Source organism: Calliphora vicina, chromosome 1 (assembly GCF_958450345.1).
Source record: "Calliphora vicina chromosome 1, idCalVici1.1, whole genome shotgun sequence".
Lineage (NCBI taxonomy): Eukaryota > Metazoa > Arthropoda > Insecta > Diptera > Calliphoridae > Calliphora > Calliphora vicina.
In genome coordinates this window covers 12,420,607-12,693,312 of record NC_088780.1, presented here as the reverse complement: position 1 = coordinate 12,693,312, position 272,706 = coordinate 12,420,607, and the positions used below count along the sequence as shown (strand labels likewise).

Here is a 272,706-nt window from a genome sequence, read left to right as displayed (position 1 = left end):
ATATTATGAGCTGCTGAAATCTGACTAGACCTTCATAGGAAACCTGTACTGAACACAACTGATTCGTTTAAAGCGAGCATTGGCCGAAAAATGCCCAGAATATGCGGCCAGATATGAAATGGTTGGTTAGTTTTGCCTCACGCGCCTTGTAGTCCAGACCGCTCCCGTCCGACTACCGTTTGTTTGGAACGATGCAGAACGCTCTCTCTGGGATACCTTGGAACAGAGTATCCGATACTGGCATGAAGACTTTTTTTGGCTCGGAATCCATATGTTGCCAGACAGATGGGAAAAGGTCTTAGCTATGGCCAATACTTTGAATAAATTTATATTGTACAAATGTTTCAAAATAAAAGCTAAACATTTGAAAAAATCCATCATTTTTGAATGCAATAAAATTTATTAAACGAATTTTATAATTCCATATGAAGAATCTCTATGAACTTGTTTCTCGAGCAGAAATTACTACTTCTTCCAATATTCTAACTACAAATTTACGTCTCATGCTAACAAATTAATATGGGCCCAAGACTGAAAATACCTCAACGCCAGACTCTAGGTTGATAATACAGTTTTGCAAAAAATGTTATGTCATCACAATACATGAAAGATGAGAAAAAAAACTTTGAGTTTTTGCTGTAGTAATATTGATAATACGATAATACGAATCGATGTTGTGGCGGAATTGTATTTTTGCCAGGGTTTTTTCCTAATTTTGAAATTTTTAATTCAAATATTGTTTCAAATGTAGATAATAATTTAAAATTCATCAGTCACGGACAATTAAAATACATACTGAAATAATGCGGAGTTCAAAACAAAAGCGCTTAATTTTTTTTTATTTTCGGATTTTTTTCATGACAAACATATGAATGATGAGACAATTTTCAAATCGAAAATTTACGTAAACCAAGTAAGCCTTGGAATAGATTTAATATTCTCTAAAATATTTTAAAAGCATAGAGAAATATACTCTCCTTCTCAAAGACCTAACTCAGTTGTCAAAAACCTAAGTGATGAGAATGTATTAAATAAAGCAATGTGAAAACAACACTCGTGTGATATTATTTTGAGTCAAATTCTGGTTTGAGATTTTTTCTAGTTTCCGCTCTTGTTATTTCTATGTTTTAAAAACAATTTATTAGACCTCTACAACACGATTTGTGAAAAATAGTTTAATCGGAATCTAGAAATATGAGGAAAATAAAAGTAGAGCTGGTAAATTATACTTCTTTGGATACTCATAATTTGAAAATTATGGAAAAGTTTTAAACAATTTTTATTTTCTGGCGCAATCAGGTCCTGATGCCTACGGGTTGGCAGCTTGATATCCCCTTGATTTTACTAGTTGCTGGTGCAATATCAAAAATAGTTTAATAGAAAGTTGGTAATGTTTCTAAAGCTACCTATACACGGTTGTCAGATTGTCAGAAACATGCTCAGAAAATGGTTAACACAACCATGAGAACTTAAGTTGAAACATGTTAACCATTTATTGAACATTTTCTGACAATATTGTAAGAATATGACAACCGTGTATACGTAGCTTAACCTTTAACTTATGACGTGAAAATGTTTGACATAGTCACAGATGTGGTGTAAATTTTACACCTTATAATTTTTGCAAAAAATTTTACTTTAAAAAACATTTTTTCGTTAATATTTGCTTTTCAAAAATAATATACAACAATTTTAATTTAAAAAAATTAAAAAAATAAAGCAAAATGTTAATTGAAACAAAAATCCAGGCACTTTATTTCGCATGCCTTTTTGATAAAACTTTAAAAAAATGAAGAGAGGGTGTAAAATTTACCACCACCTCATAAGTTAAAGGTTAAGCAGTATGAATTCGAAACAAATTCAAACAATTTTCAACGATTAGTTTCTTTCAATAAAGATTTACGTCGGAAAAATTGTTTCATGAATTTCTTTAACTATTTATGGGCTAAAATCTACCTCTGAAAATATCGAGTTGTTACTTTTTGGTATGAAGAAATTAGCAATATTTCTTTAAAAGTTTGTAATTCAGAAAATGTATTGCAAAGTAAAAGATATTTCGATAAAAAAACCAACTGTTTTATCGTTTAAACATATTTCAAATAAGCATCTTTACTGGAATTCAAGTTGAAATCAAGTTTAATTCAAGCCTTGAATCCAGTATCAAGCAATTGAATTACAGTTAGTTGTATTACAATTTACATCACTAGCATTCTCCATTAAAAAGGAAACATATATTCAAGCCACATGTTTTTTGTTGAAAAAATATTTAATTTTTTCAAACATTTTTCATAAATATAAATGTTCAAGTGTTTGAATTTTTGAGGCTTTGGTGCTTATTGGAATAATAGCTATCGAACATGTTTTTCGCCAACAATTTTTTTTTAGCAAAACTCTTATAATCAAGAAAGAAAGTTTGCCAATAACTGGCTGAGATAAAGCAAATATTTCAAATCTGTTCTGTAAATCGCAATCGCGAGTTTAACTGCCAGGAGTATACTGAAATGAAGTGAGGTATTTAGACTAAACCAAACTTAAAAGTAACAATAAAATTATGAATTAATTGAATTAAACGTGTTTTCTTTTCATTTCAATCAAAACTAGTAGCATTTTCTTTAAATTTTTATTAAAAATATGAAATTTTAAAACTGTTCTTTGGTTTTGTTAATTTTGTCTGACCATTTTTTATGCACAGGCAATTTAAATAAGAAGCTGATCTAAATGATCTTCTGTACCGAGACCCTCAATAATGAGTAAACACCACTGAATTTTTTGGATTTTTTTAAGATCATGGAAATCATTATAGTCCGACTTAAAGCTTTTTTTCAACACCGAATCTATTATTACAACCCAATCTCCAACAAAACGAAACTTTTAAATTTTAATCGATGGATAGATTTTAGGATTTTCATTATCTTTGAGGCTCTCTGTGTGTTGTAAGTACTGGGAATAATTTAAATGAAGTAACTTGTTATTTTTCCTAAAGAAATCTATAAAAAATTAGAAATTTGAAAAAAGCTGAGAACAAATCACAAGCAAAATGCGTGTGTTTCAGAACATGCAGAAACAACTTTGACGATTTACTACTCACAGTGATTATATATAAATAAATTTGATATATAATTACTGTTTTACGAAATTCTGAATTAATTCATAATTAAATTCATTCAACCTTTAAATAAAATTTTTTCAATTCAAATCTTTTCCAAATGGTTTTAAAATATTTTTTTTTAACAATTTGTTTTTGCTTATAATCAAGAACTGGATTTTTTGTGTATAAATGGCTGTTATTAGCAAAAAAAAAATTTTCGAAAAAAAAAATTTCAAATAAAATTTTGAAAAAAAAAATATTTTTTTTTATAAAAATTTCTAAAAATTGATTTTTGGGGAAAATAAGAATAAGCCTTAATTAAGCTAATTTTCTTGATTAAACCATTAATGCAATAACGAATATCTACATAATTTTGAGTTTTTCGGGGATTGAACTTCTAATCCCAGTTTCATTCAGTTCAAGACAAACTCTCAAATTATATAAAAAAACTTTAAAATTTGTTTACAGATTTGTTATTTGAAAAAAACAATTTTTTTTTAAATGTTTCCAGTTCTTTTTGACAAATAAATGCTTCATAATTTATTACCCCATTACTTATTTGCGCAGCTACTATTTTAGCAATAATTAGTAATAATTATTTGATGAACACTAACAGTGTTTTTTTTTAAATTTCTGTTAAAAATAAATTTGAATTTAAACCATAATGACGTCATAGAATACAAAGAATACATTCACATTGGTTTCTAAATTTCTGTCAAAAACAATTTTGATTTTAAACTCTAATGATCTGTTAGAATACAAAGTTCAGCACTTTGCTTAAGAATAAGCTTTCTAGTTCTGAATTTAAACAAATGTAAACCGATTTATTTGAGTTTTATCAGTTATAAGCTAACCCTTATACATTAAGAAATAATTAAAATTTCATTTCAAAATTTTCCTAAATTGCCTTGACTTTATTGCGTTTAATGCAAATATGTTTCATTTTAGTTAAAGTAAATTTTTTTTAAAAAATATGCCAAGATTACCAAGACCTTAGAAAATAATTTAAAGAAACTTTTTTTTAATTATCTAAGTCCCCTGAATTTTGAAAAATCTTCAAAATTACACAATATTTTGAAAGAGAAAAAAAAATACTTAAAATTTATTTTCAAAATTTTCGCATAATTTTGTTGCTAAGAGAATAAATTTTTTGGCTGATAAGGAAAGCAAAGCCTTTGGAAATAATGAAAACAGAAATTTAAATAAAATTAATAGCAAGCACCCTACAACACGCAAAGATTTAAAAATGTAATAATTTTCTTTAAAATTTCTAGTTTTAAAAGAGTTTAATAGAACTTCAATAGGATTATTCCCAATTTTTTTTTAATATTTAGCGATAAATACATAAATTTAGCTTAATTTGTGCTTAACGTTTATGTAGTCTCCTTGAAAATGTGTTCAATAAAGTAAATGTCTTGATCATTGTCAAATTTTGATTAGACTTTTTTTAGCTTAAATAAGAAACAGTTAACATTAACTTTTTTTAACAATAAACACAGTTTTGAATAGCTCTTTTGTTGTGTTTTAATTTATATAAAAATCATTTTAATATTTCTGTTATTGGTAGCTTAATATTTTGATAGAAAATTTAAGAAAATTTTTAATTTTTTTGCGGGAATTTTTCACAATCATCTTTTATAATTAAGAAATATTTTAAAATATCTGAAATATTTATACATTTTTGAAAAATAGACACAAATTCCTTTCTTTTGGTATAAAATATAAGTAATTTTTCTTTCTCACAAAACAAATAAATTGAGGCAAACTGAACAGCAAAAATAATGGAGGACCTTAATTTCCCACTTCATAGAGTTTCAGTAGTTTAGAAAAATGATTTATTTTAAATGAAAATGCAGGCATAGGCATTGAAAGTACCAAGAAAATAAAACGAAAATTTTAAACAATTGCTCTGCACAAATTTATTGCGATTTAAAAAAAAATTAACAAAATTTTTCATTAAAAAAATTTTTATATAAAATTTAACCGCCGGCATATGTTTGTCTACAAATTATTTAATTAAGCTGTTTATTTGCTAATTATTGTGACAATTTCATTTCAAAGTAATTAATTTTTGTAATGGAAACCAAAATTATTCAATAAATATAAAACGCAATTGCGTGTTTTTCCTTAATTAGCAAAAAAAAACTTTGGCCAACACGTTTTTATTATGGCAGTTTTTAACACAATTTTTGAATAGAAAAAGTTTTTTCATAATTTTTTTCCAATTTTTGTATTCAACAACCGTTAGAAACACTTTAAAGTTATAATTAATAGATTTAAAAGATTCACTAATAATTTTTTGGCAAAAAACAATTAAATTCCTCAAGTTATTTCTTATTACGATGAATTTTTGTATTATTTTTTTTCATAATTTTCACCTTTTTTCAATAAATTTTGTTGTAATTTTCTATGGAAACGGAAACGGAAGTGGTTTACATTTATGTATGTATTTCAAATTAACTTTAAATATGTGTATGCAGTAGTAGTAGTTTTCCATAAACTGTTAACTTTATTAATTTTTATTTTTTTAAATATTTTTCACATTTTATTAAGCCGTCGGTAAACACTTGGAAATAATTTTCCTTTTTTTTCAATTAAATTTTTAACGTTTTCTTTTAAAATTTTGTTTCTTTTTTTTTTGTTAATATTTTTGCTTAAAATTCGTGCGTTAATTCATTATGGTTTTTTAATTTACAACCACAGCAGCAACATATTTATGATGTTGTTGGTGTGCTGTGCCGCAATAACACAAAAAAAAACTAAACACACACACTGAATTTTGTTTTGTAATTTAAATGAAAGAAAAACGAAACGACGAAACCAATACACGCGTTAGTGATTATTTCAACAAACACGCGATCTCTTTGAGAATCCAACAAGAACTGAAGTTGGGAAAAACCAGTCCTGCTTGTTGGCCAAAAGCCACAAAAAAAAACACAAACTCACAAATACCCCGAAAACACAAAGCTGTTATAAACAACAGCAACAACTACACCAGCAGCGACTTAAAAAAAAAAAAAAACAAAGCCACCTTAGAGCATACAAAAAGAAAAACCACTCAAATCCACACAACAACAAAGTTCTAATAACAAACAACTTGCCTTAAAACAATCCACAACTACTACCTTAATTAAACTCATTTAAACAAGTCCTGTTTTGCGTAAAACATCTTAGAGAGCTCCACTCAAAACTCTCTTGTTTTCCATTATTAATAAATCAACCCCCTTTTTGTTCTTTGGTTAAACTAACAAAAATCCCAATAAGAAAAAAAGAGATCTTCACTATTAACTGTTATCTTTTTTCTCCTTCACTCCTTTTTGTTTACAGTGTTTCAATTCACTTGCGTTTCTTTCTACTCACTGGAAGTTTATTGTCTACTCTTGCTCTTTGAATATCTCTCTCTCTTGTTTTGAACTCATTTTGTTTTCATGTAATTTCTCCTACATGTGTGTCAGTGCTTAGAGGGCGTGCTCATTATAAAGCAATAACAACAAATAATTGTATTTTTATTGTTTGGAATTAAAAAAAGAAAAAACAATACAATGAAAAACAGTGTTTACATGTTGGCGTTAATAAACAAAAGAAAGCAAGCAGTTTTAAAGAAGTAAAGTGAAATTAATACGTATAAGTTGGAAATTGTGCAATAATTTAGAAATGCAATCAAATTTTAAAGTGTTTTAACTTCTTATAACATTATAAGGGTGACTTTTAATACAAAATTTTTAAAAAGTTTTAAAAATTTGCATGGTTTGCAAAATAATTCAGTTACAAAGAAATAATTTTAATAAGATCGCTCGTTATTATTTTTAATTAAAGCTAATTTTTGGCATATTCCCAGAGTATACAAATCCATTCATCTATTAAATTTTAATTTTTAATAGGATTTAAAAAATTACTGAAAATTTAATGGAATAAAGTGTCTAAATTTGGCTTTAATGCTCAAAATAGAAACAGTTTTAGAAAAAGTAAGTTTAAATTTGTGCAATAAATAAGAAATACACAGACATTTTCAGGTTTTTTTAAGTTCTTATCATTATAAAGCTGACATATTAATATACATTTAACGCCTACTTTTATATAAAATCTTTACTTCACTATGAGAAACTAATCATACAACATATTGAAAATTATCCAAATGTTTTAATTAGGATTTTCAAAATATGTATATCAGTTAAAATGAAATTATTAAAAAATGGTTCGTTATTTTTTTCAATTAAAACAAATTATTGACATATTTTCTAACCAAAATAAAGAAATCTTCTCATGTCTTAAAGTTATTTCCATTAAAATGTTGAATAATTTAAAAAAAAACTATATGCATAGAAAAATCAGAAATAAAAGTTTAAATTAATTTTATTGTAATACACATTTTTTTGCCACAAAATAATTTTTTAAAAAAAAAAAATATGAACAAAATTCATGACAAAAATAATTCTTTCGACGGACATAGCAAGATCGTCTTTAAGTTTCAATATATATAAATTTTTGGAATCTATAACCAACATTCGATGTCTGGTTATGGGTTAAAAACTCAAAAGAAATAATTTCTTCAAAGAAAGTATAGTCGATGTGCGAAATATGCAAACGCTTACTTTTTTTACTTTTAGCTTGAAAAACTTGCCCTGTATATAACATTTAGATTTCAACTCCTACAAATTTGAGTCACTAGACTTTACAGATTTAAATAGACCATAAGTTAATTACCGTCACAATTTTTACTTGCACTTTGGAATTTTTTCCATTTTTTGCATTAATGAGTTAATGAAGTCCAAATAAAAAAATATTTATATTTTTAATATTTATGGTCCAACTGAGAGCAAAAATTGATGTTAACCAGTAAATTTCATCAATTTGATACACATATCTTAGTGCAGAGGTCTAATTCTAATGTCTTGTACAATGACATAGAAATTTAAAAATCATAAATAAGCAACCCAAAGAAACCATTTGAAATTAAATATTAGAAATTAAGCCATGAAATGTATTATTAAGAAATTATTTTAACAAAAACTAAATTTCCTTGAAATCCACCTATTTTAAACTGCTCTCCAAGCTTACTCATAATTAGGGTTTTTAGTTTCCCGACCTTTTTTTCTACATTCCCGGGTACCCGGCTATTCTCGAAATATATAATGATACTGTAAATTAGGAATATTATAGCCAAATTTCATACAAAAACTTAGTGTTATAATTATAAAATATCAGATCTTCAAATTTATTAATCAAATTTGAGCTTAATTCATTAAAATCTTAATTCGTAATTAAAAAATGTCAGCCTTTCATTCCATAAATCCATTCTTAATATTTAATTTTTTAGATTCATTCCAAAGGCATTGTTTAAACTGAATTAATTTTAAAGTTAATTAATAACAGAATTTATTCAAACTTTGAATGATTAAATTTTTGTTAAATCAATCATTTACAAAAATTAATTGAAAAAATTGTCTTAAACCTTTTTGTACTAGATTTTAATTGAAGAAAAATTTAATCATTTAATAAATTTTTGAAGATATTTTGTTATGGATTCGAAGAAGAAATTTAAAGAAATTAGAATGATTCAATAAGAAATAAATTCTATAAATAATGAATTCTCTTTTTAAATTTTCATACGAAAAACCCCAAATAAATAATAATAAAAAGCGGTCTATTATAACCAAGATATAATCAAAAAAATGTAAAAAACTTTTCACTGTTTTTTGGTGAAAAAAAACAGAGTTCTAACTTGTTTTCTATGTATTTTCGTTAGTTTTTAATTCGGGTAGTGAAAAATTGGCAAAATTCCCGGGAAATTTGTACCGGGAATTCCCGGGATAAAAACCCTACTCATAATAGGTGCAGCAGTTAAAATTTGTGTTTTTAATCCTCATTTAGCGAACAAAAATTATTTAATTTTTTGAAAATTCGTTAAAAAAAATGTTGAAAATGTAAAATTTGGTATTTGAGATATGCAGTCATTTCAAGTCGATGTCATTCATGGAAAATTTTATTCTGACAGCTTTTAACATTATCATAAATACTAAGCACACCAAATTCTTGAACAGCCCCAAGTAGAATGCACTCATAAAAATAGTTTAGTGCAAATGTTTAATGATGTTTTTGACTTTTTGCAAAAATTACTTGGCTGGCCTGAATGTAATATTGAGTTATAGTACATCATGAATTCAAATATTTTTAAAAAATTTTACTTTATATGCAAAATGGCTTAATTTTTACCGAATACTCCAGTTGTGGCCAATAAAAGCAATTTCAAAACGTTTGAGAGCAGGAGGATTCTTCCAAAAGCAGGGAAATTAGAGATCATACGAATTGAAGCCGAAAGACCTTGTATTTCCGAAATGCCGCTTGAACGCTATAAAAGAAAATCATTTGTGCACCGCATAATTAACAACCCAAAGAGTAAGAGATATATCCATGGATATATTGGTGGGTCCTGTATATTGTGAGCTGCTGAAATCTGACCAGATAACCTGTACCGAATGATGCGTTTAAAGCGAGAATTGGCCGTAAAATGCCCAGAATATGCGGCCAGACATGAAACCGTATTATCCATCATGACAACGCTCGGCCACATGTTGTAATACCAGTTAAAAAGTATTTAGAATGAAGTGGTTGAGAATTTTTGCCTCACCTGCTCTCTCTGGGATCCGGTTCCGAAATGAGCAGTTCTTTTGGCTCGGAATCCATATGTTGGCAGAAAGATGGGAAAAGGTCATAGCTAACAATGACCAATACTTTGAATACATTTATATTTTACAAATGTTTCTTGTATTGAGAAAAAAGAGTAGATCAAAAAGGTGACTTTTTTGAAGACCGAACTATTTTTGTTAGAAAATTTTTATTTTCGTGTAAGGTTTGTTATTTTAAAATATGCCAAAAGGATATGGTTTTGTAATGCTGCCGGATGTTGATAGTTACATAATAAAACTTTATGGAATCAGCTGAAAAAGATAATTTTTTAACCAAACTAACAATTTCTAGACTTTTATGATCAATACTTTAAAATCGCTATTACTGGATGTTGTAAGTTTTTCCGAATCAATTATAAATAGAGCATAAATTCACCTATAAAATGTTTTCTTTTAAAATATGCCAAAAAAATATATAGTTTTTCTAATAAAACTTTGAGTCATTGGTATCAGACTAATAATATTTATGGGTCTATAGATTATGGATGGCAACCGAACTAAAGTTGCCTTGTCAGTTTCCTGTAATAACAAGCAGCTATTATTTTCTGTTGCCAAATTGGCAACGAGAAATTTGTGGTTGCCCTCTGACGACGCAACTGAAGTTCGGTAGCCATCCATAATCGTCCCATTAAATTTTGTTTAAAATATCACTACTTTCAAATACTCAAAGTTCATTTTAATTTCCACTATTATTCATTTTCGAAGTATTTTCTTTAGAAATATGCAAAAAACTATAGTTTTATGAACAAAACTTTAAGAAAAAGCTAAAAAAAATATTAATTTTCGTTTGAAAATTATATATTTTCAAAAACTGCTGCATGAAGGCAGGTATAACCTCCACTTCTTCATCGAAATTATAAAAAAATGGTCTCCTTTAGGAGACCATTTTAGTTAATAATCATAATTAGTATAAGTAAATCGAATTTAATTTATAAAAATAATTCCTAGATCTCTGGTTAGCTTTAAAATAAATTTTTCAAACTAATGGTGTAATGGTAAATAATTTTTATGATAAATACTGGGAAAAAGTTTTTAAACTTGAATATTTTCCATACAAAATTTGTTTAACGTTTGTCGTTGCGTTTTATAAAATAAGGCCCTAAAATTTCTTAAAATGGTTATTAACAAAATTAAAGCTTTTGTCCACTCCTTGAACTAGCTGTTTTATCAAAACCCATTGTAATTGCCTACACTGTTTGTAATATAACAAAAACAATTATTCATTTCCCCTATTTCCTGTGTTTTTCCTTTCTCTCGCTCTCACTCACTAGCAACTCTTCACTAACTAACTGCATGTTTGTGTTGATGTTGCTGTTGTTGTTGCCTAGTTCTTTAACTCCTCTAAAAATGTCTCTTTGTTTTTATTATTTCTATGTTTTTGTTTAGTTGTTGTTGTTATTGTTGTTATTCATTCAATTCAATTTCTTTTTTTTTAGACATTTGATCTAATTAATTATGGTTTGTGGTAATTAAAACAAAAGCACAATTTTAAGCTTTAACGTTTTTTTATTTCGCTGTTTTGTTGTTGTTAAAGTTGTTGTTGTATTAATGTAGTAGTTGTAGTGGTAATTGTTGTTGTTGCTTTCAGTTTAAATATTGTTTTTATCTGGGATTTGCATCTTTCGCGCAATAAATCACGCTTCAGTAGTTTATGTTGTTTTACTCGTCGCTAAATTTTATTTTATTTTTAGTTGCTGATTGTTGGTGTTGTTGTAGCTGCTGCTGCTGTTGCATTTTAAATTCGTCTGAAGTCTCGTTTGTTGTTTTAGTTTATTATTATAGTTGTTGCTGTTTGTTATCTTTGGCTGTTTATTTTTTAGCTTAAAATGCATTTATGTTTCAGCAAATTCTATGGTTAATGATTATTGCAATTATTCACCTTTTTTATTTGTTTTTGTTTGGGTTTTTAAGTTTTTTGTTTATGTTGTTGTTACTTACTGTTGCTGTTGTTTTGTTGTCTTGTGGTGGTTTTATGTGTCTGTAGGTGGATTTGTTCGTTGCATTTAATTTGTATGTAAAATTTAAAATGGGGGGTATTAGGTATAATAATGAATAGGTTTCTGTTGTTTAAATTTAAACTGTCCCTTATTTAAGTGATAGTGATCTTTGATGGTTGCTGATGGCTGGAATGAGGATAGATCAGTTTGGGAAATAGTGGGGGCAACTGAAATTATAATTTTTTAAAGGATTTAAAGGGTGTTTTTTGTGAAATTTTACAAACATTTTAAAACTCCAACGATTTGGTTGAGCTTACTTTGTGAACAAAACACAAACTGAATGTGATTTCTAAGGGAAATGGTCAATCGTTCAATATTTATTTTCAAAATCGTCAAATTTTTTTCAAATACTGGGAAAAAAATAAATTAAAATTGTTGTTTTCATGTTTTATTTAAAATTCATGCATTCTTTAGGCCTACTGAAGATTTTTAATTTCAGAATTTTGAAATTATTATCAAAAATTCATGTTGATTTTAAACATAAGATTAAATATTTGAAATATTGTTTAATAAAATGAATAACTACAAAAGAAATATTCTGGTTTTTGCCGACCAGACGGACGGACGGACATCGTTTAATTGACTCAGAAAGTGATTCTAAGTCGATCGGTATACTTTGTTAGACTAATATTTTTTGGCGTTACAAACATCTGCACAAACGCATTATACCCTCCCCACTATGGTGGTGTAGGGTATAACTATATATGTAGTAGTTTTATTAACTAAAATTTGAAAAGAAGTTCAATAAAACTTTGACTTTTTTTAAAAAGAAAATTATTTATTTTCAACTATTGCTGCAAGTAGAGTGCTTATCTAAAACCTTTTTAAATGTGTTTTATTTTGAAATATGCTAAAAACTATGTAGATTTTTTAACAAAACTTTTGAGATATAAATTGAAGAAAATTCTGCTATTTTAAACCAGACATTTTTAAATTTCGTTCAAAATTTCATCACTTTCAGCCAATGCCTAACTAAATTCATATTAAATTCCTCTTATATTAAAATATGAAAAGTTTTATTTTGAAATATGCTAAAAAGTATGAAGATTTTATATCAAAACTTTGAAGAAATATTTACTATTTTTAACCAGACAAAAAAAATATAAATTTCGTTAAAAAAATTCACCACTAGATGTAGTGTGAATCTCAAAATTCATTTTAATTACCTTAATTGTTATTAATTTTCATTTTAAATTAAAGAGTTTTCTTTAGAAATATACTAAAAACGATTTAGTTGTTTTAAGAAAACTTTGGGAAAAATTTAGAACTTCTTTAAACCAGTTTTATATTTTTTTTTTACTTTCAACTATTGCTGGATGTAGGGTGCTTGTCAAAATCTACTTTAAATTTCGTTTTTTAACACTTATGAAGTGTTTTCTTTTAAAATATGCTAAAAACTATATTAATTTATGAACAAAACTTCGTGTTATAATTTGATAAAAAATTGGAACCAGAACAAAAATGTTAAAATTTTGTTCCACAAATAAAAGTTTTCAGCCACTTATAGATGTAGGGTGCCTGTCAAAATTGGTTTTAAATTGAAGAATTATTAATTTGTGTAGTGTTTCCTTTAGAAATATTCTAATAAATGTATAGTTTTACTAAGAAATCTGTGAGAAAATTGTTAAATAAAATTTTGCCTAAAAAAATAATATTTTCATTGGAAAATTGGCTTCTCTTTTATTAACCTGTAAAGAGATTTCTTTCAAATTATCCTAAAATGTATATAGTTTTTTTTAACAAAACATTGATTAAAAATTGCAACATTTTCAAGCAATGCTTCATATAGGGTGCTTGTAAAATCGATTTTAAATTAATAATTACTAATTTTTGTAGTCTTTTCTTCGAAAATATGCCAGAAAAGAAATAGTTTTCCTAATAAACATTTTTAGAAAAAACGCAATATTTTTGCACCAGACTAAAATTACATTTTTCATTGGAAAATGGGCTATTTTCAACTAATGCTGAATGTAGGTTACTTGACAAAATCTATTCTAAATTTCGCTTATATTATACACATACAAAAATATGTCGCATTAAAATTTCTTTATTTACAATGGAGGAATTGCACTGTGGTTCCAAATCAAAATCTAGGTGGACAAAATTATTTGGCGCTCTTTTTATATAGAATTGGTATCTTCGATTCCAAAAAAAAAATGTTTAAAAGATCAATATAAACTTTTTTCATGTATAAAACTTATTAATAAAAAATTAAAAAAAATACGTTTTCATGTGTTTCTGAAACTAAATTTTTCAAAAGATCTGTATTTACTATATTTCAAGTTACAGTAGGGTCTAGATATATAAAATTCAATAATAAATAAAGAAATATTTCTAAAAATTCCATTCCGTAAAAATTAAAAAAAAAGTATTTCGGCGGGTGCTGGCGGCTACAATTTTTTTACAAAGACATTCCCCAGAAGTTTCTTTAAATGATGTATATAGTCATTGCACGGGCTTCGACGGCCTTTTTTTTGACAAGCTTTATAACATTCTTAGAAAAAAAAAATATCAGTATATTTGAGACCCATGTACTATAACAGGAAAATGGAGAGGCCCATAAATATAAGATATACACTTAATTAAAGCCTATATCAATGTTTATCTATGTTTTGAAGTATGAATTTCTATATGGTAAAACAATTGAAATATATCTAATTTAGTAAAACAGTAAAATATTAAAAAAAATTAACAAAAATATGATTCAAAATTTGTTGAACTTCTGGCGCTTCTGTCAAGAAAACGAAATGTCCAATTGAAAAACCCATTTGTATTGGAGGAGAGCAGATTGTCAGCTTCCGAAAAAACTTAGTTTTTCCAAATTCTGAAGATACCGATTTTCATAATTTTGTCCACATAGATTTTGATTTGGAACCACAGTGAATTGGCGCCATTTTCTTACAAAAATCTTATTTAAAATCTCGAAAATATTATGAAAATACCACTAATGAGTGGTAGATCACAAACCTTTCAGCAATCTTTCATATGATACCAAAATTATATTTTTCACAGGTCAAATTAACTTTTGTTGAAATTCCTAAAGTGGGGATTTTAAATCCCCGAATTGGGAATTCCCAAAATTTCAAATACACAACAACATTGTGCAAATAATCATATAGAAAAGGTTGTTGTTATATTTTTCACAAACCAAATTAACTTTCGTTGAAATGCCTAAAGTGTGGATTTTTCATGTTGAAAATAGGAATTTCAAAATGTGATAAAATATTATTAAAATCTAATAAATAAAACTAACTTAATAATTTGTGATACCGAGTTCATAATTTTTAGAGTTTTTTATTAAATTCCTAAATTGGGGATTTTAAATCGCCGAATTGGGAATCACCAAAATTTCAAGTACACATTAAAAATGGTTTAAATAATCATATAGAAAGTGTGGTTTTTATTTTTCTCACAAACCAAATTATATTTGGTTGAAATTCCTAAAGTGGGGATTTTTAATATTGAAAATGGGAATTTAAAAATGTGTTAAAATATTACTAAAATCTATTAAATAAATAGGCAATAACTTGTGATACCGAATTCCTAATTTTTAAACTTTTAATTAAATTTCTAAATTCATGAGTGGTAGATCAGCTCAAATATTTTATACCATTTTTCAAACCTTTCAACTTGGCATCAAATATAAAAATGTAAGAAAATCTGAAGGACCCTCGAAATTTCTTTGGGAAATGGTGTGTCTTCTTTTAAGCATATTAAACAACTGCTGCCATTGTTTTTATAAAATAAAAGAAAGAAACAAAAGTCTATAAAGAAAAGAAAGAAAAAAGTTATGAATATGAAACATGTCATCAACTATTTTATGCTACAAGTAATTTTGCTTATTTTTTCAGAAAAAAAAAAAAAAACAAAAAGACATGAGACACTTTATGTCAGAGTCTTAACAAAAGATGTTCTAGACTAAGTCTAGAAAATTGTATTTAAGCCTGCGGTTAATTGTTTTAATAAACTACCAGAGTTGTGTTGATCTAGGTCTGGTTATTTGACTCTCTAAAATGCAACAGAAGAGGCAAGAAAGAAGTAACATATGGAAATTATTATTGGCAATTTTTCCAACTTCTTCTTTGTCTGCTTATGTAGTACATATGTATATGTATGTATCTATATAAATAGTTAAGGATGCAATAATTTTTAAGCTGCTTGTGAGGTAACACCCTTGAGAGTTTAGGAATTATAAAGGTATGGGCTATGTAATACCTTATTTATTGTGCAAAAAAAGTGCAAGTACTCTTCTTTACAGGTACTATGTATTTTCAAGTACTTGGCAGACACTTGCTGTCTTCGTTTAGATGCACTTGTTCGATTATTCTTTGGTAAGTAGATAAGAAGATAATTGGATTTTCTCAAACAATTAGCTTCTCCTCTACCTCGCTCTCTCCCTCTCTATCTATCTCTTTTTATACCAAGAGTGGCTTGAAAATGTTAAGGTATTAAACAGCAGCAGTCAACAACAGGTGCTAAAAGTACATAGGTTTTTGTAGCAAAAGATAAAGAAATAATATGTATTAAAAATAAATATTAATTATTATATTGTGTGTAGTAAATTTAACATAAAAATATGTTGATTTTTTTTACATAAAATTACCACACATACATTACAGAAGCAGGGAAGGAAAATTTGTAACAACATTTATAAGAATTCCCATTTTCTCAAATTTTATTTTTGTTATAAGGGCAAAAATTACACACATTTTTTTCAGAAATTAATAAAATCTAAAATTTCAAATAAAAATCATCATTTAGCGCATTTTTAATTAAATTCCTAAATTGGGGATTTTGAATCCCCAAAATGGGAATTTAAAAAATCTTAAATTTTAATATAAATTTAATAAAAAAATGTTTAGAGAAAATGTTTGGTAGTTAACTATTAACAATAAATACTTTTTGAAGAAATCCCTAAAACGGGGACTTTCAATCCCCAAATGGGAATTTGAAAAATCTGAAATTTTAATAAGGTTTCAATAAAAACTCTTAAAGAAAACATTTTTGGTATTTATCTACATATTAACAAAAAAAAAAAAAAGTCAAATCAAAGAAATCCTTAGTGGGGATTTTTTATGCTGAAAATGGGAATTCAAAAATATTATTTTTTTTTTTTTTTTAATTTTTAGAAATAATTATAAATTAATTATTTTTACGAAGAAAATCACAATTCAGGGGACTTTTAATAAAATTCCTAAATTGGGGTTTTTTAATCCCCAAAATGGGAATTTCAATAATCTAATATTTTAACAAGCATTTAATAAAAACTCATAAAGAAACAGTTTTTGGTATTTATGAAAAAAAAATGTTTTGAAGAAATCCCAAATGTGGGGATTTTTTATGAATTCCAAAAAATAATTGAAATTATATAAATTTCGTTAATAAATTATATATTTACACAATTTTGAAATAAAATTCTTTATTAGAAGTCTTTTAATTAAATTCCGAAATTAGTGATTTTAAATCCCCAAAATGAGAATTTGAAAAATCTAAAATTTTGACATAAATTCAATAAGAAATCGTATAGAAACAATTTTTGGTATTTATGAAAAAAATATTTTGAAGAAATCCAAAAAGTGGGAATTTTTTATTTTGAAAATGGGGATTGAAAAATTATTAAAATTGTGAAATCCTTTCATAAAAACTTGTCATAAACTACTTTTAAAATAAAAATCATCATTTAGGGGACATTTAATTAAATTCCTAAATTGGGGATTTTAAATCCCCAAAATGGGAATTTGAAAAATCTAAAATATTAACATGGATTCAATCAAAAATATTATAGAAACAATTTTTGGTATTTATGTAGCAACATAAAAATGTTTTGCAGAAATCCCTTAAGTGGGGATTTTTTATATTGAAAATGGGAATTTAGAAAAGTGTTAGAAAATTAGTAAAATCTATTAAATAAAAATAACTTCATAATTTGTGATATTGAATTCCTAATTTTTAGACTTTTTATTAAATTCCTAAATTGGGGATTTTAAATCCCCGAATTGGGAATCACCAAAATTTCAAGTACACATTAAAAATTTCGCAAATAATCCTATAGAAAAAGTTTTTGTTATTTTTCTCACAAATCAAATTAATTTTTGCAGAAATTCCTAAAGTGGGGATTTTTAATATTGAAAATGGGAATTTAAAAAGTGTTTGTTAAAATATTACTAAAATCTATTAAATAAATATAAGGCAATAATTTGTGATATTGAATTCCTAATTTTTAGGCTTTTTATTAAATTCCTAAATTGGGGATTTTAAATCCCCAAATGGGAATTTGAAAAATCTAAAATTTTAACATGGATTCAATCAAAAATAGTATAGAAATAAAATTTGGTATGTAAAAAAAAAGTTTTGCAGAAATCCCTTAAGTGGGGATTTTTTATATTGAAAATGGGAATTTAAAAAAGTGTTAGAAAATTAGTAAAATCTATTAAATAAAAATAACTTCATAATTTTTCATAACAAATTCCTAATTTTTAGCGCTTTAATTGAATTCTTAAATTGGGGATTTTAAATCCCCGAATTGGGAATCACCAAAATTTCAAATACTTATTCAAAATTTTATAAATAATCATATAGAAAAAGTTTTTATTATTTTTCTCACAAATCAAATTAAGTTTTGCAGAAATTCCTAAAGTGGGGATTTTTAATATTGAAAATGGGAATTTGAAAAAGTGTTAAAATATTATTAAAATCTATTAAATAGAAATAACTTAATAATTTGTCATACCGAATTCATTATTTGTAGACTTTTAGTTAAATTCCTAAATGTGGGATTTTAAATCCACAAATATTATTAAAAGCCAGTGGAATTTCAAAAACTGTTAAAATACTACTAAAATTTATTAAATAAATATAAGGCAGAAATTTGTGATATTGAATTCCTATTTTTTAAACTTTTTATTAAATTCCTAAATTGGGGATTTTAAATCCCCGAATTGGGAATCTCCAAAATTTGAAATACACATTAAAAATTGTTTAAATAATCATATAAAAATGTTTTTGTTATATTTTTCGCAAACCAAATTAACTTTCATTGAATTCCTAAAGTGGGGATTTTTAATATTGAAAATGGGAATTTAAAAAACTGTTAAAATATTACTAAAATCTATTAAATAAATATAAGGCAGTAATTTGTGATATTGAAATCATAATTTTTAGACCCTAAATTAAATTCCTAAATTGGGGATCTTAAATCGCCGATTTGGGAATTCCCAAAATTTCAAATACTTATTAAAAATTTTATAAATAATCATATGGAAAAAGTTTTTATTATTTTTCTCACAAATCAAATTAATTTTTGCAGAAATTCCTTAAGTGGGGATTTTTAATATTGAAAATGGGAATTTAAAAAACTGTTAAAATATTACTAAAATCTATTAAATAAATATAAGGCAGTAATTTGTGATATTGAAATCATAATTTTTAGACCCTAAATTAAATTCCTAAATTGGGGATTTTAAATCGCCGATTTGGGAATTCCCAAAATTTCAAATACTTAATAAAAATTTTATAAATAATCATATAGAAAAAGTTTTTCTTATTTTTCTTACAAATCAAATTAATTTTTGCAGAAATTCCTTAAGTGGGGATTTTTAATATTGAAAATGGGAATTTAAAAAACTGTTAAAATACTATTAAAATCTATTAAATAAAAATAATTTAACAATTTTTCATAACGAATTTCTAATTTTTAGCTCTTTAATTAAATTCCTAAATTGGGGATTTTAAATCTCCGAATTGGGAATCTCCAAAATTTCAAGTACACATTAAAAATTGTATAAAAAATAATATAAAAGGAGTTGTTGTTATGTTTCTTACAAAACAACGTTGAAATTCCTAAAGTGGCCATTTTTAATATGGAAAATAAGCCCGAATTTTTAATTAAATTTCGAAATTGGGAATTTTTATCCAGGATCATTTATCCTTTTATTTTTTTCATAGTAAATGAATTATTGCATTTAAAAGACTTGGTATATCCAAAAGAAAAGAAAAATTTGAAAATTTCACAGTTCGAAGGACCATTTATTTGTGGTACTATTCCCCGTAACCCTATTGTTTGATTAAAACCTTTGTGGCCCCTCCACTATTTATTATTTTTGTATAATTTTCTTGATTATTCTCGTTGACGCCAGTAAATCACTAGTAAATTTATGCATTTGTTTGAAAAAAACTGTGTTTTTGTTAGTCTTGTTACATAAAAAGGGTGGATTCCCAGGCATGTGATTAGTGCTTAAATATGACTGAACAATAATAACAATAATAATGGAGTTATTTGTTGTTCATGCTGTTGTTGGTTCTTTTTAATGGTGGTTCATCACTATGGGAATGAATACATCCACCCAGCTGCAGAAGGGTGTTTTGAAAGGGTGGTTGGTGGTTTTAGATAGCAACTAAAATGGATGAACTATTGAAAGGATTTTTGTATAGTTTGAAAAGAAAATGAAAGAATTTTGTATGCCATTTTGGTTAAAATGTAAATATGGAAAAAATTATGGGTACTGTAATAATATACTTTCTTCAAAATACAGATTTTTCATTAAATATTCGAAAAAACAATTTTTCGATAAAAACGGAATTTTTGTCAAAATAAAAAATGTTCACCAAAAAACCGTTTTGGCAAAAAACCAAAAATTAGAAATTGTTTCTTATCTTTTAAAAAACTCCTTTTAATAGTGTATTCAATACCTATTTTCATTTAATTTCATTCCCATATTGTTGCTGACATTTAGCATGTTTAGTTTTGCTGCTGCTTGTTTTTACATGCTTACAAGATAAATTATTGCACTGTAGTGACAACATAAAATTAACAAAAGCAGCTGTATTTTATTACAATATTTAAAATATATGTCAGTTGTATTTAGGTCGCTAATAAAACAAAATTCAGAATTCTTGAATTCCAACCAATTTTTTTTTAGAAAATTACGAACAAAAGTCATCAAAATTGCAAAACAATTGTTACAAATTTCTACTTTATTCTGTACTATTTATTCAAACTGCTAATCTCTAAGGAAATAATTTAACACTTTTTTTGTAATTTCCTCTACTAAATGCACAACACACTTGCTTTCACACTTAATAATTTGTAAAAAAAAAACTCAACACAATCCCACGTTTTGTTTCCACAATTATTTTCATTTAACTTGATACTTAAAGCTTCCTTTGCCACTACTTCCAAAACACTTTGAAACGCAATTCTTTAAGAAGAAACTGATCACCATAATAGATGATCGCAAAACAAGAACCAAAAATAAAATAAACATTGAAATAATCTTAAGATCCCCTCCAAAAGCCACGTGTGTGGGCGTTTGTTATGCAAGACCTTATAAAAGGATACACTTTCGCCAAACCGCAAACGCGAAATTTAAGTAGTTGCTAACGAAAAAGCCATAGAATTGATGAAATACCAGAATCTTAATAACAACAAAAAGTAACAACAAGTGATCCCTAGAATGCGTTGGTGGACTTTTGCAATATTACCAAGATTATGATCACGTTAAGTTGTAGGTGTTTGTGTGTGAAAAACCACACACATTCGGATATACATAACATCAACGATTGAATATCACCAGCAGTGGTTTTAACAACTTGTTGTTAATTCGATTAAATTAAGCATGATTACCACAAATAAAAATATCAAAGTCATGTTTGTTGTAAGATCAGATTACCAACAACCGCAGGATCAAATTTCCTTAAACTAACAACAACGACCGAAAGACAAGCATTGGAAATAAATACATGATCATGATGACTTGCTGCAATTTACACCCTCAACATAAACAAACCGCATCAAAACGAATCATGTTGACTGAAGTCAAGTCGAGACATCATCACAAAACAAACAAGATCAATCGAAGCGTGATACACTTGTCAACTGTCAATGTACAAACTAAATAAATAAAGTGCAAGTGAGTAGAAATAAGGAATTCTGAAAGTGATCTTGTGATCGTGTGCCAAGTGACATGGTGAAAAAAACTTTTTTTTTTTGTTGATTTATGATCCAACAACGTGTGCCTGCCTGGGCACAATATCATCCATCGTCTTTAAACAGCCAGCAAGAACTTTAACCGAAAAACAATAAAACAAACTGTTTGACTTGACTGTTTGGTTGGGGATGACTTGAATAACAAGATCCAAGACAATGACTATAAACAACAACAGGTAGTTAGTTGTTAGTTCTGTGTGTTTTCTGTTGAGGGGTCTTAAGCTGCAAACAATGAATGAATGATTCAATCGCTTAAATAGCGGATCAATGTCAACGAATTTAAACGGCAAAATAACTTGTACTCTGCACAATGATGCTAGTTTGAAAAAAATACATTAAATTAAACAAACCATCAGAACTTAATCATTTAGAGCTTCTTCTAAAAAAAGTAAATACTTAATTTTTTTCATTGGAAAATTTTATGCTTAATTTTTTTTACATTTTACACAAGAAAATTCTTAATTTTTAATAATTTTTTTTTAAAAAACTATATAAAATGCAGTTTAAAATACATTCTGTTTTGTTTTTTTTTATATTTTCAGAAAATAAGCTGAATTCTACAGAGATAATATAAAATTTAACCCGAATACGCCAGCGCCAGCTATAACATGATCGTAGTTCCATACCAGGGTTATTTAATGGACAAAATTCTATTTTAAAATAAATAAATAAATACACAATTCATCTGTAATGGAAGCACAAGCGTGATCTTTTAAATCAGTTAATTCTTTATTATAAATGTATTTTTTTAAATAAAATTTTTGAAAAGTTTAAAGATATAAAATGTGTTTTAATCATAAAATTATGTTATTGAACAAAAGCTAGTTTTGTGCTTAATGTGATTCCTTACTTTCTTTTGTTCTTATAAGAAAAAGAAATAATTTTCAATTTTGGAGCTTTTTACTGTAGCGATTTTTTTCATAGTTCTATTCTTAAAAAAATTTCTTACTTTGTTTGCAAACAAATTCAAAATGATCAAATTTGTTGTTTTTTATTGTTTTATTTTTGTTAAATTCTATTATATAATTTAGGCGTTTTTTTATTTTTTTTTATTTTTTTTTGAAAAATTTTATATTTTTATATCAATTTCATAAATTTTTTAATTTTCCAAAAAAATCACCAAAACAAATAGGCGTTTTTGTATTTAGGCGTTTTTTTTAATTTTAGCGCTTTTGACAGCATTCTCATCGTTTTTGTCAAGTTTAAAAATTTCCTTAAAATACCAGGTGAACAGAATTTTTAGCGAGTTGAAATTATAAAAATTAAACAAATAATCGAAAAATATTCACAGCATACTTTAAGGCGATCCAGGAAAAATACAGTTGGGAGTTGCCACTATGTTCGAAGCTAATTTAGCAGAACCAGAAAAATCAAAGCATACTTTCAGGCGATCCAGAAAACTAAACTTGTGAGTTGCCACTATGTTCGAAGTAAATTTAGCAAAACCGGAAAAATCAAAGCATACTTTGAGGCGGATGATTTTTATAATTTTTGCAAATTCTACTTTCTGGAAATTCTGTGCACTTGGTATTTCATGGGTTTTTGGAAATTTGATAAAATCTGCCAGTCTATCAATGAAAATCGCAAAATAAAATAAAAGCTCAAACAAAAACCGCTTGAATAAAAAACGCTTAAATGAAAATCGCCAAAATAAAAAACGCCTAAATGAAAATCATCAAAATAAAACACGCCTAAATGAAAATCGCCAAAATAAAAAACGCTTAAATTAAAATCACCAGAATAAAAAACGCCAAAATAAAAAACACTAAAATGAAAACCGTAAAAATAAAAAACGCTTAAAAGAAAAACGCCAAAATAAAAAACACTAAAATGAAAACCGCCAAAAAAAACGCTTAAATTAAAATCACCAGAATAAAAAACGCCAAAATGAAAATCGCCAAAATAAAAAACACTAAAATGAAAACCGCCAAAATAAAAAACGCTTAAAAGAAAAACGCCAAAATAAAAAACACTAAAATGAAAACCGCCAAAATAAAAAACGCTTGAATGAAAAACGCCAAAATAAAAAAACGCTTAAATGAAAACCGCCAAAATAAAAAAAAATTAAAATCACCAAATTAAAAATCGCTTAAATGAAAATCGACAAAATAAAAAAATCTTAAATAAAAATCGTCAAAATAAATTTTATTGAGAACTAAATACGCCATAATGAAAAACTTAGACAAAAAATTGAAAAAGTAAAAAACCCTTAAACGAAAATCGCTAAAATAAGAAACGCCTTATGAAAATCGGATAACTCAAAAACGCTTACATAAAAATCGCCCAAATAAAAAACTCTTAAATGAAAATCGTCAAAATAAAAACGCAATTTTATTGAAAACCTGAAACGCCAAAATTTTTAAACTTAAATAAAAAACCCTTAAACGAAAATTGCCAAAATAAAAAACGTTTAAATAAATATTGCCAAAATAAAAACAAAAGATTTCTAAATTGAAAAATAATAACCAAATTAAAAATGTAAAATCGTTTAGTTTAAATTAAAAAAAAATATTTTTAAAAAAAAATGTTTATTTTAATTAAACTATCGTAAAAAATTTAATACAATTATAGACATTCTTAAATATGTAAATTCTTAATATAAATTGCAATATTGTTTTCTTTTTGAAGCATTTATTCATATGAATTCGAGATGTTACGATGAGGATGCAATTGAGTGCAATCTTTCTTCACGTCCATTATATCTTTGATACAACTGATGATTGCTGGCACATAAAGAGGAAAATCCTGAAAAATTAAAGAAATGAAGTTTATTAAAAAATTTGTTGCAAATAAATCGAAAAAAAAGTAATTGAGACAATACTAAGAATAGAAATAAACTTTCAATTTAAACTTTAACTAGACCCATTGTTCAGTTCGGACATTCTACTACCTTCCACTCAACTTCGTTACTTAAAACAAAAAAAACAATTTCTACATCTTCATTCCCACAACTTGTTTGGTTCACATTTTGCCTGATGTTTTCAAACAAAGTGCTGTTTGACACATTTTGTCAACCTTAAACAAAAAAAAAATTGTATCTTCATTGAGGATCAAACAACCAACCACTCTTTATATTGTTTGCAAATAAAAAAAAAACGTCGAAAAATAAAAACAGCGAATATTGAATTACAGTAGCTCTTAGTCACTTGCAATCAGTCAGTTCGTCAGTCTTTAGTCAACATACGAGTAGATATTTTGCGTAACTTGTTTCGTTCGCAAAAGATGCAACAAAACTGTGAGCTAAAGATTTAAGCCGCAACCACATGGAGCAAGCAAGCAGTAGATGCCTCATCATTCCATTTACTCTCTACAGTTTGTCGTGATTACAGTGATTTAGGTGTTGCATTTGATGGTGTTGGAAATGGTTGGTTGGTTGGTCGGTAGCTTCTTTGCAAAATATTTCATTATGGATTTTTTTTATAGCTGCAACAAAACATTCACTTTAACAGCATCATTTGTGGACGCACATTTTGTGTGTGGTGCTGCTCAGATTTTCCGCATTAAGTGCGTCACTTTATTTAGTTGCAGTTTTTTTGTTTCCTCCAACCATAATTTAATCATTGTTATTTAAGGCCATTAGGAAGTCCAAAATATTCAATGATGTGTGTTCTCTCGCGCTTTTTTTTTGCTTCAGTTGCTTTCAGCATTAAGTTGCAAGTTAAAGTTTTATGATTTTTGCTACTTTTTCTGCATTAAGAGGGCTTTATATTTATAATTAATATTATTATATTGTAATTATTTAAGTTGATATGTAAAATTAATGATTTTTCTTGGTTGGAAAATTGATAAAAATCTTGCCAGAAACTGGTAGTCAGTCAAATTGTGTTAGTCTGTCAAAATATTTGCATATTGTAAGCTTCTTTGCGATTGTTTTTGATTGCTATTGAAATTATTGGTTATAAACCTGTAATGTTTATTCAATTTCATCAAAATTTTTGCATAAATTTGTTGGATATTTTAAGGAACAGGAGCTGATAATAACTTTATAGTTTTACTTTTGGTTCTCAAGTTCTGATTTCAGTTCGTGTTTGACATATTTTAGGCAATAATAGTGGTAAAACAGGACAAGTACAATTTTCAGTCACAATTTTTCAATACAATGGCAAATGAAAGTAGTTTGTGGGACAATAAATGCCCCCAAAGGGATTTGCAAAGTTGTGAGGAATTTCAATTTCTTGGTCTGCTGAAGTTGGAAGACTGTTGAATATCTTCTATTCAAGCAGAAATGTTAGATTAATGATTTGTTTCAATGTAAAACAAAAGTTTCTTTGGAATTTAATTTCTGAGACCTCTTCAAGTTCAGACCCTTTATAAATCTTTAAGAAATCTCAGCCTCAATGGATTTAACTTGCTCTGAAAGTAGATCATTGGATCTACAAAACCTGTACAGGGTTTGGCAAAATTAGTTCTACTTTCATTTTTGTGGCCTCTAGAAGTTGGCATGTTTTTGAAACTTGTTTTACATAAAGGCTGCTTGAAAAAATACAAATAAGCATCGATTTTCTAAAGTAAACCAATTAAAATAAGTGTACATATTTAAAAATGAAAGAGCAGGTCTTAAGCTTTCAGCAATCAGTTCTTGTAAATACCTTGTTAAAATATTAAAAGAGCTGCGTATGTCAAAATTGAATATCTTGTCAAGAAAAAAACTTTAATTTGTTCTAACTTTTCCTAATAAACCAGGATTTTGTTCAATTTTAATTAAATATAAAGTAATTAAGATTTATTAAATATTTATAAGCAAATTAAAACTCTCATGGACCAAAAGAATTTCAAAATTTGGTTTTTAAAAATTAAAATTTTTCGTCCTGATTTTATTTGGTTTTTTGTTTATAACTTTTGTTTTAGTAAAAGGAAAATTTTTTCTAAAATTGTGCAATATAAGCCAATGCTTCCAGTAATAACTTAGCATAACATTCAATTAATTAACTCAAATCGTTTAAATATGAACAATTTTCAAAGTTCATACAAATTTTGAAATGTGAAATAAAATGCTTAAATTTGTCATAATATTTTTAAGATTTTCTCCAATTTTTTTTAAAACAACTAAAATTTTTTTCTAAATTCAGAAAGAATTGACTTTAAAATGTATAATTAGTAAAATTAAAGATTGATTTCGTTAAGCACCCTACAGTAAGCAGTGGTTGAAAATGTTTTGTATAAATTTTAATTTTTGCTCCTAACTTTTATAAAAACAACATTTTTAAAAAAATACGTAATGAAAGCCAATACTTTCTATAACAACTTGGCATAACATTCGTTTAATTAACTTAAGCCGTTTAATTCTGAAAAATTTTCAAAGTTCACACAAATTTTGAAATGTGAAATAAAAATTTTAAAATTTGTCATAATATTTTTTTAAGATTTTCTCCAATTTTTGTTAAAAAAAACTAAAACTTTTTTCTATATTCAGAAAGAAATGTCTTTAAAATGTATAACTAATAAAGATTGATTTCTTTAAGCACCCTACAGTAAGCAATTGTTGAAAACGTTTTATATAAATTTGAATTTTTTACTTTATCTCCTAGACTTTATTAAAATTTTTTGCACCTAACTTTTATATATGTAAAAACAAAATTTTTCCAAAAATATGTAATGAAAGCCAATACTTTCTGTAACAACTTGGCATAACATACGTTTAGTTAGCTTAAGCCGTTTAATTATGAAGAATTTTCAAAGTTCACAAAAATTTTGAAATAAAATATAAAATTTTTCAAATATTTATCAGAAAAACCTGAATTTTTCAAAGATTTTCTACAATTATTATTTAAAAACTAAAACTATTTTCTATATTCAAAAAGAAAACACTTTAAAATTTATTATTAGTAGAATTTAGAATGGTAATCTAGGAAAAAAAAAAATTCAAAAGAATTGTATAAATTTTAATTGATCACATTTTTTTCTTCTAACTTTTGTTTAAATAAAAGAAAAATTTCTCTAAAAATATCCAATGAATGGCTATACTTTCAGAAATAATTTAGTGAAAGTTTCATTTAATTATCTTAATTCCTTCAAATGTAAAAAATTCTTAAAGTTCATGAATAAAAATTTTATTTTTTTTTATTTTAAAACTAAACTGTTACAATTCAGTTTCATTACCCAGTAAAAATGTTTTTGAATTCTTTTCATAATACTTTAAAAAAGTAAAAAAAAACTTTAAGCAAATTATTAGAATCTAATTTTGATGAAAAAATTGTTTTTTAATCCCGATTGAACTTAAGAAAGGCTTAACTCTCAAACGAACTGCCATTCTGCGCTCACTTTTTGACATTTATGATCAGTATAAACTGGCAAATCATCTTGAATAGATTGACGCTTGAACAACGCTACCAAATTATCCAAATTTACTTTGAAAATCAGTCATTAGTCTGTTTTATCGCAAAATAGTGTTCAGCTTATTGTGTTTGCAACCATAGATTAATTAAAATCATAATATGTCAATAACTTGATTTCGAGAATTGGACCTGTCAATTGTCTTTCAAGGACGTTCAATTTGACAAGATTTTTTCTTGTGGGGCTGATTTTTTTTTACAAAATAATATCAATTTAACACTTGAAAACTCATTTGCTATTAAATTTCTTAATTTCTATCTTAGATTTTTTCTATAAAAAAATCTTTTAATTTTTCCTATTTCTTAAGCATTTTCTGCTAAAACCCCATAATTCATTATAAACCCAAAAAAGTAAAAAGCCAATAAACCAACAAAAAACCATAATATTTAGATATCAAAATAAATGCCCACATAAAGTTAAACAACCGACAACCACAACAATAAAAAAATACCTAAAAGGCGCTTGCACCAGCAAGAAAGGTCTTGCAGTAACTTGCAGCAACAAAATACCCCAACAACCAACGAGCTTTTATAAAAGATTATATCTGACAGCATATTAGACACAAATATTATTGAACAACAATAACAACAACAACATAACTAAAACAATGAGGTTAAAGCCAGCCAAAACAATAACAACGATACTGGTAAATTGGATAAAAATGAAGACAAATATTGAACGCGTTTTTTGTTTGCAACACAAAAAAAAAGCCTAAAAGGTGTTTAAAAAAGGCTAACACCAGCTTTTTAACAAAGCCTCACTTTAAATGCGGAAACGTGCTTTAAATATCGCCTTAAATCGCACTTATGCGATCATTGTTAAAGCCCTACAAAGCAAAAAACCAAAAAAAAACTTAAAGCAAAGTATTAAACAAAAAACTCTGTATATGTATTCCAAGGGGAACCTGTAGTTTTAAAGTAACTAATATAACCTTTAAATGGCTAGTATTTATGAAGCTAATAAAACTTATTAGATTTAAAGCAGTGTTTTAAAGGAAGGGATTCATTAAAGGTGAATAGGAATTAAACTTAATCTTTTAATTTAATATCTAACTTGAACACTTAAATGTTTGCCATACCTTGCTCTGCATTACCAAAAATATACAATAGATTTCAGTGCAATATCAATCCAAAAAACAAAAAATAAACGATTTTCAATTTAAACAAGTAAGAGTGCTATATTCGGCTGTGCCGAATCTTATATACCCTTCACCAAATTATACTTCAAAATTTTAAATATTTTTAGGTAAACAAAATTTAATTTTTTTTTCCAGTTGTTTTTTGAATTATTTGAAAAAAAAAATTTTTCGATTGTTATTTTAAATTTAATTATTTTTTTTTTTTTAAATTTAAAATTTTTTTTTTTTTAAATTTAAAAATTTTTTTTTTTTTAAATTTTAAAAATTTTTTTTTTGTTTTTTAATTTTTTTTTTTAAAAAAAAAAAAAATTCGGGTTCAAAATTTTTTTTCCCGATTTTGACCCATTGTAGGTCCAACTTACTATATTCTTATATACGTCGTTGCAAATGTCTTTGAAATATCTATCATTAGATATCCATATTGTCTATATTAATGTCTTAGTAATCCAGATATAGGTAAAAAATAGGTCAAAAATAGAGGTTGTCTTGGTTTTTTCCTCATATCTCAGCCATTTGTGGACCGATTTTGCTGATTTTAAATAGCAAAATTCTCGAAAGCATGTCTGACCGAATTATTGAAGATTTGGATCCCGAAGATATCTGGGGTCTTCAGAAAACTGATTTCAACAGACAGACAGACAGACAGACAGACGGACAGACAGACAGACAGACAGACAGACAGACGGACATGGCTTAATCGACTCCGCTATCTATAAGGATCCAGAATATATATACTTTATAGGGTCGGAAATGAAAAATGTAGAAATTACAAACGGAATGACAAACTTATATATACCCTTCTCACGAAGCTGAAGGGTATAAAAATAGTAGATTTTTGCTATTTTTTTGGGGGCGAAAAGATGACTTAACTCTTGTTGTATTAAAAAAAACTTTCTTTAAGAACATATAACAACTTTATGTTTTTCTGTAAGATATCTTTACGAAGAACATTCTAGTATAAAAAACATGTCCTATTTTTCGAATCTATCGCCCTTACGACCTACGCTATTTGACCTATTTTTGTATTAAAATTTCAACTTTGGGCCACATGTTCTAAAATCCCAAAGCTAGGATCAGAAAACGGAATGCCGCTTTGGAAACCTCGATGTGTTTCCTATTTATCCCCAAAGTATTTTCCCAGCCCTTAAGAAAATGTGGTCCCTATGGGCAAAATTGTAAAAAATTGCATTTTTGGAATTTTCGCTAAAATTTTTAGAAATTGCGGGATTCCCTTTGAACTTTTCACAAGTTTTTTTACAATTTGTTATTTAGAATGACAAATTTAAAAAAACGTAATAAATTTAATTGAGTTTTGTTAATAAATAAAGATTTTATTACATATTTATTGAGTTTCTAAAACTCAAAAAAAATTTATTCCACATTTATTCCGAACTATTTTTTTTTTGTTTAGATAAATTAATTTCAAGTCAATATCTCAATTTGATTCAAAAATATCCCAGTTTAAAACTCTGTCCTTCAAAAATATTGCACATTTTCATACTAAAAAAACCTAGATCAGGGGGCAAATTCTCGCACTCGCAATCGAAATAAATTTCGAAAGCTTATTAGTGTTCGAGTAAAAACTCGTTCGTTATCGAGCACAATCATTATAATTTTATATACATTTTATTCGATATCGAATAAGAGAAACCCAAACATAAACAAAACTCGCACGTTCGAATAAGTATTCGATCGTGTTCGACTGCGGTAATCAAAAAAAAAAAAAAATTTAAAACAAAAAACAATTTTTTAAAATTAAAAAAAAATATTAAAATTTAAAAAAAAATAATTTTAAAATATAATAAATTTAAAAAAAACGACAAAATTGGTCCATAAAGGGCTGAGATATAAGGAAAAAAACAGGACAACCTTGATTTCTGACCTATTTTTTTACCTATATCTTGATTACTAAGTCATTAATATAGACAAGATGGATATCTAATGATTGATATTTCAAAGACCTTTCCAACGACGTATGTAAGACCATAGTAAGTTGGACCTACAATGGGTTAAAATCGGAAAAAATATTTTTTAACCCTAATTTTTTTTCCAACAAAAAAAAAATTTAAAAACCAAACATTTTTTAACCCGAATTTTTATTTAAAAAAAAAAAATTTAAAAACAAAAAACAATTTTTTAAAATTAAAAAAAAAAAATTTTAAAAAAAATTAAAAAAAAAAATTTGGAAAAAAAAATTTTTATCTAAAAATATTTAAAATTTTTATTTTGAAGTATAATTTGGTGAAGGGTATATAAGTTTCCGCACAGCCGAATATAGCTCTCTTACTTCTTTTCTATACCACTGTGCGCTGTCAAACTGTCAATGTAGGGAAGCAGATACCTGCGCCGTTCGGCTGAGTTTAGGCGCCGTTAAATTATAAAAGTACGCGCCGAATTTTTTTAGCTTAAGCCGACTTTTTAAATAAAAGTTCCATAGTAATTTTATTAAATTTTCAAAATTTCATTTTTTATTTTTTACATTTTGAATAATTTGACTTTTAAATTTTGTCGCCTCAAGTCTCTGTTCGGAAGTTCCTATTGGAAGACCCTTGACAAAGCTGATGTATATTAGTTAAATGGTGTAATTAATTTTAGAATTTGATTAAATATTTACTCTTTTCCTTTACTGCCTTTTCTTTAAGTAGATTTTTCCTTTAGTTTTTATTGATTCTTTCATGCTGATGCAAGTTTATGGAAAAAGTTTTTTTTTGGAAATTTCCTAATAAAATCAATGACTTAAATCCATCAAATTATTTAAATATAAAAACCACAAATAGTGAGTGGCTATGCCATCTTAAGCAACAGAAAAAAAACTGTTTAAATTTATTACAATTGCAGCGCCATCTACAATGGGCTTTCTCTCACAAATAGTGAAATATTAAGCCAAAGGCTGATTTTTTCACTAAAAAAAAACTAAATAAATAAATAAAACAATTGGATATTGCATTTTCTTACTTCAGTTAAGGTTATGTAATACTTATTATTGGTTTTATTTATGTTTCCACCCACCAAAAAATCTAAAGTTTATTCGTATTAAAGCTAAACCTAGTTTATGTTAAGACATACTCTGAGTTTGTTTGTTTGTTTGTTTGTGTGTGCTTTAAAACACAGTTCACATAAATCATCATGATAACAAATTACCAGCGCTTCCACAGTGTGTAAATGTATCTATTGTTAGCATCTCTCTTCACTTATGCCACAGCTCGAGTATTGTGTTAAAGCGGCGTCAATGGTCCTTCTGCAGATGCCTCTTTTACCATTATGGCTTAAAATACTTAGTTAAACTTCTGCAGGAGATGGTTAGAGCTGCTTGTAACCGTGCTTTGTTGTTAATACTGTTAAAGAAATGCTTATGGAAAAAAACAACAATGAGAGTAACAGACTCACGCATTAGATTAAAATGTAGCCAATATGACGCATGGGGAATAGATACGAAATAAACTAAAAACCCAGTAAACATTTTGAAAACAATTTCATTTCAAGATTTTACTGAACTTTTACAATTAACATATATATCCCTATATAGATATAGCCATATCCGTCTGTATGTTTAAATCAACTTTCCGAAACCCCCAAATAACTTACAGACATCATTGATACCTCAATATATCCGCTATAGTCTAATTTAGATTGCTTTAAAAAAATCGAGAAAATCAGTGAACAATTGGCTCAGATAGAAGCAAAAAACTGCGACTAGAGGACTAAACTAAAGGGTATATAACAAATTTTGAACCATCGATGTTACATTGTGGGTTCAGTTATTGTCCTTTTTAATACTTTTTAAAATAATAAATAAAATTCATCGAAATTGTTTATTGGTTTTTCCTACTCTACTGATTTTCTTCTTACTACCCAACTATTGAATCTAACTGCACATATTTATTACTTAAGCACAGATCAATCTTATTTCAGTTTTATATTATTTCAGCTTAACCAAACTCTAACGCAAATAAATATTAAGCAACAAAACCCCCCTCCACCCTCCAAATCTAAACTAAAAAGCACGTTCTAAAAATCGCTAAAATACTGCACAACTAAGATGCGTTAGTTTTTGTGGCAAAACCTAAAAACTTTAACTCTCGTACCAATAAAACTGTTTACATAGTTGTTGGTTCTTTTTTTTATAGTTTTATGGGTATATATCAATAAAAAGGCGGCTATTTTATCTTAAATATACTTTATACAACATATTTCTTCTTTTAGGTTCTTTAGTATTTTTTTCTTTCTTTCCAACAAACTGTATAAGCCAAGATTAATGCTCAACGATAGACATAGAGTCTACTATGATGCTATAAAAAAAAATACTTGCAACGAGTTTACTAAAAGGAAACTATAGTTTTGTAAACTAAAAGAAATGTAAACTTACAATTTAGATTTTTTAGACAAAAATAAATATGATTCGTTGTTACATTGAAGAAATTGTTTGCTTAAGTTTGAAAATCTTTTTTTTTTGTTCATTTAAAATTAAGACACTCTACTGTAGAATAAAGAATATTTTGAGTAGAGAACTGAAGCAGGAGATAACTAGTAAAATACTAAAATAGAACTAGTTCTTTTCAGTTCCAGTTTTAATCTAGTTCTGTTGTAGTTCTAGTTCTGTTCTAGTTCTGTTCTAGTTCTGTTCTAGTTCTGTTCTAGTTCTGTTCTAGTTCTGTTCTAGTTCTGTTCTAGTTCTGTTCTAGTTCTGTTCTAGTTCTGTTCTAGTTCTGTTCTAGTTCTGTTCTAGTTCTGTTCTAGTTCTGTTCTAGTTCTGTTCTAGTTCTGTTCTAGTTCTGTTCTAGTTCTGTTCTAGTTCTGTTCTAGTTCTGTTCTAGTTCTGTTCTAGTTCTGTTCTAGTTCTGTTCTAGTTCTGTTCTAGTTCTGTTCTAGTTCTGTTCTAATTCTGTTCTAGTTCTGTTCTAGTTCTGTTCTAGTTCTGTTCTAGTTCTGTTCTAGTTCTGTTCTAGTTCTGTTCTAGTTCTGTTCTAGTTCTGTTCTAGTTCTGTTCTAGTTCTGTTCTAGTTCTGTTCTAGTTCTGTTCTAGTTCTGTTCTAGTTCTGTTCTAGTTCTGTTCTAGTTCTGTTCTAGTTCTGTTCTAGTTCTGTTCTAGTTCTGTTCTAGTTCTGTTCTAGTTCTGTTCTAGTTCTGTTCTGTTCTGTTCTAGTTCTGTTCTAGTTCTGTTCTAGTTCTGTTCTAGTTCTGTTCTAGTTCTGTTCTAGTTCTGTTCTAGTTCTGTTCTAGTTCTGTTCTAGTTCTGTTCTAGTTCTGTTCTAGTTCTGTTCTAGTTCTGTTCTAGTTCTGTTCTAGTTCTAGTTCTGTTCTAGTTCTGTTCTAGTTCTGTTCTAGTTCTGTTCTAGTTCTGTTCTAATTCTGTTCTAGTTCTGTTCTAGTTCTGTTCTAGTTCTGTTCTAGTTCTGTTCTAGTTCTGTTCTAGTTCTTTTCTAGTTCTGTTCTAGTTCTGTTCTAGTTCTGTTCTAGTTCTGTTCTAGTTCTGTTCTAGTTCTGTTCTAGTTCTGTTCTAGTTCTGTTCTAGTTCTGTTCTAGTTCTGTTCTAGTTCTGTTCTAGTTCTGTTCTAGTTCTGTTCTAGTTCTGTTCTAGTTCTGTTCTAGTTCTGTTCTAGTTCTGTTCTAGTTCTGTTCTAGTTCTGTTCTAGTTCTGTTCTAGTTCTGTTCTAGTTCTGTTCTAGTTCTGTTCTAGTTCTGTTCTAGTTCTGTTCTAGTTCTGTTCTAGTTCTGTTCTAGTTCTGTTCTAGTTCTGTTCTAGTTCTGTTCTAGTTCTGTTCTAGTTCTGTTCTAGTTCTGTTCTAGTTCTGTTCTAGTTCTGTTCTAGTTCTGTTCTAGTTCTGTTCTAGTTCTGTTCTAGTTCTGTTCTAGTTCTGTTCTAGTTCTGTTCTAGTTCTGTTCTAGTTCTGTTCTAGTTCTGTTCTAGTTCTGTTCTAGTTCTGTTCTAGTTCTGTTCTAGTTCTGTTCTAGTTCTGTTCTAGTTCTGTTCTAGTTCTGTTCTAGTTCTGTTCTAGTTCTGTTCTAGTTCTGTTCTAGTTCTGTTCTAGTTCTGTTCTAGTTCTGTTCTAGTTCTGTTCTAGTTCTGTTCTAGTTCTGTTCTAGTTCTGTTCTAGTTCTGTTCTAGTTCTGTTCTAGTTCTGTTCTAGTTCTGTTCTAGTTCTGTTCTAGTTCTGTTCTAGTTCTGTTCTAGTTCTGTTCTAGTTCTGTTCTAGTTCTGTTCTAGTTCTGTTCTAGTTCTGTTCTAGTTCTGTTCTAGTTCTGTTCTAGTTCTGTTCTAGTTCTGTTCTAGTTCTGTTCTAGTTCTGTTCTAGTTCTGTTCTAGTTCTGTTCTAGTTCTGTTCTAGTTCTGTTCTAGTTCTGTTCTAGTTCTGTTCTAGTTCTGTTCTAGTTCTGTTCTAGTTCTGTTCTAGTTCTGTTCTAGTTCTGTTCTAGTTCTGTTCTAGTTCGGTGCTAGTTCTATTCTAGGGGTCTAGAATTATAGTGTATCTGTTAGTCGTTAAGTACCACCTTTACTTCTCTAGCCAGAGTAAGTATTTTCGCTGTACTAGTAGTTAGCTAAAGTATAGTATTTCAAAATTTTGAGATCTTCATTCATAGATCTTTATGAGAACATCTTAAAGACTAGAGTAAACAATTGACCTCAAGGCTATAAACTCTTATTTTTTTCATAATGTAAAGGATTTGTTTCGTATGGCAAATGAATGAAAAAAACCCACTTTAACTGATTGATTTTTCTTTGATTTAACAAACCAAAAAAAAAAGTAAATAAAACTTAAAATGAACTCTATTAAACCTTAGAGAAGATTTGGAGAAGAAATAGCCAACAAAAAAACATTTTCTCATTAGAAATTTTTCCTAAAAGATTACAAATCTTTTATTAATATTTTTTAAGCTTCAAAAGCAAATAAATCTTGTTAGCTATTTGTACAGGAAGATTTACAAGTTATTAGATATTAAATAATAATAATAATATACAATATTTCAAACAAAAAAATGAAAAGAAACAATAATTATTTCTAAATAATGATCAAACATACCGCTTTCATGGTGTAGTCTTAGAAAATTAACCTTAATTTGTAGTTTTATTTTAATTCTTATTGGCTGCGGTGTGTTTTTGTTTTTTCAAAATTTTTTATAGAATGTTAGATGCTGTCACAAATAATCTTTACTTGACGAAGATTGACACTTGTATGTCAAATGCTGTGTGTCTGCTGTGTAGCATCGACTATTTAAGTGTGTTTTTGTTGATAAAGAAGCCGCTGTAGAGACGCCAGATCAGTAATTTTGTATTGTTTCTAATTATGACAGGTTGTTAAAATGTTTTTTTTTTTGGTTTTAATAACACAGGTTTTGAAAGAATTTTATAGAAGAAGGAAACTGTATTATAATAAGGATTTTGAAATTGTAATTATTAACTTTCCTACATAATGTATTTGGGTTTAAAGTCTATAGAAAAACATAAAGTCCAGGAATATATGTCATTAGCTTGACATTAGATTTTGTTAAAAATCAAAACTTTTTTCTTTTTGTTTTTTCTTAACCATTTAATAAAATTGACATTTCTTAGTTGAAAAACTATAAACTTGTATTTATGTCTCTCCACAATTAAGTCGTTTAATAAACATGTTACAAAATTCCAATTGATAACAAATCATTTGAATTTAACGTTTTAAACGTTTCCCTGCGTTTTATTTATTTTTTTTCAGTCTTATTTTTGCTGTTTTGGAGTACAGCCTAAAATACAAAACCATAAAAATGTCCAACAGAGAAATTTGTCAGATGTTATGTCGAACATATAAAATATGTTTCGATAACAACAATGACGAACACAGAACGGTGGAAAAAAAAACAACAATTTTAGCCAAATAAAACTATAACACAGGCAATACGAAAATATTTTGCCGTCAATATTGCAAACAAGAGTAAGAAAATGTATGAAATACAAAAAAAAAATAAAAATTAACGTGACACTTAATAAGCCGCAGGTTAAATGTTCTAGTGTCTCAACGAATAAACAAGATTCGGTTTAAGCGGACAAAGAGAAATATAAAATGTGAATTGAAAGATCCTAAACCGTACAACATTTAAGACTAATACACCTTTTTGACAAATAACCTTTAACCTTTCTACGACATGTCACATTTTGAACATGACTCCCTTTTCTCCATAATTCCCCAAGAGGCCTATTTTAGAACTATATAAGAGAAAAGATAACCTTATATATGTTACAAACAAATTCGGCGTGTTCCCATCTTTATACCCTAAACTATGAATATGTTTAAACATAATTTTGTTTTTATCTTATTTTAAATATGTTGCCAGTACATAAATACCAACAAATAAAAAAATAAAAAAAATATATTGTCCTCTAAATAAACTACAAATAAGCAGCTGGACTTGAACTTATTTTTGTCCAGTTCTTTTTTTTTACTATAATAAAAAACAAATTAACAGTGGGGAGAAATATTTTAGGAACTTATAACAGTAGGCACACCAAACTCTACTCTGGTGAAGTCATTCGCATAATGACTACATTCAACATAATGCTGCAGCAGCAGCATGCTTGAGTGCTTAGGCGCCACATGCAGATTTCTCTGTTAAGGCGCTAAAGAAGGAAGACCTGACTCTGCCTGATCATTTCAAGATATACACACACAATCAAACGTTTTGCGATAGAAACATTAAAAAACGTTTAAATTCAATGAAATCTAACAAAAGTGGAGGCTTTATGAAAGGGATAAACATAAATTTCAATGACAAACTCATAAAGTAAAACTGCAAGAGAAACTGAATAAGAACAGAACTAGAACAGAACTAGAACTAGAACAGAACTAGAACAGAACTAGAACAGAACTAGAACAGAACTAGAACAGAACTAGAACAGAACTAGAACAGAACTAGAACAGAACTAGAACAGAACTAGAACAGAACTAGAACAGAACTAGAACAGAACTAGAACAGAACTAGAACAGAACTAGAACAGAACTAGAACAGAACTAGAACAGAACTAGAACAGAACTAGAACAGAACTAGAACAGAACTAGAACAGAACTAGAACAGAACTAGAACAGAACTAGAACAGAACTAGAACAGAACTAGAACAGAACTAGAACAGAACTAGAACAGAACTAGAACAGAACTAGAACAGAACTAGAACAGAACTAGAACAGAACAGAACAGAACTAGAACAGAACTAGAACAGAACTAGAACAGAACTAGAACAGAACTAGAACAGAACTAGAACAGAACTAGAACAGAACTAGAACAGAACTAGAACAGAACTAGAACAGAACTAGAACAGAACTAGAACAGAACTAGAACAGAACTAGAACAGAACTAGAACAGAACTAGAACAGAACTAGAACAGAACTAGAACAGAACTAGAACAGAACTAGAACAGAACTAGAACAGAACTAGAACAGAACTAGAACAGAACTAGAACAGAACTAGAACAGAACTAGAACAGAACTAGAACAGAACTAGAACAGAACTAGAACAGAACTAGAACAGAACTAGAACAGAACTAGAACAGAACTAGAACAGAACTAGAACAGAACTAGAACAGAACTAGAACAGAACTAGAACAGAACTAGAACAGAACTAGAACAGAACTAGAACAGAACTAGAACAGAACTAGAACAGAACTAGAACAGAACTAGAACAGAACTAGAACAGAACTAGAACAGAACTAGAACAGAACTAGAACAGAACTAGAACAGAACTAGAACAGAACTAGAACAGAACTAGAACAGAACTAGAACAGAACTAGAACAGAACAGAACTAGATTCGGCTGTGCCCAATCTTATATACCCTTCACAAAATTATACTTCAAAATACAAATTGTAACTATTTTTAGGTAAACAAAATTTATTTTTTTTCCCAAAGTTGTTTTATTAATTTTTTGGAACATTTTTTTTTGTTGAATTGTTATTTTAAATTTTAAAATTTTTTTATTGTTTTTAAAATTTTTTTTTTTTAAAAAAAAAATTCGGGTTAAAAAATATTTTTTCCGATTTTGACCCATTGTAGGTCCAACTTACTAAGGTCTTATATACGTCATTGCAAAGGTCTTTGAAATATCTATCATTAGATATCCATATTGTCTATATTAATGACTTAGTAATCCAGATATATGTATGTCAAAAATCGAGGTTGTCCTGGTTTTTTCCTCATATCTCAGTCATTTGTGGATCGATTTTGCTGATTTTAAATAGGAAACTTCTCGAAAGCATGTCTGACAGAATTATTGAAGATTTGGATATCTGGGGTCTTCAGAAAATTGATTTCAACAGACAGACGGGCATGGCTTAATCGACTCCGCTATCTATAAGGATCCAGAATATATATACTTTATAGGGTCGGAAAATTATATTGTGGAAATTACAAACGGAATGACAAACTTATATATACCCTTCTCACGAAGGTGAAGGGTGTAACTAGAACAGATCTGGAATTAGCAAATCTAAAACAAAGCTTAAACTGAATTAGAACTTACCAAATTAACTTATTTGTGTCCCTTTTTAACACATTTCACTGTTTATAATAAAGATGCTTTACACGCAGTTAGAATTCAAATGTATGAACAAAATAAAACCATTCAATGCTAAAATTTATGTTCATTTGTTGATCGTAATGCATAAAGAAACAGATTAATTTTTTTTTTCTTAGCTTTTTTTGCAGTAGAAAAGTATTTAAATACAAATATTTCAAATCATGTTTAAAACAGATAAAACCAAGAGATTTTAGATGTATATTTAAAAAGAAATATGTTTTGCAACAATTTATTTGTTAAGCAATAATTAAATTATGAGATTTAATTATTTTTAATTTAAATTAAAAATTATAATAAAAAGAATAGCTACGAGAATAGAAATAGTATATAACCGAACAGTTTAACAATATTTAGTTTAAGAATTAAGTATTATTAAATTGTATATATAACTCAGTTTCTATTTAGTTCTTTAATTTAAAACAAATTTTATTTATTTTTGCTAAAAATTATGTTTCTACGCGATTTTTTGTAAACAAAACTATTTAGAGTGCTGCCAAGTTTTCAAACATGATGAAAGTGTCAACAAATTCACCACTCTATCTTTAAAGCTGCCAGATTCAAGCAAAACTAGAGATGTCCTTTAAACAATATAAACATTATTAAAATTCCTTTCAAAGTTGATTATCTAATAATTTTATAGCAATAGTTTTTATAATTAGTTTTTTTTGTTAACTTTTTTTCCATTTAATTTATTTTGTTAGTTTGTGTTATCTTTTTATATATATTTTTTAATCATCACATAGTTACTTGGTTTTTATTGTCTATCAAGATTTTGTATAATTTTTTAATTAAAAAATTTTAGCGCTCTATTTATGAAAATTTACAAGTTTAACTTAATTATGAAAAAACTTTAAAGATTAGAAAACTAAAATGAAAAAAAATATAAACAAGAAAAACAACAAAATAACAAAATAAATTGTTTTACTTCACATTTTTGGCTTTAAATAATTTATAATTAACTTGATTTTTTTTTTCAACTCCTTTAGTATTTTTTTAGCTAATTTAATATGCATTTCTCAGTGTTGTGTTCAAAATAATAAAATAAAGTTTTTTTTTTTTTTAAAAAAAAAGAAGCACAAGAAAAAATAAGAAAATCTAATTAAATATTTATAAATTTTATAAGAAACAACAACATAAATTGGGTGCGCCTCAAGTCTTAAGCCTTAACGTCATTCTTTTGCTGCAACTTTTCGTCGTTGGTTGCTTATCGCGGTTTTAGTTTCAACCACTGTCTACCAAGAAGAAAATTTCAAGATTGACTGACTTATTTTTTCCTATCCAATCACTTCTTGGGTTTTTTTTTCTTTTTCGCTTGCGGTTTTTGTTTTATTAAAAATATTTTATAATTTTTAATTGCTTGATTATCTAAGAAGTTAAAAGAAATGAAATGAGAAACAAAACAAAACTCACTTTAGGTTTTTGTGAGTGAGAAAATGGCTGTTTATACTTGAATGAAAGGAAAATGTTTTACATGAAAACCGAAAGGGAAGAGGGGGAGGGAGTAGCTGTGGGGATTGTCTGCTTTGATTTGAGTTTAATGAATGGGCTTTCTAAATGTTTTGGAAAATTACAATGTTTTCATTAATTTTGTTGCCTCTACGTTTAATAACATTGATGATGATATATGAATAAAAAGCCGTTTAAAAAAATTTTGATTAAAAATTTTATAAAAGGCAATTTAAAAGTTAAAAGGAGTTGCCAGAAGGTCTCAAAAATTTTAAAGAAAGGGATTGAATAAAGTAGATAATCAAAAATATTTATTTAAAACTTCATTATCTTATATTTTTGAATGAAATTTAAGTAAAATTTAAAAAAATATTTTTTTTTTTTTCAAAATTTTCAAATTCTTTTATAATTTTTTATTGTAGATATTTAAAATTTTAAATTATTTGTACATTATTGAAAAATACACACAATTTTCTTGCATTTAATATAAAAAATTTTTTAGATTTATTTTTCAGTTGCATATTTCAATCGTAATTCTTATTTTTGAACTGACTTTCTTTACCTGGAACCAAACAAATCTGTGAATATAATCGAATAATATTGTTACGTTTTAACCTTTTCAAAACGTTGGTTTATTTCCTTTAAATAAACCGGATACTTTTGATTGCAAATAAAAGCCGTTTGTAGTTTAAAAATTGTAACAACTCTTTATTTATTTAAAATGTACAACAACCACAGAATTAAATAGTCACTCAATGTTTTTTATACACGTTTATAAATTCATAGAAATACAAGCACACTTTATAATGTACACGAATTCACTTGAAAAACACAGCACTCAGTTGATGTTTGTTCGAAAAGCGTCTCTGATAAACTCACTAACGACTGCAACCTCTGCCACTATTTATAACACTGCCATCTGCACTCTAGATTGCTCTTTAACTGTCAAAGTTTGAATATTCTAGATCATACGCCATCTGTGGTGTACTTTCTACAATGTTCTTTAACTGAATATTCGAATTCAAACAGCGTTGCCAACTTACGATCACTGGTCAATTGAAAGCTTTTATTTAATAATGCCCACAGATATGTTACAGTTTGCTATTACAGCACTGTTATTTGAAAGCATTATGCTACTTTTAAATCAGCCCTTAAAATCGTTATATTTGAATTCAAGTACAATTTCGTAACAATATATTATTTTCATACAAAAAAAAATATTTAAACATTGATTAAGCTTAACTATGTTTAAAATTTTGACAAGTTACCCGGCCCAAATTAGATTAAAAATTTCTTTTAATTATCATTTAACTTTATTTTAAGCATTTTTTATGATTTACAGGATTTTTGTTAATTTTGCGCTGGCAACTCTTTTATAATTATTCTTAAACTTAAACAACAAAGTTGCCTGCCTATTCACTGGTTATAATAAGCAAAAACAAAATATCGCAACAACAACAAACTAAAGTACATATACCAAAATTAATAATAATAAACTCCACCCCTCTTGAGGCAACCATTTGTACACCCTTCTAAGCTCCATAAACACAACACCTGCTCTCTACTGCACTTGCTCAAAGAAAGGAAAACAAAACAGTTAAAACTAAACAAACAAACAACAACAACAGATCAAAGGCAATAAGAAAATAATAAACAAACACACACTCACTCACACCCATGAATATTTACATATATGTACATTAAGTGTAGCCAAGTTTCAAGTAATGCGTGCGTGCACTGATATGCTAATGTTGTCGACGATTCGTCGTCGTCATCGTCATCAACGTTATTGTCGACATCCAGGGATAATATAAATATGGATCTAACAGTATAAATGCATAAAAGTAACAAAGATTTATTTAAACCCTTTAAAAGTCATTTAAAAAGAGAACAAAATTTTTAAGAATTAACAACTTAAGGGCATAATTGAAAAAATACAAAGAAATTCGAACAAAATATTAAATTAAAATCTAAATTCATATTAAGTTAAATAAGAAACTAAAAATGTACTTTGTTTTAGTTAAAATTTCTTGTTTTATTTTCACTTATTTAATAAATCATTTATGAATTATGAGTTTTTTGTATAAAAAAAACTTCCTACACCACAAGTTAAGAACTGAAAACTAACATGAAATTCTATAAAACCAGCAAATTTTTTTTTCTTATTTTATAAGTAAATTAAATGTAAAGCCATTCATTGGTGGAGTTTGCCAATTTATCAAGCTGGAAGAAGTAATTTGAACATTTTTTATTATTTAAATTTGTTTTAGTTTATTTTAATTTTTCTTAAAATGCATTGCTCTGTTCCAGTTCCGGGAGATGGCATTTGCCAAGAATAAATACACTGCGAAAAAATATGGCATTTTAAAAGAGACATTCACCAAGGAATGATAACACTTTAATCCCTCATTTTTAAGTCATACACCCAATATATAAAAATGATGAATACATGTCAAAAAAGTAGACACAATTAGCTTTATTTTGATATAAAATTTGTGTAACTTTTCTTTACTATATGACAAAGAAATGGACTTAAACATTAGGCTGCGTCATACAATTGCTGTGTTTTGTCATACAAACAAGTCATTGGTGTTGCCAACCGGGGCTAAAAAACCTGAGAAATTGTTGGCAAATCTTTCGTTTTATTGTATTATCTATATATTGATTATTTACTAGATTAAAAAATATGAAAATTTTATAAAATGTTTCAAAAATACCTGTAGTGATATTTAAATAAAAACATAAATTTGTTTTTATAATTTTGAAAAATCTGTATAATATTGTTACGAAATTGTACTTGAATTCAAATATAACGATTTTAAGGGCTGATTTAAAAGTAGCATAATGCTTTCAAATAACAGTGATGTAATATCAAACTGTAACATATCTGTGGGCATTATTAAATAAAAGCTTTCAGTTGATTTGATCGTAAGTTGGCAACGCTGTATTCGAATTCGAATATTCAGTTAAAGAACATTGAAGAAAGTACACCACAGATGGCGTATGTATTAGTAAGATCTAGAATATTCGAATTTTGACAGTTAAAGAACAATCTAGAGTGCAGATAGCAGTGTTATAAATAGTGGCAGAGGTTGCAGTCGTGAGTGAGTTTATCAGAGACGCTTTTCGAATAAACATCAACTGAGTGCCTTAAAGTGTGTTCTGTTTTTCAAATAAATTCGTGTACATTATAAATTGTGTCTGTATTTCTGCGAATTTATAAACGTGTATAAAAAACATTGAGTGACTATTTAATTCTGTGGTTGTTGTATATTTTAAATAAATAAAGAGTTGTTATAATTTTTAAACTACTAAACGGCTTTTATTTGCAATCAAAAGTATCCGGTTTATTTAAAGGAAATAAACCAAACGTTTTGAAAAGGTTAAAACGTAACAATATAATAAAATTATTATAAATTTTTCAAAAGTAGACAGAATTATCTATCCATTTATATAAAATATCAATACATTTTCTTTTAATGCATGCTAAATAAATGGACATAAACATAATTCCAATTCATACAATAATGCTGCTTTGTCATACAACTACATCAAGTGGTTGGCAACTCGTAGAGACGAAAAACCTTGAAAATTAACAATGTGGCCATATTTTCTTGTTGTTTTTCTTTCAGTGTTGTTTACTTCATAGAAAAATGTTGCAAAAAATGTTCTCATGTCTAAAAAATTTCCGTAAGTTCTACTTTACAACTGCATTAATTCATTAGATTTTATTTTCGACTATTTCTTTTTCAAACTACAACTTCAATGAATTTTATTAAAAGCAAATAAATAAATTGGCTTAAATGAAAAAAATAAATGTCGGTAAAATAGTTTTTATTCATTAAAGTGCTGCATTTTTTTCAATTAATTTAATTTTCTACTTGTTTACGTTTTATGTTGAGGTGTTGTTGTCTTTGTATATGAAAAATAAAATATTTCATATCAAAATTTTATGGTCTATATTTTTATAACACACTTTTAAGTTATAGACTTAATATAACTTAACTTAAATTTAGTTTTTATTATTTTATAACATAAATTAAATTTAAAAATAAAAATAATAATGCAACCATATCATAAACATTATGAGAGTGTTTTAAAAGCGTTTAATTTCTGCTGTTTTTTATTATTATTTTTTTGTTGTATTTGTGGTTTTGTTCTTCTTTTGTTTTCATTTAAAAGGCTAGACTTTTGTAATTTATGGAATTTATGATGATAACTTTTTTCTTAGTTTAAGCAATAAATAAATAATTTATTATTAAGTCTGGCAGCAGGGAAATAATGAACAAAAACTAGAAAACATTTGAAAAAATTGTGCAAATAAGGAAGGAAAATTTAAGATTTTTTTGGAAATTTAAACAAAATTTTGTTTTAAAAAACTTTTATGAAATAAAAATGTTATTATAATTAAGGGTAAAAGTTGATTAATACACAATAGCCATCAGAAATGATCAATCATATTGTTACGAAATTGTACTTGAATTCAAATATAACGATTTTAAGGGCTGATTTAAAAGTAGCATAATGCTTTCAAATAACATTGATGTAATAGCAAACTGTAACATATCTGTGGGCATTATTAAATAAAAGCTTTCAGTTGACCATTGATCGTAAGTTGGCAACGCTGTTTGAATTCGAATATTCAGTTAAAGAACATTGTAGAAAGTACACCACAGATGGCGTATGATCTAGAATATTCGAACTTTGACAGTTAAAGAGCAATCTAGAGTGCAGATGGCAGTGTTATAAATAGTGGCAGAGGTTGCAGTCGTTAGTGAGTTTATCAGAGACGCTTTTCGAATAAACATCAACTAAGTGCCTTAAAGTGTGTTGTGTTTTTCAAGTAAAATGTTGTACATTTTAAATAAATAAAGAGTTGTTACAATTTTCAAACTACTAAACGGCTTTTATTTGCAATCAAAAGTATACGGTTTATTTAAAGGAAATAAACCAGCGTTTTGAAAAGGTTAAAACGTAACAATATTTAGTATAAAGGAAATTTTCTTTTATTAAATCAAAATAATTCAATAGCAATTTAATAAGTTGTTTCAAATTCTTATAATTTTTTTTTTAAATTCTAACCAAAAACAGGCATTTTTATAATTTTTTACTTAATTCATTTAAAAATATAATTAATAATCATATTCTGTTACTTTATTATGACATAAACATTGTTTTTTTTAATATTACCAACAAATCTATAACTTTTCTTAAAACTTTACAAAATCTACTAACCAAAAATACAACACTGCTTGTTTTTACACTTAATAACACAACCAAGCACACAACAACAAAACAAACACTGTATATTTAATAACGGGCCATTATTAACATACAGCAACAACAACAGAGGAGATTAATGTGATGTGACAATATGCGCCATTGTTGTTATTATTGTCTGCAGACAAATAAATAACAGTAATATATCTATAGCAAACAATAACAATAAAACAAACAACAAAAAGAATGAAAAAAACTTGTATATAAATAGAAAAATGTCAAAAAAGTAAAACAATATGGTGGTTGCCTTCTGCAAACAATAATTAAAATCTAAAAACTAAAAACATCAACACCGCGCGCACAGTGAGTAGTAGTTAGCTTAATATGAGTATAAATACATGTTCATAACCTTAAAAAAAGAAACAAAACAACGAAATAAATGGTTTTTCTACATAGAAATAGTTAAGAGAGTTCTTTTATAAAAAAAAATATTTGTTTTGTTTCTAAACAATTTATGTGCATTTTATATCCTTATTATTGTGGAAATTAACTGAAATAAAGGGGGTTTTGCTTTTGTTTGTAATAATTTTTTTTTTTTTTGCTGCTGTTGTTGGTTGGTTGTACATATGTATTTATGACAATATTTACGCTGTTGTTATTTCTAATGTAAACATAATAATTACATTTAATTGACATCACTGAACATTAAATTTAAATTATATACAGGGACATACAATAATCACAATTTTTTTTATATATATTATACCATTTTAGACACAATAAATATTGGGAAAAAAAAGAAAACTAAACAATGCCATAGACACCTTTAAACAATTATTTTTTTTTTTGTAAAAAAATTTACTTTATAAATCGTAGTAGGGTTAATCATGGGTTATTAAAATGTAAGTTTAAATGGATTTTTTCTAAAAAAAATACGTACAATAGTAAATTATAGATTTTTCTCTAAACTTCAAAGAACTTATTGTAAGTTAGTGAAACATTTTCAAATTCATTATTTATAAATGGCTGCCAAAAGTTGCTAATTTGGCTTAAATACATACATTAATTAATTCTTTTAAAATTTCCTTAGTATTTTGTTAATAAAACTATGTATTAGGGCCATATTTGAATTATTTAAAAAAGATTTCTAATTTGCTTAATAAAAAATATTAAATCTTAAATCTGACAGTTTTTAATACCAAAACAAAGTAAAGCAAATAACGGAAGATTAAATCAATCAATAATTTGAACAAAATGGAAGGCAAACTTATTCAAATACTTAAAAAATCTTCAATTATATAAATATTAAATCCACCTAAAATCATGGACAGATAAGTGTAATTTGTAAAAAAATCAAAATTTTAAGAAGACCATTTCAACCAAAGGAAATATATCAGAATTCTAAGCATATTAGTGTATAATATGTATGAAATTTATTTAAATTTTATAAACTGTCATAAAAATATTTGCAGTGAATTTTAAATTTTTTTTTTTTTTTTTTTTAATTTTTCATAATTTATAAAAAGAACTAGGTATAAATTATAAAATTAGTACACACAATTACCTTTCCACTGATGTAAAATATTGTTACGAAATTGTACTTGAATTCAAATATAACGATTTTAAGGGCTGATTTAAAAGTAGCATAATGCTTTCAAATAACAGTGCTGTAATAGCAAACTGTAACATATCTGTGGGCATTATTAAATAAAAGCTTTCAGTTGACCATTGATAAGTAAGTTGGCAACGCTGTATACGAATTCGAATATTCAGTTAAAGAACATTGTAGAAATATAGCTTTCTAGATGGTTATGCAGTGTTTATAAATGGTGGCAGAGGTTGCAGTCGTGAGTGAGTTTATCAGAGACGCTTTTCGAATAAACATCAACTGAGTGCCTTAAAGTGTGTTGTGTTTTTCAAGTAAATTCGTGTACATTATAAATTGTGTCTGTATTTCTGCGAATTTGCAAATGTGTATAAAAAACATTGAGTGACTATTTAACTCTGTTGTTGTTGTACATTTTAAATAAATAAAGAGTTGTTACAATTTTTAAACTACTAAACGGCTTTTATTTGCAATCAAAAGTATCGGGTTTATTAAAAGGAAATAAACCAAACGTTTTGAAAAGGTTAAAACGTAACAATATGTATAAATTTTATTTTCTTTATAAAAAAATAAATCAACATGAGGACACATCATACAATTGCTCTGTTTTATGATACAAATTAGTCATTGGGGTGTTGCCAACCGGATGACATTCCTGGATAATCTATTTAGTTTCTGTATTCTTTACATACTGATCTCATTAAATTCATGAAAAATATTAAAATTTCAAAGACTAATAAACAATATTTTCGAGTAAAATTAAGATTTAAGTAAAATTTTAAGTTTTTGCAAATTTTTAAAATAAAATACAAAAATTTTGAAATAATTTTTACATTTCCAAAAAGTACACACAATTACCTTTCCACTGATATAAAATATATGTAAATTTTCGGTTTTTTATAAAAAAAAATACATGACCATAAACATGAGGCCACATCATACAATTGCTTTGCCTTGTCATACCAACAAGTCAGTGAGGTATTGCCAACTGGATGACAGTCTTGGATAATCTTTGGCTGATTCTATATTCTTACATATTAGACTATTAAATATGAAAACTAATAAAAAATATTTTACAGTAAAATTCAGGTTTAAGTTAAATCATTAAAAAAAATATATTTTTAAGTTTTTGGAAATTTTTAAAATAAAATATAAAAAATTTTAAACAAATTATATATTTTCAAAAAGTACACGCAATTACCTTTACACAGATATAAAATATGTGTAAATTTTAGTTTTTTTTTTATAAAAAATACATGACTTGTCTGCTTTGCCAAGCAAACAAGTCAGTGAGGTGTTGCCAACCATGGGGTAGTTCTGGATAATTTTTTGCAGTTTCTATATTATTTAAATATTGGACTATTAAATGCTGAAATAAATATGAAAATTTCAAAAGCTTAAGAACACTGATCGAAAAAAAAATACTTTTATTGGATGTATGACTTAAAAATGCAAGATTTCTTAAAATTTGTAGCTTTTATTTTGAAGCATTTGTACAATATAAATGTATTCAAAGTATTGGCTATTGTTAGCTATGACCTTTTCCCATCTTTCTGGCAACTTATGGATTCCTTGCAGAAAGAACTGCTCATCTTTTAAGGCCAAGAATGAATCAAGCCAATATCGGATAATCTGTTCCAAAGTGAAAAGCGTTCTGCATCAATAGAAACAAACATTAGTGGTACGGGGCACTGTCTGGACTATAAGGAGGGCGAGGCAAAACTTCCCAACCACTTCATTCTAAATAATTTTTAATAGGTATTGCAACATGTGGCCGAGATTTGTCATGATGGAATATTACGATTTTATGTCTGGGCGTTTTTCGGCCAATTCTAGCTTCAAACAAATTAACTGCGTTCGGTACAGGTTTCCTGTAATAGTCTGTCCAGATTTCAGCAGCTCATAATACATAGGACCCTTTTGCTCCCACCACATATAGAGCATTACCTTAGCGCCATGGATATTTGGCTTTGAGTCGATTCAGCAGGTTGGCCGGGCTTCACATACGATCTCTAATGCTTTGGATTATCGCAAGCAAAGATTCAGTGCAAAAATGATTTCTTTTATAGCCTTAAATCAGCATTTCAAACATACAACATCGTCTTTCAAGGTCTCTCAGCTTCTATTCGTATGGTACCCAATTAAGCTGCTTTTGGATAAATTCTGCTGCTCGAAAACTTTTTAAAATTGCTGCTTCAGAAGCTCTCAATGATTTTGCAAGATCTTGTTGAGTTTGACAACATTATTTATGAAGTAATGCCTCCAAATATTGGTCTTCAAACTTTTTTGGTTGGCCTGGGCGATCTTTTTCAAAATCACCACTTCAGAACCGAACAAAATATCTCTTGCACTTTGAAACCTATAGAACACTTTCACCATAAACTTTGGCGAGCAATCGGTGTGATACAGCGGCACTTTTTTTTTCAAATTAAAGACGTTAACCCTCAAACCGGCCAATTTTATTTCGAGGTAAAATAATATACCAGGTTATTGTTTGAAAAAAAAAAGAAATACGTTGGAATAAAAACAAACAAAAGACAAGTGCACGTTCTTGTTTATCACAATCAGCCCAATTATGAATAAAAATCCCGCGGGAGTTTTTTCCTTTTCCTCATTTTTCCTATTCAATTTCAATGAGAAAAAACTCCCGGGGAACAAACTCCCGCGGAATTTTTTATTCATAATTGGGCTGAATAAGTAAATTGTAAAGCTGCATTACATACATTTAACATACCCGCCTAAAGGCAGCCTTGCCGGTTAGAAGGTTAAACAAAACTTCCCGCATATGACGCTTTGTTGGCACAAAATTCGTTACTTTCGAAGCAAAATAAACTTTGTTGTTTACAGTATAAGTTTCAATAACTAAGTGAGAATAAATGAAAGATATGTACCTTTCAAAATTACATAGAAGTTATTAAAAGTAAAAACTGCTTTCAAAAGATACGGCCATCCTATTGTAAATCCCGCATTTTTAAGTCATAATTTTTAGAATAAGACTTTTTACATTTTTTTTTAATAAATATATTATTATATTTAATTTGTTTATACATTTCCAAAAACTACACACAATTACCTTTCTGTTGATATAAAATATATCGTACTTTAGTTTCTTATATATTAAATAAATGAGCGTAAACTTTAGGCCATGCAATTGTATGGTTCTGGATTGTTTGTTTTTTATGCAACTAAATCAAGAGGTTGGCAACTCGTCAAGGTGGAAAATATAAACAAAACAATAATGTGGCCATATTGTTGACATTTATTTCATTCAATGTTGTCTACATCTTATAAAAAACAATAAAAAAACATACAGAACGTTATTCAACAATTTTATTAATTTTTTATAAAACTGCATTTTTTTGGCCACATTTTAAAATAATATGATGAAAATCAAATAAATTTTTGAATTTTTTTTTAGATTTAGAAAAAAAAATCACTACTTTTTCCTAATGTAGCCAATTTAAACCCCCCCTTTTTAATTCAATAGCATTTAATTTTAAAACTGTCATTACAGCAAAATAGCTTCTAGCATAAAAACACACCCCATTTAAAGCAATTCTTTTTTGTTTTGTTTTTTTATTTTGCCATAAACCTTTTACCACATTCACAGCCATTAAACGATGACACTTGCAGCGTTAATTCTGGCTACAATTTAGTTTTACTTGAACAAAAAAAAATAACATGATTTTAGTTTTTCTTTATAAACCTGCATAAATGAGGTAATTTATGTAAATGATTTATGGTGATATGTTGGAAAAAAATGCAGACATTTTTTGCAGCGTTTTTTTTTTTATTTTGGTGTCTGGAACTTTTTTTTTAACAAAAACTTTTAAATGATGTTGGTTTAGATAATAAGTCTACAATTATATGTTTAAACACACAATTTTTATTACATAGTTTTAAAAAAAATTAAACATGTTTCAATTTATTTGAATTACAATGGAATTTGTATAAAAAGGTAACATAAAATAAAACTTTTCTACGAAATTTAATTGCTTTTCTAAACATAAATTCTAAAAAAATTTGCTTCTGTCATATCGAGTCCTTAGCACCAAATTATCGTAAGCGACATTTTTAAAATTTTTGTTTTATTGCAGAAATTAAAATTTTATGGACCGACTGATGTTTTAGCGTTCTCAGAATATCAAAATTGTTAATAACATCAAAAATATAGAGGGTAAGATTTTATCGTAAGTCAATGTTTATATTTTTTACAGTAAACAATTTTTATCGTAAGCGACACACAGTGGTATAGAAAAAAAAAGAGGGAAATAAATCTGTAACTTCTAAATGTTTAGATTAGTTTGAATGAAATTTCACATGCGAAAAGAAGAAGTGTTGTCGAGTTTAAGTTTTGAACGTGGAGCTCATGGGCCCTCAAATTAGGACACCTCGGGTATGTTACATTTTTAAAACGATTTTATTTCTTGGTTTGAGTTTCGATTTCAAAAAAATTATACATGTAGAATCTTCTCATCGAGCATTACAAAAAACCTCCTCGTACTATCAATTATCTATTATAGCTTAGGAAATATTCGCATTTGAAAATTAAATTTTCAACATTTTTACCCACCCTACTCCAGTTTTTTGATAACAGCGTATCCAAATATTTCACGATTTTCTCCAGCTTTCCTTTATTGGACTAGCAACACATGTATGTGTCAAATGGAAAAAGAATTGTTTAAAAGTAATGACTAAGTCCAAAGTTATATGCATTTGAACTTAAAAAAAGGTTTCGCTATTTTTTGGGAAAAAATAACTTTTTTTCTTTTTAAGTTATCGCAAAAAATTTCTAAGAGAATGTATAAGGAATTTCAACTTTCTGAAAGCTAAGTTCTCATAAAATATTTTAAAGGAAAACTAATTTCAAAATTGTTGTTAGCGAGGGGACAAGTTCCTTTCAAAAAACACCTATTTTTTATGTAAAATAAAGTTTTAGGGCAAAAATTCTCAAATCGCGTAGCCGATATCAAAATATAATAACCGCTTATAGGTGGCTCAATATGTTTCTAAATATTTTGTAAAGGGTACCGACAACCCCGAGCCTGCTATGGATATTATAGCCAAAAAAACTAAAAATTAAAATTTTTTGAATTTTTTTACACTTTTTTGGGAATTGCGGGATTGCTGATAATAAATTTCAAAATTCGTTTTTATTTTTCCATTTTAAATAGAAAAATCTACATAACTGGGAAATTTCATTAAAAACTATTTATAAATAAAAATTTAATTTCAATTCGAAAAATTTGTATCTATGCAAAAATTCAATAAAAAACATTTTTTGTCATATTTTTCTATAAAGTATTCCATGAATTTTTAATTGTCAAAAGTTATAAATGTTTTTGAAAAATAGATAAATAGCTTGATCGAAATTATATTATATCGCATCATAACATTTTTAATTCTATGTATAAATTTCAAAATAATCAAAAAAAAACCTTCTCCTGTAAAATTTGTGTTTTGTCGCTTACGATAGTTTGGCGCTAAGGGCTCGATATAGACAGGTTTAAAATAAAATGGCAGCTTTGAACTTTAACGATTTTTTAATGAATCGTTTTATTGATCCCCGCACGAGAAAATTCTGGTTTAATTGTGTCACCCTTTTTATTAATTAAAACCCCATTTTTAAAAATAATGCAAAAAATCACGCTAATTGTCAAACAAAATTATTGAAAAATCCATGGCAGAATCAACCAGGTACAATTATTAGAAAGAATGTTCTCAATTATAATTTCCCTAAAATGTCAAACAAAAGAAAATTAAAAATATCAAAATGGAACGTCTAAGAAAAAAATAAATAAAATTCCAGTTTTGTTAAAAAAATCAATTTTGAAAAAAATTAAGAAAATTATATTTTGTGAAATAAAAATGTAAAAAATTAAAATTTAACGATAAAAATATCTAAAAACGCTTACAAATCAAATGAAAATACATATAAAGTGGCAACATAGTTTGACGTTGCAGGGGTAAATATTGACAACTCTGCCTAATAATTGTACCTGGTTGATTCTGCCATGGAAAAATCTAGTTTTTAAAAATCGAAATGTCATTCCGTTTGTAACACATCAAAATATTTGTAGCAAAACCATTCTGGATCCTCATAAGATTCTAAGACGATGTAGCTAAAGATTTTACTGAAATCGTTGAACGTTAACCTTTTCGGGGTCAAAGGTCAAATTATTAAATATTTAAGGTTCTGTTCCTAAAAAAAGAACGAATTTATATAAATTTATTAGCGTATCTTGATGAAACTTCAAAGAAATATTCCATGAGCTGTGAAGATTCAAAATTAACCCTCTACTGTACTGTACTTGGGGTCAAAATAAGCTGAATTTTTTAAAGCGCTTTAAAAACACTGTTAGAGAGGAATGTTTGAAAGATGGATTTTTAAAAAGCTCTATTTAATGCAATTGAACACAAAATTAACCCACATTTTTTATCTCATTTCGAATGGTAAACGTTTTTTGAGAATTTTTGTAAATTTTTTTTTTATTTAAATTTTGTCATTATTCTTATTTCCAGCAACCAATTGATATAAATTGTTGGTTTCAGTTTTTTTTATTTGTAACACATTTTTTATGGTTGTTGTTTTGGTTTTTTTTTCATTTTATTTGTTTTTATCTTGTGATTATTTGTATGAATTTCTTGAAATTGTAGTTAAACGCAAATTTGCGTGTTTTCAATTTTCAGTTTTAGTTTAGTTTTTTTGTTGTTGTTGTTATTGTATTCTTTAAACAAAACAATTATGTGGTTTGACTTTTATTTTTAGAAAATATATAAACGAAAACAAAAAATGTCTTCTTCTCAAGAGAATTATTATGAACACACACATGAAAACATGTAATATAAACATAATAACGGTTTAATGCATGGAAAAAGTACTAAAAAAAAAACATAAAAGAAACGAACATAAATGGCCTTGAATGAAAATAATAGCAAAAACAACAACAACAACAAGAAAATTAATAGATCAATAGGTCAATGAATATTAAGAAATTAAAACTAGGATGAAATAAAAAAAACAAATAAAACCAATAAAATTCCATAAAAACCATAAAAAAAAGAAATTAAAATTTTCTTAAAGAATTAAGCCTAACATAATTTGCATTTTTCTATAAGTATTTTTTTTTGATAAAATTTATTGCTTGTTTTTAAATAAAATTTAAACGAGTTATTTTGTTTAACACCCCCTTTATTACAATTCCAATTGAGTTTTTTTCTATATTCCCACAGTCTTTCTTTATAATACTCATTTCCTTTTAAACACAATTGTTTCACTCATTTCCCACAGTTTCTTTTCCAGCATAGAAACAATATGGCAAACGAAACAACGCCATATTTGAACAATTGTTTACATTAAACAATAAAGCATAGTATAGCTGTCTCTCTCTTACTTGTGTATTGTTAAGCTAGCCTATACTTAGTGTGTGTATGGAAGTGTATGTTTGTTTAAAAATTAACTGTTTGTTTTTGTTTTCTTTTTACTCTGAGAGGAGGTGCTTATTTTCTCTTACTCCATAAATAAAATCGTTAATTTAAAAAGAAGCTGAATGTTATAGAAATATTTTAAAAGAAATTATTTCTTTGAGAATGTTGTTTAAGCAATTTTGTGATGGTTTTTTTAGTAACAGCCGTATTTTTTTTTTGCTTAAATATAATAAATTCAATTTGAAAAACTTGTTAATGATAAATTTTAGAAGATAAACTATATTTATTAGTGTTTATGTAAAAAAAATATTAAAAAAATTTCAGAAAAAATAAGTTATTTATATGGAACTTAAATTAAATTAATTTAATGAACTAAGTATTACTTTTTTAAGAATTTTTATTCTTTAAGCTATTTTTTAAGTTGGACACTTTTTTTTAAGGAAATTTTTAAGAATTTAGAGCTAAAGTGATTTTGGTTTATAATAATTTTAAGCTAAATATGGAGATATCTTCAACATAGTGTAAGGTTGTAATTTAATTGATGTATTTAGCAAATTTCTGTTGATTTTCTTTTAAAAATTGAGAGTCACATTTGATCATCTGGCCTGTGAAAAGTTGTATAAACTATTTTTTAATTTATCAAAGGTTTATAAATCAAATTTTGTTGTATAAATCTTTGATAAATTTAAAAATTGTCTATGAATATGGGGTTTAGATTTTATTATTTCATTAAATTTTATTTTGGGAAATTTCGAGGAGTAATTTTTGGATTGACCCAAACAAAAATGTTGGCCAATATTGACCCCAAGTGCCTCAAATGGTTATTTATTTTTTTTTTTAAAAAAAAATTTCAAATATTTCTATCAAACAGCATTTTAAAAAATTGGTCCAATTTTGCCCCCAACTATATTAAAGGTTTAAATTTGACCAGAATTTATTCCTCACATCTCATAGGTAATATTTCTTTAAAACTTCATGAAAATCCCTTTAAAAATAAAAATAAATTTGTTAAATTTGTATGACAAATCTCAAATATTCTATAATTTGATCTATGGCACCAATACTGAAGGGGCTAACGTATCAGCCTTTTAGTAAAACCTCAAGTATATATTTTCTAAGATATCGAGCCCTTAGCGCCAAATTATCGTAAGCGACAAAACACAAATTTTACAGGAGAAGGTTTTTTTTTTTTGATTATTTTGAAATTTATACATAGAATTAAAAATGTTATGAGCAATATAATATAATTTCGTTCTATTTTTCAAAAATATTTATAACTTTTGACAATTAAAAATTCATGGAATTCTTTATAGAAAAATATGACAAAAAATGTTTTTTATTGAGTTTTTGCATAGATAAAAATTTTTCAAATTGAAATTAAATTTTTATTTATAAATAGTTTTTAATGAAATTTCACAGTTATGTAGATTTTTCTATTTAAAATGGAAAAATAAAAACGAATTTTGAAATTTATTATCAGCAATCCCCCAATTCCCAAAAAAGTGTTGAAAAATTCCAAAAATGGTAATTTTTAGTTTTTTGGCTATAATATCCATAGCAGGGTCGGGGTTATCGGGACCCTTTACAAAATAATTAGAAACATATTGAGCCACCTATAATCGGTTATTATATTTTAATATCGGATACGCGATTTGAGAATTTTTGGCCTAAAGTTTTATTTTACATAAAAAATAGGTGTTTTTTGAAAGGACCTTGTCCCCTCGCTAACAACAATTTTTAAATTGGTTTTCCTTTCAAATATTTTATGAAGACTAAGCTTTCAGAAAGTAGAAATTCCTTATACATTCTCTTAGAAATTTTTTGCGATAACTTAAAAAGAAAAAAAGTTATTTTTTCCCAAAAAATTAGCGAAAAATCGCCTTTTTAAAATTTTTTAAATTCAAATGCATATAACTTTAGACTTAGTCATTACTTTTAAACAATTCTTTTTCCATTTGACACATACATGTGTTGTTAGTCCAATAAAGGAAAACTGGAGAAAATCGGGAAATATTTGGATACGCTGTTATAAAAAAAATGGAGTAGGGTGGGTAAAAATGTTGAAAATTTAATTTTCAAATGCAAATATCTCCTAAGCTATAACAGATAATTGATAGCTATGAGGAGGTTTTTTGTAGTGCTCGATGAGAAGATTCTACATGTATAATATTTTTGAAATCGCAACTCAAACCAAGAAATAATATCGTTTTAAAAATGTAACATACCCGAGGTGTCCTACTTTGAGGGCCCTTGGTCGCGCCCCTGGTGGGCCCATGAAATCAACGTTCAAAACTTAAACTCGACAACACTTCTTCTTTGCGCACGTGAAATTTCATTCAAACCAATCTAACCATTTAGAAGTTACAGATTTATTTCCCTCTTTTTTTTCTATACCACTGTGTGTCGCTTACGATAAAAATGTTTTACTGTAAAATATAAACATTGACTTACGATAAAATCCCCCTATATTTTTGATGTTATTAACAATTTTGATATTCTGAGAACGCTAAAACATCAGTCGGTCCATAAAATTTTAATTTCTGCAATAAAACAAACATTTTAAAAATGTCGCTTACGATAATTTGGCGCTAAGGGCTCGATATACATACATAAATATTTTTCTGAATAATATTCTGAATTTATATTTTTAAAACAGTTTAAAATAATGTAATGTTGAGCAAATTGTTAGCGTTTTAAAAAATTGATTTTCTAAAAAATCCACTTATGATACGAATAAGCTGAAATTTATAAGTTGTTTTTAGTTAATACGGAACTTTATTACAAATATAACAGATATTCTAAGCAAAAATTTCGATCCACCATATCTAATAAAATAAAAAAAAAACCTAAATATCTCTTGAACTAAAAGAGATAACACACATATTTATCTTATGTTTATTATTGACCTTCTCAAGGACTATTTATATTTTAAATTTCAGCTTATTCAGATCATAAATGGATTTTTGGAGATTTTTTTAAAAAAAATGTGAAACCCAAGGTGGCGTGTAATTTTGCTAATTAAGCTTAAAGAGCTTTATCTACAACATTTATATCTTTGGTGACCCCCAATGAAATTGTTCGGCTAACATTTTCGTAGAATATTTTAATCCTTAAATATCCTGTTTAAAGGACTTTTTTTCATTTTCTCGAAAAAAGTGTCAAATTGACCCCTAATGAAAGGAGATAGAGGGTTAAGATCTACCACAAAAATGATACCCATAAAATTCCATAATATAACTCTGATACTAAGCAAACTCCCAGAGATTAACTTACAACATTTTTTTCAGTTAGTATAATGCTGCCTTCGATCAAAAAATTAAAACTTTGATCCACTGTAAAAAAACCTGAGACCAGCTGGACTATAAGTTTATTCTACAAAAATGATTTACTCAACATGCACTTTCAGAATTATAGGGTTGATGTTGGACAGTGTTATTAGCAAAAATAGCTTTTTACAGAAATCCTTAAAATTCATATCTTAAGTACATTTCTGCACCGAATCATTACTTGCGAAGAAAAGTGATAACCCAAAGCGTAAGCGATAGTATGTGAAACCTGACCAACTATCACCATCACATGGAACCTATACCGAACACAATTGATTCAAAAAACGCACTAATGGAAATTTTAATTTGCAAATTTAAAATTCTTAGTAACTATGAAGTTACTAAGTCATGGTTTATTTAACAAAAATTTAAAATTCACACAGCAGACCAATTATATTTTATTTGTATGTACTTTACAAGTGTTCAACCACTTATAAAACCAAAGGGCTAATTACGACTTTCGATATCGATCGAAATTAGCATATAAATTTTATTGAAGTTTCTACTGCTCTAATGTCCAGTATATTGCAATATGATGATTACAACTACAATTTTCTAAAAGCTTATGTTCTCCTCTATAATTTGTTCTCCTATCGTTTTTCAATTGAGCCAGTAGTTTGGAAGATACACAACATTTGAATAACATACCCTTATTAAAGTTTACTCTAATAACATATGGTAGCTCCTGGCTCTTTACAAATATGGCAATATGGCAGCCTTATCTCTTCCTATGACAATTAACGGTTTCTTGCAATTGTTGTGTTTTCATCATCTCTTTGTATCAAAACAACAAAAACAACTATAGAAATCAGCATGTTATTTACATCCCTGTGTACCAAAACAAAGCAAAACAGCAACAACAACAAACACATAAATGTAAATATGTATGTAAATACCAATGTGATTGTGGTTTTCCGTTAAAGCCGGCGGCCATGTTTAAATTCACTCAATATCAATAAATAAGGAGAAAAAATAAAAATAACAAAGAATTCAACAAAATTAACTCAACAAACAAATAATAAATACAAGACCAAATGAATGTTTTTAAATATTTTTAACATCCGGTAGTTGAAGTTTTCTTAGCTTCTTTTATATTAGGCTTCCAATAGATAAAACCAATAATTATTATTAATTTCTTCTCCATTCATTCATTCATTGATACATCCATTTCTTATTAACATTTTCTAAACAACAAATGACGCCTTCTTTTATATATATTTTTGTTATGTTTTGGGTTGTTGGTTCGGTCCGTCTGTGTTGTCTAAAATGTCAATCAAACATAGTTTTTTTTTTTTAAATTTTGAAAGCAACCGGCTTACTCTTTTTTAATGTTTTATTTGTTGGCTGATGATGAGTTTTTCTGTTTGATGATTTACAAATAAAACTTGTTTATAATGAAATGAATTTGTGAATGAATTTTTTTTTTGTTTTAAGAAAAACTTAATTGGTAGTAAAATATTATACAGTTTCTTTCTATTTTTTCTCTCCGTAGATTTGAAAAAGGTCATTGATTTATTTTTAATTATTAACGGAGTATTTTGTCTATTAATTTTCAGGTGATTAAAAGTGGAAGATTGAAAGGCGAATTAATTGAAAGAATTGATAAGATATGGTAGTTAAAAAAACCTATACAAAATTAAAGACTTTAAAGACAATATTTTGATTTTAGGAGAAACAAATTTTAAATTTTTTAGCAAAAAAGATTCATTAATTCTCTGTTAGGTCCAGCTTGTTTAAAAATGTTGATTTTTTTTTATCGAAATTTAATTTTTTTTCAAAATGAGTTTAATTGTATATAAAAATGTTAAAGTTAACATTTTGAATTGAAAATCTAATACAATTTGGAAAAATTTAAGATTTTTCATAAAAAAAATAAGTTTCGGCGGAAAAAAATAATACATTTTTAGCAATTTTTGTGTGTAGTATATAAACTTTAACTGAAATTAGAAAATTTTTGAAAAATATTCGATTATTATTTATTTTAGTTAACGATTAATCGATTATTCGTCTTGATTTTTTAGTTAAAAATTATTTTTTTTAATGTATTAATATAAAATTTAACAGAAATTAGCAATTTTTTTTAAAAATATTCGAATATTATTAATTTTAGTTAAGGATTAATCGGTTATTCGATTATTCGGATTGTTTTTTTTTAATTAAAATTTATTTTTTATGGATTAATATGGAATTTAACTGATGAAATTAGAAAATTTTTGATTATTATTTATTTTAGTTAACGATTAATCGATTATTCGGTTTGTGTTTTTAATTCAAATTTATTTTTTATGGATTAATATTGAATTTAACTGATGAAATAGCTAATTTTTGGGAAATATTCGATTATTATTTATTTTTAACGATTAATCGGTTATTCGGTTTTTGAGTTAAAGCAAACTCAATGATTTTTCTTGCTATTAATATATAATTTTAAAAACTTCAAGAAATTTTTAACAATTATTCATTTATTTCTGAAAATAGTTAACGATTAATCGGTTACTCGGTCTGTTTTTTTTTAATAGAATTTAATTAAAATTTATTTTTTTTCATGTATTAATATAAAATTTAACAGAAATTAGTATATATATTAATTTTTGTTAACGATTACTCGATTACTCGCTTATTCGATTATTCATTTTGATTTTTGAGTTAAAATTGATTTTTCTGTAATGTATTAATTGGAATCTAACTGATAAAATTAACAAATTTTGGAGAAATATTCGATTGTTATTAATTTTAGTTAACGATTAATCGGTTATTCGTTTTGATTTTTTAGTTAAAATTAATTTTTTTTTAATGCATTAATATAAAATTTTACATAAATTAGCAAATGTTTGAAAAATATTCGAATATTATTAATTTTAGTTAACGATTAATCGGTTATTCGATTATTCGGATTGTTTTTTTTTAATTAAAATTTTTTTTTATGGAATTTGATGAAATTAGAAAATTTTTGATTATTATTTATTTTAGTTAACGATTAATCACTTATTCGATTATTCATTTTGATTTTTTAGTTAAAATTGATTTTTCTGTAATGTAAAATTGGAATTTAACTGATAAAATTGGCAAATTTTGGAGAAATATTAGATTATTATTAATTTTAGTTAACGATTAATCGGTTATTCGGTTTTTGAGTTAAAGGAAACTCAATGATTTTTTTGCTGGAAATATGTAATTCGTAAAACTTCAAGAAATTTTTAACAATTATTCAGTATTTCTGAAAATAGCTAACGATTAATCGGTTACTCGGTTTTTTTTTTTTTTAATAGAATTTAAATGAAATTTATTTTTTTATGTATTAATATAAAATTTAACAGAAATTAGCAAATTTTTGAAAAATATTCGATTATTATTTGTTTCGTTAACGATTAATCGGTTATTTTTTCTGATTTTTTAGTTAAAATTGATTTTTTTTCAGGTATTAATTTGGAATTTAATTGATGAAATTAGCAAATTTTTTAGTATTATTCGATTATTATTTATTTTAGTTAACGATTAATCGGTTATTCGGCTTTTCATTTAAAGCAAACTCACTGAAGCTATAAATATATAATTTTAAAGACTTCTATAAATTTTTAACAATTATTCGTTTATTTCTGAAAATAGCTAACGATTAATCGGTTACTCGGTTTGTTTGTTTTTAATAGAATTTAATTAAAATTTATTTTTTCATGTATTAATATAAAATTTAACAGAAATTAGCAAATTTTTGAAAAATATTCGATTATTATTTGTTTCGTTAACGATTAATCGAATGATTAATATAGAATTTAACAGAAATGAGCACATTTTTGAGAAATATTCGATTATTATTAATTTTAGTTAACGATTAATCGGTTTATTTTTTTAATTAAAATAATTTTTTTTTAATCTATTAATATAATATTTAACACAAATTAGCATATTTTAGAGAAATATTCGATTATTATTTATTTTAGTTAACGATTAATCGGTTATTCGGTTTTTGAGTTAAAGCAAACTCAATGATTTTTCTTGCTATTAATATATAATTTTAAAAACTTTAAGAAATTTTTAACAGTTATTAATTTATTTCTGAAAATAGCTAACGATTAATCGCTTACTCGGTTTGTGTTTTTTTAATAGAATTTAATTAAAATTGATTTTTTTCATGTATTAATATAAAATTTAACAGAAATTAGCAAATTTTTGAAAAATACTCGATTATTATTTATTTGAGTTAACGATTAATCGGTTATTCGTTTTGATTTTTTAGTTAAAATTTGTTTTTTAATGTATTAATATAAAATTTAACAGAAATTAGCAAATTATAGAGAAATATTCGATTGTTTTTAATTTTTGTTAACTATTATTCGATTATTCGTTTTGATTTCTTAGTTAAAATTTATTTTGTTTAATTTATTAATATAGAATTTAACAGAAATAAGCAAATTTTTGAGAAATATTCGATTATTATTAATTTTAGTTAACGATTAATCGGTTTATTTTTTTTTTAATTAAAATTAATTTTTTAATCTATTAATATAATATTTAACACAAATTAGCAAATTTTGGAGAAATATTCGATTATTATTAATTTTAGTTAACGATTAATCGGTTATTCGGTTTTTGAGTTAAAGGAAACTCAATGATTTTTTTGCTATAAATATATAATTGAAAAAATTTCAGGAAATTTTTAACAATTATTCAGTATTTCTGAAAATAGCTAACGATTAATCGGTTACTCGGCATGTTTTTTTTTGAATAGAATTTAATTAAAATTGATTTTTTTATGTATTAATATAAAATTTAACAGAAATTAGCAATTTTTAAAGAAATATTCGATTATTATTTATTTTAGTTAACGATTAATCGGTTATTTTTTCTGATTTTTTAGTTAAAATTGATTTTTTTCAGGTATTAATTTGGAATTTAATTGATGAAATTAGCAGATTTTTTAGTATTATTCGATTATTATTTATTTTAGTTAACCATTAATCGGTTACTCGTTTTTTGAGTTAAAGGAAACTCAATGATTGTTTGCCTATAAATATATAATTTTAAAAACTTCAAGAAATTATTTTTGAAAACAGCTAACGATTAATCGGTTACTCGGTTTGTTTTTTTTTAATAGAATTTAATTGAAATTAATTTTTTTTATGTATTAATATAAAATTGAACTGAAATTAGGACATTTTTTGAAAAATATCCGATTATTATTTGTTTCGTTAACGATTAATCGGTTATTCGTTTAGATTTTTTAGTTAAACATTTTTTTTAATGTATTAATATAAAATTTAACAGAAATTAGCAAAATATAGAGAATTATAGTTTTAATTTTTGTTAACGATTATTCGTTTTGATTTCTTAGTTAAAATTTATTTTGTTTAATGTATTCATATGGAATTTAACAGAAATGAGCAAATTTTTGAGAAATATTCGATTATTATTAATTTTAGTTAACGATTAATCGGTTATTCGATTATTCATTTTGATTTTTTAGTTAAAATTGATTTTTCTGTAATGTATTAATATGGAATTTAACGGATAAAATTAACAAATTTTGGAGAAATATTCGATTATTATTTATTTTAGTTAACGATTAATCGGTTATTCGGTTTTTAAGTTAAAAGAAATTCCATAATTTACTTCCTATAAATATATAATTCAAAAAATTTCAGGAAATTTTTAACAATTATTCATTTATTTCTGAAAATATCTAACGATTAATCGGTTACTCGGTTTGTTTTTTTTTAATAGAATTTAAATGAAATTTATTTTTTTATGTATTAATATAAAATTTAACAGAAATTAGCAAATTTTTGAAAAATATTCGATTATTATTTGTTTCGTTAACGATTAATCGGTTATTCGTTTTGATTTTTTAGTTAAAATTTGTTTTTTTCTTAATGTATTAATATAAAATTTAACAGAAATTAGCAAATTATAGAGAAATATTCGATTATTTTTAATTTTTGTTAACGATTATTCGGTTATTTGTTTTGATTTTTTAGTTAAAATTTATTTTTTTTAATGTATTAATATGGAATTTAACTGATGAAATTAGCAAATTTTTGGGAAATATTCGATTATTATTTATTTTTAACGATTAATCGGTTATTCGGTTTTTTAGTTAAAGCAAACTCAATGATTTTCTTGCTATTAATATATAATTTTAAAAACTTCAAGAAATTTTTAACAATTATTCATTTATTTCTGAAAATAGCTAACGATTAATCGGTTACTCGGTTTGTTTTTTTTTTATAGAATTTAATTAAAATTGATTTTTTCATGTATTAATATAAAATATAACTAAAATTAGCAAATGAAACCCAGCTTTGGACAACAATGTTGCCGGAACCTTTTAATTTTTCTTATAGAAAATGCTAAAGTTAATATTTTGAATAGTAATTCTAATACAATTTGGAAAAATTTAAGATTTTTCATAAAAGAATAGGGTTCAGGCGAAAAAAAGAATGCATTTCTAGCTATTTTAATATTGATATGACAACTTAGATGATCTTAAAATCTGTGCAACTGTTTCCGTTTAGATAATCCCAAACTAAAACAGACAAATTTACTTGTTTTATATTGTAATCCACTGCAAGTCTAAAACAATATTGTTTATAATCCTAATTCTATTATTATTATTAATATAATTATGTCTGCTGTTAAACATATGAGTACATAAATAATTTTAAGTTAATTTACAAAAATTTTTGTTATTAGTTTTATTAACAAAACAAAAAAAAACCTTTTTTTTTGTAGTCAAGTTGTAATTTTCTCGATGAGAGCGTTTGTATGTGAAGGTTATTCCAATGTTGTTGTTTTTGCTTTTGTTAACAAAAAATTAACAATAATTTGTAAATTGTTACAATGGCAAATACAATTTGCTAGTTGTTTTTTTCTTTGTCATAATTTAGTTAAAATGATTAAACAAAAACCTTGATTTTAATTTAATTATATGAAAAATATTTATAATAAAAATAATAATTTAATTAACAAAAATTCAAATAAATGAAAAATATTTAATTAAAATTCCAAAAAAAATCAACAATAATGCAATAAAAACAAACAACTTACAAATTTAAAGATGCCATATTAGCAAATACAACAATCTTAGAGCTGCCATATTAGGACACAAAAGATGCTGCCCCAAAAACAACAACAATATAACCAATATGGCGTTAAGAAGAAGAACAACAAAACAACTAAGTGATGCCATATTAGCAAATTAAAGCTACCCCATAAAGCAGAGCTGGAAACTTTTAGACTAAACAACCAATTAATGAATTAACTTAATAATTTAATTAGTTATAAACAAATTACAACTAATTAGCTTTTAAAATAACACCCCCACACCACAACACTTTTTAAATCTCATTAAAACGATAAAAATCGGAAAATTAAATTATTTAAAATTTAACAATTTATAACTAAAATTTAAATAAAACCTGAAACTTAAAACAAAAGGGGCTGTCTGTCTGCTTTATATATAAAAAACACATTTAAAAATAAAACAGCAAATAACTTTAACCTCAATTAGAATGAAAATAATTCAAGACAAGCCAGAGTTTGTATACTGTTTAATATAGAGAGTCAGAGGGTGCTGGCTGATCGAAATGATCTACAATGTTGTGTTTAATGATGATAGTGATCATCTAAAGATTGACCCTTCTTGTTATTCTGCTGGTTTACTACAAGTAGAAGAAGAAAAGTGCAACAAGTGTAACCACACGAAACTTAAACGAATTTATGTAAATCATCCTCAAAATACAACTTGTAGATACAAACAAGTACTTATTTTTGTTGTTTTGAAGGTATTCACTCGAATTAGTAACGTTTGGTTTTTGGTCAGTTTAATCGAATTAGTTGTGAGAGTAAAGGCCATAAAAAAGAATGCTTGTCAAAAGATATTATAAGGCACCCTACTTGCTGTAAAACGTAAATAATCCAACTAAGCTTATGAAAAAATTAAATTTTATTAACTTATCTTAACGATTAATCGGTTATTCGATTTTGAGTTATAATTATTTTTTTCTATAAATATATAATTCTAAAAATTTCATGAAAATTTTAACAATTATTCATTTATTTCTGTAAATAGCTAACGATTAATCGGTTACTCGTTTTGTTTTTTTTAATAGAATTTAATTGAAATAAATTTTTTGGTTTATTAATATAGGATTAAACAAAAATTAGCAAATTTTTGAGAAATATTCGATTATTATTTATTTTAGTTAGCGATTAATCGGTTATTCGTTTTGATTTTTTAGTTAAAAAAGATTTTTTTATGTATTAATATGGAATTTAACTGAAAAAATTAACAAATTTTTTAAAAATATTCGATTATTTGTTTTAGTTAACGATTAATCGGTTATTCGGTTTTTGAGTTAAAGGAAACTCAATGATTTTTTTTGCTATAAATTTATAATTTTACAGATTTCATGATATGTTTAACAATTATGCATTTATTTCTGAAAATAGCTAACGATTAATCGGTTACTCGGTTTGTTTTTTTTTAATACAATTTAATTAAAATAATTTTTTTTGTTTACTAATATAAAATTAAACTGAAATTACCAAATTTTTGAGAAATATTCGATTATTATTTATTTCAGTTAGCGATTAATCGGTTATTCGTTTTGATTTTTTAATTAAAAAAGATTTTTTAATGTATTAATATGGAATTTAACTGATGAAATTAATAATTTTTTTAAAAATATTCGATTATTATTTGTTTTAGTTAACGATTAATCGGTTATTCGGTTTTCGAGTTAAAGGAAATTCAATGATTTTTTTGCTATAAATATATAATTTTACAAATTTCATGATATGTTTAACAATTATGCATTTATTTCTGAAATTAGTTAACGATTAATCGGTTACTCGGTTTGTTTTTTTTAATAGAATTTAATTGAAATTGATGTTTTTCATGTATTAATATAAAATTAAACTGAAATTAGCAAACTTTTGAAAAATATTCGATTATTATTTATTTTAGTTAACGATTAATCGGTTATTCGGTTTTAGAGTTTAAGCTAATTCAATAATTTGTGCGCTATAAATATAAAATTTTATTAATTTTATGAAATTTTATAAATTATTTATGTATTACTGAAAAAAACTAACGATTAATCGGTTATTCGGTGAATTTTTTTTTAAATAGAATGAAGAAGAATGAAGAAATATTAACAGAAACTATAAAATTTTTAACTAATATTTGATTATTTTTAAAATTTGTTAACGATTAATCAGTTATTCTTTCTGAAATATTTGTTTAATTTTTTTGCTAATAATACATAAATTTAATTTACCATTGAAAATAAATAATATTTATTCGATTATTCCAAAAAAATGTTAACGATTAATCGATTATTCGTTAATTTTTTTTTAAAAAATTTAATTAAAAATATTATATTTGAATATGAAATTCGCAAGAAACTACCAAATGTTTAAAATTTTGTTTAAATATTATTGATATTAGTTAACGATTAATCGGTTACTGAAATAAGGGAAATTGTATATATTTTTTTTGTTTGCTAATGTATTATAAATTATATTTATTTATGAAAAAAAATAATATTTATTCGATTATTGCGAAAAATATGTTAACGATTAATCGATTATTCGGTTAATTTTTTTAAAAGAATTTATTTTTTTAAAAATATCATTTTTTAATATGAATTTCACAAGAAACTAACAAATGTTTAACATTTATTTAAATTTTATTGATATTAGTTAACGATTAATAGGTTATTCGGTTTCTGAAATAAGGGAAATTTTATAATTTTTTTTTTTTTGTAATAATACATGAATTTAATTTACCAATGAAAAAAAAATAATATTTATTCGATTATTGCAAAAAAGAGTTAGAGATTAATCGGTTATTCGGTTTGATTTTAATAGAGTTTAATAAAATCAGAAAAAAATTTATTTTTTTATATGTAATTCATAAGAAACTGATACATTTTTAACATTTATTCGATTATTATTAATATTAGTTAACGATTATTCGATTATTTCGAAAAAGAGTTAACAATTAATCGATTATTCGGTTTGGTTATTATAAAAATGTAATTTTTTTTATATGTAAATCACAAGAATTTTCTAAATTTTTAACATTTATTTAAATTTTATTTAGATTAGTTAACGATTAATCGGTTATTCGTATTTTTCAAATCTTTTAATAATTCTTCAAGTTTTTTTAGTTTAAAGTAGGGTAACTACATAAACATTTGATTTTCAAACCAAAAGCCTGCAGTATAAATAAAAGTTGTTGCCTTTAAAGCAAATTTTATATCAGCAAAATCAAATTAATCTTTGGCAGTTGTCTGTTAAACAAGATTTCTGGCCAATTTCTGGCAAACATCGACAGGATGTTTTTCTGCTTTTTTGATTTCATAAAACAATTTAAAACATTTCAAAACAAAACAAAAAAAGAAACTTTACATTTTGGTCTTTTTCTTTAGTTTAGTTTTTTTTTTGTTGTTTTGGATTCACTCTCTGTCTATGATTGACAGCTTAAATGGATTTTTAATGATGGCTGAGAAAGATGGGTTTCTTTTTTTTCATCCTCAGTTTCCACAGAAAAACAAGCAGTAAAATATATTGTATAAAAAGCAGAAAAGAGGTGGAAGATGAAGGAAAGAAAAGATACTTGTAACTGTGACCCTGAATTTAAGATATTGAAACACAGAAAATTAAAGTTAATTTGAAATAATTTACTTCTTAAAACAGACTTTAAAATAATTTTAAAATTACTTGAACAAAAAAACAAAAACAAAAAACCGTTAAATTTTAAATGAAAAAAAAAACCGAAAAAGAAGAAAGAAATGAAAGAAAACTTTGTTGCCTTTTGGAGGTTTGGTTTCAGATTGAATTTTGTTGTCTTTAAGTAGTACATTTTTGCACGCAATCCACTGCAGATCAAGAGTAATAGTTTCCCACTTAACCATAAACAAAAATATTCGTACACACATACAATATCTGCTATATAGACACCTACTGGCTGTCCGTCCCTCCGTCTGTATGTCTGTCCATACGTCGACATTTGACGTCATTACATTGAAACTTTATATACAAAGACTAGACTAGAAACTAGAGGGTTTCGAATTCACTATATTTTCAAATATAACCAACAACAATTTCCACATTTTATTTGGAATTTTCATTTTAAAGAAATAAATACAAAAATAAATTAAATTAAAAAAAAAAAACTCCAAATAGAGTAGTACAAAAGTAGCCAAAGAGTAGTTAGTTAGCAGCAGCAATATTGTGTACGTATTGTAAAGTTGTGCGTGTCATCAAGTTGGTCTAAAGTGACAGTTACGATTTAATGGCCAAATGGCTAAAGTTACAAATTAATAACGACGATCAACAAAAAAACCAACAACAACAAAAACTACCGTCGTTTAAACGGTATCAGTTTTAGTTTAGCAAAAAATTATACATATTATTTTTAAAGTCATTTACCAAGTTTAGTTTTAAATACATACCTATTTGAAAAAAAATATAAATAAATAAAAGAAACTACTGGGGTTGTTGCACAGAGCAATTAGCACCTTTTTGCGTGCCCAATACAACAACAACAACAGCAACCACTACAATAGCTTACAAATGACACATGAAGGCGTCGTCTGTCTGTTGCCCCAAACATTAAAAGTCTGTTTTTTTTGTTCAAACTTAATTACAACAACCATCAACTCCCCCTGCATTTACTATTTGGTTTTTGAAATATTTTTAAATTTAAAATTTGACATGATTTAACGTTTTGCAATTATGTACCAGCCATTAAACGTTTTGAATATTAAGTGTTTAATGAAGAATTTTGATAAAAAAAATAAAATTTGATAAAGATCAAAAAGTTTACAATTTTTAACAGATATTCGAGTATTCGAATGGGTTATTCGGTTTTTATAAATAAATAAATAATAAAAATCTATTGAAATATTGTAAAAAATAGATAGCGATTAACAAATATTCGATTATTATGGATATTAATCAACGATTAATCGATTATTCGGTTTCTCAAATAAAGGAAATTTAATAGTTACTTTGTTATTAAAACATAATTTTACTTTACTTATGAAAAAAATTAAGTTTTTGTTCCATTACTTCCCAAATAAGGTTAACGATTAATCGATTATTCGCTTTAGTTTTTTAATAAAATCTAATTAATACTAAACATTTTGATTTCATTATTATCTAAATTAATAAAAATTACAAAATTTTTAAAAAAATATTCGATTATTTTTGATTTTGTTCAACGATTAATCGGTTATTCGGTTTCTGAAACAAGGGAAATTTTATAAATTTGTTTGCTTTTAAAACACAATTTAACTTTAATTATGAAAAAAATAATATTTATTCGAATACTCTCAAATAAGGTTAACGATTAATCGATTATTTAACGATTAATCGATTAAAATCAAAAATGTTTATTTCATTAAAATATAAATTAACAGAAATTATAAAATTTTTAAAAAATATTCGATTATTTTTGATTATTGGTCAACGATTAATCGGTTATTCGGTTTCTGAAACAAGGGAAATTTAATAAATTTGTTTGCTATTAAAACACAATTTAACTTTAATTATGAAAAAAATAATATTTAATCGAATACTCTCAAATAAGGTTAACGATTAATCGATTATTCGCTTTAGATTTTTAATCAAATCTGATTAAAATTAAAAAATTTTATTTCATAATATCTAAATTAAGAGAAACAACAAAATTTTTAAAAAAATATTCGATTATTTTTGATATGGTCAACGATTAATCGGTTATTCGGTTTCTGAAACAAGGGAAATTTTATAAATTTGTTTGCTATTAAAACACAATTTAACTTTAATTATGAAAAAAATAATATTTATTCGAATACTCTCAAATAAGATTAACGATTAATCGATTATTCGCTTAAGTTTTTTAATCAAATAAGATTAAAATTAAAAATTTTTATTTCATAATATCTAAATTAAGAGAAACAACAAAATTTTTAAAAAAATATTCGATTATTTTTGATATTGGTCAACGATTAATCGGTTATTCGGTGTCTGAAACAAGGGAAATTTAATAAATTTGTTTGCTATTAAAACACAATTTAACTTTAATTATGAAAAAAATAATATTTATTCGAATACTCTCAAATAAGTTTAACGATTAATCGATTATTCGCTTTAGATTTTGAATCAAATCTGATTAAAATTAAAATTTTTATTTCATAATATCTAAATTAACAGAAACAACAATATTTTTAAAAAAATATTCGATTATTTTTTGTATTGGTCAACGATTAATCGGTTATTCGGTGTCTGAAACAAGGGAAATTTAATAAATTTGTTTGCTATTAAAAAACAATTTAACTTTAATTATGAAAAAAATAATATTTAATCGAATAATCTCAAATAAGGTTAACGATTAATCGATTATTCGCTTTATTTTTTAATCAAATAAGATTAAAATTAATTTTTTTTCATTAATATATAAATAAACAGAAACTACAACATTTTTAAAAAAATATTCGATTATTTTTTATATTGGTCAACGATTAATCGGTTATTCGGTTTCTGAAACAAGGGAAAGTTTATAAATTTGTTTGCTTTTAAAACACAATTTAACTTTAATTATGAAAAAAATAATATTTATTCGAATACTCTCAAATAAGGTTAACGATTAATCGGTTATTCGCTTTAGTTTTGCAATCAAATAAGATTAAAATTAAATTTTTTTCATTAATATATAAATAAACAGAAACTACACAATTTTTAAAAAAATATTCGATTATTTTTGATATTGGTCACCGATTAACGGTTATTCGGTGTCTGAAACAAGAGAAATTTAATAAATTTGTTTGCTATTAAAACACAATTTAAATTTAATTATTAAAAAAATAATATTTATTCGAATACTCTCAAATAAGGTTAACGATTAATCGATTATTCGCTTTAATTTTTTAATCAAATCTAATAAAAACTAAAATTTTTAATTTCATTAATATATAAATTAACAGAAACTACAAATTTTTTTTAAAAATATTCGATTATTTTTGATATTGGTCAACGATTAATCGGTTATTCGGTGTCTGAAACAAGGGAAATTTAATAAATTTGTTTGCTATTAAAACACAATTTAACTTTAATTATGAAAAAAATAATATTTATTCGAATACTCTCAAATAAGATTAACGATTAATCGATTATTCGCTTTAGATTTTTAATCAAATCTGATTAAAATTAAAAAAAATTATTTCATTAATATCTAAATTAACAGAAACAACAAAATTTTTAAAAAAATATTCGATTATTTTTTATATTGGTCAACGATTAATCGGTTATTCGTTTTCTGAAATAAGGGAAATTTTATAAATTTGTTTGCTATTAAAACACAATTTAACTTTAATTATGAAAAAAATATTTATTCGAATACTCTCAAATAAGGTTTACGATTAATCGATTATTCGCTTTAGTTTTTTAATAAAATCTAATTAATATTTCATTAATATCTTATTTAAAATGCAACTACACAATTTTTAAAAAATTATTCGATTATTTTTGATATTGGTCCACGATTAATCGGTTATTCGGTTTCTGAAACAAGGAATTTAATAAATTTGTTTGCTATTAATACAAAATTTCACATTAATTAAGAAAAAATAACATTTATTCGATTACGGTCATCAATAGTTAGCGATTAATCGATTATTCGGTTTTTTTTAATCGAAACTAATTGAAAATGACAAATTTTAATTTGTTTACAAACAGTTTTAACGAAACTAATATTCGATTATTCTTGATATTGGTCAACAATTAATCGGTTATTCGGTTACTGAAATAAGGAAAATAATATATTTTTTCATAAACAATTTAATATAAACTAATAAAAATTTAACAAATATTCGAATATTGCACAAAAATTTAACGATTAAACGGTTATCCGCTTTCATTGTTTAATCAAATTTGATTAAAACTAATAAAATATAGTTTGTCAATAAATAAACTTTAATAAAAAATGTGTAATTTTTAAAGATTATTCGATTATTACTGATATTAGTTAACGATTAATCGGTTATTCGGTTTTATTGAAATTTAAAATTTTCAAAATATTTTGCTACTAGAGACAAATATAACTAAATGTATGAAATTGAAAAAATTCTATTAAAACCGAAAAAATTTTACGATTAATCGGTTATCCGGTTTTATTTTTTAATCGAATTTGATTAAAACTAATAAAATATAGTTTGACAATATACATTTTAATATAAACAATGGAATTTTTAAGGATTATTCGTTTATTATTGATATTATTTAACGATTAATCGGTTATTCGGTTTTATATAATTGAAAATGTTGAAGTTCGTTTACTCTCAATGTCAAATTTAACTAAATGTACGAAATTTAAAAAAAAAATTCTATTAATACCGAAAAAATTTAACGATTAATCGGTTATCCGGTTTTATTTTTTAATCGAATAATAATTTAATTTTGTTTGTCAATATAAATTTTAATAGAAACAATGAAATTTTTAACGATTATTCGTTTATTACTAATATTAGTTAACGATTAATCGGTTATATATTTTAAAGATTATTCGATTATTACTGATATTAGTTAACGATTAATCGGTTTTATTAAAATTTTCAAAATATTTTGCTACTAGAGACAAATATAACTAAATGTATAAAATTGAAAAAATTCTATTAAAACCGAAAAATTTTTACGATTAATCGGTTATCCGGTTTTATTTTTTAATCGAATTTGATTAAAACTGATAAAATATAGTTTGTCAATATACATTTTAATATAAACAATGGAATTTTTAATGATTATTCGTTTATTACTAATATTAGTTAACGATTAATCGGTTTTATTATTACTTATAATGTTCAAGTTCTTTTACTTCCAATATCTGGTTTAACTCAATGTATGATATTAAACAAAATATATTACAACCGAAAAAAGTTAACGAATAATCGGTTATCCGGTTTTCTTTTTTAATCGAATAATAAAAATCAATATAAATTTTAATAGAAACTATGGAATTTTTGGCGATTATTCGTTTATTGCTGATACTAGTTAACGATTATTCGGTTTTAAGGTTTAATTATAATTACAAATTTTCAAATTCTTTTACTTACAATGTCTAATTTAACTACGAGATTTTAAAAAAATATATTAAAACCGAAAAAAGTTAACGATTAATCGGTTATTCGGTTTTCTTTTTGAATCGAATAATAATAAAATTTAGTTTGTCAATATAGAGTTTAATATAAACTATGCAATTTTTAACAATTATTCGATTACTATTGATTTTAGCTAGCGATTAATTGGTTATTTGGTTTGTGGTTTATTAACTGTTTAAGTATTTCTTTCATTATGGCTTAAAAAATTTAGCAATTAATCTGCTATTCGTTTGCTAACATTTAATCCAAATATTACCTGCTTTTTGCATTAATAAAAAAAGCAAAATAATCTAATATTTCAATTTGACGTTTTAATTATGGGGTTTTCTTTTCTCCTGGTTTAATAATTATAATCTAAACATACAACTACTTACTACTCCTCTACTAAATATTAGTATTAACTACTCTATTACCATGTAAATAGAGTAGTATGTATTATAATATGGTTGTAGTTGTACTAGTATTCGCCAGCCTAGTGTATTATTATCTTGGCCCATAAATCTGACTTTAAACTCTTTTTAAATTTTATCTTAACGTATTGTTCATGTTTGTTGTTCAGAAAGAAATTTGCATTTTAACGAAAAAATATTGCAAACAAAAAAAAAAACACAAAATTTAAATAATGCAACATAAAATTGCTTTTAACACAAATTTTTTTTGAGAGTTTTTATTTTCTTAATGTTCATTACAACTCGATAATTTTTTGTATATGTTTAAAGTTTTGTTGTAATTTTTGCTTAATGATTTATATTTTTCTATAATTCATTTGTGTTTTTGTTTTTTAATAATAATTTTCTTAGTTTATATGTTTTCTTGTAGAATTTGATGGCGTTAAATTTATTCATAATTTGCGTGTAAATGTTTTAAGAAAAAATGCCTCAACGAAAAATAAAATGAAAACATCGTTTGTAATGCTTTTTCATTCTTCAAAATTGTTGGAGAAGAAGTGGTTAAGATTAGGTTTTAAACAAGACCTAATAAACACAAAATAAAGTGTTTGATAACAAATTAATATGGGTTAAAACAATTGCAGAGATATTCAAAGTAAAGAAACATTTTAAGAATACAAATTTTTATTCGATTGCATTAATTTTGAGCTACCGATTAATCGATTATTCGCTTTATATTTAAATAAAATTTAAGTTTAAATGGACAATTTTATATTATTTAATTATATTTCAACACAAACTTTGAAATTTCTAACAATTATTCGATTAACGATTAATCGTTTATTCGGTTTTGTTTTATTATTGAAAATTTACTTTTTTTTTACTATTAAAGTATAATTTGAATAACTTTATGAAATTTTTTATAAATTTTCTATTAAAACCGATTAAAGTTAATGATTAATCGGTTACTCGGTTTTGTTTTTTTAATCGAATTTGATTAAAGCAATTAAATTTTAGTTGGTCAATATAAACTTTATTGGAAACTAAGGAATTTGTAGTATTTGTTCAATTATTATTGGTAACAATAAAATTTTTAAGAATTTCTTTTCAATCGAAGAAAAACCGGTTATTTGATTTGAATTTTTTAGACGTTCTGGATTAAAACTTAAAAAAATCGAATTTGTAATATAAAGTTTAATGGAAACTAAGCAATTTTTAACAATTAATCGTCAATTATTCATATTAGTTAACGATTAATCGGTTATTCGGTTTTTATTAGTAATAAAAATTTACATTTTTTGACTAATTTAACAAAATTTATGAAATTTTTTAAAAATTGTCTATTAAAACCAAAAACTGTTAACGATTAATCGGTTATTCGGTTTTCATTTTTAATCGAATTTTATTAACTAATAAATTTAGTTACTCAGTGTTTGATATTGACAACAAAACTACCAAAGTTTTTCAAAATTATTCGATTATTATTTATATTAATTAACGAATAATCGGTTATTCGGTATTTTTTAGTAATGAAATTTAATTTGTTTTTGTTTTATAAAGACTAATTTAACAAAATGTATGAAATTTAAAAAAAAAATTCTATTAAAACCAAAAACTTTCAACGATTAATCGGTTATTCGTTTTTCTTTTATAATCGAATTTTATTAACTAATAAATTTAGTTGATCAGTGTTTGATATTGATAACAAAAACTATCAAATTTTTTCATAATTATTCGATTATTATTTACATTAATTAACGAATAATCGGTTATTCGGTTTTTTTAGTGATGAAAATTGAATAGTTTTTATTTTTTTTGTTTAATAATGACTAATTTAACAAAATTTATGAAATTTATTAAAAATTTTCAATTAAAACCAAAAAACTGTTAACGATTAATCGGTTATTCGGTTTTGTATTCTAATCGAATTTGATTAAAACTTTTAATTTTAGTTGGCCAGTAATTCATATAGACAACAAAAACTAGCAAATTTCTCAAAATTATTCGATTATTGTTTACATTAGTTAACGAATAATCGGTTATTCGGTTTTTTTCTAGTGATGAACATTTAATATTTTTTTTTTTGTTTAATAATGACTAATTTAACAAAATTTATGAAATTTTCTATTAAAACCAAAAACTGTTAACGATTAATCGGTTATTCGGTTTTCTTTTTTAATCAAATTTTATTAACTAATAAATTTAGTTGCTCAGTGTTTGATATTGACAACAAAAACTACCAAATTTTTTCAAAATTATTCGATTATTATTTATATTAATTAACGAATAATCGGTTATTCGGTATTTTTTTGTAATGAAATTTAATTTGTTTTTGTTTAATAAAGACTAATTTAAGAAACTGTATGAAATTTCTAAAAAAAATTCTATTAAAATTAATAACTGTCAACGATTAATCGGTTATTCGGTTTTGTATTCTAAACGAATTTGATTAAAACTTATAATTTTAGTTGGCCAATATTTAATATTGACAACCGAAACTACAAAATTTTTCAAAATTATTCGATTATTTTTTACATTAGTTAACGAATAATCGGTTATTCGGTTTTTTTAGTGATGGAAATTTAATAGTTTTTATTTTTTTTGTTTAATAAAGACTAATTTAACAAAATTTATGAAATTTTTTAAAAATTTTCTATTAAAACCAAAAAACTGTTAGCGATTAATCGGTTATTCGGTATTGTATTCTAATCGAATTTGATTAAAACTTTTAATTTTAGTTGTCCAGAAATTCATATAGACAACAAAAACTAGCAAATTTTTCAAAATTATGCGATTATTGTTTACATTAGTTAACGAATAATCGGTTATTCGGTTTTTTTAGTGATGAAAATTTAATAGTTTTTTTGGTTTAATAATGACTAATTTAACAAAATGTATGAAATTTAAAAAAAAAATCTATTAAAACCAAGAACATTCAACGATTAATCGGTTATTCGGTTTTGTTTTTTAATCGAATTTTATTAACTAATAAATTTTATTTTTATTAAAAATAAACTTCTAATTTTTTTCAAAATTATTCGATTATTTTTTTTCAATTGTCAACGAATAATCGGTTACCCGGTTTTTTTAGTTTTTATATTTTTTTTTTTGTTTAATAAAGACTAATTTAACAAAATGTATGAATTTTATTTTTTCAACGATTAATCGATTATTCGGTTTTGTTTTCTAAACGAATTTTATTAAAACTAATAATTTTAGTTGGCCAGTATTTTATATTGACAACAAATTTTGCAAAATTATTCGATTATTATTTACATTAGCCAACGAATAATCGGTTAATCGAATAAAATTTTGTTTTTCAATTTATAGTTTTTTTATATTTTTAACAATTATATATTTAGAATTTTGTATAAATTTTCTTTTAAATGCAAAAAATTAACGATTAATCGGTTATCCGGTTTTCTTTTTTAATCGGATTTTATACAATCTAATAAATTTTAGTTGGCCAATATGAAGTTTAACAAAATCTAGCAAAATTTTCACAATTATTCGATTGTTACTGATATTAGTTAACGATTAATCGGTTATTCGGTTTTAGTTAAAATGGAAATGGATTATTCAATCAATCCCATTTAATTGAATAAAAAATTTGTAATTTGCTAAAATATTTTTTTTACAATTATTCGAATAATACCTAAAAAATTTAACGAGTAATCGTTTAATCGATTAAATATTTTTAATCGAATTTAAAAATTGTGTATTTGTTTAAATATATTTTTATAGTATAAACAAAATGTGTAACAATTATTCATTTATTAATGATATAAGTTAACGATTAATCGGTTACTCATTTTTTTATTTATTATAAATTGATTATTTTTACCATCGCATTTTACTAAATATATGAGAAACGACTTTTTATAACAAAAAATTAACACAATTTTACAGTTAAACAACGAATAAAGCTAACGATTAATCGGTTTTATAAATAATTAAAATTGTGTAAATTTTGTTTAATCAAATATAAATAAACTAAAGGTAAACGTTTTTAAAATTATTCGAATGTTACGTAGAAAATTAACGATTAATCGCTTATTAGATTGATTATTTTTTAACGAATTTAAATGAATTTAAAAATGTACAATATATTTTAATAGTATTAACAAAATGTGTAACAATTATTCGTTTCTTAATGATATTATTTAACGATTAATCGGTTATTCGTTTTTTAAATTATTAGAAATTGATTATTTTTACCAAAGAATTTTGCTAAAACCATAAGCAAATGCTTCATTATAACAAAAAATTAACACAATTTTACAATTAAACAACGAATAAAACTAACGATTAATCGGTTTATTTTTAATCGGTTATACAAATAATTAAAATTGTGTAAGTTTTGTTTAATCAAATATAATTAAACTAAAGCGAAAATTTTTTCCAATTATTCGAATGTTACATAGAAAATTAACGATTAATCGGTTATTCGATTGAATATTTTTTAACGATTTTTTTGAAATTTCTAAATTTTTAAATTGTTAAAACAAAGCGAACAAAATGCGATACAATTAATCTTTTATTAATGATATTATTTAACGATTAATCGGTTATTCGTTTGTTTTAATTAACACAAATTGATTACTTTTACTATAAAAATGAGCTAAACATACGAAAAAAAGCCTTTTTATTACAAAAAATTCCTTTTTTTTATATAAATGAAAAAACTCTCAAAATTACCCCCTTAGCAGCAAAATGTAAAATTATGGCCAAATAATAAATGATGTTTATTTCCAACTACCCTATATTTTAGTATTTCTGTGCACTAACAAAAGAAAAACAACTAAATAAATACAAGTTGAACAAAAAAAAAGGACTTACCAAAATATTCATTTTTTTTTTTTTGCTTTAGCCCTGCCAGGCTTGGTGTTCAGCAATAATCCTTGGCCAACAAAACCACCACAAAGGAAAATATGTATAAATACAGTTTGCGTGTCCATGATTGAAATCTTATCTGGAATGAATAACAAAAAAAACAAAATTAAAACTATAACAGAAACAGAAAATTGTAAGTAATTCATATGGATACATAGACATTAAACAAAAGCTACAATACAAAATAAATGGAAAAAAAACAACAGCGAAAAACATGGAGGATTAAGTGAAAAAATAAAAAAAAAAAAAATAAAAAACTATCAGCAACAACAGAAAATATGGAAATTCATATTAATTAAACCTTTAAGGGCTGCAAGGAAAGTAAAAAATCTCCATAAATTTTTACAAATTAAGGTTTTTTTTAATTAAGGAATTTTCTTTATAAAAAATCGAATTTTGGTGAGAAATATGAGTGATCACAGATTTCCATTATTTTCGCTCTAGACCCTTTAGTTTACGATTTATAAGCAATTTTAGATATTTTGTAATTTTCATTATAAAAATCAAGTTTTGGTGGGAAATATGAGTGATCACAGATTTTTATTATTTTCGCTCTAGAGCCTTTAATTTACGATTTATAAGCAATTTTAGATATTTTGTAATTTTCATTACAAAAATCATTTTTTGGTGGGAAATATAAGTGATCACAGATTTTCATTATTTTCGCTCTAAAGCCTTTAATTTACGAATTATAAGCAATTTTAGATATTTTGGAATTTTCATTTTAAAATCAATTTTTGGTGAGAAATATGAGTGATCACAGATTTTCATTATTTTCGCTCTAGAGCCTTTAATTTACGATTTATAAGCAATTTTAGATACTTTGGAATTTTCTTCAAAAATATAAATTTTTGGGTCAAAATGAGTGATCACAGATTTCCATTATTTTCGTTCTAGGCCCTTTAATTTACGATTTATAAGCAATTTTAGATATTTTGGAATTTTCATTATAAAAATCAATTTTTGGTGGGAAATATGAGTGATCACAGATTTCCATTATTTTCTTCTAGGCCCTTTAGTTTATGAATTATAAGCAATTTTGGATATTTTGGAATTTTCTTCATAAAAATCAATTTTTGGTGGAAAATATGAGTGATCACAGATTTCCATTATTTTCGCTCTAGAGCCTTTAGTTCATGAATTATAAGCAATTTTAGATATTTTGGAATTTTCGTCATGAAAATCAATTTTTGGTGGGAAATATGAGTGATCACAGATTTCCATTATTTTCGCTCTAGACCCTTTAATTTACAAATTATAAGCAATTTTAGATATTTTGGAATTTTCATTACAAAAATCAATTTTTGGTGGAAAATATGAGTGATCACAGATTTTCATTATTTTCGCTCTGGAGCCTTTAATTTACGATTTATAAGCAATTTTAGATATTTTGGAATTTTCATCAAGTTTTAGTGGGAAATATGAGTGATCACAGATTTCCATTATTTTCGCTCTAGAGCCTATAATTTACGATTTATAAGCAATTTTAGATATTTTGGAATTTTCATTATAAAAATCGATTTTTGGTGAGAAATATGAGTGATCACAGATTTCCATTTTTTTCGCTCTAGAGCCTTTAATTTACGATTTATAAGCAATTTTAGATATTTTGGAATTTTCATCAAAATCCATTTTTGGTGGAAAATATGAGTGATCACAGATTTCTATTATTTTCGCTCTAGAGCCTTTAGTTTACGATTTATAAGCAATTTTAGATATTTTGGAATTTTCTTCATAAAAATCGATTTTTGCTGAGAAATGTGAGTGATCACAGATTTCCATTATTTTCGCTCTAGAGCCTTTAGTTAATGAATTATAAGCAATTTTAGATATTTTGGAATTTTCATCATGAAAATCGAATTTTAGTTGATCCCTTTAAGGGTTAAAAAGGACGGAATATTAAAACAAAACCAAACAAAATCAACATGTACTAACAAGCCGCCGCCATTGGGAAAAATTCATTTGTAACCCTTAGGACAATACAGAAAAAATAAAAACCAAATACACACATTCAGAAAATGGAAAAAAATTATATAAATGATTTCAGACAGTGGTGCATATTTTGCGCTGTATTCAGTAAAACCACAGTAATGTATTCAACTTAACCTCATTATTATTAGTAGTAGTTAGTGATGTTGGTTGGCGTTGTTTACTTTTTTTATTTTCTGTTTAAAGATTTTTATCGCAAAATACCAATCAGAAAACAAACTACAATTATACATACATGAATATACTTACTCTCTTAACAATATAATTAAATTTCTGTTTTATTTCCACAAAATCCAAAAAAAAAACAAAAATATGAGTAAATATCGGCAACCTTTTATTATGGCCGACCGAGTTCATCAAAAAATCACTTCCTTAAAACATTTAAAACCAAATTTATTCCACGAATCCCATTAAAGTTTATTTAGTTTAAGAAAGAAACGAAAAAAAAAACAGCACCACCAGAGTATTATTTTACCTGGTCTTCAATAATAATTGATTTGATTGATGGATGGCTGAATTCTTCAGCAGCCAATTTTCAGAACTTTAAAGTTTTTAAACCAAAAAAAAAAAAAACTTATTCTACCTGCAAACAATGAACAACAAACATGTCGTTGGCTAGGATGATGTTGATGCTGATGATTTGAAAAGTATCGATGGAAAAAACTTAAAACTTCAATCATTGGTTTGTATTATTGGCAGCAATTTATGAAGATTGCTTTGTGAAAGTAATTGGTAGGTAGATGGGATGAGATTGGTTTGATGTCTGAAAATAAAATGGCTGACGCGATATTGTTAAATGTTGGATGCTGTTTTAAAAAGTATTTCATATTTTGATATGAAGGAATGATTAAATTTTATATATAAAAACAAATATTGACGAAATTTATTTAGAAACAAAAATTTTTAGTTGAAAATACAAGAGAATTACTCAGCTAGCGAGAAGTTTTCATACGAAATGTTGAGTTAGCGAAAGTGCTGCTTCCATAGGGAAACTTGATCCAGCGAAAGAAGAGTGGTTTCCCTAGGGAAACTTGAGCTAGTGAAAGAAAGATTTCCATAAGGAAACCTGAGATTTCCATAGAGAAACTTGTGGTAGCGAAAGAGAGATTTCCGTAGGGAATGTTGAACAAGTGTTACCATAGGAAATATTGAGAGAGCGAGAAGTTTTCATACGAAATGTTGAGCTAGTGAAAGAAAGATTTCCATAAAAAAAACCTGAGTATCGAAAGAGAGATTTTCATAGGGAAACTTGTGGTAGCACAATAGGAAATATTGAGCTAGCGATAAGTTTTCATATGACATGTTGAGTTAGCGAAAGACCTGCTTCCATAGGAAAACTTGAGCTATTGAAAAAAAGATTTCCATTAGAAAACCTGAGTAGCGAAAGAGTGATTTCCATAGGGAAACTTGTGGTAGCGAAATAGGGAATTCCATAGGAAATGTTGAACAAGTGAAAGAGAGGTTTGAGCGCGTTGTCCCTATTGAACACATAGCATTCCTTAAATCCAAAGAAATTGTCAGCCACTGTAATACAACATTCCTGAGGCAACATTGAAAGTCCAGTAGTAAATTGTATGATTTCAATTGCAATACTAAAATACTGTTGAGAGTCAATGAAATTTAAACATAGATCTCGAGTACAAAGATCTGTACAGTGAAGGAGATGTTGAGTATCCTTTGGAATCTCAATGCGGAACTTTTGAATATGAAGATCTCTCCTGGTAATCCTTTGGAAGGATTGTAAAATTGGGCTATTTTTTCATAATGACATCCCAGGAATAACTATTATTGTGTTTCTTGAGTGATAGGAGATTCATTTGACTACTCTGAAGACTTCTCTACTGGATGTCACTCAACAAAGGCGTCCACAAGTAAGCTCCATAATATAACATAGTTTGACTTAAGAAACCCGTGCTATGAGTTTCTTGTCCATATATTAAGAGCTGTCTGAATATCTTGACTCTACGTCGTGACCATAAGTTGTGGACGGCAAGGTCGATGCAGGAACTGAAGGCATTAAGCCAGTAGATCCATCATGACCTCAGTTGTGCCAGAAGAACTCCTGGCTGTTATAAGCAGTGGGTATGACATTCAAACGATATCCAGAAACCTCAGAAGTAATGGCTCCTCCATGAATATTGTTCATACCCATTTGAGCTGCGATCAAATGGATTGTGTACATACCCTCTGTATGCTTCCCTAGTACATATGTAGGTCCTGTCTGACATGCCTCGGAAGAGCTTCCTACTGTGCGTTTTCATAATTAGAATGATTACTCCGATGACATCCTAAACAGAACGGTTTTGTCACTGGTGTCTCTCACTGGTAGAATATTTGTGAAGATTATTTAAATTTCGCAATTTCTGGGGGCTTGCAATGGTGTATGCCAGAGTATTTTAACTCTTCGTAACATTAACTGTGCTTCGTTAAACTCAACGAATGATTGAGGACTAGTTTGACATGTTGGGCATGTACTTAGGAGTTTCGTGCTCGACCGTGTCCACATGATCACAGGCGATCTCTTATATCGATTTGAATAATGATGGCTTCTTCCGGAATCTATGCTGATGATAGATGTTTACTGTAAGATGATGTATCATAAAGGAAGACAATAATGTCTCTGGTGTCTTGTCAACAGTAAATAAAGTTGAAGACCAGATACGATTTACTTTAAAGATGAGAATTACTCTATCACTAGCCGCTAACCAACCTATAGATTAGATAATCGAGATGAATTATTCTCGATCTTGTGATGCTTGCTTCTAAGTTTAGCTGCTTTGTTAGGAAATGTTTAGACACGAGTTACAATAAAGCAGGCTGGTTAATTGATGAAAGTTACTGTATCGATTTACCATGCATCCGGTATTATATGGCTCAAATCTTTATTTGTGATCAGTTATTGTGATCTCAACATCACGATTTATAATGAAATTTTCCAAAGACGACCTCTTCCGGAAGCTATAGTCCAGGGCTTCCAGAATTCAAATAATCTCCTAGACCGATCATTAGAACTCATGCTTAAAATGAACGATCCATTGGAAAGCTTTGTTTGTTTCTTCAATTTCAGCTGTGTAGGAAAACTGTAGACAATACGAGTATTCAACCAGTTGCAACGAATCGAGATGGTTAAAAGAAGAAAGTGACGGTATCGATTCCCCTTGCAACCGGAATTGTGACCTCAGATCTTGTAGATCATCAAGTGGTCTACAAATTTCCGTGATATAAATAGAGTAGGCTGGTTAATAGATGAAAGTTACTATATCGATTTACAATGAAATTGGTATCATATGCCTCGAATTGCCATTTGTGATCATTTATTTTTACCTCATCATCACGTATTTAAATGAAAAAAAACCAATTCCGGAACCTTATTCCAGGGCTTCAAGAATTCAAATAATAATTTTCAATTATTCTCCTAGACCAATGAATAGATCTCACGCTTAAAATAAACGATCCATTGGAATGCTTTCATTATTTCGTTAATTCTAATCTTTAATTTTAGCTGTGTAGCAATAGTGTAGTCAATACGAGTATTCAACCAGTTGCAATGAATGGTGCTGGTTAAAAGAAGTAAGTGACAGTATCGATTCCCCATGCATCCGGAATTGTGACCTCAGATTTACCAAAATCTCTAAATTTTGGAAACCATCTTGTAGATCTTCAAGTGATTTAAACATTTTCATGATCGAACAGTTACAATCGATTAAATCGCATTTTGTGATAATTTATTGTGACCTCACTTCACGAATTTAAATGAAATTTTTCAAAGACCACCTATTCCGGATTGGAATTGCAGGGCTACAAGAGTTCAAATCATCATTTTCAATTATTCTCCTAGACCAATCAAGAGATCTCACGATGCGATCTTCAATTTCAGCTGTGTGGGAAAATGTAGTCAATACCAGTACAATATCGGACTGGTTAAATGATGGAAGTGACAGTATCAATACGTCATGCATCCGGAATTGTGACCTCAAATTTACTAAAATCTCTCAATTTTGGAAACTATCTTGTAGATCTTCAAGTGATCTAAACATTTTCATGATTGAGATGAATGATTCCTGATCTTAAGCTTGATTTGGTAGAATTATTCCCACTTATCTGGATGTTTTCCTGCTTCATTAGGAAAGCAGATTTCGTAAAACTCAAGAGATTTGCCAAATACTGCCAATTCCAGATGCTAGGTTTCACGTTAGGTTGTCAGGTAGTAGTGCAAATCCTTTCGTCTGATGTACAGCTCACGTAGGTCCATTGATTGTTCCCATTGTTCTCTTTGTGTTAGCTGAAGAAGGTTGCACGTTAAGTGATCCATCTTTATGTTTCGCTTCTTCAAGATTGAAATGAATAGACCTCCAGTCCTTGATCTTATGTTGCTTATTCGATGCATGATACTTATCTTCATTCATTATTTAATTAAAAAAGTCGTTTAAAACGAAGAGAACAGAAGGATTGCGATCTATCTCATTATTATGATCCGTTTGAGAAAGGTTTCCCAAATTGCTATCAATTCCGTAAGCTAGGTTGCAAATGTTCATATGATCTAGCTATCTTTTTCGCTACATAATATCGTTATGTTTGAGGTTCTTGATCTTGGGATGATTGATTCCGTATAGTTCGGTATGCTCATCTGAAAATTCGGGTGACGAATATTCGACAAGTATCCTGTAGACCTTCAAGTCGTCTAAGACTATTTTTAGCTAATTTAATGAATGTGATTCTTGTGATTCTTATTCAATGGATTTCATGAATCTTATCTTCATTCATTATTGAATTATGTTAAAAAACGTCCGTTACAACGAAGAGAATAGAAGGATTGCGATCCCATTTGAGAAAGGTTTCCCAAATTACTATCAATTCCAGAAGCTAGGTGGCATCCGGAATTGATTCCGAAAGCTAGGTAACATCATAATATTTGAGCTGAATGATCTTTTGGTACCTAATCTTGGGATGATTGATTCCGTATAGTTCGGTATGCTCATCAGAAAATTCAGGTGACGAATATTCGACAAGTATCCTGTAGATCTTCAAGTGATCTAAGACTATTTTTAGCTTATTTTATTTAATGAAAGATCCCTGATCTTGGATTTGGTAGAATTAGCCGCACTATTAGGAAATTAATGACGTAAAATTGCATTGACAGTGTCTGGCAATCGTCGGTCAAACGTTAAGACAATGCAGAAATTCCTCAAATCAAGTGGCGATAGGAGAATTCTATAATGATTTGGCGACGAAGTCTTTAGTTCCAACTATTATGTTTAGGTGTTGTTAGCCCAAAGAAACTACAAGTCTCCAAGAAGCATAGCTGATCAGATCAGCTCTTAATCAAGCAACAATTTGATTCATCTAAAGTAACATGTAAAAGACATTTTAGAGTTAGAATTATAATTATATTCAAGACGTAAGTACGTCTCGGAGAATTGGCTTCCTGAATTTTGGAACAAAAATAATGGAAGATAGAGCTTCTTAAATTAAAATATCATGATTATTATGTTATAAAAAAATAATTATGCTGTAATTTTTCTAATACAAATGAGTATTTAAACTGTATGTACCAATAACTAAAAAACAATTCAAGAATTTGCTTAAAATCCAAAACATTATAAATAAGCTTCCACAAAATTTTCTTCCAATCTTAGTGTCTCATCCTTAGTCTAGATGCCAACAAGCCTTAATTTACTCTGTCTACAAACTAATTGTGTTGCCTTGGCCTTTTTTTTAGTTATTAAGACAATTAAAAAAATTCTCATTCCTACCAAGCGGGACAGCAGTGTTCCGTTTCGTTTCATATTTGTTTGTGGCGTAAACAGATATTAACAAAAATATCACCAATAAGTGAAAATAAATCATCTGGCTGCCATCGACACATACGTTGGGTATGTTGGGTTTGGGAAGTACAAATTTAATTCAAAGCAGGAGAGAGAGCGAGGACAACAACAAAAACATTATAAAATCAACGACAACCACAGCCAACAAACCTGTCATAATCCACTCATATAAATATTCAATGTCAGCGCATTCCTGTCCTGTGAACTCTGTGAACATTTTTCGTTTTTTTTCATATTTTTTTTCTGTTCGAAAACAAAACTCAACATGTTTCTTATTTATTTTTTTTTATTGTTTCTCTGTTCAAGTCCAATCAACTACTTATAGTATTTATAATTCTCTTTTGGACTTAGTGGTGTATAGAGGTTACAGTTTTGGATTTTTTTAATTTTTCTTCTTTTTTGGTTTGTTGCGGCTCCAGTTTGTTTACCCTAAGATGGCGTATTGTATAACATCATTATGAGGATTACGTTCATGTTCATGTCATAATTTTCCTAAAGAGTACAAAAATCACAACTGTGCAGCTCACCACAACAAACAGCAACAACGATGAAACGTTTGAAATTGAAAATGAAAAAAAAAGAAGAGACATACAAAATAAAGTTTTGTAAGTACATGATACCTTACATTCCAACAATGTTGTTGGTTGCTGAAGCTTCGAAAGCTTATGATCATCAGGGTTTTGAATTTGGTTGTTCTCTTAACTTTTTATAGGTTGACATGGTTTGTTAGCATCGACAATACAACTCTGATATACGATAGAGTTGCATTTTTGTTTAGCAATTGTTGTTGTTGCTGCTGTTGTTTGTGGTTGTTTATTTTATGTTTGTTGTTGTGTCTTTTTTGCAAACACACCAAAAAGAAGAAGCTATTGTGAGTAATTAAACAAATATTTTATATTTTTGAAAACAAGAGAGTTGCTAAAGAAGGAGGGCAGTTTTAAGGAAAAGGGGCCTTGGTGGGTTTTGGTTGGTTTATGTTATGGCTTAATTACTTTTTTAGTTACTTCCCTCATTTGGCCAAACGAATTGGGATGGCTAAAGGGATCACGATTCCTTAAGAGCTCAAAACTTTATGGATGTTATGTGAATAATTAAGTCAATGGAAAAACTGGCTTTGTTCAGATGTAGTAAGATGTTTAATGAAAGCTGTTGAACAATATTCATGTCAATTGTCCTGCAAAATAATCCAAAAGAGCTATGGATTCCTTAAGGATGAGTTATTCACCCTTATCGTGGTTGTCGTAAACGTATTACGCCTACGACTATTTCGTACTAGATTAAAGATAAAATGCAAACTGTTTCTTTAATCTAGTACGAAACTGTTGTAGGCGTATGACGTTTACTCCAACCACGATAAGGGTGATTGTGTGTCTTTAGGTACACAGAGAAAACAGCTTCGCTATATCAACCAAATTTGTTGCCAATCGAATGATTTTAATTTACCGAATTTTACATTAGAGGCTACAAAGTTTTGGAAAGGGTAACAAAAGTTTGGTTGCTTCAAATGAATTTTTTCTTTATCAACTGACTTTCGGTTGATAGAACCAAAAAATTCTATGTGTACAACCGAATCATTCGATTGGCAACAAATTCGGTTGCTACTACGAATCTGTTTTCTCTGTGTACCTACACAATTTTTGGAAAGACATAGAGTGAGTACATAATGGATCTCTTGATCAAATGAGTAGCTACTAGAACCTACGAGAGCTTCCATATAGTACAAATTTCATTGGTAAATATTGTTAGGAATGAATTGTTTTGGAAAGGATAGAGATAAATCGACGAAAAGGTCGATAACCTGACAATGATATAACAATATCCGATCCTAAACAGTGGGCACCCCGAAAGAGACGTAGTATTCGCTAACTGCATGAGCTGACAGTCCTGAACACGTAAACTGAATTTGCAGAAGCCATCAATGCAGCCGATGTCCCGTAGTAATATTCATGCTGATGTTGAAATACCTTGCCTAGTGGTTAGTAGAGTGCCAGACAATGATTTTTAACCATTCAGTGAGGAACATAATTATATTCAGCGGCTGGAAAATTAGTCCAAATATGGACAGAATTAGGAAATCAACCTTGAGAAGATTTGGAGACAGCTCTTAATACCATTTGTAAACAGCTTCTAATTCGTTTATCGTTGGAACTATGTTTGTCATCCTCTTTGTCTCAAATGACCTCTAGTCTCAATAATGGTCTCAGTTGAACCCAAATTAGTTTCCATTGGTAAATTTCTACAATTTACAAACAGGAAATGTTGACAGAGATCTCTGGATCAGGAGTATTCAATGGTTGATGTTGCCTATTACCTAGAATGCTGTGATTTTCCTCTTTTTAAGAAATGAACGAGAATTTTACAATGTTTAACACAAAGATAACTGTTATCACGATTATGTAGATCCTCTTTGATCTCTAATGACCCAAAGAAACTCACCGAACTGTATCTTCTCATCTTGCCTCAAGTGGATTCCGAGCCAAAATAACTGCTCATCTTTTGAGGCCAATAACGAATCAAGCTAATTTCGGATACTCTGATCCAAAGTGAAGCGTATCGCAGAGAGAGCGTTCTGCATCGATCAAAACAAATAGTAATCGCACCGGTCTATAAGCCAACCACTTCTTTCTAAATAGTTTCATGATGGAATATTACAGTTTCATGTCTGGCCACATATTCTGGGCATTTATCGGAAACAGTTGCTTTCGGTACAGGTTCCCTGTGATGGTCTGATCAGATTTCAGTAGCTCATAATAGATAGGACCCTTTTGGTCCCACCAAATACAGAGCATTTCCTTAGAGCCATGGATATTTGACTTTGGTGTCGATTTTCCTTATCGCATTGAATCCATTTATCGCATTGTTTTCCATTTTCCATTGGAGTAATGCCTCCAATTCTTGGTCTTGCAACATTTTTGGCTGGCCTGGGCCATCGTTGTCTTCCGTGTCAAAATCACCACTTCTCTCGTACGTTGAAAACGATGGAACACATTCACCATATGCTTCGGAGAGCAATCGGTGTGCTTCAGTGGCACTTTTTTTTTCAAATTAAAGAAATGAAGTAAAACTTCTCGTATATGGCGCAAAAAAACCTTTGTTCTTTACACTATAATGTTCAATAACTAAGTGAAAATAAATGACAGATGTGTACCCTTCAAAATGACATATTATTTCCGCGTTCAAGTTCTTCTTTTAAAAGTAATCAACTGTTACCGTGTTCTTCGTCTGTATTCTGTTCTCTAGTCTCAAGATTGAATCCAAATACATTTCTATTGGTAAATTTCTACAGGTTAGTGACATGAAATGTTGACAAAGAACTGGATTTTGTTTGAATTAAATGGTTGAAGATCTGTAAAGCTTTTTCTTAAAATTCTGTCATTCAGACTGTCCAATAGATAACATTAATGTAAGATGTGGCTTAATTATGCCATGTGGATCCCAAACAACTGTTTTCATGATTCTTAAGATCCTCTTTGATTTTGATAATCTAAATAAACTCTGTGTTTTGACTGTTCTCCAACCAATCTATCGTATTAATTCTAAAATCTTCCAACTCAATTGTACTGAGGAAATGCTAACAGAAATTTACAATTTATAAAATGAGCCTATCAGCGCTAAAGTGGTTTAACCTCAAACTATTTACTTAGGGATAACTTACACTACTCTGAGCAAAAATAATTTTTTCAGCTCTATCTACTTTTAAATACCAAAAGGTGGCTTACTCCTATTTATATTGATAATTGGTAATGTAAAGAAAGTATGTAACACCAGAACATCAACCAACAAAAATTGTGGGTTACACCATTTTTGCACTGATGGTCTTGTCTGTATCCCTAGAATAGTTTCTTTCCTTTATTTTAAATAAATCAATGTAAGTTATTCCAAAAAAATTGCTGTTACGATGTTTAAGACTCTCCTTGTGTTCGATGACCCAAAGAAACTCAATGATTCTGGAAACATTTGTTATCATGTTCTTTAAAATCCTCTTTGACTTCAGCGATTCACTGATTCGACTGTCTTCTGCCCTCTAGTCTAAAGATTGTGTAAAGTTGAACCCAAATCTATTTCTATTTGGAAATTTCTGAGATATTTGTTGGCTCAAGATTTGTAGTGGTTTATTTTCAGGTCCCTCTACCCTAGAATGGTTTGAGTTACCTTTCTTAAAAAAAATCAATGTAAACTATACCTGGTTGATCCCAAAAACTGTTGCTACGATGTTTGAGATCATATTTGCCTCCGATGATGCAAAGAAACTCACTGATTGAACTGTCTCTTCTCCTGTTGTCCCAAAGTTGATAACAATTGATACCAAATCTATTTTCTATGGTAAATTTCTAAAGTTTACAAACAAGGAAATGTTGATAGGGAACTAAATCTAGAGTTGATTGTTTTAAACTGTCCAATAGGTTTAATTAATGTATGATGTGAATTGATTATCCTTTTTTAAAAGTAATTAATGTAAATTATTCCATGTGAATCTTAAAAAACTCTTGGCATGAAGAAACTCACGGTTTTGAATGTTCTACAACTCCAATTCTGAATTGTTCCAACCCAATTCCCTTGTAGGAAAGCAAACCAATTTCGCTGTTTATGTAAACATTCTCAGTCCAAATTGTTAATTTCCAATTTACAAACAAGAAATGTTGACAGAGATCTGGATCAGGAGTATTTAATGATTGGAAGTTCCTATAACCTAGAATGATTTGATTTTCCTCTTTTTAATGAAATCATTGGTATTCTCCCCATGCTAAAGGAAAAGAAAACTGTTATCAAGATGATTTATATCCTCCTTGTCTACCATGACCCTAAGAAACTCACAGATTGAACTGTCTCTTCTCCTCTTGCCTCAAAATTGGTTTTCAAACAGGAAGTGGTGATAAATAAGAAAATTCTCATTTACATTGGGAAATTTGAACAGTTTATTGACAGTTATTTGAATCCAATTCAGAACTGTTGCAACATCATTCCCCTTTAGAAAAGCAAAACCAATTTCTCTATTTATTTAAACGTTCTCTGACCGAATTGTTAATTTACAATTACAAAATATTGACCGAGATTTGGATGAGGAGTATCTAATGGCTGAAGGTCCCCACTATCTAGAATGGTTTGTTTTTCCTCTTTTTAAACAAATCATTGCCAATCTCCCCATGTTAAACAAATAGAAAAGTGTTATCAAGATGATTTAGATCCTCCTTGTCTCCAATGACCCTAAGAAACTCACAGATTGAACTGTCTCTTCTCCTCTTACCTAAAAATTGGTCACAGTTGGACCCAAATCCATTTTCAATAAAAAATTTCCACGGTTTTCAAACAGGAAGCGTTGATGAATAAGTAAATTTCCATTTACATTGGGAAATTTATACAGTTTATTAACAGGAAGTGTTGACAGTTAGTTGAATCCAATTCAGAACTATTCCAACCCCATACCCCTGAAGAATAGCAAAACCAATTTCGCTTTTTATGCAAACATTCGCTGTCCGAATTGTTAATTTCCAAATTATAAACACGAAATGTTGACCTATATTTGGATGAGGAGTATTCAATGGTTGAAGGTCCCTACTATCTAGAATGATTTGATTTTCCTCTTTTTAAAGAAATCAATGGTAATCTCCCCATGTTAAACAAATAGAAAAGTGTTATCAAGATGATTTAGATCCTCCTTGTCTCCAATGACCTTAAGAAACTCACAGATTGAACTGTCTCTTCTCCTCTTACCTAAAAATTGGTCACAGTTGGATCCAAATCCATTTTTAATAAAAAATTTCTACAATTTTCAAACAGGAAGCGTTGACGAATAAGCAAATTTCCCATTTCTACGATTTGTTAACTTCCCATTTCTGAGGGCCCCCTTTCCTTCGCCTTTAAAATCCCAGCTATCTGCGGATATTTGTACTTTAATTGTTATTGAATAAAACACAGATTTTTTGTTAAACAATTTATTAGTCAACATATTGATTTCAGCATACGCTTGGCTCCAAACTAAATCTGAACAACATGTTGTACGAACATGCTGATGTTCTCCCAAGAGTCAAGCCAGCAAACAGCAAAAAAAAATTAAAAAAAAAAACTCAAGTTTATACGGTAGTTGCCGACATAAATAGCAAACAATTTAAACAGACACCACAAACGACGCATTAAACATGAGAACGCGCGACAAGCTCAACACAGGATTAAAACACACTCTCGCACACTCAATGGAGCCAAGCTGAACTCAATGGAGCCAAAACAATGCCAACCAAAAACTTTATAGAGCAGACTTAAGAGGCAGAGAGTGGAGAAGGAAGAAAAGTTGCTGCTGATGCTGCTTAAACAAGAATCAAATTAATAACAGATCATATAACTGAAAACCAAGGGGGGTCCTTCATATGCACAGTTCATACAACAAAATATATTTTGCCCAACCAACCAACAAAATAAAAACAAAGGTTTTCCTTTAACAAAGATCTTTTTAAATAAAGTTTTAAAGAGTTTGATTCTGCAGTTTATTTTATAAAAAAAAACAAATTTGTATTTTTTTCCATCATAAAATTTTATTGAAAAGAAAAATTAATTGTTTTTCAACTACTGTGTGTAAAAATTCATTTAATTCAGTTCAGTTCAGTTAAATTTATAACAATTGTTTAATTTTTAATGACATTTAAATATGTACCTCTATAAATATTTCTTTTTATTGAGTGTAAACATATGTTTTGTTATTTATTTGTCAGAAGCACATGTCACTTGTACAATCGAAATTAACAACATCAATTCGTACTCTTTGTACTCTTCGTATGTATGTACATGCTGCTGATACTTGGACGTACAAACAAACAAACAGACAACAAAAATATGATTGATCTGTGTCTAGAGTTTGTTTCTCATTCTGCTCAAGATTAATTAATGCACCCTGTAATTATAATATATTTTCATTCCATTTCATTTATAATTGTAACACAAACCCCCCCAATATGTGAATATTTTTAAGTTATTCGTAAATTTCTTATGAATTTGTGGCTGTGTAACACAAATGAAACAAGAATTTATTTCAATTTAAAGACTTAACAATTATAAACGATTTTTAAGTTTTTTTATGTGTCTTGTTGCAATAAAGAGATGAATGAATGAATGACGGTATCATTTGACTGACCAAATGTACAATTGTCCGGTACGAATTAATTACTAAACGAGGGCTGAATGTAAATTGTGATAAAAATAACACTTGCTATCTTTTTAACTGTTCCATGATGATCCCAAACAAACGATGGCCACTTGTTTGAGATTCTCTTTGTATCAAATTACCCCAAGAAACTCACTGATTTAACTGTCTCTCCTCATCTAGTCTCCACGTTTCTCTTAGTTGGAGCCAAATCTACAGTTCTACAGTTTTACTGGAAATAATCATCAGGCTTATTTGAAAGTGCCAAAAGCTAAAAGGCCTAACTCCACTTTTAGAAAATTACCCAGTTTTATTCAGACCAATTATGAAAAAAAATTCCCCGGGGAGTTTTTTCCCTTTTCGTTTTTTAACATAGAATTTGAATAGGAAAATGAGAAAAGGGAAAAAAGTCCCAGGGAATTTTTTTTCATAATTGGGTGGAATATTATTATTTAATTAGTTGTAAGCTCTTTGAAATTGTTTTGTTTTTTAATTATTTAAATATTTTCCATTAAAAAATATGAAAAATCGGTATAGGATTTGAATCTTTCCAATTTACTCCTCTTTAATTAAACGCATTGGTTTAGTTAGGCCTTTTAGCATCTGACACATCCATTTAATGCCTGATTTATAGTATTTGAATTTCTTATTTCTTTGTGGATCCCAAAAAAACATTGAGATCCTTTTCCATGATTTTTGGGATCATTTTTCCACCGTCTCTTTTCACCGTCCTAATTTCTAGATTAGCCACCGTTGAACCCAAATCCTTTTCCAATAAGAAATTGCTGCAAGTTACAAACCGGAAATGTTGGCAGGGAAGTGGATTTGAAGTATTTATTGCGGGATTTTTTCAAATCTCTAGCTTTAATTTTCAAACATTTGGACAAATAAAATAAAAATTCAATTCCATCCATTGTTAGTTATGCCCTTTTCCCCTCTTTCTGGCAAAATAAGGATTCCGAGCGAAAAGAACTGCTCATCTTTTGAGGCCAACAACGAATCAAGCCAATTTCGGATACTCTGTTCCAAAGTGAAGCGTATTCCAGAGAGAACGTTATGCATCGATCAAAACAAATAGTACATTTTAACAGATATTGCAACATTTGGCCGAGCGTTGTCATGATGGAATATTAGGTTTCTGGACGCATATTCTGGGCGTCTTAAGGGCCAAGCTCGCTTTAAACGAATCAGTTGCATTCGGTAAAGATTCCCTGTAATTATTTGGCTAGATTTTAGCAGCTAATAATAGATAGGATCCTTTTACTCCTCACCAAATACACAGCATTACCTTAGCGCCATGGATATTTGGCATTGGTGTCGATTCGTCTGGTTGACCGGTCTTCGCATACGATGTTTTACGCTTCGGGTTAAAGTAATGGATCCATTTTTCATCGAAAATAATGATTCGGCGCAAAAATTGTGTATTTTTTTGCGTTCAAACATCATTTCGGACATGCAAACTCGTATTTCAATGTCTCTTGAATTCAGTTCGTATGGTACCCAATTTTCCAGGTTTTGGATGAATCCTTGCTGCTGGCAAACATTTTGAAATTGCTGCTTGAATAGTTCCCAAGGGTTTTGCAAGCTTTTGTTTAACATAAATCTTTATGGATAATGCCTCCAATTTTGGTTTCAGTTGGAGATTCTTGGACATTTTAACGAATCTGCCCTAGTTTTAGGAGATCGATTGATGTTTCATCTTAAGTCCCCGTTGTTTCGATAGTTCCTTGGCGACTAGTATATTTTTGCTATGATCTTTAAGGCCAATAGACTCATCTTATTCAAATACCCCGCCAATCCGTCCAAAGACATTTTCATGTTCTCTTGTATTTGGGTAAAGATTGATACTTTGCTCATGATCTGGTAGTTCTTCATTGGAGTCGGTATTCTGAAGAATCTTACCGTTTCATTCCCAACTTTTAAACATAATCAATTTAAACTAAGATCCTCTTTGTCTTCAATGACCTGCAGAAATTCTGTGATTCGACTTTTATTTGACATCGATGTTACATGTATGATCTTGTAAGCCTTTGTTGGCTACAAAGATCCTGAATAAGTCCATCGTTTTAACTATTCCTTGGCCTCTACAAGACGTCTTGTCTTTTTGGCACCGATATCACCAAAAACTCATTGTTTCTAAATTTTCTTGTATAGTCTTTTTTTGAAGCAAATATCCTGAAAAAAACTGCCCATTTCGACTTGACCTCTTCATCATTTTTAACATGAACTTTATGAATACAAGAATAATCTGGGTTTTTTTCATTTCGATTGGATATTCTTGGACTTTCTGATGACAAATTGGCCCTGTTTCGAAATCTTCTTAGTTTCTAGATTTTGGAGATCTATCGTTGTTTCACCGACAACTTTAAGTCCCCGATACTCTGGATAAACTCTTTGTTTCGATAGTTGCTTGGCGACTACAATATTTTTGCTTTGTTCTTTAAGGCCAACAGACTTTTCTTAATCAATTTCCTCGCCAATCCGTTCCAAAACAGTTTCATGTTCTCTTGTATTTGGATAACGATCGCTTCTTTGTTCATGATCTGGTGGGTCTTCTTTGGTGTCGGTATTCTGAAGAAACTTACCGTTTCATTTGTTCCTTGGCCTCTTAAAAATTCGGTTGAAGACATTTTTTCAGTTGTAACAGAGCAGATTTGTCATCAATACCCCTGTTTTGAAATGTTCTTGGTTTCTAGTTTTTTGTTCCCTATCCCCTATATATAGGGCAGTTCTATGGCCTGTAGTATCTTGCCACCATGATCTATATGATCAACAGACTCGTTTTAACCTGGGGAACTTCTTTGGTAGGTTATCGTGGTAGTTACCAGCGTGCGAACAATCAAGTAGAGTCGAAAGGACCCAGTTTTGACAAAAGAAACTCACTTCGACATTTTCTTAGTCTTTGGTGTTTGGGAATTGATCGATGTTTCTTCCATGAAATTCATTTGCGTTGATCTTCTTAAGAAACTCACTGTTTCGACAGTTTATTGAAGCCTTTAAGGATTACAGACCAATCTTGGTTTTCTTGTCTTCAATCTGACTGCAATAAATCTGTCTGTTTCCAAACTCAAATCTTGGTTTTGATTATCCATGAATATTTCATGCAAGAAATTGTGGAATTTTTTGAGTACAATAACCTAGAGAGTCCTGGGCTTTCACTTCATATTTGCTGTTGTTTCTTTCATTTGTTCCCAAACTTCCCGCAGTAATTCGCTATTTTAAAATGATATTCTAGGAGTTCACTGGTGCTAATGTAGCGGATTTCTATGTGAGTTATTCCAAAAACCTGCTGTTATGTGTTTAACATACTCACTGGTTATTGATACAACTGTTATCATGTTCTTTAAAATCCTCTTTGATTTCTACGATTCATTGATTCGATTGTCTTCTGCCCTCAAAATCTCAAAACCATTGCAATTGGGAAATTTCTACATTTTATACGAGATATTTGATGGATTAAGATTTTAAGTGGTTTCAAACACGTAACAGCAGGTTTTTGGAATAACTCACATTGAAATCCCTAGAATGGTTTGATTTGTTGGTCCCAAAAAACGGATCATCTTTGCCTTCGATGAGCCTAAGAAACTCACTAATGGAACTGTCTCTTCTACTCTTGTTCCAAAGTAGATAACAATTGAAACCAAATCCATTTTCAATGGGAATTTTTTTGAGATTATAATCTGGAAATGTTGGAGAAAAAGTATTTATAAAAACGTTCTCTGTCCGAATTGTTAATTTCCCGATTCTGACGTCCCCTTCTCAGCTATCTGCGGATATTTGTACTTTAATTGTTATTGAATAAAACACAGACTTTTTGTTAAACAATTTATTAGTCAACATCATAATTTTCTTGAACGACAGTAATCGTGAACTTAACAGACATAATACCTTGACCTTCCTCAACCCTAATTCAACAGCAAAATATCATGGTTCCGTTATTTTCTTGGTCTCTGGTGCATTATAAGTAATCGTTATTTGTTCAAGACTTTCAAGAACTTATTTGGAGACAATCTATCCTCTTTGGCTTTCTTTGACACGAATAAACAATGAATTACTCACATCGGTAATTTATAGGTTTAGGAAATAATGCAGAATCTTGGATGTACAATCTCATTTAAAATCATTTGTTTAACGATATTTGAAATGTTTTCTGAATTACATTCAGTTTCTCTTCTATCCCAAGAGCTCTTTTCCGTTCAGCCTCGTTTGTTTTCACATGTAATTACATATTTAAAAAGATGTAAAAGAAGATATTGATGATGATCAACATCATCGTCATCATGATCATCATCAGTGAATTAAAAACCATCATATTTAAACAATATGTAAAAAAACAATGCTGGCTATTTTTGGTTTCTTAGAACTTTTGCGCTAATTTTTTTTTGGTCACTCACAACTGGTGTGTAAATGTTGTTATTGTTGCTGCCCTCCAAGCTGTCAATCACAATGATTTATACAACTTCCCACCGTATATCATCACAAACAATTTATTATCAACAACAACAACAACAATGGGGTTCTATAGCAAAAGTTATCGTCTGACTTCTCAACAACTTTTTCCTCGCCGGTTTCAGTTGGAATCGGGCAAAAGTTATTTGTCGGCTTTAACAGCATTCACCACCAGCATCATAATCATTAACAGTTTCATCATTCTCCTGCTGCTGATGATGATGATGATCATCTGGCTTCTATGATTATTAAACGTTTTTCATTTGAATTTGTATTTTTTGTGTTCTCATTTGCTTTCCATCTTAATTGGTTGGCAGAGCATTTATGTTTCTGTATAGTTTTATGCTTTTCAAAGTGGCGCTTAATTGTCGGCACTTAGATGACACTGGAAAGTGATAACTTTTGATGTTTACCGTTCAATGGTGATACACAAACATTGTGTATCACTATTTAACGGTAAATTGTGTAGGATTATGTTTGTGGAAATCCTTTTTTAATTAGGGGAATACTGTTTTTAAGTAAAGACCTCACACAGTGAGGATGTCAATATGTTTTTAAGATCCTTGGAGAACAAGACGTTATATGATTTTCATACTGTTAAGGTTTGGATACAAAAATCAGTAAGAATTTCTCAGAAACTTTCAGAGAAACTAATTTCGAACTTTTGGAAATCTATCATAGATAAGAACTCGAGTTGGCTAATCATCTTGTCGTGATATGGAGTTTAAGTTTAAGAATCTAGCAATCCCTTTAGACAGTCCAGATCATGAAAAAGTCCTTTACCAAGACATCACAGTTTGCTCTCCTGTAGAGCGCATCAGACATATAGAAGGCAGTGTACCGATTCTTCCTTTTCTGCGTCTAGACACTTCTGCAATAGTTGTTACGTTCCGACAAATGTGCAATCATACAATGCCCGGAAGTATCTGGAAATACTTGTTTCGTTAGTTCCTGGATCTTCCATAAGTGGATAGATATTTATCTTTAATTTTAGAAGTCCCATTTTGGTTCCTTTGTAAGGCAATCCGCCTTATCCTCGTGAGATAGTCGAGTATATATTTTGCTAGAAGTCTAATCAAGTTTCAACTAAGAGCCATGAAAGTCTTCCGTGCCACAGCATCTTGAATATTCAACAAGTGGTAATCGTAGACCACTTTTGAGTTTCATCACTTCTAACGTCCATTCACCAATTATATTTGATACCACAAACAAAGGAATACAAATGTCATTTTATACCGCAATTTCGTCCAAAGATAACCCAACCGTTGTGTATTCCCAGCAATTTCATCGGTTGCTCTCATGTCTTGGAATTCACATTAACTCGGCAAGAAGTTGTCTATGTTGGACCAGGATATACATTAAATTGAGAAGACATTCGCTCTTTTTTGGTTTGGAGTTGAGAGCATTGATTTATGCAGTCGATGTCTCGAGATTAATTTCTCATTTTCTTCATTCGGCTGTGTTGATGGCATACATTTCCGCTTGAGGAAATCTGTTTCAGTTTTATGGAAACAGGACAGATTCGTCATCAATTTCCCCCTATTTCGAAATGTTCTTGGTTTCTAGTGTTTGGAGATCTATCGCTGTTTCATCAGCAACTTTATGTCCCCTATCCCCAAGATAAACTGGCATTAACCTGGAGAAACTCTTTGGTTGGTTGGTTTACGTGGTAGTTTCCTGGGCACGAACAGTCAAGTAGAGTCGAAAGGTCCCCGTTTTGATAAGAGAAACTCACTTTGACATTTGCTTAGTCTCTGGTGTTCGGGAATCGATCGATGTTTCTTCCATGATATTATTTGGCGTCAATGTTCTTTAGAAGCTCAGTGTTTCGACAGCTTAGTGAATCCTTTAAGGATTACAGATCAATCTTGGCTTTATTGACTTTAATCCGCCTGCAATAAGTGGGTTTGATATATAAATTCAATTGAGAAGAAATTTGCTTTGGAGTTGACTGATGCAAGGCAGTTCACGTAGACTTCAATGGTCGTTGACTCGAGATTAAATTCTCATTTTCTTCTTTCGACTGTGTTGATGGCATACATTTCCGCTTGAAAACGAGATAGATATCAGATAATGTGAGAGAAACCCAGAGATTAAGTTCATCGGATAAAATCATCGTTCCTTTTAGAACCAGTCGTCCAGAGGACAGTGTTTTACCATCTCTTGTCGGTATTCTAATCGAAAGGTCCTAATGGTACCAGTAATAGAAACATAGGATGGTCTCTGTGGCTTATTAGGAATGTAGAGGTTCTTTAGTGTCCACCACTCTCCAACAGCCACATGACCATTGTGTATATCCAGCGTGCAATATAAGGTTTGAGACCTCATTTCTTCCTAAAGATGTTCTTTACATGTATACAAGCCCATATTTACGTTGTAAACTATTGACGTCACGTGTACGATGTTCTAGACATTCTTTGGCAAGAAATACCCTGAAGAAACCCTTGTATATATGATATTTTTGCCCATCCTCACCACCAAGACATCCTGTTTCTATATGTTTTTCAACCATGTTCAACCTGTTTCTAGGTCACTAGTATCTTGTCACCATGGTATCTTTTTCCTGCCAATCCAAACAAAAACAAGAACGATTGATGTTTTATTAATGATCTTGCAGAACATATTTTGTGTCGATATCCTGGAGAAACTCTCAGTTTCGACTGTTCTTTGACCACGAAAATATTATCAACATGCAAATATTGATTGATGGATTGATTGGTAAGGAATCTGCCATGTTCGAAATAAGTTTCTAATGTTTTGGACAATTCCTTGCCCACTAGAGTCATGTGGTCTTGATTTTGAAGGCCAAGAGACTCATCTTAATCATTTCCTTCCAAAGACATGTTCATGGTCTCTGCTGTTTGTGGAATGATCCATGTTTTTTTATTTATTTATGACCTTTTGCTATATCATGGAGAAACTTATTTTTTCGTCTATTCCTTGACTTCTTAAACATTGTCAACATAACCTTTATAAAAACAGGGCATTCGGTTGTCAATTTTTTGGACTTTCAACAGTAATGTGCGTGATAGATATCATAGAATTTTTGTATTCATTTGAAAGTACTATCAATGCCATTATGTATGAACTATAATATCATGCAAATGTCCGCCGTGGCTTCACCATGACTCAGGCGCATAAATCCGGCTGAATTTGATTGATGGCATGGGTTATGCTGTGGCTAATTCGCATAGACCTGTGACTTAATAAAACCCCACATAAAAAGTCTAAATTTGTCAAATCGAACGATGTCGATGGCCAGTTCACATCACCTCCACGTGAGATGACCATGCCCTCAAATCGCCCGTATAAATTGTCCAATCTGGCATGAACTGTATGGTACGTATCGCCATCTTATTGAAACCACATGCCGTTGCTGTCCATATCATTCAAATCAGGAGAAAAGAACTTGGTAACCATCGACCTATTGCGCTCTCCAATGACACCGCCAGCCCAAAATCCACACCAAACAGTGACTTTTTCGGGATGCATTGGACGCTCTTGGGTCTCATGTGGATTAGTATAGTCCAATTCTGGGCTTCACCATAAAATGAGCGAATTGCGCGGAACGTTTCATAAATAGAACACCCATTTTGATAAAAACATTTTTATCATTTGCACATGTTTTTGAACGCTACAAATGTCCATGGTGATTTGGCAAAACAAACTAAAAAAAAAATGATAGCCAATTCGAGAGATGTAGCTTCAACAATCGGAAGTCCCTATTGGACCAGCAGTCAGGGCATGACTCCTACTTATGCAATGCATTGGTGGTTCTACAGAAAATACTTTCAAGCGAATGATTTTCTATAGAAACAAAAGATTTCCCATAGAAAATACTTTAAAAATAACGTTTTTATTAGAAAACACTTTCAAACAAAAGATTTCCCATAAAAAACACTTTCAAGCGAATAATTTTCTATAGAAAAGTATAGGAAAAAAGCCTTTCTCCATAGAAAACACGTCTAAACAAATGATTTTCTAAGAAAACTCATTCAAACAGAAGATTTTTCTATAGAAAACTCTTTCAAGCTAAATAATTTCTAGAGAAAATAGAAAAAAGATTTTCTATGAAAAAGTCTTTGAAACAAAAGATTTCATTACGACAAAGACAAAAAAAATTAACACTCATTTCACAAAGGCCCCGACGAGATTCGAACTCATGATCTCCTGTTTACTAGACAGGCGCTTTAACCAACTAAGCCACGGCGCCCTGCGATTCAAGGCTAAATTTTTAAGAAACTTCTGTAACATCTGGAGAAAGTTTTTTCTTCTAATTTTAAACTTTAGATAACATATGTCATAGAATATCTTAGAAAAATAATTTTTCCCATCAAAACATCTTTAATATAAACAAGTAAGAGAGCTGTGCCGAATCTTATATACCCTTCACCAAATTATACTTAAAAATATTTTTTTTTAAATATTTTTATTTAAACAAAATCAAAAATTTTTTTTAATGTTTTAAAATTTAAAAAAAAAAATTTTTTTTACAAATTGTTTTTTAAAAAGTTTTTTCAAAATTTTTTTTTTTAAATTTCTTTAATTAATTTTTTTGGAAAAAGAATTTATGAAAAAAAAAAATTTTTGAAAAAAAAAAAAATTCGGGTTAAAAAATAATTTTTCCGATTTTGACCCATTGTAGGTCCAACTTACTATGGTCTTATATACGTCGTTGCAAAGGTCTTTGAAATACCTATGATTAGATATCCATATTGTCTATATTAATGACTTAGTAATCCAGATATATGTATGTAGGTCAAAAATAGGTAAAAAAATCGAGGTTGTTCTAGTTTTTTCCTTATATCTCAGCCATTTGTGGATCGATTTTCTCGATTTTAAATAGCGACCGAGCCGGAAGAATTTCGGAGATATTGATGTATGAATCGTGTATGTAAGTTATTTGGGGGCTTCGGAAAGTTGATTTCAACACACAGACGGACATGGCTATATCGATTCCGCTATCTATAACGATCCAGAATATATATACTTTATGGGGTCGCAAATGAAAAATGTGGAAATTTCAAACGGAATGACAAACTTACCACTAATGGTGAAGGGTATAAAAAAAATTATTAAGATTTCTTCAATTTTTTCCTAAAGCAAACGAACAAACAAATAAATAAAACCAATTTCCCATGAATATTGTTTTCTTAACTAATTACAATAGCCACATTTTCTACAAACGAGTATGTGACTTAAAAAAACGCCCACTTTACAACACCCACTTTCTATTGTGTTTTAATATTTTTAAACTGCAGCCACAGAGGGTTTGTTTTTCATAAAGCCCCCCATTTATAAATTTTCAAAAGTTTGTGTGTGAATTTTTGAATAACAATTACCGATAGATGTTAAAATAGTTATTAAATAATAATTTCACCTTGATGACATTGCTAAACAACAATGATTATTTAACAAACAATAAAAAAAAATACAAAAAAAAAACAGCAATATAATGAATAATAATGGTTTATGGGGAATTATATTGTATATGAAATGTATATAGAAGTAATAGATAGATAGGCCTTTAGTAGTAATAGACCTTAGGTCTTTTTGTTTTGTGCTGTGTATAGAAACTCATCACTGTCATTATATTTATGTATATAGACGTTACGTTGTTGCCCGTTGTCTTTGCACTTGATAATTTTCTCGCTGAATGATTTTCTGTGTGAAGGTTGTGTTATTGTTTGATTTTAAAAACAAATTCTTTTGTTTTTTTATTTTAAATCTATACATTTTCCCATTTCTTATTAGAAACCATATGGCAACTCCCTCCCCCCCTTTGAAGTTTGCTAACTTTGGTTGGCAACTTCACAGACAACACACCACTTAGTAAAAACATTTGATGACAGAGTTGCATTAGTTTGTATATATTTTGTAAACGTCATGTCTTCCTGGGTCTTCCTTTAATATTTATATATCGTTTACTACAATAATTTAATACCGGTCTTGAGAATTTTAGATTTATTTATTCTTTTTTTTTATTTTTTTTTTGTATTTAAGTAGCTCAAGTAGACAATGCGTGCGTGTCATTGGTGTGTTGTTAACCAGACGAAACAGAAAAAAATTAAAAAAAAAATTAAAGGAAAAACGCAAGCAAAAAAAGCCCATGAAATGAAATTGTATTAAATTGAAACGGAAGGAATGTTAATACTAACTATATCAAAGAGAGTTTTGTATGCGTTTTAAAGAAAAATCAGCACAATCAAAAACTTTCAATTTCAATGTCATTCAAACGTAAATAAACAAGTGCTGTTGTGCTGGTATTACATGGCATTAAATTATTTAATGAGATAAAATGCCATAAACATAGATTGAATGCAATTGAAGGCAAAATTTATATAAGAGCAAGGTCGTAGTAGGCATTATTTAAGTGCTTATTATCCATTCGGCTGTGATAAGTTTGTTAAATTAAGTAGTTTTAGGGGAAGACGTTGACAGATATATCAGTGTTAGAGTGTCCCTAAAAAGCAATAAAATTTGCATGTATAGCAGCAAGTATAAAAACCCAACTCCAGGCTAGGTGATCTTCAATCGTTTACGATTCACACCACTCCTTCCTTGTTTCAATATTTTGTGGTCATAAGCAACTATTTTATGTCAGTTAGCTGCTTTCGTTTGGGCCCTATCGTCGACAGACGAACGGACGGACATAGCTAGATCATCATAGAATCTTATGAGGACCCAGAATATTCATAAATATATACCAATGTAGGTCTTCAATGGGCAAAATCTAAATATTTCCTCCATATTTTTTTGATAGTGGGTATAAAAAGGACGGAATTTTTTAAAAAATTTTAGCTTTTATTTTGAAGCATTTGTGACAGGCCTGTCACACATTTTGTTCGGAATAGTTTCAATTCCGTAGTTTTTATTCCGATCGATTTCGTTTTAGGTTCTTTAGATTCCGTGTAATTTATCAATTCCAAAAATATTTAATAATTCTGTATTTCTGATTTTAATTTGACATCTTTTTTTATATTAAAACAAAAGTAAAGTTTTTGGTACAGAAATTGTTTAAACATTTTAGAATAACAACTACATATGTACAAAGAAATATCAATTCCACTTTGAAAACAGAAACTGGTTTCATTCCGAAAGAAATTTTCGTTTTACTTTTTCTGGAGAAGCAAAATACGGAATTAATTCCACTTTCGATCGGAATGGAATTCTGTGACAGGCCTGATAAATTTAGACATTGTTAGCTCTGTCCTTTTCTCATGTTTCTGGCAGCATATGGATTCCGAGCCAAAAGAACTGTTCATTTTGAGGTCAAGCTGAAATTTCAGTGATTAAAAGGGCGGTACACTGAATGAAGTACTATTTGGTGTGAATATCCGAATATGTACTAACAGTAAGCCTGCTATCAAATCCCTATCTAGCATCTACTCGACATCCAGATTGATACATGAATGCCGGTTATCTCTTAACGAGATGGCGAGACATTCTAAACTGGAGTTTTTCTGGGGCTATCACGGGTTAGGCTTCGATCTCTAATATAAGTGCTTACTGGGCACTGCTTGATTGGTGCGCATGCTAGGAGACTGAACACTCCATACAACGAATTTTGTAGAAGGTGCCATGATGAAGACGAGGAGGAAACTGTTGAACATCTCCTCTGTCTTTACCCTGCTCTTTCGGGGGTTGGGACTGCGACAATAGGCAGTAATTTTCTGCACGGCCTAGTGGATCTATCTACTGTGGATGTCAGGAAGATGGATTCGTTCATTCGTGCGTCAGGTTGGTTATGACATGTGAAGGACCTCTTGAGGACCTGAGCATGATCCTTAGTTTATCACAAAGGTACCAATTTATGGACCCAAGTGTACTGGTTAATACTAGCTGCCTTCATAACCTAACCTAACCTTGAGGCCAAGAACGAATCAAGCCAATTTCGGATACTCTGTTCCAAAGTAAAGCGTATCTCAGAGAGCATTCTACATCGATCAAAAGAAATATTAGTCGGACAGGGCAAGGTCTGAACTATAAAGTGGTGAGGCAAATCTTGCCAACCACTTCATTCTAAAAACTTTTTAACTTTTTGCGTTTTAGTGGTCACTTTTCTAACCACCTTTTCTACAGTCTTTATAATTTAATGTTATTTTGTAAAGATTCCGCGTGAACGTGACGTTGAAGACATTTTGTTGGAAGCTATACCTTCGGATGATGAAAGTGTCTGCTGTCTTGAATCCTACGATTCCTTAGGGGCTCCAGTCAAAATTTGATGGTGATTTTGATTCGGGTGATGACATATCTCTATCAAATGTGGCTTATACTTCTGTTAGTCTCTAAAACTGCTGTGATGGAACCAAAATGGGGAACAAATTTTCGTTTGGAAGAGATATCATAGGAGGATAATAGAATTGGAGTATGTCTCACCAACACAGCTATTTCGTTTGTTTTGGTCAGAAAATTAGTCTAAATGATTAGCTGCGAAACTAACCACCCCATTCCATAACCTGTATTTTATTCCTTAAGCTGTATTTTTATTTTTTTTCTTATTTTTCATAATAAATTAACCTTAATTAAAGAAAAACTTATACACAAAATCGTAGCTGAAGGAGTTAACAGGTATTGTAACATGTGGCCCAGCGTTATCATGATGGAATGTTACGGTTTTATGTCTTGCCGCATATTCTGGGCGTTTTTTGGCCAATGCTCGCTCAAACGAATCATTTGTGTTGGGTACAGTTTCTCTGTGATGGTCTGGCCAGATTTCATCAGCTCATAATAGATAGAAGCCTTTTGGCCCCACCAAATACAGAGCAGTACCTTAGCACCAAATATCCAGGCTTTGGTGTCGATTCTGCTGGTCTATCGGGCTTCACATACGATCTCTTACGCTTAGAATTATTGTAATTGATCCACTTTTCACCGCAAATAATGATTCGAAATGATTTTTCAAGCATCATTTCGGTTATACAAAATCGTCTTTCAAGGTCTCTCGGCTTCAATTCGTAAGGTACCCAATTTCCTTGCTTTTAGATGAATCCTGCTGCTGACATTTGTTGCTTGAGTAGCTCTCAATGTTATTGCAAGCTCTTTTGAGTTTGACATCAATCTTCATGGATTCTTCGTCTTCCAACTTTTTTGGCTGGCCTGGGCGATCTTTGTCTTTCGTGTCAAAATCACCACTTCTAAACCACACAAACATTCTCTCGCTCGTTGAAACTAATGGAACACATTATTTGGTGAGCAATCGTTGTGCTTCAGCAGCACTTTTTTTTTCAAATTAAAAAAGTAAAGCAAAACTTCCCGCATATGACGCATTGTTGTCACAAAATTCGTAACTTTCGAAGCAAAAAAAAACATAGTTGTTTCCACTATAATGGTCAATAACTAAGTGAGAATAAATGACAGATATGTAGTCTTCAAAATGACATGACAAGTTATTAAAAAGATACGCCAGCTATTGTAAATCCCGCATAATTTCAATAGCAAAGTTGAGGACATTTACAAAGTTTTTTGGAATGGGTTCACACGCGTCTAGCTTACTTAGGCATATATTGAGTTTATTCAAGAGAGAGGAACATATTTCCAATTCCTCTCCTCTCTCATATACAAACTCAGGACTTGCGCAAGTAAGCTTAACTTGCGTGAACCAGCATTTACTATTTTATTACTAAAATTAATGGAAAGTAAAAAAACTATCAAGAAAACTAACAAACTGAGTATTAAAAGTTTTAATTTATTAATATTATTCTTATTTAAGCAATTAAATATCAATTTCTAATCCTGATTTATCTTTTATTAATAAAATTTTGTTGCAATAAAATATTTCAAACTGATTTTAAACTGCTTTAAACTGATAAAACCCCAAACTGATTTTAAACTTTTTGTTACAAGATTAACCAACAGAGATTATGAACTGAACTGAATATATAAATGCAGCGACACAAAATGGAGGTGTGGTTACCACACACAAACCACAAGGCAAAGATTTTGAAATCACAAAACGAAATAAAACTCGAAAAAATAAAAAATATTTCACAAAAAAATCTGTGCTCTGTTCTGCACAACACAGTAGTAGTAGTTAGTTACAGCCTAAACAACAATGAGAAGCAAAATTGAAGTAAAACCCAACGGAATAGCAACAACGGGCGTTGCCCAACACCACCAACATGACATCAAGGGAGAGTCTGGGAACAGAAAAACAGAAAAAAAGGTACAACATCCAAAAGCACCAACAACTCACGACGATTACAATGCAATTGTGCGCGCGCGCCGGACTGTAAATTACATGAATATGGTATGGAACGCTAGCAAACCAAAAAAAAATGGAAAACATTTTTTAAAACCAACCACAGATTCAGTTTAACATTTCGTTTTTTTTTTATTGTGTTTGTAAATGGCAGCCTAGACTCTTTGCAACAGCAACACAAAAAGAATATGGCTGCTTGGCAAAATTAAAAACCAAAAGAAAACAACAAAAATGCAACTTTATACTTTTAAAAAGAAGATGCTCTTAAACTACGAAAGTAGAATTACAAGATAAAGCAAAAAAAAAAATCACATTAAAATAAAAAGACATAATTTTAAAGACTGTCAGTGGTTAAGAAAGCCAAACACTTGTACAAAATACCCAGCATGTGTTGCAATATTTAAAAAAAAAAAAAAAGGAAACAGAAAACAGACTGAGACCCTTAACAGACACAAAAGCATGAACAAGTGTTAAGAGGATTATAAATAAACCGGGGACTTAAAACGCCTTTAAACTACAAAAGATTAAAGAAAACTCAAGTACATGGTTAAGCAAAAACAAAATTACAATTTTAAATACCTAATAAGCATATTGTGTAAGATTACTGCATTTCTTTTTCCATTTAAAGTCTTTAATTTTTTGTTACACTTAAGACTTTAAAGCAAAACAAAAAAAAGGATTTTAAAAACGCCTTAATTTAAAACAAATTGGCAGTACTGTGCCTTATACATGGTGCTACCAGATCACTTAAGTCATCTTTCAATGGGATTGTTGTTGTTGTTTTGTTTGTTTTTTATTGTATTGCAGGGGTGGGCATTTTACGGTTGAGGTTAAAAATCAACTGCTGAGAGGATTATAAATAAAAAAGGGATTAAAAACTTGTACAAATGATAAGTAGGAAGCAAGAATTTAAGAAGAAAGGAAATAATTATCGGATTTTGTAAAAAAGAATGAAAATAATAAGTTTTATTTGTAGGTTAGCTTCAATTGTAGGACTTTTGCAAGTTAAATTATAGCTTTAAAAGTAGGTCCTTTACAGATCAAAATTAACATCAATCGTGAGTTGTTTACAAGTCAGATTTTAACATCAATCGTAGGTCTGTTACAAGACAAATTTTAACGTCAATCGTGGGTCTGTTATATGATAAATTTTAGCTTCAATCGTAGGTTTTTTACAAGTCCAAATTTAGCTCCAGTCATAGGTCATCTACAATACAAATTTTATCTTCAATCGTATGTCTGTTACAAATCAAATTTTAACATCAATCATAGACCTGTTACAAGACAAATTTTAGCTTCAATCGGAGGTCTTCTACAAGACATATTTAAGCTTCAATCGTAGGTCTTCACAAGACAAATTTTAGCTTCAATAGTAGATCTTCTACAAGACAAATTTTAGCTTCAATCGGAGGTCTTCTACAAGACAAATTTTTGTTTCAATCGTAGGTCTTCTACAAGACAAATTTTAGCTCCAATAGTAGGTCTTCTACAAGACAAATTTTTGCTTCAATCGGAGGTCTTCTACAAGACAAATTTTTGCTTCAATCGGAGGTCTTCTACAAGACAAATTTTTGCTTCAATCGTAGGTCTTTTACAAGTCAAATTTTAACATCAATCATAGACCTGTTACAAGACAAATTTTAGCTTCAATCGGAGGTCTTCTACAAGACATATTTAAGCTTCAATCGTAGGTCTTCACAAGACAAATTTTAGCTCCAATAGTAGATCTTCTACAAGACAAATTTTAACATCAATCGTAGGTCTGTTACAAGACAAATTTTAGCTTCAATCGGAGGTCTTCTACAAGACAAATTTTAGCTTCAATCGGAGGTCTTCTACAAGACAAATTTTAGCTCCAATAGTAGGTCTTTTACAAGTCCAATTTTAGCTGCAATCGTAGGTCTTCTACAAGACAAATTTTAGCTCTAATTTTAGCTTCAATCGTAGGTCTGTTACTAACCAAAATTTAACATCAATCGTAGGTCATCTACATGACATATTTTAGCTTCACTCGTTGGTCTGTTGCAAATCAAATTTTAACATCAATCGTGGGACTTTTACGAATAAAATTTTAACATCAATCGTAGATCTGTTACAAGACAAATTTTAACGACAATAGTAGGTATTTTACAAGTCAAATTTTAAATTCAATCGTAGGTGTTTAGCTTCTATCTTTTGGTTTTATTAATCCAACTTTAGCTTTTATTTTTACAAGTCTAATTTTATCTTTAATCCTAGTGTTTAGGAGTCCAACTTTGAATTCAATATTAGGTCTTTTAGTAGTCCAACATTCGTTAGGCAACCTTGTGGAAGGTTTTTTATAGTATTCTGTATTTTTAACTAAAGATTTTCTTAGAAAAGTGTTTTACACAAATGTTGTTCTATAGAAAACAATTTCTAGCGAAAGATTTTCTATAGAAAAATATAGAAAACAAAAGACTTCCCTAGAAAACACTTTTAAAGAAATGGTTTTCTTAGAAAACACTTTCAAGCGAATTATTTTTTATAGAAAACACTTTCAAACAAATATTTTCTATAGAAAGCATTTTCATGCGAAAGATTTCGTAGAGAAATACTTTTAAACGAAAGATTTTCTATAGAAAAGTCTTCGAAACAAAAGATTTCAATACTTCCAAGACAAAAAAAAATGAACACTCATTTCACAAAGGCCCCGACGAGATTCGAACTCATGATCTCCTGTTTACTAGACAGGCGCTTTAACCAACTAAGCCACGGCGCCCTGCGATTCATGGAAATATGGCGAATTTTTTAATAAATGGCAAAAGTGGATGTGTTTATCAGATTCTCGATATACAGTGCACTCGCGATAATATGAACTAATTAATAGCAGGCCAGTTCACTGATTCAAGATTGTTGATATTTGCGAATGACATATAATTCCCATCTGCAAACATTTTTCAAGTTAAATTTATATTTAAAAAAAGAATATGGAATTCCAGCTAATTTGGCAAATCCCCAAATTATTATGCAGTTGAATTAGAATTTTATTTTAAAATATTTAATAATACAAAAACTTAATATTTTAGTGAAAAAATATAGTTCTTTTTAAAAGAAAGTGTTTATATATTCAGTATACAACATAACTAATTTGTCAAAAATGCATATACATTGCCGATTTATGTATATTCAAATGTGTAAGCTCCTCGGAAAAAAGTTATTTTCCAACAAAGGCCCCGACGAGATTCGAACTCATGATCTCCTGTTTACTAGACAGGCGCTTTAACCAACTAAGCCACGGCGCCATGTGAAAAACAAATAATTCTCAAAATTTTGAAATTATTGAACTATAACAATTTTAAATATTAATATTGATTTAAGACAAAAAAAAAAAGAACAGAAAAAAATTTTCCACAAAGGCCCCGACGAGATTCGAACTCATGATCTCCTGTTTACTAGACAGGCGCTTTAACCAACTAAGCCACGGCGCCCTATGAAAAACAAATATTTCCAAAAAAAAATTACGTTTCACATTAAGAAAATATAGCTAAAAAGAGAATTTTTACTCAAGAAGTACTGATACAATCTTTCAGTGGTAAAAAACAACAGTTTAAGAACTTTCGGGAAAACGCTTCACCTTTAAAAAATTAAATTTTTTTTATTTTTTTAGGATAAAATATACATACATATATAATTTTATCTATCTATATCTAGAATAGATAAAATTAATTACTGAATAAAAACTAAGTAACTAAGGAAATGTAACAAATATGCAAATTAAACAGTGTTGTAAAAGGAATACAAGCTCTTTCAAAGGAAAGCGCTTTTCCCAAAGGCCCCGACGAGATTCGAACTCATGATCTCCTGTTTACTAGACAGGCGCTTTAACCAACTAAGCCACGGCGCCAACTATTTACCTAGGATATTTAAACGACTCAAATATGTATTATATTCATAACTACTTCAAAAAATTTCAATATTCAAATCTATTCTAAATTCCCGACATGGGAATCATTCTCAGGATACTCAGCATCCTGAGAATGATAACACCCACCTTGCCAGATATAATTTAGAGGGTTCTTATCTTATTAATTAGTTGTTAAGATTTGGCCTTTTCATCCTTTTATTTGACAGTTCTGTAAATTCAACCTCTTAAAAAAAGAAAGCACTCACTTTCAAGCGAATGCGCTTTTCCACACGAAGGCCCCGACGAGATTCGAACTCATGATCTCCTGTTTACTAGACAGGCGCTTTAACCAACTAAGCCACGGCGCCAACTATTTGCCGGGTATATTTAAATGGCCTAAATATGTATAATATTTATAACTAATTTTTAAAATTTATGAAATTTATTCTACTAGATTCCCGACATGGTTCATAACTAATAAGCATCTTGAGAATGATATTGCCTTGCCAGATATCATTTAGAGGGATCTTATCTTATCATATTATTTAGATATTTATTTAGGTTAGGTTTGGCTCTGTTCTTCCTTATATTTGACAATTCTGCGAATTCAATCTGTCTAAAAATAAAGCACTTTCTAACGAATGTGCTTTCCACACGAAGGCCCCGACGAGATTCGAACTCATGATCTCCTGTTTACTAGACAGGCGCTTTAACCAACTAAGCCACGGCGCCAACTATTTTCTGGAGATATTAAAACGGCACAAATATGTATTGTATTCATAACTACTTGAAAAAATTAAAAATTCAATTTTGAATTCAACTTTATTTAATGAGTCTGTCTGTATGCTCTATGTCCATCCTAAATTTCCGACAATGTTCATTCAAAACTACTCAGCATATTAAGGACGTTTCCAATATCATTTATATTATTAACTAGATGATAGCCCCGGCTTCGCCCGGTAGCTATTTACTAATATTAGTTCTTCCAGTTTCTCCAAAAATAAAAGTGAGAAGTTAAAAGAAGACAATATATTAAAAATTAAAATTTCCGAATTTTTGAATTTTTTTCAAACCATCTGCCGAAAATTTCGAATCGAATAAAAACAAGTACGAGAGCTATATTCGGCTGTGCCGAATCTTATATACCCTTCACAAAATTATACTTTAAAATACATTTTTTTAAATATTTTTAGGTAAACAAAATTTAATTTTTATTTTTAATTGTTTTTCAAAAAAAAAATTTTTTTAAATTATTTTTTAATTTTTTTTAAAAAAAGTTTTTTCCAATTTTTTTTAAAAATTTTTTTTTTTTAGTTTTTTGAAAAAAAATTTATGACAAAAAAAATTTTTTGATAAAAAAAATTCGGGTTAAAAAATATTTTTCCCGATTTTGAACCTTTGTAGGTCCAACTTACTATAGCCTTATCCACATCGTTGCAATGGACTTTGAAATATCTATCATTTGATATCCATGTTGTCTATATTAATGACTTAGTAATCCAGATATAGATCAAAAATAGGTCAAAAATCGAGGTTGTCCCGGTGTTTTGCTCATATCTCCGTTATTTATGGACCGATTTTGCTGATTTCAAATAGCAAACTTCTCGAAAGTATGTCTGCCAGAATTATTGAAGATTTGGATCCCGAAGATATCTGGGGTCTTCAGAAAATTGATTTCAACAGACAGACGGACAGACAGACAGACGGACATGGCTTAATCGACTCCGCTATCTATAAGGATCCAGAATATATATACTTTATAGGGTCGGAAATGAAAAATGTAGAAATTACAAACGGAATGACAAACTTATATATACCCTTCTCACGAAGCTGAAGGGTATAAAAGTCAGCCAAATCACTCCAGCGGTTCTTACGTGATGACATTACATACATGGACCATTTCATTTCTATATATATAGATAGATAACTTGCGCTGTGTCCGACCTATTTTAGTTACATTCCTTCCCTTTCACACCAAACTACACTAATTTGGCAATTCAGCAAATTTAACTTCCTAAAAAAATAAAGCACGTTCTAGGGAATGTGCTTTTCAACACGAAGGCCCCGACGAGATTCGAACTCATGATCTCCTGTTTACTAGACAGGCGCTTTAACCAACTAAGCCACGGCGCCAACTATTTGTCCGGGATATTAAAATGGCACAAATATGTATCGTATTCATAACTACTACTTGAAAAAATGTAAATTTCAATTCAATATTTAAATAAAAATTCATTGCATGGGTCTGTCTGGTTTATATCCATGTATATCCTAAATTACCGACAACTTTAATTCAAAACTTCTCAGCATCTTAATCAATAAGTTTCGCTCTGACCGCCCTACTTTAGTTCCACATCTTCCTTTCCAATTCTGCGAATTAAAATTCGTAAAAAATAAGAAGCACTTTCTGGCGAATGCGCTTTTCCACACAAAGGCCCCGACGAGATTCGAACTCATGATCTCCTGTTTACTAGACAGGCGCTTTAACCAACTAAGCCACGGCGCCAATTATTTATCCGCGATATTAAAACGGCACAAATATGTATCGTATTCATAACTAAATCAATTAAATATTTAAATAAAACTTTGTCTCTCCTAGATTACCGGCAATGTTAAAAAAAACTTCCCAAAATCATTATAATGAGACCCTGCTTGATATCTTTTAAGGAGGACCTATCTAACTATTTGTAATAATTAGTTAGTGGACCTGCCCTACCTACTTACTTTCCTCCTTTCCCTTCCTTTTATTATAATTCTTTGAATTGAACTTCCTAAAAAAAGAAGACTTTCTTAACGAATGTGCTTTTCCACTATAAGGCCCCGACGAGATTCGAACTCATGATCTCCTGTTTACTAGACAGGCGCTTTAAACAACTAAGCCACGGCGCCAACTAGTTACGGCGGCAAAAATTTTTGGTGAAAATAGGAATATACATATATCAGCCATTTGTGGGCCGATTTTCTCGATATTTAATAACAATCTATGTTGGACTATAGCGGATATATTCATGTATCAATCATGTATGAAAGTTATGTACAATGATCCAGAATAAATATTTGGCCAATTCACAAGGTCTCTTATCATGTCATATTGTCATAATGTCCTAATATTTCACAATGGTTTTTATTGCTTTTCAAACTAAAAATGTCCTAAAATAATACTACTTTGTATGCTATGTTTATTGTGTTATCGTAACCAATCAGCAGAGACCTGCGCCAAAAGCCTAAGAGTAGGTTAAGCCGAGCTGCCGTGTCGTGATATATTAGGACATTATGACAATATGACTTATAAGAGACCTCGTGAATTTACCAATTGTTTATGGGGTCGCAAATGAAAAAAAATATAGAAATTATAAACGGTATGACAAATGATAAGGGTACAAAAAAAACATTACATCGGGTCTGTTTCAGATTCCCAAAAATATTCCACATGTTTAGACTTTGTTTGATAAGAATTTTCTCACATAAGTTTTATTTATTGGGAGATTGATTGATGTTCCCTTATACATATTTTAGGGGTTTTTTAATGTCCATTTTTTTTATTTGAGACTCTCTGATGTCAAGTGTTGAATATAATTAAAAAATTAAGCTCTTTCGAAAGGGAAAGTGCTTTTACCACTCAAAGGCCCCGACGAGATTCGAACTCATGATCTCCTGTTTACTAGACAGGCGCTTTAACCAACTAAGCCACGGCGCCCTATGAACGCCGCAGCACTTTATATCCATTTAAGGTTTAATTGAAAACTTTAGCTGGTAAAAGCAACTAAATATTATTTATAAACTTTACCAGGTAAAAAATATATGTTTTTCTCCATATCTACCATATATATTGATAAGATATTCTATATCTATAAAATTGCATCTAGTATGTTTTCATTATCTTTATATTTTATTCATATTTGTTATAATTTTGTTTAACATGAAATATCTTTCAATATAATTGTCAATCAATTTATAGTTTTCAATTAAATTGATGATAAACTGTTTTTAAATACAAAAAAAATCAAGCACTTTGTGGAAGATACTTTTCTACTCAAAGGCCCCGACGAGATTCGAACTCATGATCTCCTGTTTACTAGACAGGCGCTTTAACCAACTAAGCCACGGCGCCCTATATATGAACCGATTTTTGATTATCATATCAATATGAATATATATATAGTGTAATGAAATAAGACAACAAAATCTTATATATAGAATTTAAATTAAACAATTTTGAATATACAACAAACTTCAGAACATTCCTCTTGTTGTTGTTAATAATTATGCTACATAAACCAAGAGAAGTCAGTAACAATAACATACATAGCCCTTTAAGGGCAACAAAAACAATGAAAACAGACCCTAAATTTAATTAAATAAAAGTAATTTCCTATTAGATATAAATAATAATAAAAAAAATAACACTTTCACGTGTTTTCCACAAAGGCCCCGACGAGATTCGAACTCATGATCTCCTGTTTACTAGACAGGCGCTTTAACCAACTAAGCCACGGCGCCTTACAATTACCGTTATTCATAGAATTTTTTTCCATTCTAACTAGAAAAAAACAATCTGGCATCTTTACAAATTTACTCGTTAGAAATTTGCCACCCTCATTTCATATGGCGCCGTGGCTTAGTTGGTTAAAGCGCCTGTCTAGTAAACAGGAGATCATGAGTTCGAATCTCGTCGGGGCCTTTGTGGAAAACACGTGAAAGTGTTCTTTTTTTTGCATGATTTTAATGTTTTTATCGGACATTACCAAAATTTTCTATTATTTCTATACTTTTTAATAGATTTAGCAGTAAATTTATTTAAATTTCATTAAAAAATCTAATATATTAGATTAGTTTTAGTTTAGCTTTTAGTTTGCTTATTTATAAATCTCCAAACTTGCAACTTCAGCAATTATGGATTTTCGATTTCTGCTTGTTATAAGCTTGATTACTTAAATGTTTATCATATCTGAATCATTTGATGATACAAAAATTCTGGCAATCTTATATGGGCATTTCCACAGTCCCGAACGTGACATTCGTATGCCTTTAAAGTGAAAAAAATAAAGAAATCTGAAATTTTTGTCTCTTATTTACATTTTTCTATATTATATTTTTAGCACAATATAGATTTTGCTGTTTCCAACATTAGTTAACTAGAAATATGGTGTCCCGAACGTGACTACCTCTAGAATAATGCAAAACCAGCAAATTGGAACATAATTTATTAAAGACATTTTGTTTTAATTAAAATGGTAAAATTAAGCTATGAATTGAGAGTTTTATTGTGAAAATATTTTCATTGGCTTTTATTTTACAACCTTTTTAGTATGTTTTATCATGCGACATTCGTAACGTGACATATTTTTCAGTCATGTAATACCAATTAGTGAAGTAAATTCAACTTATAGTACAAACAACTTGACATTTATTATCTTCTATTGTTTTATATATTTGATTTATGACTTAAAAATCCGGGACTTACAATAGGTGGCGTATTTTCTGAACTAGGTTTTTGTTTTTAATAACTTTTATATCATTTTGAAGGCTACATATCTGTCATTAATTCTAACTTAGTTATTGAAAATTATAGATGAAACAACAAAGTTTTTTTTTGCCTCTAAAATGTAGAATTTTCAGTCAAAAAAGCGTCATATGCGGGAAGTTTTGCATTACTTCTTTAACTGGGAAAATAGTGCCGCTGCACATTGATTGCTCACCAAAGCTTATAGTGAACGTGTTTCATTGATTTCAAAGTGCGTGAGATGGTTTGTGCGGTTCCGAAGTGGTGAGTTTGATATGGAAGACAAATATCGCCCAGGCCAGCCAAAAAAGTTTGAAGACCTAGAACCTAGATTGTTGTAAAACTCAACAAGAGCTTGCAAAATCAGTGGGAGCTACTCAATCAGCAATTTCAAAACGTTTACAAACGTTTATGAGCTGCACTGAGAAAACAGATTCGTGATAGCAACCGATTTTTTTGCCAAGAATATGCGGCCAGACCTGAAACTGTAATATTTCATCATGACAACGCTCGGCTACATGTTGCAATGTCTGTTAAAAAGTATTTAAAATTAAGTGTTTGGGAAGTTTTGCTCCACCCGCTTTATAGTCCAGACCTTGCCCCGTCCGACTACTATTTTTTTTTTTGATCGATGCATAACGTTCTCTCTGGGATACACTTCACCTTGGAACAGAGTATCCGATATTGGCTTGATTCGTTCTAGGCCTCTAAAGATGAGCAGTTCTTTTGGCTCGGAATCCATATGTTGCCAGTAAGATGGGAAAAGGTTATAGCCAACAATGGCCAATACTTTGAATAAATTTATATTGTACAAATGTTTCAAAATAAAAGCTAAAATATTTTAAAAAAAATCCCCCATTTTTAGTCGTACAACCTGATAATTTATTAATTATATCACATATTTACTATTATAGAAAATTGCTTTAACGTCCTATAACTCATAAACTAAGATAGATAAGACACAATTCTTAAATGATCTTGATTTATGCCAGAAACACATTTACGATCTCAAACGTGACACACTTTAAAAATCAAAATAAAATGTTTAGAGTGATTATTATATGCAGAAACTTGTTTTTTAGTTAAAGCCTCTTAATTTTGATTTGAATTACAATTTGATAGCCACTTTATTACAACAATCTCGGAGTACTGATAACAAACGATTATTTTGGTACCAGAACGCGACATTGGAACATGAACAAAATCAACTGATAATCATGCTTTGTTAAGCCTCTTTCAATTTTTATGTAATAATTTGTTGTTGATACAAATAATGTATGAGATGAGAGCAGTTGTAAAACTAAATTCCAATCTCCTAATGCCATGTAAACTCTCATCTTTTGCCATGTCTTAAGATAATTTTATTTTAACTTGTAGTTTAATCTGTTTCATCAGATTTTAATGTTTTATTTTACTATTTTACATTGTACATTGAACATACAATTTAGTCTGTACAAACAAATAATCTTCTCATAGCGTGTTTTAAGTGTATTTAAATTTTAAATTGTAGTTGATCGATCTCTAACTGACAATTTGATCGACATTAACTGTTGCTGCTGTTTTGGCAAATTGCAACAGGCACTGAAAATGTAAGAGAGAAAAAATAAAATAAATAAACACAGTATTTGCCACCATTACAAAAACCAATTTGCCTATATAAATTTATTATCGTACAAAATCGAAATCTACTTATTGGAAAAAAATACTAGTTTTCCTTAACAAAAAAAATAAAAATAAACAAAATGATTGATCAGTAGTTTAAAAAAATCTAACAGTCAATTACAAGTGACACTTTAATTGCTGCTTAATAAAATAGTTTGTTTCAATGCATACAAATAACGTTAAAAGTAATTTTATGGTAATTAAACTAAAAATCAAAATAAATTCATTTAAAAAAAAATAAAAAAAAAAAGAATAAAAATTATAAAAAAAATGCAACCACTGTAAAGGCCCCGGCGAGATTCGAACTCACGATCTCCTGTTTACTAGACAGGCGCTTTAACCAACTAAGCCACGGCGCCATTTGCCGCATCGATTTAAAATACTGTTCGTCTGTGCCGAGCTGTATGTTCAGTGTTGCTCATTTTATTATAGTTTTTATTGGTCTATTTTAAGTGTTATGGGAAATTTATAAATAAATACTGTTATTTAAATATGTACGTAGTTTGTATATTTATTCGCACGCATCTATGTACATAAATTTCATTGTTTTGTTGCTGGCACTAATTTTATTTCTAATATTTATGATTTGTGCTAAAAATATATTCATTGCCAAATTGTAAGATTTTTTTCAACTAAAAAAAGATCATGAATTTTTACACATTGTCATATTTTTTTAAAAAAATCGACTTTTTGTTGAAAATATTACTGATCACAGATTTTCATTATATTCACTCTAAATCATTTTTAATTTACGATTTATCTATTTATCTTATAAAAACAATTTTTATTGATAATTATTTAAATATCAGTGAATACTAATGATTCGAAAATGTTCTTAACTTTGTTAGAGGAATTGTTACTACAAAACGTAATAAAGCAATCTAATTAGGGTTTTTATCCCGGAAATTCCCGGTACAAATTTCCCGGGAATTTTGCCAATTTTTCACTACACGATTCCCGGGATTTTTAGTCGGGGATCCCGGGAATTAAAAACTGACGAAAATACATAGAAAACAAGTTAGAAAAGTTTTTTTACAGTTTTTTGTTTATATCTTAGCAATAATAGACCACTTATTATTATTAATGTATTTGGGGTTTTTCGTATGAAAATTTAAAAAGAGAATTCATTATTTATAGAATTTATTTCATATTGAATCATTCTAATTTCATTAAATTTCTTCTTTAAATCCGTAACAAAATAGCTTCAAAAATGTATTAAATGATTAAATTTTTCTTCAATTAAAATCTAGTACAAAAAGGTTTAACGGCCATTTTCACAATGTACGATTATTTCATTTTAACCGGAAACGGGGACCATTTAACCAACGGTTACCGATTTACGTTTCACCATCGTTTGATTACTTAACCGAAGCATTCAGTAGAAAGTATGGCAATAATGCATACATTTGTTTACGAAAAATAGTGTAATGAAAGATTGAAATATAAAAAATTGTCTAAAAGACGGCATAAAAAATAATAATTTGTGTTTTCTTAGTGGTATAATCAAAAACGTATAAAACTCAAAAATATTAAGGTACCTAACTGTAAAATTTACAGAACAAACTGAACAACAATTACTGAAAACCAACAAGGAAAAGTGCACATTTGTTGTTTGGTTTGTAAGTACAATATCCGGGTGGTATATGGATCACCCTGTGCAATATTTACTTTTCTTCGCTTTACACTTTTAAAAATTATAAATATTACAAAAATATAAATGTTTTTCCATGTTCTTTTATTATATTTCTTACAATTAAGATGCTAACCGGCGAAATTTATTCGGTTATATTTAACAGCAACTTTGTTGTTAAATAGTGTCAGTTAATAATTAATCGTACATTGTGAAATTCATATTAGCCTAACTTGCGGTTAAAGTTCACGTTAACTTTTAATCGTACATTGTGAAAATGGCCGTAAGACAATTTTTTCAATTAATTTTGTAAATGATTTGATTTAACAAAAATTTAATCATTCAAAGTTTGAATAAATTCTGTTATTAATTAACTTTAAAATTAATTCAGTTTAAACAAAGACTTTGGAATGAATATAAAAAATTAAATATTAGGAATGGATTTATGGAATGAAAGGCTGACGTCTTTTAATTACGGATTAAGATTTTAGTGAATTAAGCTAAAATTTTATGAATTAATTCGAAGCTCTGATATTTAATAATTATAACACTAAGTTTTTATATGAAATTTGGCCAAAATATTCCTACTTTACAGTATCATTATTTATTTCGGGAATAGCCGGGTACCCGGGAAGATCGGGAAATTAAAAACCCTAAATCTATTGTAACTGTCAATATTTTAATTCTTTGTGCTAAACCATGATTTTGACAGCTGCCTTATTATATATTTCACGATTAATTAATTTAAAAAAAATCATAATAAAAATATCAAATCGGCCTTAGTCAGTTCCCACTTTATGTGACTAGTTTCTAGATTTATTAATTTAAAAAACATTAATTAAAAAATTAAGGTTAAAAAATATTCTTTCCGATTTTGACCCATTGTACGTCCAACTTACTATGGTCTTATATACGTCGTTGTAATTGTCTTTGAAATATCTATCATTAGATATCCACATTGTCTATATTAATGCCTTAGTAATCCAGATATAGGTCAAAAATCGAGGTTGTCCTGGTTTTTTCCTCATATCTCAGCCATTTGTGGACCGATTTTGCTGATTTTAAATAGCCAAATCCAAATCTTCAATAATTCTGTCAGACATGCTTTCGAGAAGTTTGCTATTTAAAATCAGCATAATCGGTCCATAAATAACGGAGATATGAGCAAAAAACCGGGACAACCTCAATTTTTAACCTATTTTTGATCTATATCTGGATTACTAAGTCATTAATATAGACAATATGGATATTTAATGATAGATATTTCAAAGTCCATTGCAACCATGTAGATAAGGCTATAGTAAGTTGGACCTACAATGGGTCAAAATCGGGAAAAATATTTTTTAACCCGAATTTTTTTTTCATCAAAAATTTTTTTTGTCATAAATTTTTTTTCAAACAAAAAAAATTTAAAAACTAAAAAAAAAAAATTTAAAAAATTTTTTTTAACAAAATTTTTAAAAAAAAAAAATTTGGAAAAACAATTAAAAAAAAATTAAATTTTGTTTACCTAAAAATATTCGGTATTCCACTAAATATTTCTCGAATAACGAATACTGGCGGGAACCCGATTTTTAGCGTAATTCAAAACGATCAGCTGAGTTATTTAATGTTTTTCGATGTAAATTTTTGAATGTTTTATTTATATCGATTTTTGGTAGGATCTGTGATAAATATTTTCATTATTTCCCCTCAAGTTATGAAAAAATATCGATTTTTATTAAGACCTATAAGTGATCACAGACTTTTCTATTTTCGTTCTAAGATTCTATAAATAATTTGTTTATATTTCCAGCAATTCAAATTTCAAACACCTTTTAATGATAACACATTCCACACACATAACAATTGCGTCAAAATACGGATGCACTATTTATGGCCTAACTTGTCATGCTTGTCATCTATCTATTAGATTAGAAAATTCTATTTATGTTAGATTCTAAACTAAAGAATAAAAATAAAACACAAACATTATGCTGCAACTTACAACATTTTATTGGCTAACGGTTGTTATAAGGCGCCGTGGCTTAGTTGGTTAAAGCGCCTGTCTAGTAAACAGGAGATCATGAGTTCGAATCTCGTCGGGGCCTTTGAGTGGAAAATTTTTTTTTTTATTATTTTTTTTAATAAATAATAATAGTTTTATGTAAAAAAAATTATACAATTAACCTTGAGAAGGTCACAGACTTTATTATAATTTATGTTTTAGTAGCAAACGTTTAACCAGTTATTTATTGTATAAATGACAACCCTTAACATCAATATAGAGTAAACCTAACCCTTCTTCATTTGTTGTGAACATAAATTATTGAAATAAATAAACGTTTACATAAATTAAAAATAAAAAAAAAATTTTACAAAATTTCAATTTTAATTAAAATATGTTTAGAAGAACCTGGAAAGTAAGTGTACGATTATTATTGCTACAATTATGCTGCTAGTTTCAAAACCGATATAAGAAAAACGAGTGTCACGTACTTTACAGGAATACATATGATGATTATTGGTAATTTCAGTGTTAGTTGTAGGTACTACTTGTACTTGTTGTTATTTCATAAGTAATTTTCGTTAAGGTGTAATTACAAGAACATAATTTTGTGTTCAGTTACTTGTTTAATAAATTATTATTTCTGTTAAGCCACCAAGAATAATGTACGACAGAAAATTATTGTGAATTTGCAACGAATTTTGTTTTCCACTTCATATCAGCACTCTTTCTTTAATTTGATCGTATTGTTACGATCACTTTAATTGAATGTGATCGTATCGGCGTTTCAGGGAAGTATGTCGATGGAACCAAGTGGTATGAGAAAAAAAAGAGGGAAACAAATCTATAACTTCTAAAGTTAAGTTTTCTCTAATTAATTTGCCACATAAAAAACACAAGGTAGACATGTTATACATCAATGGATAGAGAATTTTGTCTACTTTTCAAAAATATATATAACTTTTGACAATTAAATAATTCATGGAATACTTTTTTGAAAAATATGAAAAAAAATGCTTTTTATTGAGTTTTTGAGTAGATACTAATTTTTCAAATTGAAATAAAATTTTTATTTATGAATATTTTTTAATTAAATTTCACAGTTATGTAGACTTTTCTATTTAAAATGGAAAAATAAAAACAAATTTTGAAATTTGTTATCAAGTATTCCACAATTCCCAAAAAACTCTTGAAAAATCCAAAAAATGGGATTTTTTTGTTTTTTGCCTATAATATCCATACCAGGGGGCGGGGTTACAAAATAATTAAGAACATAATGGGCCATCTAAAATAGGTTATTATATTTTGATATCGACTATGCGATTTGAGAATTTTTGCTCTAAAGTTGAATTTTACATGAAAAATAGGCGTTATTTCAATGGACCTGGTCCCCTCGGTATCAAAAATTATCAATTTTTTTTTCATTTAAAATATTTGATGTAAAGTTAGATTTTCAAATAGTACAAATTCATTATACATCCTCTTAGAAATTTTTTAGATAACTTAAAAAGAATAAAAGTACTTTTTTCGAAAAATTGCCTTTTTTAAATTTTTTAAATTCAAATGCATGTAACTTTGGATTCAGTCATGATTTTTAAAGAATTCTTTCTTTATTTGATATATATACATTAATGTTAATCCTACAAAAGAAAAATGAAGAAAATCGGGAAATATTTGGAATCGCGGTCATCAAAAAACTGGAGTAGGGTGGGTAAAAATTTTGAAAATTTTATTTTCAAATGCGAATATCTCCTAAGCTATAAGAGATAATTGAAAGCTAAGACGAGGTTTTATGTAGTGCTCGGCAAGAAGATTCTATATGTGTAATGTTTTTTGAAATAGGATAATTTTTTAATATTGAACAAACCCGAGGTGTCCTACTTTGGGGACCTCTGGTCCCGCTCCTGTTAAGCTCATGAGCTCAAAATTGAAAACTTAAACTCGACTACACTTCCTCTTTGCGCATGTGAAATTTCATTCAAATCGGACTAAGGGTTTAGAAGTTTCAGATTTATTTCCCTCTTTTTTTGTTCTCATACCACTGTGCGTCGCTTCTGAGGGATCTGATGGGTCCGTCGTCAAATCCTAAATTCAAATACTTCTCTTGTGAAATATCATTTCCTTCGGAACAGCCAGTTAGATTTCTATAAACATTTCTGCAATTTGATCGTATGGTTACGATCACTTTAATTGATTGTGATCGTAACCGTATAGGCGTTACAGAGGATTATGTCTATGGGACCAAAGATCCCTAAGGAGCATCGCTTCTGAGGGATCTGTTGGATCCGTCGTCAAAACTTAAACTCAAATACTTCCTCTCTATGCCCTTCTGAAATATCGTTTCCTTCGGAACAGCCAGTTAGAATTCTAAAACATTTCTGCAATTTGATCGTGAGGTTACGATCACTTTAATTGACTGTGATCGTTACAGGGGAGTATGTCGATGGAACCAAAGACTCCTAAGGAGTGTCGCTGTATGGTTTCAAAGTGGCGTATCTCAGGAATATATAATTTTTAAATGATTTCCCTTTTGAGTCTATTTAGCGCCGTTCCTGAGGGGTCGGTGGGGTCAATCTTCAAAACCTAAACTTAAATACTTTGCTTCTCTGCACTGAAGAGATGACACAGTGTCTGACAAAGTGTTTTTTACGGCACTCCTTACGCTCTATAGATAGACTTCAACCAAACCTTATAGTTTTGCTTAAATATGAAAAACATGTGAAATTTATGTTCCCATGAAATATCCATTTCCCTCGAAGGGCAAATTGCTATCATGAAATTCCCCATGAACTTTCCATTCACAATAGTTGATTTTGTTCGTAACAGCTGTTTATTGTTTACAAAATTTCATCTAAAAATTTCCCAACATGGGGAATTTTTTCAAGTGAACAAAGTTTATGAACGAAAAATGGGAAAAGGGAACATATTTCATGTGAAATATTGATTCGCGATAGGAGTGATTAAATTAAATATTATCGAGAATAAAATTGTTAGCAAACCAAATGACCAACTAAACATATTCTCCCAATTTCTTGAAAAGAAGTTATTTAAATTGGCACGTGGTTGAAAAGAAAAGAAGAAAAAAACCAGGCGATAAGCAAACAAGGATACATTACAGTTTAATATGGGAGCAGAGAAACAGCAGCTTTTCACAATTTTATTAAAAATAAGGAAAAAATTAAGGACAATAAAAAGGAAAATATGATACAATATATGAATTAGGCTCTCGAACGGGGGGTTTGTTTGTGTTGCAACAATGCAACATTTTAAAGCAGCTTGCATTTTAAAATGTCAAATAACATTTCGCCAGCAATTTTGTGTTTGTTTGGCTGGCTTAAAACTGACCCCCTGTAAAAAACCATCAACTAAATTAAGAATACTGAACTAAGAAGTTTCATAAAACACAAGATTTTCCGCCTTATAAAATAAATTCACAATGAATTTCAAGTTACGAATGTTTATTAAACAAGGCATCACACATTATTTAATTTTTGAATTTAAAGAAACCAGTTCAGTTCATTACGTCTGACTACGTGACAGTTAAAGAAACTAAAAATATACTCAAATTCGTAATGAAATGTAATATTTGAAGCATGACAAGCAGGTGTGCTCTCTAAAGCAACCAACAGGATCTTTAAGTAAATCGCTAAACAAGCCTTATAATATGCGAAAATATCCTTTTTTTTATTTTGTTTTGTAGCAGTAGAAAGAGGAGTATTAATTATTACCTTGGCACACTTATCTCTTTTATAATGATAACATTAATGAGAAACTGGTTTCTATTTTAAGACATTCTCACCCCTTTTTTTCATTTAAAGTTTCAAAATTCAATTTGTTTGTTACGGTTATAAAAATTATATAGTTTATGATGGCTTTATTGTGGAATTATTCAAATGGAAGGATTAGCTTAACAATGTATGCATTGGTAGCATTGTTGCCAGATTTGCCGATTTATCGGCATTTTGGTGATTTTTGATTATAAAAATGGCAAAGTGCGATTAGACGATTTTATGAAAAGTCTATATTTACATCAAGTTTTCATATAATCATTTAATTTCAGTTTTTGATCAGTTTGTTGGCTACGGAAAGTTGATTTCAACATACAGACGTACATGGCTATATCGACTCCGCTATCTATAACGATCCACAATATACATATATACTTTGTGGGGAAATTTTTCCAATTTTTAACATTTATTTTGATACATTTGTACAATATAAATTTATTCAAAGTATTGGCCATTATTAGCTATGACCTTTTCCCATCTTTCTGGCAACATAGGGATTCCAAGCCAAAAGAACTGCTTATCTTTTGAGGCCAACAACGAATCAAGCCAATATCGGATACTCTGTTCCATAGTGAAGCGTATCCCAAAGAGGGCGTTCAGCTTAGATCGAAACAAATAGAAGTCGGACGGGGCAAGGTCTGGACTATAAAGCGGGTGAGGCAAAACTTCCCAATCAATTCATTCTAAATACTTTTTAACAGGTATTAGAATATGTGGCCAATGAAATATTAAGGTTTCATATCTGGTCGCATATTCTGGGCGTTTTAGGGGCAATGCATGCTTCAAACGAATCAGTTGCGTTCGGTACAGGTTCCTTGTGCTGGTCTAGTCATATTTCAGCAGTTCATAATAGATAGGACCCTTTTGGTCCCACCAAATACAGAGAATTACCTTAGCTTTATGGATATTTGGCTTAAAAATTATGGTCTTTTATAGCGTTCAAGCATCATCGCGGACATGCTAAATCGTCTTTCAAGGACTATCGGCTTTAATTCGTATGGTAGCCAATTTCCCTGCGTTTGGATGAATCCTGTTGCTCGCAAACGTTTTGAAATTGCTGCTTGAGTAGGTTAGGTTATAAAGGCAGCTAGTATCAACCAGCTCACTTGGGTCCATGAATTGGTCCCTTTGTGATACCCTAAGGATCATGTTCAGGTCCTCAAGAGGTCCTTCACATGTCATAAATGGGTTCAGTGCCGAACCAACCTGACGCACGAATGAACGAATCCATCTTCCTGACATCCACATTAGATAGATCCGCTAGGCCGTGCAAAAAAGGACTGCCTATTGTCGCAGTCCAAGCCCCTGATAGAGCAGGGCAAAGACAGAGGAGATGTTCAACTGTTTCATCCTCGTCTTAATTATGGCAACTCCTACAGAAGTCATTATATGGATTATTCAGTCTCCTAGCATGCGCACCAATCAGACAGTGCCCCGTAAGCACTGATATCAGAGCCCGTGGTAGCCCCATGAGGGACATTGACCTATGATAGTCAAAGACGGGAAATGTGAGTCTCGATATCAATCAATTTGTCAGATTAGACCATCTGAGCTGAGCAGACTCAAATAATTTACGCTGTATGACTGACTTACAGCAAAATAAAGGTAAACCGACCAAAAGATCGATCTCATCAATTTGTAAACATGAGCCTTTTTCGGCCAGTTCATCCGCAATAGCATTGCCAGGTACACTAGAGTGACCAGGCACCCAGAATAACTCCAGGTTAGAATGTGTCGCCATCTCATTAAGAGATACCCGGCATTCAAGTACCAATCAGGATGTCGAGTAGACGCCAGATAGGGATTTGATAGCAGGCTTACTGTAAGTACATATTCGAATATTCAGACCAAATAGCCTATAGTACTTCATCCAGTGTACCGCCCTTTTAATCGCTGAAATCTCAGCTTGAATTACACTACATTGATCATGTAGCCTGAAACACACCCCCTTCTGAAAATGGGGAGTAGGTCCCAATGATTTTGCAAGCTCTTGTTGAGTTTGACATCAATCTTCTTCATACTTTTATGGTTGGCCTGGGCGATGTTTACTTTCCGCTCGTTTTCTTGCTTCTAAGTTCTTTATCGGATTGCGATCTAGAACTTTCTGAAGTTTATACGACTTCAACCCAGTATTAGCTTTGGCTCTGCGCACAAAATAATCAGATCATTTAACTTTACGAGCTGCTTTTCTGATAGAAGTGTTGGGTGCTCTTCGAAAGAGTAGTTTGTCTTCTTTTGCGTGTTAAACCTTTTTTCTTCCTGATCCCGGGTTTTTTTCAATGTAAAAGTCTTCATTATACTGTTTAATGGCTTCTGAAAATTTTTTACGAGGAACCTTCAAATACTTTGCTGTGCGTCAATAGACATTTTAAGAATGAGTTTTCCCGTGTATCGTTTGGGCGATTTTTAGTTGCCTGAAAGATCTCCCGATTTTAATGCTTCAGAATTCTTTCCTTGGGATTTTTTGAAGTCATTGAACTTCAAACCAGCATTAGCTTTGGCTATGCGCACAAAAGAATCAGATCATTTAACTTTACGAGCTGTTTTTCTGATAGAAGTGTTGGGTGCTCTTTGAATGAGTTGTTCGTCTTGTTTTGCCTTAGTACTATCTGTTATACCTTTTTTCTTCCTGATCCAGGTTTTCTTTCTAAAAGTCTTCATTATACTGTTTAATGGCTTTTGAAACAGTGTGACGATGAACCTACCCATATTTTGCTATGCATCAATAGTGATTTTAAGAATGAGTTTCACCGTGTCTCGTTTTGGCACTTTCAGTTGCCTGAAAGATCGACCGATTTGAATGCTTCAGACATCTTTCCTTGGGGTTTTTTGAAGTCATTGGACTTCAAACCAGCATTAGCTTTGGCTCTGCACGCAAAAGAATCAGATCATTTAACTTTATGAGCTGATTTTCGGATAGGAGTGTTGGGTGCTCTTCGATAGAGTAGTTCGTTCGTCTTATTTTGCCTTAGCAATATCTGTTTGACCTATTTTTTTTCCGTGATCCCGGGTTTCTTTCAATGTTCAAGTCTTCCATATACTGTTTAATGGCTTTTGGAACAGTGTGACGATGAACCTTCAAATATTTTGCTGAGCGTCAATGGTTTTGGCGACTTTCAGTTGCCTGAAAGATCACCCGATTTGAATACTTCAGACATCTTTACTTTGGAGTAACAGCATAGTTTATTTTACGCCAGTTACCTGACTTTAATATTAATATGCTATAAAACGCACTTGCATCTTACTTCTTTCCCGTTTAAAAAAATTCTAACAAACTTCCTAACATTCAAACGGTTAATTTTAATTTTAACAAAATGATTTATGAACAAACTCGAAATGCAAATGCAGCAAAAACTATGTATGTACTAGGAATGTGACAAATGTTAAAAACAAAACAAAAATAAATTAAGAAAAACTTAAAATCCAAAGAGAAAAAACATACAAAAAGATTTGTGGCTTGTGACTCACGACAAAAAACACAAAGATGCTTTTAAAAAAATCCTTAGTTAGCACTTGTTTAATGTAAAAAAGAATAAACGTATAAAAAACAGCGTTGACTTAACGAAAATATAAAAAAAAATAAGAAGAATCTTAGTCAGCTCATCAGATTTCTTAATTTAATTGGCTTTTTGACTTTAAAGGAAGTTTAACAAATAAACAAACAGAATTTCCTTTGGCCATACTTTCCATACATACGAGTAGTAGTTATGGTAAAATGTCCATATGAAATTTGTAGGGTTAGGATTTATATTTATTTTTTGTTTAGGTTTTCAGCAGCTAAACAGTGTTAAGGTTAAAACAAAACTATACGTTTATCTTAAAGGTTTCTACAGACAAACTGTCTGCAGCTACTAGTTACAACACCATTCCCAAAACAAAACAAACCTAACCAAAAAAAAAAATAACAACCAAGACGACGACAATTTCGTTTTTAGACACAATTCCAACACCTTGTTTAACTTATTGTTGATGCTATTTTTTTCTTTTTATTTCATTTTATTTTTTTTGCTCCTGGCTTCTACTCTTAGTGGCTGATGCTTTTGCCATTAACACCTCGTTTTTTGGTTTTGTCTTGATCAATGGATCAGTGTTTCTTTTACTATGTACCAGAAACCAGAAAAAAATAAAAAAAATAAAAACCAAATCCATATGGGCTTTTGAATAACTTCTGTATGTAAGTTTGTACATTGTCATTTCAAATTAAAATACATTCGCTTGTATTCAATACTCATCCCACAAAATTTTAAACGATAAACGATCTTCTTCTCCGGTTTTTTTTTTTTTTTTTTTTTTTGGTTGCCAACATTTTAACTCTACGCTAAAAACATGTTAAGTTTTCGCTACCAATGGTAGTTTTTTTTGTAAGAGATTTTTATTTTGTATTAAAATTTCAAGCAGCTACTGGTCTTTAACAAAAATGTAAGAGGAGTCTTACGGTTGACGTTGTGTTACATTCAAACCACTTGTAAATTAACGAAAACGTGGGAATTTCGTTTGTCATTTAAATGTACGATTGAGTACAGACTTTAAATTATTATTCTTTCAATATTTAATTGTACCCTACAGTTGTATGCAGGTGTTGCAAGTAGCCAGGAATGGAGAGTTAGATCTAGGACCAGTTTTTGCCCTCTTGTTGGTTATTCTCTTTTTTTTTCTTCATGGACCAGCACTCGCGGTCCATGTGTGTGCATTGTGTGGTTATGGGAGGGAGGAAAGAGGTAGTAGAGTTTTTTGTTATACGTTTATTATAATATTATTCCTGCCTTTAATTTACAGGCCTTACAATATGTAATTAAATCTTAAAACTAAACAATTATTGTTCTATCAGTGGAGAATCATATTTGAAAAATTAGATGAGTGGTAAATCAGCTCTACGCAGCCTTGATCTATCTTGAGTTACTGTAAGTAGCCTTGCGAGCGGGTTCGGATGATGATGTAATTTTGATAAATAAGCTTCACGAGTTTTTCTGAATTCATCCTTGACTAAAGGTACATCTAAGTCTCTGTGGATGTTCTCGTTTCTTATGTACCATGGAGCTCCCGTCATGGTTCTAAGAATTTTGGATTGTGCCCTCTGTATAAAATCTATACTGGTATTGCTTGCTGTTCCCCATAATTGGATTCCGTATGTCCAAATTGGTTTTAAGACTGTCTTATTCAGGATGACTTTGCAGTTAAGGCTTAATTTCGATTGGTGATGGATCAGCCAGTGTAAATTAGATGCTTTTAGTTTCATGTGGAGCCGCTTGGCTTCTATGTGCCGACGCCAAGTAAGGCGTCTATCCAAATGAATACCAAGGTATGTTACGTGATCAGACTGTGGGATGTTCACACGGTTTAGTGTCACTGGTGGACAACTTCCTCTTCTAAGTGTAAACGTTATGTACTTGCTCTTGATTTCGTTTACTTGTATTCTCCAATTTTTTAATCACGTCTCCACGTGCCTGAGATAATTATCTAGGTTTCTAGATGCTACATTTATGTCCACATGAGAACTAAGAATTGCAGTGCCATCTGCAAAGGTGGAAATGGTAAATTCTTCGGAGTTGAGTAGAGTTTTTGGACATTCGATATGAACTTTCCTACAAAATGAAAGGAAGGACTTCAGCGGAAGGTTTGTTCCACATACGGACAGTAGGGCTAAAGAACTAATTTTCCCTGTAGTGTGTTGTGTGATCCACTTGCCACAAAGGGATGTGTTCTTGATGAAAACCGTGTATTACGTAGAAATGTGCGGGTATCAGGCACAAGCTTCCTAATTTCATCACAGCACATTCCGTTGTAGTATCGATAGAACAGTGAAACGCAGCCCACATTGCGTCGGTGCTCCAGCAAATCCATAGAGTAGGATTCCCTACTGTCGCCAATAATCACCTTCGCCCTCTCTTGTACGCGATCGAGAATATATCTCCAAAATAGACTTTGAAACACCGGCCCATACATGTCAGAGCTTCCAGAGTCTGTGGCTTGTTCTCATAGACCCCAAAGAAAGAAGACTGGAGCGGTCAAACCGTGGAATTTCCTTCAAAATGTTTATTGTCGTAAGAGCTGTGTGCACAGTTCCACCTTCTTGTTCGAGCCACATGTTCTCCACTCCCAAATAAAAACTCTTTGATCATGAACGATGTCCCAGAAAGAATAATTCTCGAAACCTACTGTGTAAATTCAGTGACTGTAATGCCTATTCATGAATGATACCTGGATTCTCAGTTCCTCTGAAGTCCAATTTTTTTTGGTTTCCATATTCTTTCAGATGAAAATGGTTTTTGTTAGTCATGATCAATTTTAAGCGAAAATCTTTCTTAAAAATTAGACACAAGTGCGTTTGAGGATTTTTCATGGATTTTCCAGGTATATTCCACTGGGTGTATGACTTAAAAACGAGGGATTTGCAAGATATGTCATATCTTTTGAATGTGATTTTTATTTTTAATAACTTATATGTCATTTTGAAGTTTACATATCTGTCATTTATTCTCACTTAGTTATTGAACATTATAGTGTAAACAACAAAGTTTTCTTTGCTTCGAAAGTAACGAATTTTGTACCAACAAAGCGTCATATGAGGGAAGTTTTGCTTTACTTCTTTAAATTGAAAAAAAGTGTCGCTGAAGCCCATCGATTGATCACCGAAGCTTAGGAAGAATGAGTTCATTCGATTTCAACGTGCGTAAGATGGTTTGTGCAGTTCAGAAGTGGTGATTTTGACACGGAAGACAAAGATGGCCCGGCCAAAAAAGTTTGAAGACCAAGAATTGTTGGCTTTATTCCATGAAGATTTTTGTAAAATTCAGCACGAGCTTGCAAAATCAGAGGGAGCTACTCAAATAGCAATTTCAAAACGTTTGCGAGCAGCAGGATTCATCCAAAAGCATGGAAGAAAAAAAATCGCCAAAGCCAGCCAACAAAGTTTGAAGACCAAGAATTGGAGGCTTTACTCCATGAAGATTGTTTTAAAACTAAACAAGAGCTTGCATAATCATTGGGAGCTACTCAAGTAGCAATTTCAAAACGTTTGCGAGCAGCAGGATTCATCCAAAAGCTGGGACATTGGGTACCATACGAATTGAAGCCGACAGACCTTGAAAGACGATTTTGTGATGCTTGAACGCTATAAAAGAAACTCATTTTTACACCGAATCATTACTTGCGATGAAAACTGGATTCATTAAGATAACCCAAAGCGTAAGAGATCGTATGTGAAGCCTGGCCAACCAGATAACTCGACACCAAAGCCAAATATCTATCCATGGCGCTAAGGTAATTCTCTGTATTTGATGGGAGCAAAGGACTCCAATTTATTATGAACTGCTGAAATCACGCCAGACCATCACAGGGAACCTGTACCGAATTGGCCGAAAAACCCCCAGAATATGCGGCCAGACATGAAACCGTAATATTCCATCATGACAATGCTGGGTCACATGCATAACGATCGATGCAGAATGCTCTCTCTTTGATACGCTTCACTTTGGAACAGAGTATCCGATAATAGCTTGATATTGTTCTTGGCCTCATAAGATGAGCAGTTCTTTTGGCTCGGAATCCATATGTTGCCAGCAAGATAGGAAAAGGTCATAGTTAACAATGGCCAATACTTGGAATAAATTTATATTGTACAATTGTTTCGAAATAAAACCTAAACATTTGAAAAAATCCATAATTTTTAAGTCATACACCCAATATATTCAGATACAAACATTTTAGATCAATACATCAATGTAGCGGAAATATGAATGCATTAACGAACTTTATTCTGAACAAACATCTTTTCGTCTCTGCTATCTAGAAAAAGGAATAAATATATTCACGTTACAGCAGGGACTTTTCATTTTTGTCATTGATTGGATCTGCTTCTGCGATGTACCATTCGGCGATTCGTATCAACATTTAATACCTTGATTTCTAATTATTCGTCAGAATCGAAGCCACTTGATTCGGTGCTGTGAATGTGTTATCATCTTTTATCCTAAACTAAATAACTATTCTAATTAGAAAATGGGTGCTTAGATATAAAGACTTAGAAATAAGTATCATTACTGGATAATTTTTAGACTATATAGAAAAGATCTAGGACAACATCCTTGTTAATAGATTTTAAATAAAAGTGTCCATCCACTCTATGGCACATTACATTCGACTTAACTGTTCAAACATCGCTGCATGTTTTCACACTTGTGAGGAGCCTTTGCTATTGAAAACCAAAACGTAATGAGAATTTTATTCTTAAACTTATATTTACTTCTAATAATGTTAAGGTTTTTTCTATACATATATATTTATTGAAAACAAAAACTGATTGCCTGTTTTATTCAATTGTTATGTAGGCCTTTTTTCACATACATAAGTTATTTTTGTTCGTTTCTATATATTTATTGAAAACAAAAACTGATTGTCAGTTTGTATGCTGCAGTTAGCAATGATGATTTTTAGCATTTCTCGTGTAATTACACACCCACTTTATGATTGAAAATTCACTTCTTTTGTTATTTATTTTATTTCATTGCAATAATATTTTTCATTTGATATTTTTTCACTTTAAAGTTAATGTCATTCTTTTTAATAACATCATTATTATTAAATGCTCATATAATTTTCATTTAATTACTGTTTTCACATGCACAACAGTGCTACAACAACAATAACAACAAAAATAATGCATACAGAGAGAGAGAAAAAAAAAGCTTGCCATATTTTATTATTTATATTCATACATATGAGTGTTTGTAGTTACCGTATGTACATATAATAAGTATGAATTCGAAATGTCACCTGTCTGCTAAATTAAAACGCGTTAGTAATATGTATTTATGTATGTGGTTTGCAATTAAGTAACAACAGTAGATGCAATAAATAATTCAATCAATATTTGAAACATTTTATTGAGAAAGTGGATGGAAATTCTTACATATGAAATCTAAAGGATGCTGTTTTAAGTCCGATAGAACTTACGAAAGGTCTAACTGTCATACTGCGCTCACTTTTTGACATTTATGATCAGTATACTGTGGCAAATCATCTATATATATACAAATTAAATGGTCCATGTATGTAATGGCATCACGTGAGAACGGCTGGAGCGATTTGGCTGTTTTTTTTTATTCGATTCGAAATTTTCAGGAGATGGTTTGTAAAGAAAAAAAAATCAAAAATTCCGGATAAAACTCGATTTTTTTTTTTGATTCCAGTCAACTGTAATAAAACAAGCTCCCTAAAGTATGCAGTACAAATTTAGATATTTTATTTGCAAATAAATAAGAACAGGCAGGTTTGTGTGCGCTCACTTTTTGACATTTATGATCAGTTACATACTGTTGCTAATCATCTATATATATAAAAATGAAATGGTCCATGTATGTAATGGCATCACGTGAGAACGGCTGGAGCGATTTGGCTGATTTTTTTTATTCGATTCGAAATTTTCAGGAGATGGTTTGTAAAGAAAAAAAAATCAAAAATTCCGGATAAAACTCGATTTTTTTTTTGATTCCAGTCAACTGTAATAAAACAAGCTCCCTAAAGTATGCAGTACAAATTTAGATATTTTATTTGCAAATAAATAAGAACAGGCAGGTTTGTGTGGGTGGAATTGGGTACATTTTGAACGTCCAATTTTCAAAATTGGACATTCAAAATCCGCTTCCTTTTTTATACATTCTGGATCCTTATAGATAGCGGAGTCGATTAAGCCATGTCCGTCTGTCTGTTCAACTTTCCGAAGCCCTCAAATAACTCACATACACGATTCATATATCAATATTTCCGGAATTCTTCCGACTCGGTTGCTATTTAAAATCGGTCAACAAATGTCTGAGATATAAGAAAAAAACCAGGACAACCTCGATTTTTGACTTATTTTTGAACTATATCTTTATTACTAAGTCATTAATATAGACAATATGAATATCTAATGATAGATATTTCAAAGACCTTTGCAACGACGTATGTGTATAAGACCGATTTTGACCCATTGTAGGGTCAAAATCGGAAAAAAATATTTTTTAACCCGAATTTGTTTTTTCACCAAAAGTTTTTTTTCGCTAAATATTAATTTTTTTTATTACAAAAAATGAAAAAAAAAATTTTCTTTACCTAAAAATATTTAAAATTTTTATTTGGAAGTATTCGGCACAGCACAATATAGCTCTCTTACTTGTTTTTGCTTAATTTTCACAAATAACATTTAAAAAAATGAAATTAATTTCAAGATTTTCTGTCCGGCTACTTTTTCCCCACACTGTTTACCATGCTGCAAGTGTGTGTGCGTGTGTTTGTGTGCATGCAAGTGGTTGGCAGCGCGCCACAATGGGTATCCACTAAATATTTATTCGTAGGCATAAATTATTATTTTTAGTTAATAAAACAAAATGCAGAAGGAGAAAAAATATAAAAACGGAACATGATTAATTACCATGGCCAAACGAACACTTTAACTGCATTTTACTGCGAATTTAATTGCAAATTGCAATAATAAAACTTATCATAAAAATGCTTTAACCGACAATAATTACCACCACAGCAAAAAAAAGGGTTACAAATTCGTTGTTTTTTAAAAAAAAAATATAATTGAATTTGTTCCTCCAATATTACGTATGTAGCTGAATTTTGTATGTAAATAATAAAAACATAAATATTAAATTTTAATAAGGTGCTAGGACGTATAAAAAAACAAATTTCAAAATTCCTCAAAAACAAGACAAATGCATTAAAAAGCCAGCCATTAAAATTTGTTTAAACAAACGACAAAACTAATACTAAAAAATAAAAATTCCTTTTACCATCACTCAAGCGAAAATTGCTGAATGTCATTTTGTTTTAACGTTATTTCTTATTATTGCTGTTGTTACTCATATGAGTGCACTATTTGACATAACCCGGAATGTGTCACAAAAAGGGGACATGTTGTCACTTATTTTTGTTATATTTTTTATATTTTTTTTTTTGTTATTAAAACGATAAGTGACCAGTTGTTGTCCACCCTAAACATGTTAATATCTTTTATATTTTGTTTGATATTATTATATTGATAAAATATTTGCGTAGTTTTTTTTTCTGTTGCATTTAAAGTGTTTAAATGAATAATAGACATTTGTTTGAAAGTTTACAAGATTATGAATATTCATGAGTGTTTTTTTTGAAAGTATATTTTTAATATTTTAAATTATTTTACCGCAAACAATTTCAGTTTTAATGAGACAATTCTTTCTAAAGGCTCTTCATGTAAGAAATACTACAATGTATTGGTAACGCCAAACATAAGTATTGCCAAACATTACAAGAAACCCAAACGTTTGGTTACTGAAATAATGTTTGGCAATGTTTGAAAGCATTAGATTGGGCTTTTTACGCTACTTTGTAAACATGGATAAAACTAGCATCTATCACAAAATAACAAAGACTAAGGAAAAGGAAAAGTTCAAATGTGTATCATAATTCATATTAATAGTCTTGCAAGAACTTCTTTTAGTTCTTTATAAGTCTGCTTTTACACAGGGCAAGTTTTCTTGCGCAAGTCTAGAGTTTATAGGAGAGAGAGGCAAGAAGAAAGAAGAGGGGTACACACTTGCTTGTACTGGCAAGTCTCTTCAATTCTCTTTTGTTTTCTCATTTTCACTATGGCGTCTATTAGGTTTTGACATACAAAATTGAACACAGACTTGCTGTGTGTAAACAGTCGAGCAAGTTTAAAAGGGAATCGAAGAGACTGGCTTCAAGTAAACTTGCTGTGTGTAAAAGCAGACTAAGGTGTATATGCCCTCAACAAATTCCTTCCATTTTCTCCTTTACGTTGCTACAGTATTTATGTAGCACGTTCCACAATGTTTTAGCCATGAATGTCTCATGTTCAACCTTCCTTGACGGTTCCAGTCCAGTTTTTTTTTGCTTCGAAAATTTCGAATTTTCTGTCAACAAAGCGGCATATGCGGCAAGTTTTGCTTGACATCGATTTCTCACCGAAGCTTATGGTGAATGTGTTCCATTGGTTTCAACGTGCGAGTTTGTGTTCAGAATTGGAGATTTTGACACGGAAGACAAAGATCGCCCAGCCGAAAAAGTTTGAAAACCAAGAATTTGAGGCATTACTCCATGAAGATTGTTGTCAAACAAAAGAAGAGTTTGCATACTTATTTGGAGCTACTCAAGCATCAATTTCCAAACATTTGCAAGGAGCAGGATCCATCCAAAAGCATGGAATTGAAGCTGAGAGACCTTGCAAGACGATTTTGTATGTCTGAAATGCTGCTCGAACGCTATAAAAGAAAATCATTTTTGCACCGAAACATTACTTGCGATGAAAAATGGATTCAGTACGTTAACCCGAAGTGTAAGTGATCGTATGTGAAGCCCGGCCAACCAGACGAATCGATACCAAAGCCAAATATCCATGGCGCTAAGGTAATGCTCTTTATTGGGAGCAAAAGGGTCCTATCTATAATGGGTATCACAATGGGATCAGATTTGAATGGACCCAAGTGAGCTGCTTGAGGAGCAGCAGCCCATGGAACCTAACCTATTATGAGCTGCTGAAATCTGGCCAGATAATCACAGGTAACCTGTACCCAAGGCAACGTATTCGTTTGAAGCGAGCGTTGGCCGAAAAACGCGCAGACACGAAACTGTAATATTCCACTATGACAACGCTCGACCACATGTTGCAATACCTGTTAAAACCTATTTAGAAATAAAGGGTTGGGAAGTCTTGCCTCACCCGCTTTATAGTACAGACCGTGTCCTGTGCGACTACTATTTGTTTCGATCGATGCAGAACGCTCTCTCTGGGATACATTTCACTTTGGAACAGAGTATCCGATATTGGCTGGATTCGTTATTGGCCTTTAAAGCTGAGTAGTTATTTTGGCTCGGAATCCATTTGTTGCCAGAAAGATGGGAAAAGGTCTTAGTTAAATATTGGTCAATACTTTGAATAAATTTATATTGTACAAATGTTTCAAAATAAAAGGCAAAACATTTGAAAAAAACTCGCATTTTTAAGTCATACAACCAATAGTTGTTTAAAATTTAGGAATACGTATACATCTATATTTGGTAAATGTCATCTTTTTGAAAAGATTCCATTGTATTGTCATTCACGGTTTGATTAATTTCATTGACAATTTTCCCTCAAAAAGATCTTCGTTAATAACGGTTAAACATTTGAAGTTTTGCCTTTCCCAGTTAAACCCGGTTTAAGTAGAGTTTAAGTAACCTTAACAATCTATCTCTAATATTCAAACTAAATGTTAAAAGGCAAACTTTATAAAATTATATTTAATTTATATTAAACACCCAAAACAAAAAGAAGAAAATACCAATTAAAAAATTTTCATTCTTAAAACTGCATTTACTCTCTACCAATAACTTTAATTCATTCACTAAAAAAATCGTTTATTTTTTTGTTGTTTGGCTTAATAAAAAACTACTTGCTGCTGCTACTGCTTCCCTTATTTCTGTTGAATTAAAATGAAATCTAAAACAAACAAAAAAAATAAAAGCAAAACAAAAATTTAACTTAAATAATGAAATCTTTTCGCACAATCTCAAATTGCTCATTAACATTTTGTGTTTGCACTATCACTTTGTGAAAATCATTAAAAAAAAAAACAAAAATAAAAAGACTAAAAACGAAAAAACAAATTTAAAGCACTGAGTTTATACTGCTGAGCAAACAAATGGTCCATGGATGGATGGATGCATAGTAGCAAAACAGTGGCTGTTTTTGGGTTACTTTTCAGCTACTACTTTTTTATTTGTGTCTTTTATTTCTTCGTTTGTACCTTTTACTCGTTTTTATTTAGTTAATGGCTGAATGTTTATGTATCTTATGGAAGGTTATGGTTGGTTTCCCTTTTTCTTTGGTAACAAGTGCATTTTTAGAAAAATGTCTTTGAAAGTGCAGGATTTTTGTGAGAATGTGATTTTAAGCTAAAACTGAGCCTCATCGCTGAACACAATTTTGCGTCATCTATAAGTTACGCCAATCGATGACTGATTTTCAAAGTAAATTTGGGAAATTTACTTAGTACCGTTGTTCATAATGATTTGCCACAGTATACTGATCATAAATGTCAAAAAGTGAGCGCAGAATGACAGTTAAGCCTTTCCTAAGTTCTATGGAACTTAAAAAAACTCCCTTTATTTATAGAAATAATATGTGGAGAGCTTTGGAAAGTAAAGGTATCACCGTGAGCATCCTACTATAAATGTAGATAACTGAAGACCAATGGAAACAGGATATTACAACAACTTACAACAATACCCATAAGCTCTATCACAGGACCATACTAACGGTCTCGGTTTAAATGTTCGAATGGAACGTACACAGAATCGCCAGAAGAACTTCTCTTGGCTCTATAGCTCTACCCTCTTCAAGGTTACCGTTGATGATCATCAGAGATAGGAGCTTCGTTAACAGGATCTTCATTTTTTTTTTCAGTATCTTTTTTTCTTTATTGAATCTTTCTTTTTAGAAATTTACAATAAGTATTCAAATCTTAACAAGGATCTTCATGGAAGAACTTGTTTTATGGGTCTTTTGCAACTGTTAGTGGAGAATATCCTATCACAACTGTGATCAAGTCTTTTGACAGTGTCAAAAACTTGGATCTTCATACCAAAGAACAACTACCAAAATAATGTGGATCGATCAGCTTTAGCTCTGTTTTGTTCAAAACAATGGACAAACTATTGGATAGTTACATTAGAAAGACCTATCTGTGGATGAATCCATTACATTGCTTTCAATTTGGCTACTAAGATGACAAACCAACGATTAAAAGGCTATGGGCTCAAACCAAATAGCCGCCCCATGCATTTATCAACATAGTATAATGTGCTTTCAATATCACGTCCTATGGATAAGATAAAAATGGATTTTGTACATATTAAACTGGGAGACGTACGGACTTACTGTCCAAATCGAAGATGTAATCGGGGGTCTATTGACAATATATCCCACGATCTGCTCAAACACGAAAGTAACTTAAAAGCCTCAACTCATTTAGTAGCTAACAGCTGGGACGCCAGTTTTAAAAGAGTCGTGATCATTAACATACTAAAGTAAGGCAATTTTCGAAGACTTGTATCGAACACATTAACATCGTCAGAATAATAGTCGAACAAATGGTAGTATGGTTCTCTTCTTTATCCAATTTTCTCCAACATGTCATCTTGAAAGCACTTCAATGTAAGATAATGAAAGCTGTCGTATTAAACTCAAAACCATTAGCTGCTACTTAATCAATGTCCAGTTGGATTTGTCCATTATCTTCACTTCCATTGAACCTATATAGATATCGATACCGTATTGACGAAAGTCACCAGGGGCATAACATGGATTATTCAGATGATATTGGGTGTATGCGTGACTTTTTCAATCGTTTAGCTTTTATTTTGAAACATTTGTACAATATAAATTTATTCAAAGTATTGACCATTGTTAGCTATGAGATTTTCCCATCTTTCAGGCCGCATATTGATTCCGAGCCAAAAGAACTGCTCATCTTTTGAGGCCAAGATCGAATCAAGCCAATATCGGATACTCTGTTCCAAAGTGAAGCATATCCCAGAGAGAGCGTTCTGCATCGATCGAAACAAATAGAAGTCGGACGGGCACGATCTGGACTATAAAGCGGGTGAGGTAAAACTTCCCAATCACTTCATTCTAAATACTTTTTATCAGGTATTGCAACATGTGGCCGAGCGTTGTCATGATGGAGTATTACGGTTTCATATCTGGCCGCAGAATATGGGCATTTTTCAGTCAATGCTCGCTCCAAACGATGATCTGGTCAGATTTCAGCAGCTCATAATATGTAGGACCCTTTTACTCCCACCAAATACATAGAATTACCTTGGCGCCATGGATATTTGACTTTGGTGACGATCCGGGCTTCACATACGATCTCTTATGCTTCGGGTTACTGTAATGGATTCATTTTTCATCGCAAGTAATTTTTCGGTGCGTTTTATAACGTTCAAGAATTATTTCGGACATGCAAAATCGTCTTTCAAGGTCTCTCTCTCCCTGCTTTTGGATGAATCCTGTTGTTCGCAAATATTTTGAAATTGCTCCCAATGATTTTGCAAGCTCTTGTTGAGTTCGACAACAATCTTCATGGAGTACCTTTTGAAGAAAGTACCTTTTGAAGAAAGTACCTTTTGAAGAAAGTACCTTTTGAAGAAAGTACCTTTTGAAGAAAGTACCTTTTGAAGAAAGTACCTTTTGAAGAAAGTACCTTTTGAAGAAAGTACCTTTTGAAGAAAGTACCTTTTGAAGAAAGTACCTTTTGAAGAAAGTACCTTTTGAAGAAAGTACCTTTTGAAGAAAGTACCTTTTGAAGAAAGTACCTTTTGAAGAAAGTACCTTTTGAAGAAAGTACCTTTTGAAGAAAGTACCTTTTGAAGAAAGTACCTTTTGAAGAAAGTACCTTTTGAAGAAAGTACCTTTTGAAGAAAGTACCTTTTGAAGAAAGTACCTTTTGAAGAAAGTACCTTTTAAAGAAAGTACCTTTTAAAGAAAGTACCTTTTGAAGAAAGTACCTTTTGAAGAAAGTACCTTTTGAAGAAAGTGGAGTAATGCCTCCAATTATTTGTCTTCCGTGTCAAAATCACTACATCTGACCCGCACAAACCATCTCTCGCAAGTTGAAACCAATGGAACACATTCACCATAAGCTTTGGTGAGCAACCGGTGTGCTTCAGCAGCACTTTTTTTTCAAATTAATGAAGTAAAGCAAAACATTTTCTATGCTAAAAAAAACAAAGTTGTTGTTTACACTACAATGTTCAATAATTAAGTGAGAATAAATGACAGATATGTATCCTTCAAAATGACATTAAAATATGTGTGTGAAGTTAGCTCCGTCAGTTAGCTCCGTTTTTTAACATTACCTATGTTAATGTGTAAACTAACATACTTCGTACTCAAAGACTGTTACGTTAACAGAGCTGCATTAATATCAGCTCATTTAACATTTTATGATATAAAATCAAAATAAAATGGTTTTACCGATCATTCAGTTTAAATATATAATAACAATTTTTTTAAAAATTAGATAAAAAAAAATTAAATATTTATTTATGAACTATCGTTGATTTCTTTGCTTTTAGCGTATTTTTATACCAGATACATGAGAGACACATGGACATGAAAAAAAATTAAAAAATTCTAAATTGTGGTAAAACTAGTCATAATAGGGTGGAAAGGCTTGATTTCAGAAATGTACAGTTTATATTCAGAATTTATTTCATATTAATTTAAAAATAGTGAAATTTCACATTTTGTTAAAAGGGCAGATGGAAATTTGGAAAAAATGGTTAAATTTTGGAATTGTGCTCGATCTAGTCCTAATGGGTTGGAAAGCCATTGCTTCAGAGAGTTCAGAACTGTATAGCTTATATTCAGAATTTATTTCAGATCGGAGTAATTTGTCTTTTCAAATAGTGAAGTTTCACATTTTGTTAAAAGGGGCACATTGAAATTTTGAAAAAATTGTTAAATTTTGAAATTGTGCTCGATATAGTCCTAATTGATTGGAAAGCCATTGCTTCAGAGAGTTCAGAACTGTTCACCGTATATTCAGAATTTATTTCAGATCGGAGATATATAATTTTCCATATAGTGAAATTTCACATTTTTTTTAAAAGGGGCACATGGAAATTTGGAAAAAATGGTTAAATTTTGAAATTGTGCTCGATCTTGCCCTAATGGGTTGGAAAGCCATCACTTCAGAGAGTTCAGAACTGTTTAGTTTATATTCAGAATTTATTTCAGATCGGAGTAATTTGACTTTTCAAATAGTGAAATTTCACATTTTGTTAAAAGGGGCATATTGAAATTTTGAAAAAATTGTTAAATTTTGAAATTGTGCTCGATATAGTCCTAATGGATTGGAAAGCCATTGCTTCAGAGAGTTCAGAACTGTTCACCGTATATTCAGAATTTATTTCAGATCGGAGATATATAATTTTCCATATAGTGAAATTTCACATTTTTTTAAAAGGGGCACATGGAAATTTGGAAAAAATGTTTAAATTTTGAAATTGTGCTCGATCTAGTCCTAATGGGTTGCAAAGCCATTACTTCAGAGAGTCCAGAACTGTTCACCTTATATTCAGAATATATTTCAGATAAGAGTAATTTGACTTTTTATATAGTGAAATTTCACATTTTGTTAAAAGGGGCACATTGAAATTTTGAAAAAATTGTTAAATTTTGAAATTGTGCTCGATCTTGCCCTAATGGAGTGGAAAGCCATCACTTCAGAGAGTTCAGAACTGTTTAGTTTATATTCAGAATTTATTTCAGATCGGAGTAATTTGACTTTTCAAATAGTGAAATTTCACATTTTGTTAAAAGGGGCACATTGAAATTTTGAAAAAATGGTTAAATTTTGAAAGTGTGCTCGAGCTAGTCCTAATGGGTTGGAAAGCCATTGCTTCAGAGAGTTCAGAACTGTTCACCGTATATTCAGAATTTATTTCAGATCGGAGATATATAATTTTCCATATAGTGAAATTTCACATTTTTTTAAAAGGGGCACATGGAAATTTGGAAAAAATGGTTAAATTTTGGAATTGTGCTCGATCTAGTCCTAATGAGTTGGAAAGCCATTGCTTCAGAGAGTTCAGAACTGTATAGTCTATATTCAGAATTTATTTCAGATCGGAGATATATAATTTTCCATATAGTGAAATTTAAAATTTTTTTTAAAAGGCGCCCATGGAAATTTGGAAAAAATGGTTAAATTTTGGAATTGTGCTCGATCTAGTCCTAATGAGTTGGAAAGCCATTGCTTCAGAGAGTTCAGAACTGTATAGTCTATATTCAGAATTTATTTCAGATCGGAGATATATAATTTTCCATATAGTGAAATTTCACATTTTTTTAAAAGGGGCACATGGAAATTTGGAAAAAATGTTTAAATTTTGAAATTGTGCTCGATCTAGTCCTAATGGGTTGCAAAGCCATTACTTCAGAGAGTCCAGAACTGTTCACCTTATATTCAGAATATATTTCAGATAAGAGTAATTTGACTTTTTATATAGTGAAATTTCACATTTTGTTAAAAGGGGCACATTGAAATTTTGAAAAAATTGTTAAATTTTGAAATTGTGCTCGATCTTGCCCTAATGGAGTGGAAAGCCATCACTTCAGAGAGTTCAGAACTGTTTAGTTTATATTCAGAATTTATTTCAGATCGGAGTAATTTGACTTTTCAAATAGTGAAATTTCACATTTTGTTAAAAGGGGCACATTGAAATTTTGAAAAAATGGTTAAATTTTGAAAGTGTGCTCGAGCTAGTCCTAATGGGTTGGAAAGCCATTGCTTCAGAGAGTTCAGAACTGTTCACCGTATATTCAGAATTTATTTCAGATCGGAGATATATAATTTTCCATATAGTGAAATTTCACATTTTTTTAAAAGGGGCACATGGAAATTTGGAAAAAATGGTTAAATTTTGGAATTGTGCTCGATCTAGTCCTAATGAGTTGGAAAGCCATTGCTTCGGAGAGTTCAGAACTGTATAGTCTATATTCAGAATTTATTTCAGATCGGAGTAATTTGTCTTTTCAAATAGTGAAATTTCACATTTTGTTAAAAGGGGCACATTGAAATTTTGAAAAAATGGTTAAATTTTGAAAGTGTGCTCGATCTAGTCCTAATGGGTTGGAAAGCCATTGCTTCAGAGAGTTCAGAACTGTATAGCTTATATTCAGAATTTATTTCAGATCGGAGTAATTTGTCTTTTCAAATAGTGAAGTTTCACATTTTGTTAAAAGGGGCACATTGAAATTTTGAAAAAATGGTTAAATTTTGAAATTGTGCTCGATCTTGCCCTAATGGGTTGGAAAGCCATCACTTCAGAGAGTTCAGAACTGTTTAGTTTATATTCAGAATTTATTTCAGATCGGAGTAATTTGACTTTTCAAATAGTGAAATTTCACATTTTGTTAAAAGGGGCACATTGAAATTTTGAAAAAATGGTTAAATTTTGAAATTGTGCTCGATCTTGCCCTAATGGGTTGGAAAGCCATCACTTCAGAGAGTTCAGAACTGTTTAGTTTATATTCAGAATTTATTTCAGATCGGAGTAATTTTACTTTTCAAATAGTGAAATTTCACATTTTGTTAAAAGGGGCACATTGAAATTTTGAAAAAATGGTTAAATTTTGAAATTGTGCTCGATCTAGTCCTAATGGATTGGAAAGCCATTGCTTCAGAGAGTTCAGAACTGTTCACCGTATATTCAGAATTTATTTCAGATCGGAGATATATAATTTTCCATATAGTGAAATTTAAAATTTTTTTTAAAAGGCGCCCATGGAAATTTGGAAAAAATGGTTAAATTTTGGAATTGTGCTCGATCTAGTCCTAATGAGTTGGAAAGCCATTGCTTCAGAGAGTTCAGAACTGTATAGTCTATATTCAGAATTTATTTCAGATCGGAGATATATAATTTTCCATATAGTGAAATTTCACATTTTTTTAAAAGGGGCACATGGAAATTTGGAAAAAATGTTTAAATTTTGAAATTGTGCTCGATCTAGTCCTAATGGGTTGCAAAGCCATTACTTCAGAGAGTCCAGAACTGTTCACCTTATATTCAGAATATATTTCAGATAAGAGTAATTTGACTTTTTATATAGTGAAATTTCACATTTTGTTAAAAGGGGCACATTGAAATTTTGAAAAAATTGTTAAATTTTGAAATTGTGCTCGATCTTGCCCTAATGGAGTGGAAAGCCATCACTTCAGAGAGTTCAGAACTGTTTAGTTTATATTCAGAATTTATTTCAGATCGGAGTAATTTGACTTTTCAAATAGTGAAATTTCACATTTTGTTAAAAGGGGCACATTGAAATTTTGAAAAAATGGTTAAATTTTGAAAGTGTGCTCGAGCTAGTCCTAATGGGTTGGAAAGCCATTGCTTCAGAGAGTTCAGAACTGTTCACCGTATATTCAGAATTTATTTCAGATCGGAGATATATAATTTTCCATATAGTGAAATTTCACATTTTTTTAAAAGGGGCACATGGAAATTTGGAAAAAATGGTTAAATTTTGGAATTGTGCTCGATCTAGTCCTAATGAGTTGGAAAGCCATTGCTTCAGAGAGTTCAGAACTGTATAGCTTATATTCTGAATTTATTTCAGATCGGAGTAATTTGTCTTTTCATATAGTGAAGTTTCACATTTTGTTAAAAGGGGCACATTGAAATTTTGAAAAAATGGTTAAATTTTGAAAGTGTGCTCGAGCTAGTCCTAATGGGTTGGAAAGCCATTACTTCAGAGAGTTCAGAACTGTATAGTCTATATTCAGAATTTATTTCAGATCGGAGATATATAATTTTCCATATAGTGAAATTTCACATTTTTTTAAAAGGGGCACATGGAAATTTGGAAAAAATGGTTAAATTTTGGAATTGTGCTCGATCTAGTCCTAATGAGTTGGAAAGCCATTGCTTCAGAGAGTTCAGAACTGTATAGCTTATATTCAGAATTTATTTCAGATCGGAGTAATTTGTCTTTTCAAATAGTGAAGTTTCACATTTTGTTAAAAGGGGCACATTGAAATTTTGAAAAAATGGTTAAATTTTGGAATTGTGCTCGATCTTGCCCTAATGAGTTGGAAAGCCATCACTTCAGAGAGTTCAGAACTGTTTAGTTTATATTCAGAATTTATTTCAGATCGGAGTAATATGACTTTTCAAATAGTGAAATTTCACATTTTGTTACAAGGGGCACATTGAAATTTGGAAAAAATGGTTGAATTTTGGAATTGTGCTCGATCTAGTCCTAATGGGTTGGAAAGCCATTACTTCAGAGAGTTCAGAACTGTTTAGTTTATATTCAGAATTTATTTCAGATCGGAGTAATTTTCTTTTCAAATAGTGAAATTTCACATTTTGTTAAAAGGGGCACATTGAAATTTTGAAAAAATGGTTAAATTTTGAAATTGTGCTCGATATAGTCCTAATGGATTGGAAAGCCATTGCTTCAGAGAGTTCAGAACTGTTCACCGTATATTCAGAATTTATTTCAGATCGGAGATATATAATTTTCCAAATAGTGAAATTTAAAATTTTTTTTAAAAGGCGCCCATGGAAATTTGGAAAAAAATGGTTAAATTTTGGAATTGTGCTCGATCTAGTCCTAATGAGTTGGAAAGCCATTGCGTCAGAGAGTTCAGAACTGTCAACCGTATATTCAGAATTTATTTCAGATCGGAGATATATAATTTTCCATATAGTGAAATTTCACATTTTTTTAAAAGGGGCACATGGAAATTTGGAAAAAATTTCCGATCTGAAATAAATTCTGAATAACCGGTTCACAGTTCTGAACTCTCTGACGCACTCCAACCCATTAGAACTAGATCGAGCACAATTCCAAAATTTAACCATTTTTTCCAAATTTCCATGTGCCCCTTTTAAAAAATGTGAAATTTCACTATTTGGAAAATTATATATCTCCGATCTGAAATAAATTCTGAATATACGGTGAACAGTTCTGAACTCTCTGAAGCAATGGCTTTCCAACCCATTAGGACTAGATCAAGCACAATTTCAAAATTTAACCATTTTTTCCAAATTTCAATGTGCCCCTTTTAACAAAATGTGAAATTTCACTATTTGAAAAGTCAAATTACTCCGATCTGAAATAAATTCTGAATATAAACTAAACATTTCTGAACTCTCTGAAGTGATGGCTTTCCAACCCATTAGGGCAAGATCGAGCACAATTTCAAAATTTAACCATTTTTTCAAAATTTTAATGTGCCCCTTTTAACAAAATGTGAAATTTCACTATTTGGAAAGTCAAATTACTCCGATCTGAAATAAATTCTGAATATAAACTAAACAGTTCTGAACTCTCTGAAGTAATGGCTTTCCAACCCATTAGGACTAGATCGAGCACAATTCCAAAATTCAACCATTTTTTCCAAATTTCAATGTGCCCCTTTTAACAAAATGTGAAATTTCACTATTCGAAAAGTCAAATTACTCCGATCTGAAATAAATTCTGAATATAGACTATACAGTTCTGAACTCTCTGAAGCAATGGCTTTCCAACCCATTAGAACTAGGTCGAGCACAATTCCAAAATTTAACCATTTTTTCCAAATTTCCATGTGCCCCTTTTAAAAAAATGTGAAATTTCACTATTTGGAAAATTATATATCTCCGATCTGAAATAAATTCTGAATAACCGGTTCACAGTTCTGAACTCTCTGACGCACTCCAACCCATTAGAACTAGATCGAGCACAATTCCAAAATTTAACCATTTTTTCCAAATTTCCATGTGCCCCTTTTAAAAAAATGTGAAATTTCACTATTTGGAAAATTATATATCTCCGATCTGAAATAAATTCTGAAGATAAACTAAACAGTTCTGAATTCTCTGAAGTGATGGCTTTCCACTCCATTAGGACTAGATCGAGCACAATTTCAAAATTTAACCATTTTTTAAAAATTTCAATGTGCCCCTTTTAACAAAATGTGAAATTTCACTATTTGAAAAGTCAAATTACTCCGATCTGAAATAAATTCTGAATATAAACTAAACAGTTCTGAACTCTCTGAAGTGATGGCTTTCCAACCCATTAGGGCAAAATCGAGCACAATTTCAAAATTTAACCATTTTTTCAAAATTTCAATGTGCCCCTTTTAACAAAATGTGAAATTTCACTATTTGAAAAGTCAAATTACTCCGATCTGAAATAAATTCTGAATATAAACTAAACAGTTCTGAACTCTCTGAAGTGATGGCTTTCCAACCCATTAGGGCAAGATCGAGCACAATTTCAAAATTTAACCATTTTTTCAAAATTTCAATTTAACAAAATGTGAAATTTCACTATATGGAAAATTATATATCTCCGATCTGAAATAAATTCTGAATATAGACTATACAGTTCTGAACTCTCTGAAGTAATGGCTTTCCAACCCATTAGGACTAGATCGAGCACAATTCCAAAATTTAACCATTTTTTCCAAATTTCCATGTGCCCCTTTTAAAAAAAATGTGAAATTTCACTATATGGAAAATTATATATCTCCGATCTAAATTCTGAATATACGGTGAACAGTTCTGAACTCTCTGAAGTAATGGCTTTCCAATCCATTAGGACTAGATCGAGCACAATTTCAAAATTTAACCATTTTTTCAAAATTTCAATGTGCCCCTTTTAACAAAATGTGAAATTTCACTATTTGAAAAGTCAAATTACTCCGATCTGAAATAAATTCTGAATACAAACTAAACAGTTCTGAACTCTCTGAAGTAATGGCTTTCCAACCCATTAGGACTAGATCGAGCACAATTCCAAAATTCAACCATTTTTTCCAAATTTCAATGTGCCCCTTGTAACAAAATGTGAAATTTCACTATTTGAAAAGTCAAATTACTCCGATCTGAAATAAATTCTGAATATAAACTAAACAGTTCTGAACTCTCTGAAGTGATGGCTTTCCAACCCATTAGGGCAAAATCGAGCACAATTTCAAAATTTAACCATTTTTCCAAAATTTCAATGTGCCCCTTTTAACAAAATGTGAAATTTCACTATTTGAAAAGTCAAATTACTCCGATCTGAAATAAATTCTGAATATAAACTAAACAGTTCTGAACTCTCTGAAGTGATGGCTTTCCACTCAATTAGGGCAAGATCGAGCACAATTTCAAAATTTAACCATTTTTTCAAAATTTCAATGTGCCCCTTTTAACAAAATGTGAAATTTCACTATATAAAAAGTCAAATTACTCTGATCTGAAATATATTCTGAATATAAGGTGAACAATTCTGGACTCTCTGAAGTAATGGCTTTGCAACCCATTAGGACTAGATCGAGCACAATTTCAAAATTTAACCATTTTTTCAAAATTTCAATGTGCCCCTTTTAACAAAATGTGAAATTTCACTATATGGAAAATTATATATCTCCGATCTGAAATAAACTCTGAATATACGGTTGACAGTTCTGAACTCTCTGAAGCAATGGCTTTCCAACTCATTAGGACTAGATCGAGCACAATTCCAAAATTTAACCATTTTTTCCAAATTTCCATGTGCCCCTTTTAAAAAAATGTGAAATTTCACTATATGGAAAATTATATATCTCCGATCTGAAATAAATTCTGAATATACGGTTGACAGTTCTGAACTCTCTGACGCAATAGCTTTCCAATCCATTAGGACTATATCGAGCACAATTTCAAAATTTAACCATTTTTTCAAAATTTCAATGTGCCCCTTTTAACAAAATGTGAAATTTCACTATTTGAAAAGTCAAATTACTCCGATCTGAAATAAATTCTGAATATAAACTAAACAGTTCTGAACTCTCTGAAGTGATGGCTTTCCAACTCATTAGGGCAAGATCGAGCACAATTTCAAAATTTAACCATTTTTTCAAAATTTCAATGTGCCCCTTTTAACAAAATGTGAAACTTCACTATATGAAAAGACAAATTACTCCGATCTGAAATAAATTCTGAATATAAACTAAACAGTTCTGAACTCTCTGAAGTAATGGCTTTCCAACCCATTAGGACTAGATCGAGCACAATTCCAAAATTCAACCATTTTTTCCAAATTTCAATGTGCCCCTTGTAACAAAATGTGAAATTTCACTATTTGAAAAGTCAAATTATTCCGATCTGAAATAAATTCTGAATATAAACTAAACAGTTCTGAACTCTCTGAAGTGATGGCTTTCCAACCCATTAGGGCAAAATCGAGCACAATTTCAAAATTTAACCATTTTTTCAAAATTTCAATGTGCCCCTTTTAACAAAATGTGAAATTTCACTATTTGAAAAGTCAAATTACTCCGATCTGAAATAAATTCTGAATATAAACTAAACAGTTCTGAACTCTCTGAAGTGATGGCTTTCCAACCCATTAGGGCAAGATCGAGCACAATTTCAAAATTTAACCATTTTTTCAAAATTTCAATTTAACAAAATGTGAAATTTCACTATATGGAAAATTATATATCTCCGATCTGAAATAAATTCTGAATATACGGTTGACAGTTCTGAACTCTCTGACGCAATGGCTTTCCAACTCATTAGGACTAGATCGAGCACAATTTCAAAATTTAACCATTTTTTCCAAATTTCCATGGGCGCCTTTTAAAAAAAATGTGAAATTTCACTATATGGAAAATTATATATCTCCGATCTGAAATAAATTCTGAATATAAACTAAACAGTTCTGAACTCTCTGAAGCAATGGCTTTCCAACCCATTAGGACTAGATCGAGCACAATTTCAAAATTTCACCATTTTTTCCAAATTTCAATGTGCCCCTTTTAACAAAATGTGAAATTTCACTATTTGAAAAGTCAAATTACTCCGATCTGAAATAAATTCTGAATATAAACTAAACATTTCTGAACTCTCTGAAGTGATGGCTTTCCAACCCATTAGGCCAAGATCGAGCACAATTTCAAAATTTAACAATTTTTTCAAAATTTCAATGTGCCCCTTTTAACAAAATGTGAAATTTCACTATTTGAAAAGTCAAATTACTCCGATCTGAAATAAATTCTGAATATAAACTAAACAGTTCTGAACTCTCTGAAGTAATGGCTTTCCAACCCATTAGGACTAGATCGAGCACAATTCCAAAATTCAACCATTTTTTCCAAATTTCAATGTGCCCCTTTTAACAAAATGTGAAATTTCACTATTTGGAAAATTATATATCTCCGATCTGAAATAAATTCTGAATATAGACTATACAGTTCTGAACTCTCTGAAGTAATGGCTTTCCAACCCATTACGACTAGATCGAGCACAATTCCAAAATTTAACCATTTTTTCCAAATTTCCATGTGCCCCTTTTAAAAAAAAGTGAAATTTCACTATATGGAAAATTATATATCTCCGATCTGAAATAAATTCTGAATATACGGTGAACAGTTCTGAACTCTCTGAAGTAATGGCTTTCCAATCCATTAGGACTAGATCGAGCACAATTTCAAAATTTAACCATTTTTTCAAAATTTCAATGTGCCCCTTTTAACAAAATGTGAAATTTCACTATTTGAAAAGTCAAATTACTCCGATCTGAAATAAATTCTGAATATAAACTAAACAGTTCTGAAATCTCTGAAGTGATGGCTTTCCACTCCATTAGGGCAAGATCGAGCACAATTTCAAAATTTAACCATTTTTTCAAAATTTCAATGTGCCCCTTTTAACAAAATGTGAAATTTCACTATTTGAAAAGTCAAATTACTCCGATCTGAAATAAATTCTGAATATAAACTAAACAGTTCTGAACTCTCTGAAGTGATGGCTTTCCAACCCATTAGGGCAAGATCAAGCACAATTTCAAAATTTAATCATTTTTTCAAAATTTCAATGTGCCCCTTTTAACAAAATGTGAAATTTCACTATATGGAAAATTATATATCTCCGATCTGAAATAAATTCTGAAGATACGGTGAACAGTTCTGAACTCTCTGAAGCAATGGCTTTCCAATCCATTAGGACTATATCGAGCACAATTTCAAAATTTAACCATTTTTTCAAAATTTCAATGTGCCCCTTTTAACAAAATGTGAAACTTCACTATTTGAAAAGTCAAATTACTCCGATCTGAAATAAATTCTGAATATAAACTAAACAGTTCTGAACTCTCTGAAGTAATGGCTTTCCAACCCATTAGGACTAGATCGAGCACAATTCCAAAATTCAACCAGTTCTTCCAAATTTCAATGTGCCCCTTGTAACAAAATGTGAAATTTCACTATTTGAAAAGTCAAATTACTCCGATCTGAAATAAATTCTGAATATAAACTAAACAGTTCTGAACTCTCTGAAGTGATGGCTTTCCAACCCATTAGGGCAAAATCGAGCACAATTTCAAAATTTAACCATTTTTTCAAAATTTCAATGTGCCCCTTTTAACAAAATGTGAAACTTCACTATTTGAAAAGACAAATTACTCCGATCTGAAATAAATTCTGAATATAAGCTATACAGTTCTGAACTCTCTGAAGCAATGGCTTTCCAACCCATTAGGACTAGATCGAGCACAATTCCAAAATTTAACCATTTTTTCCAAATTTCCATGTGCCCCTTTTAAAAAAATGTGAAATTTCACTATATGGAAAATTATATATCTCCGATCTGAAATAAATTCTGAATATACGGTTGACAGTTCTGAACTCCCTGACGCAATGGCTTTCCAACTCATTAGGACTAGATCGAGCACAATTCCAAAATTTAACCATTTTTTCCAAATTTCCATGGGCACCTTTTAAAAAAAATTTTAAATTTCACTATATGGAAAATTATATATCTCCGATCTGAAATAAATTCTGAATATACGGTGAACAGTTCTGAACTCTCTGAAGCAATGGCTTTCCAATCCATTAGGACTATATCGAGCACAATTTCAAAATTTAACCATTTTTTCAAAATTTCAATGTGCCCCTTTTAACAAAATGTGAAATTTCACTATTTGAAAAGTAAAATTACTCCGATCTGAAATAAATTCTGAATATAAACTAAACAGTTCTGAACTCTCTGAAGTAATGGCTTTCCAACCCATTAGGACTAGATCGAGCACAATTCCAAAATTCAACCATTTTTTCCAAATTTCAATGTGCCCCTTGTAACAAAATGTGAAATTTCACTATTTGAAAAGTCAAATTACTCCGATCTGAAATAAATTCTGAATATAAACTAAACAGTTCTGAACTCTCTGAAGTGATGGCTTTCCAACCCATTAGGGCAAAATCGAGCACAATTTCAAAATTTAACCATTTTTTCAAAATTTCAATGTGCCCCTTTTAACAAAATGTGAAATTTCACTATTTGAAAAGTCAAATTACTCCGATCTGAAATAAATTCTGAATATAAACTAAACAGTTCTGAACTCTCTGAAGTGATGGCTTTCCAACCCATTAGGGCAAGATCGAGCACAATTTCAAAATTTAACCATTTTTTCAAAATTTCAATTTAACAAAATGTGAAATTTCACTATAAGGAAAATTATATATCTCCGATCTGAAATAAATTCTGAATATACGGTGAACAGTTCTGAACTCTCTGAAGCAATGGCTTTCCAACCCATTAGGGCAAGATCGAGCACAATTTCAAAATTTAATCATTTTTTCAAAATTTCAATGTGCCCCTTTTAACAAAATGTGAAACTTCACTATATGAAAAGACAAATTACTCCGATCTGAAATAAATTCAGAATATAAGCTATACAGTTCTGAACTCTCTGAAGCAATGGCTTTCCAACTCATTAGGACTAGATCGAGCACAATTCCAAAATTTAACCATTTTTTCCAAATTTCCATGTGCCCCTTTTAAAAAAATGTGAAATTTCACTATATGGAAAATTATATATCTCCGATCTGAAATAAATTCTGAATATACGGTGAACAGTTCTGAACTCTCTGAAGCAATGGCTTTCCAACCCATTAGGACTAGATCGAGCACAATTTCAAAATTTAACCATTTTTTCAAAATTTCAATGTGCCCCTTTTAACAAAATGTGAAATTTCACTATTTGAAAAGTCAAATTACTCCGATCTGAAATAAATTCTGAATATAAACTAAACAGTTCTGAACTCTCTGAAGTGATGGCTTTCCACTCCATTAGGGCAAGATCGAGCACAATTTCAAAATTTAACCATTTTTTCAAAATTTCAATGTGCCCCTTTTAACAAAATGTGAAATTTCACTATTTGAAAAGTCAAATTACTCCGATCTGAAATAAATTCTGAATATAAACTAAACAGTTCTGAACTCTCTGAAGTGATGGCTTTCCACTCCATTAGGGCAAGATCGAGCACAATTTCAAAATTTAACAATTTTTTCAAAATTTCAATGTGCCCCTTTTAACAAAATGTGAAATTTCACTATATAAAAAGTCAAATTACTCTTATCTGAAATATATTCTGAATATAAGGTGAACAGTTCTGGACTCTCTGAAGTAATGGCTTTGCAACCCATTAGGACTAGATCGAGCACAATTTCAAAATTTAACCATTTTTTCCAAATTTCCATGTGCCCCTTTTAAAAAAATGTGAAATTTCACTATATGGAAAATTATATATCTCCGATCTGAAATAAATTCTGAATATACGGTTGACAGTTCTGAACTCTCTGACGCAATGGCTTTCCAACTCATTAGGACTAGATCGAGCACAATTCCAAAATTTAACCATTTTTTCCAAATTTCCATGGGCGCCTTTTAAAAAAAATTTTAAATTTCACTATATGGAAAATTATATATCTCCGATCTGAAATAAATTCTGAATATACGGTGAACAGTTCTGAACTCTCTGAAGCAATGGCTTTCCAATCCATTAGGACAAGATCGAGCACAATTTCAAAATTTAACCATTTTTTCAAAATTTCAATGTGCCCCTTTTAACAAAATGTGAAATTTCACTATTTGAAAAGTCAAATTACTCCGATCTGAAATAAATTCTGAATATAAACTAAACAGTTCTGAACTCTCTGAAGTGATGGCTTTCCAACCCATTAGGGCAAGATCGAGCACAATTTCAAAATTTAACCATTTTTTCAAAATTTCAATGTGCCCCTTTTAACAAAATGTGAAATTTCACTATTTGAAAAGTCAAATTACTCCGATCTGAAATAAATTCTGAATATAAACTAAACAGTTCTGAACTCTCTGAAGTGATAGCTTTCCAACTCATTAGGGCAAGATCGAGCACAATTTCAAAATTTAACCATTTTTTCAAAATTTCAATGTGCCCCTTTTAACAAAATGTGAAACTTCACTATTTGAAAAGACAAATTACTCCGATCTGAAATAAATTCTGAATATAAGCTATACAGTTCTGAACTCTCTGAAGCAATGGCTTTCCAACCCATTAGGACTAGATTGAGCACAATTCCAAAATTTAACCATTTTTTCCAAATTTCCATGTGCCCCTTTTAAAAAATGTGAAATTTCACTATTTGGAAAATTATATATCTCCGATCTGAAATAAATTCTGAATATACGGTGAACAGTTCTGAACTCTCTGAAGCAATGGCTTTCCAATCCATTAGGACAAGATCGAGCACAATTTCAAAATTTAACCATTTTTTCAAAATTTCAATGTGCCCCTTTTAACAAAATGTGAAATTTCACTATTTGAAAAGTCAAATTACTCCGATCTGAAATAAATTCTGAATATAAACTAAACAGTTCTGAACTCTCTGAAGTGATGGCTTTCCAACCCATTAGGGCAAGATCGAGCACAATTTCAAAATTTAACCATTTTTTCAAAATTTCAATGTGCCCCTTTTAACAAAATGTGAAATTTCACTATTTGAAAAGTCAAATTACTCCGATCTGAAATAAATTCTGAATATAAACTAAACAGTTCTGAACTCTCTGAAGTGATAGCTTTCCAACTCATTAGGGCAAGATCGAGCACAATTTCAAAATTTAACCATTTTTTCAAAATTTCAATGTGCCCCTTTTAACAAAATGTGAAACTTCACTATTTGAAAAGACAAATTACTCCGATCTGAAATAAATTCTGAATATAAGCTATACAGTTCTGAACTCTCTGAAGCAATGGCTTTCCAACCCATTAGGACTAGATTGAGCACAATTCCAAAATTTAACCATTTTTTCCAAATTTCCATGTGCCCCTTTTAAAAAATGTGAAATTTCACTATTTGGAAAATTATATATCTCCGATCTGAAATAAATTCTGAATATACGGTGAACAGTTCTGAACTCTCTGAAGCAATGGCTTTCCAATCCATTAGGACAAGATCGAGCACAATTTCAAAATTTAACCATTTTTTCAAAATTTCAATGTGCCCCTTTTAACAAAATGTGAAATTTCACTATTTGAAAAGTCAAATTACTCCGATCTGAAATAAATTCTGAATATAAACTAAACAGTTCTGAACTCTCTGAAGTGATGGCTTTCCAACCCATTAGGGCAAGATCGAGCACAATTTCAAAATTTAACCATTTTTTCAAAATTTCAATGTGCCCCTTTTAACAAAATGTGAAATTTCACTATTTGAAAAGTCAAATTACTCCGATCTGAAATAAATTCTGAATATAAACTAAACAGTTCTGAACTCTCTGAAGTGATAGCTTTCCAACTCATTAGGGCAAGATCGAGCACAATTTCAAAATTTAACCATTTTTTCAAAATTTCAATGTGCCCCTTTTAACAAAATGTGAAACTTCACTATTTGAAAAGACAAATTACTCCGATCTGAAATAAATTCTGAATATAAGCTATACAGTTCTGAACTCTCTGAAGCAATGGCTTTCCAACCCATTAGGACTAGATTGAGCACAATTCCAAAATTTAACCATTTTTTCCAAATTTCCATGTGCCCCTTTTAAAAAATGTGAAATTTCACTATTTGGAAAATTATATATCTCCGATCTGAAATAAATTCTGAATATACGGTGAACAGTTCTGAACTCTCTGAAGCAATGGCTTTCCAACCCATTAGGACTAGATCGAGCACAATTTCAAAATTTAACCATTTTTTCAAAATTTCAATGTGCCCCTTTTAACAAAATGTGAAACTTCACTATTTGAAAAGACAAATTACTCCGATCTGAAATAAATTCTGAATATAAGCTATACAGTTCTGAACTCTCTGAAGCAATGGCTTTCCAACCCATTAGGACTAGATCGAGCACAATTCCAAAATTTAACCATTTTTTCCAAATTTCCATGTGCCCCTTTTAAAAAAATGTGAAATTTCACTATATGGAAAATTATATATCTCCGATCTGAAATAAATTCTGAATATACGGTGAACAGTTCTGAACTCTCTGAAGCAATGGCTTTCCAACCCATTAGGACTAGATCAGTGATGTTCAAAAATAAAAATGAAGATGTATTGGTGAGAGAGCTACCCAGCAAACATAATGTAAAACACTTAAAATAATAACAAAATGAAGAAAGTTTAGATTTAGGATTTTTGTCAAATAAAACCAATTTATTAAATGAATGTAATTTAAATTTTAAGGAAATGAAAAAATATACATTGTAAGTCCGAAATTCACTTACATTTTGTATTTATTTTTGACTTTGTTTTATTGTGTTCAATTGTAATTGAAACGCGTGTGTTTGCTATGCTTCGAAGGAGAACAACCAACAACAATGCTTAATAAATTTCTGAAAAAAAATGACGATAGTCCGCCATATGTGTTTTCTTCGCATGCTCAGCGATGAATGAACAAAAGTATTTAAAAGAGCATAACAAATGTGTGTAAATTTTTCAAACAATTGTTGTATGGCGTGAACATTACTGGACTAGATCGAGCACAATTTCAAAATTTAACCATTTTTTCCAAATTTCAATGTGCCCCTTTTAACAAAATGTGAAATTTCACTATTTGAAAAGTCAAATTACTCCGATCTGAAATAAATTCTGAATATACGGTTGACAGTTCTGAACTCTCTGAAGCAATGGCTTTCCAACTCATTAGGACTAGATCGAGCACAATTCCAAAATTTAACCATTTTTTCCAAATTTCCATGGGCGCCTTTTAAAAAAAATTTTAAATTTCACTATATGGAAAATTATATATCTCCGATCTGAAATAAATTCTGAATATACGGTGAACAGTTCTGAACTCTCTGAAGCAATGGCTTTCCAATCCATTAGGACTATATCGAGCACAATTTCAAAATTTAACAATTTTTTCAAAATTTCAATATGCCCCTTTTAACAAAATGTGAAATTTCACTATTTGAAAAGTCAAATTACTCCGATCTGAAATAAATTCTGAATATAAACTAAACAGTTCTGAACTCTCTGAAGTGATGGCTTTCCAACTCATTAGGGCAAGATCGAGCACAATTTCAAAATTTAACCATTTTTTAAAAATTTCAATGTGCCCCTTTTAACAAAATGTGAAATTTCACTATTTAAAAAGTCAAATTACTCCGATCTGAAATAAATTCTGAATATAAACTAAACAGTTCTGAACTCTCTGAAGTAAAGACTTTCCAACCCATTAGGACTAGATCGAGCACAATTCCAAAATTCAACCATTTTTTCCAAATTTCAATGTGCCCCTTTTAACAAAATGTGAAATTTCACTATTTGAAAAGTCAAATTACTCCGATCTGAAATAAATTCTGAATATAGACTATACAGTTCTGAACTCTCTGAAGCAATGGCTTTCCAACTCATTAGGACTAGATCGAGCACAATTCCAAAATTTAACCATTTTTTCCAAATTTCCATGTGCCCCTTTTAAAAAAAATGTGAAATTTCACTAAATGGAAAATTATATATCTCCGATCTGAAATAAATTCTGAATATACGGTGAACAGTTCTGAACTCTCTGAAGCAATGGCTTTCCAATCCATTAGGACTATATCGAGCACAATTTCAAAATTTAACAATTTTTTCAAAATTTCAATATGCCCCTTTTAACAAAATGTGAAATTTCACTATTTGAAAAGTCAAATTACTCCGATCTGAAATAAATTCTGAATATAAACTAAACAGTTCTGAACTCTCTGAAGTGATGGCTTTCCAACCCATTAGGGCAAGATCGAGCACAATTTCAAAATTTAACCATTTTTTCCAAATTTCCATGTGCCCCTTTTAAAAAAAATGTGAAATTTCACTATATGGAAAATTATATATCTCCGATCTGAAATAAATTCTGAATATACGGTGAACAGTTCTGAACTCTCTGAAGCAATGGCTTTCCAACTCATTAGGACTATATCGAGCACAATTTCAAAATTTAACAATTTTTTCAAAATTTCAATGTGCCCCTTTTAACAAAATGTGAAACTTCACTATTTGAAAAGACAAATTACTCCGATCTGAAATAAATTCTGAATATAAGCTATACAGTTCTGAACTCTCTGAAGCAATGGCTTTCCAACCCATTAGGACTAGATCGAGCACAATTCTAAAATTTAACCATTTTTTCCAAATTTCCATCTGCCCTTTTAACAAAATGTGAAATTTCACTATTTTTAAATTAATATGAAATAAATTCTGAATATAAACTGTACATTTCTGAAATCAAGCCTTTCCACCCTATTATGACTAGTTTTACCACAATTTAGAATTTTTTAATTTTTTTTCATGTCCATGTGTCTCTCATGTATCTGGTATAAAAATACGCTAAAAGCAAAGAAATCATAAATAAATATTTAATTTTTTTTTATCTAATTTTTAAAAAAATTGTTATTATATATTTAAACTGAATGATCGGTAAAACCATTTTATTTTGATTTTATATCATAAAATGTTAAATGAGCTGATATTAATGCAGCTCTGTTAACGTAACAGTCTTTGAGTACGAAGTATGTTAGTTTACACATTAACATAGGTAATGTTAAAAAACGGAGCTAACTGACGGAGCTAACTTCACACACATCATTAAAATTATAAAAAAACAAGTAAGAGTGCTATATTCGGCTGTGCCGAATCTTATATACCCTTCACCAAATTATACTTAAAAATTTTAAATATTTTTAGGTAAACAAAATTTAATTTTTTTTCCAGTTGTTTTTTTAATTTTTTGGAAAAAAAAAATTTTCGATTATTTTAAATTTTAAAAAAAATTTTTTTTTTTAAATTAAAAATTTTTTTTTTTAAATTTTAAAATTTTTTTTGTTTTTTAAATTTTTTTTTTTAAAAAAAATTTTTTCTCCCGATTTCGACCCATTGTAGGTCCAACTTACTATGGTCTTATATACGTCGTTGCAAATGTCTTTGAAATATCTATCATTAGATATCCATATTGTCTATATTAATGTCTTAGTAATCCAGATATATGTAGGTAAAAAAAATAGGTCAAAAATCGAGGTTGTCTTGGTTTTTTCCTCATATCTCAGCCATTTGTGGACCGATTTTGCTGATTTTAAATAGCAAAGTTCCCGAAAGCATGTCTGACAGAATTATTGACGATTTGGATCCCGAAGATATCTGGGGTCTTCAGAAAACTGATTTCAACAGACAGACAGACAGACAGACAGACAGATAGATAGACAGACAGACAGACAGACAGACAGACAGACAGACAGACAGACAGACAGACAGACAGACAGACAGACAGACAGACAGACAGACAGACAGACAGACAGACAGACAGACAGACAGACAGACAGACAGACAGATAGACAGACAGACAGACAGACAGACAGACAGACAGACAGACAGACAGACAGACAGACAGACAGACAGACAGACAGACAGACAGACAGACAGACAGACAGACAGACAGACAGACAGACAGACAGACAGACAGACAGACAGACAGACAGACAGACAGACAGACAGACAGACAGACAGACAGACAGACAGACAGACAGACAGACAGACAGACAGACAGACAGACAGACAGACAGACAGACAGACAGACAGACAGACAGACAGACAGACAGACAGACAGACAGACAGACAGACAGACAGACAGACAGACAGACAGACAGACAGACAGACAGACAGACAGACAGACAGACAGACAGACAGACAGACAGACAGACAGACAGACAGACAGACAGACAGACAGACAGACAGACAGACAGACAGACAGACAGACAAACTTATATATACCCTTCTCACGAAGGTGAAGGGTATAAAAATCATAAATCTAATAGTGAGAGTTAGGAGGTTCGATACTAAATTAAAACTTTTGTATAAATATGAATATTTCAGATGACTTTGAGAAGAGCAAACAATTAAAACTTGTTTAGCACCAGAACATAAAATTAAACCAGTATTGTTCCAATTTTATTAATTTCCTACAAAATAAGTGCATTGATGAGAGAAAATTTCTCGCCTAAATTTAAATAGCCGCTATAATTCATTTATAAATTATTAGCTTTCATAATTTATAAATATCATGTCTATGGAAACCTAACTACATATAAGCAATTGTGAAATAAGCTTAAGTTCAAGATACTTATCAAAGATATTATATGCATAATAATTAAATTTGGCACAAAGGGTTAAACCAACCAAAATAATAAAAAAAAACAAAATAACTGAAGAACTAGGGTCATCATTTCTCACTGCATAAAAAACAAAAGATGTTGTTTACCCTAAAACTTTAGACAAGTTTCAGAAAGAAAAACGAGTGTGAAGGTTTGTTTTGTTAACTTGGCGCATACTCTTGGTACGTGAATGTGACTGTTTAAGTTTAACAAACAACAACGATTATGCTAATTGCTGGTCATTGTAAAGAACTCATCAAAAACAGTCTTATATAAATAATAAAAAAGGGAGTCTCCTCGACACGCGCACTGACCCAAAAACACTTGCAAAATAAAAACCTTCAAAACCCTTAAAAAAATTCAATACTATAGCTTAGTTTTTTTTTTCGTTAATTAAATATGTTAATATAGTATAATGTTGGTTGAAGAAGTTGGAGTTGAAGTGTTTCAGTTGCAGCTACATACTCTTTACACCATTAGTAAATGTCAATTTGAATAGAAAAACCATAAAATTAGTGTTCAAAAACTATAGGAAAATTTCATAATTTAAATATACAACTTAAGGCAAGCTGCAATATTTAAGTATACCTTTTACACATTTTTCTTTCTTCATTTCATTGTAGTAAACTAAGAACAGAACTGAAAAAAATTATAACAAAAGATGCCAATTTATAACATGCAATATTATGAATATTGTAAGCTATATTCATTCTTATGATTGGTTTGTTTTGAAAAAAATTAAAATATAAGGAATAAGTACTAGTACTAGTACATTCTGACAAAATACTAGTTTGTATTTAAACTACTAGTTCTATAAATTTTAGGTTAATAGCAATAACATTTGCATAGAAAATTACCACAACTTACAAGCAACACTTTTATGTTACAAAATAAAATGTACAAAACAGCCACAATAAAAACCATAAAAATATTAAAAATACTTTGTTTCATTAACACAAAAAATAAATAAATACATATGTATGATGAAAATGCACTAACGTAACGGTAATGTTTGGTTTAAGGATAATTTTTATATACTACTTAAATAAGCAACACTGGGTTTTCAGTAATTTTTATTGGCAACACTTTTTTTATTGATAAAGTGTTGCCAATACAGGTTGTTTTTATACCCTTCACCTTCGTGAGAATGGTATATAAAAGTTTGTCATTCCGTTTGTAATTTCTACATTTTTCATTTCCGACCCTATAAAATATATATATTCTGGATCCTTATAGATAGCGGAGTCGATTAAGCCATGTCGGTCTGTCTATCTGTCTGTCCGTCTGTCTGTCTGTTGAAATCAATTTTCTGAAGACCCCAGATATCTTCGGGATCCAAATCTTCAATAATTCTGTCAGACATGCTTTCGAGAAGTTTGCTATTTAAAATCAGCAAAATCGGTCCATAAATAACGGAGATATGAGCAAAAAAGCGGGACAACCTCGATTTTTGACCTATTTTTGATCTATATATGGATTATTAAGTCATTAATATAGACAATATGGATATCTAATGATAGGTGTTTCAAAGTCCATTGCAACGATGTAGATAAGGCTACAAAGATGGACCAACAATGGGTCAAAATCGGGAAAAATATTTTTTAACCCGAATTTTTTTTTCATCAAAAAATTATTATTGTCATACATTTTTTTAAAAAAAAAAAAAAATTTTAAAAAAATTTTGAAAAAACTTTTTTTAAAAAAAATTAAAAAACAATTTCCAAAAAAAAAATTTTGAAAAACAATTAAAAAAAATTTAAATTTTGTTTACCTAAAAATATTTAAAAAAATTTATTTTAAAGTATAATTTGGTGAAGGGTATATAAGATTCGGCACAGCCGAATATAGCTCTCTTACTTGTTTTAATAGAGGCGGAGATGTTTAAATTGAAATAAAACAGAAAAACCTTGTTAATAGCCATCTAATTGACTTTATTATTGGCTGCATGACTTAATAATGTGAATTTTTTTCAATTTTTTAGCTTTTACTATGAAACATTTGTACAATATGAATTTATTCAAAGTATTGGCCATTGTTAGCTATGACCTTTTCCCATCTTTCTGGCAATGGATTCTGAGGCAAAAGAACTGCTCATTTTTTGAGGCCAAGAACGAATCAAACCAATTTCGAATACTCTGTTCCAAAGTGAAGTGTATCCCAGAGAAAGCTTTCTGCATCGATCGAAACAAATAGTAGTCGGACGGGTCACGGTCTGGACTATAAAGCGGGTGAGGCAAAACTTCCCAACCACTTCATTCTAAATAGTTTTTAACAGAAATTGCAATATGTGGATTCCAAGGTTTTCAAGATTCATCTTTTGAAGACACGAACGAAAAATCTCTTTCAAAGTGAAGCGTATCTAAAAAAATAGTAGTCGGACGGATCACAGTGTGGAGTATAAAGCGGGTGTTAAAACCTCCCAACCACTTCATTCTAAATAGTTTTTAACCCTTCGCTACATTGTATCCATATGGATACATTTTAAATTTTTGCACATAACTTCGACATTTATGAATATTTAAAAAAATATGGTTTTGAGTCTATTTTTGGAATATATTTAGAGATTTTTACAATTTATTTCATTGAATTATCGCTATGTGTGTTCGATTGATAGCAATTTGAAAATGTGTGAAAATAGATTTTTGAATCCAAAAATTTTTTTTTAAAAAAGTGCCTTCGATTTTTTGCATATAAAATTTGTAAAAACTATAATTTTGTAATAAAAATTATTAAGAATGCTTAGAAACATATTATTGAAATACAAAGATAAAAAATATAAAAAAAAATCACTGGTGGCTTCAGGGTAAGCTTCCAGGACTAAAAATTTAAATTGGTATAACGGATAAACCAGGACATGTAGGACCTTAATATTAATATCAGTCAATATTGATATCAATACCAACCATATGATATACTTAAAACATCTATTAACACCTCCATTTAAAACTTATAGCGAAGTTTGAAGCGAGAATTGACAGAAATATGCCCATATTATGCGGCCAGATATAAAACCGTAATATTCCATCATGATATGGGGGTGTTTCTCCTCTTCTGGTGTCGGTCCAGTATATTGGATAAAGAACGATATATGCACCCAGGACTACGTAAATATATTGCAAAGCTTAATGCTTCGATTTTCTGAGGAAGGGATGCCCTTCAGATGGGAGTTTCAGCAGGACAATAGTCAGAAGCACTCCTCAAACTTGGCAAAATACTGGTTTGCTGTCAACAAAGTACCTCTTATGGAATGGCCTTCGCAGTCACCGGACCGGACCTTAACCCAATGAAACACCTTTGGGGAGTGCTCAAGAGGAAGAGGAATAAGCACGAATTATGGGAACAAATCCAGGAAGAGTGATTTGAGTGATTTGACAAGGACGTTTGAATATAAATTGGTTGATTCCATGAGCAGCAGATGCAATAAAGTTGTGAAAAACAAAGGTAGATCAACTAAATATTAAGATAAGATAGTTTTTTAACAAAAAATATAAAGATGTGCCTCGAAAAGTGGAATCCTTTTATTTTTTCTATTATTTTTTCCAGTAAAAATATTGACTCGATACATTGTTAGTCATATAATGTATTAATATATAGATGAAAATAGGAATGATTATGTTTTTTCTTATGCTGATTATGTTTTTTCTTATGCTGTATGTCTGATAAACAAAACTGCATATAATTTGTTTTAAACAAAACTTAATTTGACTAACATACTTAAAAAGTTTGAAAAAAAGCATTCGTTCCTATTATTTTTTCCAACACTGTATAGACGGTCAGACGGACATGGCTATATCTAATTCGCTATCTATAACGATCCTGAATATATGTATGTATTTATGACAAACTTATACTAACTAATACATTCATTTAACAGGAGAGTTTCCGATCTCTAAAATTATGAAAATATCTCTTATAGTTTTTCCGTACCTGCGATTTAAATTTTGAAATTTTCGAGAAAAACAAATTATTTGGCAATTTTTAGGCCAATGAGCTCTATTTCCTTACTCTTATGAATTTTAAGCAAAACTTATTCAGAATATTATAGTCCAGATAATTCTAAATATACTCTGAAACTTTTACTAAAATCGGATAACGTTATCATGGAGAGATAGCGAAATATTATATACTTTTGGGCCGATTTTGATGAAACTTAAGAAAAATATAACATAAACTCTAGGGCTTTTATAGATGCATCTCAAAACTTCAGAGGGCTTGCGGCACGTCTTATCCCCAACCGATTTACCTAAAATTTTTTCAGGATGATTTTTTTACTAATGTTCACCAAACTGGAGGGTGAGAATGGCCAAAATCCAACTTTCGTTTATTGAGGGCCACCCTAGTATATACATATATATCTATGGCCCCTAACCCCATGTCTATACTTGACAAATATTTATCATAACAATTAAAGACAATTGTTGTCAGGACAAAGTTGTCTAAGCCGAAGCACTAACAATTTGGCCATAATGATGCAATTATCAGGAGATTATACCTGATAATTTTTTTCTCTGACAACCATTTTGAAGTTTAGAATGACAAAAGATTATTTTGAAATTGCCGATTCTTGACAGCATTAATTAATTTATTTTGAAAGTTTTTTGCTAAAAGATGATAAAATTTTTAGATTCAAATCTGTATTTACTAGCTATTTCTAACTATGCTGAATTATAACTATGCGGAAGTATTTTTAAATGATTTTTGACGGCTTACTTTATCATTTAAAAAAAACCGCTCAGCTAACAACATTTGCTTTTCGAATTAAGTAAAAATCCAAAATTTTCAAAAATTATAAAAACTCTCTTTACTAAATTTGTTTATATGTAATTTAATAAGCCACGTCTCTGTTAAAATAAATCTCCATTTTTGTTTAAATGTAACTTTAATGAAAACAACAGCAACTACAATAACAACAAACAAATAGAAAAACATAAACATAGATTTATGTCAGACATACATACATATTTTGTAATGGCTGATGGTTTTCAAAACACAACATTGTAAAGAGTAAAAATCAAACTAACAAAAAACTAAAGAATTTGTAATTTATGGCTTAATTACAGGGCCAAGACTATGTAAAATGGAATCGAACAAAAACAACAATTGCAAAAAAATACCCTTTTGTTAGAAATTATATAAAATGTCCCTTTTTTTCATACAACCCACAAAAAGGTGTAAGTTGTTGCTGTTTTCTAATTTAATTGTTGTTGTTAGTGTGGCTTTTTTTATTTAGTATATTTAAGGCGTCTTTCAAATATGCATACGCCTTGCCTTGGCTTGTCTTCATATAAAACAAAATCAAAGAAAAAAAAAACTTTGTGAACTTTGTTTATAATATTTACCTTCTTTAAATGTCTGCTTTTCGTTGTTGTTGTTTTTTGTTAAAACGTTGCAATTGCACGCGATGTTGATGAAATTATTTCACTGTAGTTGTTGTTTAATATGTATTTTTTTGTTGTATTTTCAACAACATAAACTAATATAAAATATATTTTATATTAAACACATTTTTCACTAAACACTGCACTGGCTCTTTTATAACATTTATTTATTTATATTTATTATAATATTTACTTTTATTTACAGCCTTAAATTTTATTTGCCAAATAAAATAAATTTTACTAAACACAACAGCACACACTCACATCATTTAACAACTTGTTTAAGCTTGATGCGCAAAAAAAGCTTTTAATAAATAATCTGCACAAAATAAATGTCATCACAAAAGAGTATCACTCACTCACTCACTGGCAGTAATGCCGGATGGTTTAAAATTGCTTGCATTTGGGGATGGGTGGAGATATGGTGTAAATTTACATACATATAAGGGGAATACGTATACGAATTTAATGTTTATCTTGAAAAATTTACGGTAAGTGAGAATTAAATGGAAACTTTTTTTGAAAACTATATTCTATTTTATGTATATTTTTATACCCACCCTCAAAAAAGATTTTGTCATTCCGTTTGTAACATATCGAAATGTTTGTAGCTAGGGTTTTTAATTTCCCTGCCTTTTTTGATTCCCAGGAATCGGGAAACTTTTTTCTACATTCCCGGGTACCCGGCTATTCCCGAAATATATAATAATACTGTAAATTATGAATATAATGAATGCATTTTATATATAGGGATTCGTATTAATTAATTCAATTTGAGCTTAATACACTAAAATCTTAATGCGTAATTAAAAAACGCCAGCCTTTCGTTCCATAAATCCAACACCAATATATACTACATTATCTTTATTTAAAAGCTTAATTTAAATTTAATTAATTTTTAAATTAATTAGTAACAGAATTTATTCAAACTTTGAATGTTTAAATTTTTGTTGATTCAAATCTACTACAAATTGAGTTAAAATGTTGTTTCTTTCAGTTCAGGTTTATTTAGCTTTTAATCATTTACAAAATGATTAAATTATTTTCAAATTATTGGATTCAAAGGTGTTCATTCACAAAATCAAGACGAATATGAATTTTTAAAATACACTATCTGCAAAACACACATTATAAAGCTGTCATTGTTACCGAAACAAATTTGTTGAATAAGCGACAGCAGTACGTATTCAGAAAAATAAATTATAAAAATTATGACGTTTTCCTATAAAATTTTTTGAGATTTTCGTAAAAAAAAATTTTAGTTATTTAGTTTCTCATATTTGAAATTACCCACCCAGCTATAACTTTAAATTTTTTTACTTTTTGCATGTCTAATAACGGTCTATTATTTCCGAGATATAAACGAAAAACTGTAAGAAAAACTTTTTACGCTTTTTTTGTAAGAAAAAAATAGAATTTTAACTTGTTTCTTTGTAGTTTCGTCAGTTTTAAATTCTCGGGAATCCCGACTAAAAATACCGGGAATCGGGTTTTGAAAAATTGGCAAAAGTCCCGGGAAATTTGTCCCGGAAATTCCCGGGATAAAAACCCTATTTGTAGCAGATCTACATTAGATATGTCCGTCTGCTGTTGAAAACACGATAGAGCCCAAAACAAAAGGATCGAGCTGGCTGAAATTTTCAACAAATACTCTCTGTTGATAAGGTTTGTTTGGTATTGAAAATGGGCAATATCGCACCATGATTTCACCTAGCCCCAACACAAATGTCATAAATATGTTGATTATGCGGCATTCTTGATAAAATTTTGCACAAATTAGCTCTAAGTACTCTGAAATTATATTGTAAATTATTGAAATTATATTGTATGATGAAAATCCGGCAAAAATTTTCCCCAAACAAGGTCACCCTCAGAAAAAAAAAACATTTGGGAGAAAGTCCTCGTAAAAGTACAAGATAATCAGGGCAATTATAAATAAAAAATCAGGGAGTTTTTTCCCTTTTTCCTATTCAAAATCAATGTTGATAATGGAGGAAGGGAACAAAATCTCCCGCTGATTTATTGTTCATAATTGGGCTGAATGAAATAGCAAGAGAGTTTAAAAAATTCCTAAAAATTATTCCCTGAAGGGTTATCAATAACAAAAATTGGAAATTATTGGGTATATGACTTGAAAATGCGGGATTTACAATAGATGGCATATGTTTTGAAAGCAGTTTTTGTTTTTAATAACTTATATGTCATTTTGAAGGGTACATATCTGTTATTTATTCTCACTCTCCATGATGAATGGATGAATTCAATGTATGTATTTAGAGCTCAAAAGACAACCTTAGAATTCTCATATTGTTATATTTGCCTTTATTATTTCAGATTTTTAATAATTCACTAAATTAAATTTAACATTTTTTAATAAAAATGGCAATGAACATTTTACATTGCCTTTATTTCTTCATTTTTATTTTTCTTTGATATACATATTTCATATTTTAAATATTACACCAAATTTTAATTAATAATTCCAATGTTTTTTTTTCTAATGGTGCATGTTTCCCAACTACAACCAACCAACCACTGCATTAGCAAAATTTATTTCGTATGTAAATTTTGTTCGGACCAAATGCTTGTTACTACACTACACTTGTACTTGTGATTTTAAGTAATTTCTTTTTTAGACGTGGTAATTTATTATGCAAATTTATTTGGGGTAGCAAGAAAACAAATGAGACTGCCATGATATTTGATTTGTGGGAATTTGTTGGAAGAATTTTTTTTTATGGTGGCGGGGCAATAAATTTCATGGTTTTATAACAGAATAAAAGAAATATAAAATAGAAAATAATATGTACTACATACCGCATATTATTATTGCAGTAAATTCAGTAAACTTTCATTGCAAAAAAAAAAAACAAGAAATTTTAAATTAGTTTTGAGTAAAGAAATGTGAATTTTTACTATAACCTCAAATATGATTTTTCAATATTTTATTTGTTTTGTTCAACAACCTAGCCTATTGGCCATAACCGGTTATAAATATTATTCCAAATCCCAACACTAATCGACAGCCAAAAAAGAGCTTCTTCTAACAGATATGTCAAAAATTTAAAAATCGTATTTGCAGTTTTCGAAGTATTTTCACTAAAACACAGTTCTTTAACAGTTTTATGGCAAGAATATGGAATTTAAAGTTTAAACAATTTTTATCGATTTAAAATCTACGGATGTTAGTTATGCTATTAATTGAGTACAAATGGACATATTTGTAATTAGCGTCCCAAAATTATACAAAAAAGATGTTTTGGCCGATAAGACCTTTTCAAATTTCTTTTTAGTATATTTGTGTAATTTGTATTCAATTTAATCCCCATTAATTATTTCTTGCAATTTTATAGCAAAATAATGGGCTTGAGCGAACAAAAAAAATATGGCAACACACTTCCTTTACCGTTACACAAAAGTAAACAAACAATTTTGATCAAAAACAACAATGACACAAAGAGATAAAAATACAAACAAACATGAAAACAACAACAACAAATCAACGCAAGATTTTCTTCCGATGATCCCAAGTGACGGGGTGTTAAAATGATACCACGGCCCCTAGAATTGCCCCTATTATTATTTGATCTTCGTGTAAACCACATAACAAGTAAGAATATACCAAAACATATTAACAAATAAATTGCAATGGTGGCAAAAACCTGCAAAATAATAATAAAAACAACCTTTGCATACAGATTCAATAAAATCAGCAATAAATTTGGGATATTTTTATTTGTTTAAAAAAACTTACTATTGAAAGACCTTGAGCTAAACCCATCAACCAAGCAGGATTTTTATTTTCATTATTTTCGGCGATCCCACCCGGTCCATACAACTTGTGTTCTTTATTATGATCAAGGGCTTGCAAATGGGGGCGTTTTCTATATCCATGAGTAAATAAATTTGTATATTCTTGAGGGGAGTTAACGTCTAAGGGTTCATTTGGTTGGTTCTTGGAGAGAAAATGGGAATAATTAAAAAAAATATATAGAAAATTGAGAAAAAAAAAATTATCAACTGTAAAGGCCCCGACGAGATTCGAACTCATGATCTCCTGTTTACTAGACAGGCGCTTTAACCAACTAAGCCACGGCGCCTTGTTGTGTGCGTCGTGTAAATTGTATGTTTTAAGCTTTTCTAATGTTGCCAGATGCTGGCATATACTAAAGCTTCTTAAGAAAAAGCTTTTTTGCACAAGGTTGTATTATAAAGTATTAAAATTAACACTATTATGTCAACATTTCATTTCAACATTTTCATACACATAGATCGGAAACTACGAGTGTTGTTTTTGTTTTCACATAGTTTTTTTAATAATACATTCTCACCACATATGTTTTTGGTAACTGAATTGAATGGACTTACCTCTTGCTGCTTTTTAGACACTGTTTTGAATTCCCCTATATTATTGACAAATTCGACTTCTTTGTAGTCTCTTAAATCTTCCTCAGAACAAATAACTCCTGTATCCACACATTCATTTGTAAACATATCATATAACTGTAAGAAAATGTTGTATAATTAATAAAATAAATAGTTATAAAGATATTTTCTTTGATCCCACCTGATAATTTTGTGAACATCGTGGCAGTTTTTCACATTTTTCTGAAGTAAAATTGTAAAAATTGCGCAAACCAAAGTAACGCTCCTCACAATCAACCGGAAAACAATTTTTGAAATAATCTTTGTCCCAATTTTGGCAATCAATGAAATTTTTTTCTGAAAAAATAAATTTATAAATAAAAAATTAGCAATTTTTAAATATTCAATAAATTGGTATGTACTATAATTTAAATTAAACAAATGATTCTTTGGATCTGTATCCGATTCCAGTCATAGTATATTTTATGATATGAATTGGACCCATAACTTGCCATTGCCCAGCTCTACCTCATAATATTACCACCATCAAACTTGACAGTCTTATTTGTGTACTTGGGGTACAGTCTCTATTCCAGTCTTTCCATTGCATCTAAAATTGTATTTAGATTCATCCGAAAAGAGAACCGTATTCCATTACTATCTCAACCAAGACCAGCCTCATTTTCCCTGCGGCTAACAGTTCGAGAACCAATTTCCAATTTTAGATTATTGAGAATCTTCTGGGGAGAAATTTTTGGAAATTTCTTAAACTCTCTTGGTATTAAATGATATTGTCTAGGAGAGCTTTCTCGCAAATGTTTTTTTTACAGTAGTTGTCTTGCGAAATTTTGTTACAAATTTTTAAACTTCTATTTTCTTAATTGATTCCAGAGGAACTTCGAGTTTTCAATTCCGTCCAGTATGAAATCCGACGAAAGTCTCCAAAAAAGTGTATAGAAAGGTTCGGAAAAAGAGGAGTGGTCTAAATTCCTGAATTTGGGATAAGAATGTCCTTTAGACTCCCAAAAGCTTGTAGTAGTCTTTAGGCCGAGGTATTTGCCATTAAGAGAGCGGCCAACTGGCTCAGATATTACAGGATATCTGGTAGGGATATTCGTATATAAACTGACAACATCAAATATAGTCCAGGAATCCCGGGCATCCTTGAATGAGATGGCGAAACATTCGACAGTTGTACTCAGTTGGGTACGAGGACATAGGGAAGGCAATTGAATTGCTCATAACTTGGGGAGGATAGGAGCCTCGACAAGATGGGGTAATGAATCCACTTGTGCTATTACGAGGATGATCTGGCCTGCATTTGACTGTAAACGCACGTCGGATCTACTCGGATTACAACGAATACAACACAGCAATAGGGTGGCGATGATGCAAGATTTGGGCTGCCTCACCACCACTTCTGCAGGAGTTGTCAAAATGAGAAGGAGGAAGAGGCCATTTTACACTTCTTTTGCAACTGTCCGGCACTGGGTTATCTGCGTTCCAGGCTTTTAGGGGAACGATCCTTTACCAAATTCTCCGAATTATCTTGGCAGGAATTAAAGTGTACAGATGCCTTTATCAGATGGTTAATAAGACCGGACATGCAAATGACAGCTCATAGTGGCGCCGTATCTGTCACATGATGGTCTGCGCTCTCTGAAATTCTAGTCTTCTCTAATTGCTATCTATAATTTCTCTTATTAACTCTTTTCTTACTAAATTTATTACTTAACTTATCGCCTTCCCTCTTCTTTTACTTCCCTCTCTCTCTCTCTTCTCTTCTTTATTTTTCTCTTCCTCGACAGATACAATAAATGGACCCACGTGAGCTGTGCTCAAGACGAAAGACTTTGGACGACTAGCTGTGAACCTAACCCAATATCTACCACAGTCGTATATTATTTTGGTATTTAAATTTTCGCAAATCTTGACTCTAGCTATTTGTACAAGCTAATTAAAAAACATATTGTTCAAAAATATTACAAAAAAAAACAATTTTTTTTGTATTAGTCATCTTTTTTACAGAAATTTAAAGGTTTCCATTATTTTGCCAATGTATTTTTTAAAGTTTAATGCTTAAAAAAGCTAATATTTTAATAGAAAACCTAGTATCCTTTTTCATTTTCAAATCATTTCATTTTTAAAATCGATTTCTATTACATACCTTTTACAAACTAAATTTTTTTCTTTCTAAAATTATATTACTCACGTCTTCTCAATGTATGACCATCTGGATCTAGAATTTCAAATCTAGTATCAAATTTAATAATTTCTTTAATTGTACGCTCTTCACTAGCGGTATTTGTGGAGGTTATGGCAATGGGACACAGTCCCACACGATTAAATAGAGACTAAAAGTAATACCATAAATATAAAAAATGTTTGTATTTAAATATAAATATTTCCATTCAAAACATACCACTGTAGGCCATATTACAGAAACTTTTTCAATTTCACCTGCAGCTATAAAACCAAAATCACCACCCACTATGCGTCCCATCTTTAAATGTTTAAAAATAATAATAAATAAAACGAATTCTATAGAGTATTATACAATTGGTCAATTCACAAGGTCTCTTATCATGTCATATTGTCATAATATCCTAATATTTCGCAATGGTTTTTATTGCTTTTCTAGCAAAAAATGTCCTAAAATAATACTACTATGTATGCTATGTTTATTGTGTTATCGTAACCAATCAGAAGAGACCTGCGCCGAATGCTTAAGAGTCGGTTAAGCCGAGCTGCCGAGTAGTGATATATTAGGACATTATGACAATATGACTGATAAGAGACCTTGTGAATTGACCAAATATTTTACCTTTTCCATTAAGACTTCTGGTGTTACATTTACACAACAATAACCATTTGCTCTTATACGAAATTCCAATAGTTCACTATCTTCCTCATTCGAATTTTCCAAAGTAACATCTATTGATAGTTAAATTTATTATTAGTTATATGTGAAATTGTTTTATTTAGTTATTTAATTTACCAAATATTAAACCAATATCTTTAGGTTTAGGCATTCTGGTTATTATTTTAATAAGTTTAAGAGATCCCTGAACTTTGTTTAACAATATCAGGAGTATAGTAAGCCATATTAACAAGTAACTAAAATGAAAGATAAATGTTTGCTGGTAAGAAAATATAATTTAATTTATATATTTGTATTTTTATAAAAAAAAAAAAACATCCCAAATTAGCAGCATTTGAGTCTTTAAGTGAACCATTTGTGCAAAAGGTTTCAGTATGTATTTCTTAAGATCTGTATCATTATATTATCTAATTGTTTTATTAAAATTGAGCCAGATTTAAACCTGCAATTTTAAAAATTAAGCCGTCGCAATAACCGGGCGATAATGGATTACCAAGGATGCACTGTATTTTCGAAAAACCATCTCTGTCTGAACAGAGAAATATACAGTGTTGAGTTTTGAAAGTACTCTTGAATTGCAGCTAACATATGTGGTCTAAAATACAACACTGAATCTAAAAATAATATGCAACTACTCAATACCCAATACACTGACAGCACAATTTCTTTCCTTTTGTAAACAAATAATTCAATTAAAAATTTACATTACATTCTATTAAAAACTGTTTATTTAAGTTTTTACACACTCAAAATCTGGTAACCATAGACAACACTAACAAAAAGCTTTTTGAAAGAGAGAGAAAAGCTTTTCTTTGTAAAAGAAAAAAATCTGACATTTCGCACAAAAACAGTTGTTTTGTTAAATCTGCCTTCTTGTTGTTGAATTTCTTTTTAATTTCTAACAAAAACATCTATAATTTTTAATATTATTTACAATATTTTTCGAAAAATCACAACAAAATCGACTAAATAGTTTAGTAAACATGGAAGAAACCTTGGAATTTCGTGATTTTAATTTAATAAAAAACTTTAAATTTGACGATGAAAAAATATCGACAGTGACTTCAAGGGAACAGGTGTGTGTGTTTGAAATTAATTTGTTGTCTTACTCACTAAAATAAATAAATATTTTATAATTTAGCAAAAAACGGAAAACTCTATAGAAAAGTACTATGATAGATTTCAGCAAATAGGCATGCTAGATAAACATATAACCAGGTACTATAGAGAGGAACATCAACGATTTCTGGAAAATATGTTGCATCGTTTGCCCGGTAATTATGAGTGCTTGGACAGCAGCAGGCCCTGGTGTATATATTGGATTTTACAAGCTGGTCATGTATTAAATTTTACATTTTCCCCGGAAACCTTAGAACAAGTAGTACAATTTTTAGACAAGTATGTGAAAGAAATTACATATAATCATCACTAATATAATAATGAATAACTTTCGTTAAAGATGCCGTCATCCTCAGGGTGGCTTTGCCGGAGGTCCTGGCCAATATCCCCATTTGGCTCCCACATATGCCGCTGTAAATAGTTTGGCCATGATCGGCACACCCAGTGCATTTAGAGCCATTGATAGGGATTCTTTGGAACGTTTCCTTTTCGCTGTGCGAGAACCGGATGGTTCTTTTAGACTTCATGTGGATGGTGAATGTGATGTGCGTGGTGCTTACTGTGCTGTGTCAGTGGCTAAACTTACTAATATGCCAGAGACTACCTTAAGTAAACTATTTGATAAGACTGGAGATTGGATTTCCAGCTGCCAAACGTATGAGGGTGGTTTTGGTGGTGCTCCTGATCTAGAGGCTCATGGTGGTTATACTTTTTGTGGCATAGCCGCTTTGGCCCTGCTAAACGAAGGCCACAAATGTGATCAAGAACAACTATTGGTAAACAATTCATAAAAAAACAAAGGGAATAGTTATTAAATCTTAAATAAATTTTTCAGAAATGGACTTTACAACGTCAAATGGCCTATGAAGGAGGATTCCAAGGTCGTACCAATAAATTAGTGGATGGTTGCTATTCGTTTTGGGTGGGTGCCACTATACCCATAACTCAAGCCATCATGGCAAATGATGGTAAGCCTCTAACAAAGGCCCTATTCGATGTGGGAGCTCTGCAGGAATATATTTTACTATGCTGTCAAAAGCCCAATGGTGGCCTTATTGACAAGCCTGGCAAGTAAGTTCTTTAATCATAACATCACAAATTCCTATAACTATAAAATATTCCATTTCATTTCTTAGACCCCAAGATCTTTACCACACTTGCTATACCCTAAGCGGTGTAGCCATAGCTCAACATTCGGAATCAGCTTTAAATCCTGCCATATTGGGTGATCCCATTAACGAACTAATGCCCACCCATCCCCTATTCAATGTTTCACCACTGGCGGTGGCTCATAGTACCCATTTTTACGAACAATTGAATAAATTACGTTCCTGTACACAATTTGATAATTCTCTAGATGAAGACGATGACATAAGTGAGGATCCGGTAGAGGAAAATCATTCTTCAGTTAGTTCAACAACATCTAATTAATTTTACTTCAATTTAAGAAAATATTTAAAGACAAGTGATCATGATGCAGAGGTATACAAAGAAAAAAATATGTAATTGTGTAAACAAATAATTTTTACCTGTATTTTATATACTGCATACTTTTGGGCAGTTTTTGAACTAGTATTCACTTAAAGAATGTATCTATAAATAATATTCTATATATACCTATATACAGTGAGCCGCAAAAGTGAGTATACACCAAAAATTATTGGATATTTTTTAAGATAATGAAAATTCTAAAATTTATCCATGATTAAAATTTTAAAGTTTCGGTTTGATAGAGATTGGCTTGAATAATATCTTTGGTTGTGAAAAATATAGATTTAAGTCGGACTATAATGATTTTCATGATCTTAAAAAATCAAAAAATTCGCTGCTGTTTACTCACTTTTGAGGCTCACTGTATATCTCTTGGTAAAAAATCAAAGATATACAAGTAAAGCCTTTTTTCTATTTAAAACTGAAATAATATTCTTGTAAATGTTAAATTGATATAAATGTTATTTTCTTAAAAATCAAATTTGACTTAAAATATTGCAATAAAAACAAAAAACAAAATGAAAAGTAAAGAATTTTTGTTATGGGAAGATAAACAGAATGAGGGCGGCGACGACTGGGAAGTTTTCCCCTTCCAAATGACTGACCTGGATATCTAATTAAAATTAATAATGTCCTTTGTCTATATCTAATTAATTTTTATCATGATAAGCGTCAAAATGGTTGTCAAATAAAAAATTATCAGTTATAGTCTCCATTTATTAGTATTATTGCTACTTTAGCTCCTGTCTATACTTGACAAATATTTATATTACTGAATTGTAATAAATGAAAATGAAATATTTATCACATTTAATTAATTTAAGACAAACTTGTCTGAGCTAAAGCACTAATAATTTTGTCATAACGATGCAATAAACTTTTTAATTCTTCATTTACATAACCGATCCCTTAAGGGCCTTATATGGATAATAAGAGCTATATATAAATGGAGATAATTCCTTATCTTGACAACCATTTTGACGCTTATCATGATCAAAATGTATCAGGTATAGACAGGGCGTTATGATAAAATTGTTAATGCATTTGCTTGTCTTGACAACAAACGTCATTAATTGTTATGATAAAAATTTGACAGGGGGTTTTGTTTGACAACAATGTACACACATGTTAAATAAAAAAATTTTTATTTGCGGTTGATTTGCAATTTCTTATTTCTTCAGGCGATTTTTTAAAATTTTGTTGGTATATAACGTCTAAACCCAAGTCTCTTCGAAAATAATATATATTACTATAGATTGATATTTTAGTGGCCTATCGACGACTGTTAGCGAGATATGTGTACGAGAAATTGTATCAAAGTTATTTATGAAAAACTCAATTTTATTTTTTTGTAGCGTTTTTTTATGTATTTCAAACCAAATGTAAACAAAAGTACCTTTTATGCAACTCTGTAGTGAAGTCTACCAAAAAAGATCTGTTTGTTTTCTTCAGCTGCGAATATTTTTCTTTTGTTTGTTGTTTTTTTGCACACCTCTTTTACTCGCATACACACACACTACTTGGCGCCTTCTTTGCAGCAAACGATTTTCACCATTCTTTATTTACAACTGAATTTGTCAATTACTACGAAATTTTAGTAAAATCTATTAAACAAAAACATAAAAATCTTTAAAACACTTTGGTGTTCTGGGAAAATTTATAAGCAAACAAAATGTCTACATTGGAATTGTGTGAAAAATACTTTGAGACACGCGATGTGTATAAGTTGTTCGATGTTGAAAAGACCGCAGCGGAAAAAGACATTAAAAAAGCCTACTACAAATTATCACTGCTAGTGCATCCAGATCGTGTGCCAGAAATCCAAAAAGAAACTGCCACCGAAAAGTTTAAGCTGCTGTCGAAGCTCTATCAAATATTGGCCGATAAAGACAAACGGGCTCTGTACGATGAACAGGGCATTATTGATGATGACGATGATAATTTGGAAGGGAAACTTAACAATTGGCTGGAGTTATGGCGGAAACTCTTCAAGCCTTTAACCGAAGAAGATATAAACAATTATGAGAAGTCGTATGTGGATTCGGATTTGGAAAAGGCAGACATTAAGAAAGCCTATCTGGGTGGTAAGGGTTGCATTAATTATATGATAAATTCAGTGCCATTTATGAAGGTAGAAGATGAACCGCGTATGCAAGAGATTGTCAAAGAATTGATAGCAGCCGGAGATGTGCCAGAATATAAAATCTTTACCGAGGAGCCCGAACAAAAACGTAAGAAACGCCACAAGAAATACGCCCGTGAATCCAAGGAGGCTGAAGAAATTAAAGCAAAAATTGAGGCTAGAAATAAAAAGCGTGCCGATGCTGCTGGCTCAGCGCCACAGGCGGCTGGCGGCAGTCTTGAACAGGCCATTATGGCCAGACAAAAGTCACGTCAAGGTGGTTTTAATTCATTGATGGATAAGCTAATGGAGAAATATGGTAATGAAGATGATGAGGACGATGTTCTGGACTTTAGCGCTTACGAGAAAGTCAACAAGTCCAAAAAGAAGTCGCACAAGAAAGCCGGCAAGGAAAAGGATAGCCCATTGCATGCTGTTAAGAAGGGCAAAGTTAAGAAACGTTAAAAGTACGACGAGGGAAATTAATTATTTTTTTTGTTTGCTTTAGTAATTAGATTTATTTTATACACGATTATAACATATTTGTAGGATAAAAATACATAAATAAGTATTTTCATTAATTGAAAAAAGAAGGATGAATAAATTTTTTTTGTTTTAAAAAATATTTTTTTTGCATTGATTTTTTTAAATAGAAATTTGGAAAATGTTCAAATAGATACTTGTAGATTTGAAATGTTTAATTTTGATCGATTTTAAGTAACAGTTTTGAACCAATTGTAGAATAGAAATAAAATTATATACCAATATTCTAGGTCCTTATAAAATTCTAAGATAGTGTTTCGTGGAAAGGACAAATCCCCAAATATTATTTATTGATCAGAAATGTTGGCTATTAAAAATGGACAAAATCGGTTAAGTAGAATCAGAATTATGGATCAAACAATGAGACTTCCTTTTCACATATTTTGTTCGGGATGGTTTCAATTCCGATCGATTCAAAAAATATTTAATAATTCTATATTTCTGATTTTAATTTGAGAACGTTTTTAATATTAAAACAAAAGTGAATGTTTTGGTACAGAAATTGATTAAAAGTTTTAGAAAAAGAAATAAATACAAGAAATTTTTTTTTGACTTTTTCTGAAGAAGCAAAATGCGGAATTAATTCCATTTTTAATACATCAAAAATAGGCCAAAAATCTAGGTTGTCCCGGTTTTTTTTTATATCTCAGGTCGATTTTGTCGATTTTAAATAGTAACCGAGCTTGATACTTTCTTAAATCTTTCATAATAACTAAAAGGTGTGAGTTACCATTTTCCGCTTTTCTTACTATAGCTGGATTCTTGACAACTCCAATATTATTTTCATCGGCTTTTGAAGAAGCCGCTAAATTAGTGGCACAGGTGGCTTGCGGAATACCATGTCTCTCCTTTTTACGATAATAGCGTATTACTTCATTATTTCATGGCCTTGATATCATCCCAGGCATCAGCCATATTTCAAAGGATTCTTTATTATTAAATCCTTTAATGCATGGCAGAACAAGTTGGTTCTACCATGCTTTAATGTTTTCACAAAATTATAAAAATAAACTCTTAAAAACTACCTTTTGCCGCTGTTTTTTTGTTGATTCAACATAATAACGTCAAAGTCGTGTCATATTGACAATTTTTTGAAAATTTTTATATTTTAATCAATCATCTGGCAACTTATACCCCGGATGCTCCGGCTGACATCAGCAAATTTGGCTGACATCAGCCACTCACTTGTGTATTTCTTATGGGATTTTTTGGCTCACATACCCACCAAATCTAAATCGTAAAAACTTCATATAAAATGGTTTGGCTGATGTCAGCCACGGTGCTGCCACTTCAACAACCACACACAAAAGATGGCAACATTTGTCAACTGAAAAGTGCTACCAAGTTTTCAAACTAATGCCAGCAAAAAGAAGAAGAGACATTTTGACATTTTTATGTAAACAAAAGCCAAAACACTAAAACTGCGCTAAAAACTATAAATAATTACGAATTTTTTCCCTTTCATTCAATTTAATGCATTAAAAAGCCACAAAAATGTCTTTAAAAACAACAGACAAATGTCGCCTGTGCTTGGTGGAAACAGAAATACCAAAAACCTATGAATTGTTTAAGAACAATGATGGCGTAGCGTTTAAAACAGAAGTGGATCAAAATGATGAATTTACCAATTTGAAACTGTACGAAAAAGTGGAATATTGTTGCGGTGTAAGGGTACGTTTACTAATAGCAGAATACAATTTTAGGAATTATGTTTAATTTATTGAATTATATTTTAGCTGCACAATAAGAAACAAATGCCCACACGAATTTGTGGCAAATGCTTCAACACGGTACACATGTGGTTTAACTTTCGCCAAATGTGCTACAATTCACAAGTGTTTTTGACCACACAGAGCCAGGAAGTTGTGGACATAGATCAGGAACTGGAAGATCTACAAACAATACGTACAAAATTAAATAACAAGAAAACTGCAGATATAATTGAGTGCCTAGAAGCGGACAGTGAAGTGGGCATAATATATGAGGATGTGGACGATGATGCTGATGATAATAATAATGATGATGGTGATTATTTGGATAACCATTTTGAAGTAGATGGTGATGATGAAAACGATAATGATCACCAAGCTGTCAAAAATGATCATGTTACGAAACAGGAGTTAGACATGGGGAATTGTAAATTGGAAAATATGGCGGAATTTATTAAAGACAATGGTGATCTCTTGGAGGCCCTAACAACCGATGATTACAATGAAGCCTTGGCTTACCTTAATGCAGAGGATGATGATGAGCTGGAAGAGTTTATAGATCACTGTGCCACCAAGAATATCTCGATAAGGCAATTAAATGCTAAAGCTATGACAAAATATAAACCGAAAATAGGTAAACCGAAGCCAAAACCCGTTATAAAAGAGGAAAAAAGTCAAAAGACAATTAAGTTGCCGAAACCCTCCACATTTATGTGTAATATCTGTGGTAATGTTTACAGCAAGAAACCATTGTTTCAGCATCATATGCGCATGCATTCCGACGTTAAGCCTTATCAATGCGAGTAAGTGGGATTTTTAAGGTGTTAAATCGTATAAGGTTTTTATTAAATGTATTTTCTTTTCTTCTTAGACTTTGCGATAAATCTTATCGTATTATGAGTGATTTGAGAAATCATATGTATCGTCATACTGGAGAAAAACCATTTAAGTGTAAATATTGTGATCGCCATTTCATGGATCGCAGTTCCCGCCACAGACATGAAAGGTAAGTCCAATTTATTTTAAAGAGAAAATTTTAAAATTCTTATTTTTTTTTGTTTTTCTTATTTTATAAAAGAATTCATACAAATTCAAGGCCATACAAATGTAATATATGCACGAAGAGTTTCTCTTATTCGGCAATATTGAAAAATCATTTGAAATTGCATTCGGGAGAAAAGGATTATATGTAAGTAAACAAAAAATTTAATATAAAAACATAAACTCAATTATTTAAAAAACATGCACGCCATAATTTAAAAGATTTACTATTCGTTTAATAAAGAAAATACTCAATTTAAAGTTTGAACATTTTCTTAATTTTGACCATTTAAAAACTTAACGAAAATTGATTTTCTAAACCAAAAACATTTCAACGGAAATTTTGCTATATTCGTTTAACATAGATCAGCTTAAACAAATATTTAGAAAAATGTTTTACTTTTGATGAAATCCTTATTTAATATAAAATTTCAACTTTCTTTTCAGCTGCTCAATTTGCAATAAATCCTTTACATTGGCTCATCAACTGAAAGCTCATATGCTAACAATATCGCATAAACAAAAAGAGGCCGCATTTGAAGCATCTGGCTATAAGATTCTCTATGAAACAGCTGTTGATATTTAATTTAGGATCAAAGTTGTTAATAAAAACAAATTCTTTTAAAAAAATTTCTAAACTATAAAAAAGTTTATTCTAGACTGTATATAAAAAAAGGAAAGCATACATAAAATAGAAGAGTAAAATAATAATAAATCAATTTAAATATGCATAATTTGTATTTGTATTGAAACTATTAAGTGGACATTTTTTCTTCCCTTACTTAACATATACTCAATATGAAGTTGAGTTATTAAAAATATTATTGTTAATTTGCCAACACGTCCAATTGTTCTACAGCTTTATGTAGTGTAGTGTTTTTATGGGCCTTTAATTGATGCGGCAGTTTAAATGATTTCGCACAAGGTTCACATCTGGAATAATAATAAATAAAAAATTTTTTATTTTCTTTTTAAATATATATTTTTTTTAATACATACCTGTAGGAGCGTTCTCCAGTATGAACTTTCATATGCTTTTTTAGAGTTGTAGCCAATGAAAAGGCTTTACCACATAAATTACATTGAAATGGTTTTTCATTTGTGTGAATTCTGAAATGAGGACAAAAACATAAAACATGTAAAAGTGCTATCTATAAACGTATTCGGTTGTCCAAAATCTTAAATATACTTTACAAAAGCATACATTAGATAAAAATTTAAAAAAAATGATTGGTTAACAAGAGAGCTATATTCCGTTGTGCCGAATCTTATATAATTTACTTAAAAATATTGTTTTTTCAAATATTTTTAAAATTAACTTATTTTTAATTTTTTTTAAAAATTTTTAAATTTTTTTTTAATTTTTAATTTTTTGGAAAAAGATTTTTAAAAAAAAAAAAAAAAATCGGGGTAAAAAATATTTTTCCCGATTTTGACCCATTGTAGGTCCAACTTACTATAGCCTAATCGTTGTCCATTGCATCGTTGCAATGGACTTTGAAATATCTATCATTAGATATCCATATTGTCTATATTACTGACTTAGAGCTAGTTTCTTACTTGCCAGTTAAACTCAGCTTAACACGCTGTTATATTAATCCTGAAATATAGTTTGCCGGAATTTAACCAATGATTGTGTTTCTCACTAGTGGATTAATTTTGTTAGCATTGCCATACTTTTCAGTCAAATCACATGTTTATTCTTCAAATTTTTTCATATAAATATGGCATTTTATAAGAAAAAGCAACCGCGTTACATAATTTTTTTTGTAAATTTTAACTTTCTAAAAGAAAAAGCGACATAAAAGTATATAAAATGTATATTAAAAATTATATTGATGTTAATAAAGCAAATAAAAACAAAGAGCTGCTGTGCTGAATTGTTTATTTTATTTTCCATCTGTTTGTGCTTTGGCATTTTATACTTAGGTTTAACTCACCAATGATGCTCAGTTAAACCTAGATTATATAGCATATAAACAATAAGTGAGAAACACAATTTTTAGTTTAATTTAGGTTTAAGCGAAGAATGTAGATTATCTCTATCCCAGAAACTAGCTCTTAGTAATCCAGATATAGATCAAAAATAGGCCAAAAATCGAGGTTGTCCCGGTATTTTTTCCTTAAATCTCAGCAATTTGTGGGCCGATTTTGTCGATTTTAAATAGCAACCGAGCCGGAAGAATTCCCGATATATTGATGTATGAATCATGTATGTAAGTTATTTCGGGGCTATGGAAAGTTGATTTCAACATAGAGACGGACATGGCTATTTATAACGATCCAGAATATATATATGTATACTTTATGGGATCGCAGATGAAAAATGTGGAAATTACAAATGAAATCCAAAATATATACCCTTACCACTCATGGTGAACGTATATCTATCGTCATTTCCACGGTACCGAACACCCAAAATAAAATAATATCTCAAATAAAACCATAATACATACCTTTCATGCCTCAGATTCGAGCTGCGATCACTAAAACGTCTGCCACAGTATTGGCATTCAAAAGGTTTTTCGCCGGTATGCATGCGCATGTGGGCTTGCAAATTACAGGCTGTTATAAAGCGTTTAAAACACAATCTGCAATAAAAATTAAACACAAACAATTAACAAACTAAACCAAAAAAAGAATTCTCTCTTAAACAAAACTTACTCGCACTCATGATTCTTTTCCTGACGATGCACTTTCATGTGAGCATTTATAAGCTGACGACTACCAAAGTTATTGCCGCATAAATCACAAACCCATACTTGCTGCTGTGATGAGCTAGAACTACTAGCAGAAGCTTTATTATGCTCCACATTTTTGGTGACCACCGAACGTTTAGCAGTTTTTGTCATTTTTGAATTAACTACCACCACACTAGAATTTCGTGAAGATATATTACTGCTGGAGTCATCGATTAAATATTCATCCACTATATATTCGGTTTGCAAGTCATTTGTGGCATTTGATAAATTAGAATCTTGTTCCTGTAGCTCTATAAAGCCTTCTGCCTCCTCCTTGGTGACAACAGTTGAACTCACTAGAGCTTGATTGTCTTCCATATCGGATTCACAGTCTAACATTAGTTGCTGGTCTTCGACTTCATCTTCTTCCCCCTCATCTTCCCCTTCTTCTATGGGTATGAATTGTATATTTTCATCTTGATCATCGGTTTCTATGTGGTGTTCATCATCATCATCTTCTAGATTTTGTTCATGTGTTATATTTTCATTTTTAATATCCTTAAGATAATAATATTCTCCACTATTTTGTTTTATATCATGTATAGCTGTTTCTTGAGTGTTCTCATCCAAATAATCATCCTCTTCAGCTGTAGCTTCATTCATTTGGAAATCTTGTATTTTTGCAGATTTAAGTTTTTCATCAGGACTATGACTCTCTTCATTTTCTTCATCTTCTTGTTCATCTATATTTTTATCCAAACTACTGTCATGATTTTCAGCTGGTTCCGAGTGTTCCAATATTTCTTCCATTTCTACCATATTATTTAAATCATTGTCAGCTAGTTCTTCTTCATCATCATGAGCTATTAGATGGTCTGTATTACTATTTATTTCGGGGAAATTTGTATCATTGCATAACTTCTTTGGTGATTTATCCAAAGGAGTTCCTGGCCGTTTCAGTATATGCGACTTTTCAGCTTCCTCCTCTGAGGCTAGCCCACCCTCTTTAATTTCTTCAATTATGGCATCATTAGCTATATTATCCTCTTCAAAATCCACTGAGGGTGGCCTTTCGGGTTTAAATAATATACTAGCTGATTTGGTACGTTGTAATATGGTTTGCAAATATGTATCGGAAGATCGACAAGTTTTCCGAAAATTTATAGCATATTTAACCAGGGTTAAACATTTCTTACAAATTTTTTCCGGCAAGTTATCATTTGGTTTCATCTAAAATTTTCTTCACATTTAAGCAAAACAATCGGTTTAAGATTTATAAAATTCCATACTCACCGATATGCCAGAACACTCATAAATATGTTTCGCCAACTGTTTATCCTCATTGAAGAGATGGCGCATTGATTCATCGCCACCACTCGCTTGAGGTTTCTTTTGTTCTTCCACAAGACACACGCGACATATGTTCCACGTTATATTGATTTCCATTTTAAGTAATTGTCTACTATAAATGCTTGTGTTATTAGGATTCTATTTTAATTCAAAATATCGACATACAAATGGTTTTTCTTTTAATTTAAAAGAAATAAAACAATATTTTGTGATAAAATTTTAGTTTACGAAGAATGCTGTAATAATTTTGACATTGTAAATAAAGTGTAAAGAACAAGGTTTAAAAGAGAATATAAAATCAAAACAATGTTAAAAACAACAAATTATGTTAAAATATTAGTACTAACACAGGCATGTTATATTTTACAGTGCTGCAATGCTAGCGATATCCTAAAGTCGTTACTAAAATCGACTTTTAGAAAACTGAGAACATAAAGTAGAATTTCAGACATATTTATATCAAGTGTAATTTAAATAAAACCCTTATTCGTAAGTTGGACTGACTTGGATCTAGATTATAAATATGTTTAGAAGTGGCTGAGATATGAGAGAATTTGTCACACAATAAAACCATATAAAGATAAAATATTAAAATTCTACCAAAAATTCATAAAAGACCAATAATTTTTCAAAATTCGGAAATTTTAAAATAACTTATTTCAAAAATGAAAAGAAACAACAGACTTTTAACCAGAGCTTCGAACTAATTAATTCAATTTGAGCTTAATTCACTAAAATCTTAATTTGGAATTAAAAAATGTAAGCCATTTATTCCATAAATCCATTCCCAACATCTTTAGCTTCAATATATGCCAACAAAAGCAAAAAGTTTCTAAAACTGTTTACATCGTATTTTATTAAACAAAACTTAAAATACATAAGAAAAAAATATTTGAAAATAAACTTAATTTTCTGGAGCGCCTATTTGCAACACAGATCGGTGTAGGGAAGTATTTAGATGGGTCTTTAAATGATGTGATAATTTAAAAGATTTTCCACAAGGTTCACATCTAGAATTAAAGAAATAATAGTAATTTTTAGATCAGCACCTACATATATGCAAAAAAAAACAATAATTACCTATACGATCTTTCATTGGTATGAACCTTCATGTGATTTTGTAATGTTGTAGCCAAAGTAAAAGTTTTACCACAATTATCACATTTGAAAGGCTTTTCATTGGTATGAGTCCTATGTGTATACAAAAAATAAATATATTAACCAATGTTGGGCCAAGCAAAATTGACTTACCTTTCATGTCTTAGACTTGAGCTGCGATCGTTGAAACGTCTGCCACAGTATCTACATTCAAATGGCTTTTCCCCTGTATGTATGCGCATATGAGCTTGTAGATTACAGGCGGTTATGAAACGTTTAAAACACAATCTAAAATTAAGCAATTGTATTAAAGTATTATAACAATTATTTGCTGAAAAACTTACTCGCATTGATGATTCTTTTCCTGATAGTGAACTTTCATATGAATGCTCATAAGATTGCGATTGGTAAATTGATTGCCACATATTTCACAAACACATACTTGAAGTTGAGATCCAGGCAAAGATCTGGTAGCGGAAGATTTTGTTTGAACTCGTTTAGCTTTACGTATTGGAAGAATGATTGGACTGGTTCTTCTTTCAGTAGCTATTGAAGCATTTAGAGATTTTGTTAAGGTTTTATTTCTATGACTTTTTGTTTCAATAGTTTCTTGTGAAGACGGCGACTCATTGTGAGCACCAACATTATCATCCACTATATATTCTTCATCAAAGTCACTTATTAAAGTTGATGTATTGGAATTTTGTTCGTGATATTCAATTTCATCGTTTGTATCAACAGTTGAACTCACTTGAGCATTATTGTCATCGATTTGTTCTTCCAAATGTAGCATTAATTCCTCATCAATATCCTCCTCCTCTATCTCTTCATGTTCTTCAATAGCATAGTATTCAATATTTTCATCTGTCACTGTGTGTTGTTCCCCAGTCTCTTCTAGGTTTTCATGACTATCACTTGAGTTTGGATTTTCATTTTTTATATCTTTAAGCAGAAAGTATAACTCCTCTTCACTGTCTGTTTTCAAATTATGCATGTCTGATTCTACGTTTTCAGCCAAATCATGCTCATTATCATTATGATCATCAAGGTCCTCTTCAGTATTTCTCACTTTTGTAAAACTAGCATTCATATAGAATTTTTGTAATTGAGAGGGTTTGGTTTTTTCATTTTCTTCATCAACATTGGGGTCTTGTTCATGATTTTCTTTTAAAATCTTAACATTTGGTATAATTTTGTCGCTACTACTATCATCAATTGTTTGCGTAAATATTTGTTCTTCCATTTCGTCTGAATGTTCAATAATTTCTTCCAGTTCCACGGTATTATCAATAGCATTATCACTAACTTCCTGCTCTTCAACATCTTGTTCTAAATCTATATTTTGTACAGTTTGATTCACTTTCTGTTCAATAGCTGGTGCATTATCAGGTGAATCAAAAAGCTCTAATTTTGATCGTTTTTCTACTTTGGAAAGTTCAATATCATTCTCTACTTCACTTGTAGCGTCAGTTTCCATATTTTCTACATCATTCTCATCATCACTTACAACACAACTTGGTATGTCTGGTTTAAACAATGTGCTTGCCGATTTGGTGCGTTCCAACATGGATTGTAAATAAACATTTGAAGCACGGCACGTTTTACGAAAGTGCACGGCATTATTTATAATTTTTAAACAGTTTAAACAAATTTTGTCGGGTAAGGAATCGTTCGGTTGCATCTAAAATAATGAATTTTATTAAATTAACCGAAATTTGTATTATACAGGTTAATACTCACATTGATACCGGTAAATTCATAAATATGCTGTATCAACTTTTTGTTTTCATTAAATAGATTTCTCATTTGTTCTGTACTACTGTCGCTATTAGATCCTTTGTTATTTTTTTGTTCTTCCTGTAGACACACACGGCATATATTCCATGTTATACTTATTTCCATGGTTAATGTTATTATTTCAAATCAACTTTTAATAAAATACATGTATTAAAATTTATCAAAACACAAACTAACAATATTTTTGTTTATCAATTGAATTTGAAGTAATTCAAGGTGTATTCATTATAAGGTAATGTCGATAGCACAGCTGATTAGTTTTGTCTTCATTTGTTTACAGACTAGAACTGTCAAATTCACTAGTGTTTGTTGTCGCGAATAAAACAACAAACGTAAAAGGAACATAAACAACAGGCATACTTTGACATTTACATTCTATATAAACAAATTGTTGTAGAATCGCTCTCACCTTATAGTGAATACGTCCTGGACCAATTTTAGTGATGCCTACTGTTGGCAGATAATTTTGTTGTAAAATCAACAAAATTGGTCTAAAAAATCGTCAAAAACGACAAAATATTTTTGAAATCGTTTAAAAATCAAAATAAAAAAAATAAAATTGATCGGGTTTTTTTTGAAAAAACTAACAATCCAATTTTTAATGAATTAATGTTGTAAAATAGGTGTTATATAATAAGAATTATTTAATATTTGTATACAAAAATTAAATATTTGTATTACAGATCACTACAGATATGAAACAAATGACAGTTCTAAAAAAAAACCTTCAACAAATGGCCGAGATATAAGCAAAAAACTACGAATACCCCGATTTGACACCAAGAAAGGCATTTCAAAGACCTTTCCTTTTTTTGTGGAACATTTCAGCTAGCTAGCTCCTTTCCTTTCATAAGGATCTAGAATATACATATATACTTTTGTGGGTCTGCCATGAATATTTCGATGTATGTATTACTAATGGAATGACAAAATCAATATACCCCCATCCTTTTTGATAGTGAGCTAAAATTTTATTTAATGTGAGCTAAAAATCGATCGACGATCGAACATTTCAGAACTTTATTTTTTTAGCAGATATAATTTTTTTTTTTGTAAAACTTTTTATGCTCCACTTTCAATATCTTATCAATAATAGAAAAATGGTTCCCAATGCAAATAGAAAAACTAAATTCTACAGAATTTAAAATACAATTGGGGGATTCAAACGGTCTGCTATTAGGTTGTATTGTCATAATGTCCTAAAATATTTTTAGTTTAAACAATTTTTTGTTGTGTTTCAAACAATAAAGTTGTAAACTAATAAGACTTTTTGAACCATGTTTATTGTTTTGTCATAAAACAACATTTTTTTGTTTGCATCACAACAACAATTTGTTTAAACTAAAATAATATTTTAGGGCATTATGACAATACAACCTAATAGCAGACCTTTTGAATCCCCCACATAAATAGCAACTTTGTCAATTAATTTTTTTTTAAATACCGTTACCGTTAAAATACGCCGACTGAAATAATCCAAATAAGCATTACCGTTAATTTATAACTGCTTCGAATCCGTAGCAACCTTGATAAAAACACAGAATTTTTTTTTATAACTTGGAAAACTTTTAGTACTGAAATTATTTATTATACCCACTCATGGCGAAGAGTGGCAAGTATATATATTCTGGATCGTTATAGATAGCGAAGTCGATATAGCCATGTCCGTCTGTATGTTGAAATCAACTTTCCGTAGCCCCCATATAACTTACATACATGATTCATACATCGACAAAATCGGCCCACAAATGGCTGAGATATAAGGAAAAAGCTGGGAAAACCTCGATTTTTGCGCTATTTTATATCATTATTATACACAATGGATAGATATTTCAAACTCCATTGCAAAGGCTATAGTAAGTTGGACATACAATGGGTCAAAAGCGGGAAAAAAATGTTTTAACCAGAATTTTTTTTTCATCAAAAAAATTTTTTTTGTCATAAATTCTTTTTCAAAAAAATTTTTTTTTTTAGAAATTTTAAAAAAATTGGAATAAACTTAAAAAAAATGTTTAAAAACAATTTAAAAAAAAAATAATTTTGTTTAAATTAAAAATTTTTTTAAGTATAATTTGGTGAAGGGTACATAAGATTCAGCACAGCCGAATATAGCACTCTTACTTGTTTTTATTTATTATTATTTTTTTAGTAATTATTTGAACTTTTTATTTATATAATTTGAAAGTAAATTTTTAATTTGGTAATTATAATAAATGAACTTAAGCCAAATTAAAAATTTACTTTCAAATTATATTTATTATTATACAATTATAACTGAGCCAGTATAACGGACCATATATGTAGTTTCGACATTTTTGAAAACCTAAATTGCAAAAAAATTTTAATAATAATAATGGTATTGAAGAATATTTAAATATTCTAAGAAAATTTGGCAAACGATTAAATAACTAGATCGATTAAAAGTTAAAAATTAATGTTCAAATTCATGAATCTGATTTGTAATTTCCCTGCTGAAATAATAAAACTTTGAACTAGAACCTGTTTTACTTATCCAGAACCTCATTTAGTGTTATCCACGATCTACACATTTTTATTAATTAATAAAAAATTTCAAACAAATTTTCAGTTGACCGCTCCGCTTTAATCATTACTTCTCTATGAGCATCTCTCTATCACGCTCTCGAACTCTCTTACCAACTCACATACTATTACAAATTTCTATTAACACAATGTGCCATGACTTACACCATCTTGATGAGTTTAAGCCAGGTTAAGAACGTCTTACCATCAAACTACACCAATCAACTAACTGAAAGCAACAAAAATGTTCACTGAAAAGAAAAAAGAGAGAACACCTGTGGCACAAGTCAGTCTTGGGAGAAACGTGATTAAGTAAACAACGTTTAAACCGGTGAAGCGCTTACCAATATTTTTTCTTGTTAACGGAAAGAAGTGTATAACAAAAAACCAAACTTAACTGACAAAAAAAAAAAATATCAAAAAGATCTTAAAGCGCATTTTTAACAAAACGCGATAAAGAAAAAAAATATTTAATAAGATTGGTATAGAAAAATAAAGTAATACATATATAGAAAGAAATTTTGCGCAGAAATAGAGGAAGAAAGAAATGTAAGCAAAAATTAAAAAAAAAATGTAGAGACGACTTTCACTACGGTTCAAAGCGCAACAAACTCCAATTTGATAATTAAATATATAAAAAAAAGACACAGGTTTCTGCTAAAGTTAACTCCAAGGGCTCTTTCTTATACACCAACCAAACAAACCAAATGATGTGAATGTGTTTAAAAACAAACAAAAAAAATACTAAAAATTAAATATTCTCACATTATAGCACCGCCACATCCATCCATCCATTCAGCCATGTTCATATGAGTTTGTTGTTGTTGTTGCATACAAACAAAGTATGTTTTGCATATTGTGGCAACAATACTTGTCGTAATTAATTACTAACTCTATGTAATTCAATGGGTTTTAAAAACGTTAAGCTATTGTGTTGATTAATTAAAAAAGATAAATTATAAATCATATTCGTATTCGTCTAAAAAATATATAAATTTGTTTAAAAAATGTTAATATACACAAATTGAATAACACAAACAAATAAAATTACTACTTTATAATGAAAAAATAAGAAGAAAAAAAAATAAAGAGAGTTACTGTCAGTCAGTCAGTCACAACATCTAACAAATACATTGAGACAAAAGAAATACAACAAGAAAAAAAAAACATTTAAGAACAATAGCAACAATATTGGCATTAGTGTTGCCAAAGGTTTTTTGAAAAAATACTACTGAACTTTTTGCATTTAAATTTGCATCTTATTTGACATAAAAAAGTCAAACAAATTATTTTTAAGCTCTCGAAAGTAGTTTTTATGTTAAATAATAAAATATAAAACCAATATTTTGAGATTTCTTCAAAAAAACAAAAGTATTTTACAATTTAATTACTTTTAAAAACCAAATCCAGATAAATACACATAAATCAGAAACACTGCTGTCAAAGACCTAACTCAGTTGTCAAAAACCTAAGTGGTGAGAATGTATTAGTAAAAACAAGTAAGAGATCTATATTGGGCTGTGCCGAATCTTATATACCCTTCACCAAATTATACTTTAAAATAAAAATTTTAAATATTTTTAGGTTACAAAATTTTTTTTTTTCAAATTTGGTTTTTCTTTCTTGAAATAAAAATTTTTTGGAATTGTTTTTTTAAAATTTAGCAAAAAAAAACTTTTGATAAAAAAAAAATTCGGGTTAAAAAATATTTTTTCCGATTTTGACCCATTGTAGGTCCAACTTACTATGGTCGTATATACGTCGTTGCAAAGGTCTTTGTAATATCTATCATTAGATATCCATATTGTCTATATTAATGACATAGTAACCCAGATACATATAGGTCAAAAATCGAGGTTGTCCTGGTTTTTTCCTTATATCTCAGCCATTTGTGCATCGATTTTAAATAGCAACCTAGCCGGAAGAATTCCGGAGATATTGATGTATGAATCGTGTATGTAAATTATTTGGGGGCTTCGGAAAGTTTATTTCAACAGACAGACAGACGGACATGGCTTAATCGACTCCGCTATCTATAAGGATCCAGAATATATATACTTTATAGGGTCGGATTATATTGTGGAAATTACAAACGGAATGACAAACTTATATATATCCTTCTCACGATGTGAAAACAAACACAACACTCGTATGTGTGATTATTTTGAGGAACCACGTGACTTTTAATTTGGAAAAACCTGGTTGAAACTCTTCGATACTCGTGGAGTACCATTTAAAACTCATATCTTGAATTGTTTTAAGCGTTCCTGCTTCCTATATGAGGATATTGGTCGACTAGAGACTTCCTTAAATCGAGTGGGATGCACTGGCTTTTTAGTTACGTACCTTGGCATTTATTTTGGAAATTCCCAAAAAAATTTTAAGAATACATTACTTTACTTTGCATTAATCATGTAAAATTCGTATAATCGGTAAAAATGTATTGTTTTTTCGGCCGGTCAATAGTTGTTTTGTAAATAGATACTTTTTGACCGATAGAAAAAACATAATTTTTTCACCGTTAATGTATACGAATTTTATTTGTATTTACATAGGACAATCTTACTTATATCGATATGTGTTCAAATGCTTTCAAATTTCTAAGATCGGGCTTTGGAATATTTTTTTCAATTTGATCTTAGCTATGGACAACCTATTTCGGTCTTCAGCCAAGTGTTCTTAATTTTTAATATCAGATTTTGGATGTTTTTCGACAACATGATCTTTTCTATTGAGATTCGGTCGCTATCTTCTACTTCTTCTTAACAATTTTTACTGGTTTGAGTTAAATTTGGATTAAAAAAAATTCCTGGAAATTCCGGAAATGAAAATATTTTTTATTGTGGAAAAAGGTCGGGAAACTTAGGGTTCCTAGTACCAAACGATGTTATTAGCATTGTTTATGGCCTGATACATAAACTCAACTACTATCCCGAAGTTGTAGTTAATAATGTTCACATATTGCCCGAATCTTCAAGATTATTTGTTCGTTGAAACCATTTCTATGCTCGAAATTTCATATGCAATTTGTTTTGGTGGATAAAATTCACCTCAGTTGTATTTAAGTACTAATGTTCACGCATTCTCTGTTCGTTGAAATCATCAATTTGGTGTCATCTTTGTTTAATGACAAACCCAATTTCGCTAAACAGGGAATGTTCGTGATAAGTATCAATATCGTCGAAGAGATACATTCCAATTTTAGTTTATTATTGCAAAAAGTGTTAGAGATAGATATCCAAGGTGTAGTCTGATTTAATTTCGGAGATCAGAGCCCATTTAAAACGAAGGAGAGATCAAGATAATTACTCGGTTTTGGCAGATTAAAATCCCACGACCCCTGGATCGACTATTCGGAACGAACCGAGTCTTACGCGGCTTAAGATAGTCATCCCAGCGAAAAAATTTTCGACAACATTGAAGCGGTTAAAACAATAACAACAATCTACATTATAGAATATATACCGATTATATACCAATGAAAACAAAATTGCTAATTCACTTGGAAGTCCTTGTATCTCAAGAATAGGAAAATGATCCAAACTCATCATTACCAAGTTCAGTATAAGCACCCGAAGATGCTGGTAAATTCAATCCAACTGTTCACAGTTCTGCAAGAAAATATTAGCAACATGCTCCAAACTGCACTGTCCCAAAGAACTGACTCCACAAAGGTTAAGTTAGAATTGGTTATGTGAGTCGCTCTTAGAAATGGCATTTCATTCGAAGCCTATTCAGTCACCATTTCCTAATGCGGATCTGAAATTTACAGAATACGTATAATCACAATTCAACTAGATCAGGCGCGGATCCAGGGAATGAAAAAAGGAAATTTCGCCCCCAAATTCCAAAACCACCAGAAATAAAACCTAAAATAAGATGTATGTGCCACCAGATACAAGTTTAACCCATAAAGTTTAAACTAAGGGCACTGATACACGTTCAATATATATTCTGCGATTTGGATCTCGATCCATCAATACTACATGCTACACGTTCAATAAATATCGCGATACTGGATCGCGGTCAATATATATTGAACGTGTAGCAGTGCCCTAAGGATGGAACAAAATACAGTTTATCTATCTATCTTTCAATTAAAAAATATTAGTTCTTAAATTCAATCGATTGACATATTTATTATCGCAATTCGGTCCACGTTGAACTCACCTGCATTCCCTTTAAGCTTTTAAAATTAAATAAATTCATTCGATTTCCTAATTTTTGTGGGTGTTCTTTCACTTTTTTGTTGTTTCTGATTTATTATTTTTTTATCTAGTGCCTAACGAAACGGCAACACTGCCTCGCATCTTTTCAGCACACGTCTCTCACCTTTGTGTATCGTGCAATAAAAGCTATTGTACCGTTAGAAGTGCCCATTTATGTAGTGTATGAGATTTGAAATATGAGAAATTTATTCATAATTGCCTTAAGTAGGAGCTCCATCCAGCCAGCCATCCATCCATCTACTGTAAATGTATAAGTACGTATAGCAACAAAATCATTGGAACAGTGCACAGATAATAGAGACTAATTCACTCACTACTACACACCACACAATACATCAATACAAGATATAGTTAACAACAATAACGACAACTTGAACAAGAACAAAAACAAAAGCTACTACAGATGAATAACAAGAACAACACAAAAAAATAAAACAGATCAGTGCAGCTGTTTTCAACAACAACAACAATAAGAACAACAAGAACAAAATAGTGTAACCAACTAACAATCATTTAGCAATTGTTTCGAATATGTAATACAACCAACAACCATTATTATTTAGCAAAAAGAAAATCAGAAGAAGAAAAAAAAAAAAACTTGGGAGAGGCTACCAGCGAAAAGAATGAAAAAACAAAAAAATTGTAGTAGGAAATAAAGAAAAGAGTTAAAAGGCAGTGGAAAAGTACTTAATGGAATTCCACATGCATGCATGCAGTTAAAGCAAATGCAAGAAGAAATCAACATGGGAAATCGCTTCAATAACAAAATTGTTATGCCATCTTTAAATTAACTATGTATTCTCAAATATTTTTAACGACCGACGACTAATCTACCCAGAGTTTTGCTTTAATATCGATAGTAAAATTTTACATAATACAATCCGTAATTAATACGAGGGTGGCCCAAAATTATTTTGTAGAAATGTAAATGTGTTGAGGGCGGGAGTGGTTGCTATACTCAAATTAGTTCAATTAAACGTTTTCCCAAAACTCAAGCTTTTATTAAAGTCAATCGACATTGGAATCAGGATGCCAGGACTGGGAAGCAAACTATCTATTTTAGGATAATGCGATGTCTGTCTTCACTGATGGCTCGAAGATGGATAAGGCCAATTATTCTAATGATCTTGCCATCTCGGTATTACTTAACATACTTTACTCCAAGCGGTTATCAATGCTATTGGTATATGGTCAATTCACAAGGTCTCTTATCATGTCATATTGTCATAATGTCCTAATATTTCTCAATGGTTTTTATTGTATTTCGAGCAAAAATATCCTAATATAATACTACTCTGCATGCTATGTTTATTGTGTTATCGTAACCAACCGGCAGAGACCTGTGCCGAATGCCTAAGAGTCGGTTAAGCCGAGCTGGCGAGTCGTGATATATTAGGACATTATGACAATATGACCTTGTGAATTGACCAATTCAGGAACTTTCGTTTAGGAATATTTACATGGCGAAGAAGTCACCGTAACCAGTTTATACGGTTCGTTTTATTTTGATGTAGATTCGGGAACTTTCGATTTGGAATATAGGCTTGGCTAAGAAGTCACCGCAACGAGTTTTTACGCGTCGTTAAACGAAGCAATATTCATATCACTTATTGTGTTTTCGTACAAAATATGTGATTTGGCAACTAGGATGGTCTACGATAACCTCTTGAAAGATATCATAACTTTTCAATGGACAATATCAACGCATATAAATTGTTAAACTAAAACTAATTGAATTTTCATACAATAAAGGGTGAGTTTAATGATATTGATGTAGATTCGGGAAATTTGAATATGAAGTACTCATAACCCTTTGATTGAATTTTCTTACAAGATAATTGAGTTGGCACAGAGAGTATTGATCTACGATTATATCTTGCAGGATATCTAATATTTCTTATTGGGCTTCCTGCGATCGATGGATTTGAAATATTGTTCTCTCTAAGAAGTCGCATCGAGTTTGTACGGATCGTTAATTGAAACGTGTACACGAAGCAATATTCACATCCCACTGATTGAATTCTCGTACAAGTCAAGTAAATTGAGACCGAGAGAGAAGAAAGACAGGTTGTCAATGATTATCTCTTGAACAAATTTTGTATGTGACAGTGCCTCTCCCAAGTAACGTTGGATCTGGAAAATATCAATGGTTTGACTTGATAGGAGTACTGATAAGTTCTTGCGAAAGACGCGTTAATAATAATTTTTTCTATATAAAGGTGAACGAACACTCCTATTGAGGATGTATTGGTTATTGAATGGTTAGCTCTGAGAAATATAAAACTTCTTCACTGCGCTTAACCTGCAACTATTAACAACGAAGTCTTAGGCAACACCTGGAGAAAGAAGGTGTAGCTGAATCTTGTTGACGTAGTCCATGGAGTCCAAATTCCGACTGTGAACCACCCGAAAATGTTGGTGGTCACATTTTACAGCCTCTTTATCTCTTCAGTTCATGCCACTGCATTCAAGGTTCACAAAGCAAACCCATGTTGGCTAACTACAAAACGATTGGTCGATCAGGGATCCAATCAAATACTCCAATGCCAGAATGCTGCCTTAAGGACTGTAAGAGTATGCATGTAGACTACCTGGTAAAACCATCTACATAAAGAAACGAAGATTCTCCGAGTAATGGAACACAGCGTTATGTGTTACAAATTAGTTCCTCTTGGGAGGACGTCGGTAGAGCCATTCTAGCTTCCACATCACACAGCTGGAAACTCGAGTATTTGAGGAAAACATACAGAGGTATGTACAGGATCCATTTCATCGGAATTCGTTTACGGAAGCATTTAACATTTAACCGCGGTTTCCGGATATCGCAAGATGCGAAAAACAAGAGTAATTCTGGCAAAACTGAATCAAAGAACAACATAGATGCCCTTCTGTCTTTAAAATTTGAGCTAATCTCAAGATGAAAATGGACCCTAGAAAGCATTTATATGAGAAATATGCCCATAAGGTGAAATAATGGTTCAATGATGTTTGTCCTCATTCTCAGCTCCACAGACATGGAAACACAAGCATAGGCTTCTTTCAAAAAGGACATAGCTATTTATTTTGCTCAGTGTTGGCCATATTAGCTTCATCAGTCTTACTAGATCAATGTTGGTTAGTTAGTTCATTTAATGTGGCAGCAGCCTATTCCAAATTATATTGTGGCCAAAACCAAATTAATGGGACGTTGAACTGCTTGTCCATCTCATTTAGAGAATAAGATACGTATGTATTTCTCTGGGACGAAGCTGCTTCAAACTATCACCATTAGATTCAGCAAAAATATGTTGTATGAATTATACAAAATTGAATTGTAAGAACATTTTTTTATAATGAATACTAAAAACAAGTTGAAATTCAAATTGTCCACAACTTTCCGATTGACCTCCATACTAACTAATGCTATTTGTCATTAAAATAACGTAACAACGTAATGAATCAAATTAAAGAAAAGAATGTATGCTGTATGATCGTTAAAAATTTATTGATCATTTGACAAATTAATCAGTTGATTGAAAATAATTGTTTTAAGCGGTTAGCGATGAAATATGCATTATATTTATGTATTTATTTATAATTATTATAATGGTTTAATTTAAAAATTCTTTAGAAATACATACACTTGAACTGGAGTCAAAGTAAGCAAATTATTTAAATAACTAGCTTTTATGCTGGTTGAAGAACTGTGTCAGTTAAAATTAACCTATAAACCAATTAAACATTTGGTCAATTCACAAGGTCTCTTATCATGTCATATTGTCATAATGTCCTAATATTTCGCAATGGTTTTTATTGCATTTCAAGCCAAAAATGTCCTAAAATAATACTACTCTGTATGCTATGTTTATTGTGTTATCGTAACCAATCAGCAAAACCCCGCACCGAATGCCTAAGAGTCGATTAAGTCGGCTTCTTTCTTGGAGGGTTGAGATTCAAGAAGACTAAACAAATATGAACACATTCCAGAGTTCAAAAATGTCAGGCTTTGATTCACAAAGCTTAAATTTGCCCTTTGCCTACAATATTTTTCTTCTGGAGAGTTAAATCATTGGAACTTATTTCATAAATATATTCAAAATATTGCCAAATTCAAAAAAAAAAAAAATTTTTAAGAAGATTAATAAACTATGATTTGCACAAAATTGTTTTGTTGATAAATACCTCAAAGTATTTATGAATCACATACATAGATATTTCGCTATATATTAATTTCTTTATTAAATAAACTCGTGCACTATAACAAAAAAAAAATCAATTCAAGATTTTTGTTAAAGAAATAAATAATAAGAATTATAATAACAATAACCGCCCATCCACATCAAATACGAATAAATTTATAAATGTTTTCAAATCCAAAACAATACATTTACATACATAATACGTATGTATGGATCTAACCTATTCCCAAAAGTGTTAGGGAAAAAACTTAAATATTTCACATTACGGGTTGACACAAGAATACAAAACAATAATGCGAGTATGAAGAAGAAACAAATCTGTGCTGGCTTTTAAACCCATTTAAAATGAGCACTGGCCTTAATTAACATAATAATAACAAAACAAAGATCATCGAACGAACAAAACAAGAAAAACCATAATCTATTGCTTTTATAGTGTGTTTCAACGAAACATCTATAAAAAAAAATATCATAATTATAATTGGCATAAATATATTACACCATTTGCGCTTAAAAATGCTAATGTTTTTTTAAAACTGGTATTTGAATTCTCTTAGAATTGCTCTATTTGTGTGTACAAATTAGGATAAATGATGATTGAAAACAAACAGCCCTTTTCGGAATATACGATTTATTAAAAAGCTATATGGAACATTCAAAAGCCACCGCTCAAAATTGTTCCTTGTGAGGCCCTAAGCTACTCTTTTATAGTTCTCCGTGAGAATACCCTTTAGAAGTGGAATCGATATCCAATCAAGTACCACTGTACTCTGCTGCTACTTACTCATAACTGAGAGTCAGAGGAGTTTAGATATCCTGCATGTGATATTCGTAAACCACCTGTGTGCTCTCGTTTCAAGCGTCTTATTCTCAATTATATTGACTATTCGTCTAGTCCGTCTGTGAATTCGAATCATTTCTCAAGCACTCGTTAGCTATTTAATTTCCCTAAATTCCCTCAGGCCCTGTTTCCCATATGAGTATAGCATGATATCGTCCTATATGATGTCATCATGTGGGGATTGAATGCATGTAAAGATTTATCTCGACTTCACCTTACAAGAATTGACAGCATATACGCTCCGGAACAACTCGATTTGCACTCGACCAAAGATTGTTAACCCTAGGGAATAAAACCGAAAGTTTTATTCCCTAGGAAAGAACTTTATGCAAGAGTTTTACCTTACAACAACAACAACGACAATTTCCGAGTTCGAAGTTTCCAATCAGTTCGCGTCACAGATATGTTTATAGCACAAATATTCGCCTGGAATACAGTACATGTGTTAGGAAATCTAAAAGATATCGAGAGTTCAAGGTCATCATAGAATATTCCCGAACCAATTTCATCAGTAAAGATTGAGATTACATTATTACAAATAACTGAATTTACGCCATTTCTGTGAATGTCATTCAATTCTCCTCGTATATTCGATGGTACATCCTGACATGCTTCGAGGGAGTCTCAAATCCCATGAGTAATTGCTAAGTCTATGTGATATTATGTTCTATGACCGGGAGAATATTCGATTCTTCATGCATATCTTGTTCTGAGATAAATTGCATACAGCGTCTGAAAGTCCTTAAGGCTACTTTTGGATGATTCTTCACTGGGTATCATTAAACGGAAAAGATCACACTGAAGCGGCTTAGCTGAACGTTGTTATACATCAATGATGCGCAGCACATACCACAATTGTGGGAAAATCAAATCACACGTATTCTTATGCTCTTACATTTTAGTAGTCGTTGTCCACTCAACGAGATAACTAGGAATACGCATGAGTACTGTTGTATGACTTTTTCTTTATTTCTTCAGTTTTTGTATTTGTGTGTTTGTAGGTGCAATGAATAAAATAAAGAATTGAATGTGTTGGTGAGAGTAAGAGCTAGTTTCTTACTTGTCAGTTAAACTCAGCTTAACACGCTGTTATATTAATCATGAAATATATTTTTCCGGAATTTAACCAATGATTGTGTTTCTCACTAGTGGATTAATTTTGTTAGCATTGCCATACTTTTCAGTCAAATCACATGTTTATTCTTCAAATTTTTTCATATAAATATGGCAATACTATACATTTTATAAGAAAAAGCAACCGCGTTACATAACTTTTTTTTGTAAATTTTAACTTTCTAAAAGAAAAAGCGACATAACAGTATATAAAATGTATATTAAAAATTATATTGATGTTAATAAAGCAAATAAAAACAAAGAGCTGCTGTGCTGAATTCTTTATTTTATATTCCATCTGTTTGTGCTTTGGCATTTTATACTTAGGTTTAACTCACCAATGATGCTCAGTTAAACCTAGATTATATAGCATATAAACAATAAGTGAGAAACACAATTTTTAGTTTAATTTAGGTTTAAGCGAAGAATGTAGATTATCTCTATCCCAGAAACTAGCTCTAAGTGTATTGGTGAGAGAATTTATTTTTGCGCATCTCTGTTGTAGATAGTTTTACGGATCCAAGATGAACTCTGGTTCAGGGGCCGGGGTTTATTTGGTCGACAATGATATTAAGCGCTCATATAGACTCACTAACGTATGCAGCGTCTTCCAGGCAGAGATCTTCGCGATCTGGAAAGCCACCTATATGTCACTACTACAGGCTAATTTATGAAAGATTCCGCGACTATACAAATCAATCCTGGAGCAGTAGGACGGATTGCAAGGTATCCAGGGCCTTGTGGCCAAAACTGAATGCAAACGAAACCAGAACACTGATAGAGTTGGATAGGTATAATCTCAGGATTCTAGTAGGAGTGATAACCGGTCATTGCTCAATTGGAGCCTTTAAGGGTAAATGGGACTTCTGTAGAGTGTGTGGGGATGCTGGAGGAGCTGGAGACAGTAGATCACATCATGTGCAACTGCCCTAGGTTACAGGGTCACAGACTTAGATGGCTAGGAAATAGATTTCTGGAAGAACTTGGTAATGTTGCTGGCTGTAAACTGAGGACGTTCTACAGCGATTCCTAATACGTAACAAGATCTTTCTTTTCTCTTCTTATCAAACGGTTTTGGACTCTTCTTTTACTCTTAATCTACCCTTACTTTTATATCTATTGAAGGGAATCACAATGGACCTCAAGGTCTCCGAGTGGAAGTGCACATAGTGTACACCCCTTCCTAACCTATTCTACTTTATTACTGATGCTGAAGTGTATAGAAAAGTTATATTTTTTGGAAATATGTTACATTATTTCAAGTTTCATAAACCCGGAAATTGAGGAAATTGAACATAATTTTTTTAATATGTACATAAAATCTTTAATTAAAAATGTTAATTGGAAACTTAACATTTTTATAAGTATGTATACAATATGCTGTAAGTATACTCATGGTTGAAAGAATTTCTCTTAATGACAACTTAAATAAAACCAAAATATTATCATGACAATGTCATATGCTTAAACACAAACACATTCACATTTACATGCATATATTTTATACCGTTATAATGCAACATAAGTTGACAGATGTCACGATAATATTGTAAGACACAGGCAGTGAGAGAGAATATTTAAATAGGTGTTAAAAGTTGAATGAAAATATGAATAGAAAAATGCAACAGGGAAATTTGAACAAAAAAAAATTTAATTATAAAAACAAGATAAATAGTACCGAAAATAGAAATTTGTGTGTTTTTTTTTTGTTTTTTTTTAAATGAAATTTTTACAAATAAATAGTGTAGATAGATGAAATAAAAAAAAACGATTAAAACGCAAGCACAAGTCTTACTAAATATTAAAATTTTTTTTATACATATTTCTTTTTGCTGTTGTTTTCTTTACAGCATACGCAACGAATGAACTTACGAACAGACTAACTACTAACGCATTGGAACCGGTTGATAGCTAATGATTGTAATAATAACATGCTTGGAAAAACGCATGATGAAAAATGTTACTGATCTTGGCCAGAGAAATCAATGAAAAAGAAAGTGAATGTTTCTTCTTCGGTCTTGTCAGAAACAAGTAATAAGATAAAACAACGCTAAAAGAAAATTTAAAATTTATTAAAATCCAGATTTTTCTTATGCAAACATTTTCTTATGCAAACACATCAACTTAAACATTAATGATCATTTGCCCAAACGCAGATTAAAACTACTTCAATTAAGTTGTCACATTAGAAACGAAAATTAGAAACAACTTTTGGTGTTGCTACTGCAGGCAGGCCACTTCAAACCCTCAAAGAAAAGTGAAATTTTATATTAAATTTTGCACAAACTACAACACAATAATTAATTACAAATGTTTAACACCATGCGAGAAGACGATATAGAATTTGCCATTAAGGTGGTCATTGTGGGCAATGGCGGTGTAGGTAAATCTTCCATGATACAACGATACTGTAAGGGTATCTTTACAAAAGATTACAAAAAAACCATAGGTGTGGATTTCCTAGAGCGACAAATCGAAATCGATGGTGAAGATGTACGCATTATGCTGTGGGATACAGCGGGTCAAGAAGAATTCGATGCCATCACCAAAGCCTACTATCGTGGTGCTCAAGCCTGCGTCTTAACCTTCTCCACCACAGATCGAGCCTCTTTCGAAGCCGTGCGTGACTGGAAGCGTAAGGTGGAGAATGAATGTCAAGAAATACCCACAGTCATAGTTCAAAATAAAATTGATCTTATCGATCAGGCGGTAGTGACAGCCGATGAAGTGGAGTCTCTGGCCCAACAATTGAATTGCCGGCTTATAAGGACCTCGGTAAAGGAGGATGTAAATGTGGCATCGGTATTTCGTTACTTGGCCACCAAATGTCATCAGCTAAGTCAGGCCTCCTATACGGAACAACAGCAGGGTTCACATAGCAACGGTTCGCATAGTCATGAAAGCCACAAGACCATTAGTGCATTTAGTCCCACATTTACCAAATCAAAGTCCACGCCGGGCACTATAAAGCTGCAAAAAAGTACAACGGCACGAAAGCGTAAAATTATATTAAAAAAATGTGGCATAGTATAGAAACAAGCAACAAATGCTCAAAGTAATAAAAACAAAATACTTATCATATCTCATTATTATTGTATGAAGTATATGAAAGCGGCCAATAATACTTAATTAAAACAAAATTATTACTCATCTCAAAAATTCATCATCAAAAACGAAACAAAAACATCAAAAAAAACCTACTACATTGATTAATACACACTAGTTTTAAAAAATTATTGGAGCATAATTAACACCTTCATCATACGAATACTTACGCTACTCCTAATGATTTTGTAGAAATTTTGTGTAATTAATTATAACGTAAAACCAAAATTCAAAGAGAGTAATGAGAAAGAGTAAAATTTAAAACAAAAAAAAAACAAAACAAACGGTATGTGAAATTTTAGATAAAACAAAAAATAATTTAATTACTTATATTTATCATTTTTCTTCTTTTTTTCTTTTCTTTTACACATATCTGCAGCTTAATTAATACAAGTGCGTCGTAACTCGCAAGCCACAAACCGGCTCCCTTTTCCCTGTTGCCCATTAACGAAAAAATTTTAAATACTCGTAAAGACGGTTTTGTTTGGAGACTGATACCATTTATAAATGTTACTAAAACTATTTAATTCTACTAAAAGCTCTACTTATACTATTTACTACTAATTTCCTTAAATGTATAGACAACTTCACTTTAAATTAAATTTTTATTTTGTGCAATTTCTTAAATTGTTGTTACTATATAAATGCAACAAACAATTAAATATACATATATCTAATATTATGGTAAAACTATAAATTTATAGTTGCATAAAAGCATATGTAATCTAAAAAAATAGAAAATAAGTTACATTTTTATTTAAAATCGAAAATAAATGTATTACAACAACGAAAAAATTATTTAAAAATTACAAACAAAGGGTTTAATTTATGCTTGTAAGTTTCAAAAAACATCTATGATCACGGATCACTTATTTTCGTTTCGAATCGATTTTAGTATAAAACAAGTAAAAGAGCTATGTATATTCGGCTGGCCTTCATCAAATTATACTTTAAAATACAACAAAATTTAAATTTTTTTTTTTCAAAATTTTTTTTTCGAAATTGTTTTTTTATTTTTTTTTAATTATTAGTGAAAAAAATTGATGACAAAAACACTTTTTTGGTCAAATTAAAGTCAGAAATACAGAATTATTAAATATTTTTTGAATTAATAAGTTATCGATCGGAATAAAAACTACGGAATTGAAACCATTCCGAACAAAATGTGTGACAGGCCAGTAGATATCCATATTGTCTACATTAATGACTTAGTAATCCATATATATATCGAAAATAGGCCAAAACTCGTATTTATCCCGGTTTTATCTTATATCCCAGCCATTTGTGGGGTCGATTTTCTCGATTTTAAATAGCTGCCGGGAGAATTCCCGATATATTAATGTATTAATCAAGTTTGTAAGTTTTTTGGGCGGCTACGGAAAGTTGATTTCAACATATATCGACTATATCGACTTCGCCATCTATAACGATCCAGAATATATATACTTTGTGGGGTCGCAAATGAAAAATGTAGAAATTACAAACGGAAACTTATATTCGACTCAAACTGATTTTATTAAAAACAGTTAGAGAGCTATAATCCGCTATTTCGAATCTTCTACGCCCTTTATCAATCTACGCTTTACGGTGAACAAAAAAGTTTAAAAAAATTTATTTTATTTTACAAAATATCCTAATAAAGTTAAAGGTATTTATAGTCGGCAATACTGAGTATTAATATTTGTCAAAAACTCAAGTATCATAATACAATTTCATAGTCTAAATCATGGTACAATCAGTTACCAGGTACAATTATTAGAGAGAGTTTCCAATGTTCACCCCTAAAACGTCAAACTATGTATTGAATCACTTAACTTTTTTTAATTTGTTACCGCGATATTTTTTAAATTTGTTACGTTTTAACTGAAATTATACACACTTATTAATAAATATAGTTTTTCTTCAATTGTTAGTAAATTTTTGTAATAAAAATTTAAATTCAATTATTTTTTTTTGGCATTTCCTTTTTATATTTTTAAATTTTCTTTTGTTTGACGTTATAGGGAATGTATAATTGAGAACATACTTTCTAATAATTGTACCTTGCTAATTCTACCATGGTCTAAATAAAATTTGTATTAGATTTTCAAAAAATACAAATGATTTTTTTGATTTACGGTCGGTATTCAAAATTTGTTTAAAACAATTCAAAATTTTTTTATTTTCATATGTATCTAGTCAAGAATATATAAAATAACAATAAAGTTTACAGAAAAATATCAATCAACAAAGAAATAAAACATTTGTAATAATATCGTGCATAGAGAAACATAGAGCGGAAACTAGAAAAAAACTCGAACATAAAAATTACTCAAAACCATAACACAACAATATAAGGTACACTCAGTAGCAAATAAATTCTCAATTACACAATTCTTGTAACGTCAAACAAAAGAAAATATAAAAAAATATGAAAAAAATCAAAATCAAAGTTTGACGTTATAGGGCTAAATATTGAAAACTCTCCCCAGTGATTCTACCTTCTACAGTTATTGTATCATGACTCAAAACTATCACACATACCATTGTAGAATAAGCAAGGTACAATTATTAGAAAGTATGTTCTCAATTATACATTCCCTATAACGTCAAACAAAAGAAAATTAAAAAATATAAAAAGGAAATGCCAAAAAAAATAGTTGAATTAAAATTTTTATTACAAAAATTTACTAACAATTGAAGAAAAACTATATTTTTTTAATAAGTGTTTATAATTTCAGTTAAAACGTAACAAATTTAAAAAATATCGCGGTAGCAAATTAAAAATGTTATGTTACTAAATAAATAGTTTGACGTTTTAGGGGTGAACATTGGAAACTCTCTCTAATAATTGTACCTGGTAACTGATTGTACCATGACACATACGAGTGTTGTTTTTGTTTTCACATTGTTTTTTCAACTAATACATTCTCACCATTTAGGTTTCTGACAATTGAGTTAGGTCTTTGACAGGAGAGTTTCCGCTCTATGTCTATTCTCTATGATATCGTGTAAATAAAAAATGTTTTTTAGAAACGATTTTTTTGAAATACCGAATGATTTCAATATTTTAATTTTGAAAAGTGTTAATAATCAGTATTGCCGTCAATATTATATGTACACTAAATTGTAGCCAAGATTTATAGCTTCAATCTTAGATATATTTTAATCTTGTTTTTATGGTTAATAGTTTTCTTGATGGCCGGCTTGCGGCCGGGCGGAAAGTTTTTAAACTAAGTCGTACACTGGCTTCTAATTTTCTCGGTATATATCTGTATATTATGAAAAATATCCGTTAAAAACATATATCCCATGATGTACATATTGTCAAAATGGAATAAAAATAACATAAATATAAATTATTCTATATCCGAATTTTAATGCCCCATACCTCGGGAATAGGAAAGTAAATGTATATATGATACCTAAAATAGTGAATAATACTATTATATAAAATGAATACCTTAAGTCCGACATATTTTAAGTACAAATAATTTTTTTCAAAAATTATCGGATAAAAACTCAAAAATTTTAATACATATTGGCACTAATTGGTCCGAAAATTTTACGATTTGTATCTCATATATAATAGGTATTGTATTTGAACTTTGGAGTCCCATATCTCAGGAACTATGGGCCGGTGACAAATTTGGAATCGATCCAGAGTGGCTCCCATAAACTAGAGTTTAGCCACATTTTTCACCAATAGCCCAGTGACTTAACTGGTTCAAAAATATAAGGGAACCGGGATGCTGTCTTTCAGACAACATAATGTGTTGCTGACAAAAGTGACATTTACTACATATTGACATAATGGTACATATGTATCTCAAGTTGTGCCGTGGACCCTGATTTGTTCCATTAAACCAGATAATTTATAATGAATGAATACAACTTTCCATAAAAAAAATTTACCGTTCATCATTTTGTCAAAACTATGAAATAAATTTGTGTAGCTATTTCCGCACATTTAGTTAGATGAAATAAATTTAAACATATTACAGTACTTTTTCTTCACTTTAATTAATTTTAATAATAACACAAAACACTTTTCTAAAAAAAATTTCTTCACTTACACAATTTTTACAAGTTGTAGCGTTTTTTTTATTTATTTATCAAATATAACTGTTGTTTTTTAGTAACATGAACAGAGTTGCATTTTTGACAATTCTGTTAATGAGTTTGTGTGTTTCATTCCACTACGTTTCTGAGGGCTACAACTTACTTTGTTATTTGTTACATATCATAAAACCAACTATTCTTTTTTATTGTGAACATTAAATTTAGAGAATTTCTAAGCATTATTTAAATAAATTTAAGAAGAAAACTATACAATACAACAACATGCCCGTAACTGATGTTAGTAATATGAAGGTAAGTGGAACTGAAGTTTATCTTAAAGAAATAACTAAATTTAGAAACTATTTAAAGGTGGCCGACCTAAAGCGTGAGCTAAAAGTACGCGGACTTTCTATAGCTGGAAATAAAAACGAATTACAAGAGCGTTTACAAGCGGCCATGGATGGTGAACCATTATTGGAAGATAGCTCATTGGTAGGTGAGGATATACTCGACGAAGAAGAAGGTGTATTATCAGATGAGGAAAAAATATTGGGTTCCGATGAAAATGAACTTTTGAAGAGTCCCACCACCACACCGACTACTATTTTACCCAAAACTCTTGGTAGCGAAAATAAAGATACAGCTCTGGAGGATGATATACTAGAGTCGCCCACAACTACTACAAAAAAGATAATTCTTAAACGTAAGAGTTCTTTAAATAGTGGCACTACTTTGGAGGCGAGTGCCATTACGACCAAAGAAAACACTGAACCCTCTCCAGCCAAAGCTGTTAAAATGAGCGAACGCAATCCCATAACCATGGGAGAGGAGAAAAAAGATGACAGTGAACAAGCCGGTGCGGCGGCTACCAAAAAAGTTAAAGAATTGACTATGCAAGAGAGATTAGAATTAAGAGCCAAAAAGTTTGGCATTGAAGCTAAGGCGACAGCAGCTCCGGCAGCTGCAGCAGCGATGACGGCTAAAGAAAAAAATGCTGCTATTTCGGTGGCACCCGTAGTGAGTAGCGAAAAACAAGTTGAGTTATTAAAAAAGAGAGCCGAACGTTTCGGTTGTGTAACCTCAACGAATTTGGCCAAATTAGATGCAGAAGAACGATTACTTAAGCGTAAACAACGTTTTGGCGGGGAGGTAGATTCTGCAACAAAAACTAAAGTAGCTGAAAATAACACCATCTCAAGCACCACAACAGCATCAACCGACAACACCAACAATGATGAATGGGCTGAAAAAGCTCGTAAACGTTTGGAACGCTTTAAAGGAAATTCATCGCCTACTGTGTCGGTTGCTGATACACCTGTAGTTGATGCAGCTACTACTCCAGTCCCACCAGCTGCTGCTACCAGCACTTAATTAAATACATAACTTGTATTTCTCATTATTTTTCTTAGTAAAACACACTAATGAAATAGCATACCATATTTTCATTTGGGTTTGAAAATTTATTTAATTTTTTTGTACCTATGTACTACTTATATTCTTTATATCTAGGTAAATGGTATGGACAACTATTAACGTGTTACGTACTCATTAACACTAAATATTATTTTTTAATATGTATTAATATGTATTTTTTTCTAATTTGAATAAATGACAAAGAGTCTAATAAATTTAATAAATTTTTCATTTGTAAGATTAAAAATTAGTTTCCTTGGATATTTGGTTGTCGATATTTTAAAAAAAAATAGGCGATATCAAAAAATGGGTGATCACAAAATACAACTTTTTTGCAAATAATTTAGATTGTAGGAAATTACGCCTCCTTTTCAAAAATCAAAAAATAAGGAAATAAATTTTAAGCTAATTTTTTGAAAACTTTAATTTTTAAAATCCGATAAAATTTTGTAAAAAAAAATAAGATCGAGAAACCCATATTTAAAATAATCATGTTCAATGTTTCATCTACCCGAGGTAACTCACGTTGGTATCTTGAAACTATGCCACCTCGTCGTATACATATGTATATAAAAACCAAATTAAAATTTATAGCAATGAGAAATTTTGTTAAAATCGGAATATCCGTTTAGAAATTAAAGATTTATTTCCACTTTTTTGGAATCCACCCAATCAATCGTGATATCAAAATAACGTAATTTTTTCATTTAAGCTCATATCTACAAAGTTATAAAGGAATAAAATGTTCACAAAATAAATCACAGAATACGTAATTTTCCATTTAAACTTGTGTTTACAAAATTACAAACAAAATTAAGTTTCCTCTTAAAACAAAAAAATATTTTAAGCATTTCCTACTTGCTGACATATGCCGATGCTACACTACAACAATAAATATCACCATCTTCTGGCAATTTAAAATTATTACGAGTTTTACATTTTGTTTTTAAACGCACATATTGATACTCATTTTTATAAAAAAAACTTTAATTTTTGTTTATTATTATATAAAAAAAAATAAAATTAGTGTTTAAAATTTAAGACTTTAGTTAATAAATCAACTAAAAACAATAAGCAAACAAAATGTCAGCATATAATGGCATTTCATAGCTATGAACTTTTGTTTATATTCTACATATGCTTACTAAACACAGCTTTGACAAGATGTGTCAAAGTAATGTGCGAAATGTCAACCTTTTTCTCTTTCTCTATATCCGGTCAACCATAAGACCTGTAAGTGCTGTTCATAAATTTTTTATTATTTTATCAAAAAAATCAAGTGAATTATTTAAAAATCCATTAAATTATGATACAAAACAGAAAACTACACATATTAAACTATAAATGTGCATATATATTTTGTGGCAAATTACAGCATTTCCGAGAGAAAAATGTAAAAAAGAAATAGTCATTTGACAAAATGAAAAAAAGTAAACAAAATGTTGGAAACTAGTAAAACGAACATGCCTCCAAAAATATTAACAAAAAGTTCCAAATAGTGCTAATTCACTTGATTTATTTGGTAGTTAACATAAAAATGAATTATATATGCAAGTAACTAATATTTAACATATTTTCTTTTCAATTTTATGTTTTTCCCTACTGTTTTAACATCTGTATTCGTGTTGTTTATATGATGATGCCACACCAACAACTGTCACTCCTGTACAACAACAACTACCACAGCCAGCAAGATGAGGAAGATTATGAAACAGAACAAAATCGTAATTGTCCTTAGTGGACGTTACGCCGGCCGCAAGGCTATCGTTGTCAAGACCGTTGATGATGGCACTCCCGATAAGCCATTCGGTCATGCCCTCGTTGCCGGTATCGACAGATACCCCCGCAAGGTCACCAAGTCTATGGGCAAGACCAAGTTGAAGAAGAAGTCCAAGATCAAGCCTTTCTTGAAGGTATTGAACTACAACCACTTGATGCCCACCCGTTACACCGCCAGCGAAATCAGTTTCGAAAAGTTGTCGGCTAAGGATCTTAAAGATCCCATCAAGAGGAAAACACACCGTTTCCAAACTCGCGTCAAATTCGAGTCATCCTACAAGGAGGGCAAGAACAAGTGGTTCTTCCAAAAGTTGCGCTTCTAAGCAGTGCATTTATTCCCTCTAATAAATTTAAATAATTTTTATTTGTAAGAAAAAAAAATATATTTTTATTGGAGTTTGGATACGCCGATATTTGGAAAAACTCTCCTAGTAATAAAATTGCTGTAGTTTATATGGGAACCAATATGAAATTTGTTTTGAACTTAAAGGAACTTTGAAAAGTAACGATCATTAATGTAGTAATACAATTCCACTTTTGGAAGGGAAAACAAATGTTCTGTGACTTTACCCTAGTATTTTAGGGTAGGTGTTGGATCATAGTGAATAATTTGTAAATCTGATATTATATTTTGGAATCCAAAACATATTTTTTTAAAAAATTGGAAAAATGATAAAATAATCAATCGATCAGTATGATAGTGAAATTTATACCTTGTCTAATCTTATTAGCTACATATAAAGCTGTAACTTGAAGTTTATAGAAAAGAATTCCTTCCAATTATCAAAGTCAGTTGATTTTTTGACGAATTCTATTCTGAGTTTTATCACCATCAACAATCATCTGATTTACTTACAACTATTGGCCTTAAAATTATTAAGGTAATAATAAAAATGTTAAATTTGTAATTCGATATCAAAAGAAATTAGTATGCATATACATGGAATTGAAAATGTTTCCTTTCGAATGGAATTATCAGGTATATGATGCAAAACGATTACGTTGAAAGCGAAACAGTTCGTTTCAAATAGATCACTAATTCGCTTCCAAAGAAAAAAATTCGGCATTTTCGAATCGAGTAGCAGGGGGATTACTGCGTAACTCAATTCGAAAACGGAAATGTTCAAAATTGTGTGCTAAATACATTGTCAGCCCAATTATGAATAAAAATTCCGCGGGGGTTTTTTTCCTTTTCTCATTTTTCCTATTCAATTTCAATGAGAAAAAACTCCCGGGGAACAAACTCCCGCGGAATTTTTTATTCATAATTGGCCTGACACAGGCCAAACGATTTCCTTTCGAATCGAATTAGGCAGTAACCCTCCAGAATTGAAAATGTATCTATAAATTCAGATAAAAAATATTAATATTTAGTTTGCTATATATATGCCTGACTCAGTAACGCCCAACACAAACCGCTAAATCTTGAAATTCGTGTAATAGGTTCCTTCTACATCATTTAGATCCCCTAAAAGGGATTTTTGGAAATTCAAACGCTAGGGGGAATAAAACGGGTAAAACCTGTACCTCTATATCTCCAAAATGAATAAACATAGAAATATAATGTTAAATATGTCCACTTTTAATCAAAAAAAAGAGGTGCCTGGTACTTTTTAAAAATTCAAAATTCTAGGTTGACAAAACGGGCAAAAATAGTACCAGTATAAATAAGCCTGTGTTAACCTTTATATCTCCTAAATTGATAAACATAGAAATAATCACCCTTATCGTGGTTGGCGTAAACGTCTTACGCCTACGACTGTCTCGTACTAGATTAAAGATATAATGCAAACTGTTTCTTTAATCGTATGACATTTACGCCAACGTATGAAGTTTACGCCACGATAGTGAATATTTTTAAGACATCTGACCCGAAGCAATAAAGAGTAGAAAAAATGATCATGCATTCCAATTATGAATTTATTTATTCTGTGTTAAGAGTTAAATCTTAATTCAATTTTCAAAATAAAATTTATTTTTTTCTTTTAATAAATTACGAATTAATTATTACGCAGAATTGCTTAGTACTTCAAACGTATTGAGGTTGAATAAACTCTGTTATTAATTTAAAATTAATTCCATTATTAATTAATTATTTCAACTATTAATGAATTGTATTCAAATCTTTTGAATGAAGAAGAGAAATTTATGTTGGAAATAATTTTATGGAATAAATTGCTGAAATTCTGAATTAATATTTCAGAAAATTAAGCTTAAACTGAATTAATTCGAAGCTCTAATAGTAACCCTTTCCAATGTACTCGTAAAAAAATTTCAAAATTGTTTTTGAAAAATAAAAAAAAAAAATTTCAAATTGTTTTTGAATTTTTTTAAAAAAAATCATTTTTTTTCCAAATTGTTTTTTTTTAATTATTTAAAGCAAACGGTAGCAAAACGAAACAAACAAGTGCCAAAAATGCAAACAACAATTTGAATCTTCAGATATTGCGGTTAATTCGTTTAAAAACGAGTGTTTTTTGTCATTTTTCATTTTGGGTTATTTAAATAAATTTTTCGTAAATAAAAACCTCATTAACATATTTTATTTTTTCCTTTATTATTTTTTTTTTTGTTATATTTTTTTTCGAATTACTACTACACATTTAAATAAATTTATATTTTGTAAAGATACAATAACTTTTTTTTATTTTGCGGGGGAAGTGTTGAGTGTTTTATGCATATTTTTCATGTATAGACGAGAAGACTTCGGTAGGTTTTCTTGCACACATAAACTTTATTAATATGTGAGTTTCTTCAATGGTTTTTGTTGTTATTATATATAGTAGTTATTCAAAAATTCTTTTCAAATTCTTCTTAAGTTTAAACTTATAAAAATAAATAGCAAAACAGAAAATTAGAAAAAAAAATCATAAACAGAACGAGGAGGAGAAAGAAAGTCTAAAAAAACTTGCTTATACATAATAAGTTTTTCTTTTTTAATTTTAAAGAAAAATAATTTAAAATTAAAACAAATTAGAAAAATTATATAAAGAAAAGCAGCGGAGGTTATAGTAATATAATAAATGTATTAAAGAGACAATAATAAGAAAATGATTTAGAAAAATGTAAATCATTTTCTGAATAGGTTTTTATATGGGTTATTAATGCTAAAAAATATGGATGTGTGGTTGGTATTATGTTTAAAAATATGTGACTTTAATGGTACGACCATCCATACGTGAGCCATCCATAAGAGCTAAAAATTAAAAAAAAAAAAAAGTGAAAATTTATTTAATTTTAAGTAATTTAGAGCTAAAGCTTACCAATCGCTAATTCAGCATCCCTTTCCTTGAAGAAACGTACAACACCCACATCATTGCCGCGAATTTCAGCAAATTTGACTTCACCCACATCACGGAATTTATCGCGTAGTGTTTGCCAAGTGCAGCTAAGCGGAATCTAAGACAAAATTACATAAATTAAATCACATTTTCTGAGATAAATGTCAATTAAGAAATACTTACATTCTTGATTATAATGGTGTCAGACTTGCGTACATTGCCACCCACATTGCCGGGATTATTGCCTCCAGCACCACCGCCGCCATACATTTCAATGGCATTGCTCGAATTATAGTCATTATCTTGACCGCCGCCTCCACCAGAGCTATTGTAGGAATTAAAAGGGACTCCTCCCCCGCCACCACCACTGCCGCCGGCCTGTGAGCTAAAATTTGTCGAACTACCACCGAACCCCGAACTATAGTTATTGCCTCCTGTGCTATAGTTATTCGAGAGAGCCACATTAGCCGAAGACATAGAATCATCGTTGCCGGCCCCTTGGTTGCCCAAATTTAGACCCAGATTGTTAAGGGAGGTTGTTAGCAGAGGATTGGAGAGAGCAGCACCTAAACCGCCCACAACATTGGTTAAAGCAGCCAAGTTGGAGGTGTTTAAATTGCTCAAATTCAAACCAGCATTAGCATTCATTGATTTGTTATTTGGTCCTACGGGAGCCACGGGACTGGGCTGCACTACCTGGTTGTTGCCAAACATGCCACCCACATTTGCATTGTTGCCCATGCCCATATTGCCGCCTCCACCCATATTACCGCCACCCATGCCGCTGCCTCCACCCATGCCGTTGCCTCCTCCACCACCACTACCCATCATATTACCAGACATTTGTGTTTGATTATTCTGATTGTTGTTGTTGGGTAAATTTCGGGAAACATCCCTCAAAGGCTCACCATTGGGACCTAAACCAATGCCAACACCACCCAAACCTTCGGGCAACTTTAGGCCTTCGCCCTTATCGGGTATACGATCCAAACGCACAGTCATACGACGATCGTACAACATTTGGCGATCCAACATGGAAATGGCCTGCACCGCTTCTACGGGATGATCATATTCGACGACTGCAAAACCACGGCTGTTGCCATCTTTGTCCAAAGATAAATCTACGCTCTGCACTTTACCAGCCAGTTTAAAGACCTGCTTAAGTTTCTTCGAGTCCACTTTGTAGTCAAGCTAGAGAGTGTGGCAAAACAAACAAAAAACAAAGTAAAATATTTACACGAATTAAACAATGTGTAGGTAGCACTCAAGAAATGCTCCAAACAAGGCCTATGGGACCATAATATTTTCAACTGACTGACTGCATACTTTGCTAAATCAAATGATCATCAAATGTACATAAAATCCAAAAGAAGGGCCGGCCATGAAGAAGACATAAAGTAAACATAACTTGATTTGCAAAAAAAAAAAACTCAAAAAAGGATCTTCATTAAGAAAATTGAATTGATTAATTGAAATAAATAGTTTTTAGCAATACGTTCGATTCCTTTCTACAAAAATTGTGTGTTTAGAAAATATGAAATCGCTTGTAATGTACAACTTCTTTTTTAATACCATTTACAAATATTTTTGAAACCAAAAAGAACTACCCCCATTTTTATCAAAGGTTTATAACAAATTTTGTACGAAAATATATGTAGCTTTAAAAACTTTGAGAAATTTAAAAATTTATTATGAATAAGACTAATCTTTACAATTTTTAAAGTCAAAACTTTAAAATCAATTTTGTTTTTCTCTTTATTTAAATTTCTGTTATTAACGTAATTTGAAAGGAACTTTTGATAACAAATTGGACTAAACAGCAGCCACACAACGACCACCAATACACAGCTTAGGAAACAAGCGAACAAATTCTTGTAACAAATATTATTTAAAGGCCCCAGGATTTGGTTAATATTTTGAATACATAAGAAGGAAAACAAGCCCCGTAGTTTTTATTTTTTGCATGAAGTAGTTCATAACTATTTTAAGGGCTCTTTTTAAAATGTACAATATTTTAACGAAAAGGAAATATAAACAAATCTCATAAAATTGTTGTTTTTTAAAAAAGTAATTGCTTCATAAAAGACTATAAAAAACAAGTAAAAAGCTATATATACCCCCCACTCCTCATCAAAGTATACTTTAAGATAAAGATTAAAAACTATTTTTGGTAAAAATTCTTTTGAGCGACAAATTTTTCCAGTGAAATGTACAATTTGATGAAGGATATATAAGCACATTCTTACTTGTTTTTTTTTTTAGCAAAATGTTAAAGAAATATAAAATCGCAAACAGTAGGTTAAATAATGCCGAACATAATAAATTTAAATTTTTCTATTAAATGAACGAAATTAATTGGACATTGTAAAAAGGCCATTAAAAAGCCAGAACATGTATTTTAAATTAAATCAAAATTACTGAATATAAATGGTTGGAAGGATTTTCTACAGGCCCAATTTAAAAAAAAAAATAAAAAAAGGTGTAAATTACATTATAAATGCGGCCCAAATAAATTACGTATTTCTTGCTAAAACTTACGCTTACACACAAAGTATACAAGAGTAACATGTATACAGGTTAAAAATTTTAAATATGTAGTCATCATCATCATCAATCATCATGAACAAATTAAGTCAAACATAGAATCAAACGATTCCATTTTTTATATAAATACTCACATTCGCAACAAAAACTTTATTATGCAAAGGTCCAGTTATGCCAAGACTCTCCAAAAACGAAGCAGAAAGACCATAATAATTATAATTCCCTTGTTGATTAATAAAATCATTTGACATCATGTTAAAATTATTACGACCAGATCTAAAAGGAAGAATTCAACAATGTATAAAACAAAACAAGGAAACAAACCATCAAACAAGAAAATCAATTTCCATTTAAACAAACGCAGCACGATAGATAGATATAAATACCAACTGCGAAATTTTATTATTAGATATAACACTTTTATAAATTTGACTTCCTGTTTTTAATCATCAAATATTACAAGAGATAGAAATGAAAATTATAAATTAATATGGATACTTACAACAGCACAAATTGTTAAATTTCTAAAAACCTTTAATTTATTTCAGATTTAGCCAAATTTCACTAATAAACAAGCCGACAAATTTTATGTTTGAAAAGGCAGATCAAAGCTTTCTTTTAAGGATTATTTCTTTAGCAATAGATTCCATTTTAATAAAACATATTTCTAAATTTCCAATTGAATTATTGAAGTGAGAACAAGACAAAAATTAACAAACCCCGTAGAAATAGATTTTTGGCAAATATAATCCTAAACAAACATTTTAAAACAATAAATGCAATTTGATCTGCTGGACCCAAAATTGTTTGATTTCATCGCTGAATATATTCTATAAATCTCCATTTAATTTTCAAAATAATGTAGATTGATATTTATACAAAGTAGAAAAAGTTTTTAAAGAAAGGAAACAATATTTTATATACATATTATGTATGTATTTACAGACTGACGGCTTAAAACTCAAACGGCTAAAAATTTACAAACATTAAATAATTGGCATTATTTAAAAGGTCAAATAAAATATAACCATTTTACAACAAAAAAATTTAACTTAACACAAAATGATGAAACCCTATCAACTAGTAGACATTAAATTTAATACCCAGCATACTTTTAAAGAAATTGTGCCATTTTAAAAACAAGAAAATGTAAATTGTAGCTCTAGTTTTATAAAAAAAATAACTTTTACTTTCTGTAATTTCATTAAGGAACAAAACCTAATTAAACTACTTTCTATTACATTATAACCTTTCAAAAATATGCCAACAAAATAATTTATATATGTAAATATGCAATCTGAAACATACATATTAGATTTCGATCGACTTATTCTGTAACTCGAATGAAACCTCTCTCATTCGACGTACAGAAAAAAGCCAAGTAAATGGAAAATAATAAACTTAAACAAATTAAAAATACTTACGATCGATCGTCATCACGTCGAGAAAAACCGCGATCACCGCCACGATCTACAGAGCCACCGCCACGACCACCGCCGACTCCAACACCACCGCCGCCGCCACCACTACCACCAGCTCCATCACGCATTATGCGGCCATACTGATCACGCTGTTCTCCATGATCTTCTTTAACCACCAATTCACGGCCATTCACCTCATAACGATTCATTTTCTCCAAGGCCTTTTCGACATTGTCGGGATCCTTGAACTCAACAATACCACAACCGCGGGCTTTTCCACTTTCATCATGGAACAATTCAACATATTCCACAGAGCCAACAACACGTCTGAAAAGATCTTTGAGATCTTGCCAGCGATAGTCGTATGGAATATTTGAAATGTAAATGCGGCAATTGCGTCTTTCTCGACTGCGATCACGATTAATGCTGCCGCTGCCGTTGCCACCGGTACTACCGGTCGCATCGGCATCGGAGAAACGGGAACCACGTGCCCCACGTCCACGGCGATCACGATCCTTTTCACGATTTTCTACAACACTGCTATTATCCATTTTCCAAAAATGCTCGTCTCTTTTGTTAAGTAATAAAACTGGTATATAGAAAATATGAAGACACAAATAGGTTAAGACAGAAAAAAAAAACGACGCCAATTAAAAGAACATACGAAAATTAAAATGGCGTTCTTTATAAATTTGCAGAACTTTTTGTTTTTAAATGCTTTTCAAACAACTCAAATACTTACATTTAATGAAGTTTATGTAGAATTCTTAAAATTGTTTGCAATATTTTACCCAAATTGTAGTCACTTTACTTATCAACGAAAATTAATAAATTGTTTCTGTTTTGCCGACGAAAATGCAAATAATAAAAGAATACATCAGCTTCACAACGATGCCTGAAAATGGCGTGTACAGAGTTGCCAGATGTGTATATGGCAACGCAGTCGAAGCTACACTTGCCAATTGTAGATTTTTATTAAGTTTAACATAACGATTTTGAGAAACAAGATGATATTAATTCATATTCAAAAATCGAATTATTGTCATAAAATAAACAAGAAAATAACAGTTTTTTTAAATTACATTTCTTTATTATCCATACCAGTCAATAACTCTGATATAATGTTGAGTTCAGATGCCGTGTTTTGTTAGTAGTTATATTATGTGTTTTAAAATTAATACTTCTTCACAATAACTTTTTGCGTTTTCTTTGACTTTTAACGGGTTTGCTTTGACATTTAATGCACTCTGTTTTTTTAATGTAAAAACAAACTTTTTATATCGACAATAATTGGAAAAATGTCGACCAAGTTCTGTTTAATATAAAAATATCTTTAAAGTTAATATAAACGTACCTATGTGGGAATTCATTTACATCCCTAAATCGCTAAAATGTTAAATATCTGCTAAATATTTATTCGATATCAAATGTTTTGATATTATTTAAAAGGGCTTTGATATGCGAATTAGGATAGGTTTTTTTTTAAAAAAATCCTACATATTATACTCAAACTAAACGTATTTATTAGCAAAGTTGTTTTTTGTGTCCGATATATATATGATAAAACTGAAATTAATGGCATCAAATGGTAAAATAGATGTATGAGATTTGATTGCAACCGAACAGGCAATAAATTGGAAACATACATGCCAAAGTTTATATTAAAGATATGTAAATAATTTTATATATGTAACAACAATGCAATAATATTCGACCTATTTGAACCAGTAAAAACTTATTTGCTTTTATATGGTGATGGGTATAATTTTTATTCCATATTTTAAAAGATATATAATCATTAATAAAATGAAATTATAAATATGAAATACACTTCAGTATTTTAATTCGATATATGCAATTGTTTTATGTTGACACCACTTTTTATTTTATTTACAAACTACTTCATTCTATTACAATTTTTCTCAGCGATATGGTAACACCACAGCTGTTTTACATGTTTTCCTTTTTTGTGGTGTTAAAAACGGTGGATGAACAATAAAAATACCCACCGGTTTTATTAAAATTTTCAATAAAATGTCTGGATTTACCAAAGTAATTAATGTGTCACAAAGTGTTAGGAATCTTTGCTATTCCATTGGCAATTTGTCTTTGCAACAAGCCCACAAGAATTCATCAAAACTTTTGAGGTAAATACGGAATGTATATTTCCATAATTTTATGTAACAAAAATTACTTTTGCAGAGCCACACAATGTATGCAAACATCTATCAGCCCTTTAACAGTGACACTAGCCAATCGTCAGTTCTCCACAACACCACGCAATAATGATTTAATGCAATTTTTTGATGATCCAAAAAATTGGTCCGAAAATGAGGTTAAGGTTGGAAGAGCTTGGAAGCTGGATGAATTGCGTATTAAATCGAATAAGGAGCTACATCAACTGTGGTTCGTTTTGCTTAAAGAACGTAACATGCTCTTAACCATGGAACATGAATGCAACGATCAAATGGAATTGTTTCCCAGTCCGGATCGTTTAGATAAAGTGAAAATTTCTATGGAAAATTTAGAAGCAGTAGTAAGGGAACGTAATAAGGCTTATCATTTGTTGGAGACGGGCGAGACCGGAGAAAGACCACAACGTTTGGTGGCCAATAACTTGGGTATTCGCTATATGTACAAGTAAGTAAAAATTTTTTTTTTTTAAAAACATCAAAAATTTTAGAAAATTCTATAAAACAATTTGAATATTTGTCGGCACATTAATTAAACCTTTCCTTTTTGATTTTAGGTACTGCGAACATGTTTTGCCACCCCATATGAATATCAAGTGGATTAAAACACGTTCCATTGGTTATGGTGGCCGTGCAGTGCGAAAATTCCTCCTGCAATACCGCGAGAAATTATACAATGAAAAACGCAAAGGCAAAAAGTATGTTGAAATCATTATTTAAACTTATAGCAATAGAAATAATATTGTTTCTTTTTAGTCGTTCCCGTAATGAGGTAATGATGATGTTGCGTCGCAATCCTAACATGGACCGAGATATGTTACGTCGTAAATTCCCCAACGTTGATATAGATAAACTAGTAAATACCGATAAAATACGTGGTCATTACATACCCAAGATACAATCTTAAAGGATTTATTATAAATAAAAAACTTTGTTTTGTTTAAAAAAGAGAAATCACAAAGTTTTTATTACTCATCATTGCCAAAGGTAATTTTCTTGCCCTGGAAGGCCGTTATAGTAGGTTTTAGTTTTTGTTTAGCGGCCCAGGAAGGATGTAGAGATTCCTGCTCCGATTTGCTAGGCTTTGGTGCTGCCGGTTTATTAGTTTTATATTGTGTTTGTTGTTGAGTTTGATTACTGCTGTCATCATCTCCAAATGTGATCTTTTTACCTTGGAATCCTGTTATAACAGGTTTAAGCTTTTGTTTGGCCGCCCAAGATGGATGTAGCTTTTGTTCATCGCTGTTATTTGCAGATTTGTTATGTTTGAAATCTTGGTCTCTGGTTTCATTATTTTTCCTATCATTCCATTTGTTTTGTGAGAATTTGTCTCTGTCATTAGTTTGTTTATTATTCCATCTATTTTGTTGCTCTCTTCCATCTCCACTATTCCATCTGTTATTGTTTTGTGGTCTATTTTGTGTAAAATCTCTTTGATTGTTATCGCGGCCCTGTTGACGACGATCTTTAAAGTCAGTTGGTCTTTTATCGTATTTATTAAGCTTTATCATATGCAGGTCTCTTTTTTCTTCATTATTTTCATGCTCAGCATTTTGATCTCTTTTAATTACTGCTGTAGACAGATAGTTCTCGCCGGTATCTGTTATAAAGAAAGGATCTACTACCATTTCTTCCTCTACTGCTATTTCTTCCTCCGGCTCTTCTTCTGCATCTTGCGGACTTTCATTTTGATGTATGTCAACAATTTTAGGTTTATCTACCTTGACTGGTTTTATTTCTTCAGTTATTTCATCACACTCACTTTCTTCAGCGGAAGATTCATTTAACTTTGTAGTTTCCTTGATATTTTCAATGACGACCTTTTGTTTTTTAGGGGGTTGGGGAGTTTTCTTTTCTAAAGGTTTTTCTTTTATTGGTCTCTTTAATGGCTTATTGGATTTCTTTTCAATTTCTTCATCAGCTTCTGTTGTAACATTGTCATTCGATAATTCATCTACCTGCCAGCCACTTGTAGTTGATACATCCAACTCTTTATCTTCGGAAACTTCGTCATCTTCGTTATCCTGTTTGTTGCCTTCTAACCATTCCTCCCGTTTACGTCCCATGGCCTTTTGTTGTTTCATTTCCAAACGCTTGCGACGTTTCTCTTCAGTTCTTTCGATTTTTTGCTTGCGTTTGCTGGATTCCATCAAAGCTTCTTTCCACTCACTATTTTCAGCTTCATTTAGCTGTAATTCCGTTTTGAATCTTTTGATCAAACCCAGCATAACTTTGTTCATACACAGCAACGCTATTCCCACCTCTTCGGGTGTAGCTAAGCCATTGGTTATAACAGCTGGCGCCGGTTTATCCATGAGTAAAACGTTCTTCATAATATCCACTCTTTTGAGTTTCTAAAAAAAAGTTAAAATATAGATTATTTCATTTTTATTTTTCTGCTTTATGTTTACCTTTAACAATTCCATTGTTTCGGTTGATTTTCTTATACGTTCCTTACATTTCGTATTATCTGGATGTTTTTCCAACAGGGTCTTTAGTTTACGTATTTTATGCACGAGTTTATTAATGGTTTGTATGCGTGACTGTTGTATGCCCTTTTTGTTGGATATTACCTTGAATAATTAATTGAATTTAAATAAATTATACTTTATTAAGTGTAGTTTAACTTACCAAGTTATTAAACTTTAATTTATTTAACATTTTTGTAGATTTTCTGGGGAAAAATAAAATTGTATTCTCGTTTACAGCGTGTTGTGTATTTTGTTATCACGTGGGGTATGTTCAGTTGGTGATGTCAAACAGCTGTTAGATGTCAAGAGCTGCCGTATAAGTGAGGTATTTGAAATGTTGCCATATGATTTTATGTTTGTTAAAGGTAGTACAAATAAAAGTATATTTTTAAAAATTAAATAAAGTGAAATCTTATGGATCAATTGAAAATATATTTTTTTGCTCTTATGTTGATACCTATGTTTTTCATTTGATTTTGTTCATGTGCCAAATAAAAGTATTTTTTTAAAAATTAAATAAAATGAAATCAAAAGGATCCATTGAAAATATTTTTTTTGCTCTTATGTTGATACCGATAACCGTCGAGTTCCGGTACTGCCAAAATGTTCTAATAAAGTGGCTGACAATTTTAATTCAAATCAAAATTTAGATGATTTAACTAAAAAACAAGTTCTGCATCTGATAATCACGGCAAGTCGGTTAACTTTTTCATTCATGATTTTGGAAATTAAAAACATTTTTTTAAGAGATTTTGTGCTCAATTTACTTAGGACAAGGGATCAAGTTTTAGGATATATGAACCGGTTTCTGTAGAATTTCTGAATTATGAACCGCTTTTTATTGAAAATCAACATAAGAGAATAATTCAAGAAATATTAAAAGATTTCTAAAAATGTCTATTATTATAAACAGATTGTTAAATAAATAGATAAATACACATAGATCGGAAACTGTGCTGTCAAAGACCTAACTCAGTTGTCAAAAACCTAAGTGGTGAGAATGTATTAGTAGAAAAAAAATATATGTGAAAACAAAAAACAAAGCTCGTAGGTGTGATTATTTGAGTAGTTTTGCTCTATGTATATTTATCTATGGTTAAACAAACAAAAGAATAGAATATCATAATATATGAACCGGTTCTTAAGAATATCAACGGGTTTTTTTGTGATATGGTAATCCTATTTAACAAAAAAATAACAATCAGGCTACACTGCCCATAAATTGATTTGCTTTTTTTATTTTTTTAGTGTTTTTCTCTCTATGTAAAAAAAAATCAATTTGTTTTAGCAAATAAATATATTAAATAATTTGAATTTCAATCCTAACACAATAATAATTTAAATTTCAAAAATTGTGCAAACCATGCCGGTTAGTAAACTGTGTCGAATTTGTTTACAAGAAGATAAAGGACGATCGGGAATGCAACCATTGTTCGATGAAAAAAATGCACGCTGTGCTGAAATAGTACAGCGCATTGAAGAATGCGGAGGAATAGTGGTAAGTAGACACAATTATAAATCATAATGGAATAAGAATTAATCTAAAATATAATGATTAACATTTATATAGCTAAAACATCATGAAGAATTTCCAAAAATGATTTGCCTGCAATGTTTGGCGTCTTTGAACACTTCATATAAGTTTCGTACGTTGTGCCAGGCAAGTGAACATGCTCTATTGGATGCTATAGTTAAGGTAATCAATTGTTAAACATAACTAAATGTAAACAATCTTTAAACTACTAGTAATTTTATTTAAAATTTTAGTCTGAATTGAAAACGGAACCTGTGGATAATGCTGCTGCTTCATCGAGTAATTCGAAACAAAAAGCTCTGGTCGAAGTGGATGAAGAGGACGAAATGTTTTTTGATTTACGACCTGATTACATTGAGGGTCAGATGGTCGATTTCGATGATATAAATGACTCCAAAGCCGAGTTTATTGATGATGATGTTGGCGACGATGATGACAATGAATTTTTTGGCATTGAAGAGATCGATTTGGATGAAATCGATGGTGAAGAACATTTGGATGATAGTGATTCAGACGATGAAGAGAAAATATTTGATGGTGAATTTGTTTCGATACCTAAAAAGATCAAAACAGACGCAAAAGCTAAGAAGGAGAAGTTGGATGCAACAAAAACAGGTGAGGACAGCAAAGAAAAGGTCAAACGTGGTCGGGGTCGCAAGAAAAATGAAGCAGAATCTGAAACGAATATATGCGAAATTTGTGGCAATATCTATTCAAAACGTAGTTTGTTAAATATGCACATGAGACGTCATAGAGCGGAAAAACCATTTGAATGCGAGTAAGTCTTTGCACTATCGATCTGCCCAATTGAGAATAAAAAAAATCCGCGAGTTTTTCTCTTTTGCCATTTTTAAAATTGAATTTGAATATCAATAAACACCCGCAAATTTTTTATTCATAATTGGGCAGTATATATGTATTAAGCATTATCAAGTTTTATAATATTGTAAATATTTGTTTTAGAATTTGTGGCAAACACTTTACCTGCCCCTCAGAAATAGGTAGACATATACGTATTCATACGGGCGAAAAACCTTATGTGTGTCGTTTTTGTGGCCGCACATTTGCTGATCGCAGTACAAATATTAAACATGAAAGGTAAATAATTTTTAATAAGCAAATATTAGGAATTAATAGGTAACATTTTGTTTTTTTTTTAATACAGAATCCATACAAATGAACGACCTTTTGTTTGTCAAACCTGCGGTAAATCCTTTACTTATTCGAATGTCTTAAAGAATCATATGTTAACGCACACAGGAGAGAAACCATTTCCGTAAGTACTGTTTTTTTTTTGGATAATTTTTAACTTTATAAAAATGTTTATATTTTAACTGCAGTTGCATTCCTTGTAATAAAACATTTTCCCGTAAACATCAACTGGATCAACATCTGAGTACAATAACCCATCAACAAACAGTCAAAAATTTATTACCCCAACAAACTGTAGTCTCCGATGATTCGGTACATGAATTTACCGTACAACTAACAAGTGATAATCATCCTCATATAATACGTCAACAACATTGATAAGCAATTTTACTTTATTTTTTTTTTTAATTTTTTGATTTAAACTAATTTCTTAATTTTTATATATTGTATATAAATATGCTATATACTACGTATGTATAATTGATATCAATCTATGTATATACAAAATCAAAAATTGTCATAGAATGATTGTTTAAGATAATGTTTATGCTTTAACTGATATTTAATTTTATTTTTTTTAGAATTATGATCTTTTTATAGCAATAAAAGAAAATCATATATAATGTATGAACTAAGTTTTTTGTTAGTTTCTCTTAAATAAAATATACATTTAGAAACTATTCACTGAATGTAATATTGAACAAAAATGTTGGTGGAAAATAGTTTTAAAAAATCGAGATAGTCCTGGTTCAGCTATTTGTGGGTGGATTTCTTTGAATTTTTTATTCATGATTGCTGTATCAATCATGTAAGTTTTTTGGGGGTTTAGGAAAGTTGATTTGAACAGACAAACGCCATAGCTATATCGACACCACTATCTATAACGATACAGAATATATATCGTCACCTAAAATGCAAAATAACGTAACATCACTTTTCATAAGTTTATAGGAGAAGCAAAAAACGATATAAAATGAAAACTACTTGAGATATTGAAACAAAATTTTCAAATCTGAATTACAGTTATGAAAAAAAAACTAATTTTTTCAAAGCACACATTAAGTTATGTGGCTTACGTTTTTTTGAATTGTTATTTTCTGAAACAAAAAAACGTATCATCAATATAAATTTTTATGAAAAAATAAAAACTTAAATAAAAATATTTTTTTTTTTTGTAAATAAAAGCAGTTTATATATACATTTTTAATAGTATTATGTTTTTTTTAATTTTAATTACTAACAACTACTTTTTTAAACTAAAAAAGGTTCTTCATTAAATTTTCAAAAAAAATTGGGATACTACCTAAAATAAGGTAAAAATGATTTATTAATTAATTACTCAAAGCGTGTACGTTATTTTTTTTAAGAAAATCATATACTTGATGATACTTTTTTTCAATTTTGGTTATAACTTGGTTATTTTTGATAGTAAAAGTTTAAAATTTTGCACACATATGTAATATGATGTAATGAATCGTAATCAATAATAAAATCAATTTCGAATTTTCTGATGATACGTTGTTTTGCATTTTAGGTGACGATATGTTTTATGATGAAATTACAAACTGAATGATAAACTTAGCTGAACAAATTTAGTTTAAAAAAATATTGGTGAAACTATAGCGTTATATACGTCGCACAGTAGGGCAGAATCAAAATTTTTTAGAAATAAATCTGGCATTCCTAAACTAATTCGTTATAAAATTTGACGTGGGCGTAGCCAAGTAGTATTCGAGTTTAAGTTATTGAAATTGACACTACAAATACTCCAGGGGCGGCGCTATGGGGGCTCAAATGAGGATACCTTCAACATTTAAAATTTTTAAACACGTGCAATTTTTTTGTTTCCCATCAGAGTTATAGGCATTTCAAAATTTTGCCATACCTTGGTCCGCTTTTTTAATAATATAGGCCTTACTTTCGGACCGAATGGACTCTAATTTTTTTTTTAGACAACTAAATTACGAATAACATACAGAAGATTTCAGAGCAATATCAATTATGGATCCAAAAATAAACGATTTTCAATTTATATACATATATTCAAAAAATAGTTGATTTTTGCTGTTTTTTGGGCGAAAAGGTGACTGAATTAACACTTTTTTTTATTAAAAATAAACTTTCTTTAAGAACATATAACAATTTTATATTTTTCTGTAAGGTATCTTTACGGAGAACATTTTGGTATACAAAACATGTCCTAATTTTCGAATATATCACTCCTACGCCTTTCGGAAAGTGACCTATTTTTTATCAAAATTTAAAATTTGGGCCACATGTTCTAAAATCCGAAAGCTAAGATCAATAAATGGAAAGCTGGGGCCGAATTACGGCATTCGATATCGAGGAAATTCGATCGTAATTTTCTTATTTGATACGATACGATAAACCTTGATATGTTTCCTATTTATCTCCAAAGTATTTTCACAGTCCATGGGCAAAATTGTAAAAAAATTTTCGCTCCAATTTTTAGGAATTTTGGGATTCGCTTTAAACTGGTGACACAAACAAAATTTAAAAAAAAAATTTCAAAATTTTTTTAAAAATCCAGATAATAGATCAAGGCCGAGGTTGTCCCGGTTTTATTTCTTACACCTCAGGCAATTCTCTCGATTTTAAATAACAACCGTGCCGATAGAATTCCCGATATATTGATGAATCAATCATGTTTGTAAGTTATTTTGGGGCTAGGGAAAGTTGATTTCTACATAGAGACCTACAGACGGACTTGGCTATATCGACTTCGCTATCTATAACGATCCACAATATATATACTTTGTGGGGTTGCAAATGAAAAGTGTAGAAATTACAAACAAATAATTTGTCGGAGAGCGTGGTTGACTCATTTACTCTCATTTTGTATTTAAATCCGGTAATTACTAAGCCACAGAACAGCGTTGTCAACTTTATAATTTCAACAAGTAAGAAATTATGATCGGTATATGTATAATACCCTACACTGAGTAAATGAGCAAAAACATTTTTTTTTAAATCACACGGCGGATTTATTTTAATATGAAACTTATTTATTGTTAAATTATATTTGGATTCCAAAATTTTTAAGAGATATATTCTCGTAAAAGTGATATTAGGAAGTGCGTCTTATATAGGAGCTATCTATTCAAATGTTACAGAGTTTTGGCCGATGAAAAACCATTCTAAGCCATTGAGCGCTGGTTCTTATTCCAAACCTAACTCAAATTGTGAACTTTTAACAAGAATAAGAAGATTTAAGCATTCCAATTTCTCATATGAAGATATTAAGCCATACTGGTCAGTGGGATACCCTTGAATTTAAACAATTTCATTTTTATATTTTCAAAGATTTAAAAAAAACCCATTTACCTATTTATCATTTAATATGTATTTTTATTTGATTTTTTCTTTCGCTTTTACAATTTTTTTTTGTTGTTTCATTTTTATTTAAATTTAAAGCAAATATAATTTTTAAATTGTTGTTGTTGTTGTTTTGTTTGTTTTATTAATTATGTACATTATTTTTATTTATAGTTTATTATTAAACTTACATACTTCCTTGCAAACGACAAAACAAAAAAAAAAAAACAAATAAAAATTATAATAAAAACTGTATTCCTTGATAAAAACTATTTACAATTTTGTATTAATTTGAAATATTTATTTTTAAATTTTTTTGTTTGTTTGTTTGTCTGAAAAATATATATTTTGTTTATATACTCTATATAATTTAAATAAACTCAAAATGTAAGTTTATGAAAAACTATCACTTTTTTCTTTAATTTTTTGTTTTAAATATATTTTAAAAATTTATTATAATTACGTTTTTGTTTAAGTTTTTTTATTCAAATATTTTGGTAGATCAAATAAAATATTTCATTCTTTTTTTTGGAATTTTGTGAGACAAGGTTTTAAAAGGTTTATAGTTGTTTTTGTTTATTTTTTTTGTTTAATTAAAGCAAATATTATGTATTGTATTGTTTATTAAATTTATATAATTAGTTTTACTATTTTAATTGTTAAATAATTGTGTTTAAAATTATAAATTAATGTAGAAAAAACATTATATTTGTTTGTTTGTTTAAAAACTAAATTGTATTTTTTGTTAATATTTGATGGGTAGTGTTGTTGTTAGTTTTAGTTGTTTGTATTTTCTTTAAATAGTATTTTTTTTGTAATTTTGTTTTCAATCAATGTAAAAATGTGTGGGAAGTGTTGGTTTTTTTTTGTGTAAAATTGTTTTGTTTTATTTCTAAAATTAGTGATTTGTTGTTGTCTAGGTGTATTTAGTTTCTAGTTTTTTTTTAAAGAGAAAAATAATTAGAGATTTTAAAAAAAATTATTAAATTATTATTTTGAATGTCTTCGTTTATTACTAATTTTGTGTTAGTTTTTGTATTTTAATCTTTTGTTTCAGTTTAAATTGGACAAGAATTTCTTTTGTTTATTTATTAAATTATTATTAAGTTTTTTTATTTATTTTTTATTTTAACTACTTTAGTTTTTATTGGTTTAGCCAGAGATGAGACAAATTTTAGTTATTCTTTGTAAATTTTTTTTAAAAAAACTATATGCGTAATTTCAACTCCTCATACAATTCAAAAATGGTTCAGAAGCATAAAACCTCTTAGAACAAATGTTTACATTATTTGTGCGGAAATTCACATACGCCTGTGAACTAGAAGTGAATCACTGTGAACTAGAAGTGAATCACTGTTAAAAAACCTAACTCTACCTAACTTTATGAATGTATTAGTAAAATTTTATTCATTGGTCAAGGAATAACAAGATGAGAAGGCTCTCAATTTGAAAACAACATTAGTCTCTTGTCAACACATTTTAGAGAGATGTAAATAAAACAAAAACTTCAAAACTTTTTCATCAAATTTCCACTAAAATAGCAATTTTTATAAATTATTTCACAAACACACAATAGTTGTAAATTTGTTTCCACACATTTAATGCATTTAAATAATCGAAACATCCATAGAGACGAGACACTCCGATTTGTCAAACAAAAATACAAAAAAATCATATATCTGTTGCATGAGTTAGGTTTTTGACAATGACGTCTCATCTTTATGTTAACCTATGGAAACATCTATAATTGCCCAAACGAAAATAATTAATTTATGGGGGTTGAAATTAAAACTAAGAAACAAAGTTGTATAATAAAATAAATTTAATTTCAAAATCAAATATACATTAAACAAGTAAAAGAGCTATATTCGGCTGTACCGAATCGTATATACCCTTCACCAAATTATACTTCAAAAACAAAACAAATTTTTTTCCAATTTAAAATTTTTTTTTTTAATTTTTATAAATTTTAAAAAATTTCTCACGAAAGTGAAGGGTATAAAAATGTAAGAATTCTTTGAATTTAGACATCGTAATGTAATAAAATTTTGTTATAATTTTTTACGTCGCTTTTTTACAACAATGTGTGTTTTAGAAATGTGGTGAAAGTGGTTTGAACAGAGTTAGGTTTTTTTGACAGCATTTCACTTTGTTCAAATCCATTACCGAACAGCCCAATAAAATATGTTGTATTAATATTTTCTTGAATTAAAATCTAGTATCCATTATTATGTTTTAAATGATTAAAAACAAAACAAATTGAATGAAGAAAAAATATTTTAATTCAACTTGGATCAGATTTGAATTAACAAAAATTTAATCATGCATAGGTTATGAATTCATTCAACGATGAATGAATTCTATTTAAATTAAACGAATTAGATTTTGGGAATGGATTTAGGACAGGCACGGAACCTGGGGGGTTACTGCGTAACTCAAACCGAAAACGGAAGTGTTTGAAAATGAGTGCTAAATACATTGCAATTCGAAACGATTTCCATTCGAATCGAATTAGGGAGTAACCCCCCTGGGCAAACATTTTGTGAGTTGGTGAAATAAAGTAAAATTTCTGCGGTAATTCGGCCCCTTATATTTTTATACCCTTCACCTTCGTAAGTTTGTCATTCCGTTTGTACATATAAATTCTGGATCCTTATAGATAGCGAAGTCGATTAAGTCATGTCCGTCTGTCTGTCTGTTGAAATCAACTTTCCGAAGCCCCCAAATAACTTCCATACACGATTCATACATCAATACCTCCGGAATTCTTCCGGCTCGGTTGCTATTTAAAATCGAGAAAATCGGTCCACAAATGGCTGAGATATAAGGATAAAACCAGGACAACCTCGATTTTTACCTATTTCTTGACCTATATCATTAATATAGACAATATGGATATCTAAAAATAGATATTTCAAAGACCTTTGCAATGACGTATATAAGACCATAGTAAGTTGGATCTACAATGGGTCAAAATCGGAAAAAATATTTTTTAACCCGATTTTTTTCACCAAAAGTTTTTTTTGGTAAATATTAAAAAAAATTAAAAAAAAAAATTAAAAAAAATTCGAAAATTTAAAAAAAGATTTTAAATTTAAAAATTTAAAATCTTTTTTCCCTTTTCTTATTTTTAACATTTAATTTGAATAGGAAAAATGGGAAAAAGAACTCCCGGGGAATTTTTTTTCATAATTGGGCTGTTTAATAATTGTGTGTTTTATGCTCCAGGTGCAGCAGCTATGATTTTTGCCTGTGAAAGTGGCGTTGTAGAGTGTTCTGTGTTTGGTGATTGCTTTTCTTCAAACAATGACTGGTGTTCCTATCGCATTTACAATTCTATGTGGCTATAATGCTGGTTAAAGACATTTCATTTGTGTTTTTAAAAACCAAGAAATAATTTTAATTTATTGAATTTGAGTAATTTTAACAGACCAAGGGGGTTACTCTCTATTGCGATGCGAAAGGTAAATGCGATAAGAATACAATTTGATACTCTGTATCGTCTACGCAAACGCTTTCGCTTAAAGAAGCAACAATAGCGAAGAATGACAAAACTTGTAAATAAAAACATTTTAAACTATTTTTTTTGCGATTCGAAAACGCAATAAAGGGTACCAATTATACCATTTTTCTTTCGCATCGCAATAGATAATACTGCGATGCGACTTCAATATTAAGTATTGTCCTTATATTTATAGATTCATGAATCATGATTGGTCGTCCTACCGTTACCGCTAAGATACCATTGCCTGATTACCTCCAATTACCGTTACCTCTAAAATATCGTTACCGATATAATCGCAAATACCGTTCTATAAACGATTTAAATTATATAATCGAGTTTATTGAAATCTGGGGGTTATTGTGTAATTAGATTCGAAAAGAAAATCATTCGAATTTTTATGTTTAATACATGGAAATTAGTACACAATAAGACCCCAAAAATTTTTAAATATAATAAAATACTACTTTTGTCAACTAATTTAGTGAAATAACTTCTATTACCGACACCGAAATAATCCAAATTAGCATTTCCGGTGCGTAGAACCGGCTGTCGTGGGAATGTTTCGAATCGATAGCCAACATTGATGCAATATTCCAGAGCATGTTTCAGACATTCACCCCTATCGGCAATAAAATGTGAAATTTTGCTCCCATGAAATATCCATTTCCCTCGAAGGGAAAATTGCTATCGTGATATTCCCATGAACTTTTCATTCACAATAGTTAATTTTGTTCGTAACAGCTGTTTATTGTTTACAAAATTCCATCTAAAAATTCCACAACAAGGGGAATTTTTTCACATGAACAAAGTTGATGAACGAAAAAAGGAAAAGGGAAAATATTTCATGTGGAATATTGATTCGCGATAGGGGTGATTATTTTCCAAGTCACATTTCATTAAAATTCCATGTAAGGTCTACTAAATTTTAAGTTTATCATGATATTGGCTCTTAAAATATATTTGCCTAATTCACAATTGATGTAGTAGTGTTGTAGCATTGTATGTCATAATAAAAATTACGACATACAACGCTACGACACCAATTGTGAATTGGGCAATTAAATATTCAATTTGTATGCTTCGATACAAATTAATTAATTCAGAAAATATTAGATAATCAGGGGCAAATTATCGCACTCGTAATCGATATAACTTTCGAACGCTTATTAGCGAGAAATCCAATAATAAAAAAAATCGCACTTTAAAATAAGTCTCCGATCGTGTTCGAATGCGATAATTAGCCCCTAGGATATCTATTTCAAAACGATCGATTTTAAAGAATGTGATGAATTTCGATTTTTATGCTTTTCTAACTTGTTGCAGATTAGAAGGATTTTAATTGTTTGAGTTCTTATTAAAGTTTGATGTTCTTATTTTTTCAGTTTTTATTATAAAATAATCTACAAGCTCTCTTCTATTTAAAAAATCGAAAACCCCTACTTTCATTTTAATTTAAAAACTTTTGGAGACTTTTTCACTTTAGAAATGCATGGAATTTGATAGTTGGATGCTCGAACATGGAATTTTCATGGATTTATACACTTTGTGTACACATTTTTCAATATATTCAATCTTATCTAGGGTTTGGGGTTTCCTGGATAATTTTATTTCCCGTGAAACGGGAATGAAAAATTTCATTTCCCGGGAACATCTTTTCACTAGAAAAATAAGTAAAAAATAATTCCCGGCCGGGAATTCCCGGACCCCGGACCCCGAACCCTACTCTTATCCCAGTTGGCGTAGGCGTTCTACGCCAACGACAGTTTTATACTAGATTAAAGATAAAATACATCTTGTGTCTTAAAATAGTAAGAAACTGTGTTACATGATAATGCTAATTTAAATTGAAGGTCAAATCGAATTCCAAACAAGTCCATATTTGCCATTTACATATATCAGATTAATTGGGAGCCATATAATTTTTTTTGGAAAACTTTGTATGCTCCACTTTCAATATGTTATCAATAATAGGTTTATTTCCCTTCAAAAATCCACTTCTTTGTCTGTCTTTGAAATCTGAGGTAAAATATGATAAAATGTTCCCAATGCAAATAGAAAAATCGTAAAAATAAGCCAATATTCAAAAATGTATTACTACTAATTTTAAAATAATCCCAACCAATTTAAATAATTTGAAGTAAACGTAAAATTAAAATTGCATATAATTAATCGAATGTATTTATTTTTCAATTTAAACATTTTTTTCAAATTTTTTTGTTATGAAAAGAAATACAAATTTTGAGGTTGTTAATTTAAACCAATATTTCAATTAAAATTTTCCAAAATTTTAATGCATATAGTTTATGTTAAATAAAAATCGTAAGATTTTCATATATAAATTTTCGTGAACATAAATAGAATGCTTTAAAAATAGTTTTGTAAATAATAAAAGTGAAAATATTAAATATGTATGTGTTACTTTTTAAAAATAAAATTTTACAAAATTATTCAAATTTTTTTTTTCAAATAAAATTAAAAAGATTTTGTTAATGTTTGACTAACTAACAGTTCCAGAATGTTGAATGAAAAGTTAGTGGGAAAAAAATGTGTATGAAAAACAATCAAGGTATTATTTATAATCAATTTTTAAATTCATTAAAGATTTATTATAATCAAGCTTTGATAAATTTATGAATTGATTATGTACATGGGGGGATGAGTTTTTAAAATTCTTTTGACATGGTGGTGGTACTGTCAGTGAATATAGATTGTTAAAGGAAATTTCGAAAGCCAATTTCGTTTGTTGCTAAAAATAGATTTATTACATTAAAATTGATTCTTTAATAACTTAATTTAACGAAAATACCATTAAAATTTGTCTTATCCCAGGACTTTAATTTGTGTATGTGTAAATTATTTAAGATATTTTTTTTTTGTTTTTTTTTTACATATAATTATTACTGTTTTAGTTAATAATATATATGTTTTATGTATATAACTCTTTTAATTTGTTTACGTTATTGTAATTTAGATTTTTTTTGTATTTTTTTTTTTGCATTTTTTTGTTGTTTACATTAAAACATTGAAGGATTAGCAGCACAACATTCAAAGAGGGAGTAAATTTTCTAGATTTCTAGATGTTTTTGTTGCTTTTTGTTTGGTATTTAGGAGACAAACAAATATATTTTTTTGTATATCTATGTATGTATATTAGGATGGCCCTTATTTTGCACTTTTAAGATTTTCGATGCTCTCAATCATCTAAAAATTCAATAACGTTTAGAGCTATTCAAATATAAACGTTATTAGTTTTTGCTAAAATTTTCAGCAATGGATTGTTAAATGACAAAAACTAATAATAGACCTTGATAGCCTCATCTAAAATCTAAAAAAGTGCCCAATAAATTCCATCCTTATGTGCATGCATGTAATTTATCTGTGTATCTTTGTATTGGTCAAGCTTAGTAGTCGTAGTGTGTGTCGTAGGGTTAAGTTGTAATAATAGTATTTTAATAATAATAATAATAGTAGTTACTAATAGTATCATCATAAAATATAAAACTAAAAAAATGAAAGAAAAATAAATGAAAATAAAACTTTACCCATTCCTAAATGGTCTAGTATTAGTATTAATTGTAATAATAATAGATTGATTTCAACACTATTCGGATATGGGGAAATCAGTATCGTCTTTAGGCTCCAAAGATCTGTATTCATCGGAATCTTCACTAGTCGTACCAATTGAGGTTGGTATTGAGGGTGAACTTTTGTCGGTCATTTCCTGATTAGAGGGTATGAAAATAGCTGCAGAGGTGTTTGTAGTTTGGGTTAACATGTAGGATGTAGAGGGTGTGGAGACTACAATTTGTGGTGTACCAACACTAGTGGACACTGTGGTAGCTACAAAAGCTTCACTATCGTCTTGAGTGGTTGTGGTGGTGGTGGTGTTTGTTGCTGCTGCAGCTGTTACGTTATTTATTTCGGCAGAGGCCAACATTAAATCTAATTCCAATTTGCTGGCTGTAGCTGTTGGCTGCTCTGTTATCACAGTCGTTTGTTGTTGTTGATGTTGTGGTTGAGTTTGTAAATTGTTATTTTGTGTAGCTGTTGCGGTGGCCACATCTGCCCCAGCAGCTAAAAGGTTTTCATCTTCTTCGCTGACACTAATATAGCGACAACGATCACTAAGCAGCGATACCGGCTCATCGTCTTCTTCGGTAACACTGGTTATGCTCATGGTGCGTTCTTTGAAAGCGAGCAGGGCGTTCGGTGCGGCAGCTGCTGCCTGATTGGCTGTAGTTGTTATTATTGTAATGGGTGATGTAGCCATGGGTATTGTGGTTGCAACAGCGGCATCTACTACATCCTTGGGCAGACTACCTATGCCGGACGAAGTATTTGTAGTGGCACTTAGAGATGGTGAAGTGCCCGATGCTGCAGTATTAGCTCCTGCAGCGGCTGAGCATGAAGCCTGCGAAGCTTCACTATGAGACTCACATTGCGATATCGAACGACTTATAGAAGTTGAGAATGCTGTGGGGCAACAACAATTTTAATTCGATTCGGGAAATTCTAAAATTTTTTTCTAAAATAAACTTACATTCAAAACGGTCGCGTCTTGAGAACTGTCTAGAAACCATGGGTGCCAATTTGATGCGATAGAATTTCGAGCCTCTATTAACACGGTAACGGTTTTCATCCTGTAAAGAAAGAAAATATATATTAAAACAAAATTTCTTTTAAAGAAAATGTAATACTCTCATACCTTTCTAGCTTGACAATATTCCTTGTCTACCACACGGCCAATGGCATAATAAGGCATTGGTATGGTAGACTCCTCACCGGCTGGGGGTAAACGTAAATTCAAAGCAGTCAAACTATCACCATGGACAAAATATAAACTGGCCGAGTCTTGGACCACCATGAATTGGGCGTGACGTATGCTCCAGACCACCAAAACTAAATCACCCTTCGTACAGGACTCCAAAACAATTAACTTATGACTAGAGCCACCGGATTTAGAGCGTGTCAGGGGAGATTGATCGTAAGTGGAGCTGAAAAAATAACAAACAAATAATGTCTTAAACTTTAAAATATATTTATGTATGTATATCCTTACCACTTTAGAGCTGCAAATGAGGTTTCCATTTCTAAACGTCTCGATTTTTCGCTATGGAGTTCTTCCTCCAAACGACACTTGTCTCTATGCAAGTAATCGATTTTCTCTTTAAGCCAACTGTTGCCCTCCTCATTGGTGAGCGCATCCAGACGTGTTTTTAGCTGATAATTTTCCTTCGTTAACATGAGATCCTTTTCGCGCAATTGTTCCAATTGCCTTTCCTTTTCCTCTAGCATTTCCTTAAGAATACCAACATTTGCCATCACAGATTCAGAGTTTAAGGGGAATATTTTCGATTGCCATATCGAGCGTTCCATTTCTATGGCGGCCGTTATGGCCTTTTCTTTATCAGCTTCCAATTCGCTGCGCAGTTGTGACATAATAGTGTCGTGTAGCTGTTTATCTATGACATTGTCATTTAAGGGGCTCGTCTCTAGGCTGAGATCGGAGGGGGAACGTTCCATGGAAGTCATTAACTTGAAACGTTGTCTTAGCGACTCTATTTCGGTCTTATGTTCGTGTATAAGTTTCTCTCTTGCCTCTAATACCGCCTGTTCTTTTTCTCCCTCCACAAATTTCAATTTATCTTTCAGCTCTTCGAGTTGTGCCTCCAACGAAGCGTAATTTGTTTTCATTGTGGACATTTCACAATTCAACTCCTTTTGTTCATTTAACTCGTAGTCCCGTTGCTTTAATTCTTCTTTAAGTTGTATGATTTCCTGTTCTCTGTTAGTCTGCTGCTGGCTGAGTTCTTGCTCTCTGGCCACACATTGCATTCTCAGAACATTCCATTTGTCATTAAGTGTCTGCAGATCAGATTGTAAATCTTCCTTTTGAGAAATGGATTCCTGGCGGAAAGTTTGCAAATTATTGCGAGCCAATTGTATGCATTCCAAGGCCAATTTCGACATGGCTCCCAGCATAGCACGCATGTGAGTCACCTCATTCTTGAGGGTTTCCGAAGTCTCGTCCGTCAATGTTGCAGCACTTTGGGTGATCAATAGATCTGTGGCGGTACTTTTTGTGATTGTAGGAAACTGTTGCAGATTTTCACTGGTTGATGTTGCTACCGATTGTTGGCTATTGGGGGGGACTTGTTCAAATTCGGTTTCGGTATCCGTTTCAGATTCTTCACCGCCTACTGTCCCAGAAGCGTCTTTGCGCAATTCACTTAATCTAGGATTTAAAGGCAATTTACCACTTACTACCATTGCCGTAGGGGAGGACGAAGATTGTTCATCTTCTCCCGAAATTTGTTTAAACTCTTCGGCTGCGCGTTTTTGTTTCTGTTTGAGCAATTCTTCGAAACGTTCTCGCTGATGGGTACCCGAACGGGAGACGAAAAAGTATATCACAGGTTCCATGTCGGGCAGATGTATTTGCGAGGTCATTTCGGGCAAGTGAGTCGTCAGAACATCTATATCTGACCTAGAAATATTCGGTAAACGAGCATCGAATATTAAGGGATTTTCATTAGCAAAAGCTGGCGGCATATCCGCCATGCCGGGGAATAAAATATTTAAAAAGTGACCCTCGAAATTGCAGTTAAACTGTTGACGTCGCTTCATTTCTTCACTGTGTATAGAATCGAAATCTTCCGCCAGTTTGGAGGCCCACAAGCGGAATTCTGTGGAGAATATTTTGCGGCGCATGACTTCAGTAACTGCAGCCACATACATATTGGGTGCCTGGTGTATTTGATCGATGATGTGTATGTGGCGTTCGGCCCGTCTCAAGCATCGATGGTAGAAGAGCAAACGATTGTCAAATTCGCTCATGGCATTTTCTATGTACACGATACGCTTAAGACGGGCGTGAAGATTAGCACCCAGCTCATCCTTGGCTTTGGCTATGCAATGTCTATGTTCACGTATCTTTTTGTGGTTCTGTAACATCACCAGCAACTGAGATTGATGCGAGGCACATAGATCGGGCAATATCGAGGTATCTCTTAGATTAATGGCCCTATTTTGATTTTGTTGAAAAGCGGTCGAGAGTTCTCTTTGATCTTTGACCATACTCTTTATTTTATACTTGAACTCCTCCAGTTTACAGAGCCGTTCTCCCAAACCACGTATCTCTTTGACGTCACTTTGTTCAGCCAATTTTATTATGCTTAGAACCTCCAGTTTGAGTTTCTCATAGACATCCTCGTTGAAGGTGGCCAGGCCCTGGATGCATTCCTCTGACATGGTTCTCAAAACATTGTGGTTCTCTTTAGAAGTTATCCACTGCAGCAAATTTAATCTGCGCGCCGTATTTGAAGTTATAGAAGTTTGTGAGGTTTGAGATGTACGCTCCTCGTTCGATTCATTGGCCATTTTCAGTTTCTTATTGGGCGAAGTCGAAGTAGAAGAGGTGCTTTTGTCATCCGAATTATCGGCACCTCCTGAACCAGATGCCCCAGCACCAGCAGCCTCTACAGCATCACCAGCCGCCTCATTTACAGCGGCCGCATTAGCACCTGCCATTAATACCGATTGTTGTTGATTTGTTGATCTTGAAAAGACATCATCATTTTCTAGATACTCATCAAATCCATGGAAATCTGCCTCGGCTAATGGCATGAGGCCGGGCAATATGGGTATGCGAGAAAGTTTACACAAGTCATCCGAGAAATTTCGCAAGAGTTCCAAAAAGGAAGCGCGTCTTTCCAAGTGTCTGTCAAAGGATTCGCAGAAATTTCGAAAACGTGAACGAAACTCTTCCGTCAAATCCTCCATATTAGCTACCACCGCCGACCAACCCTGCTGCTGCAAATGCTGTTCGTGTACCAAACGCTCACACAAGCGATCCTCATCTCGCGCCAAATCATGCATGCGCAAGGCAAGTTGTGCCCTCTTCACTACCGTTTCATAAACAGCCGGCAGCTCGAGGCTCCGTTCAACTTGTTCCCTTAAATCCAAATCAGAATCTCCTGAAGCCGAGGATGATGGCAATTTAACATCTCCCGTCAGAAACATATAAATGGGATTTGTATCGGTGCCGGCAGAATAATATGAGACCTGAGTGGTGTGTGTCAACATTTCACCACCGCTCACCAGCAGCACAATATTCGTCGCTGGTATGCCATGCAAACGTTCTATTGTGTCCTTGAGATTTTCAACAGAGGACAGTGCCACTGTCATATCGAAATTTAACATGCGACCCACGTCGACGTGAAAAACGTACAACATGTTGCTGTTTGTGTTGTTCGTATTACTATATCGAAAGTTGGTAAAGTTGTGCTAATAATTAATTAATTCCAGCTTTCATAAGGCTTTTTTTTCTAGCTGAGTAAAGGATCGATGACTATTGCAAAGTCACCAATAATATTTTAGTTTATTTTATTCAATTGAATTGGCAGTGTTGCTTCTAATTCGGGTTCCTTTTTTATTTGTTTTATTGGTATTTGTTATTATAGAGGTTATAAGGAGAGCTATATTGCTGTCCCTTCATTTAAAGCATTCAGTTTTCAACATTTAATAAGTTATGTGGTGTTTTCTTTTTCTCTCAGGAGAGAGCCGAAACTCTATACTCCAGTTAAACAGTTTAAAATATTCCAAATCTGCAAGAAGAAAAATAAAAAAAAAATGGTATTAGAGTTGTGTTTAAAATTATGTTTTAATGGTAAAGAATATTGAAATTTGTATCTAAAATTGAAAGAATAACATATATTTTTATTAATAATTGGTCCTGCCAATAACATAACACATTTTCTTGATCAAAATATATTTTGGTTTGTAAGACAGAAGATACATCTGTATCGAGGTGGTACATATATTTACCAAAATAATTCACAAAGTTCTAATAACAGAATAGGGTTAGGGGATTAATTTAAAGCCAAAAATGTGTACAAATTGGGGACTAAATCAAATAATTTTGGTTTCAGAAAGTGGCACTGGAGGAAGAATGTAAAGGTTAGAAAGGAAAAAAATATTCTTAATTCAATTTGTAAAATCTTATTAAATTTGATCTTTTAGGGCGGGTTTTTTACTTGGAGATTTAAACAAATTTTAACTTAAAAATAAATTTATTCGACTATTCGATTAATCGACATTTTTTGATTGAATAATTTTTTATTCTAAATTAAAAAATGTTATTCATTCGAATAACAAATACAATTTTTTCACGATTATTCGAATAATTTTTAAAATTATGATGAAATATATAATATAACAGCTTTTATAGAATAAAATCAACACATCTGAGGTATTTTTGAGGTATAAATACTGATAAATGGGAAAATTTGCCAGGCAACTGATTTTATATAAATAATGTGCAATATATGTTGAAGTAAACATGGCTAAACTTAATATTTAATGACTCTATAAATATTTTACTTATTAAACCTATAAAATCGCTAAATAAAAAATAATATGGTAGCCCTATAAGTAACATGTTGCCACATTGTAATAGAAATAACGGTAAATTTTGTTATTAAATATTTCAATGTTTTTATACACCTTCGTGAGAAGAGTGTATATAAGTTTGTCATTCCGTTTGTAATTTCCACAATATAATTTTCCGATCCTATAAAGTAGTCGATTAAGCCATGTCCATCCGCCTGTCTGTTGAAATCAACCTTCCGAAGCCCCTAAATAACTTACATACACGATTCTTCCGGCTCGGTTGCTATTTAAAATCGAGAAATTCGGTCCACAAATGTCTGATATAAAAGGAAAAAACCAGGACAACCTCGATGACATATTTTTGACCTATATCTGGATTACTAAGTCATTAATATAGACAATATGGATATCTAATGATAGATATTTCAAAGACCTTTGCAATGACGTATATAAGACCTTAGTAAGTTGGGCCTACAATAGGTCAAAAGCGGAAAATATATTTTTTAACCCGTTTTTTTTCACCAAATTTATTTTTTTCGCTAAAATAAAAAAAAATTGAAAAAACAAAAAAAAAAAATTTTAACAAATTTTAAAAAAAAAAATTTTAACAAATTTTAAAAACAAATGAAATTTTTTTTTTCCAAAAAATGGAAAAAAACCTTTGGAAAAAAATTGTTTACCTAAAAATATTTAAAATTTTTATTTTGAAGTATAATGTGGTGAAAATATTTAAAATTTTTATTTTGAAGTATAATGTGGTGAAGGGTATATAACATTCGGCACAGCCGAATATAGCTCTCTTACTTGTTATTTTCAATAATAGGGATAAAAATCCTCATTAAAGTACTGATAAAACGCTAATATTACAGTTCAGTTTATATGGTTTCAAATAAATATTGTGTATTATATTGGAATAATTATAATTGTTTACACATTCTTGATAGTTTGTTTAAAAATAATCATTAAATTGTTTTTTTTTTAATTTCGAAAAATTACAATTCCATATAAATAAGGTAAAGAGTACTTTATTTTAATGACACATTTATATAAACCAATATCAGACAAAAATTGGTAAATATAGGCTTTAGTCAAGCACAATATTTAATCACTATTTTAATAACTCTACAAACTTTTCACTTTAAAATATTTCACTTATTAAACACATGCCTGAATAACCTTACAAAATCGCTAAATTGAAAAATAATATGGTAGCCCTATTAGCAACATGTTGCCACATTGTAATAGAATTAGTAAAAACTAACGGTATTTTTAATTACATATTTAACATTTTTTAATATGTATATTAAAATGTTAATGTAATTTAATAATATTTAATTATTTTTTGCTTTTCAATAATTATCACATTTAAATTTTGTTTTAATTTTGAATCACAATTATTTATAAATATTAAATATGTAATGTAATTTTAAAACATTACATGTGTTTAAAACTATTTCTGTAGATTGTTATTATTGTAAATATAGTTGTTTTTACCATGTCTGGACACAAAATAATAAAAAAAAACAAACTGTTTAAAAGTAATTTTAATGCATAATAGAAAACAAAATTTCACTGATAACAGAAATCCCAACTTATAACGTCATTTTTTTGTTTCTTTTTTTTAAAAAAATATAAACAAAACAAACTATTATTTAACACAAACTAATATAAAATATAGAAAAATAAAAACAACACCACGAGTTTAATAGATATAGTTTTTATGTTATATTTTTATACAAACTAAGTTTTTTTTTACGATTTTATTTTTTCAAGAACGTGTTTTTGCGCGTTGGTCTTGATTTGAAATGAAAATAATAAACAAAGAAAAACAAAAACACACTAATCACAACAATAAATACTCACACGACACACACTCAATTAACAAACAAACACACACATCTCATCTCTACATTTGTATGTACAAACATACAAACCTTAAAAAACACTCATAGAATAAAAGTATTAAAGCAGAATGAAAATAAAAACAAATCCGTATTTTGTTAGACAAAACATGAATTACAATTGAAACGACCAACTACCAGCAATAACAACAACAATTAATTGTAGCTACATATTTACAAATTTAAGCTAAAATTACATTTCAAAACAGTTTCAATTTTATGCTAAACACTTAGAGAGAATAATATTAAAATATTTGCTTTATTTTCTTTAAATTACCTTAAATATGCTTTTTTTATTTTGTTTATACACTCTTAATTATTTTAACATATGTCTTTATTTCAATCATTTGTTTTTGTATTTATTTCAAATAGTTTCTCTTTAAGTTTTTTTTTTATTTTCACTCTATTGCCTATCGATCCAATTGTTAATTCATCTCTTTATCTGGCAATACAATAAAGCGTAATATGTAGTTTTTTTTTATTTATTATTTTTATATCACATATTTTGTTTTACTTTTTTCTATTATTTCTATTTATGAATAGCACCACACGTGTATATAATTTCTAGTATTTTTATTAAAAACTAGAAACGTACTTTTACTTGTCACTGCTCTTTGTAGACTGAAGTTGTTTTCTGTCACAACTTCTAAATCACACTAATCAACAAACCCGATGATCATTATGAGGAAGACAATAATTATATTGAAACCAATGATCTTTACTACCTGCTAATACTAATACTATTTTAAGTACTTTTAGTATACATTAGAAAAAAAGTACCAACAACAATTTTATGCAGTGAGGAAAACAGATAGATACCTAAACTCTTGAGTTGTCCCAACTAAAATATATGGAAACAGGTAAAAGAAATTAATGTACAACTACAAGGTTAGCTATTGATTCGTAACGATAGCACTACTTTCGATTATTTTGTTACCGTATTTTAAAAATAATGGCCATTTCTTTCTGAACTAAATTATGTATTAACAAAACATACAAAAACCTTAACAAAAAGTTTATATTAAAATTAATTTTTTTTTACATTTTATAGAAAACGCTACCAGATTTTTTATTGATACGAAACTTTAAACGTCAAAAATTACGTTAATTTCATTCCGGCTTAAATGCAAAAAAAAAAATAAAGGTAAAAAAATAACGTTAACGATATTTTGCCTTAATTCGTTAACGGTAATATAGCAGAACGTTAACGGTATTTTGCCTTAATTCCTTAACGTTATTTTAGCAGTAACGGTAACTACCATTAGAACGGATCAATAACATTTACTAAAATTCAAAACTAAATAACGTAGTTGTTATTATACGTTAACGTTTTATTGAAAGATAATGGTAATTTGTTTAGAATCAATTTGAATTTAAATTTGTTTTCCAATATTTTTCATACAAATTTTGTTTTGTTTCAAAACATTTCCGTTTATAAAAACGTTGTCTACTTTTTATTAGAAACTGTATTTTCAAATATTTCGGTAACGGTAATTTCAGTTATTTTTTGTAACTGAAAGTATATTTTGTGTATAATGATAGCTTAGTCAATCTTAAAAAATAGGTTTTGAGGACATTTGTAAAGAGTGAGCCAGAAAAAACTTACACTTAAACTATTCTCAAAAATACGTAAATTTATTCAAACTAGGATCGCCTGGTGGTCGAAAAGTCGACCATTTTTAAATCACTTTTTACCACTTTTATGGAAAGAATTTTGATTGTAAATATCTAGAGAAAATAACCTTTTAAACCATATATGCATGTTTCATCAATATTGGTGGACAATAACATTTTATTATATATAAGAAGATATTGTAAAAATTCATTAAACATTTATTTATAAATTTATCCACTTTTTAGGAAATCCTCCCATTAAAGATACCTTTCCTGTGTCCTTTAATTCTTTTTTTTTACAAGAGCCCAATACCTTGCCACATGCCGAAGTTCTGGACAGTTGGGTGGATTTGCCTCCGGTGGTACAAAATTTACATTATTGTTTGAATATCACTCAAGGGCTTTTTTTCCATAGTGGCATGATTCCAAATCGAGCCGTCGCTGCAAATGGCTTGCCACACAAGAAATTTCTTGGGGAATTTTGTTTGTTTTTTTTTGTCCGCTATTCTTCATTAACATTACCTCGTCCATTAGCCACATAAAAATCATGACCCGGAAGTTGTTAAAAGTCTGCCAATTCATCACACAACAGATGTGTTTTTTTTATAAAATTTAACCTCAATTTTTTCGATCGAATTTAACCTCAATGTTTTGCGAACTTTATAGGACTTCAACCCAGCATTGGATCTGCTCACAAAAGAATTCGATCATTTATACTTTAAGAGCTGCTTTTCTCATAGAAGTGTTCGGTGCTCTTCGAAGGAGTTGTTAGACTTATTTTGCCATTTTTTTCTTCCTGATCAAGGTTTTCATTCAATGTTTAAATCTTCCTTTTACTGTTTAATGGCTTTTGAAACAGTGTGACGATGAACCTTTAGATCTTTTGCTATTTTTTGTAAAAGTTTTAATTCTTTTTTCACATTCACCGAAAAAACAGTTAATAATTTGTTGAATAAGTTTAGGCTGGAAGAGTGTGTATAAGTATTTTCTTACTCACTATTTAGAATTTGATGTAAAATTTTCGTGAATTTATTTATGAATTTTTACGAATAAGCAGTTTTCATTGACATTTATCGGCGTTTTAAAAGTAGTATACAATTTTTGGTTATCCAATGATCTTCAAGGGTTTATTTATAATCGATTTTTAGATTTGACAGAACTCGCAAGAGCAATGAAAAATAAAATTTAATAAATTGACATCCATTTTCTCAATTTCTGATTATTTTTTTATCGTGACGATATACTGACAGTTCTCGTAAAAAAAAATGTTAATCGTTACGAAAATCGACAACCAGATATTGAAAAAATGGGGGTCAATAAAAATGTATTAGTTTTTGGCACTGTTGTGGATCTCTCTTTTGTTATCTTGAAAATTACTGATCCAGTATTTAATTTTGGGAATGAAAGCTATTTCTTTAGAGGACCAACTATAGAATAAAAACTGAGCCCAGTGCAAAAATATTAACCCCAGTTAAGGCAGTAGCCAGGATATTTAAGATCCTCCAATTTACCTCTCCTAACTTTTTATCTTACTTTATTACAATGTATTTCCAAAAAGTAGTTCCTAAAATTTAGTTTCAATTATTTTTAGTACCATTCAAATATAAATAAAGTGTTCGTTACATTTATCATCTCTCTCTACTACCTGCGCTCTTTTTTCTGCATCTGTGTTTTGCTTGCTCAATTCTAATCCAAAAAAGGGCTGCCAGATGGTGGTGGTAAAGGCAAAAACAAAATCTGCTAATTTCGCTATCATAAATATAGTCTTGGGTATTTCTGTTAAAAAGTCATAAAAATATACATATAGATATTAAAATTGTAAGTAAACCGTTTATTTTAACATTAAAGCGGCATTGACAATTTTCATTACGAGTTAATTTAATGGTGGCTTAAAATATACAAAATGTCTGATGCAAAAAAGAGAAAGCATGCGAAATATTTAGGAAAAATTATGTATAAGAAAATCATAAACGGTCATAAAATCTTTGTCATTTATTAAGGTTCCAAGAAAAACAGCTAAACAGTTCATGGATGCCAAAAGCAAAATGCTATGAAATAAATTTAGTGTTTTTCATAATTAAAGACTTTTCTTTAGACATTGACAGACAGTTAAATGGACATATTAAGATATACACCTTTAGTTTTCAAAAACAAAGTTGGCTACCGCTAACCCTAAAAGTACCTCTAAAGTACCATTACCATTATCGAAGTTTTTGATTAGGATTTTAATTATAAATAATCTATAGAACATATTAGCCGTTGCGAATCGGTAGCCAACGTTATTTTATTTTTGGTAACGGTAGTCAAACTGAAATGATATTTTTGTGGATAATGATAGCTTAGTCAATCTTAAAAAATAGGTTTTGAGGACATTTGTAAAGAGTGAGCCAGAAAAAACTTACACTTAAACCATTCAATATAAAAATTCTCAAAAATACGTAAATGTATTCAAACTACGATCACCTGGTGGTCGAAAAGTCGACTACTTTTAAAACGCTTTTTACCACTTTTATGGAGAGAAAAAATAACCTTTTAAACCATATATACACATCTGCTCAAAATAATAGATACACCTAATTGGAAAAAATTTAAATGGCGGTAACATTGAAAATTTCCTCGCAAGCGTTAAGAATACATCATATTATTAAAATTTCTATCTGACAATGTCATGTCAGTCAAAAATCTGGCAACTATTTGCTTTCATGTTGATTTTTAAAAACGAATTTATTTGAATTACAAAAAATTATTTGCTCATAAAAATAGATACACATCAGTAATTTGTAATTTGTTTATATACAATTTTTTTTTTGTGCAATTTTTTGTTCCTATTTACGTGAAACAGTAAGTATAATTTAAATTTTAGCAACAATTTTATAAAAAATAGGACTCTTTTGAAGAAAATGGGACGAAATCATCATTGTACCGAAGATGAGAAAAAAATTGTTCAAACGATGAGAAATCAAGGAAAATCATTACGGGAAATAGCAAAGAGCATAGGAAGATCTTTACATTTTGTCCAAAATGCTTTATCTAAAAAACAAAAAAGAGAAACTCGCGGTAGACCAAAGAAAACCAGTCCAGAAACAGATAGGCGGATCGTCCTTATGGTTAAAAAAGACCCTTTCATATCATCGAAAGCTATTTCTGCGGAGCTATGTAACGAAATCAGTCCACAAACAGTTCGTCGTCGTCTTTTACAAGCTAAATTGCCGGGAAGAATTGCCAGAAAAGTGCCACTAATGCGCCAAAAAAATATCAAGACAAGATTAGAATTTGCTAAAGAGCACTTACAATGGTCCGGGTGTGAAGGCGAAAAAAATGGAGAAATATTTTATGGAGCGACGAAACAAAAATAAATTTGTTTGGAAACGACTGCCAAAGAAATGTACGCCGACCAAAAGGAAAAGAATTCCACGTTAAATTTACAAAAAAGACGGTAAAACATGGCGGGGGAAACATAATGGTTTGGGGTTGCTTTTCATGGAATGGTGTTGGTCCGATATTCCGAATAGAAGATACCATGAATGCTAGTGGGTATAGAGACATATTGGAAAACGTAATGCTTCCATATGCATCGGAAAATATGCCATTAATATGGACATTCCAGCAGGACAACGACCCAAAACATAGTTCAAGATTAGTTAAAAACTGGTTCTTGGAGAATAACGTACCTGTTTTAAGCTGGCCCAGCCAATCCCCTGATTTAAACCCAATAGAAAACTTGTGGAGTGAATTAAAGATAAGGCTTTCGAAGGAAGTTTTCAAAAATAAAGACGATTTATGGGAGAAAACGCAAAAAATATGGTACGAGATTCCATTGGAGAAGTGTCAGAACTTGATATTTAGTATGCCCAGAAGAGTGGAGAAAGTTTTACAAAACAAAGGTGGATATACTGGATACTAGCTTTACTTTAATAATAAACTAATTTTTTTAAGATAAAATTTATTAGCTTTTGTTTAATAAGAATTTTTAAAAATGTATCTATTATTATGAGCACCAAATTTTTCGAAATTTAAGAAATTTAATTTACTTTATAATATTTATTATTAATTATGAAATATTTTGTTTTTGTTTTTTACTCTCCTTTTAACTATAAATAAAAATCGACTGAATTTTTTTTATAATTTTACAATATACCATTATTTTTTTTCGTTTTTAAAAAATAAATTTTGGTGTATCTATTATTTTGAGCAGATGTGTATATATATATGTTTTAACGTAAAAATCATTTCGTTCCTTGATTACTAATTTGACCCACTCAACATTTTTACCAAAAAAACGATTTCGAAAAGGATTATGTAGAGTTAGTTCATATTTTTTGTGGTAGATCTTGAAAATAGCATTAATTTGATACCTTATAAGACAAGAATAAGCAATTATTTAAATATAAAAGATTTTTTTTTCCAAAAAGAGGGCAGAAAAAGGGCAACATTTTTTGACAGAATAGAAAACGGCATACAAGATATTTAAATGATCAGTCCAAAAACCGAAAATATTGGCTTTGATTTATAAATTTTTATATTAAGTTTTCAGCCAAATAGTAATTTTTTAAAATATTTTTCTTTATTTATTGATCTAGTTCATATTTGTTATTAGTTTTAATAGTCCAGGTTAAACAGTTCTTTACATAAAAACGGGCAACATTTTTGCCCAGAAAAGAAAAAGATGGCAAAACAAAAGGCTATCCAACAAAATAGTGATTCATTAAAAGGTCCAGACAATGTTAGTAAAAATGAAAACTAAGTTTCCATTGTTTATCATAATAATGAATACTTTTTAGTTTATTTTCTATTTTCAGAATTTAATTATGCTAATTTTGAATGAAATAATAAAAAATAGAAATTTCTTATTTTGAATTTTTCTTATTAATTTAATATTTGGAAAAATGTTCATTGTATTGTCCCAATATGCACCAAAACCCCAAAAAATTCAAGCACTTGAACATTTTGTTAGCTTGATTTGAATGCAAATGTAATTGTTTTAAACTTGAAAAATATTTGAAAAAATAAAATATTTTTCAAACTAAAAACATGGCTTTTTTATGTATTTATGTAATTCAATTGCATGACTATAATTCAGAGCTTGAATTACACTTGCTTTCCACTTGAATTTTATTAAAAATGCTTTTTGGAATGTTCTAATTGAATCGTTTATTTCAAAAACCAGCCAAGCAACAAAAAAAACCAAAATTGAGTTATTGAACAATTGCTGTTTTGTAAAGGTAAATGTATCGTTTAATGCAAAAAATAAATAAATACTACCCTATATTATGGTGAAACAAAGCCGAGAAATCCGTGTTTAGTGCAGAAAAAAGTCAAGTAATTTATTTTTTTTATAAATGTTGCAGGTCCCAATGTATGAAATAAAATAAAAGATTTACAAGCTCTTAAATCCTACTTGGTTGGACATGAAGCGTTTTATGGAAATATTTTTCAATGGCCTACAACGGAAGCAGAATTCACTGTAGAACGAGTGTATGATGATGAATAGTTATTTCAAAATAAATATGAATATCTCTTGAATACTCTTCAAAAAGTTCATTTATCATTTTACTTTTAAAGTTCCTAATAAAATTATAATATTTCGTATGAAATTTACAATGGAGATGGTTGTTTGTTTCAGAAACCAGTCAAGTGCAAACTTTATATTATTATTTAAATATATTTTAATAATAATAATAAAAGTTTTATGTTTATGAAACTGTTACACAAATAGATAACTTTCATACTATAAAAATATCAATTTTATAAAAGTAATTTTTAGTTTGCTAACAAGTTTTCTTTGATTTACTAAAAATCAATAATTTGTTGCTTAACTGATTTTTGAAATAAACGATTCAATTAAAGTTTTAACTAAAAAGGAAAATCTGCCCAATTATGAAAAATAGTTCTCCCGCGATTTGAAAAGCAACAATTATAAAATTTTTATTTATTATTTATCATAATTAGGCTATACTTTTAATTTCTTGAAAATGATTTTTGCTGAACAGTGCGGCATATATACTCCATTGATTGTTTCAATCAATATTGTCGGACATTTACGTTAGTTTTAAACTAATTTAAAGAAAATACCAAGGTTGGCTATCGATTCGAAACGGTAAAAAGGTAATGGTAACAATAATTTGGTAATTTCGGTTTGAATTAAGTTACATACAGAGAAAAAACCACTTAAAATCAATAAAAACCATATTGAATCAATAAGAAACATTAATGGAAGTATAGTAATGTTCAACATTTTTATTTCAATATGTTGAAATGTTAATTTAATGTTTAAAATTATTGATTTATCGTATTTCAATATAATAATTAATTCCCCGAGTGTAGTAATAAAATTTAAAAAAAAACAAGTAAGAGAGCTATATTAGGCTGTGCCGAATCTTATATAACCTTCACCAAATTATGCTTAAAAATATTTTTTTTAAATATTTTTAGGTAAACAAATAATCGTTTTTCAAAATTTTTATTTTTTTGAAATTGTTTTTTAATTTTTTTTAAAAAAAGTTTTTTCCAATTTTTTTTTAGTTTTTAAATTTTTTGGAAAAAAATGTATGACAAAAAAAATTTTTTGATGAAAAAAAAATTCGGGTTCAAAAATATTTTTACCGATTTTGACCCATTGTAGGTCCAACTTACTATAGCCTTATCTACATCGTTGCAATGGACTATCAAAAATATCTATCATTAGATATCCATATTGTGTATATTAATGACTTAGTAATCCATATATAGATCAAAAATAGGTCAAAATCGAGGTTGTCAAAATCGATTTTGTTGATTTTAAATAGCAAACTTCTCGAAAGCATGTCTGACAGAATTATTGAAGATTTGGATCCCGAATATATCTGGGGTCTTCAGAAAATTGATTTCAACTGACAGACGGACGGACATGGCTTAATCGAGTCCGCTATCTATAAGGATCCAGAATATATATACTTTATAGGGTCGGAAATGAAAAATGTAGAAATTACAAACGGAATGACAAACTTATATATACCCTTCTCACGAAGGTGAAGGGTATAATAAACATAATTTAAGGTTGGCTAACGGTATTTGGTGTTATTTCGGTAACGGTAATTTTATCCTGAAGTGAATATTTAATAAAATTTACAATTATTAAAATTATATTGGCGATAGAGTATTTAATTATATTTAAAATTTTGATTATTTATAGAATATTGGTAACGTTAGCCAACCTAGAAATTATTTAAAAAATTTCAAAAAGTTCAATAACAAAATTTTTATAGAATAACGGTAACGTTTGCCTTTGATCCGAAAGCCGTTTTTAGGGTTAACATTTTACAGTCTTGGAAACATACTGATAATCGCGCCTCCATTATCTGCTAATTAATTTTAAAAACATTTAATAGTTTGTGCAAATAGTTGTATAAATTTACAATATTATTTAAAATACATAAATACAAATATAAATAAATAAAAAATAGTAATCTTATCAATTAGATTTTGAAAATATTTTATACTTTTGTTTAAATGCGTAATCGCCTAAATAACAAAAAATAAATCACCTAATCTGGCAACAATGTCTGCCCAGTAAACGTAATAATGACAAACACTGGACAATATCAAATACAACAAATACAAGTTGCAGTATCAGTAGCGAAGAAGAAGTTATTTGTTTGAGTATTTGTTGTTATTGTTTTAGTATATCTGTTAGAGGATCCTTTGTTGTCTGATTTCAACATGTGTTGAAATCATACTCAAATATCTATGAGTGTTTCTGTGTAGTTCTTATATTTTTTTTGTTTGTTTGTATTGTTTTTAAACAAGAAAATAAATATACCTACTCTAAGGTAACCAACAATAACAAGAAAAAATTTAAGAAGAATTCTTCAAGAATTTTATAATATTTCTACTCCTAATGTTAAGTGTGCTTAAATACTTTTTATTTAAACACTTTTTTGTAGCAGTTTTAGTTTTTTTTATTTATTTTAACTTAATGGTCATTAGTATGACTAATGCGCTTATAATTTTATGGCAGTCTTTATGATGATTTTATTAAAAAAAGCACACAAAAAAACAAAGTTAAGTGTATTTAACCTAGTATTTAAGATAATAGTATATGACATACTTTCCGGGATTATGATCCTTTACGGTAAACAAGAAAAGCTTTGTGTAGGTCATAATTATTATTAATAATTGTAGCTGTATTATTAAATTAACTATTATTCTAAGTTACAATTTATAAATTGTTTAAGTAATTAAAATTAGTCATATTTGTGTAAAAATTTATCCAAGATTTGAATTGAATAAAAATTGTGATCGCCAAACTTTCATTATTATCTAAATAGTGTTCAATATATGTACACATCTGCTCAAAATAATAGATACACCAAAATTTATTTTTTAAAAACGAAAAAAATAATGGTATATTGTAAAATTATAAAAAAAATTCAGTCGATTTTTATTTATAGTTAAAAGGAGAGTAAAAAACAAAAACAAAATATTTCATAATTAATAATAAATATTATAAAGTAAATTAAATTTCTTAAATTTCGAAAAATTTGGTGCTCATAATAATAGATACATTTTTAAAAATTCTTATTAAACAAAAGCTAATAAATTTTATCTTAAAAAAATTAGTTTATTATTAAAGTAAAGCTAGTATCCAGTATATCCACCTTTGTTTTTTAAAACTTTCTCCACTCTTCTGGGCATACTGGATATCAAGTTCTGACACTTCTCCAATGGAATCTCGTACCATATTTTTTGCGTTTTCTCCCATAAATCGTCTTTATTTTTGAAAACTTCCTTCGAAAGCCTTATCTTTAATTCACTCCACAAGTTTTCTATTGGGGTTAAATCAAGGGATTGGCTGGGCCAGCTTAAAACAGGTACGTTATTCTCCAAGAACCAGTTTTTAACTAATCTTGAACTATGTTTTGGGTCGTTGTCCTGCTGGAATGTCCATATTAATGGCATATTTTCCGATGCATATGGAAGCATTACGTTTTCCAATATGTCTCTATACCCACTAGCATTCATGGTATCTTCTATTCGGAATATCGGACCAACACCATTCCATGAACAGCAACCCCAAACCATTATGTTTCCCCCGCCATGTTTTACCGTCTTTTCTGTAAATTTAACGTGGAATTCTTTTCCTTTTGGTCGGCGTACATTTCTTTGGCAGTCGTTTCCAAACAAATTTATTGTTGTTTCGTCGCTCCATAAAATATTTCTCCATTTTTTTTCGCCTTCACACCCGCACCATTGTAAGTGCTCTTTAGCAAATTCTAATCTTGTCTTGATATTTTTTTGGCGCATTAGTGGCACTTTTCTGGCAATTCTTCCCGGCAATTTAGCTTGTAAAAGACGACGACGAACTGTTTGTGGACTGATTTCGTTACATAGCTCCGCAGAAATAGCTTTCGATGATATGAAAGGGTCTTTTTTAACCATAAGGACGATCCGCCTATCTGTTTCTGGACTGGTTTTCTTTGGTCTACCGCGAGTTTCTCTTTTTTGTTTTTTAGATAAAGCATTTTGGACAAAATGTAAAGATCTTCCTATGCTCTTTGCTATTTCCCGTAATGATTTTCCTTGATTTCTCATCGTTTGAACAATTTTTTTCTCATCTTCGGTACAATGATGATTTCGTCCCATTTTCTTCAAAAGAGTCCTATTTTTTATAAAATTGTTGCTAAAATTTAAATTATACTTACTGTTTCACGTAAATAGGAACAAAAAATTTCACAAAAAAAAAATTGTATATAAACAAATTACAAATTACTGATGTGTATCTATTTTTATGAGCAAATAATTTTTTGTAATTCAAATAAATTCGTTTTTAAAAATCAACATGAAAGCAAATAGTTGCCAGATTTTTGACTGACATGACATTGCCAGATAGAAATTTTAATAATATGATGTATTCTTAACGCTTGCGAGGAAATTTTCAATGTTACCGCCATTTAAATTTTTTCCAATTAGGTGTATCTATTATTTTGGGCAGATGTGTATATTGTTCTAGTATGACTTAAATTTGTGGAATTTACATTAGATGGCGTATCTTTTGAACGCGGTTTCTGTTTTTTAAAGAACTTATATGTCATTTTGAAGGGTAAATATCTGTCATTAATTCTCACTTAAGCTAGGTACTCTGTTCAAAATTTCGTGCGAAATGCTGTAAAACTACATATAAAATATTTGGAATGAAATATATGCGAAATGATTTCGCAAATGCAGTACTCTGTTTTTATTGTGGAAAACATGTGAAATACATCTGGCAACCTTATTTTTCCACACGAAATAACAAACGCAGCACTTCTTCGCACGAACAGCTAGCTTTCAAACAGCATGTAAAATTTTTCGCATGAAAAAACCATAGTTTTTCGCAAATATGAACAGAGTACTAGGCTTTAGGCAAATCGTATGCGGGAAGTTTTGCTTTACTTCTTTAATTTAAAAAAAGTGCCGCTGAAGCACACCGATTGTTAACCGAGGCTTATGGTGACTGTATTCCATCGGTTTCAACTTGCTAGGAATGGTTTGTTCGGTTCAGATGTGCTGATTGTGACACGAAAGACACAGATCCCCCAAAAGATTTGAAGACCAAGAATTGAAGGCATTACTCCATGAAGATTGTTGTCAAACTCAACTAGAGCTTGCAAAATCATTGGGAGCTATTCAAGCAGCAACGTTTGCAAGCAGCAGGATTCATCCAAAATCGACGAAATTGGGTACCATACGAATTGAAGCCGAGACACCTTGAAAGACGATTTTGTATGTCTGAAATGCTGCTAAAAGAAAATAATTTTTGCACCGAATCATTACTTGCGATAACCCGAAGCGTAAGAAATCATATGTAAAGCCCGGCCAACCAGCCGAATCGACATCAAAGCCAAATATCCATGAAGATAAGGTAATTCTCTGTATTTGGTGGTAGCAAAAGGGGGTCCTCTCTATTATGAATTGCTAAAGTCTGACCAGACCATCACAGGAAACCTGTACCGAACGCAACTGATTCGTATGAAGCGATCATTGACCGAAAAACGCCCAGTATATGCGGCCATTCCATCATTTAATAGCTGTTAAAAACTATTTATAACTAGTTGATCGCCCCGGCTTCGCCCGGTAGCATTTACTAATGTTAGTTCTTCAAGTTTCTCCAACCCACGCACACCAGCCTGTTCTTATTTATTTGTAAATAAAATATCTAAATTTGTACTGCATACTTTAGGGAGCTTTTTTTATTACAGTTGACTGGACTCACGAAAAAAAGAATTTCCGAGTTTTACCCGGAATTTTTGAATTTTTTTTCTTTACAAATCATCTCCTGAAAATTTCGAATCGAATAAAAAAAAATCAGCCAAATCGTTCCAGCCGTTCTCACGTGATGCAATTACATCATGGTCCATTTCATTTTTATATATATAGATGAAGAGTTTGGAAAGTTTTGCCTCACCCGCTTTATATTCCAGAGCCTAACCCGTCCGAATACTCTTTGTTTCGATCGAGGTGCAATGCTCTCTCTGGGATATGCTTCACTTTGGAACAGAGTATCTGAAATTTGCTTGAATCAGACTGTCATATTTCTGACCCGATTTGACATCATTCCACTATGGAAAGCAGGCAAATCCAACCAACTGTCCAGAACTTCAGGCTCTTGGAAAAAAAATTAAAGAACACAGGAAAGGTATCCCAGGACATGTCCGATTTTAAGCGTAAGAGGAACACCTCGTCCAAATAGCTAAAGGAAGCAACTATAAAATCTTTAATTGGTGGATTTCCGGAAAAATTTTTCTCTTCCCGCACTTTTTCATTTCCCGGGAAATCGGAATTAATTTTGAAATTTCCCCGGAATTCTCAACTAGAACAAATTATTAAATTTTATGAATGTATACTTCGTTAAAAAAGCTAAAAAATCCAATACAAATTTAATATAAAGAGCTAAACTGACTCTATTTCTAATTTTAATTATATACAAACCAGTCGCCATTTGTCATTTGTATCGAAATGGCTTCAATTTCCATTAGATTTTGTTCTACCTTCGTTAAACTCCAATTAATTTGGTTAATAAATATTTTATTTTTTTTATTAAATCAAAAATTAAGTAAAGATCATTAAAACTTGGAGAAAATCCAATAATATTAAACCAAATTCAATTTCAATGAAGATGTTTTATTCCAAAAATTTTTATTTTATGTGAATAAACAAAAAAACTAAAATAATTCCAGTTTCGATCGGTATAGAATTCTGTGACAGTCCTGGACATTCACATGTTTTTGGAATAATTTGAATAATGAACTTGTTATTGTCTATTTGGATTAAATCTTTTTTGTTGTTTGAATCTTTTGCATTTGTTTTGGAGCTTTAAGCATTTCACATAAAACTAAGTAAAATAATTCCCGGGAATTCTCGCACAATTTCCCGGTATTTTGGGATTGTAAATTTTGCGGAATTCCCGGGATTTCCTGTGAAAAACTTCAATACCGAGTAATATGACAATATATTAATGCTTAATGAATTGGGAATTCCCTGGCAGAGGACGAAAAATTTAAATCATGGTTTTCGAGTTTTTAAAATTAACATCCCTCAAAAAAATCCTCCACCTGGAAAAGAGGATAACATCATGGAAAAGGTCAGGCAACCCGCCACCCCCTGGGAGAAAAAGGTAGGAATCAAAGATCAGCAAGGTTCCCCACCAGTACACCAAATACACAGAGGGCGTTGTTTCTAGGCAACGACAGATGGCAGCACTATTATCCTATACCAGCTACAGCAGACCAATCATCTACTTAGCTGGATCAACAACCGATTAACGAAACTGACACAAGGCAATAATAACAATCGATTGAATCCTTATAGCAACATCATACATGTATCCAAAGACCCGCTACAGCAGACCAATCATCTACAACAACCATTTAAAATGATACAAACAATAACAATGGATTTAATGGCAAGATCGTACATGGAGACGCACGATACTCCAATAATTAGGAAAAACAGTGCAATCTACATTCGAAATACGCGAAAAACAACTACTTCAACAATTCGTATAAGATGGAGATGCTTTGTGGAAGCCAAATGCCCCCCAAGTGGGGTAATGGAGAAAAAAAAATGAATTTGTGCAATGTTTGAATATATTTACGTATTTTTGAGAATATTTATATTGAACGGTTTAAGTTGTTTTAAACTCAATAAAAGTAAGTTTAAGTTTTTTTTGGCTCACTCTTTGTCAAATTTCCATACAAAATTTGTTTAATAAACCTTCAATAAAAATTAATAATAAATAAGTTCTTTCATATTTTATCAGCTGTTAAACAAAACAAACATAGTTAATTGATGTGCAATTTTCAGCAAAAGATTATAAGGGTTCATAGATTTCAATTAAAAACATTCACACTGTTCACCCACAATCCCAACACTATTACCACTAATTCTCTTAAAATAAATAATCCCTACTTAATAACATATGGCAGCTGCCTATTGTTTGTTTACTTTTTGCAGTTTAGTAGTGGCAGCACCATTTCAACAACTAACGGTTTTTTTAAAGTGATGCCTAGTTTATAAAACAAGCCGTCATCTTGTCGCTTTGAAAAAAGGAAGTTTTTTTTTGTATTTGTTATTAAAATGTTATTTTAACGATATTTTGTTTTTAAATGTTCACTAGTAATTTTCAAATTACATCTTTTATTTTTATTTTAGTCGTTTTAAGTGAAATTATCAGTTAAAAACGAGTAAAACAATAGCAACCGTAAGTAATATAAAATGATGAAAATAAGAAGAGAAAAAAATTTGATGTGTTTAAACAATGTACATACATACATACATATGATATGTACATAAGTATAATATAATATATTTAGTACATATAGACAGTCAGTCTTATATATAAATACTCCAGCTTTATTATTATTATTTTCTTTGTTGGTTTTTTTTTATTTGCTTGCCTCGTTTCGTAGCTGTTTGTATGCAAGTGCCTGTGCTAAATTGAAATGAATACACTTTTAAGTGGGTTACAAGCCATCGAGGGTTCACAAACAGATAAACCAATCAACAAATAAATAAATATAAATAAATACACATGTACGAGAAAGTACCTATATACCAAACCATACATTTATTTTATATTTTTTGATGTCTGAATGTATAGAGAAATTGTTTATAATGAATGCATATATGTACATCTCATCATCATCATCATTATCATTATTATTTAATGAATATTATTAGTAATTCATACATGATACTTGCATATTGTATTGTATTGTTGTACCTGCTGCATTTGGTGCAGCCATCAACCCAGAGGGGTCGTTTGTTGTTTATTGCAAATATGAATTATCAATTAAAGAAAAGTATATTTATATATAATTTATTTGCTTTTTTTGTATATAAAAGATACATCCATATATATTATTGCTGAAAAGCAAATATAGACGTGTTTATTAAGTTGAAATTTAATCAATTTAGAACAGAGATTTTATGTTGCTAATACAGAGCAGGTTTATAGCAATGGAGAATAATTGGATATTGAGTTAAAACCAGGAACTGTCATTTCAACCAAAATTACTCTCCTTTTCGACTTTTACTTTCAGTAATAAGCTCTTTTCAAAAACTGCCTTTGCTTTGTTATCTTTTGATCAGCGAATTAATAAAGTCCTAATGAATTTCGGTATGGAATCTGTACACATGCCTTTCAAGTTTTTGTTACAGATTTGTTTTCATAATAGTTATGTTTATTCCGTGCAGCACCATTATAGTTATATGGTCCTTCAATAAACGATTAACCTTTAGGCGAATAAGGTTAGGTTAGGTTGCATGGGCAGCCACTCGACTGATTCTATTCTGAACAGCAGGGTATTTACAATACGTCCGTTGTCTCCGAGTTGAACCAATCAGATTCTCTGATAGCTCATCTAAACACGATATCAATGGGATTCCGAGGATACGTTCCATCAATTTTGTCAGAGCAGGGGATTTGAAGGGTATTTATAATACGTCCGTTGTCTCCGAGGTGAACCAAACAGATACTCTGATAAAGAAGGATGGATTCGTCGTAGATTCATATTGGCCAGCTCATCTAAACACGATAGGAATGAGATACCGAGGATACGATCCCTCAATTTTGTCAGAGCCGGCAGAATTGGCATAATAGTTGGGACACAGTCTCCTCTTCATTGTGACAGCTTCTACAGTTGTCGTTGTACCGTAGGCCCAATCTTCTAGCATGAGTCACAATTATTCCGTGTCCTGTAATAAAGGAAACAATTAACTTTATTTGCTCACGACGAAATTCCATAATTAGATTCGTCCTGCAGGCATCATAAACGGGCCAAGTGGACCTTGTTATTGCACAGATTGGTTCATTGGTCCACCTGTTTGTGCAGTCTCGGCTGTACAACCATCTTGCCTTTTACAAGGGAAATACCAGAAAAGGAATCGATCGCCTCCTCATCCATCATCGCACTCCTTTTGTACAATTCATCTGCTATACAATTACCCTGATTTTCATCGTGTCCAGGGAATCCTAGAATCTCTTGCTATCTCATTTAGGGATACCCGGCATTCCTCGGTTAACTTAGATGTCGTGAAGACACCCGCTATTCTGTTAGTGCCAGCCTTGCTATCATTAATAATACCTCAGTCAATTCGATGCACGTTTAATAGCAGTAATTTCCGTCAGAAGAACAGTGCAGAAATTAGGTAGCCTAAAGTAGGATTTTGTCCCAAAATTCTCAATAAAGAAACCTCCACCGAGCCTATTACCCCTTTTAGAGCCGTCAGTATAAAGTAGTACCCTTATGACATCATCAGGGGGAAGAGTGCTCGCAGCCCTATATCCCTGTTCGGGATTGTAATATGGCAATGCATGTCAAAAAAAGGTTTTGCGATGCCCATAATAATTCAGTATCTTAGAGTGCCCAAGGTCCTTCTCAGACCACGAACAGCCAACTATTTGTCTAACATCAGAATTGAGAGCCATTTGTATCACTATCAAATCAACGGGTAATCAATTTAGAATAGTAAAAAGTGCCATATAGGAAGTAGACCTTATAGCACATGTAATCAATATCGTAATAGTCCTTAGAAAACGTTCAACGGCCTTCAGATGAGTGCATTCTCCAAGGCTTGCCACCACTCTAGTACTCCATAAAACATGATAGAATTAACAACTGATTTGAAGATCCAATTGATATCCTTTGGCATAATACCCCAGTTAGTACCAATTGCCCTTTTGCAAGAATAGGTGGCCAAAGAGGCCTTGTTTATCCTTTTCTGAATAATCAGATTCCAGGATAATATTTTATCTAGAATGATGGCCTGATCTCAAGACAAATTGGATTCAGTCCAGGTGGTTATCGATTTTATACCTCCTAGTGAAGAAAACCAGTGAAGAAAACCAGCCTAGCTTGAAGCGGGAGAACAATCCGCCGAGTACATAACAACTTTCATCAATGACTATTCGACATAAAAATGGCGATGTAGGCATTGTAGTATAGTCGATCAGTCATTCACTTCTACATCTGAATATGTCTTCTTATAATTTTTTATACCCCTCGCGATGAGTGGCATTCCGTTTGTAATTTCTACATTTTTCATTTGCGACCCTACAAAGTATATACAGTATTGGCCATAACTAAAGCACCCCCTCAATGGATTTTTTGAAATCATAATTTTTTTAATAAAAACGGCTTTTTTGGGATGTATTTTGTATATATTTTATTAACTAATATTGTTAATGTTCATTTAATATTCATTTAGTAAAAGATAATTTTATTAAAAATTAATTTATAATGATAAATCATATAAAAACTCAAAACTCAACGGACCAAGCAAAAGCACCCTCTTATAAGATGTTTAAAAATTTGACTCGGTACTGCATATTTGCAATGTGAGTTATCGGGAATCACAATGAATGGACTTAAAAATTCCAAAAGATAAAAATATAATATGCAAAATTTAAGTTTTATAGAGTTTATTGCGAAAAAAAACAATGACAAGGAACAAGTACTCCAGTAAATTTAAAATTAAAGTTATTGAAGACTGGAAGACGGGCTTATCACTACATGAATTTAGTAAAAAATATTCAATTAACAGATCAGTTATTTCCAGGCTCGTTTCAAAATTTTTTAAGACTGGTCGATAATCTCCGGTGCATTCTGGAGGTCGTTCGCGAAAAAAAACACGATATTATGATTTATTGATCAAAAGAGCAATACATAAAGATCCTACAGCATCAGCTATTCAAGTACGAACAAGTTTAAGATTATGCATTAGCGAAAGAACAATCCGTAGAAGAGTAGTAGAAGCCCGATTATTCAGCTGACGACCAGCAAAAAAAACATTTCTATCAGCTAAGAACAAGAAAGCTAGACTGAAATTTGCCAAAGCCCACATCGACTGGAGTGTCCAAAAATTAAAGACAGTACTGTTCCCTGCCGAATCCAAATACAACTTAAAAAGTTCCGCTGGAATAAGGCGTGTATGCTGACCAAAAGGAGGAAGACTGAATCCTAAGTATTGCAAAGGAACAATTAAACATGGAGGAGGCAATGTAATGGTCTGGGGTTGCTTTTCTGGTCAAGAATTTGGGCCAAATCATAAAATTTATGGGATTATGGATCGGTTCATGTACCGTGATGTATTGACAGTTGTAATGTTGCCTTATGCCAGTGAAGAAATGCCAATTATAGGGAGCTTCCAACAGGATAACGATCCTAAGCACCCCTCCAAAGTTTGTAAGACTTGGCTACACAGCAATAAGATTCTAGTTCTTCATTTACCTGGTCAATCTCCCGATCTCAATCCTATTGAGAACTTGTGGCACATTGTTAATATGAAAATAAATCGTGAAAATTGTTGAAATAAGGATCGGAAATTTTCACGATTTATTTCATGTCGTTAAAATAGCCGGGGAAGGAATATCGAAAAACGCCATAAAAACATATTATCTTATATGGCAAGAGATGTTCTTGTGCCATCCAAAACAAAGGATTTGCAACAAAAAATTAACTAAATTTTTTTTTATAGTATATCCTTGAAGGGATTCATACATCAATATATCGGGAATTCTTCCGGCTCGTTTGCTATTTAAAATCGATATAAGGAAAAATCCGGGAGAACCTCGATTTTTTAACTATATCTGGATTACTGAGTTATTAATATAGACAATATGGATATCTAATGATAGATATTTCAAAGTCCATTGAGACAATTTATATAATGCTATATTAACTTGGACCTACAATGGATCAAAATCGGGAAAAATATTTTTTAAGCCGAATTTTTTTTTCATAAAAAAATTTTTTAGTCATATTTTCTTTTCAAAAACAAAAAATAATTAAAATTAAAAAAATATTTGAAAAAAACTTTTTTTAAAAAAATTTAAAAACAATTTCCAAAAAAAAAATTTAAAGGAAAATTTTGAAAAACAATTTAAAATAAATAATATTGTTATTGCTATCTAGCATTAAATTAATGCATCTACTGAACATCAGAGGTGCTGTACTAAAATCAGATGTAAGGCAGGATTACAGAGTTGTCAAAATATTTCGCAATATGTATCTGATTATCACTTTTTGTAACTTCTAGCTTATAAAAACTCAAATTAAATGCTAGACGGTACAGTATAAACGGTTAACATGCTTTATCATTAAGCATAATTTGGCACTTTTTCGATGCTTTAGCCCTTATGACTCCTGCTTCTTTCTGTATTTTTATTGATATAGGATTTAAGTTGATATAGGATTTGAGTTTATTAAAAAAAATATTGTTTTGGAAAAAAATCTCTGCACTCTCCAAATTCGTTAAGTACTTAGATTCATTATTTTTCTGCAGTCTAAATTATAGCAGCATATTTTCTCACAATGTTTAATAAATCCTTGCCCACATAACCATTCATTGTGTTTTTAATAACGGGTATTGGAATTATTATATTCAAAGTAAACAAACCCCTTATCATGTGATATCCTGCAGATCGTTTTTGATTTTTTTGGTAAATTTTCATTACCAAATTTTTTTTTTAGTTTCGTCCTTCAAAAGGATATTTTGGCTTCTTGTCTACACTATGCTTCAATCGTCAAGCCAAACTATTACCTCATATTAAAATTTTTAGCTATTCCAATCGCTAATTTTACTTAGGAATGATATTACCTTATCATGTGATATCCTGCAGATCGTTTTTGATTTTTTTGATAAATTTTCATTACCAAATATTTTTTTTTTAGTTTCGTCCTTCAAAAGGATATTTCGGCTTCTTGTCTATACTATGCTTCAATCGTCAAGCCAAACTATTACCTCATATTAAAATTTTTAGCTATTCCAATCGCTAATTTTACTTAGGAATCATATTACCTTCACAGTTACACTTAAAATCCTTTTAGAGTACTTGATATGCATCTGGAGAGGTAAATAAAAAGTTATTTTCTCCACATCTCCTAAAGTTCTGTTTTAGTTAAAATGCCTTTTTTGTAACAAGTTTTTTTTACCATTCAAAGGTTTTGTTAATAATTTAAAAAATCACAACTATCTCAAAAAAACGTGTTTTTATTTTAAAATGTGAAAATGCTTTCTTACTGAGAGAGACACCCTTATATTAATATATAAGTAATTTAAACTAAATCCTCCCTAATAGTGGCATAAAACCAGTAATTTATGCGTTGAACGATAATTTTCAATAAAATTAGTTTGTCTGGAATACAAATAAATTAGGCTTAACAAAAAACTATCTGGTAGCCTTGGCATTTTTCTCAACAACTTTAAATATGGCAACACCATACTAACAAATACAAAATGCCAACAAAAATAAATGCACCATTACAAAAATAACAACAACAAAAAAACATGAAAATTAAAATGAAAACAACAACACAAAATGCAATGCAATTATTGTAATTTCATTCTGACTAAAATGAAATTAACAATATTATTAGGAAAATTTATACAATTACTTAATAATTAGAATATTTTGCATCACTTTTTCTAAAAAAAACCAACTGAGGTAAACAATAAATGGTAGGAAAAGAAAAAATAACGAAGGGGATGGAAAAACAACAAAAAATCTTTAAAATGACTTTTAACAGAAAATCAAAATGATTTATTTCTGTTTTCATCATATGCTATTAATAATTTTATTATTAAAATTAAATAGGTATTTTGTTATTATTTGTTAGATACCTACCTTTTTAAACAGCGCAGTTATAATTGTAGCAGCAATTAATTATGTCGATTAATTAATGTTTTTTTTTTGGTTTTTTCTATTTTCTTTAAAGAAAAAATAAGAAAAATTGTAAAATTACTGCAATTTTCATTTAACAGCTTACACACAAACACACACACTCACAAATAATATTACAAAGAAGCAAAAACAAAATAATAATAATACGAAAAAAAACTCAATTACAACAAACACTTTAGTGTTTGTGATGGTGGAGGAAAAAGTGAAATGGGAAAAATAGTATAAAAACAATGTCTACGTTAGCGGCGCAGCCAGCAGCAACAAAGCGCGAGTTGATTATAAACGTAGTCGTATAACAGAAACACTAATGAAAGAAAAACTCATAATAATAAAATGTAAAGTAGTTTTTTCTTGTTGTTGTACAACACAGCAAAATATTTTGATTATTTTTTTCGTTCGTTTTTTCTTTTTTTTTTTGTATTATTTTCAGTGTCTTCCACTACTAACACTTTTTTATATGTACATATTTATGTATATTATTATTTTTTTTTTAATTTATTATCACTTTAGTTGCTTTAGTTATGGATTAAGAATTTATATTAAGCTTTTTCCTTATCCTTCTTTGTTTAACTAGAAATTTTAATTTCTTTCGAAATTTTCTTTAAAAAATCGTTTCGTTGTTGCTTTTTCTTGAATTTTTTGTTAAAAAAACCAAAATATATTTCCTCTAAATTCTCTTAATGCTTTTATTTTTCTGTGTATTTTCCCTTTATTTGTTACTTTATAAATTAAAACCAAATTATATTTTTTCTTTATTGTACATTTTTTTTCCACCAACCAAACGAAAAAAAACTTCTTTCTTTGTCTAATTGCGTTGTTTTGCTTTTTATATAAAAATCACTTTTTCCCCTTTTAAATTTTCAACAAATTCGTTCCGTATTGTTGGAATAATTGTACGTTTTACACTTTATTTGTGGTTATTTGAAATTTTAGCAATAATTTTCTTAATATTACAAACGAAAAAATCGAATATTTCTTCTTTTTTTCTTCTCTTGCTTAAAGGTTGAAATTTTTTTTCTTCTAGTTTCTTTTTTATCTTTGTTTTAATATTATAATATGTTCAATATGACTATTGTAATGAAAAAATACACACAAACTGAGAAGAAGAAACTGTTTAGGCAACTTTGTTATTTGTGTTGAACAGCTGTTTAACTGTTATACGCCATTGTTATTCTGACACTTGCTTTGGTTTTATTATCTCATGAGTACAGCCGGAGATGGGAGTGTTGAAATATTATTGTAAAATTTTAATTGTATTTAATTATACGGCAATTAGATTTGTCAAAGAAGTGTTAGAATGATGTAATTTGATTTCATTCCATAAACAATACACAAACTCCCCTGATTACAGAACTATATTTTTAACGAAATGTGGAAAATCCATTATATACATATGAACATTCCAAATATTTAACTAATTAGTCAAAGTCCAAACAAATTCGTAATTTTGTATTTTTTAAAAATAGAAAAGAAACTAAAAAACAAACTATGGTATTGACTGTCCCTTGTTGTTTATTACTACTTCACTACAACGATGCATTGAATTAATTAAAGATTCAATCGTCTCCTTTGAAATATTTTACCATTCCATTTAAACCCCATCAGATAAAGCTTCCTTCGAGGTATAATTTGGAGTCCGGATTAGGGTTCCTACGCGGGAAAAATTTCCCAGGAATTCCTGGGAATATATTATAGCAGATTCTGGCAGAACGCTTAATAACGGTGACTTTTAAATAATTTTTTTTTAATACGAGTTTTACTGTATAATACTCCCATCAGTGCAATTTAAAAGCAGTTTTAATACCTAAATAAAACAACTCTGAATGTTAATGCAGTTTATGTTGGTAATGCCCGTAAAAGGTAATGCCGTTATATGGTAATGCCGGGTAATATATGGAATCTATTTAAATATTTAAAAAACCGTTTACAATAGTTAAAAATAGTGGTATGATGAAAAAATAACGCAGATTTTCATATAAAATTTTAAAAATGTTTTTCTTGAACAAATAATACTCCCATTAATGCTATTAAAGAGAAACTTAAAGGCCTAATAAAAAATTTATTTGAAAGTTAATGCAGTATATGTCGGTAATGCCAGCATACTATAAAGTCGTTATGTGGTAATGCCGTTGAACATATAGAATCTTTAAATATTTAAAA

At 29.8% G+C, this 272,706-nt stretch overlaps 14 protein-coding genes and 17 non-coding genes across 33 annotated transcripts; 10 read left to right on the top strand and 21 right to left on the bottom strand.

Moving 5' to 3' along the window:
* Nucleotides 1-80,160: 80,160 nt before the first annotated feature.
* Nucleotides 80,161-177,965, bottom strand: LOC135949215 (uncharacterized). Its single transcript, XM_065498703.1, has 7 exons — nt 177,932-177,965; nt 177,758-177,867; nt 177,356-177,436; nt 177,146-177,287; nt 175,136-175,290; nt 174,937-175,071; nt 80,161-80,288 (listed from the first exon to the last, which is right to left on the bottom strand). The coding sequence occupies exons 1-7, from the start codon at nt 177,963-177,965 to the stop codon at nt 80,205-80,207; spliced, it is 741 nt and encodes a 246-aa protein (XP_065354775.1). The 3' UTR covers nt 80,161-80,204.
* On the bottom strand, nt 103,744-103,817 carry TRNAT-AGU (transfer RNA threonine (anticodon AGU)). Its single transcript has one exon. It is a non-coding gene; the product is annotated as a tRNA-Thr (tRNA).
* On the bottom strand, nt 112,472-112,545 carry TRNAT-AGU (transfer RNA threonine (anticodon AGU)). Its single transcript has one exon. It is a non-coding gene; the product is annotated as a tRNA-Thr (tRNA).
* On the bottom strand, nt 112,995-113,068 carry TRNAT-AGU (transfer RNA threonine (anticodon AGU)). The gene has a single exon. It is a non-coding gene; the product is annotated as a tRNA-Thr (tRNA).
* TRNAT-AGU (transfer RNA threonine (anticodon AGU)) lies at nt 113,181-113,254 on the bottom strand. Its single transcript has one exon. It is a non-coding gene; the product is annotated as a tRNA-Thr (tRNA).
* Nucleotides 113,597-113,670, bottom strand: TRNAT-AGU (transfer RNA threonine (anticodon AGU)). The gene has a single exon. It is a non-coding gene; the product is annotated as a tRNA-Thr (tRNA).
* Nucleotides 113,965-114,038, bottom strand: TRNAT-AGU (transfer RNA threonine (anticodon AGU)). The gene has a single exon. It is a non-coding gene; the product is annotated as a tRNA-Thr (tRNA).
* TRNAT-AGU (transfer RNA threonine (anticodon AGU)) lies at nt 114,329-114,402 on the bottom strand. The gene has a single exon. It is a non-coding gene; the product is annotated as a tRNA-Thr (tRNA).
* On the bottom strand, nt 115,730-115,803 carry TRNAT-AGU (transfer RNA threonine (anticodon AGU)). The gene has a single exon. It is a non-coding gene; the product is annotated as a tRNA-Thr (tRNA).
* TRNAT-AGU (transfer RNA threonine (anticodon AGU)) lies at nt 116,103-116,176 on the bottom strand. Its single transcript has one exon. It is a non-coding gene; the product is annotated as a tRNA-Thr (tRNA).
* On the bottom strand, nt 116,486-116,559 carry TRNAT-AGU (transfer RNA threonine (anticodon AGU)). The gene has a single exon. It is a non-coding gene; the product is annotated as a tRNA-Thr (tRNA).
* Nucleotides 117,294-117,367, bottom strand: TRNAT-AGU (transfer RNA threonine (anticodon AGU)). Its single transcript has one exon. It is a non-coding gene; the product is annotated as a tRNA-Thr (tRNA).
* Nucleotides 117,708-117,781, bottom strand: TRNAT-AGU (transfer RNA threonine (anticodon AGU)). The gene has a single exon. It is a non-coding gene; the product is annotated as a tRNA-Thr (tRNA).
* On the bottom strand, nt 118,097-118,170 carry TRNAT-AGU (transfer RNA threonine (anticodon AGU)). The gene has a single exon. It is a non-coding gene; the product is annotated as a tRNA-Thr (tRNA).
* TRNAT-AGU (transfer RNA threonine (anticodon AGU)) lies at nt 118,278-118,351 on the top strand. The gene has a single exon. It is a non-coding gene; the product is annotated as a tRNA-Thr (tRNA).
* Nucleotides 121,121-121,194, bottom strand: TRNAT-AGU (transfer RNA threonine (anticodon AGU)). The gene has a single exon. It is a non-coding gene; the product is annotated as a tRNA-Thr (tRNA).
* Nucleotides 124,482-124,555, top strand: TRNAT-AGU (transfer RNA threonine (anticodon AGU)). Its single transcript has one exon. It is a non-coding gene; the product is annotated as a tRNA-Thr (tRNA).
* Nucleotides 174,595-174,668, bottom strand: TRNAT-AGU (transfer RNA threonine (anticodon AGU)). The gene has a single exon. It is a non-coding gene; the product is annotated as a tRNA-Thr (tRNA).
* A 711-nt stretch (nt 177,966-178,676) lies between the features above and the next one.
* On the top strand, nt 178,677-180,957 carry Fntb (Farnesyl transferase beta subunit). The gene is made up of 5 exons (XM_065499028.1): nt 178,677-178,890; nt 178,956-179,212; nt 179,274-179,709; nt 179,769-180,004; nt 180,070-180,957. The coding sequence occupies exons 1-5, from the start codon at nt 178,798-178,800 to the stop codon at nt 180,362-180,364; spliced, it is 1,317 nt and encodes a 438-aa protein (XP_065355100.1). The 5' UTR covers nt 178,677-178,797; the 3' UTR covers nt 180,365-180,957.
* Nucleotides 180,958-182,004: 1,047 nt separating this feature from the next.
* Nucleotides 182,005-183,171, top strand: LOC135963997 (J domain-containing protein CG6693). Its single transcript, XM_065516040.1, has one exon. The coding sequence runs from the start codon at nt 182,097-182,099 to the stop codon at nt 183,009-183,011; it is 915 nt and encodes a 304-aa protein (XP_065372112.1). The 5' UTR covers nt 182,005-182,096; the 3' UTR covers nt 183,012-183,171.
* A 1,339-nt stretch (nt 183,172-184,510) lies between these two features.
* On the top strand, nt 184,511-186,437 carry LOC135949450 (zinc finger and SCAN domain-containing protein 31-like). Its single transcript, XM_065499020.1, has 5 exons — nt 184,511-184,760; nt 184,826-185,601; nt 185,670-185,804; nt 185,877-185,987; nt 186,287-186,437. The coding sequence occupies exons 1-5, from the start codon at nt 184,584-184,586 to the stop codon at nt 186,423-186,425; spliced, it is 1,338 nt and encodes a 445-aa protein (XP_065355092.1). The 5' UTR covers nt 184,511-184,583; the 3' UTR covers nt 186,426-186,437.
* A 135-nt stretch (nt 186,438-186,572) lies between these two features.
* LOC135949447 (zinc finger protein 112-like) lies at nt 186,573-190,092 on the bottom strand. Its single transcript, XM_065499018.1, has 5 exons — nt 189,814-190,092; nt 188,504-189,750; nt 188,296-188,430; nt 186,839-186,949; nt 186,573-186,772 (listed from the first exon to the last, which is right to left on the bottom strand). Exons 1-5 carry the CDS (start codon nt 189,964-189,966, stop codon nt 186,667-186,669), a joined length of 1,752 nt encoding a protein of 583 aa, XP_065355090.1. The 5' UTR covers nt 189,967-190,092; the 3' UTR covers nt 186,573-186,666.
* Nucleotides 190,093-190,707: 615 nt separating this feature from the next.
* Nucleotides 190,708-192,889, bottom strand: LOC135949446 (zinc finger protein 287-like). Its single transcript, XM_065499017.1, has 5 exons — nt 192,709-192,889; nt 191,313-192,649; nt 191,122-191,256; nt 190,951-191,061; nt 190,708-190,880 (listed from the first exon to the last, which is right to left on the bottom strand). The coding sequence occupies exons 1-5, from the start codon at nt 192,868-192,870 to the stop codon at nt 190,775-190,777; spliced, it is 1,851 nt and encodes a 616-aa protein (XP_065355089.1). The 5' UTR covers nt 192,871-192,889; the 3' UTR covers nt 190,708-190,774.
* A 15,007-nt stretch (nt 192,890-207,896) lies between these two features.
* Rab23 (RAS oncogene family member Rab23) lies at nt 207,897-209,589 on the top strand. The gene has a single exon (XM_065499025.1). It carries the CDS (start codon nt 207,978-207,980, stop codon nt 208,698-208,700), a length of 723 nt encoding a protein of 240 aa, XP_065355097.1. The 5' UTR covers nt 207,897-207,977; the 3' UTR covers nt 208,701-209,589.
* Nucleotides 209,590-212,981: 3,392 nt separating this feature from the next.
* On the top strand, nt 212,982-214,473 carry LOC135949452 (uncharacterized). The gene is made up of 2 exons (XM_065499023.1): nt 212,982-213,125; nt 213,183-214,473. Exons 1-2 carry the CDS (start codon nt 213,096-213,098, stop codon nt 214,182-214,184), a joined length of 1,032 nt encoding a protein of 343 aa, XP_065355095.1. The 5' UTR covers nt 212,982-213,095; the 3' UTR covers nt 214,185-214,473.
* Nucleotides 214,474-215,365: 892 nt separating this feature from the next.
* On the top strand, nt 215,366-216,477 carry LOC135949455 (large ribosomal subunit protein eL27-like). Of its 2 annotated transcripts, none has more exons than XM_065499026.1 (2): nt 215,366-215,459; nt 215,913-216,477. In XM_065499026.1, exon 2 carries the CDS (start codon nt 215,921-215,923, stop codon nt 216,326-216,328), a length of 408 nt encoding a protein of 135 aa, XP_065355098.1. In that variant the 5' UTR covers nt 215,366-215,459; nt 215,913-215,920; the 3' UTR covers nt 216,329-216,477. The 2 variants fall into 2 exon arrangements, with proteins under 2 accessions (XP_065355098.1, XP_065355099.1); XM_065499027.1 differs by having other exon boundaries at nt 215,450-215,468.
* A 2,066-nt stretch (nt 216,478-218,543) lies between these two features.
* rump (rumpelstiltskin) lies at nt 218,544-224,151 on the bottom strand. Its single transcript, XM_065499016.1, has 6 exons — nt 223,994-224,151; nt 223,255-223,840; nt 221,965-222,106; nt 219,470-220,477; nt 219,269-219,404; nt 218,544-219,201 (listed from the first exon to the last, which is right to left on the bottom strand). Exons 2-6 carry the CDS (start codon nt 223,800-223,802, stop codon nt 219,146-219,148), a joined length of 1,890 nt encoding a protein of 629 aa, XP_065355088.1. The 5' UTR covers nt 223,803-223,840; nt 223,994-224,151; the 3' UTR covers nt 218,544-219,145.
* Nucleotides 224,152-225,199: 1,048 nt separating this feature from the next.
* mRpL47 (mitochondrial ribosomal protein L47) lies at nt 225,200-226,404 on the top strand. Its single transcript, XM_065499024.1, has 4 exons — nt 225,200-225,398; nt 225,454-225,891; nt 226,001-226,141; nt 226,200-226,404. Exons 1-4 carry the CDS (start codon nt 225,286-225,288, stop codon nt 226,348-226,350), a joined length of 843 nt encoding a protein of 280 aa, XP_065355096.1. The 5' UTR covers nt 225,200-225,285; the 3' UTR covers nt 226,351-226,404.
* Rlb1 lies at nt 226,374-228,195 on the bottom strand. Its single transcript, XM_065499019.1, has 3 exons — nt 228,075-228,195; nt 227,855-228,016; nt 226,374-227,797 (listed from the first exon to the last, which is right to left on the bottom strand). Exons 1-3 carry the CDS (start codon nt 228,102-228,104, stop codon nt 226,412-226,414), a joined length of 1,578 nt encoding a protein of 525 aa, XP_065355091.1. The 5' UTR covers nt 228,105-228,195; the 3' UTR covers nt 226,374-226,411.
* Nucleotides 228,196-229,163: 968 nt separating this feature from the next.
* On the top strand, nt 229,164-231,238 carry LOC135949451 (transcription factor Ouib-like). Its single transcript, XM_065499021.1, has 6 exons — nt 229,164-229,412; nt 229,485-229,610; nt 229,682-230,226; nt 230,412-230,546; nt 230,614-230,724; nt 230,789-231,238. Exons 1-6 carry the CDS (start codon nt 229,278-229,280, stop codon nt 230,976-230,978), a joined length of 1,242 nt encoding a protein of 413 aa, XP_065355093.1. The 5' UTR covers nt 229,164-229,277; the 3' UTR covers nt 230,979-231,238.
* Nucleotides 231,239-240,449: 9,211 nt separating this feature from the next.
* Atg17 (autophagy-related 17) lies at nt 240,450-271,646 on the bottom strand. Of its 2 annotated transcripts, none has more exons than XM_065499014.1 (5): nt 270,490-271,646; nt 242,501-246,047; nt 242,147-242,435; nt 241,982-242,081; nt 240,450-241,914 (listed from the first exon to the last, which is right to left on the bottom strand). In XM_065499014.1, the coding sequence occupies exons 2-5, from the start codon at nt 245,674-245,676 to the stop codon at nt 241,043-241,045; spliced, it is 4,437 nt and encodes a 1,478-aa protein (XP_065355086.1). In that variant the 5' UTR covers nt 245,677-246,047; nt 270,490-271,646; the 3' UTR covers nt 240,450-241,042. The 2 variants fall into 2 exon arrangements, with proteins under 2 accessions (XP_065355086.1, XP_065355087.1); XM_065499015.1 differs by lacking the exon at nt 270,490-271,646 and adding an exon at nt 249,010-249,495.
* Nucleotides 271,647-272,706: the final 1,060 nt, after the last annotated feature.

What these genes read in the sequence shown, in the direction of transcription:
- LOC135949215 (XM_065498703.1), bottom strand. Translation starts at nt 177,965, where the DNA reads ATGCCTAAACCTAAAGATATTGGTTTAATATTTG. An exon ending in AGATATTGGTTTAATATTTG is followed by an intron (nt 177,868 to 177,931) that starts GTAAATTAAATA and finishes AACTATCAATAG; the next exon opens with ATGTTACTTTGGAAAATTCG. An exon ending in TGTCTAAAAAGCAGCAAGAG is followed by an intron (nt 80,289 to 174,936) that starts GTAAGTCCATTC and finishes TATTCATTCCAG; the next exon opens with ATAAGATTTCAATCATGGAC.
- Fntb (XM_065499028.1), top strand. Translation starts at nt 178,798, where the DNA reads ATGGAAGAAACCTTGGAATTTCGTGATTTTAATTTAATAAAAAACTTT. An exon ending in CAGTGACTTCAAGGGAACAG is followed by an intron (nt 178,891 to 178,955) that starts GTGTGTGTGTTT and finishes TTTATAATTTAG; the next exon opens with CAAAAAACGGAAAACTCTAT. An exon ending in GTAGTACAATTTTTAGACAA is followed by an intron (nt 179,213 to 179,273) that starts GTATGTGAAAGA and finishes CTTTCGTTAAAG; the next exon opens with ATGCCGTCATCCTCAGGGTG.
- LOC135963997 (XM_065516040.1), top strand. Translation starts at nt 182,097, where the DNA reads ATGTCTACATTGGAATTGTGTGAAAAATACTTTGAGACACGCGATGTG.
- LOC135949450 (XM_065499020.1), top strand. Translation starts at nt 184,584, where the DNA reads ATGTCTTTAAAAACAACAGACAAATGTCGCCTGTGCTTGGTGGAAACA. An exon ending in TCCCGCCACAGACATGAAAG is followed by an intron (nt 185,805 to 185,876) that starts GTAAGTCCAATT and finishes ATTTTATAAAAG; the next exon opens with AATTCATACAAATTCAAGGC. An exon ending in TCGGGAGAAAAGGATTATAT is followed by an intron (nt 185,988 to 186,286) that starts GTAAGTAAACAA and finishes CTTTCTTTTCAG; the next exon opens with CTGCTCAATTTGCAATAAAT.
- LOC135949447 (XM_065499018.1), bottom strand. Translation starts at nt 189,966, where the DNA reads ATGGAAATCAATATAACGTGGAACATATGTCGCGTGTGTCTTGTGGAA. An exon ending in GAAAAGAATCATGAGTGCGA is followed by an intron (nt 188,431 to 188,503) that starts GTAAGTTTTGTT and finishes TTTTTATTGCAG; the next exon opens with ATTGTGTTTTAAACGCTTTA. An exon ending in TCGAATCTGAGGCATGAAAG is followed by an intron (nt 186,950 to 188,295) that starts GTATGTATTATG and finishes TCCTCATTTCAG; the next exon opens with AATTCACACAAATGAAAAAC.
- LOC135949446 (XM_065499017.1), bottom strand. Translation starts at nt 192,870, where the DNA reads ATGGAAATAAGTATAACATGGAATATATGCCGTGTGTGTCTACAGGAA. An exon ending in ATGAATTTACCGGTATCAAT is followed by an intron (nt 192,650 to 192,708) that starts GTGAGTATTAAC and finishes TCATTATTTTAG; the next exon opens with ATGCAACCGAACGATTCCTT. An exon ending in GAAAAGAATCATCAATGCGA is followed by an intron (nt 191,257 to 191,312) that starts GTAAGTTTTTCA and finishes GCTTAATTTTAG; the next exon opens with ATTGTGTTTTAAACGTTTCA.
- Rab23 (XM_065499025.1), top strand. Translation starts at nt 207,978, where the DNA reads ATGTTTAACACCATGCGAGAAGACGATATAGAATTTGCCATTAAGGTG.
- LOC135949452 (XM_065499023.1), top strand. Translation starts at nt 213,096, where the DNA reads ATGCCCGTAACTGATGTTAGTAATATGAAG. An exon ending in CTGATGTTAGTAATATGAAG is followed by an intron (nt 213,126 to 213,182) that starts GTAAGTGGAACT and finishes AACTATTTAAAG; the next exon opens with GTGGCCGACCTAAAGCGTGA.
- LOC135949455 (XM_065499026.1), top strand. Translation starts at nt 215,921, where the DNA reads ATGAGGAAGATTATGAAACAGAACAAAATCGTAATTGTCCTTAGTGGA.
- rump (XM_065499016.1), bottom strand. Translation starts at nt 223,802, where the DNA reads ATGGATAATAGCAGTGTTGTAGAAAATCGTGAAAAGGATCGTGATCGC. An exon ending in CGACGTGATGACGATCGATC is followed by an intron (nt 222,107 to 223,254) that starts GTAAGTATTTTT and finishes TCTTCCTTTTAG; the next exon opens with ATCTGGTCGTAATAATTTTA. An exon ending in ACACCATTATAATCAAGAAT is followed by an intron (nt 219,405 to 219,469) that starts GTAAGTATTTCT and finishes ATTTTGTCTTAG; the next exon opens with ATTCCGCTTAGCTGCACTTG.
- mRpL47 (XM_065499024.1), top strand. Translation starts at nt 225,286, where the DNA reads ATGTCTGGATTTACCAAAGTAATTAATGTGTCACAAAGTGTTAGGAAT. An exon ending in AATTCATCAAAACTTTTGAG is followed by an intron (nt 225,399 to 225,453) that starts GTAAATACGGAA and finishes TTACTTTTGCAG; the next exon opens with AGCCACACAATGTATGCAAA. An exon ending in GGTATTCGCTATATGTACAA is followed by an intron (nt 225,892 to 226,000) that starts GTAAGTAAAAAT and finishes TTTTGATTTTAG; the next exon opens with GTACTGCGAACATGTTTTGC.
- Rlb1 (XM_065499019.1), bottom strand. Translation starts at nt 228,104, where the DNA reads ATGTTAAATAAATTAAAGTTTAATAACTTG. An exon ending in AATTAAAGTTTAATAACTTG is followed by an intron (nt 228,017 to 228,074) that starts GTAAGTTAAACT and finishes TAATTATTCAAG; the next exon opens with GTAATATCCAACAAAAAGGG. An exon ending in AAACAATGGAATTGTTAAAG is followed by an intron (nt 227,798 to 227,854) that starts GTAAACATAAAG and finishes ACTTTTTTTTAG; the next exon opens with AAACTCAAAAGAGTGGATAT.
- LOC135949451 (XM_065499021.1), top strand. Translation starts at nt 229,278, where the DNA reads ATGCCGGTTAGTAAACTGTGTCGAATTTGTTTACAAGAAGATAAAGGA. An exon ending in GAAAAACCATTTGAATGCGA is followed by an intron (nt 230,227 to 230,411) that starts GTAAGTCTTTGC and finishes TATTTGTTTTAG; the next exon opens with AATTTGTGGCAAACACTTTA. An exon ending in ACAAATATTAAACATGAAAG is followed by an intron (nt 230,547 to 230,613) that starts GTAAATAATTTT and finishes TTTTTAATACAG; the next exon opens with AATCCATACAAATGAACGAC.
- Atg17 (XM_065499014.1), bottom strand. Translation starts at nt 245,676, where the DNA reads ATGTTGTACGTTTTTCACGTCGACGTGGGTCGCATGTTAAATTTCGAT. An exon ending in TCATTTGCAGCTCTAAAGTG is followed by an intron (nt 242,436 to 242,500) that starts GTAAGGATATAC and finishes TTATTTTTTCAG; the next exon opens with CTCCACTTACGATCAATCTC. An exon ending in AAGACGCGACCGTTTTGAAT is followed by an intron (nt 241,915 to 241,981) that starts GTAAGTTTATTT and finishes GTTGCCCCACAG; the next exon opens with CATTCTCAACTTCTATAAGT.